This window comes from Amphibalanus amphitrite, unplaced genomic scaffold (genome assembly GCF_019059575.1).
Source record: "Amphibalanus amphitrite isolate SeventyFive unplaced genomic scaffold, NRLGWU_Aamphi_draft 001024F_arrow, whole genome shotgun sequence".
In the NCBI taxonomy this organism is placed as follows: domain Eukaryota; kingdom Metazoa; phylum Arthropoda; class Thecostraca; order Balanomorpha; family Balanidae; genus Amphibalanus; species Amphibalanus amphitrite.
This window is the reverse complement of record NW_024882518.1, coordinates 1-262,246: the sequence shown is the minus strand read 5'-3', so window position 1 is coordinate 262,246 and position 262,246 is coordinate 1. Positions and strand designations below refer to the sequence as shown.

The 262,246-nt window shown below is 50.3% G+C and overlaps 15 protein-coding genes across 26 annotated transcripts; 6 read left to right on the top strand and 9 right to left on the bottom strand.

The window, feature by feature from the left end:
- Nucleotides 1-32,668: 32,668 nt before the first annotated feature.
- On the bottom strand, nt 32,669-75,511 carry LOC122369302 (ATP-binding cassette sub-family G member 1-like). The gene is made up of 15 exons (XM_043343946.1): nt 75,487-75,511; nt 70,051-70,275; nt 69,158-69,267; nt 44,823-44,956; nt 42,499-42,616; nt 41,357-41,546; nt 40,798-40,943; nt 38,797-39,035; nt 37,476-37,619; nt 36,818-37,110; nt 36,319-36,487; nt 35,787-35,887; nt 35,295-35,450; nt 34,756-34,980; nt 32,669-34,320 (listed from the first exon to the last, which is right to left on the bottom strand). The coding sequence occupies exons 2-15, from the start codon at nt 70,075-70,077 to the stop codon at nt 34,201-34,203; spliced, it is 2,172 nt and encodes a 723-aa protein (XP_043199881.1). The 5' UTR covers nt 70,078-70,275; nt 75,487-75,511; the 3' UTR covers nt 32,669-34,200.
- LOC122369303 lies at nt 50,726-62,563 on the bottom strand. The gene is made up of 2 exons (XM_043343947.1): nt 61,944-62,563; nt 50,726-51,983 (listed from the first exon to the last, which is right to left on the bottom strand). Exons 1-2 carry the CDS (start codon nt 62,437-62,439, stop codon nt 50,926-50,928), a joined length of 1,554 nt encoding a protein of 517 aa, XP_043199882.1. The 5' UTR covers nt 62,440-62,563; the 3' UTR covers nt 50,726-50,925.
- Nucleotides 54,272-58,921, top strand: LOC122369304. Of its 2 annotated transcripts, none has more exons than XM_043343949.1 (3): nt 54,272-54,377; nt 55,795-56,744; nt 58,129-58,921. In XM_043343949.1, exons 2-3 carry the CDS (start codon nt 55,821-55,823, stop codon nt 58,612-58,614), a joined length of 1,410 nt encoding a protein of 469 aa, XP_043199884.1. In that variant the 5' UTR covers nt 54,272-54,377; nt 55,795-55,820; the 3' UTR covers nt 58,615-58,921. The 2 variants fall into 2 exon arrangements, with proteins under 2 accessions (XP_043199884.1, XP_043199885.1); XM_043343950.1 differs by having other exon boundaries at nt 58,232-58,898.
- A 4,166-nt stretch (nt 75,512-79,677) lies between the features above and the next one.
- LOC122369305 lies at nt 79,678-84,606 on the bottom strand. Its single transcript, XM_043343951.1, has 2 exons — nt 81,380-84,606; nt 79,678-80,828 (listed from the first exon to the last, which is right to left on the bottom strand). The coding sequence occupies exon 1, from the start codon at nt 84,557-84,559 to the stop codon at nt 81,791-81,793; it is 2,769 nt and encodes a 922-aa protein (XP_043199886.1). The 5' UTR covers nt 84,560-84,606; the 3' UTR covers nt 79,678-80,828; nt 81,380-81,790.
- Nucleotides 84,607-121,675: 37,069 nt separating this feature from the next.
- On the top strand, nt 121,676-129,786 carry LOC122369307 (major facilitator superfamily domain-containing protein 6-B-like). The gene is made up of 9 exons (XM_043343953.1): nt 121,676-121,811; nt 124,802-124,924; nt 125,344-126,003; nt 126,235-126,362; nt 126,682-126,808; nt 127,077-127,221; nt 127,657-127,808; nt 128,273-128,446; nt 128,933-129,786. The coding sequence occupies exons 1-9, from the start codon at nt 121,775-121,777 to the stop codon at nt 129,019-129,021; spliced, it is 1,635 nt and encodes a 544-aa protein (XP_043199888.1). The 5' UTR covers nt 121,676-121,774; the 3' UTR covers nt 129,022-129,786.
- A 423-nt stretch (nt 129,787-130,209) lies between these two features.
- LOC122369308 (tetraspanin-9-like) lies at nt 130,210-132,587 on the bottom strand. Its single transcript, XM_043343954.1, has 2 exons — nt 131,492-132,587; nt 130,210-130,846 (listed from the first exon to the last, which is right to left on the bottom strand). Exons 1-2 carry the CDS (start codon nt 132,209-132,211, stop codon nt 130,745-130,747), a joined length of 822 nt encoding a protein of 273 aa, XP_043199889.1. The 5' UTR covers nt 132,212-132,587; the 3' UTR covers nt 130,210-130,744.
- A 1,005-nt stretch (nt 132,588-133,592) lies between these two features.
- Nucleotides 133,593-141,261, bottom strand: LOC122369310 (tetraspanin-9-like). The gene is made up of 3 exons (XM_043343957.1): nt 141,063-141,261; nt 140,306-141,025; nt 133,593-134,113 (listed from the first exon to the last, which is right to left on the bottom strand). The coding sequence occupies exons 2-3, from the start codon at nt 141,011-141,013 to the stop codon at nt 134,030-134,032; spliced, it is 792 nt and encodes a 263-aa protein (XP_043199892.1). The 5' UTR covers nt 141,014-141,025; nt 141,063-141,261; the 3' UTR covers nt 133,593-134,029.
- Nucleotides 141,262-142,331: 1,070 nt separating this feature from the next.
- Nucleotides 142,332-151,173, bottom strand: LOC122369297 (serine/threonine-protein phosphatase 5-like). 3 transcript variants are annotated; one of them, XM_043343934.1, is made up of 9 exons: nt 150,904-151,173; nt 146,876-146,951; nt 146,334-146,575; nt 145,826-145,976; nt 145,141-145,262; nt 144,519-144,789; nt 143,457-143,907; nt 142,988-143,069; nt 142,332-142,683 (listed from the first exon to the last, which is right to left on the bottom strand). In XM_043343934.1, the coding sequence occupies exons 1-9, from the start codon at nt 150,919-150,921 to the stop codon at nt 142,624-142,626; spliced, it is 1,473 nt and encodes a 490-aa protein (XP_043199869.1). In that variant the 5' UTR covers nt 150,922-151,173; the 3' UTR covers nt 142,332-142,623. The 3 variants fall into 3 exon arrangements, with proteins under 3 accessions (XP_043199869.1, XP_043199871.1, XP_043199870.1); XM_043343936.1 differs by lacking the exon at nt 150,904-151,173 and adding an exon at nt 148,576-148,608; XM_043343935.1 differs by lacking the exon at nt 150,904-151,173 and adding an exon at nt 148,304-148,407.
- Nucleotides 151,174-151,456: 283 nt separating this feature from the next.
- On the top strand, nt 151,457-154,255 carry LOC122369299 (probable 39S ribosomal protein L49, mitochondrial). 4 transcript variants are annotated; one of them, XM_043343937.1, is made up of 5 exons: nt 151,457-151,544; nt 151,843-151,926; nt 152,235-152,406; nt 152,888-153,012; nt 153,803-154,255. In XM_043343937.1, exons 2-5 carry the CDS (start codon nt 151,864-151,866, stop codon nt 153,947-153,949), a joined length of 507 nt encoding a protein of 168 aa, XP_043199872.1. In that variant the 5' UTR covers nt 151,457-151,544; nt 151,843-151,863; the 3' UTR covers nt 153,950-154,255. The 4 variants fall into 4 exon arrangements, with proteins under 4 accessions (XP_043199872.1, XP_043199873.1, XP_043199875.1 ...); XM_043343938.1 differs by lacking the exon at nt 151,457-151,544 and adding an exon at nt 151,588-151,640; XM_043343940.1 differs by lacking the exon at nt 151,457-151,544 and adding an exon at nt 151,633-151,675.
- Nucleotides 154,256-154,372: 117 nt separating this feature from the next.
- Nucleotides 154,373-183,577, bottom strand: LOC122369296 (UTP--glucose-1-phosphate uridylyltransferase-like). 4 transcript variants are annotated; one of them, XM_043343930.1, is made up of 12 exons: nt 183,475-183,577; nt 169,347-169,404; nt 160,358-160,492; nt 158,981-159,271; nt 158,492-158,697; nt 157,987-158,093; nt 157,507-157,625; nt 157,032-157,170; nt 156,092-156,229; nt 155,622-155,788; nt 155,182-155,286; nt 154,373-154,797 (listed from the first exon to the last, which is right to left on the bottom strand). In XM_043343930.1, exons 2-12 carry the CDS (start codon nt 169,368-169,370, stop codon nt 154,690-154,692), a joined length of 1,539 nt encoding a protein of 512 aa, XP_043199865.1. In that variant the 5' UTR covers nt 169,371-169,404; nt 183,475-183,577; the 3' UTR covers nt 154,373-154,689. The 4 variants fall into 4 exon arrangements, with proteins under 4 accessions (XP_043199865.1, XP_043199866.1, XP_043199867.1 ...); XM_043343931.1 differs by lacking the exon at nt 183,475-183,577 and adding an exon at nt 171,714-171,815; XM_043343932.1 differs by lacking the exon at nt 183,475-183,577 and adding an exon at nt 171,469-171,715.
- On the top strand, nt 181,869-190,546 carry LOC122369295 (metastasis-associated protein MTA3-like). Its single transcript, XM_043343929.1, has 13 exons — nt 181,869-182,281; nt 182,559-182,626; nt 182,771-182,864; nt 183,494-183,681; nt 184,246-184,472; nt 184,734-185,034; nt 185,219-185,435; nt 185,763-185,867; nt 186,351-186,614; nt 186,997-187,224; nt 187,528-187,623; nt 188,149-188,277; nt 190,264-190,546. Exons 1-12 carry the CDS (start codon nt 182,254-182,256, stop codon nt 188,217-188,219), a joined length of 1,887 nt encoding a protein of 628 aa, XP_043199864.1. The 5' UTR covers nt 181,869-182,253; the 3' UTR covers nt 188,220-188,277; nt 190,264-190,546.
- Nucleotides 190,547-192,288: 1,742 nt separating this feature from the next.
- Nucleotides 192,289-193,686, top strand: LOC122369309. Its single transcript, XM_043343955.1, has one exon. The coding sequence runs from the start codon at nt 192,541-192,543 to the stop codon at nt 192,970-192,972; it is 432 nt and encodes a 143-aa protein (XP_043199890.1). The 5' UTR covers nt 192,289-192,540; the 3' UTR covers nt 192,973-193,686.
- An 8,691-nt stretch (nt 193,687-202,377) lies between these two features.
- On the bottom strand, nt 202,378-211,031 carry LOC122369300 (TAF6-like RNA polymerase II p300/CBP-associated factor-associated factor 65 kDa subunit 6L). 2 transcript variants are annotated; one of them, XM_043343942.1, is made up of 9 exons: nt 210,874-211,031; nt 209,251-209,475; nt 208,730-208,973; nt 208,096-208,238; nt 207,487-207,666; nt 206,975-207,091; nt 205,815-205,966; nt 204,514-204,628; nt 202,378-203,573 (listed from the first exon to the last, which is right to left on the bottom strand). In XM_043343942.1, the coding sequence occupies exons 2-9, from the start codon at nt 209,455-209,457 to the stop codon at nt 203,034-203,036; spliced, it is 1,698 nt and encodes a 565-aa protein (XP_043199877.1). In that variant the 5' UTR covers nt 209,458-209,475; nt 210,874-211,031; the 3' UTR covers nt 202,378-203,033. The 2 variants fall into 2 exon arrangements, with proteins under 2 accessions (XP_043199877.1, XP_043199878.1); XM_043343943.1 differs by lacking the exon at nt 210,874-211,031 and adding an exon at nt 209,821-209,982.
- Nucleotides 211,032-211,729: 698 nt separating this feature from the next.
- On the bottom strand, nt 211,730-257,377 carry LOC122369301 (dynein heavy chain, cytoplasmic-like). Of its 2 annotated transcripts, XM_043343944.1 has the most exons (76): nt 257,287-257,377; nt 255,223-255,522; nt 254,706-254,805; nt 254,232-254,405; nt 253,833-253,959; nt 253,106-253,234; nt 252,542-252,728; nt 252,006-252,226; nt 251,552-251,673; nt 251,089-251,353; nt 250,620-250,804; nt 250,031-250,290; nt 249,589-249,827; nt 249,197-249,331; nt 248,628-248,830; nt 248,128-248,283; nt 247,673-247,790; nt 247,292-247,444; nt 246,756-246,872; nt 246,285-246,406; nt 245,820-246,003; nt 245,370-245,483; nt 244,843-245,059; nt 244,334-244,545; nt 243,786-243,980; nt 243,287-243,496; nt 242,774-242,920; nt 242,301-242,473; nt 241,891-242,058; nt 241,379-241,544; nt 239,959-240,144; nt 239,401-239,640; nt 238,734-239,096; nt 238,342-238,465; nt 237,889-238,126; nt 237,406-237,589; nt 236,957-237,103; nt 236,575-236,640; nt 236,182-236,214; nt 234,635-234,733; nt 234,077-234,213; nt 233,668-233,845; nt 233,145-233,351; nt 232,433-232,801; nt 231,967-232,126; nt 231,554-231,741; nt 230,765-230,923; nt 230,255-230,371; nt 229,705-229,898; nt 229,182-229,443; nt 228,680-228,871; nt 228,216-228,396; nt 227,661-227,905; nt 227,080-227,288; nt 226,547-226,706; nt 226,080-226,281; nt 225,532-225,727; nt 225,167-225,284; nt 224,824-224,931; nt 224,531-224,638; nt 223,876-224,205; nt 223,545-223,709; nt 220,239-220,385; nt 219,708-219,858; nt 219,217-219,428; nt 218,703-218,885; nt 218,048-218,274; nt 217,544-217,703; nt 216,908-217,200; nt 216,585-216,677; nt 216,230-216,350; nt 215,690-215,884; nt 214,360-214,665; nt 213,722-214,045; nt 213,156-213,353; nt 211,730-212,876 (listed from the first exon to the last, which is right to left on the bottom strand). In XM_043343944.1, the coding sequence occupies exons 2-76, from the start codon at nt 255,464-255,466 to the stop codon at nt 212,445-212,447; spliced, it is 13,950 nt and encodes a 4,649-aa protein (XP_043199879.1). In that variant the 5' UTR covers nt 255,467-255,522; nt 257,287-257,377; the 3' UTR covers nt 211,730-212,444. The 2 variants fall into 2 exon arrangements, with proteins under 2 accessions (XP_043199879.1, XP_043199880.1); XM_043343945.1 differs by lacking the exon at nt 236,182-236,214 and having other exon boundaries at nt 257,287-257,371.
- A 337-nt stretch (nt 257,378-257,714) lies between these two features.
- On the top strand, nt 257,715-260,023 carry LOC122369306 (zinc finger CCCH domain-containing protein 14-like; the record flags this gene model as incomplete). Its single annotated transcript, XM_043343952.1, has 4 exons — nt 257,715-257,786; nt 258,533-258,656; nt 258,993-259,154; nt 259,367-260,023. Coding segments are annotated over exons 2-4 (901 nt in total), but the record flags the coding sequence as incomplete, so codon positions are not given.
- Nucleotides 260,024-262,246: the final 2,223 nt, after the last annotated feature.

Here is a 262,246-nt window from a genome sequence, read left to right as displayed (position 1 = left end):
CTGAAGAAATCGATGTTTTTACATAAATGCCGGAGGAGATCACCAAATATCATATAATGTCACCAATACTAACTTTTGAGTTTTGGTACGATAGAGTACTATACCTACCTATATCTAGAGATGTGAAAATATTTGATAGTCTGCATAGCTTCATCGGAGATCATGTGTGGGCGGTTCGTAACATGAACGGGAGCCAATCTACTGCACAAGATGGCGAGAGTAAAACTCGTTTCTTTAAAGAAAAGAAAATACGGAAACCATACGTGATGCTCTTCCTAATATATAGGGGAAGTTGGGCAATGCCGGAGTTGGGGCAAAGCCGAAATTCGAGATATTTCTAAAACCGTACGACATGGATGCCACGTCTCAGTGATGCTTTGAAGCTTAAGTGACTACAATTATCGCATGTTTGTTACGAGTTGTCATTTGGAATACTTCGGCTGTGAGGGCGCCAAAAGCGTTTTCAAGGTACGTTTCCCTTGTACTACATGCGCCTTTGAAGCTGCATTTCTTACTCATTATGCTACCGTTTGTCTGGCCAATTCGGTCAAGTAATCTTCAGCATGTCTTTGCATAAGTGTGCTGCCTATTTGAAATTTATACAGCACGTTTAAAAGTTATGGGCCTGCAAATGAAAGTATGGCTGGCTGGGGGTAATGCCGAAAACGTGCAATTACGCACGTTAAAGCACGCTACGTGGACTTTACTGCTGTAGAATAGCAACGCGTATTTTTAGTCAAACAAATTACACTTTCAGCCGGCACAACGGCCTGTTACCTATAAGGAATGATTTACCAGCATTTTTTTATTATATCACACAATTATAACTTCCAGTGTGCACCAAGCGTCCTCAAGCTCTTAAAACGCGTGTCAGCTTTGATGAATTTTGGATAAAGTTTGAGATAAATTGGCAAAACATCAATGTCAGCATTCCTCGTAGATCATTTATCCCATTTTCGGCTTTCCCCGCAGTCCGGGGCAACGCCGAAAAAGTCAGTTCTTTGATATTTTTAGTTTTTGCGCTTAACGGTATGCGAATTCATCAAATGCGCCTGGTATGTTTGAAAGACAAAAGACTGGCCTCTCGAATGACGCCAACAAGAATAGCTTATGTTGTCTACCTTGCGTGCTACGGGCGTCAGAAAAAAAGTATTCGGCGTTCCCCCAACTTCCCCTATATTGGAGTACTGCATCCCGGAGCGAAATTCGAGCTCAGGAGAGGTATGTGACTGCTCATCTGCTGACGGGCCATCCCCTACCGTCCATGGCCCGACATCACCATACATCACTGACAGCGACAACATTCCCCTACATAAAACCACCCGTCTGACTATAAAGCCAAACGGCCGTGAGCCATGGAAGATCCGGCAGAGCGTTACATGGTCACCGATTTCGCTGGACGTGCCTGACAGCAGAGAGCCTCCAACTGAGGCCAATACCGCCGTCTGCCCGAGGCATTTCGAAGAAACTCCCTGATGTCGATACATTAGCCAAAGTCGAACCGATGGACATGCTCGCCATTTGGCTATTTCAGGTCAAAGGCTAGATACTCTTCAAGTATTTGTTACTGTCCTCGTGGCCATGAATGCAAGCTTCCAACATCAAACAGACATACCGAGACGCTTCCCGTTGCCCACCGTCCACCGTCCACCATCCACCGTCCACCGTCCACCGTCCACCGTCCACCGTCCACCGTCCACCGTCCACCGTCCACCGACCCCATTCCGACGCTCCAGGGCCTCTAATTCGGTCGATGGGGTGCTCGGAGACAATATTAGACGTCGGTCCGGCCAGGAAGTCAGACCTCACCTCGGTCTGGGATGGGATGAATGAAGTCAGACTTTAGCGTACTCCTCATGTAATGTCTTATCCGCTCGGAAAGGATGTCATGTTATTTTATGCGTAACATTCATTGATCAATGTTAATCATGCATTCCTATTTTCACTTCAGCTGATTTCGGTCTCGGGTGCTTTAAGTTCACACCATTAGGGCTCTGCGCTATGTTCACGATGCATTGGTGGAACTGAAGAGAACCGTCATCGAGCGACACTTCGCACGTTCGCCCTTTCGAGAAGCACTTGACATCGGTCCTTGTGAGAAAATTGTACTAAGAAAACGAAGAATGAGATAGAGATAGAAACAGACAGGGAAGTGACGAAAGAGGTGAATGTAAGAGAGAAATATAGGAAGAGCAGGGGAGAGAAATACAGAAAAATAAACAGAGAGAGATAGAGAGAAAGAGAGAGAGAGAAAGAGAGAGAGAGAGAGAGAGAGAGAGAGAGAGAGAGAGAGAGAGAGAGAGAGAGAGAGAAGAGGGAGGCATAAAGAGAAAAAGAGTGAGGGAGATCAATGATAGAGATATAGGGCAACTGTAGTTGCAATTACTATGTAAACATTTAGGTTTGCATAATACCTAGCCTCCAGGCTCCATGTAAGATTCCATCAAAATTCTTGCTTACTGGTATACCCTGCACACAGAAAAATATTGACACCGTTAGCGGTGTAATTGCACAGTACATATCTGAGCACTTGAGGAAAGTTAATTTAGTCCCTTCCCCGCTTAAATTACTCGCGCTTCCAAATGAACACCAGGAAGAAGGTAATAGAACACTGTTAGGAGGGTTGGGTGTTTTACTACATGTAGCAAAACACCCAACCCTCCTAACAGTGTTCTATTACCTTCTTCCTGGTGTTCATTTGGAAGCGCGAGTAATTTAAGCGGGGAAGGGACTAAATTAACTTGCCTCAAGTGCTCAGATATGTACTGTGCAATTACACCGCTAACGGTGTTAATATTTTTCTGTGTGTGCATGTTTTACAGGATCTTCATATTGCGCGCTGTCTGATGAATCTTCCATTTCGCTGCCATATTTCGCCAAAATAATCAAAAAGGTTTGGAAATACGTTGTTGGACGAAAAATGTGACACGTCTGAAAAAGAAGTCGCTATATGAAGACGCCATCTGTTGTGTAGCTTCAATATCCGTCGACAGCAAAGCGCTTTATTTGTCTTGCTGGAAAATCAATAGAAGCCAGACAATGCATCAGGAATTGTGGCGGGCTACACAACTTATGCTTCAGGGATGGTGGGTCTCCATGTATGAATCGTAATAAACCGCCCAATGCTGCTACAGGATTCGAATAAACCCACTTCCCGATTTAGATGACTGTGAGATTAGATAAAGGGCAGAGATACATGAATACTAACGTTGACTGATACTCTCCCCAAGGCCAAACTCCCAGCCAGAACTGGTCCAGTATGCCCTCTGAGACAAAACTGCCGAAGCTGTCTCTATTCCTAGCTACCGAGCTCCCTGCGTCATGAAGTTATTGGTGACCTGGGATGTAATCATATGACACTACTATTAGTCGTAAGATAAATCGAATATGAGATAAGCGATCACAGCCAAATACATACGAGTAGGTGTCCCAGCATCGATGTATAGACAGTCATTGCTCATTTACGTCAAGCATCTATAAGTCATTGACAAAGCTGTGTAGAATTAAGACAAATTATAAATTCCTGTGTGCTATCTATGCTGTATCGATCCCTTGTGACAGGACAACAGAGTGTTTGGGTATTGTCTGGCTGTTGCCGGGGCATGTTTGGATATGGTATACCGTCTGGATGCCATCTGAGTAATGTGATTGTCAGGGCGCTGCTGCCGCTGCTGGGCGCCGTCCAGAAATGTTCTGGGCCCCTTCCGTCCAGGTGCTCTCTAGATGGTTTAAGCGCTGTTTAGATGTCTGGAATTTCCCTGGAATGTGTCTGACCAAGTTGTCTAGCTGCTTGAGCACTGTCCCTGGTGCGTCTAGCTGCTACTGTCGGCTTTCTGTCCGTTGGTGCTGGGCACAGAAAAGTTGGTGGAGGCATGCTAGTATATAGCCATTTGGTTAAGCTTGGGCACCTTCATTCTTTTCATCATTATACGCGTCCATTTCATTGCTGGAATTCTGAACTACTATATGTGGCCCTGCTTCATTCCGAGTCTGAAAGGCTGCTGTTGGGCTAAGGTCAGGATATTACTCTGCGGTAGCTGGAACTACTGGATCCAATCAAGGCTTTTTCCGTGTCACCAATCTTCTTTCCCAAGAACTGTGCGATGGAGCCATCCCCACTAAGTAATAAATGCAACGCTGTTTTTGATGAGTTTCGAGAAATGATGTCGGCCTTAATACCAGAACAGGACTTACGATAGTCCCCTGTAATGAAAGCTAGATTACACTCTATTATTATATACGGTATTTTTTTAAAGAAAATAAGTACTTTTGAGCGATGTAACTGAAGGGTATAAGTTGCAGATTTATTTATAATCATACGTCCGTCGAAAATGATTATTTCTTCAGTCTAAAATTTGAGTTGTATATATTATATCCCTCGCATGTGTGCGGCGTTTGCCAGCTTCTAATGTGTAGGGGGGGTCGGTTGGACCCCCCCTTGCCGTTTGGCCCCTGATTGAGCTAGAGCTTCGCGGAAAAAACGAGCGTGCTGCCCGTGACGAGAGGAAGCCGATGATACCCAATTTTAAGGTCCTAGGTCATTGGTTGACCTTCCAGGTCAGGTCAATGACCCAAAGTCGGGAAAATCGGGACCTGTTAGAAAGTCGTAAAGTGTGGCTGCTAAGAGGTTTTTCGGGGTGCTGATCACGAATATCGTGTTAGTTTTGATCACAGATGATGTCTTGAAGCATTTACACCAGGTCGGGTCAGGTCAGGTCAGGTCAACCAGTAGGCGTCGTGACGGGTATTCGTAGTACGTGTTAACCGCCTCTGACAGCTTCGTAACATGTTACGAAGTCACCAAAACTACTTCTTAAATGTTCAAATGGTTGCTAAATTCGAATTCAGCTCCAAAAACTAGCCTAGAAACATGTAAAACTCGAAAAAGTGAACCGAGGTCACCCGAGGTCAACAAAGGTCAATGACCTGACCTGACCTTCAGGGGACCTTGACACACACGGGAGTAACATCAAATCACATGTTTGAACGTTTGAAACCACGAAAAGCTTGCAAACACGCGGCTAGTGCGAGCCGATATACGCGAAATCGCGATTCCGGCCAAACATGGTCTCGGAAAAGAGGTCACAGGTCAAAGGTCATTTGGGTCAGGGTCATGAAATTTTCAGGGTAGGTGTACAATTGATCAATGCGAGGGTACTGAAAGTTTCGTCGCGATCGGCCGCTTTTTACGCGAGTTATTCGCGAAAAACCATGGGGGAGGGTCCATCCGACCCCCCCCCCCCCCTACACATGCGAGGGATATAGCTTACTATTATCATTTTATGATAGTTGTGGACTCAAGTGAGTTGTGCTATGCCTTCAAAATTAAGGGCTGCATGCATCGCTATGTATGCGTAAAGCATCATAGACAATAGACATGAAAAGCAATAACACCACTCAACGTAACGCCGAGATAACGCATCGGTTTTCCACCAATGCTCCCACCGGGTTTCTGCTATAGGGTGCTGCAGAGTTGTCACTGGGGTCCCTACAATTAGAGACACTCTCCCGGCGCCCAGACCGTCATAAAGACGGGACTGGTTTTCTGTGAACAGCGTTCGACCGTGGCCGGCGGGACCAACTTTGGCGGAGGCGGCTCTAACTTACATATGGCATGTGAACTGCTGTTCTCGGTACCCTTTATCAATGCGTATGCTTCAGAGTCGGCATTTGGGCTGGGATAAAGTATGGGTATTAGCAAAGTGTAGCGCTATCGCTTAAATGCTATTGTTTTCAGTTGATATTTGATTTATTTATCAACGATTACCAGATTATCTGACCTTTATATTCTAACCGCAATACATTTTACAAACTGTCATACCACATTTCAACGTCAAACTGTCATACCACATTTTACAAAGGTGAACATCAGAAAGCATGCCGCTTGTTCAATCCATGAACCATCATTCCTTAAAACTATAATCGAATACCTCAATTTGAATGAATGATCTAATAGTAAATTATTCGGCTATATCTCGACTCTCTCTCTCTCTCTCTCTCTCTCTCTCTCTCTCTCTCTCTCTCTCTCTCTCTCTCTCTCTCTCTCTCTCTCTCTCTCTCTCTCTCTCTCTCTCTCTCTCTCTCTCTCTCTCTCTCTCCTATCTCGTTCCCCTTTCTCTTTTCCGTCTTGGACCTACAGGAAAAATGCTGGGAATAAGACGAATATTTGTCATCAGGCGATGAGAAAAAGAAAGCACCGCGATGAATAATTCGTCAGCTAAAATGTGGCACATGTATATGTTTGTACATGCTAGCAATACACAATTTTCTTTAGAACCACAGCTACAAATGTACAGTGTACACAATTCGCAAAAAGCATATACCGGGAAATCCTTCAACTAACCAATGAACTAAGAAGGGATGCAATGAGCGTTCAAGTGTAACTGATGCATTTTTAACTATTGCTTGGCAGCCAGCACTAAGAGCATGTTGTCCTCGCATGACATGTGTATGTACCGTTTATTAACTTATCGTTACACACAGAAAAATATTGACACCGTTAGCGGTGTAATTGCACAGTACATATCTGAGCACTTGAGGAAAGTTAATTTAGTCCCTTCCCCGCTTAAATTACTCTCGCTTCTAAATGAACACCAGGAAGAAGGTAATAGAACACTGTTAGGAGGGTTGGGTGTTTTACTACATGTAGCAAAACACCCAAACCTCCTAACAGTGTTCTATTACCTTCTTCCTGGTGTTCATTTAGAAGCGCGAGTAATTTAAGCGGGGAAGGGACTAAATTAACTTTCCTCAAGTGCTCAGATATGTACTGTGCAATTACACCGCTAACGGTGTTAATATTTTTCTGTGTGTAGTCTGATGTAAGCCTCATCTTACCTTACCTTAGTTGGTCAACGGAATAAGAGGCCATCCATCTCGTATGGCTCTCTAGCTTAGAAATGTATCGCTGTGCACTTCACTTACTAACATGCAAAGCATCGTTTGAATACAGCTTGCTTTTCCCCAGAGCACCAGCATAATGACCGGCGCTTATGGAGGCATTTAATGATCACCCATATTGCCCCTAAAGTACTCTAGTAATGATGAGGCCGAGTGGACCCAGAGGTCACCAGGGACCATACGATTACATCCGACATTTGAGCAATGTTATTACAATGATGGTGACAAATAGCGATGAAATCCATGAACCAAGATGTAGACGAGTGTAATGTCACGTCCTCGTTGATCAACACTGCAGCTTCATTTCATTTTGAACGCTGTGATTCCTTCTTTGTCTCAAGGAGTACTTTTCCAGGCCGTACCTTACTAACAAGCTTGCCTCCCAGTATACCTTAATAATAAAAAGCAGTTCTATACTTTGATCCCACCCTTAATGAAATAAATACAGCAACGTCACCCCACATCCTGTCAGAAGACGAAGAGAGAACATAAGGCAGCCTCACAGTGAGGCATATGCCCCGAAGTGAGGTATATGCCTTTGTAAGCTGAGAGGCGGGTGAAGTCATTGCAGGATCCAGCTATTATGCCCCGAAAGTTACGCAGAAGGGCACAGCTGTAGCTACCCGAAAGGTTTACATTCCATTTACACAACTATTCACATTACATACCGTGTTAGCTGGCTTCATTCATTCAAGCGAGCATTCAATGGGTGGGACAACGACTAGTCGACCTTCTTGTCAGGTGATTGCAGGAGCCAGGAACGCTCAAGGCTTAGAAATTGATCGATCATTGCTAAAACGTCCTAGTGTGCAGATCGCATTCGTATAATATGCTATGCTCATTGATGCGTGGTACTGTTGCAAAAAAGATACATCATCGTAGTTTCAATTCACTCAGCACTAAAGAACGTGTGCATTGTTGCAATCAAGACATCAAAATAAAAGTTAACGGTGATAAAACTATTCACGTATTTTGCTATAAGATGTCTGTGTGAGCCCGATATGCAATTAGAAGCGTAACAACTAACAATCGTAAAGCTATTGCAACATGTTGCAACATATTGCAACAGTGAACACTTGCGCGCCAAAACTCATCTTTTTGCCGCCGGAGCATTCTCTTTTTTATAGTTGGCTAGGTTTGCATTGGCTGAAAGTGGCAGAGCGACGACAGTTATGCCGACCTTCGCCCGAACCTCGGGATTGGTAAGCCTATGACACAAATACAGTGTGGTCCGTTAGTACCGTGACATTTCAACAATTACATACATTATCGGGACACTATTGTGAATAACTAGCGATGGCCAAAATCTCACATGTCGCTATCTTCACTCACCGGTGAGCGCTGTGACCACCACTACCCCGGCTCCGTGACACCAGCACTGGATCCTCTACCGCCGCCGGCTCCCGCCAACCCTTCGTCGCTGCCGACCGGTCGTCGTCGCCGACACGGCCCGCCGACGACTGCGCCCGTCGGGCCAGCTCGCTGGCGAGAGCCGACGCGGCGGCGGCGCCGATACGGGTTCCCACACACCGACACACAGCTGTAGGTCGTCGGAGGTGGGCATGGGTGTCGATTTGTATACCTTTGGGGGTGCTGCAGCACCCCCAATGCTCAAATGAGCACCCCCAATGGTTTTCCGGGCACCCCCAATGATTTTGTCCCTCAATAACTCCCACTAACTCTGCTTGAGGAAAATAATTGTTCTGCAGTCTTTCACTAATAAAAATAAAACAATTACGCAATTTACAAAGCATGAATAAAAGATGTAAAGCCAGAAAAGTTAGTTTTAAGAAGAAGAGCGAAAAAAGACGTTAAGTTGTAAAGACACTGGTGTGGGTCCGTCGTACACGGGTGTCGGACCCTTAGAGCTGCTGGCGCGTACCCTTTACAAGCCAGCAGGGGGCTCCAGAGACCGGCGACGGGCCCTCAGAGGCCGGCTAAGGGCCATCAGAGGCCGGTGGTACCTTCAGAAACCCTGTGGGGTCGTCTTTAGAGACCGGAACGGACTTAGACGCCGATGGAGCCCTCAGTCGCCGGTGTGGGGCCTTCAAATGTCACCGGTGGCAGGGTGGCCGTCACATGCGCACTTGTGGGGCCTTCAGAAGCTACGATGTTGGGCCCTCAGAGCCACCGATATAGGGCCTTAAGAGGCACTAGTGTGGGACCCTCAGATATGGCAATGTGGGGCCCTCGGACTGGAGGCGCCGGTGTGGGGGCTTCACAGTCGCCGGTGACGGCCCTCACAGGCGCCGTTGTGGGGGCTCTCAGAGACACTGGTTTAGGGCCATCACAGGCGCGCGTGGGGCCCTCAGAACTGCTGTTACGGAACGGACCCTTCATAGGCCGACAAGAAGATATCAAGAGGTCACCGGTGCCTTCAGGAGCCTTGTGTGGTTCTCAGAGACTGGCATGGTGCGCTCAGACGCCGCTGGGATCCTCCGAGTCACCTGTGTAGGGCCGTCAGGGTCGCTGGTAACTGACAAGGGCCCTCAGAACCGCCCATGTAGGGTTTTTAAAGGCATTGGTGTAGGGCCTCAGAGTTAGGGGTGTGGGGCCCTCAGAGACGCCGGTGTGGCGCTCAGGGGTGCCGGTGAGAGCCCTCACAGTCGCCGTTATAGGGGCCCTCAGAGAAATGGGTGTGGGGCCATTACAGGCGGGTGTGCAGCTCCTAGAGCTGGCCCCCTATAGGCCGGTTAAGACCCCCAGAGGCCGGCAAGTGGCCCTCAGAGGCTGGCTTGGGCCCTTATGGAGATCTTAATGTTGGTACTTGTGGGCCCATGAGGTGTTCTTACGAGCCCTGTGGGGCCCTTCTGAGTCCAAATATAGCCAACCTGGACCCTCAGCGGCCAATTGGCGCCGCAGAGCCCCTCAGGCCCGAATAACCCGATGGGCCCCTGAACCTAATGGGGGGGGGGCATGTGCCTCACGGGCCCACCTGGCTACGCCACTGAGGAAAATCGTAAACCCATAAATATCGAAATGCGATCACCTGTCATTTTTTTCAACGATTATTGCGATCGTCTGATTAACGCCAGAGCCTCGTAGCTATACCGTTGCCTCCCGCGCAATGTCCGCCCCTGTGGACCGCAGGGGCTGCTGCACCGGTGCTAATCGCGATCACCGGTTTGTCACCTTATTACAGAGGTGCCGGGGCTGCTGCCGAGCTGCCGGCAAATGTACGCGTTTTTTTTTCGGAAAGATGTTTATGTAATGAGGTAGCCAAGTACTAGGACGAGCAGAATGATTTTGAAGAACGTTCAACCTTTGGGAAATATTAGTGGAAATCCCGGGATTATCAGTACCTTATGGGGATACCCAACCCTGCCTTGCACGGTTAAGTGCCCCATGCCAAAGCTGCAATCTTTCACCCGGTGCAGGGGTTGAGCACCCCCAACCATTTTGAAAAATCGACACCCCTGGAGGTGGGTCAGACAAAATCTGATAACCGAAAGTATATCGTGAAGGAGCTCAATGAACTGTCTGAGTCTGGGTCTGGCTGGAAATGCTGCAGCTTTTCGGGGCAATGTGTCTACAGAGTTAAACGCAAGCCTTCCCAGCACTGGCTGAAATTAAAGAGCGGTACGATTACATGAGGACGACCTTACAGTATATTACATTGACTAGCATATTTGTGCGTGGCGTGCATATGTGCATGCATCTTCATCATTTTCACCACAATCACCGTCATAAAAGTAACTCGAAAACATTTGGTGCCCTGACTTGAGCGTATGCTAATCCTTGCGTCTGTGCTAATTGCGTCTGTGCTAATCCGCCATTGCATTGCGTCGCGAATGCACTGACGAGGGGTATTCTTCAAACCGGTGCGCGCTTTGGCGGATTAATCAGCAGGACACGTGCTGAGCTAAGTACACCATATATGTACAGTCCACAGCAGAAGTAATGTGTGGTTTCAGTCATGGGTATGTTCTGCTTCTGAAGCTTAGGAACGATTAGCCAGACTACAAAGAAACTGTGCATGTAGCTTATATGTATGTATCGTCACCCTTGCAGCTGCAACTTAACCCTCGCCGGACCTATTGGTTTTCTACATACGCGCCGGCCGAGGGGGGGGGGGGCGGGTACGACCCCCCCCCCCTCGCCGTTTCGCCCCTGGTGGAGCTAGCGCGTCGCGGAAAAAACGAGCGTGTGCGCCGTTACGAGACGCAGAGATTGGTACCCGATTTTAAGGTCCTAGGTCAACCGGTGACCTCTGAGGTCAGGTCAAGTGCCCCAAGGTACGGTTCAGTTTTTGGTGAATAACTTCGCAAAAAACGGCCGCAGAGCGCCGATTTTGGCAGCATCGTGTTCGCCTCGCTCAGGCGCGTCGAATGATATACTTTTTGTCCGGGTCAGGTCAACTTGGGGTGTTGACCTCAGGTCAAGGTCAGGTCAGCACCCCCAGGTCACGAAGTTGGTCGAAAGAGGTCATGTCGCATATCATTCGATTCGGCAGGCCTTCCTGAGTCCATTGGTGCCTTCCCCGACTCGCTAGCTCAATTTGATCAAGAGTTATTGACGAAAAACTAATTTGACCTTGATGACGTCATAAATGACGTCACGCAAGGTCAACATTGCAAAAGTGACGCATCTTACCTTGCAAGGAGTGCATCAAATCACGATTTTGTGTGCTTGAGATAGTTGGAGATCGTTCCCGGCGCCAGAATAGCAGTTTGAATTTTTCCCCATTGACTTATAATGGTGAGGTCACGAAAATGACCTGACCTCATATGACCTTTAGGAAAAATCCGAGATATACAAATTGTGGGACTCATAATGGATACTAGATCCTGCAAGTTTCATTTCCCTGAGACATCTCCTCTGGCAGTGAGGGCGTTGCGAAGTTGCGACATCTGAAGACCGTGCAGAGGTTCACTTATGACGTCATAGGTCAGTGACCTGACCTGACCCAAAAATGCGGTTGGTGTCAAAAGATGCGGCTTGGATCAAAGGTCAGGTATGCCAAGTTTCAGCTCTCTATCGCCAGCGTGTTCGGAGCTATCGCGAAAAAACCCTATGGGGGGGCGGCACCCGCCCCCCCCCCCCCCTCGGCCGGCGAGGGTTAAGCCATTGACATCTTCTGTGATGACCGAGTCAGTCGTAACGTGTTCTCTCCCTTGTTTACAGATGAGTATTGAATGTGGCATGCTTGTCATTGAAAGTACATGCACCCCAGTCTGTGTCTGCTAAGCATGGTGGCCTGTAGCATGCGCCTATGGGCTATGATGTACATATGTTGCTTGGCGCTGCATGCGATTTCATCACCGTCAGATCGGAAACACTTCTGGTGAGTGATGTTTGTGTTGTTGGGTGTCGTTTGCTTTCGGTCATATCTCTGGCAAAGATAAGCCCTCATTGTCATTGACATTGACCGTGATCACTTCGGCAACTGCTATGCTATGGTTTGCATGAAAACTAGCATGTTTTCCCCCCTTTGTGCTATTGTTTTGCTCGTGCTGACTGTGCGCTGCCGTTTGTGTGTTTTCAGAAACCGCTTGTCTCATTCGTTTGTCCTTTACCTGTCTGCTACCCATATCATACCTTTCTACCCGGGCAAACATTTATTTTCTGTCAAAATAAAGCATGAACAAGAACAGGCGCGTATAAGAAATCGACGAGACGGTGATGACAGTTTCAGAAGTTTCTGATATAATGTGAGTTCTTTATTCCGCGTCTGCGATTGCGCGCCCACTTGGCGCACAGCCAAGCAAAACACATCCGCGCCCTGCGCGGGCCGGCGGCCGACTGCCGCACAACCGGCGACCGGTTTCCACCTGGCGGTCGCTAACTGAACTACGCGTAGCCAGGCTCACGATACAACACCCTGCCCCCCTGGATTTGAGTTCGAACATCGAACTATCAAACATAACTTACTCAACCTACGAGCCACCACAAACTAGTCAAATCCAGTCCGGTCACTTACAGCGTCAACACTGCCGCCTATTTTAGTGCGATCACTGACATCGCTCACATCCGTGCGATACGAACATAACTACAAATTCACTGACTTTAGAGTCGCGCACGTCTGCCCTTACACTGCTTATCAGTCTGTACTTCCAAACGATAATAACTAATCAGTCATCACCCTTCTCGGCGGTACAAATTGACCCACACTTTCCCTGGCCAATCACATCTGTTATCCACCTTATCGGTGGCACCTATTGACACACGGAATCACATATTCTTCCGCTCGATCCTTCCGCCCGATCACATCTCCGTAAAATCACGTATTTTCCCACCCGATCACATCTCAGTTATCCACCTCCTCGGTGGCTGAGAGTGACGCACGGATAACCGCCGCCGCACCTCTGCCGGCGGTCCTTTACAATCGCCGCCGCGCGCGCCATGTCCTGTCCCACCGGCGCCGCTCACCACTCCCGGCGAAGCGTTAGGCTTGCTACCGCGCGCGCCGTCGGTCCCACCAGCACCGCTCATCGCTGCCGGCGGTCCGTCAGTAGCGCCACCGCGCGCGCGACCCGTTCCTTCGGCCTCGCTCATCGTCTCTCCACCGCTCGCACGAGGGCGACCAGCCCGACCGCGCGCGCGACCTGTTCCTTCGGCCTCGCTCACCGTCTCTCCACCGCTCGCACGAGGGCGACCAGCCCGATACCGGTCCGCTGCGTCGCCGCGCACCTCACCTGCCCTATCGGCACTGCTCGCAACCGCTCCGCCGCCCGTACGAGTACGGTCGTTCCGATGCCAGTCCGCTGTGCCGCCGCTGCACTCGGTGACTGTCTGACTGCTCCCGAGGACTGTCACTGCTCGGCTGTCTTCTCCGTCGCCTCCGCTGGCGCCGGCACCGACCCCGCCGAGCGCCACCGGTACAGCCGTCCTAGCGCCTTCGCTAGAGACCCCGCCGGCACCGCCGGGCGACACCCGCACGGCCGTCCTCGCACCACCGCTGGCGCCAGCACCGGCCTCGCCGAGCGCCGCCGGCACGATCGTCCCAGCGTCCGCCTCCCGCTGATTCCGGACCTGCTCCGTCGGATCAGTCCGATCTGAGCCGCTGCAGCCTCCGCTCCCGGCGCCGCCGCAGTCCCGACGGACCCGGCTCCTAGCGCCGCCACCGTCCCGACGGATCCGGCTCCCGGCGCCGCCGCGGTCCCGACGGACCCGGCTCCCGGCGCCGCCGCAGTCCCACCGGACTGGTCTCCCGGCGCCGCTGGCGTCCCGCCGGACTGGCCTCCCAGCGCCGCTGGCGTTCCGCCGGACTGGCCTCCCGGCGCCGCTGGCGTCCCGCCGGCCTGACCTCCCGGCGCCGCCGGCGTTCCGCCTGTCTGACCTCCCGGCGCCGCTTCTGTCCCACCGGACTGGTCTCCCGGCGCCGCTGGCGTCCCGCCGGACTGGCCTCCCAGCGCCGCTGGCGTTCCGCCGGACTGGCCTCCCGGCGCCGCTGGCGTCCCGCCGGCCTGACCTCCCGGCGCCGCCGGCGTTCCGCCTGTCTGACCTCCCGGCGCCGCTTCTGTCCCGCCGGCCTGACCTTCCGGCGCCGCTGGCGTCCCGCCGCCTACCAGCGCGCCGGCGCCCCCCAGCGTCCCAGCGCTCGCCAGCGACCCGGTACCCGCAGACTGCCGTGTCCCGGCGTCCGCTGTTCCCGCCAGCGTCCCGGTACCCGCAGACTGCCGTGTCCCGGCGTCCGCTGTTCCCGCCAGCGTCCCGGCGCTCGCCAGCAACCCGGCGTCCGCCTCCTCCGTAGGTGTCACGGCGCCCGCGACCAGCCGCATCCCGGCGCCCACAGACTTCATCGGTCCGGAGCCTGCCGGCGCCCCGGCGCCCGCCTGCCTCCGGGCTCCGGCGCCCGCCCTCATCACCGGCGTCCTGGCGCCCGCTGCTCACTCCGCTGGCGTCCCGGCGCCCACCGGCTCCATCGTTCTCCACTTGCGGCAGCAGCGCACACGGTACGGGTCGCGGTGGTAGCCGCCGCGGCACCGCGTCCGGCTTTAGGGTCAGGTGCGCGCGCTGCTCCATCGTGCCGAGGCCCCCTGCAAACACTGCTGCGTGCGCCGCCGTCACTGAGCTCAGCGTCCGCCCTCCGCTCACTTTGCTGGCCTCGCTGACCTGCAGCAGCGACCGCCAGTCCAGACGTATTTCACGCAGCCAGTCGCGCCCCAGCAGCGGGTGGTGTCGGAGCTGACCGCTGACAACCACGTTCAGCCGCTTCCGCTGGCCGCCATACTCCGCCTGCACGGTCGCCTCGCCGCGGACCGGCACCGGCTGACCCGTGAACGAGCGTAGCTGCATCTTGGACGGTCTCAGCTTCAGTCCCGGGATGCTGCCGTCCGCCACGATCGACACTGGTGACCCGGTGTCAACCAGCATCTCAGTCTCCCGGCCGTTGACAGACAGAGTTACCAGTGGCAGCCGGTCCTGGCTCGTCAGCTGCGCCACCGTCATCACGACATCCTCCTCCACGGACGCCACCTGTCCGATTCCTGGACAGTCCCGCTTCAGGTGTCCAGTTCTGCCACATTTGAAGCACCTCCTCTTCTCGAGCGGTCCGCCGCGTCTGCTGTCTCGCCGACCGCCGTCTGCCGGGCCGGGCGGGCGAGACACTCCGCGCTGCTGCACCGCTCCTGCCACCGGAGGGCGCGCCCTCTCCGGCGCCGAGTCCGCCCTGGCCGTCGGACAGTCCCGCCGCCAGTGTCCCCGGCCTCCGCAGCCGAAGCACGAGCCCGGTCCCGGGCGCTCGGCCGGCCTGGCCGTCTCCGCCCGCCGCTGGCGTCTCACCACCTGGACTGCCTCCCCGTCCGTCGCAGCCGGTACCGGCGCCCCTGACAACCGAGTCGTCAGGTCCATGACGTCCCGGTGGGCGCGTGCCGTCCGCCGGACATCCTCCAGGTTGAGTTCGTCGCCCTTCAGTGCCGCTTCCCTCACCAGCTTCCGCTGCAGCTCGCCTCGGCTGCCCAGGACGCAGCGGTCTCGCAGCTCCCGGTTCACCTGCGCCGGCTCGTAGCCGCAGCGCAGGATTTGGGTCCGTAGCCTGGCCAGGAACTCCTCCAGGCTTTCCTCCGGCTCCATTGTCATTCCTTGGAATTTCCCTCGTTCAGCCACGACGTTATTCCTTGGCACCAGGTACCGTACCAACTTCCTTTTTAGCCGGGTGAACTCGTCTTCCTCCGGTCCTTCTGCCTCCTCTTCCGGCAGGGAGTCGCTGACATCGGCTATGTCAGGCCCCACCAGGTGTAGCAGCACGGCGCACCGTCTGGTAGGCCCTTGGATGTCCATGGCGACCATGTAGCGCTCCAACGCTCGCAGCCATTTCTCGAAGTCCGTGCCTGCCCGGTACGGCCCCGCAGACACCAGCTGCATGCCCGTTGGATCCATCACGCTGCCGTGCTCTCACCAGCGCGTCGTTCCTCCGGCCGGCCCGCCGCCGCTCCACCGGTCGGCCCGCCGCCGCTCCACCGGTCGGCCCGCCGCCGCTCCACCGGTCGGCCCGCCGCCGCTCCACCGGTCGGCCCGCCGCCGCTCCACCGGTCGGCCCGCCGCCGCTCCACCGGTCGGCCCGCCGCCGCTCCACCGGTCGGCCCGCCGCCGCTCCACCGGTCGGCCCGCCGCCGCTTCACCGGTCGGCCCGCCGCCGCTCCACCGGTCGGCCCGCCGCCGCTTCACCGGTCGGCCCGCCGCCGCTCCACCGGTCGGCCCGCCCCGGGCATCACCGCTCACACCGGCCGGTCACCGCACACGCCGGTCGGCCACCGCTCACGCCGGTCGGCCACCGCTCACGCCGACCGTCACCGCTCACCGCGCCGCCCTGCGCCCGTCTTGGCGCTGCCGGCTGCGGTTTCCCGCGCTTTACTCGACGGGGGAGTCACGTGGTAGTGACGTCACACGCACGTCACCGCGCGCGCATGCGCACTCGTCCCGAACCGCCCGGCCGCGCGCCAGCTTCCCGCCGAAATTATCCGCTTGGGGACCAGGCACCTCAAACCGCATTGAGGCCCTCCCCGCCGCACCAATCGGCCAATCACACGCGCTGCCACAGCTGCGCGTCACCCCCGGCCGACCAATCAGCGTGCAGCACGCCGACGCATGCGCCACGCACACCACACTGCCGAGGCATCATGGCCGCCACAAATGGCGATCACATGGAAATCCTGCCACGACCACGGCCGCCGCGCGACAGACAGACTACCAGCAGCAGCGCGAAAATAAAAATACTAAGCAATACTAAGCACTAAGCATTCGTACTAAGCAACGCTTGCGCCCTCACCGTCCGTGGCCTGTCCGCCCTCGCTGACCACCGCGCACTGATCACCGGTCCGTTTCGCCATCACTCGCAATCACAGCTCCAAGGCTTCACCTTGATCTGATCCTCGTCGCCAATTTGATATAATGTGAGTTCTTTATTCCGCGTCTGCGATTGCGCGCCCACTTGGCGCACAGCCAAGCAAAACACATCCGCGCCCTGCGCGGGCCGGCGGCCGACTGCCGCACAACCGGCGACCGGTTTCCACCTGGCGGTCGCTAACTGAACTACGCGTAGCCAGGCTCACGATACAACAGTTTCCATATATAATTGACAAAAATGGATGCAGACAAACAACTAAAGGCGCTGAAGCAGACCCGTGCAAGGAAGCTGGGAACACTGACTAGGACAAGACGGAGAGCATTCATTCTGATAGAAGCCAAGGGAAGCCGCACTGAGTTGACAAATATACTGAAAGAATTGGACCTGACATTCGAAGCTGTTCAAGAAGCTCATGATAGTTTTGCCGACCAGCTTACACAAGAAGAAGACATCAAAACGGCAGTAAAGTACATAGAAGATGTCGAGAAGCAGTACTCTGATGCTGTGGAAAGGATAAGTGAACATTTGGAGGCGAGAAAGGATGAAGCACCTTCAGTTGCCTCAGCGGTGGGTCAAGTGGCTGCCAACTCTACAGTCTCAGAACGATCCGAAGTAGCAAAGGCTAGAGAAGCTGAAATACAAGAACGTATCAAGGAGATGGAGCTTTCCCAGATGAAGAAACAGCTTGAAATAGAACAACAGGAGCAAGAGCTGAAGCGCAAGCGTATGCTGCAGGAGGCGGCAGATGCTCGCTCACGAGCCGCGCTGGAAGCGAGTCTGCAGAAAGCAGCGCTTGACGATCTGCAATGGGAACGGAGGAATGATTTTCCGGACCTCACCGAGCAAGATGTTCACGCGCCAATGGCTCATCACGATCAAGGAAAAGAAGCACTCATGACAGGAACCGTTCTCGAGCCTGAGGACAAGGCTTCAAGCAGACGCTGTTGCTCGGCATCCAACAGGAACACACCGAAAGTGACATTACCACAGTTCAGTGGCAATTCACTGGAATGGCCGCAGTGGTTCGGTTTGTTCTGTGCTCTCGTGGACAGTCAGGACGGACTCTCTGATACTGAAAAAATGGTGCATCTCCAGGCATCAGTTATTGGACTGGCAAAGAAGACCATAGCGGGATTCATGTACAGCCCCCACTTGTACCGCGACGCACTCATGGTGCTGCAAGAGAGGTTTGGTCGTCAAAAGGATATCGTCCGTGCTCACCTCAGTACCCTGTTTGGTGCGCCGCGCATCGGCGTCTCTAGTGCTGCTGCTCTGGAAGAATTGTACACAAAAGTCAATTGCACAGTGACAGTTCTCCAGAGTCTTCACTGTGACGGTGATCTGATGAGTCACGAAAATCTGCAACGAGTGGTCGAGAAACTCCCCGCCGATCTCAGAAGGGAGTGGAGCAGACATGAGATTGAGTCGGAACTCAGTTCACCGTCGCTAGCCACGTTCAGCAAGTGGCTTGGGGGACAGGTTAAGATCGCCTTGAACTGCATCGATCCCGTCTCGCATGTACTTGAACGGAGGACATCGTCGAAGAGAGCTACTTTGTTGACAAGTACTGACCACACGGCGTGCGTCTGCTGTGACGGAACTCACCACCTGGTGGATTGCAGCATATTCGCCGGCTGGTCTGTGGGAAACAGAGCGCAGTTTGTGGCTGACCGTGGACTGTGCTTTGTATGCCTGCAGCACGGTCATCTGATAAGGACCTGTCGCTGGGCTAAGCCATGCGGAAAAGAAGGTTGCACCATGCGTCATCACGAGCTGTTGCATGGCAGCAGTCGTGTATTTCGAAGGCAGTGGCCTGGGCCTGTGGAGGAAGCTCGGCAGCAAGATCATGTCGTCAAAAGACAAACATCTGCAAATGACGCTCAAGCACCAACGCAAGTGGAGACTTCTGTTCATCGCACGGTGGCGACTTCGTTTCCGGTTGACGAGTCCGAGACACTATTGCAGATAGTGCCAGTTCGTATCCACGGCGAGGGCAGCACGTTCGAGGACGTCTTTGCTCTGCTCGACCCTGGGTGGCAGACCTCACTCTGTGCTGCCGATGTGCTGACATCCTTGAATATCACAGGAACACCGAGTGATCTTTGTCTCCAGAACGTTGAAGGCAGTGGAAGCCCTCAGAGCTCACAGAAGGTAAAGCTCCTAGTGAGCCCTCGAAGTGGTGATCAAGTACCGATAGAAGTGTCCGAGGCCTTCTCAGTTCCCAGACTAAACGTGAAGGTACCGCAGATATCAGCTAACCAGAGATGCAGGTGGGAGCATACATTGGACTTGGACATTCCGGACTACAGGGGAGTGGAGATCAAACTGCTCTTAGGGGCAAATGTCATCGAAGCCGTCATTCAACAGGAGGTGAGAATCGGCAGACCTGGTCAACCAGTAGCAGTAAGAACTGCGTTTGGGTGGACATTGACTGGCACGGTCAAGGGTCTGGTCCCAGGACAACTCCGGCACGTCATGTTCATCAGGAAAGCCCCAGTGGAACACGACCTCACGTCTGCGATCGAAGACTGGTGGAAAACTGAGTCGTTCGGGGTGAAGATACATCAGCCTCTAGCAAGGTCTGTTGAGGAAGATCGCGCTGAGAAGATCATGAAGGAGACTACAAAAATGGTAGAAGCAGGAAGATATGAAACAGGCCTCCTGTGGAAAAAGAGTGGTGCAAGACTTCCGGACAATCGGAGCATGGCTCTCCGCCGGTTGCAACAGCTGGAGAAAGGGCTACTTCGTCAGCCGGAGAAAGCAGACAAGTATCAGAAGATCATAGACGGATATCTGGATCAGGGGTTTGCCAGAAGAATCCCTGAAGAAGAGCTACTGAAGTATCATCCGAGGCGATGGTATCTGCCCCATCATGGAGTTACCAACCCTCATAAGCCGGGAAAGCTCAGACTGGTGTTCGATGCTGCTGCTTCCTTCCAAGGCACGTCTCTCAACAGCGAGCTCTTGGTGGGCCCCGATATGCTGCTCAGCCTACCGGGAGTACTGTTACGCTTCCGAGAGGAGGCCGTGGCTATCGTTGGTGATATTGAAAAGATGTATCATCAGGTCCGTGTGATTCCCGACGATCAGCCTGCTCTGAGCTTCTTTTGGAGAAATCTGGATCTCACGAAACCTCCAGATGCCTACAACATGACGGTGACGATTTTCGGAGCTCGGTGTAGCCCAGCTTCAGCCAACTACGTCTTGTGTAAGACAGCCATGGATCACCAGGAAGATACAGTCATTTCCCGAAAGGCAGCGACGGCCGTCCAGCGTAACGTCTACATGGACGACCTACTGAGAACAGAGAAGACAGTCGCAGACGCAAAAGCACTGAGAAGCGAAGTAACGAAGCTGGTATCGAGAGGTGGGTTTAGGCTCACAAAGTGGCGAAGCAATTCGGAGGAAGTCGTCCTCGACGTCCCAGAGGAAGAGAGAGCGGGTATGGATGGACCGACGGAGAACGTACTCGGATGCCCGTGGAATTCGGTCGAGGATACTCTGGGTGTTCGATGTGTTGAAGTGGAAACCTCACAGCACATCACGAAGCGGCGCGTTGTTGCTATCGTTGCCCGTCTGTTCGATCCCATGGGTCTTGTGGCACCGTACTCTCTGCAAGCGAAACTACTCGTGCAGAGACTCTGGGCGCGGGGTCTCGGATGGGATGAGCAACTGAATGAGCATGAGATGCGCATTTGGCGCGCATGGGTGGCCGAATTGCCTCGTTTGAGTGACGTGGTTGTACCGAGATGTTTGCATCCGAACCTAGAAGACGATGAGCGGAGGTACGAGATGCATATATTCTGTGATGCGTCGGAGTCGGCCTTTGGAGCGGTGGCGTTCCTCAGATCAGTGCAGCTTGGCGGGATCAACGTCAGCTTCATTGCAGCGAAGACACGAGTCGCGCCTTTGAAGCAGCTGAGTGACAGCGTCGTTGTCCTGAAGTATCTGAACAACGAGAGCCGGCGCTTCCACACTTTTGTGGCTAACAGGATCGCGGAGATTCGGGAATCCTCTGATCCAAATCAGTGGAAGAAAGTGCCAACCCATTTGAACCCCGCCGACGCTTGCTCCCGCGGGAAGTCATTGGAGGAGCTGCTGACAGAGCCAAGCTGGCTCAAAGGTCCTGATTTTCTGCGTGAAGAGGAGGATGAGTGGCCAACTCAAAGCGCTGTAGATATCCTGAACTCTTCGGATCCGGAAGTGCGGACCGTCGGTGCTACTAGCGCCAGAAGTGCTTCAGGAGAGTTCCTTCCGGATCCAGCGAACTTCTCTTCGTGGTTGAGGTACAAAAGAGTGGTCGCCTGGATGATTCGATTCATCCGAAATCTCCAGTTGAGGCGAGAGGCCGGGAACCAGCAGCTCATGACGGGGCCTCTGTCTGCTGCTGAACTGGAGACGGCGGAAGCAGTCATCGTGCGTGAAGCACAGAACAGACATTTCGAACATGAGATTCGGAGTCTGCGCGCAGGAAGTCTGGTGCACCGATCGAGTCGGATCAGGAACTTGTCGCCGTTCCTCGACAATGCGGGTATTCTTCGTGTCGGTGGGCGACTAGGCAACGCCCCTCTACCGTTCGCTAGCCGACATCCGGCGCTCTTGGCATCAGAAGACCAAGTGACACATCTGATTATAGCGGACGCTCATCAGCAAGTGTTCCACTCTGGAATGGAGCGCACCCTCACTGAAGTCCGACAACACTACTGGCCGTGTCGAGGAAGGTCGCTGGTGAAGCACGTGATCCACAAGTGCCAACAGTGTAAGCGCAGACGCTGTGGTCCGCGAATCCCGAGAATGGCCGACCTTCCAGCCAGTCGGTTCGATGAAACGCGAGCATTCAACACTGTCGGGATAGATTACTTTGGTCCCATGGAAGTGAAGAGGCTTCGGAAGATAGAGAAGCGGTATGGCGTGTTGTTCACATGCTGTGCAACAAGGGCTGTGCATTTAGAACTAGCTCACAGTCTAGACACAGACAGTTTTCTGCTCGCCCTGCGACGATTCATCGCTCGTCGCGGCAAGCCAAAGCTGCTACTATCTGACAACGGGACCAACTTTGTCGGGGGAGAGCGGGAGCTCAGAGAATCATTAGCAGAGTTGAACCAATCGAGGATCACAGATGAGCTCAGCCAGAAAGGAATTGAATGGAAGTTTCTCCCTCCTGGAGCTCCACATATGGGAGGCGTTTGGGAAAGGCTAGTGGGGAGTGTGAAAAGAGCTATGAAAATGGTTGTGGGGAACAGTTGCCTCACAGATGAAGTGCTCCACACTGTGCTCACTGAGGTGGAGTCGATGCTGAACGGTCGGCCCCTCACATATATCAGCATCGATGGACGGGATCTAGATCCGCTGACACCTAACCACTTGCTTCTGGGCTGCGCGAACGCGAACCTGTCTCCAGGGAGATTTCAAGATAAGGAAGTCAACAGTCGAAAGCGATGGAGGCAAGCACAGACTATAGCCGACCACTTCTGGCGCAGGTGGCGTCGCGAATATCTCCCTTCGCTGATGGCTCGGAGCAGGTGGCAGGAGGACACGAGAAATGTGACAGTTGGGGATGTAGTGTTAATGGCTGAAGAGAGCGCTCCCAGAGGTTTCTGGCCGTTAGCGCGAGTTACTGAGGTGTACACGGGAGAAGATGGAAGGGTTCGTTCAGCTGAGCTGAAGACGGCATCGGGAGCGATCTATCATCGCCCGGTAACCAAGATATGCGTATTGGAGGAAGTTGAAGGTTGTGATGGGGAGTAAGAGGCCCGACTTCCTCGTCCTGTACAGAAATGTGCTGTGCCTCGGGCTGAGCTTCCTCATCCGTCTATCACTGCCCAGCCCCGATTCCCACCTGTCACGCCTTCGACGACTGAGACTGGCGATGTTGGCGTCGTCTTCGGCTGGAGCGGCTCCGAGGGCGGCGCTGATGTCGTCATCTGGGGCGGCGGCATCTGCTATTGGGACAGTGCTTCCGGCCGGGGTGCTACCGGCGGTCGTGGCGCGGCCTACTGTCGCGGCGGGCGCTGCCGTCGCGCTGCGGCTTGCTGTCGCGGCGGGGCCTGCCGTCGCTGGACTCGGAGCGGCGCGCTGCGGCAGCGGCGCCCGCGTTTAGAACGCTTGCGACAGTGGACACTTACAGAGTGTTGCGTGCGTTCAGAGTGGCGACATTCAGCGAACGAGTTCATCGTGAGAGTGACTTTTACCGACGGTGGCTCGTGCACGCCACCTGAGCTGTGGTGTCGAGGCTGTAGCTCGATACGGGGTGATTAGTAAGCTCTGAAGACTGTACCTAGTTTCGAGCGGTCGCGGAGCTGACTAGAGCGCGATACGTTGATGATCGTGTGCATCATTGCGTTTGTGTTGGCTGTGAACTTTGTGTTGGCAAGGAACTGAAGGGTGCTCCGCTTCCCAGCTGTCAACATTTGACGCAGATGCAGTTGAGCGATGTTGATCTGGAGTGCTTCAGATAGAAGTATTGTATTCGGTTTAGTTGTGTTCGCTACGCGAAAACGAGGGGGAGGAATGTGATGACCGAGTCAGTCGTAACGTGTTCTCTCCCTTGTTTACAGATGAGTATTGAATGTGGCATGCTTGTCATTGAAAGTACATGCACCCCAGTCTGTGTCTGCTAAGCATGGTGGCCTGTAGCATGCGCCTATGGGCTATGATGTACATATGTTGCTTGGCGCTGCATGCGATTTCATCACCGTCAGATCGGAAACACTTCTGGTGAGTGATGTTTGTGTTGTTGGGTGTCGTTTGCTTTCGGTCATATCTCTGGCAAAGATAAGCCCTCATTGTCATTGACATTGACCGTGATCACTTCGGCAACTGCTATGCTATGGTTTGCATGAAAACTAGCATGTTTTCCCCCCTTTGTGCTATTGTTTTGCTCGTGCTGACTGTGCGCTGCCGTTTGTGTGTTTTCAGAAACCGCTTGTCTCATTCGTTTGTCCTTTACCTGTCTGCTACCCATATCATACCTTTCTACCCGGGCAAACATTTATTTTCTGTCAAAATACAGCATGAACAAGAACAGGCGCGTATAAGAAATCGACGAGACGGTGATGACATCTTCTTTTCGATCACTCCGCATTAAACAATCGCCAGTCAAAGCCAACCGTTGAGATTGGTAAAACCCTACATTACTTTAGCGGTGGGCTGTACATATTCGTTGATCAAGCTTCTCTATATGAAATGTGTAGCGCAAGTGTACCTGCGTGTGTGCATTCATGCCATAACCAATTAGTTTCTTAAGCCTGCATTGCTACGAGTAGGTATATCAGACTTCCCCAGCTGGAGTTCTTTTCGCCAGTGAATTTCACCAGTCACGGCAGGCGGAAAACGTTAACGCCAGCCCGCACCGCCGCGCTAAACGCGCTCCTAGTCTCCGACGGGAAGTGATTCGAATAACATGGGAAAACCCAGGGGCGATGGCGGCATGAAGTTGGATCCAGAGGCAGGGTGACCGCCCCTGAACCACAGTCGGCGAAGAACGCGGCGCAGTTCCCGCGCCCTGCTGGGGGGACGGGTGTTTGAACAACCCTTGCGGTTTTTCGCGAAAAATTTCCAGAACGGCGGCGCCGTTTTTTGTTACACCTTATTATGCATACATCATTTTGTACACGTTGTGGAAATGTCAGATTAAGGTCTCTCAAGGTGGTCACTAGGACAATCAAGTGACCTCACTTTAAAAACGTTCGAATGCCTGTCATAGCTACACTGGCTGACCGATCACTTTGAAAATTTCAGCGATTTGAAAGGTCAACGGTACGTAGAAGATGTATATCTCTGAATTTTGATGTCGGTGTCATAAGATCAGGTCAGTTTGGCGCCCTATCTATTTTAAGTCAATGGGAGAAAATTTTAAATGGGAGAAAATTTAAAGACGTCTGTTTTAGACAAAAGTCATTATAAACACTATCAAACACCTAGTTACAAATAGGATTGACACACTGAACCGAAAAATTACACCTGTGTGATTCCTTACGTCCCTGAGGTCATCTCAGGTCACGATATGTATGCAACAGTTTTTCGCTAATAACTTTTGATAGAGGCATACTAGAGCGATGAAAACACCATTGATATGATCAGCTTGACGATACGGATCGACTGATATGCAACACCACTTTTTTCCGGTCGGTTCATGGCGTCAACCTGCAGAGGTCAAATTTTCAAGTTGAAAGACTGAATTGTAGTTAATTCCACGCGTATTGACGAGAGGAGCACGCGATGCCGGCAAAAGTAAGCTCGTGCAAGTTTTGTGTCAAAAGTAATTGCAGAAAACCGTTTCAGCGAAAAACGTCAATATTCGTAGTTTTTGTCCCCTACAGGCTAAACTGCTGACCCTACGGCGTGTCATTACGAGACCCAGGAGTCGAGCTAGAAGAGGGTGTTCAAACACCCCCCCTACCGCCTCCAGTAGGGGCGTGGAAGGAACCCCAGCGGGCCGCGGGTTAAAAAAAGCATCCGCACTCGGCTGCATATCATGGCTGTCGTGCGTGCATCAGACTTGCGACTTCTGGGTTCGCCGTTCATGCCTGCCATGGCATGTTTGTTCTATTTGTTCTGCCGTTCCTAGGCTTTGCTGATTAACGTTTTTCTCTTGAAGTAACGTTCAAGCTAGGAATTTTAGCTTATAGCTTTGAAAGCAGCAAGCTAGACAGCGTATGTCAATTTTGGTAACGAGATAATCATCGCTGAATACACTAGCGCTAAGAAACCTGTTACGGTAAGAAGAGTGCTAACAGGTCTCGCTTCACTGATTGTATATGCTGAAACTTCATTGTCAATGTCAAAGACATCCATAGTCGAATTTCCAGCAAAGGCTGACACAAATAAACAGCGTCTATTTAATGGTGACAGGGAAAATTCGACAGAAACTCAGGTTGAGGAAAAATTATAGCAGGTGGTTAGTTCTACGCTGCAGTGCACATAGCTGTAACTTCAATAACAAACATGTTTGCGATAGCTCGTAAGACGCAGCAAATGCAGTTGACAAGTAGTTAGAAATCTGATTGCGCCAGTGCTTCTCGTAATCGAAGTTTCAAGTTCACCAGAGGCTGCATGGAGTCGAAGACTAGTGGATTAGCTTGACTAGATTAGTAGGTAGGTACCTACTACCTACCTAACCCGCACCCCACTGGGGGGGGGGGGGGCTATTCAGTATTCATAGCACCCCCTCCCGTTTTTCTGCAATAACTTCAAGCCGCTTGACGTATCGCCGCCAAAATTTCAGTACCTTCGGCTGAATCAATTTGACACCTTATGTCAAAATTTGAACTTCGTACCTATCATAGGTCGGCCGGAAATGACGTCAGAGTGACGTCATGTTCGGCCGATTTCGACGCAAAACATTGAACCACGGGAATCGCTCCCAAGAGCTCAGTTTTTGAGCTAGGCCCAATTTCTTTGCATGCAAGGACTCAGAATGGACTGCGCTATCAAACTGCCATCTCGAATTTTCAAGATTTTAAAAATTTTGAAAATTATTCATCTTAAAATTCAAAATTTGTATTTTTACCTTTAAAAAAATGGATTTTTCGAAAAACCGAAATACGTATGATAGAACACATGCTTATGAATAACTCTAGCAAGTTTTAGCCAGATATCTTCAAAAACGGCCAAGTTATACGCATTATGGCAACAATTTCACAATTTTAAATTTTTCAAATCAATTTTTCCGTACGAATTTGACATCGAACAACAATATAAATAGCACCATTGTGCTCCTGAGCTCAAACTGCATCCGATAGGCATGTTTTTTTTTTTTTTTTGAAGAAAAAAATCAACTTTGAAATTTGACCTTTTTTTACCTGAAAGTGACCTGACCTCAGCTATATTCAGATGAAAATGGCCTCAAATGACACAGGCGACACCGAATTCGAAATCTATGACCTAAATGGATCTTAAAACATGTGTCACGTGACCGACTTATGACATATGGTTTCCGTGACCTATAATGTCCTGACCCTGACCTGAAAATCAAAGTACAAGTTTGGTACCCTCAGGATATGTAAAGCATCTGTTCACGAGTGTGTCAACCAAAAATCAGCCTGATCTGACTTGTAAGACGGCAGCCAGAGCCCAAAATGTGAACCAGCCAAATATCGGTAACTTTTACTTTTACCTGACCTGTGACGTCATCGGTGACCTCGAGGTCAACGAAATTTGGTTCCGTTCGACAGTTTTTCCGGGGCTATCAGATGCCGTTTGAAATTTGACGATCAGCCCAGTAGTTTCGGAGTTAGGAGGGGGGCTATGAATAGCCCCCCCCCCCCTGACAACTTTCAAGAGGACCCTGCTAGATCAAAGAGAACAGTGCGAACTTTGCCCACTTTGCGATGGGGTGCACTCGCGCTACATTTTCGGTTGAAATGGGTCCCCGATCCGCAAATCTCCATTTACACCAAGTGTTGAAGACTGTAGAGTCATCCCGACCCATGTCGCCCCCAGGGGACTGGGTGGCCCAGTTAATCCCAGCGGGACCGACCCCGTTCCACGGCCCCCAGGTCACCATGGAGCGGCCGCTTAATTGACGCCGTTTGACGGGCCAGGTGACCCGCATTGGCGGCAGCGGTCGACGGATGCTGGTGCACATACACATTTGGAGCATCGGAACTATTTTTGCTATTTTGTTTTGTTTGACTCATGACGCATATAGCAGCAGTTATAGCAGTTTTGTTCCATCTGACTATCATATGGAAGCTATTCGAGATAATCTCAGCCACAATTTATTTTGTGGGTTTTGGTTTGCATTTGCGGTCGTCTGGGTATAATACCAGCATACATACATCGTGTCACAGAAGTGGAGAGGACAGATAATACCATATGGACCTATTGTACAATTGCGAGGTAAACAGTGATGGATTGCGCTGCATGAGGCCCATGTCCTCTATTTGTCGGCTTATGCAGGGCATCTTTACTCATAAACGTCAGATTGAAGCTCACTGGACTCATCGCAGTCATGCATCACAATTACGTGTATATGAGCTACAGAGCTAATCAGCCCCAGTTATTAAAGTATATGACTAGTCTCCTCTGCTCTGATACCACACCAAAGCTCTTCTTAAAATTCAACTTAAAAGACCATTTCAGCTTTTGTGTGTGTCGACATCTCCCCTTGACACGCCTGCACATTTTCCCGCGTCGGATCACTGATTCGTTACTCCCTCTCCTTCCCCGCTGTGGGAGGGACACTCCCTCCATGCATGATATACCTTGTTGGCGGTAACGGCAGCCAGGCCACACTAATGCAGCTACTAATGAGCGAAACATGATCGGCCCAGCCTCCTCCGCGCCGTGCTGCCATCATTATCAGCGGCCAAACAGACAGACGGACCAACGATGACAGACAGGCCCAACTGCGCACATTTCAGAAATCCTTACGGAAACACGCATAAATGTATTTCGTATACGGCGTAATGCAAAAGGACGTGGTAAATTTCATTGTTTTCAGATGCGGGAGGTTGTTACAAAAATATAAGTTATTACGATATTGTTGACTTTGTGGGCCTTTGTGGTAGGGACTGCCGCGTCGTGCCGATCAATTTGCAATGCGTCACTGTCTTCCATGCTATTCGCCGGAACGGTTGGAGTCTACCACCGTTTCTCTTTCCTGCTGGCTGACCATATAGCCACCAAATGTCGCAACTTGGGGCGCTATCACTGAAACATGAGGCTGGTTCCCGCTCACTAAGCTGGTGTTGGAATTTAGGGCTGTTGCCGTGGAGACACGACCTTGGTGCTGGTGTATTGGACTGGTGGTGGAATGTAAGATTAGTGTTGGGCTGTAACACTGGTGGCGGGCTATTTAGTTGGCGTCTGTGACTCTGTAACGAACCGCACCGCGACGATTAACATGGCCACAGTCACCGCGCCACGAGCACAGTTACGATTGTAGCGGTCGTTCTGGTGGGTCCCTGTCGTCCCCACCGCACCCGCATGATAGGGGTGTGACCGCCTGGGGTACAGGTGTGTGCATCAGACTCGCCCTTCGCTCCACAGCGCCGCACATTGGGAGAGCTCCAGAAACACGGCGACGAATGATGATACAAACAACAACAAAAATACCAAAAAATTGCACAAAGAAATGAATTGTACGTGGCTGTTAGAGTAATCTGCCTATTTATATGTTTGCCTATCGGTCAGTCGGTCGGTCAGTCCGTCCGCCCATCCGCCCAGATCCGTCTGCTCATCTGTCCGTACGTTCATCCGTCCGTTCGTCCGTCCGTTTGCTCGTCTGTCCGTCTCCGTTCATCCGTCCGTCCGTCCGTCCGTCTGTCCGTCCGTCTGTCTGCACCTGTCCGTCCGTCCGTCCGTCTGTCTGCACCTGTCCGTCCGTCCGTCTGTTCGTCCGTCTGTCTGTCCATCTGTTCGTCTGTCTGCCTAAATAGGCATCAGCTCCCCAGTCCCAGCACTCTTATGCAATAATCTGTCCTCCGTCCTCGGCAGGCCGATGGTCGAAGCCACAACAGTTCTCGGTCGCGGGGATCACGGTCAGCCTTCAGGGGTTCAATCGATCAGCTGTGTGGTGGGCGGCTCAGCCGGCTAGACGGCGGGGGGCCAGCTGGACCGGTGGAGGGGTCAGCTGGATGGGGGGGGGGTCAGATGAAGGGGAGGGGTCAGCCAGAATGGCGCCGGGTCAGCAGGATGAGGGGGGGGGGGGTAACTGGCCTGGGGTCATACGGAGTACGGGACCATCCAGACCGGAGGGTGGAGGCGTGCCGGACCAGGCCGGTTCGGACGCGTTGGATGTGCACCCCGGACAAAATAAGGGGCGTATCAGCCGGAAAGATAGATTTGATAATATTTATAATAATTACAAATCGCATAGCATTAAAACATTCATTATTTTATCAAAATCCATTCCAGACACACGTCGTCACGTTTCGGCAGACTCCGAGACCATTAGAAACTTCCTGAACTTCCTGGTAGCTGTTCTGGCTCTAGTTTGTTAGCAGTGGTGTAGGGGAGAGTGGGGAAAGATGCCCAGGGTTTTACTATGTCATATATTATTCGAAAATGACGATCGGAAAGCAAAAACTTGGAGTTTCATCGGAAGCCGACATCATTTTTCTCCAAAAATATCACACTTTTGTGCCTGAAATATGATAACTTTTTTTGCTATCAAGCATTTTCCTGAAGATGTGAAAGGGGGCCTCTTACCCCACAGGGTGGGAAAGACGCCCCCTGGCGTTGGGTAAGATGCCCCCTGCACTATAAGTGACATAAATGGGCACGTGAATCGCCTGAACGAATCAGTAGTCCCTTCGAGCCTGCAGTAGACACCAAATGTCATCGTAAGGGCCCTCAAAAGTGGTCGTAAGGGGCTTCAGAGGTCATCGTTAGGGCTATCATAGTCCAGCGCGGCCAAACAAGCCTCCGCGGTGGCGTTCGGAGACCACTGTGGGGCCCTTATAGGTCTTCATGATGCTTGAGGGCCCTCGAGCCCATCGTGAGGACCTCAGATGCCAGCGCGGTCCGTGAAGCCAACGTGGGAGCCCTCAAAGGATGTCGTGAGGGGCCCTGGAGCCAATAATGGGGCCCACAGAGGCCGTCGTGAGGGCTCTCAGAGTCAGATGCCGCCCAAAAAGTCGCTGTGTGGGCCGAGAGACCGGCATGGGGAGCACCCGACCGTACTGGACTCTTAATAGTCCCAGATCGGCTTTTGTCTCTCATCACAAGCATGTAATAAATGATTTGACGGGCTGCTTGAAGGACAGCCTACGGATTTAGGGGGGCGTCTTTCCCCATCAGGACAGGGGGCATCTTACCCCAAGGTACCGAAGTACCATTAACCCTATTAGTGGCAGGCTCCTGGCTACCCCTATTAGTGGCAGGGGGGGGCTGTTTACGACCCCCCCTTGATATCTCGAGATCTAACGGGCCGATTTTCAAAATTCAAACGGCATTCGACTTCACTCAACGTGATCTACATTTCTAAAAAAAAAATTAAGAAAATGTCAAAAGGGGGGTTGAGGGGGGTAAAAACGGGCAAATTGCAGATACATTTTAGACTGCTTATCACGGCCAGGTTTCTGAACCAATCTTAACGCAACTTTTGCCGATCGATAAAGAATGAACCAGGAATTCACATGGATCCTAAAAATATGCATTTTCAAAAATCATAGGCGGATACAGATCATTGAGATTGGGGGTACACAAAAAGTATAGCAAATAAGGTTTTTGTTGGTACTGTTTCTAAAAAGGGTGGTAATGGTCTTGTTATGTTACAATTTTCTTATGAGAGAACGACTACAATTGTATTGGTCATGCATAGGCGGTGTCAGGGCACCTATGTTGGGAGGTAAAACATAACCCCCCTTTTTGGACGCCTGGATCCGCCTATGATAGCAAAAACGTGTCAAAAGAGGATGCACAATAACTTTGTATATGTTATCACATGATAAAACTGGTGCATACAGTTATAATACATCAGCATCGTGATCATCGCCCAAATGACTCGCTTCACGAATAGGACCCCCCAATTCCCAGTGCTCTGGAGCCGCCCTTGGTAAAGTTATGAACTTGAAATTTTCAGGGAATGTGCCCAATTTAGTTTTAGGAAAAGTCAGAAAATTTCAGCATCGTAGCTTCAGCGGTTTCGGAGATATTCCCGAAAAACCTGAGGGGTGGATGAAAACAACCCCCCCTGCCACTAATAGGGTTAAATCAGTACAATTTGTTAGCCATAAAACTACACCCTGAAACAAACTGCTTGGGACACAGTACACGCATGTTAATGTATCACGACTATATCAAGGGGCGCAAAAATTATCTACCTTCTTTGATATTTACAATGTTTTGACACCAAAATATTTTTTGAAAGCAGCAAATAAAAAACATGCATTCACCATCCAGCCGTTGCCCAACTGAGCTTCGCAAATTTGTGTGCAGTTAACAAGGCAGGCTTCCGCTTTACGCTAAGAACATTAATTTCCGGGTTCGATTCTTTGTTTGGCCCCTAGAGGGGGTGGGGCGTCTTTCCCACCCTGGGCATCTTACCCCACTCTCCCCTACTGCCGGGTGCTACTGCGTCAGTTATGGCGACACGGCGCTCGGCCCATTCCACCGACAGCATAATTATTCGGCTGGTAGTGTCCCCTGCACAAAGAACTGCACAACGGAGCGTCAGTTTCAGGACCCGAAGCTGCCGATGTGTTTTCTGATCCAGTGAGCTGTGGGTGCGAAACAATGCACATAAGTGGGTAATATACTCTGTTAATGTGTAATATAAGATTATTTAAAATACTATAGGTTATTGTAATGTAAAATGTCAGGTTTATGTGTATGTTCGAGTGCGTATCGATTCACTATGCAATCCTGTTACTGTGCACCGCAATGCAGTCAGTTACCAGCGAAGGGCCATCCTGCAGCTGGCGACAATTCGGCCACGGTCGCACGTGTTCAGGACTCCCAGTAACCCCACTTAGACAGACCACACGTCCAGTCTAAGTATCACCATTCCGACAGCCAACAGCGAAACAAAGGTTACGGTATTCCATGTTTATTTCACGACCGTATGTATATGCCGGCAGTCGTCCGGCGCCGGTATTTGGTGCTACCTTTGGAATTGCTCAACGGTGCCTACAGGCTACAAAGACTAAACGGGCGATTAACGATTAACACATATGAACACTCGAGCCTCAATCACACAGATGCAGCAGCGAAAATGGATCACATTTCTCGCACTCGGCATCGATATGAAAACGTACGCGCTGAAAATGAACGAACTAATCACGATATATGGGTATACGCACAAACCTACTTATTGTCCCAATAGGGAAGTACAAGCATCTGTAAAATAACCTACATTAAACCAAGAGAATCGTACAGGTTCTTTTTCATTTGTACCGTGCTATGTAACTTGGTACAAAACTAGCGCCATATCCGATCACAAACCAGCTCTACGATAGCTTGGATGACTTTGTCGTTCCAGTTCAGGCTCTGACATCCTACAGAGGGCATCACAAACGCTCTTGCCCATACAAGGCTCGTCACAGTGTGGGGGCAAAAAACGGCTTTCACACCGAGTCACCCTTAGATCCAACTCCGTCCCGCTTAGAAGGGACGTCTTATTCAAATCCAAACAGCAATATCCGCACGGCTCATATCATGCGGAAATAACAGATAAATGATCTATACATACACAGCGCTTAGCTGACTGACGCGAGCGCAGATCGCGTCAACGCCGTAAAATGAACGCGCACCTTCTCGAAGGAGGCCGCAGTCAATCCTTCCCACCAGCGTTTGAGTATCACAGTGACGGGAGAGGAGAGGGAAGGAGGGAGAGAGAGAGAGAGAGAGAGAGAGAGAGAGAGAGAGAGAGAGAGAGAGAGAGAGAGAGAGAGAGAGAGGGGGAAAAAGGACAGATGAGCGTTGGCCAGACATGTGGAGCCAGGACGCCCCATATGAGAGCGATAAGAAACGCCGTCCCGGGGCGCCCCTGTCATCTTTACAAGGACTGAAAAGAGGCCATGTCAACAAGCTCAGGCTTCAACAGCTGAAGCACCACACTCAGCAGACCATTCGCCGGATCACTGTGATAAAAACGCCGCGAGATGGCACCATGAAAAAGTCCCGGCAAGCTGAGTTTGATATTACTTGGAACTATGAGCTGTACAAGACCCAGTCATCAGCAGGAACACTCGCTCGCTGGCGCTGCTGAACACTCATCTCCTGATAAGAAGCCACGCCCGCCGCGGCCCTGATTGGCTGTTCGGATGATTGCTCTGTCCAATGTCCTCTGCCCACCGGCCGCCAAGTATGCTGTTTACTCTCAGTACTACGACGGGACGCCGGTCAGCCGGCCGATTGGTCGCCGAGTCCCCTCCCCCGCCCAGTGGGGAGGAGCGTGCGGGCGGCCGTGAGATCCCGTCCCCCGCAGACGATCGTAATTCAACACCGTCTCGTCCCACCCACCCCGGTCGGCCGGCCGGCGCGGACCGAGACCACCTATCTCGGGTCCCCTGATGGGGAGGGGACGGCCGCAAGGGCCCACCACCGTTAACTGACGGACCTCATCACCGCTCCAGCTTCAGTTTGTAGCGGAGGACAAAGTAGCCGACCAGCCGGAGCAGCACGGTCATCACGCTCAGCGCCAGCACATCCGTCCAGTAGTCCGACTCCAGCATGTCCAGCTCCTGGAAAACGCAGACAGAGGGGAAGGTGGAGACGTGGCAGTATGTGTAAGGGAGGCCGGGGGATAGAGAGCAGGCACACGGCAGATTTAACTATTGGCGCATACCTAATACCGCAGCATTCGGTAAACCGTACTGGACATTGGACGCTAAGTAAAGACTTACAAAGGGGGGGCGGCAGAGACTGTAGATATGGGCGGCAAGATACGTGCAGCACGGATCAGCACAGGGTAACCAATGAAAGCCCAAGTGATACGCAAAGCAAACAACAAGCCACCAACAAAACCGCTAATGTTACCTCAGATATGTAACGTTATCCATAAAATAATGACACTTCATATACGTAACAATATCCATTAAATACTGACATTTTAAACGCTCCCGTCTGATTCAATCCACGCCACTCTCTCGCATACCACAACAGCGCTCATCGCTCACCTTGAGGAACTTCTTGGGACTCCTGTAGTGGCAGAACGGCACTGAACAGTGCATGTCCTCGCGGTCGAAGCCGTAGACGGCCAGCATGAGACCCTCGAAGCTGTAACGCGCGTAGGAGAGGTAGGAGAGCCACGACAACCACACCGGCACCGTGCTCAGGTTGACGAAGAAGCCCGAGAATAGGATGATTGGGATCATCGTGATCGGTCCCAGAAACACGGCCAGCTGAGGAACAGACAAACGGAGAAACAGCGTCAGTTGGCTATAATAAAAGATATGTCAGTTGGTATACACAGATTAGCATTTAGGTAGATAAACACCGTCAGTCGGCTTTCAGATAGATCTGCAAGTACTGTCAGCCGAAGTTCAGAAATCAGACAAACATATAGGCACTGGCAGCCGGCTGTAAGAAAGGCAGACACCGTCAGTTTGCCTTCAGACGGACAGAAACGCATAAAAACAAAGTCAGCTATTTACATCCAAGAATGAACTGGCGTCTGGCATCTCCCCACGCATGTGTTACATGTTTTATAACGCACCTGTATATCGCAGAACGCGCCGATCACGAGACCGACGCTCTGAGCCACCAGTGCAGTGAGGATGGTCATCAGACAGAACATGCAGAACCGGTCCAGCTCCATCGGTTGTGACGTCATAAAGTAGACGATGACGTCATAGATGAGTGGGAAGACGATCTGTGGGCACAAAAGCGGTGTGTGAGCTTCACTGACTGACCAAGTATGGGGATTATTAGAAGTAAGACTGAATAGCCAATGAAGTACAAAATCATGCACGGCTAATCAATCTTGAACGAATTGTTATTGCAGCCAGGTAAAATAAATTCGAGATCTTCAAGAGTAAAACGTATCGGTGTATTATTGAAGTAGCATCGAGTTGGTGCTATTACAAAAGAAGTTAACGCGACCATGGACCTCTTTTCTACGCACTTGTCCATAATATTCTCACCAGCACACCATTACAGTGGCCAGTGCACTGGCCTGAAGATACAATCTGTCGGTAAATGGACGCACCTGAAAGGGTAGGTCGGCCACCGTTTTGGCCAGGTAGTACGATTTGACCGAGTACCAGCAGTTCATATACTCCTTCTTCATTACCGACATCTCCAGAGGGACTGAGGACAGAGTGGGTTAGCGCTGTCAGTGGACGGTCCGGCTTAGCCTGGCGGAGGACCGGTGGGCAGTAGAGTGGTGCGCTTACGATGGCAAACGCTGGAGTTACGGTTTGTCTCGTTGGAAACGGACATGACGCAACTGCTGGGAGCTATTCCGAACAACATTGACTGCCCATATGATGACTACTCAGTTGACAATAATCACAACACCTAGCTTTCCCCGAATTCTGATGTTCATAAAACAATGAAAAGGGCATTGCGAATTGCAATCATTCCTTCCGGAACATTCACATGGAAGCTGGACGTTCGGTAAACCTCTGCATTCTGATACCATTCTGATTTATGCAACCTCTCCTAACTCTGCATAATTCTCCCCTGATCTCACATGTGAGAGGACCACCAACACCCACCATGCCTCCCCTACCACTTACATGTGAGGATGGTGGACATGAGGGCGCCAAAGAGCAGGAACATGACGGCAAAGAACAGCTGCGCAGCGTTGTTGTAGGCAGACTTGGCCTCGTTGCCGATACCCAGGTACAGACTACCGATCATCAGCCCAAAGAGGACGTGCGACGCCAGCCGAGACATGGTCAGCATCTGGAAAAATACGAAAGATGCATCATAACATGGGCGATGCGAGGCGAGATACAGACATAGGCATAAGGAATTACAGGGATCAACTCACAAAATGAGCAACGTGACACGGGACAGTGAGCATCTGGGGATACAGCACAAACAATAGCACTTGACACAAGTCGAACAAAAATAGTCAGCCTTAGCATTTGAGGACTCTGGGGACAAATGACAGCACTTGCAAGCTGGACGCAAACGACTTAGTCGACATGCTAGAAGACAAAGAGCACACTACAGCACATGCAGCGCCCTCTGACCGGCACCCCGCCACCACCGCGCCCTCCTTGCACCCACCCGGTCTCTGATGATGGAGCGGCACGTCCGTTTGAGCAGCACACAGAACTGAGTCGTGGCAGACGTGGTGAACGGCTCCCTGCCGGCGTCCAGACGCTGACTGGCGCCGCTGACGACCACGGCGCCAGTCTCCGCTTCCCCGAGCAGCAGGCTGCTGCTGCCCGGCTCTCCTGCTGCGGCCACAGAGGGCTCGCCGCTGGCGGGCTCTGTCAGGGCGGACCCGGCTCCAGAGGGCGCCACGGCAGCAGCAGCGCCGTTGGATATACTGTCTGTGCCGCCAGGCTGGGTCTCATCTGAGCAGAGAGACGGGTAGGACACATTGGTTACAAAATATCAACGTAAGGGTGCTCTGAGCCATAGACCACTTCATATATCTTTACATAATTCAAGCGCAGCCGGCTGAACACCGATGTTTATGTCTGATCCGATCTCTACCGCGGTATATTGATTGCTTACAGACATTACAGACGGCTCTCATTCTAGAGCCGTCCTAGAATGAGAGCTACCAAATAACAAGCGACTTTGCTGACAACCAGTCTCAATTAATTCAGGATCAAGGATTATGAAGAGCTAAAAATGTCATGCCCTATGCCGGACGAGCCTCAGCGTCCCACACCGTACCTGTACTGTGGCAGGTGTCCTGCAGTCAGCACCGTACCTGTACTATGGCAGGTGTCCTGCAGTGAGCGCTGTGCCGCCGGGGAGCCGTCGGCGGCCGTCCACTGTGTCGACTTGCCGTTCCGTGAGGCGGCCACCAGAGTGGTGATCCAATCGCCGTACTCTCCACTGGCGGCCTCCATCACTGCAAAGGGTTGTACAGAAGTTACAGAGAGGTGACACTAGCTTGAGTCACGCAGGCGCCATACACAGTCAATAAAGTAATCATACATGGATAGAGATAGGGATCACACAGAGGTCAGACAAGGTCGCAGAATAGTCACAGTCTACAGAGCCGTCAGACAGACACAATTTTCACCCACGTTGGACTGATAAAACGGTGACATCCATTCACTGGTTTAGTCCCAACTGTGCACTGTGTGTTGTTTCTATGGTCCGGTAAAATGAGGTCGTCCTTCCGTCCTCATTCACTTCATAACACTTCAGGTCAGTGTGCGCTATGTGACGCACGAGTATGTCCAATGCCTAAGGAACGGTACAATTAGGCAATTAGAACACCCATTTAGTGCACTGTGCGCTTCGTGTTGTACTCTAGTGTCAATGAAACGGCGACATTTTTTTAGCGTTCAGTCCAGTGTGCGCTCGTGGCACCATTCCCTCTCCCACAGAGCCCACTGTGCGCTCCGTGTCGTCCGGCACTCAGCCGTCGGTCTCTGACGTCACCGCGTGCCTTGTGTCCATGTCGTGCACCCTGCACTCAATGACGCCAGAGTGGGTAATGGTACCACTCTGCTGGTCGTGTGACCCCGCCTCGCCCTAGTTCGTCCGGCTCTGAATAGGGTCTGCTCCCACCCTGACGGCATCTGGCGGGGGCGGAGGACGGGTGACCCCCTCCCCCTTCGTCTCTGGTCCGCCTCTGATGTCTGTTAACGCCGCGTGTAACAGTGTTTGTAGGCGTTTCTCGTGGAGCCCATTCGCCGTCCAAAGTGCACGCCAGAGTCGCTGGAATCCGGCCTCAAACGGCGCTAATGTCTAACGACGCAGTCAACACAGGGCTGGATCGCAGGGAGGAGGCGTAAGTACGGTCAGCTGACTAGCCAACACAGACGGCTTGGAGACGGACGGAGCTCTGTGATAGACCCGCTCAGGGTCAGCTGAGAAATCATTTGTCAGCCACAAGTCAATTCAAGTCGTCATAGACTATGTAGATATTATTGTAGAAATCAGTCACAAAGCTGTCACAAGTAAGCGGTTAACAAAATCAGCAAGTCAGCTCAGACCAACAGATGACATCAGAAGCAACCAGTAAACCATCATTAACCCCCACAGCACACCCCATCCGTCCAGAGCCCGCCTCTCACCGAAGTCTGCTGGATTGTGGAAGCCGGGACAGTGGAGCCCGGCAGCCGCCAGGGCCGGCACCAGGTTGGGTCGTGTGCCGCGGTAGATGCAGCTGCCCCTGGCCAGGATGTAGAGCTGGTCGAACTGCTGGAACAGCCGGCTGGACGGCTGGTGGATGGTGCAGATGATGGTCCGGCCGCCCTCAGCCAGAGTTTTCAACAGCGAGACGCAGGACGAACACGAGTTGGAGTCCAGGCCACTGCAGACGAGCACACGGATAGACGTCAGACTGCATTTATTGGTAGACGGGTACGGTCTGACTAGGACGTTCAGACTGATGCGATTAGAAGACCGGAAATCAAACTGGAGCGACCAAACGATACGGTGAACCGGAAAGCCCTGCAACTGCAGTCTGACAGGGTAAAGTTTACGGTCTAACAAAGATCAAATTTCAAATATAAAACCAGTATAACGCCTTTTGGGGCGACTAACGGAGCGAGCGAGAGGGTGGGCCTTGCACGTGCGAAATTGCGAGGGGTACCTCCAACTGACTTGTGCACGGCACCCTACTAACCGGTCTCTAGCGATGTGCCAAATTTGGGCACAATTGGCCCAGCCGTTCTCGAGATCTGGAAGCGGCACCCTGCACGTGCGCACGTGCAAAGTGGGTCCCAACTGACATGTGCACGGCACCCTACTAACCGGTCCCTAACTGTGTACCAAATTTGAGCGCAATCGGTCGAGCCGTTCTCGAGATCTGGAAACGACCCCTGCACGTGCGCACGTGCAGCAGCGCCCCAACTCTGGCACATGGATATGCAGTGCCTAGTGGGTGCCTACCTACATGCCAACTTTCAGCGCAATCGGCCAAGTAGTTACCGAGATATTGCAACAATTACAAAACGGACACCTCTTCGTTTTGCACGTGGCACGTGCATAAGGGGTCACCCACATGCATCAAGAATAGTCCAATACTTGGTAGAAGGAATGAAGCTACCCTACAAAAATTACCGCGTGTAAATCGGTCAAGTGGTTGCTGAGATATAAGCCTCGCAAAAGCGTGACCACGGCCGGCCGGCCGGCAGGCCGGCCGGCCGGCCGGCCGGCCGCTCATACTCAGAAATTTCCGTTAATCTAAGGAAAGACTACGCTCGCTTCGCTCGCTCCGTAATAACAAATAACAAAGGTCAGACAAGGCAATCAGTCTGATTGGCGCAGTGAAAAAGAAAACAGATTCACAGGCACGGGCAAACGTCTGCGACGTTCAGTCCGCGCAGCGCAAATATACTGATCGATGGCGAGAGATGATGTAAAATGTACGTTCAGACATGGCAAATTAACGGTCAGACAGGAGAGATCCGCGGTCAGGACAGACGCTAGAATATCAGACAGACACAGATGTGTGTACGGCGAGTTACAGTGTTAGTCCTAAAGAGAGGAGCAGCTGGGCAAGAAAAGCAAATGACTACTGACAGGATATATTTAGACAAAAGTGGATACGTCTACGAGTATATGACCCCAGAAAAGTACCACTTATGCCGGTACCGGAGTCAAGCAGTTGAACGAAATGAGCACGAGCACCGAGCTCCAGCGAATTATACTAAGTGGCTCGGTGTGCCAGCCGGACTTAACCAAATCGGCGCTGAAATAATCCTGGCACAGTGCCAATAGAAGCAAGGTTAAACATGCAGAACGTTATCAACGGCCGACCAGGGTATTGGGCGGATTTCTGCAAGTCTGACTGATAACGTAGCCTCTGAAAGTAAAGCTGCAAAGTAAAAGTATGAAAGTTAGCCTTTAGAGATGTCCAGCCACGAGCCAGCAGTGGTCATTAGGCAGTGCCGGATGTCTCGGAACAATGCAGATCTGCGCACATACATACGTATCTAACTGTGGCGGATGCGTCCGTAACAGGATAGTTTTTCCGGCTGCGTTCCGACCAGTCGAAGCCTTTACAGACATGCGCCACGCTCTAAACGTGGGGAACAGGCGACAGAGTACGAGACAGTGCTGAAACTCACCTGGTAGGTTCATCGAAGAACATGACGGGTGGGTTATTGAGCAGCTCTAGGGCGATGGAGAGACGCTTCTTCTGTCCTCCAGAGAGGCGGACGCAGCGTGTGGAGCGGCTCGAGGAGAGGCCGAGAGCCTCCAGGACGTCATCAATCTGAGGGAGCCAATGGTGACAGGTCACGGAATGTGGGAGGGTAGAGGGGACAGAGGGAGGAGTGCAGTCAACACAGAGAGCATGGCGTAATGGTTAACGGGCAAAGTAAATACAGCCTGATGTTCCGTGCTTTCCCTATCATGATGTGGCTAGTTCGTGATGCATGGCTCCTGATGTGACTACTGTGCTGTATAGCTCCTTTTCTATGCTCCCCTGTCCATCCATATCCCTGAATTGACCCAGGATATGATGTAGTTTCTCTCATGTTCTTGTCACACCCTCTTACTTTACTCATATGCTGCCTTATTCTAACTATACCTTCTCATGGGCCCCGTCTTCTCCTGGATCTCCCTCCTACCCCCTGTCCATTCCAGCCCTAGCTCCGTCCTACGCCATCCCGCTCCCCTACTCACCACCTGCCGCCGACCGTGGTGTGTGAAGCCGGGACCCAGTTTCAGGTTAGCCGCTGCCATCATGGCCTCGTCGACGCTGAGGTGGGGCAGAAGGTGATCGTCCTGCATAATGTACGCCTGAATCTTCCTGAACGTCTGCAGACTCCTGGCGGTACCGTTCACTCGGATAGAGCCCTCGACGTTCCGGACCCTGCAGAGGGAGGTAACTGGTCAAAGGGTGAAATGTGTGCCGTATGTACGGAGAAATGAGCTCAGTTCATCGTTCATGATCTGATATTACTGGAGATGTACACGTTCACATAACTGCCTGGGGTAAGAACGTTGCAACTGTGCGTTCTAAGCAGCCTGAAAGTTGGAACGGACGGAAACGGGCAAGAAAAAATAGTAATTACTCCAGTAGCCCGTCCCTCCTCTGCTCTTCCCGGTCCTCTCTCTCTCTCTCTCTCTCTCTCTCTCTCTCTCTCTCTCTCTCTCTCTCTCTCTCTCTCTCTCTCTCTCTCTCTCTCTCTCTCTCTCTCTCCTCTCTCTCTCCCTCTCTTTCTTTCTCTCTCTCTCTCTCTCCTCTCTCTCTCCCTCTCTTTCTCTCTCTCTCTCTCTCTCTCTCTCTCTCTCTCTCTCTCTCTCTCTCTCTCTCTCTCTCTCTCTCTCTCTCTCTCCCCATTATTCCCCCCTCTCTCTCTTTTGCTTTAGTCCGTGACCAAGACCCGGCCGTGAGCTCATCACAGTCACGCCACTCGGCTCGGTCCCACGCCGTTACAATACCGCATCGATTTCCGATAGCTGCCGGGCCGCGAAAATCAGACGCCCGGAATCCCAGCACACACCGACCGACTTCAGCCAGCGAGGAGGCTTTGAGGGGCGTGGATGGGTGTGACAGGGACGCGTCTACTGCGGTCTGTGATACTGGCATACTGGTACTTACATTCTCTGACCAACCGCTTGGCTGGCCATTCCGGCTAAGTAGATAGGTACCGCGTCCGGCCGCGGGAGCTCGCTCGCTCCTCCGGGCTCTAGCACCCAGCTGCCCATCCCGGCTAAGTAAGCACTAGTCCCAGCCACCGGGGCTCGCTCGTTCTCTCCCAGTTAGCTGACCGTCCCGGCCAAGAAGTTCCCGCTCAGTGCAGCCGGAGCAGCCCACTTACCGGTAGCCCGCCAGAATGTTGAGCAGGGTCGACTTGCCCGCTCCCGACGGTCCCATAATGGCAGTCAGCTGACCCGGCCGAAACACGCCCGTAACACCGTCCAGAATGGTCTTACGCTCTGAAATGAACAGGTCAGAGTCAGGAGAGGTCAGGGACAGGTCGGAGTCAAGGTCATGTCAGATTAGGGTTTAGGTCAGATTACAGTCAGGTCAGGTCAGGTCAGGGTCAGGTCGGGGTCAGGTCAAGATAAGTATTAGGGCTATGGTCATGGTCATGGTCTGGTCGGAGTCAGGTCAGGGTCATGTTAGGTCAGGGTCAGGTGAGGGTCCGGTCAGGTCAGTTTCAGGCCATGGTCAAGTTAAGGTCACGTCAGAGTCAGGTCAAGGTCAGGGTCTGGCCAGGATCAAGTCGTTGTCGTCCGGTCAGGGTCAGGTCATGCTCAAGCCCCAGCCAATTTACTCGTATCTGTCTGCTGATTCTGTTATTCTCAGAAGGATCGATGCTGGCAGGACGGTCAATGGCGCGGATTTCCGGCGGGCTTCATTCATGAGTTTTGTGATGACGAGGGAAGGGAGGGGAGGGGTTGATGGGGCGTTCCAGTGGTATCAAGGGCTGATATTCTTGGCTGTCAGCCCGCGAAGGCACTGCCGCTACTTTTGCCCTACATTAATGGCGTCATTGTGAGCCACTGCACGTCATTTGGATGAGACGTAAATTCCAGCTGCGAGGTGCACATGTGGGAATGAGCTTTCATCTTGAGATGCGATGCTTAGGTATTCATTCTGATACCACCTACGCTTTGACAATGCTCATGATTGTGTCATACTCTTTTATTTTACCAATCCTAAACGCCTATAACTGCTGTTAACCCACGCATGACTGAGGGGACATGACATAACCGTTTTCAGCAATATCTTCTAAACTGTTCGACGGATCAACACAAAATTTGCGGTACCCTCAGAGGCATCCATTTGAAACCTTGCGTTAAAATTTCAACTTTCTACCTACCATATTTTGGCCAGAAATGACAGAGTGACGTCATGTCGGCCGTTTTTGATGCAAAATACTGAATTACGGCAAACGCTCTCAAGAGCTCAGTTATAAAGCTAGATCCATTTCATTTGCATGAATGGACTACAAATACACGTAGCTATCAAACTGCTACCTCGAATTTTCGAAATCTTGAACATTTTGAAAAAATATGTATTTACAATTACAAAAAATATATTTTTTGATTTTTTTCAAAAAGTTCTTGACTTTTCGCAAAAACCAGAATATGTGTAATAGAACACACACTGATAAACTACATTTGCAAGTTTTAAACCAATATCTTCAAAAATAGCCAAGTTATTCGCATTATTGTCAAAATTTTACAATTATATATTTTTCAAATCCATTTTTCAGTACGTTTTTGACGTCGAACAGCAATATGAATGGCACCAACGTATTTCTGAGCTCAAACTGCATCTGAAAGGCACCTTTTTTATTGAAAAAAAAAATCATTTTCAAAATTTGACCTTTTCTGACCTGAAAGTGACCTGACCTCCGGTAAATTCAGCTGACAATGACCTCAAGTGACACAGACGACACTATTTTCGAAACCTGCGAGTAAAATGAACCATAAAACATGCGTCACGTGACCGATACATGATATACAATTTTCGTGACCTAGGATGACCTGGCCTTGACCTTAAAAATTCGAAGTAAAAGTTCGATACCCTCAGGGTATCTAAGGCATCTATCAAGGAGTGCGTAAACCAAAAATGAGCCTGATCGGACTTGTCAGCCGGCGGTCAGAGCCTAAAATGTGAACTAGCAAAAATGTCGATAGTTTTTACTTTGACCTGACCTGTGACGTCATCGGTGACCTCGAGGTCAATGAAAATAGGCTCCGCTCGACAGTTTTTATTCAGGATTATCAGACACCGTTTGAATTTTGACGATCGGCCCAGTAATTTCGGAGATAGGAGTGGGGGCTCTGGAGAGCCCCCCCCCCCCCCCCCCCAGGCACTCGTGTTATGGAAAATACCCCAGTCATGCGCGAGTTAAGTCGGTCCAATTCCTAGTAAAATCACGTCCTCTAGCTATTCTCAAATAACTTTGAATCGAATGCTTACAATGAAGATAAAATTGAAAACTGTACCACTGTCGTTAACGAAATACAGGATTAGATTTCATTTTATATTTACATATAACTTATTCATTAGATTTGTGCCCGCAATTGAGTACCCAACTGGTACGACCCGCTTTCGGTGACCTACAGCTCTATCTGTGACACACGTGCGGTGACCTGACCACTACCCTAACAGACCACCGTGACCCACCTCTGGTGACCTGACCCCGGCGCCGTGAGGCCGCCACGGTGTAGGTCAGGTCATCGAACTCGATCTTGATCGGCTGCGACTTCGGCAGGCGATGGAACATCCTCACTCCCGTGCTGCTACCATTGGTCTTCAGCCTGCAACAGGAAGGTCAACAACATCAGCAGGCGGCACACGCCCGGAACGCGGTCTATCAGTCGCCGAGTCTGACGTCATCACTGTAGGGGAGAGTGGGGCACATTCGTGCAAAAAATGGATAAACCCATATATCTGTTCTTTGGTTAGTGCAATGGCAAAATTGTTGATTGTAGCATGGAAAGGAACTATTGCAGATAGTTTTCCTCTTTAAAAGTTATCCTATAAAATTATTGCTTCCATTAGAAAAAATGACTTTTATTAACTCTGAACATTTGCACGAAACTGCCCCACCTATGGGGCACATTCGTTCAAGAGATGGGGCACTTCCGTTCACCCGGCAAAATTCGAGAAATTACCGGGCATTACCAGAAATTTACCAAAGGAAATTGGCAGGGGGTCATTTCACTTGATTCCTTTCGACAAGAATGCATTGCACAACAAATGTAGAAAGAATGGGCTGGCCAACAAGAATGTGCCAACTGCCGGCCTCCGTGACCTCGCCAAGTTCGCGTGAATTGCTCGTCACGACGTCGCAAGCAGTCGAGACTGAGTCAGGCGAGCGTCATTAGAGAAACCTACTACAGATAAAGTCATAAATCGCAAAAACTAAAAAAAAATGTGCACGAATGTGCCCCCAGGCAGTGCGTACACGAACCTGCCCCACAACGTTCTTAGTAATATATTTCAAAATTTCTTTTTGAAAAAATGACACTTTTTCAACAAACAAGTTTGCAGCAGTTCCGTGAATAGAGTGGGCTTCTTCACCCCCAATTTTGAAAAGCTGAACCACATTTCCGAGTCAGGATCACGAAAATGGATGATATGAGAAAAGTTTGGAAAGCTCACGAATATTACAAATTTGCGTTTTTATCAAGCATGACAGCAGGTACAGTGTTGTCTTCTACGGTGAACGAAGGGCGGCAATGATAGACATATTTCCATAATTTACCTTGAGCTCGTGCAGTCACTCGTGTTCCCATAAACTGCTGAAAACGAATGTGCCCCATGCACGAATGTGCCCCACTCTCCCCTACTGCCGCACCCAGGACCCGCCCTGTGTGTTACAGTGATATGTAACGTACACCACGGGTTCAGAGGATGTCAAACAAAGGTTGATTTGCATGCCTAAGTGACGTATACACAAGTATGCCCACACCATATCGCGCTGATAAAACGGGAGTGGCACCCGCATTTCGCAGTTAAAGCTGTGTGTATCTTACTGTCTTGTGTGATTTGTCTACAGATACAGAAACGTAAGTCTTGATTTGATTGCTATATTCGATCTCGCACGTTAACAATGACGTTTGGCTGCATCCCTAATATACATACTTGACAACGGCCTCTTATAGCGGACTTTCAATTGATATTTCATTTTTTTTTTAATTCCTCGTTGCAACTCGTTAGCGTACAATCCTCGCTTTCTGTTTATTTTCATCTTTGTATCTCTGACGTTAATTTACCTGCACATCATGCGCCATCACAGCCCAGGTTGACACACACCAGTCGGTGGTGCCAATCGGTCCCTCTCCCCTCCCCTCCTCTCCCCTCCTCCTCCTCCTCTCCCCTGCGTCGCTCAGTGACAGTCTGCCGGCCTCCACTGATGGTCGGCGCCTGGGAGGGGGTGCCGCCCCCCAGGGGTGCTGGCCCACTGCCCGGACCTCAGGCGGCTTCCGAGTCGCCGACGACACCGCTACCGACGTGACTCCAGCAGACGGGGCTGGGACGGTTATGGCTGACCCTGGGCGCCTGTGTCAGTGTCATGCTGAACGGGAGAGAATATCCGTCGCCTGAGATAGGACCAATCACCGCATGTAATGAAATGATCATCACTTCAATGCAAGGCCGTAAAAACGATACCGCCTATGAGTTATGGCAAATATGCTGTAGGCGGTTGTGGTGATGTGATGTTAAATATTACCCGCTCTAATTACTTTCGTGATGCCATGACACATGATCAGCCGATCGTCCGCCGCCCCTCCTGCTCAGCAGCATTGTGTTTGATATTATCCGACTTATTACCCTCCGGTATAGATGTCACCGACAAAAGTGTTAGTAGATGAACAGTGTCACCGAGCTGTCAGACCAACCCGCGCCACCGTCGCGCTGTGCCGCCGTGTGATGGCCGACCGGCAGGCATCGTGACCGCCGTGCCACTGCGGCGCCGCCGCCGCCCCGTCTAGACTCAAAATGAGTAATGAGGCATTGTGCGGGGCGGGGCCGGGAGCAGACGTCCGGCGGTACGCGCGCGCATCTGTAAATTAAATGCATGTCGCTTTAAGGCACGTAGGCCGCCAAGCTGGCGCCTTCTGTCCCCTCTCCGCTGCCGTGCAAGTTTGCACTCGCTTTGAGCATAGTTCAAAGGTTGTGTAACGTGATGTATAAAAGATGGGTCACGCACGACCCCCGGGGGAGTCTAACACCGACCGTCGTGCTGTGCGCTTCTCAACTCGCCACGCTGTCTACCTCGAATCAATAGAAAAACAAGTGCAATTCGTACCGGGTGCCTTTTCTTCAATCATCGTGGGAGGGCACTGTATGCCCAAACAACACCCAACCACCACAAATTGGTGACCCCGACGTGATCACCCGGTACCATCGCACTTGTCTGTTAACCGCAAACAACAAGTAACAGCAAGACCCAACCAGACCCACAGGATGAAGAACGACTAAGAAACCAACAAGTAACAGCAAGACCCAACCAGACCCACAGGATGAAGAACGACCCAGAAACCTCACCCAAACGCCCTCCTCAGCCCAGCCGAATCAGCTGCCTCTCGGGGTGATGCCCTTCAGTGACGGACAACGCCCAAGTTATGCCGTGCACTTACTTCGGAACCGCCGCCAGAACGAGCCGCCCGTGGTGCCAGCGGCCAAACAAGCCAGCACACCTCCGCATGGAGTGGAGCGAGTCTGCGGCCGGCGCTTTTAGCGCTGCGAAGACTGCCCTTCAACACGCCTGCCAGCTCGCTCACCAAGTCCCAGGCTGCAACCACTACAGCTAACGACCGACTGTTCCGCTGTGGCAGCCGGTGCCGTCCTCCACCAAATCATCGAAGAGCAGCCGGTCCCAATCGCCTTCTTCTCCCGGAAACTGAGCCAAGCCCAGTCAAAATACTCCGCGTACGACCGTGAGCTGCTCGCCGCCTATCTCGCCGTACTGCACTTCAAGCACCTCCTGGAAGGCCGCCACGTCACCCTAGTCACTGATCATAAGCCGCTAGTTTCGGCCTCCCGCAGTCAACATCGAGCAAAAACCGACCGCCAACAACGCCACTGGAGCGTCGTGCTGGAGTACGTCTCCGACGTCGAATACCTCCGCGGAGTGGACAACGTCGTCGCCGACTTCTTCAGCCGACCTATCCACGCCATCACCGTCGAAGCCTATGACCTGAACGCCATCGCAGAGAAACAAAGCGAAGACCAAGAAGTAGTCGAGTACCTGGACCGCCTCTCGCTATACCCACTCCCAGACGGCAAAACACTCCTCTGTGACACATCAACGGCAAAACCTCGACCATTCCTCCCTGACGCCTGCCGTCGCCCCATCTACGACCGCTTCCACAACCTCTCCCACCCCGGCGTCAAAGCCACTCTCAAGCTCCTGACCCAACGCTATTTTTGGCCCGACATGCAACGCCAAATTCGCCAGTGGGTCAGGGAGTGTCAACGCTGCCAAGAAGCAAAAGTCCACCGCCACACCAAGGCGCCCTTCCAGACCTTCGACCAAGCCAGCAACCGCTTCGAGACCGTCCATATTGACATCGTTGGACCACTACCGCCCTCCTTCAACCGAGACCAGAGCTACTCTGCGCCACAACGCTACATCCTGACGTGCATTGACCGTGCTACCCGCTGGATCGAAGCCATCCCGCTTATACGGATCGACGCAGCCAGTATCGCCGACGCCTTCATGGAGACTTGGGTCAGCCGTTTTGGAGTTCCTCTCGAAGTCGTGACTGACCGCGGTTCCCAGTTCGAGAGCGAGCTTTTCACTCATCTCTCAGCCCTCATGGGATTCCATCGCATCCGCACTACTGCCTACCACCCGCAAGCCAATGGAATGGTGGAACGTCTCCACCGCACGCTGAAAACCGCCATTGTGGCACGAAAAGACACCTGGATACAAGCCCTGCCAGTCATTCTGCTCAGCCTTCGGACCATCCCCAATGAAAACGACGTGTCCCCATTTACCGCCGTGACCGGAACCCAACTCCTTTTCCCAAAGATCGCCATCGACCAGCAAAATCCCGAATCCACCCATCACTATGTCCGCCAGCTCGCCCGCCATATGACCCAGATCGATTTCACCGCACTCTCTGAGGGTTGCCACCACGCCGAGCGATCAACGTACCTGCCAGCAGAACTCGCCACCTGTACTCATGTCTGGGTACGCGTGGACCGCGTCAAACGACCGCTCTCCGCGCCGTACACCGGCCCGATGGCTGTCGTCCAACGCAACCCAAAATGGTTCCGCGTGAAACTGCCAACTGGACAAACTGACGTCGTGTCCATCGAGCGTTTGAAGCCCGCCGTCTTCCCAGCCGCTGCCAAGGGAGCAGCCGCCGCTAACGACGAGCCGCCGACGCCAGACACCGCAGACCAACCGCTACCTGACGACACCGCAGATCGACCGCCTCCAGATGATCCCGAAGACCGACCCGCCAGCCCTGAGCCAGTGCCGCAGCCCTCGCGCGTTCTGAACGCCCCTCCGTGCGCCCCGCGCCCTCGAGTACATTTCGCCCCCGCGCCGCGTGTGTTTTATTATAAATAGTATTTAATCCACCCCTTGGACGCTCCGCTTGAAAGGAGGGGAGTATTTGTGGTGATGTGATGTTAAATATTACCCGCTCTAATTACTTTCGTGATGCCATGACACATGATCAGCCGATCGTCCGCCGCCCCTCCTGCTCAGCAGCATTGTGTTTGATATTATCCGACTTATTACCCTCCGGTATAGATGTCACCGACAAAAGTGTTAGTAGATGAACAGTGTCACCGAGCTGTCAGACCAACCCGCGCCACCGTCGCGCTGTGCCGCCGTGTGATGGCCGACCGGCAGGCATCGTGACCGCCGTGCCACTGCGGCGCCGCCGCCGCCCCGTCTAGACTCAAAATGAGTAATGAGGCATTGTGCGGGGCGGGGCCGGGAGCAGACGTCCGGCGGTACGCGCGCGCATCTGTAAATTAAATGCATGTCGCTTTAAGGCACGTAGGCCGCCAAGCTGGCGCCTTCTGTCCCCTCTCCGCTGCCGTGCAAGTTTGCACTCGCTTTGAGCATAGTTCAAAGGTTGTGTAACGCGATGTATAAAAGATGGGTCACGCACGACCCCCGGGGGAGTCTAACACCGACCGTCGTGCTGTGCGCTTCTCAACTCGCCACGCTGTCTACCTCGAATCAATAGAAAAACAAGTGCAATTCGTACCGGGTGCCTTTTCTTCAATCATCGTGGGAGGGCACTGTATGCCCAAACAACACCCAACCACCACACGGTATCTTAAACACGTCATACCACGGTGTTGAGAGTGATGGCGTTTAAATGAGCTGGTGAGTGGCATCGCACCATATTTGCGATGAATGTTGTGCTTCCTGACCCCGATCCAATGGAAACCAGCTGCAATTTTATCAGGAAATATTGGCAAAAAATAGCAGGTGAGTGTGGTGCAATACAAGAGTGAAGAGGCATTGGGCGACCATTTGTTGTGGATGACTGATTACCTGTAGGTACAAGTTTGCGTAGAAGCATGCAAAAGAACATAAAAACATGTAGATTCTGTATTCCTCAGCGCGCACCCTCACACCGTCAGTCCATCTCGCTCACTGACTCACCGCCTGCCCGGACACAGCTTGGCCCCGGCGGCAGCGACCTGACACCGCCTGAGCGAAGTCCATCCGACTCGCATCGCGGAAAGCATCACTTAGCATCGAAAAGCATCACTGAAACTACACTCCACCCTTGCTCTCAAAGGATCACCCCATCGATTGGAAATACTGGGCCTGTCTACGTTCCCGCTCGCTTCTACGTGGAATCTGTCGCTCCTCCTCGCCCACAATCTCAGCTGACTCTCCCTCCACGACTTCCGGCCCACTGTTCCCCTCTGAGCCCGCATCATTCACCACCGGCACGGTAATGACCAGACTCTCACCGTCCCTCTCTCCCTCACTGTCGCCCTCACTAACGGGCCCCTCCTCGACGGCGGCATTCCGTCGGCGTAAATTTCTCACGTGCCACGGCACTCCATCGACTTCTACGACCTGCTCAGAAACGACATCAGACACCGTGCCGGGACGCGACGCATCAACACACCGAGTTCCCCGACGACGTACCCAGACAGGGTCGCCAACACGATACGCGGCTGCCTCACTGTTCATTGGTACGGGGTTGGGCGCCGGCGGTGCAGCAGCGGGCCGCACATTGTCCCTCACATTGTACCGGAACACGACACTCGCGGGTGCAGATCCACCCTCGCGCGGCGTTACATTGTACAGGTGGACTGCCTCGGCCACCGAGCATTGTTTTCGCGCAGCAATGACCTTGATCGTGCGATGGTTCCGCTCAACTATCGAATTGCCAGCCGGCTCATGAACCGCCCTAAATCGAAGACGCACGCCCCACCTCGCTGCAAAAGCCGCAAAACTCCGACTGCGAAAGATGGTGTCATTATCACAAAGCAGCTCCTCAGGTGCCCCGCGCTCGAAGAAGATCTGTTCGAGCTGAGCGATCGTGACATCAGCGTCCGGACGACTCAGGTGTCGCCACAGACAGAACCGCGAGGGTCCACAGTCCACAACCGAGAGAAACGACTGGCCCCGGTAGTGCGTTACATCAATTGCCAGTCGCTTCCATACGTCAGACACTTCCAACGAGCCATGCCTCCACTTCATTGGCGCCGGATCGATTGAGCGGCATGCGTCACACTGGCTCACCACATTTTGCACTTGAGCTCGCGTCACGTCCTTTGAAATGTCACGCCGTGCAAAGTACAGTGTCCGACGAACCCCGGGATGTCCGGCGCGGTCATGCACTCCTGCGAGATTCCCGGATGAAAAGTCAAAACGTTAAAAGTAAACGGATAAAAAGTCAAAGGACATTAAGTCAACAGACAAAAAGTCAACATCGCAAGAAGTCAAAGGACAAAATGTCAAATGAACAAAAAGTCAACCTGCCAAAAAGTCAACACGCCAGAAGTCAACAAGCTAAAAGTCAACACGCAAGAAGTCAAAAGACATAATGTCGAAGAGACAAAAAGCCGACATGTCAAAAAGTCAACGCGCTAAAAGTCAACAGGCTAAAAGTCAACACGCATAAAGTCAACACGCAAAATGTCAACGCGCAAAAAGTCAACACGCAAAAAGTCAAGACGCTAAAAGTCAACACGCCTAAAAGTCAACACGCTAAAAGTCAACACGCTAAAAGTCAACACGCTAAAAGTCAACACGCTTAAAGTCAACAGGCTAAAAGTAAACATGCTTAAAAGTCAACACGCTAAAAGTCAACAGACCAAAAGTCAACACACGAAAAGTCAACATACCTACTTAAAGTCAACACGCTAAAAGTCAACACGCGAAAGGTCAACATGCTAAAAGTCAACACACTAAAAGTCAACATGCTTAAAAGTCAACACGCTAAAAGTCAACACGCTAAAAGTCAACACGCTAAAAGTCAACACACAAAAAGTCAACAAGCAAAAAGTAAACACGCAAATAATTAATAGGTGCGCAAAAAGTAGTCAACAGCAAAAAGTAGTCCTTAACAGCAGTCCTTAACTTAAGTCGGTACAAGCACTCCGCAGCCCGCGTCTCCGGTCGGCGACTGACCCACCCCGGGCCACCTGATCCCCGGCCGCCACCCGTTGGGCGCCGGCTGCACCGCATAGCGCGTCTCGGCGCGTCCCCGTGCGCGCCCCGACCCTACAGATAAGAACGCTCCTACCTATTTTAAATTTGCTTTATAAAGTATATTGGGAATGTGAACTTATCTATATAAAGTTGGCGTAATGTGCCTGCTGGTGGCAGGGGAGGGGGGGGGGGCAGTTCCGTTAAGGATACGTAGGGTGGAGGCGAAGATGAAGGAGAGAGGCAGTAACTGGTGGCCACAATGCGCTATACTTGTCACCTCTCTTTGGAAGTCACAGCTTCGAGGTCCTAAGAAAATTGTATTTTTAGCAATCGCATCTCGATCAGTGGCGCGGAAACTTCTTCCAGACTGGGGGGGGGGGGGGCGAACCATAATGGAGATAAACCTAGGTTACCCCCAAATCTAGTTTTCTCATCGGTTTTAGGCCACTTAGTTTTCAGACCTTGGCCTTTTCAACGAAACAAAAACGAAAATCTTTGCAAAAAAGTGAGATATTCCGTCTCAGCTGAGTGAAGAAACTGCCGTTTTGGCAACCTAGAATAAAGGTTTTGATCTGCCAAATGAGTTGCGGAGACAGTGAAAGAGGTTGATTTTTCACTTTCATGCTTTCTTCCGTTATATTGTGACCCACGTTTTTGGGGAGGACAAGCTGACCAACAGTTCCTGGCCTCATGAAAAGTTGTGGGGCACCGCCCCCACGGCCGCAGAGCTGTGGGGGCAAGCTTCCCCCACTGCCCCCTCCCCCAGTTCCCGCGCCTATGTATGAATCTATGAAATTATGTTGGTAGATTTCCGATTTCGATTCCTCCAGCAGGGGGAAGTGTGAAATCGCTTATAGAACCCGTGACGGAATCAATTGATGAGAAACGTCTCCCTACACAATTGAACCAGACGTCACAGCGAAATGGGATCAGAACTGGTGGATGCAGAATACTTTGGCGATTCCAAAAAGTATACACATGCATGTAAACAACACGACGAATCTCCCGTTACACGGTGCAGAATTATGCCCGGCCGCCTGACGTGGGAATTCCCTGCCTGAGCGGCGGCGGCGGCCGAGACGCATTGGAAATTGGAATGCGATCCGAGCTCGACGTAGGGGTGAGGGGGTGAGGGCGGGGAAAGTGTAAACGCCACGAGATAAAACATTAGAACGAAAAGTCGCATCGAGATGGGACGAAGACTGATGGATGTAGAATGACACGACGATTTCAAAAAGTATAAACATGCATATAATCCATGGAATAGATCTGCCGCTGCCGCACCCGGCGAAATAATGGCGGCGGCCAGACGCTCAACGTTCCCACGCTTCGAGATCCCGCTCTGGGGGCAGGCAAGGCAGAGACACAGAAGATGGCCGGAAACGGGAGACGGTGGCGGGTGGGGTGGGGGTGGGTGGGTGCGACATGGGTCATGCAGTTGCCGTTCAGTCGGCCGGCCGGCAGTGACAGCGGTGGGCGTGGGCTGACCCACTGGTCAGTACTCAGCCGACTAAGCGGGCGCGCAGGAGGAAGGCGTGTGGTGACTGAGCGGCCGGTCGTGGAGAGAGGTGGTGGAGAGTGAGGTGAGTGTTACTTGCTAATGTACTTTTGGTACTTGCCAAAGTATTTCGATTCATTTGCCAAGCAATTGAAACTTACTTTAGTACTTATTACTTGCCATAGCACTTAATACATGCTTGGTACTTGTTTAACTACGTGGCATGTGGCAAATAAATACTAATTAGTACTCGTCCGTAGCCCATCGTTCTCGCGAATCGGTTTCTGGTTTTCGTGTTCTACCTATAGTTCGCTCTTTTTTTAAGTTTGCCCCTCACTGTAAACGTCTTTTTGAACACAGCACGAGAATTGCGACCTGAATTACTGAGAAAACTGGTTGGCGCACATTGATTTCACCAGATTTCACAGGCGATCAGTTTCATCAAATTTACTTATTATTTCACAGACTCATAGCTCGTATTTGCCCATACCTACAGCCCCACAGTGATAGACGACTTCTCAAGAATTATGTCCGAACTAATAAACAAATTGCACGGCGTTTAACATTAACGTTACATCGTTGGTGTTCAAAACTGATTTTGAGAATATTATTCATATCTCCAATACAATGTGCGCCAACCAGTTTTCTCAGTAATTCAGCTAGCAATTCTCGTGCTGTGTTCAAAAAGACGTTACAGTGAGGGGCAAACTAAAAAAAAAAACGAACTCTAATCGTTTAAGTATTTATCGCATGGCTAAATTGGATTGGCCATACAAATTGGGATGGATTTGATGTCTGTCCCCTGTCGGTCGGACATCTAGAAGCCAAGATAATCGCGAATAACTTGCTTGTGACGTCACGGCGACTTTTTAAAAATAGCGATATTTTTATTTCAGTGTTATATCTCGGATATTTAATCTGCTACTCCACTCTCCACAGCCAATTAAATATGTAAATTTTAATTTTCTTCCGTTTCGGAGGTGCGCTCGTGCGTTTAAATTTGTGGCGCTTGCCTATTATCTATTCTTTTCTCTATTTATTCGTTCGTTCGCTTAAGTAGCGCCTACCTGTTCTAACGTCTAATTCATAGTCGTTCCCTGTCACCACTCCGCGGCCCGCACTGCCCTTCCTTGATGCTAATCGGCGGCCGGTTGGTGGGATTCGCGGCGCAGTCGGCCAGCTGCCGCCCCGGCGCCGCGTGACTGGCGCAGTCGGCCGCGAGCCGGGCAGGGGAAACCCCGCCGTCGTCGGCCACCTGCTCGCTCAGGCGCCGGCCCGGGGAGTCCCCGACCCCGCATTCCCGTGTCCTCCCACAGGAGCGAGTCAAAATCTATAATTAAGACCCATTTGCGCTTCATGACCTACAAACTTAACCTGCCTACCATTGGCATTGAGCTCACCCAATGTCACACGAGGTCAGATTTTTTTTTGTGAAAACTTTTTACAGCATTAATAATACATCCTTACGTTATAATAATAAATGGTGTTCCGTTTTGTTGCAGTTCTCTGTCATCCGTCGCCTCCTGAGATGGAGGTCATAGAGGGTACGAAGAAGAGAAGAATCAGCCATGAGGGATACTTCTACACGCAAGATAGCGCCAGGGGTGACACGATTTACATGAAGTGCAGCCAGAAAACGTCGAAAAGCTGCAAGGGAAGAGCGGTGGTGGAAAACGGCGTGGTCACCCCAACAAAAAGCCACTCACATGCGCCAAATCCTTCTATCATAGAACGGGCAAAGGCGAGGGCTGAGATGAAGAAGCGTGCAATGGAAACAGTTGAGCCTATTTCGGTTATATGTGTCGAGGCTGAGATGGGCATGAGTCGCGCAGCACGTACAGACATGCCGAAGGCAGCTGACAGCAGGCGAAACGTCAGGCGCTATCGCACCCAAGCGCACGGTACTCCTGCCCAGCCTCTGACGGCAGATGAGTTGGAGCTGAGAGAAGACGATTGCTTCACGATTGGACGACCAGGATGCCCGCCAGAGAACTTTTTGATCTACGACAGCAGAGACGAACCAGGACCACGCATGCTCATCTTTGCTAGTGACTGGGGTCTCCGTAACCTATCGCAGTCCCCCCACTGGGGAGCAGATGGCACGTTTCAGGTGGCTCCTGGTATCTTCACGCAGCTATACACAGTACATGCCACAGTCCACGACAGGATCGTTCCCTGCGCGTACGCGCTGCTGCCGAACAAGTCCCGTAACACATACGTGAGGATGTTTCTGGCGCTCCGCGAGAGGCTTCTGCTGAGATACCCCGGCACTGACCTGACAGGAACGGTCATCACAGATTTGGAGATGGCGGCGCTGCAGGCGTTTGAAGAAGTGTTCCCCGAAAAGGAACGGTCGCTATGCTTTTTTCACTTCAGCCAGGCGGTGTGGCGCAAGACACAAGAGCTCGGCCTCGCACGTCTGTACGCAACAGATGCTGACTTCGCTCTTATGGTGGGATACCTTCATTTTAGCTTTCTGACATCAACTTTGTTCATGATCTCTCAACACACCCCCTCACCTCGCTCGTTTTCTTCATTAACCCTCACCGGCACAGGCCATTTTGCGTCCTTCGACGGCACAAGGGGGGGGGGGGTTGGTACGACCCCCCTCGCGTTTGACCCCTGATCGAGCTAGATTCTCAGATTCTCAGATTTATTTGTGCATTACCTCATTTAGAGCTTCGCGGAAAAAAACGAGCGTGTTGCCCGTCACGAGAGGAAGCCTATGACATCCAATTTTAAGGTCCTAGGTCATCGGGTGACCTTCCAGGTCAGGTCAATGACCCGAAAATCGGGAAAATCGGGACCTGTTAGAATGTCGTAAAGTGTGGCTGCTATGAGGTTTTCCGTGGTGCTGATCACGAATATCGTGTTATTTTTGATCAGAGATGATGTCTTTAAGCATTTAGATCAGGTCGGGTCAGGTCAGGTCAGGTCAACCGGTAGGGGTCGTGACGGGTATTCGTAATACGTGCCAACCGCCCCTAACAGCTTCGTAACATGTTACGAAGCCACCAAAACTACTTCATAAACGTTCAAATGGTTGCTAAATTCGAAATCAGCTCCAAAAACTAGCTTAAAAACATATAAAACTGGAAAAAGTGAACCGAGGTCACCAAAGGTCAATGACCTGACCTGACCTTCAGGTGACCTTGACATCCACTCTAATGCATGGGAGCAACATCAAATCACATGTTTGAACGTTTTTAAACCACGAAAAGCTTGCAAACACGCGGCTAATGCGAGCCGACATACGCCGAGTCGCGATTCCGGCCAAACATGGTCTCGGAAAGTAGGTCACAGGTCAAAGGTCATTGGGGTCAGGGTCATGAAATTTTCAGGGTAGGTGTAAATTTGATCAATGCGAGGGTACTGAAAGTTTCGTCGCGATCGGCCGCTTTTTACGCGAATTATTTGCGAAAAACCTTAGGGGGGTTGCATCACCCCCCTGTGCCGGCGAGGGTTAAAATGATTTTGCAATGCATATGACGTTGACATTGATTGACATTGATAAATCTAAATAAAAATTCCATGTGCACAGTTATGATAGAAAATGACGTCATTAGGCTTATTTTTGTTCGTCTCGTGATTTCTCATGCGAAGTCTATTTTAGCTAAATTTATCCTGATCGTCAGCTTAGTCGATCTGGTTTTAACCTGACATTGAATTCGTTATGAAAACGTTAACATTACTGCTCCACATGGTAGTTTTTTTTTAGAACTATCAGTATCTTGTTTACTATGGTAAAAAAACATAAATGTCAGCAAAGTGAATGTAAAATGAGGCCGCAAGACAAGTTAGTGCATTCGTGCTTCTGAACATTGTCTTACCTTCAGGTCCGCACCATCCCTGCGCTCGCATTCCTGCCGGCCGCTGAAGTCCCGGACAGTTTCATGTTCCTGCTGGGGATCCTACCACCAGAAACTCTACCATTGACAGCATACTTCAACGCCACATACGTCGGAGATGCTGATGAGGGGCGTCGAGCAACATTCAAGCCGGAACTATGGAATCAGCACGATAGAACGGCGGCGGGACTGGCAAGAACGACGAACAACATCGAAGGCTGGCACAGGAGGTTTAGGGGTGTGGTGGACTGTGCGAGTCCCAACATCTACCGCCTCCTGCAACGGCTGCGTCAGGAGGAGGACCACTGGCGGGGTGAGATTGACCGGGTGGTGGCCGGGGCGCTCCCGCGCAACCAAAAGCCCCAGTGGGCCAAGCTGGCCGAGAGGCTGACGAGGCTGGTGGACCGAAGGGACGGAGGGCACTTGACAACACTTGAGTTTCTGCGGGCTGTCGCTCACAACTACACAATGTAAGCTGAGTGGCAGCGTGGTGCAGACTGCAGAGTGATAAGCGTGGGTGTTTTCATCGAAGTTGTGATACAGTACATGCGCTTGCACCCCGATTCTGATATGGGCATTGCCGTTGTCAATGCATTCCGTTAAAAAAGTGCATGATGCACTTCATCACAGCCAAGATTAAAACATTTGTTGTGCCAACGCGAGGCACTGGGAGCAGCTCCCAAAGACTACGTGCCTACTGTTCTGTTCGTGCCATTGTTCGCCCGACATTGTTATCGGCAAAATGTGTTTTAATAATACATGGTTTTGTGTGTTCTCTGTATATAACGTTTTCTAATTTTTATTTATTGATTTGCTTATTTTATTAATTTTTATGGCAGCAATGGCATCGACAGTATAGTAAAGTAAAAATATATAGGTCATTGATTTTTTAACCCTCGCCCTGGCAGGGCATTTTTCATCGGCCTGGCAGGGGGGGTTGATGCGACCCCCCTCGCGATTGGCTCCTATGGCACCTAGAAACACCAAATTTGGCCGGTAGGTGGGCCCCCTGGAGTTCTCGCTCCTGTGCAAATTTGGTTGCTCTAGATCAATATTTAGGGGGTTTTTGAGGGGGTATAAATGTAAAAATTTTGCTAAAAACAGGTCAAAAGTTTTTCGCATATAACTTTTGATCTAATTAAGATAGAGAAAAAGAAAGGCACCAGTGAACTCAGCACGTCAAGGCGCGTCGAATGATGTACTTTTTTGCTTGCTTAAGTATACTTAAAGTTTTTCTTAATTTTCAAGTAAACTTAAATTAATTAACTAAGTTCAAGTTAACCAAATTGCATCATATCGCATATCATTCGATTCGGCTGATCACCAGGAACACAATGACACCATTTTTGAAGCTCTAGCGTCATTATGTGCCAAGTTATCGGCAAAAACGTCATTTGACCTCAGTTGACCTCATTTGACCTGACCCATGGATAAGTACACCAAACAAAGGAGCACCAAGTGACCTGCTGTTAATTACTATGGTTTCAAAGCACAAAAGTGATAGAACGAAGCGGATATCTCTAGTAGGGGAGAGCGGGGTCAAATGTAACACGGGGCAATTGTAACAATGCTAATAATTCATAAGCTTACCAATAGAATGAGCTGATGTTCAGACTGAAAATGCGTTATTCTATACTGCCTTTCCCAACGGAGTTTGAAGCGAAAGTGCCGGGTATGTCGATGGCTGTGCACAGTAATGTGTTTTTGAGAGCATTTTGTAAATTTTCATTCCGTTATATTTGATTAGCTCATTCCCGTCATTGAAAAGATATCGACTTTAGACTTTGTGTATGCGTTGGCAGGCTTGTTGTCGATAAATTGAAAGCATTAAATGCTGTACATGCAACATCTTTTTGCGCCAGTTTCGTCTAAAATATGTCAAGACGCGACGGGGACAATTGTAACATTTTTGCTGGGGTCAAATGTAACAGGTTATAGGTCAGTGGCCATTATGTCAAAGTCGTCAAATTTTCAAGGGAGATGAAACATTGCTAGAATTAAGAGAACTGTAAGTTTTGTCGCAATCGGCAGCTTTTTACGCGATTTATTTGCGAAAAACCAAGGGAGAGGAGGTCCATCCAACCCCTGTATAAGTGCGAGGTTTTAAGCCTTTTTTCCTGAGAAGAACCGTCCTTATCAAGTCTGGGAAGATGAACAAGTGTTCAATACTTTTGTTAAATCAAAGTTTTGGAAAAAATTGTGTTGCTGTAGCCTGTAAATTAACATGTTACAATTGTCCCCGGGTGGTGTTACTTTTGACCCCGTATCTGGGGTGAATTGTAACAGCTGAATTGACTTTTTCGAACAACAATTTTGACCCGAAAAAGAAGTTATTTCGGAAATGTTTTAACTGCATTTTAAAGACAAAACATCATAGTTTCTGAAAATAAAAGAAAGAGCTTTATAACTGCAAACGTGTTTGCACCAGATGATAAAATGCAAAAAATGTTACAATTGACCCCGTTCTCCCCTATTTTCCGAATTTAGTATTTTCCCATAGGCTTAACATTACGACGTAATGACCTCTAATTGACCTCAGGTCAGTGACCTCAAAAAACCCGAACTATATGTTATACAACTCGGTGAACTTAGCACACTCTGAAAGTTTGAAGGAAATCAGTCCAAAACTGTGAGTTGGACAGGTGCAAAAAGAAAATTGAAATTTAACCATGACCTTGTACCGGTTTTTCTGACCTGGTGACCTGACCCAACGTCACCCGGACTTGAAATTTTCAGGTCATTGTAAAAAGGTTGCCCCATAGGCTGTGCCAAATTTGGCGGCGCTGCGCGCCGCCGTTTTTACGCTATCTTCGAAAAACCTTAGGGGGGGGTTGCATCAACCCCCCCCCCCTGCCAGGGCGAGGGTTAATGTACACACGGGAAGCATAAAAACGTAGAAACTACAATTCAAAAAAAAAAAAAATCCGAGGTTAAAGATGCCCGCCCCAGTAGCTCAGTGGAAGAGCGGCCCTCTCCAAGGCCGACCGATAGTGAAAACGCGGCTCGAGCCCTGGTTCGAGCCGTTCAGGTTTTCGCTGTTTGCTCCTGACGTGGGTGGCCTGCGGTCGGTGCCCGGTGGCAGTGGTCGCGTTATACAGGGCAGGTAGATGAGATCAGTGAACGGGGCGGGCCGTGTCTGGCTCTGATGGAGTTTTGAGTTTTTGACTTTTCGTCTTTTGACTTTAGTCCTCTTCACTTTTTGTCCTTTTGACTTTTTGACCTTTTGACTTTTTGTCCTTTTGACGTTTTGAACTTTGACGATATGTCTTTTTGACTTTTTGACCTTTTGACTTTTTGATTTTGACTTTATGTCCTTTTAACTTATTGTCCCTTTTGACTTTTTGGATTTTGACTTTTTGTCCTTTTGACTTTTTATGTTGACTTCATGCCCGGTTGACTTGTTGTTTTTTGACTTTTTGTCCTTTTGACTTTCTGTCCTTTTGGTTTTTTGGATTTTGACTTTATGTCCTGTTCACTTTTTGTCTTTCGACTTTTGTCCTTTTTACTTTTTGGCAATTTGACTTTTTGCCGTTTTTACTTTTTGTCTTTTGACCTTATGTCCATTTGACTTTTTGTCTTTTGACTTCTATGCTAGTTGACTTTTTGTTCGTTGACTTTTTGGCAATTTCACTTTTTATCTTTTGACTTTTAGTCCGTTTTGACTTTTTGTCTTTTGACTTCCCTCTTTGTTGACCTTTTACCTGTTGACTTTTAAGATTTTTGACTTCTTGCTTTTGACGTAATGTCTGTTGACTAATCATCCTTTTACCTTTTAGCATTTGACTTTTTGTCCGGAACCCCTCCTGCGATGGCCTCCGCAATATCAGCAGAGCCTCCTGGTGCAAGCTGATCCTCCGTCCGGTCCTCTGCCGCGCCGGCCGAGTCTCCCCGCGGCGTCATCCGATCCACCTCAGCGCTGCTACCACCTGCAGCTGCGACTTGATCGCCTCCTCTCAGTACTGCCGAACCCGATGAATCGTCATCAGAGTTAGGCAATGCCAGCCCATTGGCCGCAGCCTCGCAGCCGGCCATTGTCTCAGTAGCTGCAGGCGATGACTCATCACGCACCCAGTCTTTCGGCACTCGGGTCAGCTCGTCTGCTCGATTCGCTGCGCTCCGCACTAGAGTTACAGACAGCGACAGCTCGAGCTCATCCACCAGCTGTCGAATCATGTCGACCCTGCGTCTGATCAACATCTCTCCGTGTGCCTTGGTGCGCAGCCGAGTGCGGCCGCTCAATGCATCGTTGATCCAACGGTGCACTGTGACCGAGTCCGTGCGCAGATCGATGACACGCATGTCCCAAGCGACGGCCACGTTGATGCCTCTCACGGCCGCATTTAGCTCCGCAACATTTATGTGTGTGGATTCATCCTTCCTCAGCCAGCATCCGTCTTCAATGACGTCACCGTCAGGTGACTCCACCACCACACCCGCTGCTACGGAGCTCGCATCCACCCAAACCACAGCGCGGTCGCTCCGCACGCTCCACAGACCGTGTGCCGGATCGTGACTGGCTACCCGAGCCATGACATGACTAATCTGCTTCTGCAGAACTCCGTCGTAGGTGATGTCATCCCATCCTTGTGTGACGTCATTCACGCGTCGTTTCAGCCAGGCCACGGCAGGGCGGAGCCAACCACACACGGGCATGTGAGCGATCAGGCGTCCGCACCACGAGAACACTCCACGGCGCGTGAGCACAGCCGGTGGTGGTCCGACTGGGTTGTCTCTGCTCCACACCAGCCTGCCAAGCTCCCGTGAGACTCGCAGACCGAGCAGACGCGCACCGCCTGCCGCCCGCTCTGGAGGCTTGCACTCGAGACCAAAGTTCGCCAGATGAGCCACCACTCGCTCTGCGCTAACAATGTCCTCGTTCACCAGCAGATCGTCCACGTACGGAAGCACTGCCCGGTTTACGTCCGCGTCACGTTCCAGAACCGTCCGAATCACCGCCTTCATGACGAGCGGAGCCACGCACAATCCATAACCGAGCCGTGTCAAACAATGTCTCTGGTTTTCGATCATCACCGTCTGAAACGGCCACAGCTGGCGGTCAACCTGAATCTGCAAATACGCGTGACGTAGATCTACGACCGCAACGTTTTCGCCATGTCGTCGCCACTTCCTCAGTTGGTCCGCACAGACGTCTGCGTCAGCTGTGTGAGCTGTCAAGTAGTTGTTCAGTTCACGATAGTCAAGCACAGGTCTCACTTTCGATTTGTTCTTTTGTTGGACTGCCATTAAAGGCACCAGACCCTTTGGTGGGCCAAGCTCTGACTCGTTGTAGGGAATAAGCCAGCCCTGCTCCACCCAACGTTTGAGTTCATCGTCAAATTCACGGCGAGCGTCACACGGCACCCTGTACTGTGCGACAGTGTTCTGCAAGCACTCCGGCTCTGCTCCGTCAGTCCACTTCCATTTCATTCTCCACGCCTTAGATGTCGGATCAAAGTACACGGCATAATCTGGTGCATCCACAACTGGTGCCCGGTCCGGGTGCAGGTCGGTCGGTGTCGGTTCGGGTTGCGCCGCCGTCTCATTGCAGCCCGGATGCAGCGATGAGGCTGCTCCATCCGAGACGCCACTGGCAGCCGCTGCAACTGGAGCGGCCGGCACAGCTGAGTCCACTCCAAAGTTCACTTCACTGGATGCACTAACGAACACGCCCTGCAGAGCAGTCACACCGTTCATTCCCAGAATGAATGAAAAGTTCAAAGGCTTTCTAGCAGACACCAGCACTTCCAACTCAACTCGAGCACCAAACATGGTCTGCACTGACACGTAACCTCTGCCTTCGCATGCGTATCGTTCTCCACTCAGTGTCACAACGTTGATTCGCTCCGCAGACCAGCGGCGGCAAACGGAGGAGTGCGCGACGCTCACGGTGCATCCGGTATCCACGAGGGCTCGACACATCACTCCGTCCACCGACAGGCGCGTGGTCGGCAGAGCGCCACTCACTGGTGAGCCGGAGAGGAGGCTGGCGCTGAGGCCACCTCTCCGCCGCCGTTTTCCGGGCAGTTAGCTGCCACGTGGCCGGGTCGGCTGCACCGGAAGCAGAGCCTGCTTCCGCCCAAACCACCTCGACGTCCACGGCCACCTCGACCACGAAGACAATCGCGGGCCAAGTGGTTGGGCTGTCCGCACGCATAGCAAACGGTGGCTTCCTGACGGCGCGGACCGCGGTGGTCTGCCGCTGCAGCTACCCCCAGAACGCCATCTCGACAGAGGATAGCACGGGCCCGGTCCACCATCTCCGACAGAGACAGGGACTCCATGCGGGCGCCTGTCTGGAGAGCGTGCCGCACGGACTCGGGCAGTCCTGCCACAAATGCGCAGCTCAATCCCTCTTCGTTAATGCCTCCGAAGATCGACGACAGTCTTTGTAGGTCCGCCAGAAACACATCGACGGACTCGTCGACCCGCAGCTGGCGATCTCGGAACTCTTCGTAGGCTTTGAACTTGTCAACTGCAAACGCACGCTGCAAAGCCGCCTTCACTTCCCCTGCGTCCGCCTTGTCGGCTTCACTCAGTTGGCGATAAACAGCCGAGGCACCCCCTGTCAGTCTCAACGGCACCACCACGGCCAAGTCCACTGCCGGTTTTTGCAGGCCACACACCAGTTCCACCTTCTCATACCAACACGAAAAGTCACTAGTGCCATCATACTCCGGGATAAGTTTCAAGTCGAAGTTCGCCATGATTGCCGAAATAGCTTGTAGATTCTGTATTCCTCAGCGCGCACCCTCACACCGTCAGTCCATCTCGCTCACTGACTCACCGCCTGCCCGGACACAGCTTGGCCCCGGCGGCAGCGACCTGACACCGCCTGAGCGAAGTCCATCCGACTCGCATCGCGGAAAGCATCACTTAGCATCGAAAAGCATCACTGAAACTACAAAACAAAACATTGAAATTTGAAATTAAACTTAATACACTTACTGCATTCATAAAGCCTTCCATACCTACTCTGAAAACATGTTATCCCGTTTCCATTTGTTATTCTGACGTGCTGTGAGATCGGGCCATTTGGTCCTATTTTTATCCCAATCCTCCTTAACAATTCAGCTCTGTTTCAGTTCGACCCTATCAGTTAATTAGCCCATGCCGTGTCTATTCCGACGCCCCACGGTCAGCCGTCGGCACCTCCCGGCCCGAGCTCTGGTCCGTGAACTCACATCACGAACACTGGCCGTGAATACCACGAACGGCCGAGGGCCACGGTCAATATACCGACCCGCCGACACCGACCGTCGGCGTGACGGCCACGTGGCCAGACATCACGCCACGCCGCGTCACCGCCACGTCACGACGTCACAGGGCGTCACGTCCTGCCGACGTTACTCTGCAGGACGACCCCGAGACACCGCCGTCGCGGGGAGTCGAGAGGGCAGTCAGTGCAGCTGTCCTTGCTCCGTGACTCAGGTCCGGCAATCAGGCGCCTGCTGACCCGGGACCGCTACAGACGCCGGCTTCAGGCGTCACCGGACATGTGCGGTCGACTCAGCGGGATCGCCACATCCGAGTGCTGCTGTCCTGGTGGGAGCTCCGCCCCACGCGGCGGGCGCAGTGGCTGCCCGGTCCAAGTCGCCCCCCGCGCCACCCACACCGCCTCAGGGCGCTCAATGAACGAGGTCACGTGGTCAGCCGACTGACCGCCGCGCCGCCGGCGCTGCGGCCGTGGGGTCAGCGGGGACGGGTCCGGAGAGACTAGGGAGTCTCGTGGTTTCAGTGAGTCCCCAATACCGAACCGTCGTCGGTCTGTGAAGATGGAGTACATCTGGTGGTGTCCCACGGTCTATTGGTTGCAGGCTAATCCTTTATATATATGTCCTCGGGGTCGGTCGGTTGCAGACCAATATTTTGTCCTCAGACTAAGAGACGGCCAGAACTATCAGGCGATTCCAAACGATCAGATATTGACTGGGTAATGTATGTAATGCTCCTTGCCCGCGAATCGACCCCAACTGTTTTATTAATACGAGGCAAAGGCCAACTGCCGAGCCCTGCACCTCACTCCGGACCCGAGCTAAGCACCGAAGAGGCTGAACTTGGACCCTCAACACTGCATACCGCACCTACCCCATGCTCATTTGATCCGGGCCAATGTGCACGTCTGACCCTAGGTTCCAGCCTGATCACGGGCTTAGTTCATGTCTCAGTTTCCGCGCGTGATACACGGTGAGGATCGGGTTCGACACGACCTCAGACCGGTGAAGCATCGCTCTTCTCGGGTTCGGCATAGACTCAGTCCATGTACCGCTGATTGGTTCGGCTCAGGTTCTGCATAGTCTCAGCGAGGTTCTGCATAGCCTCAGCGCTTTGTATCGTTGATTTGGTACGACCTCAGCACCGTTCAGTGGTGTATTACAGCAGATACACGGGAGTGGGCGAGGCCTGCAGATGACACCGCCCGCTCGTGCTGCGGAGAGCTGCCGCCAGGTCGATCCCGTCGACCGGTGCCGACGTCGACGGGGGAGGGGGGGGGGGTCACGCGCTGCTGGGTATACAGTCGGAGGCCCGGCCCGGCGGGTGGCAGACACTGCCAGAGTTGTCAGAAACATGTGGTGCGGGGAACGGCGACCGTGGTGGCCGGGGGACTTTATAAGGCTCTGGGCAGATACGGATGCTAGGAAGGTCGGAGCTGATGGAGTGCAGGCTGCAGGCTGCTGCAGAAAAATGAGGCTTGGCATGCTAGATGAAGTTCGAGCAATTTGTCCACAGTAGTTTCCATTGGATAAATGATCCGGCCGAATCATTACAACTGTGGAACATCCTGAACCCGACTTTTGATTTTGCCGGCAGTCCCAGCTGCCTTCTATCCCGCAGCCTGGTTGCTATGCACGACCAAATGTTTAGTAAGTTATTTAATTATTTGACAAATCAATGAAGGGTCTGCGTCTGAGAAGCGTTTCAAGATGGCCTCTGGTAGGGCACCTAACGGCAAATTGGTCGGGTCAGACGGCTTACTTCTTGCTTTTAGAGTGGTGCTTCAGCCAAGTTATGAAAGATTCTTTTCTTTAGCTTCAGCAAAAAAAAATCACTCTCACTGATCTAGATATTGAATAGAATCCCTCAACTCTTGTCTTATCAGTAAAAGTATGTCGCAACCGATCCCAATAAAAAAGCTCCTTTATTATCTATAGGTACCGAAGTCTCCGTAAGTTGTAAAAGGTTAGATCTATTAAAAGAAGCGAACACAATCAGCAATAATTCATCGGCATTACCCGTTCGGTGTTCGTAGTTCGTACCTTAGTCTAATATTTCATAGTTTAGCCCCTAGATGGCACTGCCATCGAACGCCTGCACGTATGCTGTGCCGCAATACCGCTCGGCCCAAATTGAGTCGAGTGCGAGGCGAAATAGAAGAATGGACAGAGTTTATGTATTGATAGACTTCATCCGGGTCTTTTGAGCAGTTCTGACTCGAAAACGAATGGTATTGCCTGTCTTGCCACAGTTAGAAGCATCCCTGGTGTGACTTTATCCACCTCTAACATGCGGTTGGTCCGGTCTATTACTTAGTTAGACCCATGCATTATTCATGGCGCAAAGTTCCAAAGGTCGCGAGCTTTTACCGTGTAGGAGGCGGTCAGCTATTTGTGAGTACACTACGTGCTAGCTAGCCAGATGGAATTGTGCCGCCCCATCTCAGTGACTGAAACTAAGCCCTAATTGATGACAGTACGACCGCGTTCCGTGCCTTATACGTGTCACTCGACCACCCTCTGTATCCGGGTCCAGGCTGGGCTGGGAGAATCGGAGGGTTGGACTCTGGCGGAGACAGCGTTTTAAATGGAGCTCATTCCGGGCTTCCGCGTATAAGCCTGATCATGTGGACATTCCAAGCCGGACGCGGCGGCGGCGGCGGCGCGCCCGCACTCGGCGCATGTTGGGTGTAGACCTTCATACACCTCCGGTTTTGAGCGGCTCAGACCGAGTTGGTGTGAGGCGAAAACTACCCTCCCCCCTCCGTTACATCACCGTCCGGTGTTACAAACAGGGAGTTTGGGGACACCAGTCGGGCCCGCTTCCGTCGAGGCGCCCGGGACACTGGCTGTTTGTGGTAAAGACTGCGTAACGTCGGTACATAAACATGCGCTACGGCTGTGACTTGCTTGATTTGGCAGGTTCTGCGAACCTATATTTCCTTACAGATGCCTGAAGCAAATAACGTCATATAAAAAAGGGTTTGACGCTGTGCTTGTAAAAATATATATGTCGTCACCAGTAAGTCAAAGTATCTGGCTTCTTTCTTTGCCTCTTTCCGCTTGCTCACAACCAAGAACGCCAAGGCTGTTATCATTTTCCTTCGACGAAGTGGTCTCTGATGTTTGTTTATACACACTGCGGTACCGGCCGTGTCTCGTTACTCCAGCCGGCTCTCGTCGCTACCGGGTATAGCAATGTCCCTGCAGTACATACCTGCCCAGGACGCCTGCACCCGGCCCTCTTAATCCTCTTGATCCTATCTGAAGCGCTGCACTCGTTCATGTTAATATGTTAACCAGCCGGGGCTGCCGGACAGGCCAGTACTACTGACTACCTCTGAGGATAGTCAGTCCCAAAGGCCAGGTGTTCAGGTGGACCGACAGACTGTCAGCCACTTATTCATACGCGATAGTGACCGCGAAATGCGAATGCATGCATACGCAGGTGGGGTGGCAGCTTGCATCGAGGGCAGATGGACGGACAGAGCCGGGGTGCATGGTGGCCTCTCTGACAACTGATCGGGGTTAGGGGACCTCTTTGACCCGACAGGGCCTGGTGAGTCTCCTCTGACAACTCATCCCAGCTGGGTCAGCTTCCTGACAATTGGACGGCTCAAATTCCCTTAGTAACTCACCCAGTGATAAGTGATCCCTCCACTTGACAACTAGCCCAGACTGAATGAGAGGGCAATCCGTGCTAACATCCAGGCCTCCCCAGCGTCTCATTCGGGTATGGTCATTGGTCATCTTTGACATTTGAATCAAGCAGGGCAGCTCCTCAGACTCCCCCTCAAGAAACTTACCCGGGCTGAGTGAGCTCCTCGGCACTGACTCCTTCGGTGAACCGAACAACCTGACTCGTCTTCTTTGGAGAGGTCACCATCTTGACCCGCAGGTCACGTTGGTGCTTTACCTGTCGGTCAAATAATAAAAACAGGTCAGATAAGATTGGACACTGCATGGCACAATGACTGAAAATGGACGGTGAAAACTAGCTTCTCAGCAAGGGTTTGCATCTCTATTCCGCTCAGCATCACAGCACGGATAGCTCTTGACTTACACAGAACCACGGTGTAACCAAACACCGGGCGTTACTAGAAGATCAGCTAACGTGCCGTGCCTAACGGGATACCGACACGCCCGACAAGTGTGCCTAACGTGGCCAAGGATGTCCAGGGAAAGTAAATAAGACGCGGCAGTGGGCTGGCCATGCAACGGCTCGACAGGGAATGGAGTTCGTAAGGCAAACAAAGACTATGAAGTGAACAGGAAATCGCCGTCAGGCAGGAGCCGGTTCGGTCGGCGCCAGGATTTAGCACGGCCCGTGACGGCGGACAATGGGCAGAGCAGCCATTAGCTGTGAAGGTGCTGCAGTTTATAGCGGGGTACGACCGGCCGCGCCGTGCTGGGGCGGACGGTAGGAGAGGAGGGACCGGACGGCAGCCGAGGGCAATGACCTCTATCAACGCTGAGCAGCCAGCTGTATATGTAGGTGCAGTGTGCGCTCCCGTCTGAGCTGTGTAAATACCGCAGCAGGTGGGAACGCACGGTTTACGGGATTCATGAAAAAAGGTAATCTGGTTCACCTAATGATGCATTGATCCGAACCCACCCAAGCAAAGCAGTCGCGGCCATGAAATGATGCGACGGCTGAGTGCTGTTTTAGGATCACTACGCTGGCTGGGCGTCGTCTTACCTTCTTTACACACTTGGTGCAATCCATGGTGGCGATGAGATCGACTCGGGCGGCGCCACAGGCCGACCTGGCGTCTGTGGTCGACGTGGCTATCGAGCTTCGATGTGGTATGTCTCAGCTCGCAGACAGGGCGTGTCTCACACCACAGACAGGGCGTGTCTCAGCCCGTGCCTCGGCCAGCAAACAGCGAGGCACTCCGCCGACAAACCACAGGTTCCTCAGTCACTCTGTGGGAAGGAAAATGGTTTCAGTCACAGCAGGGCCAGCACGGCTATTTCCTTACGCCACAGCGGCCACACCACGATCGCCGCGACACACGGTGGTGACGTCACTGTCCATGGTGTCGTGCGGCCATGAACACTGAGCCACGAAACCCAGTCAAGCCCTTCATCGCCTGTTTGTTTGTGTTTGTCTGTTTTTAGCTTACATTACGTCATTATCGCGTTACGTCACTATTGATGACGCCATCTCGATCGTCAGTCACCTTGAAACAGCCTTCATCGTTTCATGGTTCACCCTTCACTTTTTTCTCACGCATTTCACGCCTCGCTGAGCTCCAAGCTACGAGCAACCATCAACCGACCAGAAGTTTGACCATACATTGCCAGCTCACAACAGCGAGATGCCTCCGAGTCCAGCCAATACATTGCTAGCCCGGAACAGTGAGTGGGCTTCGGCAATACATTGCTAACCCGGAACAGTGAGTAGGCTTCGGCCATACATTGCTAGCCCGGAACAGTGAGTAGGCTTCGGCCATACATCGCTAGCCCGGAACAGTGAGATAGCTCCGGCCATACAGCGCTAGCCCGGAACAGCGAGGTTCCGGGCATACATTGCTAACCCGGAACAGCGTGAACAGAGAAGGCGCCAGTCCGGCGGGCAGCAGCATGGCGTCCTCCATCTCACTCACAAAAACGACACTGCGTGGTCGCTGACAAAACAGCCGCGGCCCAGGCACCTGAGCGCCGCGGGCGTGCCCTTGTGTGTGCCTCTGTTCGGCCCGGGGTTCGTCGACACAGTGCAGTGGAAGGCTGGTGGTGTAATGACTGTTTGTGGGACGTTCCGCGCCGCCAGAGGCCGGTCGTTCTTAGAAGGAGTCGTGCAGGAGAGTCGGGAGAGAGAGATGGAGGGAGGGGCAGAGAGAGAGAGAGAGAGAGAGAGAGAGAGAGAGAGAGAGAGAGAGAGAGAGAGAGAGAGAGAGAGAGAGAGAGAGAGAGACAGAGAGAGAGGGAAAGAGAGAGAGAGAGAGAGAGAGAGTGAGTAAGTAAGTAAGTGAGTGAGTGAGTGAGTGAGTGAGTGAGTGAGTGAGTGAGTGAGTGAGTGAGTGAGTGGGCGAGTTAGCGAGTGAGTGAGCGAATGAGTGAGTGAGTGAGTGAACGAGTGAGTGAGTGAGTGACCGTGACGTGACGTGACGAAAAGAGACGAAAAGAGACGAGACGAAACATTGACTTTGTGGCTTCTGCCCTAGTTGCCCTAACTAGTTACTGCTTTACTGACTACAACTACCGATAGCTGCCACCGACCACCGACATCGATCAGTATGCACCTATTGACTAGCGATCAGAAACAATTTTCCAGATAATATAGTAACCCTCATCCCCTAACCATAGTAACGCTGCTGATCGCGGTCAGTGACCGTGAGTAGCCTACCGGTAAATCGGCCGGCCCAGCCCGCGTGTCGTACCGCCGTCTCTCTTTGTTCCTGCACTCTAAGCGACAGCAGCGGCCTTGGGGACGCCTCAGGGATGCCTGGCCGGCACGGGCCGCTCTGCATAAAAGGCTGCGGAATAATACAGCCAACATGATGGGCAGCGGCTGACCCATGGGGCAACTCGTCTAGTGGCTACATGGATAGTTAGTCAGGACAGTGACTGGACAAGTGGACAGTCAATTGGCGACCATGCACCGAACACTGTGAGGAGACTATAGGGCGGGGACAGCAGCTTGGAGCCGACAGCTGCGCTGCTGCGTCCGTTGATGTCTGCACAGATACTGCGTAACGATACAATGGATACAAAATACGCTCTACTGAGCAAGAGTTTGCCTCTGAGCCCGACGCGCATCCAGCTGAGTACTTCTCACCGCCTCTCACCGCCGCCGGTACTGACATGTCACTGACATGTCACCAGTAGGTACTGACATGTGACTGACATGACATGTGCCGGTATTTCTCTGGGGACGGGCTAGCGCTCCTGACAAACCAACTCCGGACGAGTGGCAGTGAGCGATATATGGGGTAGCTGTCCGGGACACAGCCGACAGCCGTCTGTCAGGCCCAGCCGACACTGGAGCCCGGTGTCCCGTCTACCACAGCCGAGCACTGTGACAATTCCCTGTTGTAACACTATACCCCCCCCCCCCCCCTGTGACATTGTGACAACTCCTTGCCACGTATTGATCGCAAGACTCGGACCCATTCACACCCACTGTACCCTAACGTCCGGGTCGATCAACATTGCTACTGTCATCCACTGTCATCCAAGCCTGTCATCCAGTGGCAGTAGCCTGAGTTGTGCGAATTTCGTTCCGTTGTTTCCATCCTCAGGATAGTCAAATCCCTCTCCTGCACGCCTCAACCCCCAGTTATAGGCTGGACGGGCAACTTTATCCCATGAACACGGACACGTTTAAACGCCAAGAACACGTATAAGAAAGTGAAAAACTCGTTTCCTGACTTTTAGTGAATATCAAGTTCGTCATCTGTGAGTTTAGACGTCCTACCTCCGTCACTCTGCGCTGGTTGCCTTTGGTTGAATGTGCACATTGTGCATCGTACCGGCAAGTCATAACAGAGCTGATAAATTCCAGTGACGGTTCGACACTGCAGGCAGTAACGCCACTGTCACGCGTGACGGCGCACATCGTGACGCGGCCGGTGGAACGTGACGGCACGCTGTCACGCCGCGCTGCATTGCGACGGGAGCGGCAGTGACGGCTGATGGAAACAGGAAACGGCTGATGGGTATGCGGAGATTTATCATTAGCTATGTGATGTGATTTGATGTTACCCAGTGACGCAGCTGAGTTCTCCCCGGGGGTAGGTAGGTATTACCGTCACATCTCTGACGTCATCCCGTTACGGGTCACTGACGCAACATCAGGGCGGCACCTGGCCAGGCACACCGCCGCCGTCACCGACCCGGGCCGTCGCCAGGTGCAGTGACGTCACGCTGACGCCAGCGCCACCAGTCAGGTAACGTGACGCCGTCAGCACCGGCCGCGGTACAAAGCTCGTCGGCCGTCCACACAGCTGACAACGGGCGACGGCCGAACCAAACACACACACCCGGCACACACAGACATACAGACACGGCGGCCGGAACGGTACCCACCGGCTGGTGACTCAGACTTCCCCCTCCCCTGCCCTCCCCGGCCGAGGGCCGCACCAACCCGACAAAGCAGTCCCGGTCGCCACTGACAGCGAACCACCAACACCAGCCGCTTTTTACCGAGCCGCGCGGCTTTGCGCAACGCCGTACCATGAAGCAGGCTGAGCCATCTGGTGGACCAAGGCGATGACCAAACGCATGCAACTGGCCGACCAGTCATGGTACTGCCAGCAAGGACATTTCGTAATAGCATAGAGGTATGAATTTCTCTAGTAAATCTCACACCGTTCCGTGCTTCTATCCTCAGGATACTGAAATCCTTCTCCTCCACGCCGCAACCCCCCTCCGGGCTGGACAGGCAACTTTATCTCATGCGGGCTGCTCCCTTGGAGCGGCACCGCTGCTCCCGAGGGAGCGCGCCCCGTAGCCGGGTGCAGTGAGTGCCTTGGGGCTGGGTGGCCTGTCCTCTGGACGGGCTCAGCCCCGGCGACTCACTAGGGTGCCTGCCCAGACCAATGTCTCCCCCTAATTCCTATCATCCTTCCGGCTCTGCAATGGTCTTGTCGACCGAAAGGGCCTAACCCAACAAAACAAACAAACAAAAGTAAATCTAACTGTGATCTTGTTCCTCAGAAGAGTGCCCTCAGATAGGTACTGACCTAAGGTCAACGGTTTAGCCTCCAGATAACAAAAACTTCTCAAATTGAAAAACCTTCTTTTTCTACATTTGCCTTTGACACCGATCTTGTATTACGTTTATTTTACAAGCATCGTGTTTCTCTCGTCGAGGTGCGTTAAATAAACTACAATTTGACCTCAAAGTAAATCTGAAAATTTGACCTGAGGGCAAGGATATGACCTGGCCGGAAAAGGTCACGTTGAATAGCAGTCGATCGGCATTGCAAATCTGAACACAATTAAGGTGTTTTTGTCTCCATCGAAATTCGAAAGTTACCGTCGAAAAACTGCTATCCAAAATCCATGACCGCCGAGATGAGTCATGGGTGCAATTTTCCGGCTCAATATACATTACTACCCTGTTACACGACGTTTTAGAGCGTTAGCTCCCACAAAAAAGTCGCAGTTCAATGTCTCCCATTTTCTTATAATAGCAAGGTCGCGAACTTGACCTGACAGATCACCGCTACAAAAAAAGAGATATCTATGCGTTTTATAGGTACATTCTGTCACAACAATCTTTGAACGTCTCAAAGCAACGGTTCAAAGTAGTCAGCGCAGCTGTGACGAGCATGAAAACTTTTTGAGGTTATGTCACTTTTTGACATGATCTGGTGACCTGACCTAGGTCCGAAATTTTACATGTGCAGAAAAGATGCATCAAAAGGTGTACTGTATCTGCCAAAAACCTCATGAGGTGTTCAAACACCTCGTGAGGTCCGAGCCGAAGCTGGTTAGAAATTCACAAAAAAAAAACATTTAAGATGAACTCGCATCGCACAATAGTGACCATTACCAATGACCATTGCAATGCCAGGCACTCCACTGTTAATTCAACATGTAGAGCAGCCTTTGTCCATAGCCGTCATCCGCATGGTATGCGAGGAATATTGCGATACCTATCTTTTAATCGGTTGATCCGAACGACTGTCATAAGTTTCCAATGACTGGAAACCAGTCGGTCACAAAAGAAAAACTAGGGTTTCTGTATTTTCCGGGACAACGAGCACTCCTTTTTTCCCCAACTGCAGTATATACGACGATGGCCTTATAATTCGTCCAAGCCCTTAGCTTAGGCCTAAAGGTACACCCAATTCAAATTCACGAACCGCACCAAATTCCGAAATATATGTTGCAACAAGTTGCGAATGACATTTCTGTGAAACAGTTCACCCATCGCGCAGCTCGGCTTCCGGCAATGGAGGGGTTTCCCCGGGAAGTAGGCAGCTTCATCCCCGGGCGGCAATGCATAAACACAACGATCGAAGGTCGGTGATGACGTCACCCGGCCCCGATTCTGCTCAGGCTCCGCTACCTCTTTGAGAGCAGCCGTTGTGGGATTTACCTAAATGAAAACACACTCCTATCCGATGCCTGCCAATCCCAAGCCGAGAAGACCCGTTCGGATCACTCCGTCTCCCCCACCTACCTGTGCGGGACCCGCGGGTCGGCCGGAGCGGTGCTGCCGTCTGCTGCGAGCTCCACCAGCTGACTGAGGGTGGCCAGCTGGCGACGGTCGCTCGGTGCGCCTGCACCGGGCCACGATCAATAGGCGCCGCCCCCGGGTACAGCTGCACTCACGAAGCTCGGTGCAGCCGCACTGGAGGTGCAAACCCGAGCGCCGCGCGCGGACAAAGGGGAGCAAACTGCAGAGCCGCTGACAGCCACGCCGGCGTGACCTGACGACTGACGGAGCTGGCCGAGCATGCACGACGGCTATGCGCAAGGCGTCGGAGTTCGTGGGTCGTCTGGGTTTATTCAGGGTTCCATGAGCTCCACGGGGATGAATAAGGAGACCAGCAGAGACACAAAGTGGTATGATGTGACTACGAGCCGGTGGCGCTGATGACACATGCCACAATAGTGACGTGCTCGAGGCCAACATATTCAGCGGATGCAGCTTAGGCGGCCCATATGTTGGTAAGGGGGCTTTTTAACCCGGCAGGCGGTGGGCCTCCCGGCTACCTTCCGCGCGGCGGGGGGGGGGTTGCCCCCCCCCCGTATCTCCGAAACTATTGGACGGATCCGGAAAATTCAAACGACGTTCGATAGCCCTGCCAAAATTATGTTAATGAAACCAAATTTCATTGACCTCGGGGTCACCGATGACGTCACAGGTCAGGTCAAAGATAAAATGTTTCACCGTTCACGGGTCTTCTAGGGAATGCGCTATACTCGTAACACCGAGTAAAACGCATTTTGTCTAAAATCAGCGATAGGGCGTCAGTTGCCTAGTACATATGTTGCTATTAGAGGTCACTGATCAGTGATCATGCCAGGTCAGGTCACAGGTCAGGTCACCAAGGGTCACCAAATGAACACAACTTTACTAAGGCTGTGCGATGCATGTTTTATGGCCAATTTTTCATTTCAACTAAACGGTGTTGGTAAGAAGACCATCAGGTACGGTTTAGGTCTCTTTCTGGTGGAGGTCAGGTCAAGGTCAGGTAAAAAAGGTCAAATTTCAAAGCTGATTATTTTGCATAAAATGGGTATTGATTCGATGCAGCTCGTCACGGGGAGTCTAATGGTGGTCTTTGTTTTGCGCTACGAGGGCTAGAATTGCTAAAAATTGAGTTTGAAAATTTGACGTCATCAATTTTGAACAGTTTTTCCGCTATAACTTGGCCAAAAAAAGAGGTATTGATCTCAAATTTGGTATGTAGATAGAAGGCGGTAGGGACTATCACATATAGTCGGGTTTTTTTCGAAATTCAAAAAAGTTTTTGGATTTTTTGAAAATTATAATTAAAAAAAAATTATTTTTGGGGTCAAAATAAAAAAATAAATCCGAGATAGCAGTTTTGTAGCCCAGTTAATTCTAGACCTTTTATGTCTAAGCATTTTTATGTATCTCTAAAGCTGTAGGCCTGACAGCTCTTCCCGCGAAGCCTTTTTTTGGTCGAAAATGGCAGAAATGACGTCACTCCAACGTCATTAGCGGCCAACTATCATAGCCTTTGGAAAAAAATTTGGTCACAATGTGCAAAAGCTATTCACGGGAGGGTACTGAAAGTTTGGTGACGATCAGCGCAAAGGTTCTGGAGATATGTCGAAAAAACTAAAGGAGGGCAAAGAAATATCCCCCCCCCCGCCTGGAAGGTTAAGTTATTCCCCTGAAGTCATAGTTTTACATCAACATGTACTGCGGCAGTGCAATGTATGTGTGCATTACCTCCTGAAAGTTTCGGTTTCCAGTGTAAAGGCCTGGCTACACTATGCGTTTTCTGCGTGCGTTTTTGCAGGTTTGCGTGTTTTGCGTAATATCGTTCTAGGAAAAAAGTTATAAGCAATATAATTTTTACTTTGGTTATATACAAAAGCTAATATAACTCTTATGTAACTAAAATTTAAGGTGAAAAACATCACAAAAAACGTAATATCGTTCTAGAACGATATCGTTCTAGAACGATATCACGCAAAACACGCAAACACGCAAAAAACGCACGAAGAAAACGCATAGTGTAGCCAGGCCTTAAGATTCCCTGGCACTGATAACGTTATAAAGTTGCGGCAATCTTTATAGTGCAGAGGCTAAGCTATGATGTCTTATAAAAGTAGGCCTGACCTCAACATGTGATTTGTGTCAAAAGATCCATCTTGCATAAAGGATTTGGCAAAGCAATTTACAGAATTTTACCGTTGATGCGTTTTGAGCAGTCAAAAAGAAAATCTTTAAAATTTGTTGGCAATTGGCATCGACTTCCCTAATAGTTACTTTCTGGCCAGGGGACAGGGAAGGCTTAGGTTTCACGACGGCTATAGGGGAAGGAGGGTGAATTGCGCCACCTTAAGGAAAAACGCTAATTGTAAGAAAACCGCTGGAGATATAAGCATGCACTGGTAACCATCTCAAAGAGGAGCTCATTGGCTACGATTTAAGAGCCTCCCGATCAATAAATAATGTTTTGTTTGCTTCTGACAGCTGCTTTTTCAGAAACATGCAAAAGGGCGCATTTGCCAACAACTGCTGTAAATTGCGCCAGGGGGATGGCGCAATTAGAACCCAATTGCGCCCTATACTTTAACATGGCTAAGTGAATGAGACGGAATACATACACCCCGGCAGTCTAATGTCATTGCGGCTTACTTAAACATTTATTATGTTATTCAGGCTGGGTAAATAATGAATGTAGATATACATCGCGATGTTTTTTGCCCACGTAGATAACTTTACATGTGTCTGTACGCTTGTAAAAGTGCAACGAAAACGTTTACTGTAACCGACTAGATATATGTGAACGTATGCGCCTATCCAGTTAAATTTTCACTCGTTGCTCTCAAAATTAATAATTCTTATCGTTTTGAATTTTTATATGGCATCAGTTTTTACTTTTTATCATAGCTGTCACTTCTCACGCCTGAGTCCATGTAGAAAATGTCGTATTTTGTCAATTACACCACAAGTCGTAGCCCAAATGGCAGCTGCATTATAAGTTTGACGATAGAAATAATTTGCGGACTGACGACAGCGAGCTGCTCCCTTGCCTGACATTAAACTCCTTCTTAATTGCAATCAGTTAATTAATGATGCATTCATACTGTCGTGATACAATGGCTACACCATTATTCTATTTGCGCCCCCCTGGCGCAATTGCCATGGGCGCAATTAAAATTGAGGTACTTTTTAATAAAAGCATAGAAGTTATCATAAAGATGTTGCAGGAAGTTTACGGTTTCAGTGAAATACAATGAAAAAAGGGCTTTTCTATCTAAATATCACTCTAAAAATCACTCAAATATCGCAAATTTTTATAGCCAACGGTTCAAAATACTGCAAAAAAGTTAAGAAAACGCCATAACATCTTTGATGGCGTAATGAGCCTTGCTGATTGGCTTCATCGGAGTGTTTGAGCCATAAAATGAACAATCCAGTGGTGAAAATAATGTTTTCGAACACAAAATTCTACACATGCCATTAAATCCGTGGGAATGTTGGTGGGCGCAATTGGTTAGGAGGGCGCAATACACCCACTTTCCCCTATGGCTCACATTTGATTCACGTTTGGTGCAGATTCTCTGTAGATTTTGTCAAATCCGCATCATTTTGTTTTTAATGGTCGTCAGCTTGGGTTACACTGCTATTTACGGGTATATGCTTGGTTTTTAAATCATCAGGCATTGTTTTCGATTAAAAAAAAACTGGAACAACTTCATGATGTCAAGTGTTTATTGTAAAAGAAACTTGGTGCACCTTTGGTCAAGTTTGGTGCATTCGCCAAAAGACCCGTCGTGAAAACGGCTATTAGTGTGTTTGGCGGTGCCTTCTTCACACCAACCATTTGCAAAGCTGCACCCATGATACTCATTTTTTGGTTATTTGTTATCAAGTATTTGTTCATCTTACTTAGTCATCCATCTGGTTCATGCATATTTATCATTTTGTATCAGTTAGGCGGCTGCTAGGGGGCAGACAGGTACGTTATCGTCTCCTCTCCGCGTCCGCTTCTTGATGACGTGAACCGTTCTAAACAGCCCCGGCTCCACATGGCTTGAGCTCATACCATGTGATAACTAATTGGCACGCTGCCCGACGAGTTATAATTCCAGATAACGCGTTAGTGAGCTAAGATCAAAAGATAGGCATTACAGTCGGAACCAAAATATGGAAAAGTCATCATAAAGTGCATATTTGATATATTGCAAGTGCAAACTACGACCAAAATGGCATGAATAAAACATTTTCGAGACGCAAGCACCATTGGTATGTAACATTGATTAACCCGTGCACCGACACAAACGCGAAAAAAACTACCACCGCCAAACTAAACTGCATATATGTAGGTAGTATAGGGTAGGTAAGGAAGGCGAAAGAAAAAGACGTCAAACTACATAGCAGACAACAGGTGTAAGTCCCCGTCGCAAAAAAAAACTTCCAATCTCCTACTCCTCCTTCCTCGCCCTTTCTTCATGGTCTTCTTCTTTTTCTAGTCTTCTTCCCTTTCCCATCTCCTCCTTTCACTGCTCCTCCCTCCTTTCTCTTCCTCTTCTCCATATATCATCGTCGCTAGATCGCATGTCATTTTTTTGTCCTATGCAACATTAGGGGCTTCCTTTATAGATATGTAATGACAACGTTACCCAGAAGTGCAGTTTTTACATTAATGGTAAAAAGAAATAGATTCAAGATGTGGCTATTCTGTGAGCAGCCAAACTGATTACGTTAAATGACAAATGTAAAAGAAGATGAGTAAAAAAAGTATTAGACGAAATTGGGCTACACAATTTTTTGCCATCCAACTTTCAGTCAAGATATCTACAGATATAGATATATGTTAAAGACATTAATATCCCATAAGGACACCAAAGAAGAGTCATTATTTCGGAAGCGTTATCCCAAGTCCAACTAAGCACAGCAGGTCCGCGTATGACAAAGGGTAAGATAGATGAAATCGCAGCGGTAAACATACCACTTGCCATCGGCGGCAGAAACATACGCGCAGTTATCGCAGTTATACGGCTCGCATCCGCTAAGGTTTGGCTGATCTTCATGCCAGTTGGTGTAGGCTGGAGCAGAGCCGTCAGAGGTGACGAAGGAGTCCAGCGTCGTGGTGCCCCGGAGTCCGATCCAGGCACCCAGGGAGCTGGACGTCACACATTCAGCGCACTGGTTCTCGGCAGCGGAGGTGGGGAGAGCCACCTCGGCACCCAGGCCGGCACAGAGCGACACTGCATCGGCATAGGAGATGAGAGAGGAGTTCTCGTAGCGCCAGCAGCTGCCGCCGCAGAGGGTGAACCCCTCCGGACAAACGCACGTGTCAGCGTCGTTATCTGAAAAGGAACAGGGGTACGCATGAGCTATAACTTTGTGTGTGTGTGGGGTGTGTGTGTGTGGGGGGGGGGTGTGAGTGTGTGTGTGTGTGTGTGTGTGTGTGTAGTCCGTCTGTTATATGGCCTTGGTCCGTCTGTGAAGGCCTTAGCGAAGATGCAAGAGACGAGCATTGATAATAAAAAAACAATTTAAGATAAGTAAACTTTGTAACGGACTATACATAGTAGCCTTATAGGAGATAAGAGGGATTTTCTTGAAAACGGGTACCTTTAGGTCTGTATTAGTATGTACATGTATTACCTGTGCCTGTATTAGTTCCCGTATTAGTAAAGTAATCTTGCCCGTAGGTACAACCACCGGTAGATAAACGGCGCATAACTTTGATTTTGAATGAAAGCTTGAATATAACCGGCTTATGTCTGTCACCAGAGGACAAACACATTCTAACCGAATGTTGTGGAGTATGAACCAGCATCAACGCAAAACCATTACCTCTGCGTACTAGCGACACTTGACATTACGTTTGTGACCCACATTCATAGGTACTCACCATTACATTCCTTGGTGTAGAATCTTCTGGGTCGATTCGGTCTTTAAAACGCACTGATTTCTAGTCTTCCTGTATATTCCTTGATATTGCACCAAACCAATCAAATCAAAGGTAACATTACGACAATTTTATCAAAGTGTGAGACAATACAGTTTCAAGTGATTTTAAGAGAATGACCTTTCCCACAACTGAAGATTCTATGTAAACAATTTAAATTACTCAAACAAAACTAAACAAAACAAAGTGTGTCAACAAATTGACACAAAAGTATTAAATTAGTCGCTGCTCAAACCGAAAAGTCACATGCTTTGTTTTGAGAACGACCCTCCCTGATTATGGTCGCGCCACTACACTCCCCCCAGTGGGACGACAGGTCCACTTCAACAATGGCCAAGCGACCACGACCACGTTTCATCTGTGCCGTGATGATTCCAAAAGGCAGAGCTTATGCACAGGACGTTTGTATGTTCCGCTCGCGGTTTTCACATCAGCCGAACGTATCTTCCCATCGGAGCTTAAATGAACCGCTGTAACCTTTGCAAGGGGCCAATGTCCTCTCGGAGTGTTTTCATCGACAATCAAGACAACGTCATCGACCTTCATGTTGTCAGTTTCATTCAGCCATTTCTGCCGGGCAAGAAGAGTTGGCAGATATTCCTTTCGCCATCGCTTCCAGAAGTGCTGAGCGAGCGCTTGGGAATGACGCCAGCGTCGCCTGCTCAACAGGTCATGCTCTCCAAAGACGCCCGGCGGGAGCCCTGCGCCTTTGTCTGAGCTATATCCCAGCAAAAGATGGTTAGGTGTTAATGCCTCAGGATCTCGCTCGTCAGTGCTGACGTATGTTAACGGCCTGCCGTTAAGCATGTATTCTACTTCCACAAGAGCAGTATAAAGAACATCGTCAGTAACAAATTGATTTCCGAGCACAGCCCTGAGCGCCCTCTTGACGGATGCTATCAGCCGTTCCCACACTCCACCCATGTGAGGGGCAGCCGGAGGGTTCCAATGCCATTCAATTTGACTTTGGCTAAGCTGGTCAGTAATTTGAGCTTGATTCCAGCGTTCGATGTTTTCACGAAGTTCTCTTTCACCGCCGACAAAGTTGGTTCCTCGGTCAGAGTAGATAATTTTCGGTTTTCCCCGCCGCGCTATGAAACGGCGTAACGCCATTAGAAAGGCGTCTGTATCCATAGCGCAAGCCACCTCTAAGTGCAGCGCGCGCGTAGCCAAACAAGTAATAAGCAGAACGAATCGTTTTTCTGTTCTACGAAACTTGCGGACTTGAAGTGGTCCAAAAAAATCTATTCCTATAGCACTGAAGGGGCGGCTCTGGTCGAAGCGCACTTCCGGAAGGCTGGCCATCAGTGGAGCTCTCGGACAAGCTCGTCTGTTGCGGCAGAAAATGCACTGGTTGATAAGCTTTCTAACTGTTCCCCTGGCCTTTGCCATCCAATATTTCATCCTGAACTCATTCAGAGTGTGATTCAAGCCCGAATGAAAAAGCTTCTCGTGAATATCACGCACGATAAGCCGGGTTATATCGCTACCCGGTGACAAAATGACCGGGTGTTGGGACATGTAGGCTATTGGGGCGTTACAGAGGCGACCGCCAACGCGCCGGACGCCGTGCTGGTCGATGAACGGTGACATATGTTTCGGGCTGTTCTGACCCTCGGCCTGGTCTTCCCGCAGGATGAAAGCTTCTGCGCTCTCAATTTCTGCACTCGACAGGGAGCCCCAGGTACTTCGCAGGCCTGCCCTTACCCTAGCTTGGATATTCCCAACGAATCGAAATATCCACGCCATAGTTCTTCTATACTTCAGCCAAGAGGAGAATCTCTGCGAGTCCAATAGCCTGAGACGAACATGCTCAGAAATAGCTGCTATCAGTATCGGCGATTTCTTCACCTCCATATCCTCTGGATCCAAAACAGGACTGCCTTCAGGTTGATCTGGCCAGTCATCCTGATTCTGCTCCAAAAAACTAGGACCTTGCCACCATAAACGCGAATCTCTGAGCTTGATCAGGGTTGTGCCACGTGAAGCAATATCTGCAGGATTGTTTTTGCCCGATATATGACGCCAGTCTTCCCATCTTGAAAGGTGCTGAATCTCGGAAATCCTATTTGCTACAAAAGTATGGAAGCGACGGCTTTCGTTGCGGATATAATTGATCACCACTTTGCTGTCACTCCAGAAAACCGTTTGGTCAAATTTGTAAGTTATCTGCCGCTTGATAGTGTCTGCTAACCGAGCGCCCAAGACAGCAGCCTGCAACTCCAATCTGACAATCGTCAGCTGCTTGAGTGGCGCCAGTCTCGTACGCGCCATGATAAATGAACTATAGGCACTTCCGCCATTTACTACTGCACGAATGTAAGCAACGGCAGCGAAGGAATTTTCACTGGCATCGCAGAAAACGTGAAGCTCCCTTCGTGCTGTCTCATGACTTCCTGCTCCCTTAAAGTACCTTGGGGTTGCGATATCCGGCAAATGTGTAACCTGTTCAAACCAAAGCTGACACTCCTCCAACTCGGGGCTTCTTAGCTTCTGGTCCCAAGCGTACTTAAGAGTCCAAAGTCTTTGTATGAGGACCTTCGCCTTCAAAATAAATGGAGAAACCATACCCAATGGGTCAAACACTGACGCCATACCTTGTAACATTCCCCGCTTTGTAAGAGATGTCACACTCACTCGAGAGTAAATGCCAACGACGTCCTTGGCTGGAATCCAGGCGCAGCCAAGAGCGCGCTCCCGGAACGTATCTAAACTCCGTGAATCGGCGTCTGGGTGAAGGCGTTCGGAGACATCGATGCTTTCTAGAACTCGGGTGTCGTTGCTCATCCATTTAGTAAGACGAAATCCTCCGCGGGCCACCAGTTTTGTGACCTCCGAACGCATAATACACGCCGCAGAAATGCTGGACTCTGATTTTAGGAAGTCATCCATGTAAAAATTGTGTTGCACCGCTGAAACGGCAGCTTTTGACACTGCTGTCTCCTTACCATGGTCTTCCGCTGTTCTTTGCAGCACGTAACTGGCGATTGCAGGACTACATCTCATGCCAAAAATACTAACCTTCATTTGATATACATTTGGCTCTTGCGATAAATTCATATTCCGCCAAAGGAAGCTCATGGCAGGCTGATCGTCTTCGCGAACTCGGATTTGATGGAACATTTGTTCCACGTCGGCCACTAACGCAATCTTCTCCTGGCGAAATCTGAGAAGGACTCCGACAAGATTCTGTAGTAGGTCTGGACCCTTTAAAAGCTCGCTGTTTAAAGATTTACCTGAAAAAACTTGCAGCAGCGTCGAAAACAACCCGCAATTTGGGTTTGTTGGGAGTCATCACTGCATGATGCGGCAAATACCAACGTTTCGGGTTATTAGTCAGTAATTCATCCGGACGCACCCTTCTCGCGTGTCCCTTTTCAATGTAGCTATTTATTGTCTCTTGATATGAGCTTGCCTTATCGGGCTGACGAAGCAGACTTCTTTCGAGCGACTTCAGTCTGCTCAAGGCCATTTTCTTATTATCAGGCATGGTCACCGTTGGATTTCGCCACAAGAGTCCAACCACGTAGCGGTCTCCGCATTGTTTTGTATTTCTCTCCAGTAAATTCTGAGCTAAATCATCGTCCTTTGAACGGCTTTCATTTGTGGCATATTTCGAGCCGAAGGATTCGGTCGACCACCATTCTTTAACAAATTCTACGAGCTCAAACTCTGGGTCAGGGCGCTCAATATACATCACTTCTTTTACATACCCAGGAACAAATTCTGAGACGGAGCCAGTCAGTGTCCAACCGAACGCCGTTCTGATGGCTACCGGCTGACCCGCGCGACCAACTCTGACCTCCCGCTGCAATAAGGCTTCGAGCACATTGGCGCCAAGAAGAAGCTCGACTGTGCCGTTACTGCAGTCTGGTATGGGTATTCCCTCCAGATGCGGCCAAAGTTGTCTAGCATTCGCCGTTAATATTGGCGTTCTTATATTCACTTCAGGTACAGAAAATGCTTCAGGGACAACTATATGCTGTTCTTCGCCTGAGAGCGGGCTCAAAACCAATCTTAGTTTTTGTGATGTCTGCGGGGGTGCCGTGCCCCCTATGTGCTTAAGGAACAGTTGAGTTTCTTCTCCAGGAATAAGCAGATCACGCACAACAGCGTCTGCGCACAAAGATGTTTGTGACCCGGGATCTAATAAGGCCAATGTATCCCGGGTGCGCCCCTCAAGTCCGTGAACGCGCACCGGCACAATTTGCAGCAAAGTCTGCGGGGATTTCTGCACAAGAGCCACCGATCTATCTTCTTGCTTGACATTACGCAGCCCTTGCGTTTCATCATGTAACATTTGATGATGATTTTGGTTACAGCCAGCAATACCACAACTTACTTTATATTTACAAAATCTAGCTAAGTGACCCTTTCGTAGGCACGAAAAGCAGCGTCTATTGCCGAAAACAAACTTATTTCTTGCTACCGCATCCATCTGTTTAAAGGCAAAACATTCATTCAACTGATGCATACCATTGCCACAACATGAACAGACCTTTGACGTGGACTCGAACGCTTCGGTCGTCAGTGTGCTTCTCAAATTTTTATATTCCTGCTGTGACTCACTGATGACTGTTGGCCGCTTACTACTTGAGGCTGTCACGGTGGCATAATTTAGGGCAATGCGAACCTGCTTTTGCAACCATACATCAAAATGTATTAGATTTGGCCTCTGGATGTCAATAATGTATTCACCCCAGTCACGTTTTAATTGTGACGGAAGTTTTTGAACAGCACGGCGCAAATTTTCCGTCGAGTGCAGATCTCCATCGTATCCCATATTTCGCAGTACCGTCACAGCACAATGAACAGACCCGTGAAACTTCTCCATGCTTGCCGGGTCCAGGTACACCGGAGGTGGGGCAGAGAACACTCGAGATAAGTTGGCATAGACAATGTCCTCATCCCGACCAAAGCGATCCCTTAATGCAGCAATTGCGTCCAGATACAAGTTTCCGTCGAATAACATGCCTCCAATGGTGTGACGCGCCAGTCCTGTCACTGCATTCTGTAGGTGGGCCATTTTTTCGTCATTCGACAATGGTTGATCGTCAACTAAGGATTTAAATAGCGAATACCACCTCGGCCAATCCGAAATTTCGCCGTTAAATGTTTCCAGCTGCAAATGAGGCAAACTGCTTCGAAAGAGAGATGTGGGACATGATCTACCTTCGTCCATTCGTTCGAAGCTTCGTTTACATGTGGTAGTTTGAGCTTCATATCGTATCTGTCGTCTGTCGTTTGTTCGGTGCGGAATCATTCGCTCGCTTTGTTCGTCGTCTGTACTGCTTCCCTCGTCGATTTGTCTTTGCTGGCGAGAACCTTTCGAATCGGATTTTACTGATGCATAGGATGTTCCTAAATTGGACTCCGATCTAGCAGCAGGTCTTGCCTCCGCTCCTTGATCACTGACGTGACCCTGATTCCGCCCTTCCTGTAATCTGGCAAGGATCAGGTCCTGCAATTCGGTGCACTTATCGGCTGCTTCTTGCTCATAGCGTTCAGCACGCTCTCTTTCAAATTCGTCTCCCGCAATACGGTCGAAGTAATTCCAGTTGGCATCTTGCAACCTTTTTAAAGCATCGTCTAGCTCCTTAAGTATCGCCCACATCTCCCCACGAGTGGCACTAATTTCCAGCAAAACAATCCCTCTCCGCCTTATCCTGTTCAAAGCGGCGAGCTCTTGTCCCCGTTTGCGTCTCAAGTCTGACAACGAACGGCTTGGAGTTGACATGTCTTCTCTTAAAACTGTAGAATCTTCTGGGTCGATTCGGTCTTTAAAACGCACTGATTTCTAGTCTTCCTGTATATTCCTTGATATTGCACCAAACCAATCAAATCAAAGGTAACATTACGACAATTTTATCAAAGTGTGAGACAATACAGTTTCAAGTGATTTTAAGAGAATGACCTTTCCCACAACTGAAGATTCTATGTAAACAATTTAAATTACTCAAACAAAACTAAACAAAACAAAGTGTGTCAACAAATTGACACAAAAGTATTAAATTAGTCGCTGCTCAAACCGAAAAGTCACATGCTTTGTTTTGAGAACGACCCTCCCTGATTATGGTCGCGCCACTACACTTGGTGTCATTATAATTGCACGCGGCCTCCTGAAACAAATACATATATTGTGTTTGTCATACATGCCCAATAATTTTTTCAAGGAAAAGGAGCAAATCTGCCGTAATGTTACTTATATACATCATTGCAATGTGAGTATGCATAATGGTTGTTGGAAGGTCCCAATTAGAAGGGATGGATGAACAATACCAATTTAACACATTAGTCACAGTATAGTTTCTATCGACCGTGGCAGAAAGATGGAGCGAGTGACCTCACTTATCCATTGCCTCACACTCATGCTCCGGGATGCTCACACCAAGAGGTACGGTAGGATCTGAATGTTCATTCAATGGAGCTGAACAGTGAACTATAGCAAATATAGGCAGTTCATTATTACTTGAAGTTTTTATACTGTAAGCAGTGCACAAATTAGAGATTTATTAGCAGTGGCTGTTGCTTGGCGGGACTAATACGTTCAGGTCAATTAGTTCATACATAAACATGGTTCATCACTGAACATGACGTTACCTCGCTGCTGCTGCCGCTCTCCTCGCTGCTTTTTTCTCCCCCTCCGTGGCAGCCGTAGGCGTGTCCTCGACCTCTTCCGCAGCCTCGACCAGCCTCTACCGCTAACATCAAAACAGAACCCAAAAGAACGGCAATGAGAGCAGATCTGAAACTCATCATGGTAAAATAAGAGAGATGTTTAGACAAAACCGACTATTTGGACTGTGTCGTACTGAAGTGGAGCCTCAGCTGTGCCACTGTGCAGCTCTGCGCTTCTTTTATATCTGTCTGTCCTTCTCGGGTCAGCGGGTATGTACTGCACAGTATGCGATATGCGACAATACTGTGTCCGGTCAAATGTCCAGGTCACGCTGGTTAATTTGTGAAAGAATGGACCATGAAAGCCATGAATGCTGCAAACGGCCGATTGTGAGAATCTAGGATACACGTGGAGTGGGGCCCGGGGGGTAGGGGATGGGGAAGGGGTCGAGTTGGGGGGGGGGGGTCTTTGGGTCCGTTTTGGGTGGGGACAGATTAACGAGTCGGATGGGAGGAGCTGGTGTTGGAGGTTGTAGCAGGCATTAGAACAAGTTTTTCACAAGAGGTGTCACAGGTGTGCGCGAATTTTTTTTTTTAGCCCGCTGCCAGTGTTTCAGAATCAGTTTGAGGTATAGTTATATAAGAATTAAGTTATACCTACCAAGGCGATAAATACCAAGTGGCGTCACGAGAAATTACGCGCAGGCTGGCTGCCATCATGATGTAAACACTTACGGTAGTTGAAAAGCATTTATGAGATAATATTATGCAGAGGCGGATCCAGCTCAGAGTTTTTGGGGGGGAGGGCAAACCATAACAATTTATCGATTCTTTCCATGCATCGTCCATAGGCGTAATGTTAAAATTATGCCGTTTGGGGGGGGGGCAAATGCCCATTTTGCCCCCCCCCCCTGGATCCGCCACTGATATTATGCATACAAATTATATTGTTTCGTTTAAGCGTTCCCGAACTTTACGAAAAAAATACTCCCAAAACAACAAATTTATTCAAATGGTTTCCTCAGAAAAGGTACACAATTCACACGATCACGTCACCGAAACCGAACAGGCAGGTATGCTAGTGACTACGGCCTGAATTATTCAAGATTTGTGTATAAAATCTATGTACTCATGCTTAATACACCGGTGACAGGGTAACCATGGCACCGTTATCAATATTAAGTTTCAAAGCAATGGAACTGACGATAAAGCTGCAGCGCGACCATTTGCTTTTTTCTTGAGTTGTGGTCAACCGTTATCTGATGACTTGGTCTTAGTTGACCCGGTAGCCAAAACTATGTATGTAATATTTTCAGGCTATGAGAAATAATTAAATGCTTAAGCGCCCAAAACAATGACGCTAAATGTCACTATTCTTAATAACACATTCAAAACAACGGGAAGGAACGTATTTAAACACCTCTAGCAGGGCATGGTTAAATTCAATAAATTCGCCATTCGCTGGGCGTCAAAACCTTCAACATGCTTAATTTTAGTGATAATCAGGTTAAATTAAGAGGAAAATAGCAAGTGGGCCGTATCCTCCCCTTGACTCGGGCTTAAACTAACATATGATATGTCTGATTGCTTAGTTAACCCGCGCCCTGTTGGGGGAAGGGGAGGGGCGAAACAGGCCCCCCTCTCTGTGCTTTCGATATCTGCTAAAGTGTTGCAGATTACATTGTAGTCAATCTTTCAAGACCTTTCCAAGCACCAACTTTACACCTTGTGAGCAAAAATTTTATAACGGGCTATGACAGGTTGACCACAAATGACGTCAGAATGACGTCATGTTCTGTCATTTTGTCTCTTCAAAACAGGTTTACGAGAAGAGCTGTCACACTCAGGCCTACAGTTTTGAAGGCACAGAAACATGTTTAGCACAAAAAAGTTGTGGAATTATCAGTGCCACAAAAGTTGCAATCTCGCTATTTTTTCCTATTTTTTTGCTTTAGATTTTGACCTCAAAAGTTGAATAACATATTTTTTTAGATATAATACCCTATGATTTACGACAAAAAAAAAAATACAGTAGGTACAAACGAACAGACGGACTGTGCTAGAGCGGGCTTCAACCTGAGGGGGTCGCTAATCGGAGCATTCACCCTAAAACTGATAAAGACACACATCCACGATACATATTTTTCGGTATGTACAGTCCACAGCAGAAGTAATGTGGGGTTTCAGTCATGGGTATGTTCTGCTTCTGAAGCTTAGGAACGATTAGCCAGACTACAATGAAACTTTGAATGTAGCTTATATGTATCGTCACCCTTGCAGCTGCAACTTTAGCTATTGACATCTTCTTTTCGATCACTCCGCATTAACCCGCGCCCCGTAGGGGGGGCCGAAACGCCCCCCCCCCCCCTGTCCTTTTCGGTCGATATCTCCTAAACCGCTTCAGATATCGCCACCAAACTTTCAGGACCCCTCCGGGCATCAATTTTACACATTGTGACCAAAAATTTTTCCAGAGGCTATGATAGGTTGGCCACAAATGACGTCAGAATGACGTCATGTTCTGTCATTTTCGACCGAATAAAGACCTTCGCGAGAAGACCTGTCAGGCCTACAGCTTTGAAGCTACAGAAAAATGATCAAGACATGAAAGGTGTAGAATTGACAGGGCTACAAAACTGCTGTCTCGGATTTTTGAAATTTTTGAGTTTTGAACCCCAAAAATCAAAAAAACATTTTTTTGGATATATTAGCCAAAAAATCCAAAAAGTTTTTTGAGTTTAAAAAAAACGGAATATATGTGATAGTACCTACCGTCTTCTATCTACATACCGAATTTCAGATCGATACCTCGTTTTTTGGCCAAGTTATAGCGAAAAAAAACTTCAAAATTGATGACGTCAAATTTTCAAACTCAATTTTTTGCAGTTCTAGACCTCGTAGAGCAAAACAAAGACCACCATTAGACTCCCCGTGACAAGCTGCATCGAATAGATACCCATTTTATGCAAAAATATCAACTTTGAAATTTGACCTTATTTGACCTGACCTTGACCTGACCTTCACCAAAACGTGACCTAGGCTGGCCCCAAAGGCTGCCTAACCCACATAATCGCATTTGTCATGTAAAATGGACCATAAAACATGTATCACACGACACTTTCATATTGTGATCCCGGTGACCTGACCTCGCTGTGACCTGACCTGGTATCAGTGACCTCAGATAGCAAAGTATGTGTTTGACGAACAATGTACCATCGATGGTTTTCAATAAATTACCAATTAACTCGATTTCACAACACATTTCTTGAAATGCCTGTGAACGGTGAAAATCTGACCTTTGACCTGACCTGTGACGTCATCGGTTTGACCTAGGTCAATGAAATTTGGTCACAAGGTAGTTCCCGGGTGGGGCTATCGAACGCCGTTTGAATTTTGAAAATCGGCCGGTAACTTTCCGAGATCTTAGGGGGGGCCGAAACGCCCCCCCCCCCCCCCTACGGGTGGTAGGGTCCGCCGGTAGCCCTACGGGGCGCGGGTTAAACAATCGCCAGTCAAAGCCAGCCGTTGAGATTGGTAAAACCCTACATTACTTTAGCGGTGGGCTGTACATTTGCTTCCTGGTCAGGTGATGTCACCGAACTGTGATTCGGTGGGTGTGACGATTTGGACCGAAGGTAACCTGCAGAAACCTTCGTGAAAAAAAAATGCGCAGGCTGCTCAGTAAGAAGAAGTAAGTATACGTGCATTCCAAGTTTATCTCATTCTTAGAATTAAGTGGTTGAAGGTGCATATAGGTACATGTAGCTACATAGTACATATGTCATATAGGTATGTAATATGTATCTTTCTTACTTCTAAATACGTCTTTAAGTTGACATCAAATGTGAATATTCACAGCAAATATGTATGTACTGTTCTGACTTCTGTATAGCTATGATATTCCTATCATGCGCATTAACATCTGCGCAGTTGGACTCATCTCTCTGTAGCATTCCATATTTTACGACTGATCTCATTACGAAACAATGTACCATATAGAATGCATCAGATTGAATCAAGCTTCCGCTGCCGCTCAGTCATATTGCACGGCTCTGAAAACGGAAACGTTCTCGCTGACGGCATGTTCATTGTTCATTGTTTGCTCCGCGCATCCACCTATATATTCAAACATTTTTTCCTACCGATGTCATGAGAGACACACCCCTGCGCAGCTATGAGCTGCGCTGAGGCCGCCTTCCGTTTGCCAGCCGTGTTCTATATGTATACCTACTTAGAGTGTGAAAACTTTCAAACAATAATGAATTGCATATGTTCTATAGTTGGGCTGCATTGAATGAACATTCAGAACCTTCTGTACCTCTTGGTGCGAGCAGCCCGGAGCTATAAATAGGGATGAGTGAGGTCGATCGTTCCATCTTTCTGCCAAAAACTATCCTGTGACTACTCGTAATGTGTTCAATTGTTATATGTTTAATATCCATTAATCTAGATTGAGACTTTCTAACAACCGTTCTGCATACTCACATTGCAATGAAAGTAACATAGGTACAGCAGATTTGTTTTTTTTTTTTGAAACGATATTGACAGGGCATGTATAACAAACTCAATATACCTGTGTATTTGTTTCAGGAGGTCGCGTGCAACTACAATGATACCAAGGAATGTAATGGTGAGTGCCTTTGATTGTGGGCTACAGAGTGTCATATGTCGCTATGGTATAGTAGGTTGTGGAGGCAATGGTTTTGCGTTCATGCTCGTTCATACGCCATAGGATTCGGTTAGAACATGTTTAACTGTTTATCCCTTGGTGATAGATAAAATAAGGACCGGTTCCTTTTATGCTTATCTTCAAAATCAGTGTTATAGCCGTTAATTTAACGTGGTAAATGTTGATACCTAGATAAGTACCTATTTTCATGAAAAAAAAATAACGCTCAATTCCTATGAGGCTCCTTGGAGTTTCGTCACGAAGGTAACTTATGTATATTTAAAGGTAGTGTGCCACCTTTGAAAGATTTCCCATTTTATTTTTCCTAGGATAAGAAGCTTCTGTTTTTACCTAATATCGCAAAAAAAGCAAAAATGGGCCTGGAATAGTGCCTTTTTCGCCTAAAAGTTTATCGGTTTTTCGATATGTATAACAACTGTAGTGGGCTGACCTGCAAACAGGCGTCGGCAACAATCGCGAATGGGGCGCACATGTGACAATAAGCAAAGGTCATTATACAGTTACGACGTACGGGAATGAGTTATCAGCTGTCTAATCGTAGACAACACAATGTCGAATTTAAACTGTAAGCCTGTATTGGTATTGTTTCTTTAATTTGGCTGTCCAACATTAACACGCGCACTGCAGGGGGGGTTGTTTTCAACCCCCCCTGTGGTTTTTCGCAAATCGCGAGAAAACGGCGGCGCGTAGCGCCGCCAAATTTTGCATACCTGTTCTCCCAACTTTTGCACACCTTGAGTAAAAATTTTGACCCCAGGTGACCTATGGTCAGGTCACCAGGTCAGGTCAAGTGACCCTACCTCGAAACGTAAATTTCGAAGTTTGCAATCCCACCAAGCCCACAGTTGTTGAGATATGATCTTGAAACCCACAGGAAATAGTAAAGTCATCACGAGCTACAACTTGTATATCTCGGAATTTTTATATCGATGACCTAAGGTCAGGTCATTTTTGCGACCGGCCCATTATAAGTCAATGGGAGAAATTTCAACTTACTCTGAATGCCATCCTATGACTTCAATACGCTCAGGATCATAGTATTACAGGTCCCTGTTGGTGATTTCACCGAAACATATCACTTATGACCTTTGGAAGGAGATCTCCAGGTCATCTTAGGTCACCTGAGGTCACCAGCTGTTTTTCTTCAATAACTTGAGATTGAATAGAGATAGAGACTCCGTTCGACGTTTATCGTGTTTTTCTCGTCAATGCGGATCGAATGATATGCAACATGACCTATTTCGGTCAGGTCATGACCTTGACCTGAGGTCAATTTTTCAACTTGACCTTTCGAGGTCATATTATATATCATTCGATGCGCCTTGACGAGCTAAGAACGATGGCGTTCGAATCGATCCTCTGTCTTGTGTGCAAGACAAGTTATTCAAGAAAAACTACCGCGAAATTCCTGTTGTGAAAATCGTAGCATTTTATCTTCGGTGACCTCTGGTGACCTCGTTTTTTACCTGACCCAAAAATGATCTTAGTATTTCTTGTAGATCTCATCTCAACCTATCCAACGCCGTTTACCGCTTGTCGCTACGTTGCGCCGTTTTTGAGATCTCAGGGGGGTTGTTTTCAACCCCCCCCCCCCCCCTGCAGTTCGTGTTCGGCTCAGACCCGCTGCAGTGCGCGTGTTAATTTATGGTTTGAAATATTATTTTATGTAAAATAATTGATATGAAACAGCCGTCTCTAAAGTTATGACCCCATTTCACCACACGCAAGTGGCAGAAATGACAATGATCAGCTGACGCATTTTTCTTGGCCGAAGTCAGAGCGCGCGGCCCGACGCACCACCACCGCACCACAAAGTATGAGCAGAAGCCGCGCCCAAAGCCAGGGCCCCGGTAACGTGAGGTAGCCGAGTCGGGGCAGCGTGCGCTGACCCAAGCCGGGGCCGCAGCTTTGGGCGCGGTCTACCGCATCCCCGCGGGCAGCCCCGGGCTATCACATGACACCGGGAGGACGCGCGGCCCCGGCTTGGGTGGGTGGCTATCAAAGCATACAAAAGTGCAGCGTACAATCCTCAAAGCATACAAAATCGTAACATACAACGCGCAAAACCTACAAAACAGGCCAGGTAGGGGACAGTCCAAACGTACAAAAGCGCAGCGTACAAAATTCCAACGTACTAAAGTTAACCGTCCAATGGGTAAAGCGTACAAAAGCAAATCAAACAATGCTCAGAACGTACAAAATTGGAACGTACAATGGCAGATCAAACAAACGCGTAACATACAAAATTGCAACCTACAAAACGAGATGATCGTATCATACAAAATCGCATCGTCTAAAATCGGAAGGTACAAAATGCCTCTGGTTGATGCCGGGTGAATTGATATTTAACGAGTCAGCCACCAGATGGGGTAATGGTGCTGTGGCAGTGGTTTTTTGGAAGCCACCAGGAAATAGAGTGGAATGCCACTAAGTCCCTTAGAAACACGATACTCTGGACGCTGCACCGGCCGGCTATCGACGCTGCGGGCGGTCGGAGGGTGCCGAGGGGAATGGTTCCGAGCAGGCGGGAACACGATACCTCTGAACGCTGCACCGGCCGACTATCGACGCTGCGGGTGCCGCGGGGACCGGTGCCGAGCAGGCGACGAGGAGAAGCGGGCATTAAGACCGGGAGATATATATTATATTGGCGGGTGTGCATATGTAGGTAAATGAGGTATGCAACACCTTTATCCTTGATCACACCCCCCTACCCACGCCCTGCTGGGGGGGCTGTTTGAACAACCCCTCTGGTTTCTCGCGAATATCTAAAAAACGGCGGCTCAGGATGCCACCGTGTTTTGCACACCTTATATCATAATAAGGTGATATAAGGTGGTCATATATCATATCATATATCATAATGATATGATATATGATAATGGTCATATCATAACCATTATGATATAAGGTCATATCATAACCTTATATCATAATGGTCATATCATAACCTTGGATGACCAAAGTCATCCAAGGTCAGGTCACCATATCACTTCAAGTGACCTTACTACATGAAAAGTTTCAATGCCTGTCACAGCTACATCGAGTGGCTGATCACTTTGAAACTTTGAGCAACTGATAAAACAACAGTATATATGTTACAGGCAATGTGTGGAATTAGGCATTCAATAGAATGCCTGACCGACCAGGCATTCTATAGAATCCCTACTATGGACGTCAAACCCCTTGAGACCCCACTTTTTTGCGATAATTTTTAAATGCGTCATCTCTCGTTGACAATATTCTGGCAATGTGTGTTTCAGAACCTGCCGAAACTTTTATTACTAAGATATTTTGACGCCAAACGATTATAAAAGGTACTTCTCATTCACTCGTAATGTTAAATTTCACGGAACGAATCTGCTGTTTGGGTAGAGGCTACGCGCTCATGGGGCGGGGCCACGTAATGACGTCAGCGCTAAGCTCCGCCCTACCCCTCCGGCGCTCCTTGCCCGGCGACCGGTCACTCGCGTCTCTCGCTCCATTCAGGCTTGATGGTGGGCGGTAGCTGGTAGCGGTAGCGGGCGCTGGTAGATGACATTAAGAGCAGATGGCGCTGGTGGCGGGGCTCGAGTGTGGCCAAGCGCAAGCCTCTGCCCGGGCCTGAATTGACCTTAGCATTACGAGTGAATGAGAAGTACCTTTCATAATCGTTTGGCGTCAAAATACCTTAGTAATAAAAGTTTCGGCAGGTTCTGAAACACACATTGCCAGAATATTGTCAACGAGAGATGACGCATTTAAAAATTATCGCAAAAAAGTGGGGCCTCAAGGGGTTTGACGTCCATAGTAGGTATTCTATAGAATGCCTGAACCACCAGGCATTCTATAGAATCCCTAGGCATTCTAGAGAATGCCTGATTTTCAGGCATTCTAGAGAATGCCTGATTTTCAGGCATTCTATAGAATGCCTAGGAAATACACGTATCTTTCCAACAATTTAGTGTAGGTTGTATAAGATTATGAGCACAGACCGATATGTACATTATTATTTTCTGCCTGGCTACCTTTCGGTCAGCTATTATAGTTCGTTTTTTTTTTCAAAAGGACGCTGGCTCAAAGTTCAATATCGAAGCTCTCACGTGAGTTTGGGCAGCTTCAGTGTCTGGCCAATAATTTCTTACCGAAAAAATAATCGATTTCAAATTGTGCACGGTAAGTAGCTGGAAATTGTTTCTTAAAAATGAACATACTATGATGACGTCAATGGTGGCAGCAGACACCCAAATGTCCGTGCAATGGGACAAGTGTCAACGAATTTGGGTGAAACTTAGTTTTTCACTGTTGCCGAGCTTATAAACGAGTAAGTGGTTCCGTCCATGATAGTTATAAGTTACATTGCAATACATGTTCGACAGCATGACGTCACCACTGTTCTCATATCTGGTTCCAAAACGCACATATGGAAATTATCGGGAAGAAATCACATGTTAAAATTAGTCGACGTTCGATTTTCTCAGGTTCAGTTTTTGCTCGTTTTGCTCGCTAAAACACGTGCTTGTTCGAAAAACATACTTGGAGCCAGCGTCCTTTTGAAAAAAAACGAACTATAATGTTCATTCAGTCAAATGTTCATTCATTCATTCATGTTCATTCAGTGAAATTTTCCGGTCAGGTATTCAATCTAACCCTATTAGGTCAAATTGTAGATTATTTTTCAGGTTTTCATTCTGAGAGTAGGTACATAGTATTTATCTTAACGCTAGAAAGACGATGGTGGTAATGTCAATATCGGAAACGCTTTTGGTAAAAAAGTTGCACAGAAAAAAGTTTGGTAAATCGTCCATTTTTGAGGGTGTTTGCCCTCTTAATGTCGAACGATCGATTTAGGTCAAACTGGAGAAAACAACTACGAGCCAAAAATGGCCAAAAATTTGCCTGACCTAAAAATGGCTTAGCTATTTGTTTTAGATTTGGCATCCTTTCGAACACTGCCAAAGCATTACTGGTGTAAAATTTCGTAATTTTGACGACCATTCGAACACCGCATGGCCCAGAAGTCAAGCTGGAAGGGGAGATTGAACAACACTTTATCCGGCTCTTGTTACGGCCGGGCCACCGCCCGGACGTGGAGTAGAATAATAAGCCATTTATTCAGGTTATTCCCTGACATTACAGTGTAGGTTGAGCTGTCCATTTATATTGAGAGTCGTTACACGAAGTGCTTATGACGACATAAGATGTGACCTTTTGCTATATTCTTCATCTTCATTTCTAACATCAGAACAAAGCCATCGTCATTCGCAATCACTTTCGATTCAAGCCTACGTTCCACCCACCCAGCCAACACTCTACTAGTGCAGCTTCGTATCTGTAGCAACATAACCCTCCGAGCGATAACCGTTTAAGCGACTGGTTGACCTGTCCCTTGCGCCGTGGCCCTCCCGCGCCAACGGGATTGGATCAGTTGCTGTTTGCGGCGCGCCATTTGGTGGTCGGCATAGCCCAATTTCTCCCTCGCTTCCTCTCATCTCATTGCCCTGAAATGGTGTAAGGTGACGACCGACCTAGGCCAACAAAGAAAATTAGGTAAACAAATAGCATTACCGCCACTAACCCCTAAATTTCGAAGTGTTGTTTCGGAAAATCAAAATACTTAGGCATTCTATAGAATGCCTGGGAGCATTCTATAGAATGCCTGGGAGCTTAAGCCAGGCATTCTATAGAATGCCTAAGCAGTCAGGGATTCTATAGAATGCCTAGGGATTCTATATTCATATGTGAGCCAACCACTTTTTGAGTGGTTAACCTAGCAAACATTGTAAATGTGTTCAATAGGATGTTTACAGTGAGGGTTGAACTTGAAAAGACGATGGGATGGGACCGCGGCCGGAATTAGCGCGACATTGGTGGATTTGCCGCCCTTTCCCAAACTGAGTTAGAATGTTCCACGTAGTTCAGAAATGTCCATGGACCACGAATCTGCAAATATTTTTCATCCATGGTGTACAGCGTCCGCGCCACATCAGCCCAAATACAAATGTGACAAGCATCGTAGACCCGTTTTCGTACGGAGAAAAGTAGCAGCTAATGTAGGTAAGAAAAAATATATATTAGACGCCTTTATCAATATTTTCGGGTTCTAACCTGATAGTTTAGACTATGGGCTTCACGATGGAAAGAAAAACTTATAGCGGAATATATAAATACGCTTCAAATGTTAACCCTCGCATGTGTAGGGGGGGGGGGGGTCGGATGGACCCCCCCATGGTTTTTCGCGAATAACTCGCGTAAAAAGCGGCCGATCGCGACGAAACTTTCAGTACCCTCACATTGATCAATTTTACACCTACCCTGAAAATTTCATGACCCTGACCCAAATGCCTTTGACCTGTGACCTCTTTTCCGAGACCATGTTTGGCCGGAATCGCGATTCTGCGTATGTCGGCTCGCATTAGACGCGCGTTTGCAAGCTTTTCGTGGTTTCAAACGTTCAAACATGTGATTTGATGTTGCTTCCATGCATTAGGGTGGGTGTCAAGGTCACCTGAAGGTCAGGTCAGGTCATTGACCTTTGGTGACCTCGGGTGACCTCGGTTCACTTTTTCGAGCTGTACATGTTTCTAGGCTAGTTTTTGGAGCTGAATTCGAATTTAGCAACCATTTGAACATTTACGAAGTAGTTTTGGTGCCTTCGTAACATGCTACGAAGCTTTCAGAGGCGGTTGACACGTACTACGAATACCCGTCACGACGCCTACTGGTTGACCTGACCTGACCTGACCCGACCTGGTCTAAATGCTTAAAGACATCATCTGTGATCAAAACTAACACGATATTCGTGATCAGCACCCCGAAAAACCCCTTAGCAGCCACACTTTACGACTTTCTAACAGGTCCCGATTTTCCCGACTTTGGGTCATTGACCTGACCTGGAAGGTCACCCAATGACCTAGGACCTTAAAATTGGGTATCATCGGCTTCCTCTCGTCACGGGCAACACGCTCGTTTTTTCCGCGAAGCTCTAGCTCGATCAGGGGCCAAACGGCAAGGGGGGGGTCCAACCGACCCCCCCCCCCCTACACATTAGAAGCTGGCAAACGCCGCACACATGCGAGGGTTAAGTTTTTAGGTGCTTTTAAAATTGTGAGTTAATTTTACTGTTATAAAAATTCTAGAATGCCGATATAAAAGGTCCCGTTAGGTCGCGCTCTTCTTTTATCAATATGGTCTTTACCGATCAATTGGCTTTCAGAAAATGTATAATTTAGCTGCTTCAGCCTGCTACATCGAAAATGAGGGGCATTTTTGTTTTTACTTCAGGTCGCCGGCGCTGGCCGTGCGCGGTTACCACGAGCCGGCCGGAACCTGGGAGTAACAGATCCTCCTAGGAGTCGAGCAAGGTTGCCAAGTGCCAACTATACTTAATCCTCGCCGGCCGACAAACACGCTGGCGATAGAGAGCTGAAACTTGGCATACCTGACCTTTGATTCAAGCCGAATCTTTTAACACCAACCGCATTTTTGGGTCAGGTCAGGTCACTGACCTATGACGTCATAAAAGAACCTCTGCACGGTCTTCAGATGTCGCAGCTTCGCAACGCCCTCACTGCCAGAGGAGATGTCACAGGGAAATGAAACTTGCAGGATCTAGTATCCATTATGAGTCTCACGATTTGTATATCTCGGATTTTTCCTAAAGGTCATATGAGGTCAGTTTATTTTCGTGACCTCACCATTATAATATAAGTCAATGGGGAAAAATGAAAACTGCTATTCTGGCGCCGGGAACGATCTCCAACTATCTCAAGCACACAGAATCGTGATTTGATGCACTCTTTGCAAGGTTAGATGCGTCACTTTTGCAATGTTGACCTTGTGTGACGTCATTTATGACGTCATCAAGGTCATATTAGTTTTTCGTCAATAACTCTTGATCAAATTAAGCTAGCGAGTCGCGAAAGCCACCAATGGACTCAGGAAGACCTGCCGAATCGAATTATATGCGACATGACCTCTTTCGACCAACTTCGTGACCTAGGGGTGCTGACCTGACCTTGACCTGAGGTCAACACCCTAAGTTGACCTGACCCGAACAAAAAGTATATCATTCGACGCGCCTGAGCGAGGCGAACACGATGCTGCCAAAATCGCGGCTCTGCGGCCGTTTTTTGCGAAGTGTTTCACCAAAAAATGAACCGTACCTTGGGGCACTTGACCTGACCTCAGAGGTCACTGGTTGACCTTGGACCTTAAAATCGGGTACCAATCTCTGCGTTTCGTAACGGCGCATACGCTCGTTTTTTTCCGCGACGCACTAGCTCCACCAGGGGCGAAACGGCGAGGGGGGTCGTACCCGCCCCCCCCCCCTCGGCCGGCGCGTATGTAGAAAACCAATAGGTCCGGCGAGGGTTAAGTTTTGTCCGGAAATATCCGTACCTGCTATCGGAGTGTCTGATACACTTTTTTGACCCTCACTTAATTTGTTATATAGTCCATCAGGCTATCAGATTCCCATCATGGTTTTGGTGGCTACATTATTTGCTTATCGGAATTTCCGGTGCCGTCATGACTTGACCTGGCAGGTGATGCCATCTGATCACGTGACCGAACCGAGTCGAGGTCAACGCAGTTCAACTGATTAATTAATTAATTAATTTATTTATTTATTTATTTATTAAATGACTATTCATTATTTAATCAAATTTACCAGAAATTGCTTCGGAAGTACACCGACTACCATTTGTATGATTCTATCATCCCTTTCATGTGAAAAGCGGGCACGAAACACGAAAAAGTACCGATGTCGCGCTAATTCTCGCTCCGGTCCCATTGTGCATTGTGAGAAATAGTTTAAGTGCCTATGCTACATATTTTGCGACCGATACCCCCTGAACCCGATTACGAATCGCTGACGAAGTTTTGTAAATACAATTTGAAAGCTCCGACCCGAACGATTTCTTGTGGAGTAAAGCTCTCATTCACTTATTACATTAACGTTGGCGTCGCCGGTGCCTGCGTGGTGCGATGAGACTGAACTGAGGGGCCGGACCTACCCGTCTCTTACCTCGGTATCCGGGAGGATTTGGCGTAGTGCGGCCTCGACCTCCGCCAGCTCCTATGGCGTGTGTTCCAGCTCTCCCTAGCTGAAAGACGCCGGAGTTGACGGAAGGAGACAAAGGAAAATTAAGAAAGAAAAAAAAACGAAAAACATGAGCGGCCGCCGTCTGACGTGCCAGTCACGCACTGGAGGCGCCCGGCGGCCGGCGCAGTGTCCTCGCCAGGCCGGGCGGGCTGTGTTTGCATACCCGACCGCTGGCGCTTATCTAGCCTCCAATTGGCGCCCGCACCCTCTGTGGCCGGCTCCCTCATATGCCGGGCACCTCCAGGAAACGGGGGGCCGGTTGCACCTCTAACGCCAAGCGTTAATGTATTTTGCACGGAACTGACGTGAAAAGACCATTAACAAACTCCACAGTCCACATCATGTCCTTAAGTGTTACTAAGCTGTTGGTGGCGGTAAACACCCATTTGGATGTCGGCGGTGACGCCTAATGGTTGAGCTGACCTGACCCGACCTACCCAAAATGCATGGATACCTACATCGTCTTTGATCAAAACTAGCACGAAATTCGAAATCAGAACCCCGAAAAACTCCATAACAACCTCACTTTAAAAAGTTAAAATAGGCCACGATTTCCCTGACTTTTAAGTCATTTACCCGAATTGAAAGGCCAACTAATGACCGGCGATTTTAAAATCGGGTAATCGGCTTCCTTTGGTTACGGGTAGGACATTCATGTTTTCGCGAAGCTATAGTTCGGTTAGGGACTGAACGATTGGGGATCCAACAGAATTCCCCCCCCCCCCCAATATATGCTAGCGGCTGAAAACGCGGTCACGGAAGGGGTTTCAAAGAGCATACAAACACATAAGTCCTTAATCCTCGCCCGTACTGGTGTTTTGTCAGCCGCGAACGTATATGGGGGGGGGGGTCCGTTGGACACCCCTTTGCCGTTCGGTCCCAGATCAATTCCCTTGGCCCTTGGTTCTTTGGTAATTTCTCGTTATTACTTTACTTACGATCATGCTGAATATATTTGTTACATTGATCTTTCTCGTACGACCAATAACGTACTCGTACTATAAAATGGATGTCACCAATCACCATCAAGTTATACGCCAAAATGTGGGTACCCATAAAACATGTCATATTACACGATATAGCCAACTTTGATTTTCGAGGATATGCTCTTACCTGGATGACCTAACCTGACCTGACATTGACCTTGACCTGACCTATGCTTAGGTGATCCCTGCTTAAATCTGACGCTTGTGTAGCACTCAGATGAAAAATTGTGCACAATCCTGGCAGAGTTTGTTACCAGAGACGCCCAGTTCGAGGTTTAAAGTCAATGCTATTAAAAGCCTAATTTCAGGTGTTTGAAAATAATGTTGAACCGACCTGTGACCTCGGAACTCCACTTGAAGGTACTCATCAGAAGCATCTCGTCGCGTTATTTTGTTTGCTGCCTCGCCCGTTTCGCTGCGCCTCGAGCTATGGGCTATGGGCTATGGGTTCTCGAGCTATGGGCTGGGAAAGTTTACCCCCCCTCCCACCCCCACCCAGCAAGTAGTGTGTGGCGAAATACTCAAGCAACTGCCGGGTTAACCCTCGCCCGTATTGGTGTTTTGCCAACCTCGAACGTATAGGGGGGGGGGGTCCGTTGGACCGCCCCCCCCCCCTTGCCGTTTGGCCCCTGATCGAGCTAGAGCTTCGAGAAAAAAAAAACAAGCGTGCTGCTCGTGACGAGAGGAAGCCGGGGTGATACCCAATTTTAAGGTCCTAGGTCATTGGTTGACTTTCCAGGTCAGGTCAATGACCCACATGTCTGGAAAATCGGGACCTGTTAGGACATCGTAAAGTGAGGTTGATAAGGGGTTTTTCGGGGTGCTGATCACAAATTTCATGTTAGTTTTGATCACAGATGATGTATTAACCCTCGCCGGCACAGGGGGGGGGTTGATGCAATCCCCCTAAGGTTTTTCGCGAATAACTCACGTAAAAAGCGGCTGATCGCGACGGAACTTTCAGTACCCTCGCATTGATCAATTTTACGCCTACCCTGAAAATTTCATGACCCTGACCCAAATGACCATTGACCTGTGACCTCTTTTCCGAGACCATGTTTGGCCGGAATCGCGATTCGGCGTATGTCGGCTCGCATTAGCCGCGCGTTTGCAAGCTTTTCGTGGTTTCAAACGTTCAAACATGTGATTTGATGTTGCTCCCATACATTAGGGTGGGTGTCAAGGTCACCTGAAGGTCAGGTGAGGTCATTGACCTTTGCTGACCTCGGGTGACCTCGGTTCACTTTTTCGACTTTTACATGTTTCTAGGCTAGTTGTTGGAGCTGAATTCGAATTTAGCAACCATTTGAACATTTACGAAGTAGTTTTGGTGCCTTCGTAACCTGTTACGAAGCTGTCAGAGGCGGTTGACACGTATTACGAATACCCGTCACAACCCCTACCGGTTGACCTGACCTGACCTGACCCAACCTGGTCTAAATGCTTGAAGACATCATTTCTGATCAAAACTAACACGATATTCGTGATCAGCACCCCGGAAAACCACATAGCAGCCACACTTTACGACTTTCTAACAGGTCCCGATTTTCCTTTTGAACCTAGGTCATAAAAGGTCAATGGCCTGACCTGACCTTCAGGTGACCTTGACACCCACCATAATGCATGGGACCAACATCATATCACATGTTTGAATGCTTGAAACCGCAAAAAATACTGCAAACTCGCGTCTAATACGAGCCGACATACGCCGAATCGCGATTCCGGCCAAACATGGTCTCGAAAAATAGGCCACAGGTCAAGGTTCATTTGGGACAGGGTCATGAAATTTTAAGGGTAGGTGTACAATTGATTGACTCGACAGTACTGAAAGTTTCATCGCGATCGATCGCTTTTTACGCGAGTTATTCGCGAAAGACCATGGGGGTGGGGGTCCGTTCGACCCCCCCCCCCCTATATGGGCGAGGGTTAAGTCATTTAAATTTCTTTTGCAGTTTTCAATTTAATTTACGAATTATGTTCCGGCAGCTATGGTCAAAATAAGCAGAATGCAGCTCAATGTACTAAGCGCCACTCCGTTCTCCGGCCCGCAGAGAGCGGGAATGTAAGTCAGGCACGGCCTTGGACGTTTCCTCTGGGGCCGCGCCGTCTGCCGAGGGAGGGGAGACCTTGCCCAGTCTGAGGGAGGGGGACGACGGCGCCACCGGGACGCCCCGTCGCTCCGAGACCGGCGCTCACTGTATAAACAAGCAAAAAACGCTGGCCGTGCAAAGCTTGGCTGTGCTTTGACAGAGGAGACACCTAGCGGAATATTTCGTAACTACGCAAACTTCTAACAAAGATGTCGCTTGAAGCGCAGTTGAGATTGTAGGTTTTGATCCAACTGAAAATTGACATCTCAAGGACGACGAAATGATGTAAATTTATATGAAATGGTTTTGTATGATGCGTACTTTGATTAATGCCATTAATTTTCCACTGCCTTTTTGTGTGAAACGATTTTGTACCTTGCGATTTTGTATGACACAATTTTGTATGCTGCGCTTTTGTATGTTTTGACTGTCCCCTACCCGGCCTGTTTTGTAGGTTTTGCGCGTTGTATGTTACGATTCTGTATGTTTTGATGATTGTATGATAAGATTTTGTATGCTTTGATATGGAGCCGGCTTGGGTCAGCGCACGCTGCCCCGACTCGGCTATTTCACGTTACCGGGGCCCTGGCTTTGGGCGCGGTCTACCGCACCACCTAACAGGCGTGTTCGAAACCGCAGGAGATGATGATGAACGGGTTTATCGAAACTTGATTGGATGAGCATATCGGTAATAGCGATTTCAGTGTGTGCATTTATTGTTCATAGTGGTGTGAAATGTGGTTGGGGTACGACCGACAACCCGTCGGGGCGAATTTCGCACTGGGGTACTCAAAATTTGAAGAATTTAAGACGTTTCCATGAGTTTTGAAGGTATGGATAAGTTCTAAAAATCCGGTTCTCCTTATCTGGGCCATTAACTCCATACGGTCCAGGAAAGCTGGCACACTACCTTTAATTGTCTTTTCATTTTGAGTGTTAATCTTGTGCTGTATTTAAAGGTAGATTTATGCGTACCCCTGTTCCGTTTCAGATAACGACGCTGACACGTGCGTTTGTCCAGAGGGGTTCACTCTCTGCAGCGGCAGCTGCTGGCGCTACGAGAACTCCTCTCTCATCTCCTACGCCGACGCAGTGTCGCTCTGTGCCGGCCTGGGTGCCGAGGTGGCGCTCCCCACATCCGCTGCCGAGAACCAGTGCGCTGAATGTGTGACGTCCAGCTCCCTGGGTGCCTGGATCGGACTCCGAGGCACCACGACGCTGGATTCCTTCGTCACCTCTGACGGCTCTGCTTCAGCCTACACCAACTGGCATGAGGATCAGCCAAACCTTAGCGGATGCGAGCCGTATAACTGCGATAACTGCGCGTATGTTTCTGCCGCCGATGGCAAGTGGTATGTTTACCGCTGCGATTTCAGCTATTTTACCCTTTGTCACAGTAATCGCCACGCACTTTCAGAATGTGGATCGCGCATGATTGTTAAATACAATACAATGCAATACGCGGACCTGCTGTGCTTAGTTGGACTTGGGCTAACGCTTTTGAAACAATGGCTCTCCTTTATTGAGTGTATCAACACTTTGTTGAGATAAATGTGGTCTAATACTTTGTGAGGCCTTACGCCATAGCTTTTATATTTATCAAGTTATACAGGTAGCTTTTGTCAAATTGTCAGGGAACTCAGATTTGTTTTTCATTAGAAAAACACAATTCTAACGAGCAGTGTTTTAACTATTGACAACAAACATTCGGTTATTATTTGCTGCTTACAGATATTAACACAATTTTAGGCTATTCCTTATCAAATTTTCGATAAAAACAGCACTTCCGGGTAACTGTCATTATCTTTAGCATAGATAACAGTAGAACTAACGGAGATCTAACAGGAGATCAGTGATCTTTCTGTTATCTATATCATCGATGCCTTATTGTTATGTATGTCCTTAGGAATAGGTATATGAAGGTGATGTTGCATAGGACGGAAAATGATGGCTTGCGATCTATCATGATAAGGGGAGAAGTGAAAGGGAAAAGAGGGAGAATCAGTGGAAAAAGGAGATAAGAAGACGAATAAAAAAGACCATGAAGAAAAAGCGAGGAAGATTTTGACGGTGTCAACTTCACCGTCAAATTCGGCGAGTCGGAAGTCGTGCCTGTGCAGTCGGCGAGGGTCCTAGGCGTCAACATCGACTCGTGCCTGACGTGGGAGCAGCATGTGGCTGCGATCACTCGCCGATGTTACTGCATTCTGATAGGGCTGGCCAGAATGCAGCGTCGTGTGCCGCGTGAGACAAAGCAGCTGTTGGTCGAGGCACTGGTATTCCCTCATCTGCAGTACTGCATGTGCGTGTGGGGAAGCTGCACAAAGACCCAAAAGCACAGACTCCAGAGATGCATGAATTTTGGCGCCCGCATTGTCACTGGTCTTGGCTATCGTGAACACATTTCCGGGACACTGCGAGAGCTTGGATGGCGGGTGATCGAGGACATGATAACTGAGCGTGACCTGTGCGTCATGTACAACCTGAACCATGTCGAGAGCGCCCCTGAGCTTCTCCGCTCACGCATCACCCACCGCTCTGATGTGTCTGTGCGTGAAACGAGAGCGACACGTGACGGCGAGCTGGAGGTGCCGCGGGCCCGCACAGAGTTTGCCCGTCGGTCGTTCTTCAATCGGGCGGTGAGAGCGTGGAATAGGCTACCGCTGAGTGCGAGAAACGCGTCTTCTCTTCCTGTCTTTAAAAAGTGTATCGCAGATGCCTTTTAACCTTTTAAAGGGTGATGCAAATGTGGATTGATAGGAAAATGCTTTTACTTGTGCTACATGACGTGGAACGCTGAAAACCCATTTTATGGATGTATTCCTAAATATATGATATGATATGATATGATGATATGAAGATGGAGTTGGATGGAAGATGAATGGAGAAGGGGATTGGAAATAATTTTTTGTGATGGGGATTTACATCTGGTGTCTGTTAAGTTGTTTGAAGTCTTTTTCTTTCGCCTTCTTTATCTAATATCTACCCCACCTTATTTGCAGTTTAGTCTGGCGGTCGGGTTGTTGTTGTTTTAGTGTTTTTTGCTTTTGTGTTAGTACACGGGTTCATCAATCATGCATAGTCAATGGGGCTTGCGTTTTGAGAAAAAAAATGTATGGCATGCCATCTTTGGTCGCAGTTTGCGGTTGGAAATATAAATCAAATATGCAATTGATGATTAATATTCAATATTTTGGTTCCGGACTAAGATGCCTATCTTTCTGTTGAGGTTTATTTGCCATTTGGTCTACAGTGCAGCGATATTTCTATCTCGCACTGCTCCGAGATGCAAAGATAAAAATTTATTACCTTTGCATCCCTCTGAGATGCAAAGATAGAGCCTCGAGGGTTCATAGCTAAAAATGAAGAGTTCAAGCATGCTCCAATAACTGAACCATTTTGACTGATGGTTGTTTGTGTATGAATGCTAGTAATTGAAAACAAACTAGATGAATACATTTGGATATAATATTTTACTTTATCAATAATAAACCTCTACATAGAAAGATATAGGATTCCCTATGGCTCACTCGTGGAAGATCGGTTATCTTTTCCTTTCGCGTTCCAGAAAAAAAACCTCGCTCCTTCGTCGCTCGTTTTTTCAGTAACCCGCTTGGAAAAGATATCCTTATCTTCCACTCGGAGCCATGAAGAAGCCTCTATATCATTTAATCTCGGCTCACCAACGGGTTGTCTGGAATGACACCTCGCCAAACAACGTGCCAATTAGTAGCCAATGCAATGAGCTCAAGCCATGGGAGCCGGAAAAGGCTGTATAAACAGTGGCGGCGGAACACCTTCAATCAAGGGTTGGGGGCACTGCCAACTTTTGGTCCCATTATTTCTATGCAACGCCTATAGGGCTAATGTTAAAATGCCAAAATCAAAGGGGGCACGGTGCCCCGGTGCCCTCCCCCCGTTCCACCACCTATGTGTATAAAACGGTTTATGTCATCAAAGGGTGGAGGCCGGAGGGGCAACGATAATATATCCGTATGCCGTCTTACGTCCGAATACCTGTCACAAAATAATCGATGTGCATGGGCTAGGTGAATAATAATGAAATTAGATTCAGGGCGCGGGTTAAAGTGATCTATGACTACGTCACGATCCGCTCACGATTCAATGATGCTTTCCACGTAATGAAACTGTCATTAAAATATTTTAACCCTCGCCCGTATTGGTGTTTTTTTTCCAGCCGCGAACGTATAAGGGGGGGGGGGTCCGTTGGACCCCCCTTGCCGTTTCGCCCCTGATCGAGCTAGAGCTTCGCGGAAAAAACGAGCGTGTTGCCAGTGACGAGAGAAAGCCGATGATGCCACATTTTAAGGTCCTATGTCATTGGTTGACCTTGCAGGTCAGGTCAATGACCCAAAAGTCGGGGAAATCGGGACCTGTGAGAACGTCGTAAAGTGTGGCTGCTATGGGGTTTTTCGGGGTGCTGATCACGAATATCATGTTAGGTTTGATCACAGATGATGTCTTCATGCATTTAGGCCAGGTCGGGTCAGGTCAGGTCAGGTCAACCAGTAAGGGTATTCGTAGTAGGTGGCAACCGCCTCTGACAGCTTCGTAACAGGTAACGAAGGCACCAAAACTACTTCGTAAATGTGCATATGGTTGCTAAATTCGAATTCAGCTCCAAAAACTGGCCTAGAAACATGTAAATCTCGAAAAAGTGAACCGAGGTCATCAAAGGTCAATGACCTGACCTGACCTTCAGGTGACCTTGACACCCACCCTAATGCATGGGGGCAACATCATATCACATGTTTGAATGCTTGAAACCACGAAAAGACTGCAAACGCGCGGCTAATGCGAGCCGACATACGCCGAATCGCGATTCCGGCCAAACATGGTCTCGAAAAGTAGGTCACAGGTCAAAGGTCATTTAGGTCAGGGTCATGAAATTTTCAGGGTAGGTGTAAAATTGATGAACGCGAGGGTACTGAAAGTTTCGTCGCGATCGGCCGCTTTTTACGCGAGTTATTCGCGAAAAACCATGGGGGGGGTCCGTTCGACCCCCCCCCTGAGGAAGCCGGGGGGGGGGTCCGTTCGACCCCCCCCCCTATACGGGCGAGGGTTAACCCTTGCGGGCCGGGGGGGGCGTTTTTCACCCCCTGGCGAATATTTGCGATAGCTCCCAAACACTTAGAGATAGGAAAGCGAAACTTTCAGGACCCTTTTCTCCCGTCAATTTGACATCTTGTGAAGTAAAAAAATTGGATCTAGCCCCCTTGATGACGTCACAGGGTCGATTTTACTAGACCCCTGCACGGCAAACTTCGGCGTCACAGACGCGAACTTCAAATAGCTGCAAAAATTGAGTTTTAGAGATAAGACAAATTACGAGCACGATTGTGTAGCGTTTGACCTAGAGAAAAATAGAAAAATATTTTTGGTGACCTGAGGTCAGAGGTCAGGTCAACGACCACGAAATGTGGTTTTAGTTTTTCGCAAAAACTTCGAAAAAAATGGCCCTTGAGTGCGAATGCGATGGCAGAGGTACCATCGCATTCGCCTTGTCAAGCCGCGTCGAATGATATACATTTTGTTTGGAAAAAATCAACTTTTATGTTGACCTCATGAAGCCTCGAATGACCTTTGGTTGACCTTGACACATGAAAGGTCGTTTATAATGGATTCGTACCCGCTGATCACGAATCTGGCATCTATTTTTCTCTAATCCTTCATTTAGAGCCTCCGGATGGCAAAATTGTCTTATTTATAATTACTAACTTGAATCAGTGAAATAGCCTCTAGCAAGGATACTCTTCTGTGGCCTTGACCTCTGAGCAGCCTTGCATCGTAAGCGAATCACAAATAGGGATCTGATAAGCGTCAAAACATTTCAAAACATCCTGGAACTTAGCACGCAAGATGTACGAAAAAGTGCAAAGTTTGAGGTCAATTTTGAGCATGACCTTAACCTTGATCTTTGATTTTGAGCACATTTTCGGAATCCTCAGATTCTCTTCTTTCGTTTGACACCCAATTTTGCCGGTTGTATGTACCTATCCTGCTGTCCTCTAAAACGCTTACTTTGAGATCACTACACATGTGCCGGTTTTTGCCTTTGACCTTGACCTCTGACCTTGAAAATTTACCTGAGGTCAAACATTTTAGGTGCTTTAGGATTGTCTCGTAAGGACCTTTCGTTTGGTATCGCTTTTGTTTCCGTAGCTCCCTTATTTACGGAGTTAGACAGGGGGGGGGGGGGCAAAAACGCCCCCCGGGCTGCGGTGGTTGGGATTACCCGCTGGGCCCGGCTGGGTTAAGAATGCTGCATTAGGACGCTGCATAGCAATTCACTTCAAAGTGTTACGTACGGAAAAAAGAACTTTTCAGCGGCTGTAAACCCAAAGCGTCTGTTCGGCATCGGGCAGGCTGAAACAGCGCCACGCGCGGCAAGTCTTAGAACGAAAGATTCAACCGTCTGTTACTAGGTATCGCTAGTATAGACAGCTCATCTTTTGGTAGCTGAGGTAGAATTGTTCATCGGGAGGCCCTCCCCCCTCCCTCTGACTCCCCTTCATTTATTTATTTGTGGAGCGTCCATATCAACCTGTATTAATGCCTTAGTTTGTCATGATTCCGAAAAAACTTGTGGTTTTGAAACGCTCACGAAAAGCACGAGGCACTTATAACTTCAACTGCTCTGTAACAGTGAGAATATATATTCATTGTATGACAGTTTGACGTTTGTGAAAAGCGATATGTGTTCACATTATCGCTTTTCACAATATATATTTCACCCTCGCCCGCACATGCCATTTTCCCATCCTAGAACGCACATGGGGTGGTTGCCATCCCCCCCGCGCCATTTCGCTCCTGTTGGAGATAGAGCTTAGCGGTAAAGACCAAAAATATTCTTTGGGAAGAGACAAATCTAATGATACCCAGTTTTACCTTCTCAGGTCAGTCATTGACCTTCCAGGTCAGGTCAAACTAAAAAATGCTGCTGTTTTGGGTCACCGTTGGATATCAAGTGCGCTGCTTATCATACCTGTATAGGTACCGATGACGATGCTGTTTTCTGGTGCCAAGCCAGCTAGAAGCTCTTTGTCACACTACTCGACCAGATTTTTGCTGCTGAGGTCATTTCAGGTCAAGTAAGGTCAAGGTCAATTATATGTGTTTGTATGTCTGTGTGTGTCTGTGTGTATACTGATGTGTGCACCGATGGTTTTTGTGTCCATATTACATGAAATCATGATCTGAGAAGCCTTTACCAAAAAATGCAGTCAAATAACTTCACAAAAAGTAGATTCAGCTTGCCTAAAACGCAATTATCTTAGATGACCTAGGTTGACCTTGACCCTGACCTTGACACCTGTACATCGTCGAGCAACATGTTCCATGATAGGAGGGAGATAAGACTGGCAAAAAAGGCCGAAATCAAGGTGTCAAAAGCTCACAAGGCCCATGGCAAACGCAAGATGTTGGGAATTGGCCATTTGGGTCATGACATGACCTGAAAAACAAGGTCATATCTCCGAAACCAAAAATCACGGAAACTTGAAATTTTCAGTGGACATCAAGAAAGGATAGAGGAGCCGCTATACGAAAAATCAGCCTTCTAGCTCTAAAAATGTTGAGTGCAGAGCAGAAAGACTACCTGGGGGGGGGGGGTGGCAACCAACCACCCTCCCCCCCCCCCATGTGCGGGCGAGGGTTAACCCTCGCATGTGCGCGGCGTTTTCCAGCTTCTAATGTGTAGGGGGGGGGGTCGGTTGGACCCCTCCTTGCCGTTTGGCCCCTGATCGAGCTAGAGCTTCGCGGAAAAAACGAGCGTGTTGCCCGTGACCAGAGGAAGCCGATGATACCCAATTTTAAGGTCCTAGGTCATTGGTTGACCTTCCAGGTCAGGTCAATGACCCAAAGTCGGGAAAATCGGGACCTATTAGAAAGTCGTAAAGTGTGGCTGCTAAGGGGTTTTTCGGGGTGCTGATCACGAATATCGTGTTAGTTTTGATCAGAGATGATGTCTTTAAGCATTTAGACCAGGTCGGGTCAGGTCAGGTCAGGTCAACCAGTAGGCGTCGTGACGGGTATTCGTAGTACGTGTCAACCGCCTCTGACAGCTTCGTAACATGCTACGAAGGCACCAAAACTACTTCGTAAATGTTCAAATGGTTGCTAAATTCGAATTCAGCTCCAAAAACTAGCCTAGAAACATGTAAAACTCGAAAAAGTGAACCGAGGTCACCCGAGGTCACCAAAGGTCAATGACCTGACCTGACCTGCAGATGATCTTGACACCCACCCTAATGCATGGGAGCAACATCAAATCACATGTTTGAACGTTTGAAACCACGAAAAGCTTGCAAACGCACGGCTAATGCGAGCCGACGTACGCCGAATCGCGATTCCGGCCAAACATGGTCTCGGAAAAGAGGTCACAGGTCAAAGGCCATTTGGGTCAGGGTCATGAAATTTTCAGGGTAGGTGTAAAATTGATAAATGCGAGGGTACTGAAAGTTTCGTCGCGATCGGCCGCTTTTTACGCGAGTTATTCGCGAAAAACCATGGGGGGGTCCATCCGACCCCCCCCTACACATGCGAGGGTTAACCTGACCCAAGGTCACCATTATGAAGAGAAACAATAGATAGAAGTTGTTAACAGTTAACACTAATGTTTTTATGCAACAGGCTGTTACCTGCACCAAGTTTCAAACTTATCACAGAAAAACTACCATCTCCTATTATTGTCACAATCTCAAATTTCATAGAAGCAAAGCTATAGCCACCGAAGTAACCGCAGGTTGTTTCTTCATTGACAAACACTATTCGTTAGAATTGTGTTTTTCTATTGAAAAACAACCGGAGCGGTCCTTCTCCGGGCTATGTTTAGCATGGCTGGCCGCGAATTGGGGCAACTTGATTGGGGCCTAAACTTGTGGCTCGATTTTCGTAAAAATTTCAGGGTATGGGCTCCCGCAGGCGATCTACCTGATGGCACCGGTCGCTACTCGCTTAAAACCTCGTGGCACGTGGCACGTGCGTTTCAATTTTCGCCCATGTTAAGTCAATGGGGTTTTGGACACTTTTTGCGCGATCGCAAATAGCGGAAAAAATCGCCGATCAAGGTATGGTTTGCTGCACACCATTTCATGACCGACACGTTCAGGTACACGCCCGTGTGCGCCGTATACCCGTCAGAATTCGTTAACTTGAGTTGCACGAGTTTGAAGTTGAACTTTTTTCGCTCCCCATGTTAAGTCTATGGACGTTTTTGCAGAGACATTTTCATTCGTTCATTGCACAAAATTATATGATACGATTTTGTTTAAACTTTCAGGACCTGTTGAGAAACGACCATAGAACATGTTGTTATGCTTCGTTAAGATGTCAGAATTCGTTGTTTTGGGGTAATCGGCACGTGCATTTTCCCATAGGGTTAACATGGGGTAAAATTAGAAATTCGATTTGCGAAAAATTTCGTCAATCATATTTGCTGATATTTTTAGGGTCGGATCTCGGGCTAGCACCCCAACTGACGGTGGTGATTACTTAAAATATAATTGACAAAATTTCGGGTAATCGTCACAAACAGTTACCCCATGTTGAGCCTATGGCGATTTCGAAAAATTATTTTCAAATCGATTTGGTCAAAAATTTCCACGTTAGATTTTGAAAATGTTCCAATATGTTGTGCCCCGGGGTGTCGGCTACCACATGGTATGGGTCAGATATGGGGCGATTGAAAAGCACGTGCCACGTGCAAACGTGTTTGATGGGGTAACCTCCGGGAAAATCCGACATTGGCCTACTCGGGGTCCTATGGCGTGGAAACCACTCCACCTAGCGACACCAAATCAGTACAGCCGATGAGCAGATGAGTCCAGCTTGTTGCACCACTGGTCGCGTGGCGCACGTGCTATTGCACGTGCCGTGGCACGGGGTCAATTTTTGTGCTTAAATATACTAGCATTGTGAAATGCAAGGAGTGGGGGAAAGAGCCGTCAGGCCGTCAGTTTTTATGATAGGGTCGATCTGAAAACGGGTTTAGGCACAGAATGAAGGGGGCTAAAAAACTGCTATCTCGGATTTTTTTTTTAAATGAAAAATTTAAAATTCTGGGGAAATTATATATTTGAAAGGTGAAATTTCCCTAAATTTTCCCGTTTTTCGAGTTTAGCCGTCCACTGTTCAGAGACGGTGACACCGGCCGGGGTCATCTTTTACATGCTGATGGCCACGTCGATGGGTCATCACGTGGCGTGAACGGTGAAGCTATCAAAGGTCCGGCACGTGCCACGTGGCCACGTGTTTGAGTCGCGTACCTCCCAGATTATCGTGTGTTTGCCGATTTGTGGCCTTATAGCACGAAAACAGCGCAAGCCAGAAACACTGAAATGGTGCAATCAGTGAGGGGACAAGTCCTGCTTACACCACCGGCGGTCACGTGGCACACGTGCAAATTTGGGCACCTCCGTTGCGGAGATATTTTATAGTGAAATATTCAAATGAACATAACTTTGTCAGTTTAAGTCCAATTGAGCTAGACTTTGGTGGGTGGATAAAATTGTTAAGCGACAGGAACGAATGCGCCACGTTTGTTGCAGTGCGCCACGTTTGTCTCAAAGCGCGTTTTTCACAATTAAAGCGGTTTTCACAATTAAAGTCCCAACCTTCGGATCCGCAGTGCTGTTCGATAAGCGCTGCCCGGGCCTATGTATTTTCATGTGCCACGGTTGGGGTGCAGCTGCACGTGCGCACGTGTAGGGGTCGCTTCAAGATAGCACACCGACTCCGGTCTGCACGTGCAAGGCTCATCCTCCCGTTTGGCGGAGGGCGTTTTTGCTGCGTTTACAAAGGTGCTTGCTCAAACAACCTGCGGTCCCGCGATGCGGAGCCCAGCATCGCATAACCGCAGGTTGTTTCTTCATTGACAAACACTATTCGTTAGAATTGTGTTTTTCTATTGAAAAACAACCGGAGCGGTCCTTCTCCGGGCTATGTTTTGCATGGTTGGCAGCGAATCAGTACAACTTGATTGGGGCCTAAACGAATCGCTCAATCTTCGTAAAAAGTTCAGGGTATGAGCTCCCGCAGGCGATCTACCTGATGGCACCGGTCGCTACTCGCTCAGAATTCTTTTGCGCGTGGCACGTGCGATTCCATTTTCCCCATGTTAAGTCAACGGGGTTTTGGACACTTTTTGCGCGATCGCGAATAGCGGAAAAAATCGCCGATCAAGGTAGGGTTTGCTGCACCCCATTTTATGACCGACACGTTCAGGTACACGCCCGTGGGCGCCGTATACCCGTCAGAATTCGTTAACTTGAGTTGCACGAGTTTGAAGTTGAACTTTTTTTGCTCCCCATGCTAAGTCAATGGACGTTTTTGCAGAGACATTTTCATTCGTTCATTGCACAAAATTATATGATACGATTTTGTTTAAACTTTCAGGACCTGTTGAGAAACGACCATAGAACATGTTGTTATGCTTCGTTATGAAATATAATGGCCCGTTTTGGGGTAATCGGCACGTGCATTTTCCCATAGGGTTAACATGGGAAAAAAATAAAATGCGATTTGCGAAAAATTTCGTCAATTATATTTGCTGATATTTTTAGGGTCGGATCTCGGGCTGGCACCCCAACTGACGGTGGTAACTACTTAAAATATAATTGACAAAATTTCGGGTAATCGTCACAAACAGTTACCCCATGTTGAGCCTATGGCGATTTCGAAAAATTATTTTCAAATCGATTTTGTCAAAAATTTCCACGTTAGATTTTGAAAATGTTCCAATATGTTGTGCCCCAGGGTGTCGGCTACCACATGGTATGGGTCAGATATGGGGCGATTGAAAAGCACGTGCCACGTGCAAACGTGTTTGATGGGGTAACCTCCGGGAAAATCCGACATTGGCCTACTCGGGGTCCTCTGGCGTGGAAACGACTTCAACTAGCGACACCAAATCAGTGCAGCCGGTGAGCAGATGAGTCCAGCTTGTCGCACTAGTGGTCACGTGTCGCACGTGCTATTGCACGTGCCGTGGCAGGGGGTCAATTTTGGTGCTTAAATATACTAGCATTGTGAAATGCAAGGAGTGGGGGAAATAGCCGTCAGGCCGTCAGTTTTTATGATAGGGTCGATCTGAAAACGGGTTTAGGCACAGAATGAAGACGTCTAAAAAACTGCTATCTCGGATTTTTTGTAAAATGAAAAATTTAAAATTCTGGGGAAGTTATATATTCGAAAGGTGAAATTTCCCTAAATTTTCCCGTTTTTCGAGTTTAGCCGTCCACTGTTCGGAGACGGTGACACCGGCCGGGGTCATCTTTTACATGCTGATGGCCACGTCGATGGGTCATCACGTGGCGTGAACGGTGAAGCTATCAGAGGTCCGGCACGTGCCACGTGGCCACGTGTTTGAGTCCCGTACCTCCCAGATTATCGTGTGTTTGCCGATTTGTGGCCTTATAGCACGAAAACAGCACAAGCCAGGAACACTGAAATGGTGCAATCAGTGAGCGGACAAGTCCTGCTTACACCACCGGCGGTCACGTGGCACACGTGCAAATTTGTGCACCTCCGTTGCGGAGATATTTTATAGTGAAATATTGAAATAAACATAACTTTGTCAGTTTAAGTCCAATTGGGCTAGATTTTAGTGGGTGGATAAAATTGTTAAGCGACAGGAACGAATGCGCCACGTTTGTTGCAGTGCGCCACGTTTGTCTCAAAGCGCCATTTTTGCCGCAAATCACAGAATGTGCCTAACTTTATCGAACATGGGACGATTAGGATGCGCTTTGATTGAGGGATGGCTGCTTAAACGGCAGATATGAATTCACCACACTTGCCGCAAGGCGCCATATTTGTCTTAATGCGTCAGTGTTTAGTTTAACGGACGGCGTGCGTTTTTTTGCGGCAGTGTTTGTAGCACACCGACTCCCGTGTGCACGTGCAAGGCTCATCCCCTCGTTTGGCGGCGGGCGTTTTTGCTGCGTTTTCAAAGGTGCTTGCTCAAACAACCTGCGGTCCCGCGATGCGGTAACCGCAGGTTGTTTGAAAAGACAAACACTATTCGTTAGAATTGTGTTTTTCTATTGAAAAACAACCGGAGCGGTCCGTCTCCGGGCTATGTTTTGCAAGTCTGGCAGCGAATCGAGACATCTTGATTGGGGCCTAGACGAAATGTACAATCTTCGTAAAAAGTTCAGTGTATAGGCTCCCGGAGGCGATCTACCTTATGGCATCGGTCGCTACTCGCTTAAAACCTCGTGGCACGTGGCACGTGCGATTCCATTTTCCCCGTGTTAAGTGAACGGGGTTTTGGACACTTTTTGCGCGATCGCCAATAGCGGGAAAACGAGCCAAGGAAGAGGTGGTTTTCTTCCCAGCATTTTATGGCAAACACGTTTGGGTACACGCTAGTGTGCGCTGTATACCCCTCAGAATCTCGGAACGTGTCTTTGCACGAGGTCAAAGTTGGAATTTTGCTGTGTCCCATGTTAAGTCAATGGACGGCGATGTCGAGACTTTGCAGAGACATTTTCATTCGATCTTTGTACAAAATTTTAGAGATAGATTTCGCCCAAACTCTTATATCTTGTAAAGGAAAGAGCATAGTACATGCCGTTATGCTTCGTTAAGCTGGCAGAAATCGTTTTTTCTAATAAAGTTCGTTTGAAAATGAAAATTTTTAACATGGAAAGTCAATGGGAGCGTCTTTGTTGCTTAATAACTTTTTACGTTACAGATATATCAAAGTGAAAAGTTAATAAAACATACAACTTTCGATGCTCTTTCCAATAATGTATAGAACGTCACTGCACGATGTGCCGTTTTTAAGAAAAGTTGTAAAAAAGCAGGGCTCGACTGTGACTTGAACCCAACCACATTAGAGTATACGAATAGGTGACGGCGATACCTCCCGTGTGCGGATGCGACACTGATTATTGCTAAATATTAGCAGTAGGCCGCCTGTGGGGTGCCTGTACAAACCTTATATCTCTGCAACCACTGGACCGATTCACTCGCGGTCTTTTGTGTGGGATAGCTCCTTCCTTTCTTACACGTAGTGTGCTACTCTCGATGCGTATGGGTGACCCCTAATGCACGTGCCACGTGCAAAACGAAAAGAAGTCAGTTCAGTAACAAGTCTAATAACTCTGTAGTTAGTTTGCCGATTGCGCTGATACTTGGCATGGTTGTAGGCACCCGCCGCGCAATGCATTTCCATGTGTCACGGTTGGGGTGCCGCTGCACGTGCGCACGGGCAGGGTGACGCTTCCAGATCTCGAGAACGACTGGGCCGATTGTGATCAAAGTTGGCACACCGTTAGGGCTCGGCGAGTAGGGTGCCGTGCACAAGTCAGATGGGACCCAGTTTGCACGTGCGCACGTGCAGGCTGACGCTTCCATATCTCAAGAACGGTTGGACCGACTGTGCTCAAATTTGGCATACCACTAGAGACTAGTTAGTAGGGTGCCGTGCACAAGTCAGTAAGTATGTATTTTCATGTGCCGCGGTTGGGGTGCAGCTGCACGTGCGCACGTGTAGGGGTCGTTTCCCGATCTTGGAAACGGCTGGGCCGATTCAGATTAAATTTGGTACATCGCTAGAAACCGGCGAATAGAGTGCCGTGCACAAGTCAATTAGGGCCCAGGCTGCACGTGCGCACGTGCAGGGTCACGCTTCCAGATCTCGAAAACGGCCGGGTCGATTGCACTCAAATTTGGCACACCGCTATAGACCGGCGAATAGGGTGCCGTGCACGTCAGTCCGTAGCACACCGACTCCGGTCTGCACGTGCAAGGCTCATCCTCTCGTTTGGCGGCGGGCGTTTTTGCTGCGTTTCCAAAGGTGCTTGCTCAAACAACCTGCGGTCCAGCGATGCGGAGCCCAGCATCGCAGATGCTGGTAGGGGTAGTAGTAGGGGTAGTGGTAGGGGTAGTGGTAGGGGTAGGAGTATGGGTAGTAGTAGTGGTAGGGGTATGGGTAGATGTAGTGGTAGGGGTAGGGGTAGGGGTAGTGGTAGGGGTAGTGGTAGGGGTAGTGGTAGGGGTAGTGGTAGGGGTAGTGGTAGGGGTAGGGGTAGTGGTAGGGGTAGGGGTAGTGGTGGAGGCAAAAGCAGAACAGTGGCCCGGGCTGATCCCAGCGGACGAGAGGTGACCTATATGACCTGGCCTGACCCAAAGTGACCGGGGCTGACCCCTTTGACCCGTCTTGACCCCGTATCACCCAAATTTCATCCAACAACGCCCTCAGAGCAGTTCTTTTTTCAAAATTTTCTCTTTACATTTCCGTCCATATCTCCGCTTCTAGACGACACATCGACGTAAATCAAACACCATTCGAAAGCAAATTAGCTGGTGCCGCTTTTTCTCTACCACGCAGCAAAGCAAGTGGCGCAGCCGCTTGTCTATATTACTATTTGAGGAGGGTGCGTCTGTCCGTTACCGAGGTCCCGACTTGGCGGTGCTTTGCGTGGACTACAGGCCAGACCGTTGCACCTAGCCCGGTGAAATTTGCACAACTTATAGATCAAGGATGCGCGACGTGCCTTTGAGGGGTCTCAGCTCGATTGGATTGATAGGGAGCGCGTGGCGCGTGCTCAAAAAGTGCAAATTCGCGTCATAGACTTTACATGTATAAATCGGATTGCGAAATCGGGCGAAAACGGCTAATTTTGGCCGACACGGGTCCAGTTCCCGTGCAATATCTTGGTGACCAGGGGTCCGACCGGCACGGGGAAAACAGCATCGTGTACAGAATTGAACGGGCTATTGAATGGTGTGCAATGCAGAGGATAGCACGCGCCACGTGCACCGGAGAGGGCACTTTTATTTGAAAAATTGCGGTTTTTGAGGGATTTTGGAATTAATTTTATTTTTAGGTGACCGTTAAACGGAGCGAGTTGGAACAACGCCTGTTGGCAAGAGAAATGTACCGCCTCTCATGGGAAAATTGTGAAAAGCTGATTGATCCAATTCAAGGTGGTACGAATCACGGGAGAAAATGGTGTTTGTCAATTTTGTGCCACTTTGTTTATCAAACTGGTTTTACTCCATAATCTGATATCTTTGGCAGTTAAAAATGGCACCGTTGGAAAGAGCATTCAATTCTGTCCAAGGTTCAGTCTTCACTTTTGCAGGATGAGCAACAGTATTCTTAAAAATGTTAATGTTCCAAACCATTACATTGTCATTTTTAGCGAAATTCATCGATGGCCCTCAAAAGACTTCACGCCAGTTTTCGAATCATTTTAAGCAGAACGCATGATAATACGACACGGGCACCTCGATGCGATGTATCTTTGTTTTATTACAAAATGCTTGGCCGTGAAAAAGCAATCGAACGAAATGGATACCAATCAAATCGACACAGACCAATCCAATACCCACGGGTCAAAAACAACCATTCTTTGCGTTGCGGAGCACGCGGGTAACCCTAGTTTATGCTGTTTCTGATATATCGACACTGGCAGTAGGTATGCACGCGTAGAGTCTTCTTAATACCAGTTCGTTTACATGCATACAGCTAAATAAAACTTATCACCGGGATCTTAGTATATATAGTGTCGTGATAACCATGTATGCCTACTGTGTAGGTACTAGGTAGGTATATACCGCCACAATGTCCCTTATCTCTGTGAGGTCTGAATAATACCGTCCCATTCCAATGCAGTCTTCCATCTGTTGTTGTTCTGTGTTATAAATGGCATGATCTCCTCTCTGGACGATCTGACCTGCTTCTCTCGCCCCGACTCCGACCTGACCTGACACCACTGTCGTTTTCGCTATAGGATGGGAGCCACGGCTGAGGGCAACGGCGTGGCTGAGGCCAATGGGAACAGCGGCCAGCCGCCGGCGCCGCCACGCAAGTGGTATCACATCAACAAACAGTTTATGCCCATCAAACTCATCTACTTCTGCTGCCATGCCGGTAAGAGAGAATACCTTTTGGTAGTTAAGGGTACACACACACAAATAATCCACAATGCGCCTAAAATGCACCTTGGAATAAGTTTAACATTCAGTGTGGTACCAAATGCTAGCCAGAACTCTCCCCCTGTACATACATAGCACATAAGCAACCAAGGAGCGGCACTGCCACGTGCCTTGCCCGGGAGCATTGCTCCTGTGGTTCTATCTTTAGAGCTAATATTATCGTTTGAACGTACAAGAGGATAGGTACACAGTACACACGCAGAGCACACACTTAACGACGGAGGTGTTGTATCACTTATCACTCAATCAAATGTTAGACGCAGCGACGCCTAAACATCATAAGTAAACAATGACAAAAATTGATGAGCGAAAAGATGAATCGACTTTTTCACTCATTTATGCACAGAGTAGAAATTTAGAAAACGGTTACATTAAAACGAGTAACTGATTAAAAGAAAACGCATCAGAGTTAAACATACCTACTTAACTTGCATATTCCATTTCTCTGTCGGTTCAGCCACAGTTTTTTTTTTACAATAGACCTGGTATGCCCTGAGACCTACCATTAAAGGGACCCTCCCACCTTAACATTAGATTTGAGTTGAGATAGCCAAATTGGTGGCCATGGCCTGAAAATACCGGTTTGGGCACTCACAACATCGAAAAACGCTTTAATTCGGAGATATCGAATTTCAAACTTGCAGTTTTCGGATTCTAAGGGGCTAATGCATTGGCATGCCCCCTTAGAATTTGTGACGTCAGCGGAGATCTAACGATTTTAAATCTTTTACTAAAACGTTTGGTAGCACGCGGTGGTATATGCTGCTTTGCGCGCAACAAATGCCGCACTTTCAAATAAAGTCGCTAGGAACAGCGGAGATCCCAAAAAGTAAACAAAAGTAAAAGTCTAATATCTTGAAAACCGGTGAATATTTTTCGATGAAATTTGGTAGATATTCGTTTTTGCTCTTTCTGAACCGAGCGACATCACTTTCATGCCAATTCATTAAATTTTTTGAAGGTGGGAGGGTCCCTTTAATTTTAGTATTTTACCAATGGCAAAAGCAAAAATGACTTCCCCTCCCCCCTAAAAATAGCCACTAGAGCCTTACCAATTAATTTCAAAATGCCACACCGGTGACTTCAACTGAAGGACGAAAGCTGAAAGTAATGAAATCCGAGCGTGTAAAGATATTGTGAAGCAGATATCTTGTGGCGCAGAGGTCTCGTGGCGCAGATATCTTGTCTCGAGTGTGTGCGTGTGGCCCGTCACTATACAGACCGAAGGGATATGTTGGCGCATCGATAACATGGTTTTGCCGTTCGGTGGCGGAAGCGGGGTCCGTGTCCGCCAACAGTGGGGTGCTCCTCTCCGATCACACTCTCCTCTCCACCCTGTGACCTTGGTCTGGACATGTGTCCTCTCTCTCTCTCTCTCTCTCTCTCTCTCTCTCTCTCTCTCTCTCTCTCTCTCTCTCTCTCTCTCTCTCTCTCTCTCTCTCTCTCTCTCTCTCTCTCTCTCTCTCTCTCTCTCTCTCTCCCCGCGCCACCCAGGGTGACAGATTGCGGTGACACGAGCCGGCCTACCGGAGGTGCTGTAACAGCGTGCCTCGCCACGGGGGGCGGAGGCGCGCCCACCCGCCCCCTGCGCTACTCGGCGTGTCAGGGGTGTCCGCCATCAGCCATCCCCCGCTGTTTGTCAGTGACTTCCACAGCAACACACCAGTGTCCTCCGAGAGAGACAATGGTTACATAGCTGACGACCTCGAGTGAAAACTAAGATAGAGGATAGGGCGAGGTACGACACTACATGCAGGCACACGTAGGTGTACCCACTTGCGCACACACAGGCACCCGTGCCCCTTCCGCTTCCTGTGCCCCTTCAACGAACACACTGTGATGGCGTTTCAGCTATCTTCGATCGGGAGCAGGACGAAGCGTGCAATCCATGACATATCAAAACTAAACTAAACGCTTATTTCGGCTTACATGCCGCTCACGCATATGTTTATGTGCCGTAACTTCCCATTTTATAATGCAAAATAAAACATAAAATACAGAATATCGAATAGGTAAATCCCAATATAAGCAGCTCTTGTGTCTGCTTCATTGCTATGATTGGTTTGCTTTTGGGGATTCGACTTTTTATTACGCATCAGTCGCCCGTATAGGTGTGGACATAAAGGCAATATTTTGAAGACATAATCATCATCAGCGCAAAATGCAAGTCATTGCACCGGTTGTCTTCTATTGATATTGCTTCACCGTCATCACAGCACATTAGACACTGGTCTGTGCCTGCTTCCGGAGTAGTGGGATCTATCGTCTCTACTTACCTTAAAGATGTCTCAAGTCTCGTTTGAATAACCAAACCATTAGTCACATGGATAGATGACGATGCATAATTCATTCTCCGCTGAAGTTGTCCATCATTTGACAGCAAAAGATGCAACGTCATCTGACACTTGAGACAAATGAAAATGCGTGCTTCTTTTTTGTGACGCCCGTTGACACCTAAACTGGAGGCTCCTGACACCCACTCATCTGTGGCTTCAGCGAGACGTCCTAACAGCATTACGTTATTTCACATAGTCATGATTTAAGCCTCCATTTTATGAAATATGATTATGGCTTTTTATATTTTTCTGCGTTTTCTTATAATTTTCATATACCTATCTACATAACTTGTACATAACAAATGCACCTATAATCAAATGACTTAATGGCAGTTCTTAATTCTTAAGAACTCAAGGTTAAAGGTATAGGTATCTAATTTATCATGAACTCATTCACGAGGTCCAGTTAAACAGCAGTATAGGTAAAATCCAGCTCTTGTTATCAATTTACATCCGTACCTAAATAGATAAATTGTCGCGTAACCGTATATAAAATAGGTACCGCTACAGCCCCTACCGACAATACATATGCCTGTGGAGCGGCGGTCGTTTCAAAGTCTAACTGACCTGTGGATGTTCGTGTTGGCAGCCGGGATCTCGATCCTGCCGCTGCTGACGCTGCACATGACGTCCATCGGGCTGACGTTCGCTGACGTCGCCCAGGTCTACCTCTTCATGCCCGTGGCCAGCTTCCTGGGACCTCCCGTCATCGGTGAGACTTTGGAGTGTGGAGTGTGGGGGACTTGGAAGAATGTGAAGGAGCTGGGGAGACATGGGAATGGAGAAAGCATGGGTTCTGGGGAGACATTTGTAATCGAATTGAAATAGGGCATCGGTGAGACATGAGAAAACGGAAAGACGTGGAACGTCGCGTCGGTGGGAAACACTTCTCGCTGGAAGGACTGTTTTTATTGGAAATTGACTTTCTACCTCAATATTTATTCGTCAAACATCAATATTTCGACACGCTGCGTGCCTTTAGAGCAGGTAGGCAGAAGGCAGCAGGCACTGTAATGTTAGTGATCAAGCTGGAAGGCAAAGGTAGGTCAGGCGACTGAGTCACTGTTGAGTCTCTGCTGAGTCTCTGCTGAATCGCTATTGAGTCGTAACTAAGTCTTTCTCTTCCGGCAGGCTTTCTAGCGGATCGCACGGGCCGAATTCGCGACCTGTACATCGGCTGTCTGGTGATGCACTGTGTGTTCCACCACGCGTTGCTGTTCGTTCCACCGAGTCCACACACCACACCCGAGGCCCTGGCCGCCTCTGCCAACGGCACCGCGCTGTCCTGCACCGACTGGCCGCCGCCCAGCTGTGCCAACCTCACCCGCAGTCTCCACTGTCACCTGGAGTGTCCGCCCGACTCCGAAGGGGAGCTGCTCGCCTGCCCGGCCGGCGACAGCTGCCTGTCGGTCGGCGCAGCTGCCGAGCTGGTGCTGCAGCTGGGTGCTGACGGCTGCCAGCTGCCGGCACTGCTGACCGACAACGTCACGGAGCTGGAGCTGGCGCACGCGGAGCTCAGCTGCCCGGACGGGTGTCGGCTCGAGTGCGCGCCCGGCGATGAACTGCCCATCTCGGACCGGACCACCTACTGGACCTACTTCTTCCTGCGGCTGGCGGCCACGTTCTTCCTGGCACCGGCCTTCACGCTGCTCGACGCCACGTGTTTAGCGGTGGTGAAGGAGTTCCGCTCGCCCGGACAGAACTTTGGACGCCAGAGAGTCGGAGGTATCATTGCCAGCGTGATCATGCCTCCGCTGGTCGGCGCCATTATCGATGCCGTCAGCACCCCCGGTGAGTCAACGACCAAAGCTTTTGTTGTAACTATTTGCACCGAGGCTGGTCAGGGAAGAAATGCTGAATATATGTGCCTAATATATTATTTGCATCGCGTACTTCATTTGTCATTTATACTCGTACCTACTAAGCAAGCATTCAAAAAAGAACCGAGCGATGCAGGCTCTTGACTTGTGTCCTCTAACTCGCTCTCACCCGTTTTTCGCCTGCACCGTCTGCATCCCTCAGGCGCGACCGACTACAGCCCGGCGTTTTACGCGATGGAGATCTGCATGGTCCTCACCATAGTGACCATCTTCGTGTTCCACCTACACGTCTCCTTGCCGGAGAAGGCACACATCGGGCAACTGTTCAAGGTGCGGTGCGGCTACGGTCCATATGCACAACTCACTTGTGCGATAGATATGCATGGTTGTAACCCGATAGCACATCATTGGGAGTACCTATGTGTATATTATAATGCATAGGTATATAAGTCACATATATAATTCAAGCATAGGTACCTGGGTAATAGTCGATTTGTTTTATCAACATTACATGTAGGAACCCACTGATCATACTGATCACTGATGTGCCTAAAACATGAAGTGCTTACTTCTCGTTGCAACTGATAATCTTTGGTCGTCGTCGTCATCCTGCCTTGACTTGAGATGAGCAAACGTCGATTTCTTTCAGGTTTTACGGCGTCCAGAAGCTCTCGTCTTTATTCTTGTGGTGGCCATCTTGGGTTCAATGTGGGGATTCCTGGAGAGTTTCTTATTCGTCTTCCTGAAGAAACTTAAAGCTCCTACCTACATGCTCGGTGAGACCAAGTCTGTATGTCGTGGTAATTAAATTGTTCGCATTAAAACCGACAAGGGATGTAGGCAGCGGCGAAGGGAACATAAAATTCCATCATAAGCTTCTGTGGGCTGCAGCTCACGATTGACTGTTGTCTACAATCCCATGTTTTACAGCCATCAGCCGTTCGGTGTTCTGTTGTACCTATAAGGCATGTTTCCCGTCCCCTCTCATGTTTCGCCTTATACCTACCGTCCGGTCCCAGTTCTGACACTGCACGTGCCGAGCAGGGCTGACGATGACGGTGGCCGGGCTGGCCTCGATCCCGGCCAACTGGTGGTCTGATGCCATCTGTAGCCGGATCGGACACATCAACATTCTCATCATCTCCTTCTTCGGCTACCTGGCGCGCTACGTCGGCTACTCGTACATCCGGTGAGCCATCAGTCTCGGAACCTCAGTCCGGCAGGCGTCACAGGCGGATGGCCGTGACGGTGCACCGCACAATGGGTGTCCGCAGTGTTCAAGGGCGTTATTGATTCGTGACAGTGTGGTTGTTGGATAAGATTAATGACTTACGTAGACCTCCATAGACTACTCAATATCATAGACTCCGTCACTCCATAGACTACTCAGTAATACAGTAGTCTATGCTACCTCACAATCGTTCCCTAGCGGTGACTCATTGAAGTATTGTTAGGTAGGTAGGTATCTGTTCTCTGCGAAATAAATTGTGTACAGGATTTGACAGCAAATTCAGAATCATGCTCCACACCTCGTCCCCTTTGCCTCCGAGACCTTTTGATATGCCGATATGTGTTACCTGACACACAGTGACTGACCAATGACCATGTCTCCTGCGGCCCACAGCAACCCGTGGCTGGCCTTCCCGTTCGAGCTGCTAGAGGTGGCCACTACCCATCTGATGTGGAACAGTGCTGCTACCTACGCAGGCCAGCTGGCGCCACCAGGGCTGCTGGCCACGCTGACGGGCTTCGCTGGAGCCCTTCACTACAGCTTCGGTACGAAGAACCGAACACTAAGCAGAACAGTGGAAAAAAATGCAAACATAAAATCCACTGTTGGATTTGACTCCATCCAGCTTCGCTTCATGGCTATAAGCAAAAACATGTACCTGCTGGAATCTGGATGCTGGCATTGATGAAGCCTAGGTAGAACTGCTCGGACCATTCAACTAGGTTCAACTCACTGGCCCTGCAGAATCGAGCATGTGACGCTGTTGAGTTTAGTACGAAAAACATGCATACCTAACTATACGTTTTTCTGAAATATAATTAGTACAATCGGCCGCTAAACCATTATCCTTTCCATATAATATAATACTTCCATTAAAAGCATCTTTTCTTACCGTCCTTTAGGAAAAAGCAGTCTTGTTTCGGATAACTTCAAGGCTATGATAAGTTCATTACGTGCAGATGACCGTTCGCGGCTGACCGCTGCGCCCCTTCCCCTCGCTGCTGGCCAGGCCGCGGTATTGGCAGCTTCCTGGGCGGCTACCTGATGGCGCTGTTCGGCCCCGTGATCGCCATGCGCTCCATGGGCGTGGCCAGCGGCGTGTGCGGCGTCCTCTACGCCGTGGCCTTCTACGGCTGTCTGCGCGGGCACATGACCCGCCGCGAGCTGCGACAGCGACAGAAAGGTACGGTGTGCACTCTGTTCATGTTTGAAGGTACGCTACGCCGTGGGTTGCCTCGCCGATCGGGCTGTGAGCCGTTCCCAGGTCCCTGTTAGCGGTGTTCCCCGGTCGCCGTCGCTGGTAGAGCTGTCCTCAGCGTCCCTGAAGGCGATCCTTCTCGACCCAAGGGTCTCTCACCGAGTGAGCTGTCCCATTGGGTCCCTGAATTCGTAACTCCTGGCTCCCTGAAGGCGGCCCCTCCCGGCCCAAGGGTCCCTCACCGAGTGAACTGTCTCACTGGGTCTCTGAAGGCAGTCCCTCCCGAGTTCCCACCCATGGGTCCCTCACCGAGTGGGCTGTCTCATTGGGTCCCTGGAGGCGGTCCCTCCCGATCCATCGTTCCCTCACCGAGCGAGCTGTCCATTGGGTTCCTTCAGGCGGTTCCTTTCGACCCGAAGTCCCTCCCAGTCCCTTCATCTCTGTCTAACGGCTTGGCGTCCTACTCGGCAGCACTGGCTCGACAACAGTCGGAGAAGTTCGGAGAGGGCCCCCACGAGATGGCCGCGATGCTGGAAGAAGTTGGCATGGCAGCTAAATGAGGTCAGCGCGGGTTCGCCGGCGATGGAGACTGGCTGGCCATCTAACCAGACTGGCTGGCCTGTGCCGTGTGCGTCATTTGAAAGTGCGTTATTTTCAGTTGGCTGTCCAGCGTACAGCTCGAGGCTATATAACCTTTCAGCCCATGCATGAATGCAATTGCGTGCTGCCCGGTGCATTGTTGTAGCATAGTTCAACATTTCAATGTATCAATGTGGCGCTGCTGGTGAGATTGCACACTTACAAGCTAGCACGCAATGTGAGGTATTACGAATGCGTAACGATGTTTGGTAACTAAGAATGGGCGCTGCTGATGACGGGACGGCGCGGCCGTCTACAGCCCAAGTTACTCTCTGGCATCTAACGTACGCACTAGGAAAGGCCCTGAGTGAGGCAGCGCCGCTCGTAGCTCAATCACGAATGCACCGGGTAGCTGTCGGATAGGATTCCCAGTTTTCACTAACATAATAAACATATAGAGCTGGCTTAAATGGTCGAACGCCTGGTTGCGCTCCCTTTTCTTTGCATATACAAATGCCACTTTTAATGATCCAAATTCATCTCCAAGTGTGTGAATGTAGGCACTATTCCTAGTAGGCATCATTAATAGGCATTCGATGCGCAAGATGTCAAATGTAACACTCATCAGTCATCATTCTGGTGCCCTGTTACTATCGAAGTTGCAGCGTCTAGCGCTTCAACGTCTAACCCTGCTCATCCATCTACATTCATGTATATTTTAGATAGAAATAAACAGATGAGAGGAACATTGAGTGTTTGACACGAGTAGCTCGTCACGCGCAAGTGTGACGTTCAATATGTGTTTGTTTTGTTGGGTTAGGTCCTTTCGGTCTGACAAGACTGCATTGCAGAGCCGGAAGGATGATAGGAATTAGGGGGTGGCATTGGTCTGGGCGAGCCCTCTGGTGAGTTGCCGGGACTGAGCCTGTCCAGAGGACAGGCCGAGCAGACCCCAAGCACTCACCACACCCGGCTACGGGCGTCCTCGGCTTACGGGCAACCCCGCGTGGGATAAAGTTGCCCGTCCAACCCGGATCAGGGGGTTGAGACGTGGAGGAGAAGGATTTGACTGAGGACGGAAATGACGGAACGGTGACGACGTTCAATGTGTGTACCATGACTTTGCATGAGTTGTGCGAAATAAGTATTTGCGAGTATCACGCTTGTAGTATGCTCGAAGCATTTGTATTGCTATGGATCACAGCGATAGTCAAGTTCCTATTCACACCACGTGAGACTCAACCCATCCCACCGCCTCTTCTTCTTCTGTCCATCCCACCTTCCCAGGCCCGGAAAAAAATCGTGGGAACAATTTTTTGAACCACATAACCGACTGGGGTTATTCCTCACATAATATCAGCTAAGGTGTTCATTAACTAATAACTAGGTATAATACAACCAACGCCAAAATATCAAATTAAGCCAGCATGAGCTCAGAGCTGAACATAACACCGACATCACATTTGTGCATCAACTAAAAAGAAATAGGTAGATATTTCCTCGAAATCAAAGAAGCCGGTATGATCTATAGTCTATACAGTAGGTATACCTACATTCAGTGCCTGGTTTGTAGGCATACCTACATATATGCATGTCTAGTATGTAGGCACTATATGGCTATATATACAATATGCCAAAAGTCCAACCTGCTGACCGGAAGCAGCATTCAACCTTCTGCCGGTCGCATCGACGTCGTTAGTACGGTTAGTACGTGCCCCGGTAGTAACGGCCTCGAAGCCTGGGCTTGAAGCGCCAGTTGTTGGGGTTCAACTGATTTGCGTGGTTGTCGAGATCCGCCTGCGTATGCTGGAAAAAGACGTGAAACACAGGTCAGTAAATAACCAATAATCATGGTGAACAGACCTCAAAGCCAGACCTGGCCCTGTGTCGATAAGAGATAAGACTAATAGCAGGCGAGGACGAGGTCGAGTGACTGATCTGTGCCAGTATCTTGCAATGCTAGCACGCTTTGTTTTGAACTGCACCGGGCCACGACGGCCTCTTTATGGGGTCAAGGAGAAATAACCAACGTCGCAGACACTGGTCCAAGGGTTCCTCGACACTTATAGTTGCTCCGGCCTCCGACCGCGCCAGGTAGCATCAGGTCGATTCGCAAATCTTGAATCCTTGAACTCAGCTCACCAAAGTGATCGAATGTTCAAATGGGTGCCCAACGTTTTTTTTTTTTCTCAATTGCCTGTCCCTATATGGTTGACCTTCAAGACGGACAAATGTGAACAACTCAAAAATGAATCTTCAAATAATTAGGTTAATTGTAAACTTTTATTTGCGATTGTGATACTTTTATTACGGTTACGATTATTTACGGTTATTTAAATCACGATTATTGACGGCCGGCGACGCATAATTAGGGATGTTCATTGTACATGTCTTGATTTAATCACACATACGTAACATTTTATATCGTAAAATAAACGGGAATGTCCTTACCCCGGCGATAAGCGGTTCAGTCGTCGATGTATCTGCGTGGCTGTCGCCAGATGCTGCGCTGCATAGCGTCACGATGATCAGCAGTAGCAGGCTGGCGGTAGCCGTGGCCAGCGCCACGGACCAGCGCCTATGGCCGGCCACCATCGTCTGCACGGCCGGCGCACAGCCGGCGTTGAACGCGCCCTCTGCGCCGCTGCAGTTGGCCGCCGCGGCCCGCTCGCAGCACGAGTCGGGCACCGTGTCGTTGCCGAGCACTGGCGCCCAGTCGGCGGCGCCGCTGGGTCCGCAGCAGCGCAGCGCTCGCTGCACGTGGTCCCAGTCGCGCGCGATGGACGACTTGTTCCGGTACTGCTCCAGCGAGGCGTTCATGGTAGCGGTGACGTGGTCCAGCTTCCCGCCGGCAGGTTCACCAGTGATGTCATCCAGACGAGCAGCCACGAAAAAGGGCGCCAGCAGCAGTAGCATGCCGGCGAGCAGCAGCTTAGACTGGCACGACAGGAGGCTGAGCAGCAGCAGCAGCAGGCCGGCGCCGCCGAACACGGTCGTCCAGACGTCGCTCGACACACAGAAGTCTGCCCAGATACACTGCCCGCCATCCAGTCGGGCCACGGCCAGAGCCTCGGTGTCGGCGAGCCGGCTGACCCCGACCCCCAGCAGGGTGCCGGACATCGCCAGCACAGACACGGACAAAAGCGTCACGCAGCAGCAGCCGCACCCCATCGCGGCTGGTCGCGCCGGCGCAGAGCCACCTGCCACTGAGCTTCAACGGGCCGATAGGTGCAGGAAGGTCATCCGCTATCTGTCGCGCTATCTGGCTGGACTTGCTATCGTATCTGTCTCATGTCTGATGTCCCACTGTCTGGCTGTTGCTATCCACCGCGCGGACAGCACGGTCTTCCCACTCAACCCGGCACGGAAGGGGCAGAGAGTACACGGGCAGGCGAAGGAGCGCCAGGGCCGACCCGGCACTGGTCCGGGGGCGGAATCAGAAGCTGCTCGGGCAGGGACATTGCTACGTCGGCACGGTGCTACGTTTCCCGGTCATGACAGCTCATAGAGGAAGACGGAGCTATTTTCTGATGACTTTTTCAGCAGTGACTAGCGGCATCGTATACCCTTCAATGAAAATTGAATAACCCTGAACCCGCCCCCCCCCCCCCCCGCTCGATCAAGGCCAAGGGCACAGCTCATGCATACCCGACCGCTTCCCCTGGCAACCTGCCGGCGGAAAAATATGACTTTAATCACACCACTTTCCCCAACTTTTCTGTTACCATTTAATCCCACGATATGCAAGAGCATAGACAACAGTAGAATGGCAAGATGCAACAATATTAATCGTTCGAGGGCGGATACAGTTGTAGCAATACAAAAATATTTTTGCACAGCTCTATTCCTTGAATAATTCTCTTCAACGCCTTACTCCTAGTTAAGCGAATTAGTCCACCCTGGTTGAATAAATATAAAATAAGGCGATTTCGCCAAAAGGTCACGGAATCCCGACCGAAAACGGCAACGCTCAACGTTAATTTGGGCATGTAGATTGGGCGGATAGGGTTTCCCAGGTATTGGCTTCAAAACAACGTATTCGGCTCCCGAATGCGTCCAAGTGATCCGCCTCGTTCCTAGTTAAGCTCTAATTAGATCAAGCGACTCATGAGGAGCGAAAAAGCGACAAAAAGCATGAATTTCCCTATGGCGGCGGGCTGGCGGGTTGCCAGACGGCGCACCGGCTATTTCCACTTTTGACACACCAAGAATCTTGGACACACCATGGACACGAGACGGCACAAAGCTTGTCACGCCAGCTTGACGTTCAAAGAATGTTCATTGTTCAATGACCAAGTGGTCATTCAGTGCTGAACATGCGTGTGTGAGATGAGCGTTTGGAAGTACCGCGCAGCGCGCTCGTAGACTATTCGACGCATTTTTATCGCTGCGGATCGCGGAGTTCCTATATTGACACTACGTGAGAGCGAGACTACCCATGTCACCGCCTCTTCTTGCCATCCCATGCGGTCCCACCTTCCCAGGTCCGGGAAAAATAGTGGAAACAATTTAGTAAACCATAGAGGGGACTAGGATTATTCCTCGCATAATATCAGCTAGGGTATTTATTAACTATCCAAAACACCAAATCTGGGCATCATATGACGGTGACCAACATCGCACTGCGCATCGCAAAACAAATATCTGACATCTTCTCGAAGTCAAATAATAAATATCCCGTTATAGCCTGTACCGATACGGTGCCTGGTAAGCAAGCATGATGTGGCTGCAATACAAAGGACACAGGCGGCGGAACGGGGAGGGCACCGGGGCACCGTGCCCCCCTTTGATTTTGGCATTTTAACATTAGCCCAACATTAGCCCTATGGGCGTTGCGTGGAAAGAATGGGACCACAAGTCGGCAGTGCCCCTCCCCCCCCCTTAATTGAAGGTGTTCCGCCGCTACCAAGGCCGTATATAGGGCCGCTACTGACAAAGCAAGCCAGTCATTAGTCGTAACCTGCTGACGAACGATCTCAAAGGTGGCGTTCACCGGCCGCGAAGCTTGGGCTTGAAGCGCCAGTTGTTGGGATTCAACTGGTTGGCGTGGTTGTCGAGATCCGCCTGCGTGCGCTGGAAAAATACAAAAACAAATTTCACATCATTGTGAACCGACATCAAAGACAGGTCAGGTACAAATAAGAGGGGACCCGTCGAGGGGAGGTAGAGTGGCTTATCCGAAGTCCGAACCATTACTAGCTCTATTAGGGGCTTGAATGTAGTGAGCATGGAATGCCGACACGAGGTGGGAGGGGAGGGGCAGAGGGGTGAGTAGAGACCCGAGGCGTGGCGCGGGGAAGGACATGAGAGCGGCCCGAGTCAAGAGGGGAGGGGACCGGGCCGAGGCCGAGCCCAGATAAGGCACTCACATTACACAGAGGGAGGGAGAGGTAGCACGCTTTGTTTTGCACTGCACCGGGCCACAATCGCTCCGTGATCGGGCGAGGTAGAAATAACGAACGTCGCAGGCACTGCTCCAAGCAAAGCCGTCGTCTTGTTGGGTTCCTGGAGTCTGGAGCCCTAGTCACTCCGGCCAGATAGCATTAGATCGAGTCACAATCTTGATCTCGCATGTCCATAAAGTTAGCGTCGTATTCGTATTCGGATTCAAATTCGAGTAATGATTTCGCTCAAAATTGGCATACAGATAGCCCATGGCACGCTGAGTTCGAAAATGGTGACCTTTTTTTCCTAGGTCAAACCGTTTGACCTTGAGAGGTCAAAATACTGCGTACCCTGTAGAATCTTTGTTTATGGTCCGATTTGAAAAATTCGACCACCAGTGTGTTTGTCTCATCGAGAAGCAGTAGCACATTCAAAAAATCCGAGGTCAAGGTCATAGGTCAAGGTCAAGGTCACTTAAAACGTTAATTTTAGTCCCCGTACCCTGTAGAATCTTTGTTTATGGTCCGATTTGAAAATTTCGGCCACCACCGTGTTCGTCTCATCGAGAAGCAGTAGCACATTTGAAAAAATCCGAGGTTAAAGTCATAGGTCAAGGTCAAGGTCACTTTAAACGTTAATTTACGTTAAAGCGTCCTCTCCGTGGCCGAGTGGATAAAAGCGCCGGAGTTCGCCGCTTAGCCGGAAGTGAGAGCCCGGTTCAAGCCCCGGTGCGGGCGGCCACATTTAGCTCCTACGTGTAATGGCGTGCGTGTCTGTGGCAGGGGCCGCACAGAAGCCAGGTAACGTGAGTGAGCGGAGAGGACCGTGTCCAGTCGTTAGGGCACGTTAAACGTTCGGACAAAATTCTGCCATACAACTGGAATTGCGCGATCGGGTGGTGGGATTAGGGTCAGCACAACAAGCTATGCTTAGTGCGGGCTCTGATTCCTCAAATCCACCCATTCAGCCGTTCGGACTAAATTTATAAAAAAAAAATAGTCCCCGTGCCCTGTAGAATCTTTGTTTATGGTCCAATTTGAAAATTTCGGACACCACTGTGTTCGTCTCATCGAGAAGCAGTAGCACATTTGAAAAAATCCGAGGTCAAGGTCATAGGTCAAGGTCAAGGTCACTTTAAACGTTAATTTTAGTCCCCGTACCCTGTAGAATCTTTGTTTATGGTCCGATTTAAAAATTTCGGCCACCACTGTGTTCGTCTCATCGAGAAGCAGTAGCACATTCGAAAAAATCCGAGGTCAAGGTCATAGGTCAAGGTCAAGGTCACTTTAAACGTTAATTTTAGTCCCCGTACCCTGTAGAATCTTTGTTTATGGTCCGATTTAAAAATTTCGGCCACCACTGTGTTCGTCTCATCGAGAAGCAGTAGCACATTCGAAAAAAAATCCGAGGTCAAGGTCATAGGTCAAGGTCAAGGTCACTTTAAACGTTAATTTCAGTCCCCGTACCCTGTAGAATCTTTGTTTATGGTCCGATTTGAAAATTTCGGCCACCACTGTGTTCGTCTCATCGAGAAGCAGTAGCACATTTGAAAAAATCCGAGTTCAAGGTCATAGGTCAAGGTCAAGGTCACTTTAAACGTTAATTTTAGTCCCCGTACCCTATAAAATCTTCATTTTCGGCCACCACTGTGTTCGTCTCATCGAGAAGCAGTAGCACATTCGAAAAAATCCGAGGTCAATGTCATAGGTCAAGGTCAAGGTCACTTTAAACGTTAATTTTAGTCCCCGTACCCTGTAGAATCTTTGTTTATGGTCCGATTTGAAAATTTCGGCCACCACTGTGTTCGTCTCATCGAGAAGCAGTAGGAAATTTGAAAAAAATCCGAGGTCAAGGTCATAGGTCAAGGTCAAGGTCACTTTAAACGTTAATTTTAGTCCCCGTACCCTGTAGAATTGTAGAATCTTTGTTTATGGTCCGATTTGAAAATTTCGGCCACCACTGTGTTCGTCTCAGAAGCAGTAGCACATTCGAAAAAATCTGAGGTCAAGGTCATAGGTCATAGGCGTCACCAGACATTTTCGGTTGGGGGGGCAAAATCAAGTTTTGTGTTAAATCTTGCCTTTCCCCAGCCGTTACTCACTCGTTTTACATATCATTCGACGCGCAATGGTGCGAGGAATCCGATGGTGACAAAGTTTTCATTCTAGCTATAGCATGTATTTTTTTACAAAAAAAAATCAAAATTTTGAAATTTCTGAACAAAAACGACCGTTAGAATTACACTGAGTGGCTGCGATTGCCGACGCACTGCAGAGGGCCCCTGTGCAGACTCTCGTCGCTCATGATCATTACCCAGAAGAAGGTGAAAAACGCTCCATTTGAATCGGATCACCTCGCTAAAACCTCCATTCACGCATGCATGCCGAGGTTTTACGTGAAATGCATAGGGCTTATCCCAGCCGCCGATTGTAGCTTAGAATTGGGCATTCGGCGGAGACTGAGAGAGAATGTCGGAAGTGTGAATCGGAAGTACATCATTCATCCTTGCTGCAGTGAGAAGAAGTGTTTTGTTCACTCGAGTGTGAACAAAAAGTTTCTGGTTTTTCGAGTGAAGGGAAGCGCTGCAAACGCGACCAAAAATATTTAACGGAACCAAAAGTTACGCACGGCATAGCGGCAAGGGATCCCTTAGAGATAGGATTGCGACTTCCAGGCCATTTCAGGCCACTCAGGGTCAGTGTGGACAGTCAGAAGCCTGCTTAGGTTCCCGGAGATCGGCGTGGGTCACCCCAAACATTTACGTGTATGTGGTGCTTTAGGGCTTTCCGAGCCTAAGGTGGGCCCGGAAAGCCCTTTAGGGCACACGAGCTTTCAGAAGCCAGTGTGGGCGGCGGGCGCTAAGAGACTAGGCCCAGGGTGAGCCTGGAGCCCTCGAATAACAGTGTGAACCGTCGGGGTCTGTGTCGAATCCTACGTTGGTAGGAGGACATAAGAAACATGTGTTGCGGCCCTCAGAGGGACACGTGAGTTGTGACCCCTCAGATGCCGGGTTGGGGTCAGTAAAGTCTGTCGCCTCAAAAGTTCGGCTGAACTATCATAGGCCAGTTGAGGTTTTCAAAAATTTTCGAAGGCATCCTCAAAGATTCGTGTTGCCCTTCAGAGGTCTACGTATGTATAATGTCCTCAAAGATCCCTGTATGGGCCCTCTAGAGAACATGGACACCAGTGAGACTCTCAGAGGCCGGTTTGGGTCCTCCGAAAGCTTCTTAGAGCTCAGTGGAGCTCCTTAGGAGCCTGTGTAAAAAGCAGGCTCATGAGCCCTGCGGCACTTGAACGGTACTTGTGCCTGTCGCAGACATTTGACGAGAGTTGAGAAAGGCCCCGAAGATTTCGTGTCACGCTTTGAACGAAAGTTATGTGTCAGCACTCCAAAATTTATGAAAATCAGCTACAAAATGTAATACAGAACCAACTAGGAACATGGCATGAATCATGGCATTGACATTTCCGAGTCTGGAGTCGGAGTCTTGAAGATTTTGGCGACTGCGACTCTGACTTTGGTTTGAACTGCACGCTCCAACAGAGTCTGACCTCCTTCTCAGAAAGGTACCCCCATTTTTCCCCGACTCCAAAATCTCATCGGAACTGTATCGATCTCAGGGGGTGCCCGGTCAGAGGTTGGGGGGGCAAGCTGCCCCGCTTGCCCCCCCCCCCGTGGCGACGCTAATGTCATAGGTCAAGGTCAAGGTCACTTTAAACGTTAATTTTAGTCCCCGTACCCTGTAGAATCTTTGTTTATGGTCCGATTTAAAAATTTCGGCCACCACTGTGTTCGTCTCATCGAGAAGCAGTAGCACATTCGAAAAAATCCGAGGTCAAGGTCATAGGTCAAGGTCAAGGTCACTTTAAAAGTTAATTTTAGTCCCCGTACCCTGTAGAATCTTTGTTTATGGTCCGATTTAAAAATTTCGGCCACCACTGTGTTCGTCTCCAAAAATGAAAAAAATGAAATGAAATGAAAAATAGCTCCAAAAATGAAGATTTTATAGGGTACGGCGATTTTTAAAGTGACCTTGACCTTGACCTATGACCTTGACCTCGGATTTTTTTGAATGTGCTACTGCTTCTCGATGAGACGAACACACTGGTGGTCGAATTTTTCAAATCGGACAATAAACAAAGATTCTACAGGGTACGCAGTATTTTGACCTCTCAAGGTCAAACGGTTTGACCTAGGAAAAAAAGGTCACCATTTTCGAACTCAGCGTGCCATGGGCTATCTGTATGCCAATTTTGAGCGAAATCATTACTCGAATTTGAATCCGAATTTTAACGTTTAAAGTGACCTTGACCTTGACCTATGACCTTGACCTCGGATTTTTTCGAATGTGCTACTGCTTCTCGATGAGACGAACACAGTGGTGGCCGAAATTTTCCGATAGCTCAAAAAATGAAGATTTTATAGGGTACGGGGACTAAAATTAACGTTTAAAGTGACCTTGACCTTGACCTATGACCTTGACCTCGGATTTTTTCGGATGTGCTACTGCTTCTCGATTAAACGAACACAGTGGTGGCCGAAATTTTCAAATCGGACCATAAACAAAGATTCTACAGGGTACGGGGACTAAAATTAACGTTTAAAGTGACCTTGACCTTGACCTATGACCTTGACCTCGGATTTTTTCAAATGTGCTACTGCTTCTCGATGAGACGAACACAGTGGTGGCCGAAATTTTCAAATCGGACCATAAACAAAGATTCTACAGGGTACGGGGACTAAAATTAACGTTTAAAGTGACCTTGACCTTGACCTATGACCTTGACCTCGGATTTTTTCAAATGTGCTACTGCTTCTCGATGAGACGAACACAGTGGTGGCCGAAATTTTTAAATCGGACCATAAACAAAGATTCTACAGGGTACGGGGACTAAAATTAACGTTTAAAATGACCTTGACCTTGACCTATGACCTTGACCTCGGATTTTTTCGAATGTGCTACTGCTTCTCGATGAGACGAACACAGTGGTGGCCGAAATTTTTAAATCCGACCATAAACAAAGATTCTACAGGGTACGGGGACTAAAATTAACGTTTAAAGTGACCTTGACCTTGACCTATGACCTTGACCTCGGATTTTTTCGAATGTGCTACTGCTTCTCGATGAGACGAACACAGTGGTGGGCGAAATTTTCAAATCGGACCATAAACAAAGATTCTACAGGGTACGGGGACTAAAATTAACGTTTAAAGTGACCTTGACCTTGACCTATGACCTTGACCTCGGATTTTTTCGAATGTGCTACTGCTTCTCGATGAGATGAACACAGTGGTGGCCGAAATTTTTAACTCGGACCATAAACAAAGATTCTACAGGGTACGGGGACTAAAATTAACGTTTAAAGTGACCTTGACCTTGACCTATGACCTTGACCTCGGATTTTTTCAAATGTGCTACTGCTTCTCGATGAGACGAACACAGTGGTGGCCGAAATTTTCGGATAGCTCCAAAAATGAAGATTTTATAGGGTACGGCGATTTTTAAAGTGACATTGACCTTGAACTATGACCTTGACCTCGGATTTTTTTGAATGTGCTACTGCTTCTCGATGAGACGAATACACTGGTGGTCGAATTTTTCAAATCGGACCATAAACAAAGATTCTACAGGGTACGCGGTATTTTGACCTCTCAAGGTCAAACGGTTTGACCTAGGAAAAAAAGGTCACCATTTTCGAACTCAGCGTGCCATGGGCTATCTGTATGCCAATTTTGAGCGAAATCATTACTCGAATTTGAATCCGAATACGAATACGACGCTAACTTTATGGACATTGATTAGGGAGGAATGTTGATATCCTGATTTAAACAAACATGGCATCTCGCATCGTAAAATTAACGGGAATGTCCCTCCTTACCCTGACGATCAGTGGTGCCTGTGACTCTACGTCACCGTCACACACTGCGCCGCTCAGCATCACGATGATAAGCAGCAGTAGCAGGCTGGCGGTAGCCGTGGCCAGCGCCACGGACCAGCGCCTCTGGCCAGCCACCAGCGCCTGCACGGCCGGCGCACAGCCGGCGCTGAACGAGCCCTCTGCGCCGCTGCAGTTGGCCGCCGCGGCCCGCTCGCAGCACGAGTCGGGCACCGTGCCGTTGCCGAGCACTGGCGCCCAGTCGGCGGCGCCGGTGGGTCCGCAGCAGCGCAGCGCTCGCTGCACGTGGTCCCAGTCGCGCGCCGTGGACGAGTTGTTCCGGTACTGCTCCAGCGAGGCGTTCATGGTAGCGGTGACGTGGTCCAGCGTCCCGCCGGCAGGTTCACCAGTGATGTCATCCAGACGAGCAGCCACGAAAAAGAACGCCAGCAGCAGTAGCATGCCGGCGAGCAGTAGCTTAGACTGGCACGACAGGAGGCTGAGCAGCAGCAGCAGCAAGCCGGCGCCGCCAAACACGGTCGTCCAGACGTCGCTCGACACACAGAAGTCTGCCCAGATACACTGCCCGCCGTCCAGCCGCGCCACGGCCAGCGCCTCGGTGTCGGCGAGCCGGCTGACCCCGACCCCCAGCAGGGTGCCGGACATCGCCAGTAGCGACACGGACAACAAAAACACGCAGCAGCACCCCATCGCGGCTGGTCGCGCCGGCGCAGAGCTACCTGCCACTGAGCTTCAACGGGCCGAATGGTGTTAGAACTTGGAAGGTCTCCCGCTATCTGTCGCGTTATCTGGCTGAACTTGCTATCGTATGTGTCTGAGGTCCCGATGTTGGGTTATCCACCGCGCGGAGAGCGCAGACACTCCCCACTGAACCCGCTCTCCAACTGCGCTGCCGCAGTCGGGGCGGACCGGACGGTGCCCGGCACGGAAGGGGCATTGGCATGGAGTACAGGCGGCGGAGCGCCAGGGCCGACCGCGCTGGTCCAGGGGCGAACTCAGGTCCGCGTCCCCGTCCGATTGAGACCATCGGCACACCCCAAGCACACCTGACCGCTCCCCCTGGCAACGTGGCAGCAAAAAATATGACTATCATCACACCACTTTCCCCAACTCTTCTGTTATCATTTTATCCTACGATACGCAAGAGGCATCATGAGGGAAAACATGAGAAAACAACGTTTATAGCCCCCAGGCCAGAGAGCGCTCCCGCCGCCGCTGCCCTGCGGCCCACAAACTGCAGCGTTCAACTTCAGACGCTCCGGCCGGGTCCGGGAATTCCCCGTCTAATCGCGCACCGGCGGCACAGGGAGGCTGAGATCAGCGCCGGTGAAGGCGGGGAGGGACAGGAGGGCGAGGGTAGGGGCAGAATAACGGGGCGTGCACGGAATCATGGCCAAATCCTGCGAGTATGGCTTACACCCCTTCCTGCATAAATGCAGAAACAAGTAAAAATATTCGCGAGTGTATGACTTCCCCCCCCCCCCCTCTCCTAAACGCCGAAACAGAAGTGAAGGTAATCGTAGCAAATGGATCGCGACTCAGAATTCAGGTATTGTATGGTGATGCGCCAATTTTTGCCGCAAGTGTCCGGCTTTTACTGATGGTCAGTGATCACTGATCATCGATCGTAAAGGCAGCATCAAATAGGATCGTCGCCGGAAAAATGCCCTAACTGATCGCGTCAAGCTAGGAATGCAAATGCTGACGTTTCAATATTACCGCCTGAGCAACAGTTGAAACCTAAACAATGAGGTTGAAAGAGATCAAATTGACGAAGAAAGCAATGTGTGTGCATGATTCATGAACGTCTCGCGTTCGACATTGCATCACGCGACACGTCTCGCCATTGAGTGGAAGGACCGGTCCCTCCCGCCAGATGTCAGAATGTTCTCGAGTCTCCCGCCTGTTCAAGTGTCCACTGTCCCGACTGTGCCAGTGTCCACTGTACTGTCCACATCCCCCAGGGCCCGAAAGAGCCCTTCCCACCCGATCCTCGACAACCCTGAGATGGAGTACGGGCTGGGTCATTGTATTGCGGCGCCCTCTGGCGCTGCGCCTACCTCGGTACAATACAGACACGATACGGCATTGCAGTCATCACACTCTGGCGCCGCCGGTCGGCCGCTCAGGACGGCCAGATACGACAACCGTCGGCGATCGCGCGCGTCACACACTTTGAACGAGGGTTGAGCGGCCGCGCGGGCGGCGCGCCCCGGGAGAGCGCGTGCCGAGCACGGCTGGCCCGGCACCGGCCGAGCCGAGACCCAGCTCGGCGTCCTCAGCGACTAGGGCGACCTCCGTTACACGAACATGCTCATCAGTGAGTTGGCGTACGCCATAGGCTTCACGTTCGGATGCGGCTGAAAGGGGGGAGAGGGTGTCAGTGGAAAGTTCAGATGGGGTGGAGCGAGGTGGGACTTGTTCTATATTATTTATCTTTCATTGTCGACTTTCAGCAATTGATACGTCATCACGACGTGTCGTAAACAAAAAGAATCGCTCTGCAAACACGACTAGGTGAACGCAAACGAGAAGGTTCCATTTAGCTTTTCGATCGATTCGATTAAAGCAGATCCCTTCAGAAGTGATATCTGGGATGCTTGAAGAAGCTACACGGTATAAGCAAGAAGCAAACAAAGTTCGTGAGAATAGTCTGCAGCTTACCACAGCCTCGTAGGTAGTGTACTTTGGGGTCATATCTCCTCCAGTTAACGTGATAAATGCGCCCTTGTTGTTCATTGTGTCACTGGAAAGAAAAAGCGCCGTTTGAGGTCACCAGACTTAAAAAGGAATAAACTCCGATCTTAGGAATATTTATGAAACAATCGTAAACTCCGAGCAAGATGCCGATTAAATCGATCTAGCTTGAGTTTGGAACGAGCCAGTTATTTGAATATCTTCTTTTTATAAAACAATGCGATAAACTAAATAAATTTGAGACAAAGCTTGGCAATTCAATGAACGAACAAGCTAAGACCTGTCAGCAACACCCCAAAGACCAATGAAGGGTGCGATACATGGGTTGAAAAGCGTACCATTCTCCACCTACACTGAATCTATTTACCACACTACTCCATCAATGTGGAATCAGCACCCTGTCGAGCAGCCCTGTACGACCCCCAGCGCCGCTCACCAGTAGTTTGGCGCTGAGAAGACGGTGATGCACTTTCCACCGTGTGACACCTCATAGCCCTCGGCCTTGACTTCGTGTGACCGGATCACATAGTCGAGTCCGTTGGTCCCGCAGAACTCGGCCGTCACGTCGGGGCCGAACTGGCAGCCCACGCCGCGTTTGGACGGACCTCTGCCGGGCTGCGGCTGCGGGTCCGACCACAGCAGCTCGCACATAAGACCCTCCTCGGGCGGCTGACGGCCGCGCTCTACCGCGCGCAGCTCGTCCAGCGTTACGCCGTCACGCGAGAACAGTCCGCCGTGCGTGACGAACACGCGTCCGTTCAGCACGTGACAGAGCGGCAGCCAGTTGTACACCTCGGTGAACAGCTCTGCCATCCGGGACGAGTATTTGGCGCTCACCTCGCCGACAAACCCGTACATCTGGTTCATGGTCTCACTCTCGTGGTTACCTGGCGGAAGAATAGAGATAGGTCAGGTCTGGCCAGGTCACAAGGAATGTGCGGAAAAAGGGTACGGACACAGGACACAGGTCGCGGAGTGCGGGCACAGGTTACAGGCTAAAAACACAAACAAAGAACACAAACACAGATAAGGCGCACCAACGGACGTAAGACACAGGCAGAGAGCAGGGATACAGGACAAAGACGTAAAACTCAGAAGGTGCCAGCTGATCCGACACCCAGCTAGTAGGTATACCCCGAGATAATGGCAATAATCCGTCACATAAACACTGAATACTAATAACCAACGACGCGGTCGGCAAAAAAGACAGTGTGAGCTGACGTAGAGGACCGATATTTATCTGTCACCAAATATTACAGCCGTATAATGATTGATAATTTATAACCTAGGTCGTGAGCTCATAAGCTAATGAAAGGCTCCACCAAAAGCGAATAAACCAGGGACAGAAGCTAGCAGCAATATCCACACTGTTACAGCTTACACTTATGTACTAAGACTGACAACCTCGCTCAACCGAACACACTAAATGAATGTGTGAGCTACGTTTCTGTACATCCCGACTGCCGAATAGCCATGGACGCCCTCCAGCCAGTCTCACCTCTGGACATGAAGAAGTGGTTGGGGTACAGCAGCTTGAAACCGAACAGCGTCAGGATGCACTCGACGGAGAACGATCCCCGGTCGACAAAGTCCCCATTGAACAGGTACGGGTTTGTTTCGGACGGCACGCCGTTCAGTTTGAAGATGTTCAACAAGTCGTAGTACTGTCCGTGTACGTCGCCGCACACGGTGAACTTGCTCTCGGCCGGAATCGAGACGTCCACCAGCGAGGGCTGCTTCACCAGGTACTCCTTCATGTCCAGCAGGATCTGCGGCGAGCAGTGGGGGCGGCTGTTTTCATACGGTACCGCGGGTCAGTCGGTCTGAACATTATCTCTAAGCAGCTTCGGTTCCACCCCTCAGCGCATGGGCGGTCAAAGTTCACCGATAATGAAGTACAACGCTTCATTATCAAGTGTGAATAGACTGAACCGTGAAGTCTGCATTGGCTGTCCATTACTGTGGTCCCCGTAAGTTAACACTGCAGTAAGAAACCCTTCCAGCTACACAACGTATCTCATGTCATAGCGACAAAGATACCACAATCTGTCATAACGGCTAGGTTCACTATAAGGAAAACTATCAGCGTGCCTAGGCCTTCCACCGGTGTCGGAACATACCTTGAAGGCATACTTGGTGTGCAATAGTTTCTGGTCTTTGAACCAGGACATGAGTTCGACCATGAACTCGGGTGTGACCTTTCCGTCCTGTAGTGACGGACCGGCGTAGTCATCCTCGATCGCTGTCGGCAGAGGTCGCGACGGTCAGCAACAGAGGCCGCCGCCCCGAACCACCTATCTAAGGAGGGGCACAACCCACCGCCCCGATCTCGCCCGTGTCTGAAAAGGGACATACACACAGTCCGCCGCTCCCAGCCCGCCTGCCTAATCATGGGGCACGGCTCGGTGTCCCATTACGGCAGACTAGGGCCCGCGGCTAAAATCTAGGGAAGGACACAGTCCGCTGTCCCGATCCCACCCGGGTCTGAAAGGGGACACAGGCCACCGTCCCCGAGCCTGACAATGTCTAGAGAGGGGCCACACCCCGCCACCAACAGGCGACTATCCAGGGCCTGTCAATGTCTAGGAGGACTGAACCCGCCGTCCCAGCGGTGAAAAGCGGCAGCTGGCGTCAACGGAGGGATCTAGGCCGCCGGTCCAAGGCAGAATATGGAGGCGGCCACAAGGACAAGTTGAATGAATTGATGGCCTACTCTCCTTCCTGAAATCTAAGGGATAGTTTCAGTCACATTTTCACCAAGCCATGACACTATACACCCCACACCACAGGGAGATGCCCACTCACTCATCGACTCGATGTTTATCAGTTCGGCGACCGTCTTCTGGGGCTCATCGTCTACCGCGATGGCGCGTTCGAACCGCAGTCGGTTCACGATGGTCCGGCACTTGTTGTACTTTTCTCGCGCGTCCTTGTCCCGTGGTCGTGCCTTCACCACCTGGGGAAGATCCGTGAGGGCGGTGAGTGGGTGGACACGCGACGGCCGTCTCATGATAGGGAGCGCACAGTGTGTGGAGTCTGGTCATTTGTTACTCACAGCCTGCGCCTGCACATCGTGGCTCTGCGTTACACACATTGGACTGATTATAATTTAACGGGTGTGATAAAAAGCACGGGTAAAACTGACGTTTGAGTTACCTTTCTGAGACTATTCATGCTATTTTAACCCAGTGTTTGTGGTGTAAGTACAGTAGGTCTAAAGCATGCCTGTATTATGCACTCCGCATGGCCCTCCTTCTACGGATCATTCACGGCCAACGCCACAGCCACCGCCGACGATCTGTATTCTACTCACGCTCTCAAAGTCCCGTTCGGCCTGTTTCCACTTTCCCATGCCCATGTAGGAGGCGGCACGCCGGTAGTAGCCTTTGACGTAGGTCTTATCGAGCTCGATGGCTCGCGACGCGTCCGTCAGCGCGTAGCCAAAGTTCTCCAGTCGGAGGTGTGCGGCGCTTCGGTTGGCGTGGTACACGTGGCTGTTCGGACACAGCTCGATCGCCTTCGTGTACAAGTCGATCGCCTCTTCATAGCACTCCGCTGCCGGTGGAGAACGCAGGTCAGGACGATGACGGGGATTACCAGGTCAATTGCTTTCGGTCAGGTCAGGCAATGCAAGGGAATCCTGGGACAACTGCCGAGGCTTGAAAGGACAGTTTCTCCCCTGTTAGCCATGATAAAATGAATCTGCTGCGATTTGAAAAACAAGCACATGGTGAAGTAAAATAAAGTGTTGCTCTGAAAAGTGGAACACTATCATTACTTACGTGACAAAACACTGAAGTTTTGTCTCTTCCATGAGCTAAGCCAAAGTAAGCATGTTCGTGTGCCCCGACTTACCAGTAAAACGTTCATTTGCTTGAGTTTTAAATGCCTCTGCCTCCGCTTTTCTATCTTCGTCTGACTTTGTAGATGTCTGTGAAAGGAACAGGGAATCTATCAAAAGCATTTTTAACGGGTTTGATGACAAAAAAAAATCCAGATTAGATGCCTAAAGACATGGTAGAGCCATGTAGAGCCAAGCGCCTTTGAGGGTTGTAATTCTGGTTCCTTGGTTCATGGCTCCAAAATACATGCTGACGAAAGTTTGTCGAAATCAAACAACGAAGCTTGAGCCACATGTTTGTGGTAGATGCTAAGGTTCATTCGATTGTACTTTTTCATTCTGAGGGCATACGATCATGTGATCTTTAGCCCACATACGGCGACCGGACACTCATCGGACTTCGGAGAGCATGTTGCAAAGTCGTCTTCATGAAGATAAATGAAAATCGGAAAGTTTGAGTACCAAAAGCAATAGAAGTGCAAGTGGTGTTGCACGTGAGCTTCGATTAGGTTGGTTTAGGTTAGATCAGGCCACTGATCCTTTCTCAGGCTTCTACCCAGGCATCAGAGGACGCTGTTACCGACATGCCCCCCCCCCCCCCTTCCGATTACTCAAATGCCGGCCGTACCGATAAAAAGCGCTAGTCCACCAGTGATAAGACGATAAGAGAGCCTGGTGCCTACTCCGCACTGCCACTGTGCGCTTGTTCCGCCGTAGCCCAGTCAGGGCCAAATAAGTAATAAATTTAGACCAGATGTTTGGATGGATGAATTGAGTTGAAGCCCACACTAAGCGGAGCTTCTTATGCACGTCCCACCCCTATCATCCGACCAATGACCAGACTGCATAACATGGTAGCGTTGACGAGATCTCGGAGGCGCACCGGCAATCTGCCTATGCGCAATTTGCTGCGGACTTAGAGATGTCGCACAGTTTTCCGGAATTTACAGTGCTTTTTTACGGATTTACCATGGATTACCAGACGTGGCAGTGCTGCGGAGTCGATGGATTTTCGGGTGACTCCGACTCTGACTCCGGCTTCAAAATCGATTCCGTCTCCGACTCCGACTCTCTGAGTCGGAGTCGGACTCTGACTACGGACGTTTTCCTTACAGTCCGTATCATGATAATAGAGTTCATAATGGAGATGTTTTTATTTTGCTGGAAAAGATCCTTTGTGCCTTCCAGGGCCTTGAATCGCAAATATGCTTTATAAACAGCATGCAGAATTCAAAGCAGGTCCTAAAGAATCCGCCGCCTTCTGCTTTCGCTGAAAACGCTCGTCCAAAACAGGAATACCTACCTATGGCCTTTCTACAACAAAATTTGAATTTCGAAAGGTCAACGAGCATAGTATCAAGCAAACAGGTGCAGGGCATGACGGATAGTGAGCCATGCGGAGTTAACTCCGACTCCGGGCAGAACCGTCGACTCCGACAGACCTCCGACTCCACAGCCATGGTCAGTGGTGCAGATTTTGCGAGGGCTGTGACAAGACACTTGTGCTGAACTACTGCTCCAGCATGATCATTGTCATTATATTTTAGTGTCAAGGTCTAGCTACACTATGCGGGATCCTACGTCCGTGATCTGCGAGTTTGCGGGTTTTGCAGAAAATTGGTACGCAGGTCAAGTTCAGCTGATAGGAAATACACAGGGTCGGCTACACTGGGGTCACGCAGATTCAGTCAAGGAAATGCCGGACGTTCAGTACAGGAAATGCCGGATAGTCAGGACGGTCAGGATGTTCCGTACCGATATTAAGTTCAGAGCTACGAACTTTTTTGCAGAATCTGCGTGATTGCGTGATATGAGACAGCTGTTGGCGCACTTGGTGGCGCACCGTATGAATCCTCCAAGTGACGTAAATGATAATTGTTTCTTTAATTTTCATGTGTTTTTGATGTTTTATTTACCTAATGAATTTATTATTGATGAAATAGTATAGAAGGTAGCAAACTTAGGTAAGCGTTTGTTGCGAAAACATTTATTAGTTGTTATTATTACGTCAGCATAAAATAATTCACGGAAATTCTGGAAAAACGCAGAAACCGATGTCAAGGGAGTCTCGCAATCACAGATCTGCAGATCACGCACGTAATTTCCTGGACGGTCACGCGTAGTGTAGCTCAGCCTTTAGAGCTACCTAATTAGGTACTTGAAACACAGAGAGCCGGAAAGGGAGTAATTGCTGTTTTAAATGCAGTTTCTATCATCAGAAACCAATTTCAAGCAGAATATATGGACTTGTTTGGTACATGCTCATGAAGCTTTCCAGCTTGGTTGGTGTAGCTGGTGCAGACTTGTCACCCTGGCTGATGCAACTCATAGACTCATTGCCATGCTTTGCAGAGGTCGCCTCAATCATAACTAGTGCACAGTGCATGTCCTATGTTCACTATGAGCCACTGTGCAGTGTAAACTATCAGTGTACTCTGGTTGTCATAGCACAAGCATTGCGTAGAACAGACGAACGAGCCACTGCCAAAAACAAAGCTTCAAAACAAATGACATTACCATTTACCACAAATCAGTTGGGCAAACTAGACTTTTGGAATCAAAATATGGAGGCATCAATAATTTGATTCTGGTGGGAGGAGCCATGACCAAATATGGGCATGGAATCAATTTTTTGATTCATTTTGGTACACTTTTGACTTCAAATGTATCGTTACGGTTGAAAAAAGGCCCATGACGGTGAGATTTTTATTTAAAAAGGTAGAAAAATGTGGTAGGTTTGCAAAAAGTGTTACCTCAAAACTAAGAAATTGTCCCTTTGACCTTGTGAATGGGAAAAAGACAGAGCCACTGTCCATCACGTAAAAGCTGTTTTGAGGAAATCACACTGTATGTTATTTTTGTATCATGAATGGCATACTAAACAATCAGTATTTGTGTAAAATGGCAAAATGAAATTTTCAAACCCCTAATTATCATTGTTGTAGTGCTTTTATATTTATTATATGGTTTTTACCTGCTGCTTCAGTTTTTGTATTCTTGACATTTAAAAATTGTGAATTGTTATCAAATGTAGTGAAGGTAAAGTACAACAATGCTATAGGTATCTGTTGTGGTGCTGAGGATACCACTAAATGAGAATAATAGAAAGATAAATGATGTATTCCTGCAAGTTATTGTTGCCTATCTGTTAACATTACCTGTGAATCAAAATAATGATTAGCCAGCTGATGGGGAATCAATATTATGATTATCTGTTTAAAGTGAATCAATTCCTTGATTGCCTTTCACTACCTATAGAATTCAAATTGTTATGATAGGAGCAATATTATTTTGCTTAGGAGATAGTTCCAGCATTTCTGTTCAAGATCAGGCATGCTCCTTCTTGAAACACTCTCTTATTTTTATGTGATTGGTAAGTTAGAAATGGTCTGCATTTATGCCCAAATATGGTCATAAGGAATCAATCTTTTGATGCCTCCATATTTTGATTCCAAAGGTCTAGTTTGCCCAACTGAAATATAAACTATACAATCATCAATGGATCATTTTCATCAATATGCAAAGCTCAAGTGGAAATGAAACAAAATTATCTTTAAAGGGACCCTCCCACCTTCAAAAAAGTTAATGAATTGGCATGAAAGTGATGTCGCTCGGTTCAGAAAGAGCAAAAACGAATATCTACCAAATTTCATCGAAAAATATTCACCGGTTTTCAAGATATTAGACTTTTACTTTTGTTTACTTTTTGGGATCTCCGCTGTTCCTAGCGACTTTATTTGAAAGTGCGGCATTTGTTGCGCGCAAAGCAGCATATACCACCGCGTGCTACAAAACGTTTTAGTCAAACATTTAACGGACGTTCGAAAGCCTGATGACGTCATCAGATTCCCGTAATGGTTAAGAGATAGGGACCACGCTGGTCCCACCCTGCAAGTAAAGGGAAGAAATTTCTTGAACACCATAAAGCTGCGGGGGTTGCGACCAGGATAAATGGTGGTTTCTGAGCCTGGCCGCAAACTTGGCTATCTCAACTCAAAACTAATGTTAAGGTGGGAGGGTCCCTTTAATTCAAATTACTCACGTGGTCCTGGTCAGGCATCGTCGCTGCTTCAACTTGTTTCACAAACCACCATCAAACATAACAATCAAACTGTATGCGTTAAAAAAGATGCTTAGCGAAAACGAAACAAAAAACGAAAGGCTGTTGGTACTTATTCTCCAGCAGTGACAGCAGGCAGAATCCGCTGGTCCCAAGTCCGCGGACTTTTCCCCACTCCGATAAAAAGCCAATAAATGCCGATAACCGCGCAGACGAGGTGACAAACAAATCACGATTAGCCGATGATAAGAGCAATCAGAGTTACTATTTCCTGCCGCTAGGAGCGCTAAATAACATGTTTTTATGAGATTTTACAAGTATTTGTTTGCAATTCTCACCAAATAATTTGTTTCTATTGAAAAAGATGACTTCAATCAATTTAGTTCCATCAAATTTAAATATAAAGTCTGTAAAACCGTTTGAATCTATGCTACACAAAAGTTATTTTACTTCTTGATATCCTTAGCTAAACCCAGCCAGTGACACCAACATTTTAGACAAATATCACGCAAATAGGACAAAGTATCTCTGTTCGTTGACTTACGCTTATGAAAGTACAGAGGTCAAATGATGACTGAAGGCGAATCATTGGCGAGTGCATGGGTTCATTTTCCCGCAAACTGGTAAGAAAGAACACAATATTCATAGCATTCTCCATCCACATCTGCACAGCTCCTTCAAGGTTCGGCGCCTTGCTTGCTCCTCGGGCTCCTCCTCGGGTAATTCAATTTCAGCCAGAATTCAGCAGGATTGGGTAGATGTGTGACAGGGACTTGTGTTTGTTATCTTGGATAATATGTTTGACTCATAGTACAGTTGATGGAATATATATTGAGCTATAAGAAGAGAAATTGGAAAGGTTTTTCAAGGTCAATAAGAGTTAAATGACATTTTCTTCACTATAAATTGATTTTCTTTCAGATTTGCTCCTAAGCATTTGTCATGTTTTTAACGCACACAGTCAGGAGACTGGTAAATGCTCCTGCCAGTCATCGACTATGCTTGGTAAGCTGCATTTTAATTATTTTCATACAAATGATCAGAGCAAAAGTATTAATCTCAATAAAGGCACATTTTGCATGTTGATACTTTTTTGCATTCCTGCCTTTCACATTTTCTAATAATTACAATGCTTAGCAAGTCATAGTATCACATAGTACATTACATACATGCTTTGTGAATTATTTTTAACTTCAAATCTATTCATCTTGCAGCTCACATAGCTCAAGCTGCCTCCAGCCTACATTACAGGCTACACCTGTCCTATGTGTCTGCTCTCCTATGCCTAATATGTCTGTGTATCTGCCGGCTAGGCGCGGCGGCTGCTGCACGTCCGCCACGAGCCACCGCCTCCGGCAGAGGCGCTGCCAGCTGTGGAGCCGGTGGATGTTGACTGGAGCCACGTAGAGCGGCTGCTGCCGCGCCGAACGGTTCCCACGCCCACCGACAAAGCGGCCTACCCGTCCGGCTGGACACCTCAGCGAGGTGAGGTCACGGCCGCCGACCGGCAGAGGTCACCGGTCACAAGGAATGGAACGGAAAACAACCGCCCAGAACTCAGTTCAGCTTAGGAATGTCGTGTGCCATGTAGTGTACGTAGCTTATCAGCTCTAGTCTTTGCAGCGACGTAAGCAGTTACGCTGCTTACGTTGCGTTGGGCTCGTTTTATTCGTTAAAATGTGTAGTATGTACCGATTGGGCTGGCACATCGCCTTTCTTTCACGGCTCACGTCACAAACACGCCACTCCCATTATTGTTTGTTTCCGTATTTTTTGCCGCACACCTGCTTCCCGCCGCTGTACTCTTAAACTGGCACCGCTAACACTCTTCACTAGCTCTTACCCGTCCCCAGCCTACCTTTCCATCGCCACATGCCCGACATGCCGTCTCAGCCACCCGGTCTTAGGTCGTGGCCGCCGATCTCCCTACTAACGAGCTGACCCCACCCCCTCCCCCCACCGACAGGTAACCCGTCACTTCCATACTCGGTCCGCCGATCAGTGAACCACATGTTGCCAGTCTACCTGCGCATCATGGAGGATGGCGTCAAACGGCTCACTGTGGTGCGCAACGTCCGTGGAGATATCTGGGTACGAAGGGAAATGTATCTGGACGCGTAAAAAGATACCTTTATTCTGAGTACAGAGGGAAATGTATCTGGGTGCATAGGGAGATATATTCTGGGCACGGAGTGAAATGTATCTGGGTGAATAGAAAGATGTCTGGGCACGAAGGGAGGTCTGGGTGCATCGAGCTATTTGGATACGGAGGCAGCCATCTCGGAACGGAGGGAAAGATCTGGGAACGGTGGGCCGTGGGAGGGAAGATAACTGCCTTGAAGAGAGACATCAGGGTTCCGGGAAAATGAAAGGGTACGAAGGGAGATATGAAACGGTACGGAAGTGTTACTGCAGGAGGCATTCTGGTAGGTACAGCCCACCTCTAAAGTAATGTGCGGTTTTATCAATTTCAACAGATGGCTTCGACTGACGATTTCTAAATACGGAGTGATCCAGGAGTAGACAGCATAAGATAAACTTGCAGCTGAAAGGATGACGAAACATGTAAGCTTCATTCCAAGTTTCATTGTAGTCGGGCAAATTGTTCCTAAGAGACAGATACAAAGCATAACCACGACTGATACCGCTTATTACTTCTGCGGTGGACTGTACGTGCGAGAGATGACAGCTACGCCAGAGGGTATCTATTTATGGTAGGGTTGTGCTGGTCGTGATGTATTGATGACCCAAACTCAAACGAAGTGTTGTGGTGGAGATATGCGATCCTTCCTCTGGCCAGATGACCTAATGACCTCCCTTCCCCAACTCTCGTCTCTTCAGAAGTTGTTTGGTGTTTTAATAAGGTGCTTTCCCTCCTCAGAAGTTGCACGACGAGCTGAAGCGACACCTGGAGGAGGCCAACAGCCGCTACATCGCCTCGCGTGTCAACGAGGTCTCCCTCTACGTCCAGTTCAAGGGGGAGTACGTGCAGCAGGTCAAGGACTGGCTGAGAGAGCGAGGACTGTGAATGACGAGAGATAAAACCCCATCCAGAGACTGAGGGAGACGGAGTGAGAAAAGTGCCGGTGTCTTCAGTCAGGTTTCGTGTGTGAAAAGGGTGAATGAGCATTGTGAGCCATGCCTGGTTTCGCTTTTTTTTTAAGCGCCGCCAAAAGATACGAATTGTCACCGACGTGTTTAGGGGAGCCTTGTGAAGAATATGCTTTGTGGAAGCTGATGTCCATCTACATTCACTAACTGGTACTGTTTGAGTTCGCATCATAGGTGGTATGTCGTGAGCAAAGCGTCCAATAAATGTATGCGTGTATATGAACATGTAAATTTCGTACGGATACATTTGCAGACTAAATCCCCTTATCCATGACTATCCACTGATTATATTCTGACACTCATCCGCCGCCACCCGATCCACAAAATCCACTCCACTGCGTACCATTAGAGAGCGCGTATATTCATTCACCCTGCATACGAGCCTGCTACACACTCTTGTTAAACACACTGTTATGTACACAATATAGCGTGGCGGGATGGCATCATCCCTAGTCTAAAACCCGGGGCAGTCCCGCGCCTGTGTGCGCGCACATAGTCCCAGGTCACCCTTCTGAGCGGGACTGGCCTATAGATTCCATCTGAACCGACGAAGCGACGGCTGAGGTTCGGGCAGGGCGCGGCGGGCGCCTACATTGCACGTGGGGGAGGGGCGGTGGCCGGTTAGCGGACGGCCGGCGGGGGAGGAAGCGGGGGCGGCTAGTGGTCGAGGATGCGCAGGTTGCCCGAGATGACTTTGTTCTCGAGCCGCGCGCCGTCCGGGATGTCGATCCGGTCCCCGTGGTTGGCCACGATAATCACCGCGCCCTGCGAGAAGGGGAAGGGCAAACGGCGGTCAGAGAGCAGCAACGAGTAGCCGGCAGCAACGGTCCCAACCAACACCTACCCACCCAAGTCCGGTAGGCAACTGTCAGCCAAAATAATTCCTATACTCATGCCGATCTCGTTGTGTTGGCCAAATTCAGTGCTAACAGAATGAGCTAAGAATACAGCATATTACACGACTAAGTAGTTCATGCAATGAATATGAATACAATGCCATCATCTCAGCTTTACTAACAACTATAGAGTGGAAACAAAACTAGCCTATCTTTCCGTTTTCAAACCCATGATTTCGGTTACTCAGTTGACCAGGAAGCTGTGTGCACCCAACAAGCTGAGGATTCATTGTATAACCGACGGAGTACTGACCCGCAGAGCGATTCCCCGTCCGAAGGTGACGTCTCCGGATACTGTCAGGTGATCCAGCTCCATGATGTCAGGGATCGAGGCGAACCGCTTCAGAAACTCGGCCACCTGATAAACAGGAGCACAGAACGACGCGTGTAACAGCGACGCAAGACAGTTTACACACAGTCATTGCTCACAGCACACGCGACATTAGTGTTATAGTTGTTACGTCATTGGCCAGAAGCATGCAATGATAGGTACATGATTATGACAGTTGCAGTGTTAAGACACACCACATGATGCTTATATGATGACAGTGATGACAGTGACAGTGACAAAGTTATGACATGATACTAAAAGACATACATCACACACTACCACGGTTACGAACATCGCTTATTCCTAGCATCCCACAACAGAAATAATCAGCCCACGTCCCCCATCCCTGTCCGCTCCCTGACCTTGGCGAAGTGGTTAGGCCCGAGTTTGACGAGCGGCGTGGTGGTGAATTGTCTCAGCGGCGACATGACCAAGGTGCCCTCCTGCAGCGTGTAGAGGTTCGACATGACCAGCAGCAGGTCGTCCGTCTTCTTCACCGGCAGGAAGCGCCGCCGGGGCACGTTGATGCCTGCAGGACGAACGGGGTGTAAATATGAGGCCGGGCGGGAAAAACGTAACGCACCGTCAAAGCGACACAAGACCCATCCCGTCACCAATGTGCATACGCCGACCCAGAATGCGATTCCGTTAGCTTCCTATTGTAGCATAATCCCTACCCTATACCTAAACCAAAGCTAAGTCAACCGCATCTTCCATAATACCCACCACACGCAAGAACAATCCTCCTCATGTAACCCTTTGACTCCCTTTCGTCTCCTTGCTCGTAGCGCTCCCTCGCGCGTTCACTTGCGACACCCTCCCGTCCCCCTACCTGTGGCCCCGTTGAAGCATTTCATGGCGGCACCGACGGCCGTCTCCAGCTGAATGACGTTGGTGCCGTTCGGCAGCGTCTTGGGGTTGACGATGATCTCCATGGTCAGCAGCTCCTGCTCCAACACCCGCTTCATCGCTGCCGGAGGGGGACGGCAGGTTAGACGTCAGGATAGCCAGGAGCGCTACTCACATCGGCACTCAGCCTTTTACGGGCAGTGAGGGATTGAGAAACATTGTTGATAAGAATGAAGCTTGAGGTACTAGAAATAAGTCTAAGAATGAAGCTTGAGTTAATGAAAGTACGTCTTGAAATAAGTATTATAAGTATCCTAGCGTATGTACAAATTTAGACAGCACTGTGTCCTGCTTGTAATCGGCCATGACACTCTTTGGTCTGACATTTCAAAGAAAGCCGAGCCGCCGACACCGAGCCCGGCCGTGGCCCAGACATTAAAAGGCTAAAGCCGTGACCCCCGGGCCCACGTGTCGATCATACTGGATTCGGAGCCGCAGCCTGGCCCAGAGGCACTCGTGTTACGTTACTATCAGGGCACAGGTGTCTTCTATCCGGGGCGAAGCGTGGTTGACGTATCGGTGATTCAGCCGTCGGAAAGGCAAGAGAGTAGACGCTCCTTTGTGATATCAGGCAATTCTCCGTATGATGTTGCAGCAATATTCTTACTGATTGATCTTATCTTTGCATGATTCGGCGGTTTATTTTTATCGTAGATAAAGTACATCCTCGTGACGAAGCTTCTTTGATTATAGCCGGATTTATACCACTTGTAAAAGTGGGTGTGTTGAAAGTCTCTCACTTGGGATACCTTATCAATAAGACGACCGCTTACTCTTATGACTGAGCGCAAACATGACCGATAACCTTTCCGCAAAAATAAGAACGGAATCAGTGGAGTAAACCGCAACGAACCAGGGTTTACCTTTGAGGTTAATCCACAAATTGTTGGTGTTGAATATCCGGAACTTTTTGACCGACTTGAACTCATCGACATGTTCCTTGGGGACCTGTGCGATCTCGAGCAGTCGTACCTTCTTCATGTACTCGCAGAGCGTTCCTCCCTGGGGACGGGAGAAAAGATGTTAGTTAGGAAAAGATGGCATGACTTATCTAGATGTCATACAAGCGGAGAAAGAAAGACGGTTACGGGGCAGCCTTGGGTACAAACTATCACTGATAAACACATAATCGCACAACACATAGTTGCACACTCATCAGTTTTCATGTGTGCTAAATCTCTGATGAAAATATACAGTCAATTTCTTATCGAAATCGGCGCAGCAAACGCTTGATATATTTTTAGAATCACCATAACGAAGTCACAAACGACCATGCGACTTCCACGAGCCAAGCATTACTGCTGACGGAGAGAAAGGTAATGGGAAGAGCATCCGTACCTTGATATCGGCCCGCGTCTTGTCGGTAACCTCCATGAGGAACTCACAGTGCAGCTCCCCGGAGGGCGGGTTCAGCAGGGAGTTGAGGATCGACCGGTCCACGGTGGCGCCCAGATTATCTGTGAGCGATACACGCACACGGAGTTCGTCAGTGACCGGTCGGGCGGAGAGTGACGGGGCGGCTCACGTCTGCATGGACATTGATCAGCTGCTGGGACTGTGTGCTGCGACAATCGCGACAACGCAACTCTCATGCGTGTAACGGCTTCTTATGCGACTCTCTCACACAACTTCCTATGTATAGCTTATCATGTTTATATCCATTATCCACAATCATTCCCATGCCCTGGTACATCTATATGCTTGGCAGAAGACGAACAGGCCGAGAGAGGACTTTCACAGAACCCACATGGAGGAAATTCATAGCTTTGTGGAGTTTAAAGCTAATGTGTTAAGCCATCAGTCCGGAGCGAGTCGTACCTATGTTGGATATGAAGACATACTCTCGTCCCTCGTCGATGAACTGTTTGAGCAGGCCGGAGTTCTGGAACGACTGGTAAAAGTCGCCGTGACCGGGCGGGTACCACCTGAGGGGAGGAGAGAAAGAGCGTGGTCAGGGTAAACCAGGCTCAGCGGATTGCGGAAGGGTCGACTACTAGCAGGTCCTTCGACTATACCCGCAGTCCGCACTGCTGATGAAATATCTGCCACTTGCACTGACACATCGTCACTGACATTGACACTGATACACCGAGACTGACACGCAGGCACAAATAGATGACATAGACACTGGCAGACACTGACAACGCAAACACTGACAGACGACACACCAATATTGAAACTCCCCCATCATCATCGTTACTAATACTGACATGCGACACCGACTATGACACCCTCATCGACACTGACACACTGACACGTCCAGCTGCAACACCCTCCCACCCACGCCCACTCCACCTCCCTCTGACCCGCCCGCCCAACTCACGCCTCCGGATCGTCGTTGGTGTTCATGGTCTTGGCCACGGGTGTGAGCGTCTCCCGGTTGATCCGCGGGTACTGGCTCTGGTTGAACGTGTATATCTTCACGTTGAAGCCGGTGTACTTCCGCAGCACCTTCTGCGTGTCCTCGTCCGTGTTGAAGGAGTTCATCAACACCAGGGGCACCTTGCAGTTGTAGGTGTTGTTCAGGTGCTGTCCGATAGCGAAACGGGAGAGAACAGGTCAGTGCTCGGGCTTATCACACGGGTCAAGACTCAAGGGTCAATCTCAAAGAGCAGGCAGTGCTGAAGCTAGACTGTCACAAGAGCAGTTTCCAGAGAGTAGACAGCCCAGTGATTCCGTATAAAAGCCTGTCTGGAGACGGGTGGTAGCAACCAGTCCCGGCCTCAGCTCACTTATCCAGACCCCATTCACTTCGCAAATACCCAACCCCCTCACTTCACCCTCACCTCACTTATCCCTCACCCCTGCTCACCTCAATCTGCTGAATGGTCAGGTCGAGGAACGTTAAATCGTTCCGCACCGCGATCAGCGACTTGGGTCCCTGACATCCCATGGACGTGCCCAGGCCACCGTTCAGCTTTACCACCACCAGTTTATTGAGCTGGTCTTTGATCTGGTCCGCTGACGGCTCCGTCAGACTGTCGTACGATCGAATGGTGCCGTCGGTGATGGGCAGGATGTTGTCCCACACCATCTGGGGTCCCTTCTCGAGGATAAACCGAGAAAACAGCCGCTGGAAGCCGTCCATCTGCGACCGGTAGTCCTGGGGGCGGGTAGTGGTGGTCAAATTATGAGTACTGGGATCGGTAGTCCTGGGGGCGGGCAGTGGTGGTCAAATTGTGGGTAATGGGACTGGTAGTCTTGGGGGCGGAGAGTAGTGGTGATTAAATAGTGGGTACTGGGATCGGTAATCCTGGGGGCGGGTAGAGATGGCCAAATTGCAGGTGTTGGGATCGATGCTTGTTAGAGCCAAATCGTAATCAGTTGTGAGAACTGGAATAGATTATCATGGGAGCACATAGCAATGATCAATGGTAAGTACTGCAACCAGCGCTCCTGGGAGCAGATACTAATAGTCAATACGGGAGTTTTCGTGAGCAAGCGGATGGTAATGGCCAATGGTCAATGGTACGAGCATGACCTTCGGCTCTGGTGTTTGGTGGACGGGGTGCCGGCAGGGGCGTTTATCCTTTAAGCCGTTGGTCTTATCGTGCCTAAAGGTGATCTGAATGGCTAGGTCAGGTGGCTGGTTTCATCAGTCCCGGGGCTGGATTACATCAACAAACAGTGTTCACGGCAGATCACACACCGGACACCTAAAGGGGCCCGCTATAACGATAGGGAGTTACCGTTCTAACAGGGGTTCATCAAACAGACTCAATGGGAGAGGTCGTAAGAAGGACAAACGTTACATTGAAGCACCCGTGACCCCTCCAAGAACCCCACATCCTTCAGATAATCTGACGACATTGCTTGGTACATCATTTTTATCACTCCGGTATATCTGATTCGAGTGTGAGTGCCGTGTGTATTTGTGACGTGGGCACGACCACCGAGAGTAGCCACTTGAGGATGGAGAGGCCGGTCATCCCAATCCATGAAAGTCCTAAGACTCAGATTAGTCACCAATTCTCACATCATCCAATACCAATCACAACGTCCACCACCGCCCCTCCGAACGTCTAATTCTAGAACGCCTACCAGTTTATAAATTCAAATATCTTCCCTTCTAGACACCGGTAGTCGGTAAATCAGTCTCTGTCTAGTGTGCCTTCTTCCACACCGCCCCAGCTACCATCACGCCGAAGATGTAACTACCCACCCCCGCGTTCTCCCTCGCAGCACTCACCTCCCTCAAGCCCTCGGGAACTGTCATCATGAGCTTATCCAGCTCTGTGCCCATCCGGATCTGGGCATCGCGCTTGGTGAGCTCCTTGAAGGCGGTGGCGCCCGAGCCGGAGCCCGTCCGGCGGTGGCCGAAAACCTGAACAGAGAGAGGTGTCAGTACAGGAACACAGAAAAGAGTATAGCACAGGGGTCACGACAGGAAGGTAGACGGTCCGACCAGGGTAAGGGAGCTACCTACTAAAGGGACCATAGAGACCACAAAGTATTTATAACACAGCGTGATACTGTATCTGGTGCCAGAGTGCACCGGGGATGAACACGTAGCCCCACATTTGGCAAAAAAAAAACTGAATACTATACAGTCACAGCCAAACCAACTCGACATGTGCCCATTATTACCGGAGAGGATCTCGGCACAGGTGTAGAAACGCGTTCTCACTAACGCAGGCGGAATTGCGGGAAAAACATCCCCATCAGCAAACTGGCGCGCAGTGTAACACACCACGCCGGACATTGCGTGTTACACAATGCACAGTGTTGTGAATTGTGACGTGGCTGAACAAACGTCAGAAGTAGAGGTGTGACAAACTGCTGATAATCCATCGGTTCTAAGCCAGTACCGGCAGATCTGATAGTACTACATACATCGTGCAGCACAGTTCAGTAACAAATATCGGAATACTGCCGGTAGTTGCAGGAAACTGGCCGATGAGGAACATTTTGTCATTATCGGAATAGCTACGTATTGCCACTGCGTGAAAATTGAGGCAATAAGTCATTATCGGCATTTCATTATACCGGTCAGCGCAAGTTGCACCATTAATCAGCATCCTGCTGAGCCAATGTGGGTACATATATAAATTATGAATACAAGCCACGATTGGCTTATGTCATAACATGTCTACGGTATTTTGGCATCGCTTCGCATTCATCAAAGCCACGATGCCCATTGGCCTATATTTCAAACTACAACAGGCAATGTCGCATCGCACAAATACTATCATACAGAAGTTGAGCCCCACGTTCCAGATTCGCTCAGATCCCGGTCCCCAGTCACTGTCGGCTTCTCCCCTACCGTCAGCAGCAGATCCCAGTGAGACGGGTCCCACGTGGAGCTGATACACTGCGCTGCAGGCTGCCGTTACATGCAGCCGGGGAGGGGAGGTGGCTAAAAACCCAGCAGGCCGCTGTCGACAGGTGCAGAGAGCTACACGGGCAACACGGGAGCGGCACAGCTGGCCGAAACTCCTCCCCTCGACGGCTGTCAGACACAGCCCCCCCCCCTTCTATCCCTCACAGAAGCAGCTGTAACAATGGCTATACTACTGGATGATTGTGACACCCAGGCCAGGTGAGGTCAGATCGGGCCGAGCTGTTCTCAGTGCCGCTCGTTCAACCCAATCACGCAGTGAGTCGCCGTTCAGGATCATAGTTCCGTATGCTAATAGAGTTTGCACAGCCAGCAGCACATACCAGGCCAGTACCATCAAACAATGTCTGCCGGCCCGGCGACTGCGCGTGGCCAGTCACCAGCGTCTCCAGGCAGGATAGCCGCCCGCTCGTCCGACCCGTGGCCTTGATGACCAGGCCAGGTCCGCGTGGCACGGGAGGCGCCTGTCGTACGACCAGAGGCGTCGATTGATGGACTGACACCGTGTCCAGACGAGAGCGACCCAGGCCAGGCGCACGCCGCACAAATATACAGGCGGGACGAGCGCTGCCGGCGAGCCGCATGGACTCCGGACCACCAACCGCCCCACATGGCACACTGACCGAGGTCAGTTGCTGGTCTGACAGAATATTGTCTCCAACCGACAGACAGTAGATTCTTAACCGTATGAACCAACCCGACCAATAGGCAGCCCAATCATACGGTCTTTTAGACAGTCCAGCAAGCATTTCAGGCAGGTAGGCACAGTTTTCTATCTCACTGACAGCCTATAGGCTCGGTTCCACCGAGCACCAGTGACATCCTACCGTCACTAATCGTCATCATTCACCAATCGCTCCCGACAGGGACATGGTCCTATCCAGGGTCGGCCGCTGACCCGCACCGCTCCAGCCACCGGATGGACGGCCCGGGAGTTTAATCTAGCATACCAATCGCCGGTCCTGACGCTGCCGCCGGCCACATGACCGTCGAGAGTGGGCGCACCGCCGTCCGCGTACTACGCAGTGCGTGCGCGCAGCCGGTCAGCCACCGTCGCTACTCAAGGTCCAACGGGGGCATAGCAGTGGCCGGTCAATCACCGCCACTAATCACGGATCAGCTGAGGTCACAGACGGTGTCGGGATGCGACGGGCGCTAAGCGAAGCAATTAGCGCGAGGTTTCGGGGGATGATCACTTAAAGAGGGAAAGACGAAGAAAAATAATGCGATATTTTATTAGCTCATCTTTGAAGTAGATTTGTATGTTCAACCATAAAAGTTATGAGGACCAAAAATCACAAGGGCGGTCTAGACATCAAAAGCACGAACGAATGTTGGACTAAGCCGAACTTTGGTCTTTAGAATTGTGGGGTCACGCTGTTGTAAGAAGCGCTGAACACCATCGGGGAGCAGCCTGCAGTTGCACACGTGTGACTCGCGAAACGCATGAGTGTCCACTGTCCCTTGTCACTCACTCTGCCAAAGGAGGAATAGTGAAGGTAAGCAGACCCCAAAAGCGACCCCCGACGCCGGCTAGCATCACACCTGATCAGAAGCTACAACAAAAGCTGGAAGTTTGACGAACAACATGAGGAGCCACCCAAGCCGACGTCCATGCTTGGAAACTCACCTGATAGGAACTGGCATGGAGTCCCGCGTCGATGCTCACGGTACACTGTGAGTTAGTATCCTCGCCGAGACGGGAGTTAATATCGTCGGTGAATCGAGAGTTAGCAGCTTTCTTAGGCGGTGAGTTAGTGGCGGAGATGCGTTGGGAGTTGACAGCCATGGAGAACCCGGAGTTAGTATTGTCGGCGAGTGGCAAGTGAGTGCCCTCGGTAGGTTGCAAGTTAGTAACCTCCGTGATTTGGGAGTTAGTATTTTCGGCGGGTTGGGAGATATCGCCATCAGCGATTGACGAGTTAGCACCCTCGAGTGGCGAGTTATCACTCTCAGCGTCTGTCGTCCCTATGCCGGCCCGGTTACTCACAGAGTGTGCCGGCATGGTGAACACGCGAACAGACGGCGCTAATGGCACAGCTCCGGAGACACCTCCACACACCTCGACAGCGCACGCGACTGTGGCCCGCCGCCGCCCCGTCGCGTCGGCCGCGTGGTATCTACATGCTAGTGGTGCAAACCTCGAGCCCACGGAGCCCGCGTAAGGTTCAATTCGGAACGATCCTCCTTCCGAATTCTCGGCGCTCATCACTTGCGGGAAAACCTTTTTTCGTGAGAATCCTAAAGGATGTACGACAAAAAATGTTGACCGCAATCAATACAACAAATACGTCGGTGTTGACTGAAAATACCTAAGGATGAGGACTTGCGGAGGTGACTGACGAATTCCATGTTGAATGTATCGAATATGTACAGACTGACATTAACCCAAAGTTTTATCGCAAAGTCGAACCTTGTAGGTTCCCTTTACCACCGAGGAAAAAAGGATCAAACAAAACGGCATGAGTAGACGAATTACGATAGAATCGAACAGCTGTCCCAAACCTGCTGACAATGCTCGACAAAACCCAAGTGTTTTCTTTCAATACATGTCACAGGTGTACTCAAAGCCTCAGCCGTTTGAATGTCTTTTCGCCAGTAACACCTTTTACCCTATTGTTTTTGGCGCTTGTAACGTGTGCGGGATATCGCTGGAAAGGACACGGCTGACTTCAACCAGCTGACCCAGGTGCGACAGATTGTCATCGTAAACCAGCAGACGTCAGAAGTGGAACTTCAGCTAAGAGCCATTGGAGGCGAGTCATAAGTCAGACTCCAGTCGTCAGCCAACAGTCAAGCAGCAATCAGCCGACAGCTACCGTCCGCCAGCCACCAGCCACCAGCAAATAACCGTCATCCACCAGCTGTCCATCAGAGTCCGTCATCCGTCAACCGTCAGAAATCATCCGTCATCTGCCATCCATGGGACCGATCACCGACAGAGGGCCTCCGAGGTGCATTTGTCTGTTTGTCTATGGCGGAGCTGTCCAGAGTCCGGCAATGGTGGCGGGTCGCGCGAGAGTGGCACACCAGAGACGTGCCACCAGCGAGGTCGGTATTGGCAGACCAGAGCCCTCCACCCAGCGAGGTTGGAAGATCGGTAGTATTGGAAGACTGTCAGATCAGGACCGTGAGACCATGACCGCCAGAAGAGGACTGTAAAGCGAGGACCACCAGACCAAGATAGTTTAAACACGACCCAGGTCAGCACTCTGGACCATCAGCTTACCGCCACACCAGAACCGGCCAGCCAGGACCGTCAGATCAACAGAACCGGCACACAAGGGATGGACGAACACCGGACACCAGGCAAAGCTCAGCTCGCTCCATGAACAGGTGAGAACGCTCAACTATCCCGCAGAAAATGACTGGAAACGTAAGAAAATTGTGTAGACACGCATGTGCGTGCCGCTTGCAGTCAATTCCATGTGTCTGTGGCATATTTAAAGGTAGTGTGCCACCTTTGAAAGATTTCCCATTTTATTTTTCCTAGGATAAGAAGCTTCTGTTTTTACCTAATATCGCAAAAAAAAATCAAAAATGGGCCTGGAATAGTGCCTTTTTCGCCTAAAAGTTTTTCGGTTTTTAGATATGTATAACAACTGTAGTGGGCTCACCTGCAAACAGGCGTCGGGCAACAATCGCGAATGCGGCGCACTTGTGACAATAAGCAAAGGTCATTATAGTGTTACGACCATACGACGTACGGGAATGAGTTATCAGCTGTCTAATCGTAGACAACACAATGTCGAGCCTTAAACTGTAAGCCCGTATTGGTATTGTTTCTTTTATTGGGCTGTCGAACATTATTTATGGTTTGAAATATGATTTTATGTAAAATAATTGATATGAAAAAGCCGTCTTATAAGTTATGACCCCATTTCACCACACGCAAGTGGCAGAAATGACAATGATCAGCTGACGCATTTTTCTTGGCCGAAGTCAGAGCGCGCGGCCCGACGCACCACGCGTATTTGGAAATTCCGACCTCGACGAGCATCAGAAGCCACCTAACAGGCGTGTTCGAAACCGCAGGAGATGATGATGAACGGGTTTATCGAAACTTGATTGGATGAGCATATCGGTAATAGCGATTTCAGTGTGTGCATTTATTGTTCATAGTGGTGTGAAATGTGGTTGGGGTACGACCGACAACCCGTCGGGGCGAATTTCGCACTGGGGTACTCAAAATTTGAAGAATTTAAGACGTTTCCATGAGTTTTGAAGGTATGGATAAGTTCTAAAAATCCGGTTCTCCTTATCTGTGCCATTAACTCCATACGGTCCAAGAAAGCTGGCACACTACCTTTAACCACATCGCCTGGGTACTAGTTAGACCGAACTGACGCGCATTCAGTGCTCAACGCTTTTCTCAGACCATCAAATGACCGGACTCGCACAGACCCTCGCGGATTTGCAACCCCAGTGGCGCGGGAACCGGGGGGGCTAGGGGGGCTGAGCCCCCCAGCTTTTCGGCTGGGGGGGCTCGTAATGTATTTGAGCCCCCCCAGCTGGAGGAATCGAAATCGGAAATCTACCAACATAATTTCATAGATTCATACATAGGCGTGGGAACCGGGGGAGGGGGCAGTGGGGGAAGCTTGCCCCCACAACTCTGCGGCCGTGGGGGCGGTGCCCCACAACGTTTCATGAGGCCAGGAACCGTCGGGCAGCTTGTCCTCCCCAAATTAGGGGTTGTGGGTCACAAAGGAACAAAGCATGTAAGTGAAAAATCCACCTATTTCACTGGCTCGGCAACTCATTTGACAGATTAAAACCTTTACTCCAGGTTGCCAAAACGGTAGTTTCTTCACTCAGCTGAGACGGAATACCTCACTTTTTGAAAATATTTTCGTTTTTTTTTTTTTTGTTGTTGAAAAGGCCAAGGTCTGAAAAATAAGTGGCCTAAAACCGGTGAGAAAACTAGATTCGGGGGTACCCTAGGTTGATTTCTACTATGGTTCAGCCCCCCCCCCCCCCCCCCAAGTCTGGAAGAAGTTCCCGCGCCACTGTGCAACCCTACCTTACCGTAATGTGTAGGACTCGTCGTGGGTGAGGAGCTCTTCGAGGCAAGCTGAGAGGACGCTGAGAGGTTTGTGCAGCAAATCGATTACCCCGGGGTAGGTGGCATGCCAAGGTAGATTCAGCTGATCATCAGACGAGATAGAGACAGTCGGTCAAAAGTTGTTCTGTGAGCACTGAGCACAGTCACCAGTAGCGACATCTACAAGGTAGTGAACAAATTGCAATTGGCAGTTCACCACTGGCCACCAGGTGGCTAGACGATACGGCAAGAGTTCTCAAATCTACCCAGTGCAGTGCTGCTTTGTCCATTCCGGCTGTAGTGGAACGAGTTGTCCAGTGCTCACTGCTCAGGGTCCCCATCTCATAAATGCCGAGAGTGGGATTTGGCATCATTGCCTGAAGTTCAACAACGGAAAAGGGAGTTTTAATGCAAAATGGCTTTGGCGTTTTTTCAGTCCATCGCAATTCGACATTCCCAGGAATATGTAATATGTATATGACTGCTATAAAAAAAATGATGCACAGGAAAACACAGCAGCGTATATGCATATGCCAAGATATCACAGGAGTCTTCCATCATTATGTGGCGCAAGTTAAGCGCTCTTCTATGGAACTTGAAAGTTGAACGCGTAGTTCCGACGATTCCAAGGTCTAGGGATCGCCTGATGTGGATTACTCGTAGACCCATCTTATGGTTACCCGACACCCGTCTTATCCATTCGTCTATTCATCCATTCATATTGTCTTTCAAAGTGTTGACAGAATTAGTTGATCTCCCCATTCAGAACGCCCAAGCTCAGACATTACATCGGGCACCGACTGCTACATTGGTCTTTGCCAGACAGCCTTCTCATCGATCAGCCTTTGGCATATAGCCTCATCGACTGAACTCGGGCAGAACTTGGCACAAACTCTACGGGGATATATTTAAAGAAATCGCTGTCAAAAATAGATAAAGAAATAAAAAACGTGGATTTCGTGTGAAGCGTTTAGAGCTGGCGACGATATCTTAGCCAGGCCTAACGGAAGATTCAACATGCAGCAATCACGCGATCTGCAGCCACCACTCGCTGTTTATAATTTATATCACGCCACCGCGCTGGCACGTCGGCTGGTCACTCATGGTACATTGCAGTTCAGATGCAATGCAATGTACCATTGCATTGCATTGGTACATTTACAATGGCCACCCTGAGTGGTCAGTCTGATCACGCGCTGCCCCTCTCCCCCCCCCCTCCCCCGTTCATGGGGGCCGGTTGGCCGGCGGCCTGGGCGGGGCACTCGGCGCCAACCGAACCGGCCACCGGTCAATGCCATCCGACGGGGAAAGGGAGGGGAGGGGACGGCCAACTACGCAATAGGGGGTGAGACGCAGTCCGTCGACCAGGGCCCTGTTTCACCGGTGATAGCAGCATGCTGCTATCACGTTTCGCGAGCTGACGTCATGTCGTGACGCCATACTGTTGACGTGATGGGCAGTTCCGGCGCACGATTGCAGCGACCTTGGCCGCGGCATTAAGTGACGTATGAGCCTCTAAAAGTAAGAGTTTACGCAGTCTTGGTAGTATTATTGTTTTTAATATAATTTTTTTTAATATGATGTATTTAAAAGAAGTTGGGTTTGAGGAAAATTTGGATGTAAACTTCGAACATTTAGTTGATGACGTAAAACAATATTGCGGCAATCGTGCGCCAGAATTGCCCCTTACGTCAGCAGTATGACGTCATCACATTACGTCAGCTCGCGCAATTTGATAGTAACGTGCTGCTATCACCGGTGAAACAGGGCCCAGACTACCGTCGGCGGAATACGGACCATGACATTGACCTTTGACCTGACATCGGGACCGTTGTGATAACATGATACCCTGATGTCGTTTCACGGTGATATAATTGGTGACCGTGATACTGTCGAGGCATCGTGGCACCAGAACTGAGGCCAACGTGACCTGTCATCTGAGGTTTCTGACACATGTCATCTTATGTCACCGTGGCCTGCCACTGGCTTGGGCTTACCGTGGCCCGTCACCTAACGCTGTGAGCCTGACACCTGATGTTTAACGTGACCTGACACCTATCCCTTGGCATTGTGACCTGTCACCTGACCCGAGGTCACCGCTATCTGAAAACTGACGGGTGTTAACGGCGCCGGACGCAAGCGGGCTGTCACATCTCAATCCTGCTCAAGCGACTAAAAAAATGAGCGTTGGAAATCGGCTCATGGTTTTCAGACTCAAACGAGACTAAATATTTATCTTATGACCTCGAGTAACCAAGACAACGTCATGCACTTGTTACATAACACTTTTACCGTACCAGAAAAGGACGGACAGCGAGAAACGGGCTGTAATTGAAGCATTAGTCCTTGATCTCCTTTACACAGGACAGGTGACATTTGACCAAAATTTGCACATTGTGACAAAATCATATAGCAAATGGCTTGGAATGCCTGAAGCTGAGTCCATAATCACCTGATGTTTTATCCCCCAAAAAGCACATGCTTTAGTCCTAAAGGAAGTTCATACCAATGCCAACTTCTAGCAAGTACCATGTTTATGTCATGGATGTTTCAGAGACATGTCATTCCTGAGCATGGCATAGATCAACATGGCAAAAGTCAACTTATCAACCTTGGTGAATTGACTTTCCCCATAGCAATAGTGTCAAGAAATAGGTAATTGGGATGCAAGATTGAGATGTGACATCATTCATGCACAAGATACAGCAGAATTATCTACAGCCTAAGTGTCATCTAAGAAATGCAGCTACTCACTTATAAAAAATGTGTTTTTAAATCATTAAATGTTTTATTTACCTTTGCTTCCCCTTCAGATCCCATGACTTCTTGTGATATTGGCTGATTTGACTGTTTCCTGAAAAGAAGATAAAAAATACTGTATCAGCTCAGCTATTCAACAGTTTTTTCAATTCTTTGATAATCCATGATTGCAAGACATGTACAATAATTATGCATTATGCAGGTGAACAGAAACTTGACAATTGTCAAAATAATAATTGCATTATAGCATATTAAGAACAGCATCAGCAGGTTATAAGTGGACTGGTTTGTTCCAGTTCAATAGGTTTCAGCTATCACAATCATCATTAAAAATCTACAGATTTGTTTTTTTCCCAAGCAAACCATGAAACTATACCTAGTGATGGATATCATGTTTACCATGGTAATGCTATTTGATGAAGGCACATGAGCAATTAGGTACCTATCAATAACGCAGTGTTGTCATCACATTAAATGGCAATTAAGCATGATCAATCATGTGACAAGTTGAATTTATCATTACTAGGCATGCAGAAGCCTAGGCAAGTAAGGTAATTAAAAGATCGAGGATGCCTCACATCAGTAGGCGGAACTATGGTCAAGCGTACCCATTTTCGGGAACGCATTTTCGTTCCCATGTTTGGGAACGATAAACCCAAATATGGGAACGCCATGTAGGCATTATTTAAAACAAGAAAAAGAACTGTTAAATGACGTCCAAAAAATATAAAACGATCGTGAACCGCCTGATAGTTGTCTCAATATTGTTGGGAAAGAGTTTGATATTGTAAGGCCCATCGTAGTTTCAAATCGTTCCCCTATTTCTAAAGCAGTCCATCACCCGGGCCGCGAGCCCAAATTTGGGAACGCTGTCGTACACTGGCGCTGCAAGCGTTCCTTATTATGGGAACGGCGTACCCAAAATTGGGAACGATTTCACCGACGCCTTTCAGGGGCTCTTTTCATTAACAAGCATCACGTCCAACGCCGCAAATTATTGTTAACGCAACAATCATCAGATGACCTTTCCGGCAAGACCGTTGCATGTTTCGCCCGGTCTTCTGCGCTTTTATTCCCGTCGATCTCGCAGCGGGCACGCCCCCCTCTGCAGGATTACGTAATCCACAACGCTCAGCGATGTTCAACAAGGTCTTCCATACCTATATCCACCGTCCGCGCCGAGGGTGGAGACATGTCAAGCACCTGTCTGCTAATCACCGAGAGTTGACGAGCACAAGAAGTATCCAAAAATGGGAACGCTGAATATGTTACACCCTCAAAACACCTAGTCCCAATGAAAATCTAGTTTTTTCCTTTCTTAATGAGTGTAAGTGGCAAAAGGCCTGGTAGGATGGGCACGACGTATGATCGAAATCAGCATAAAAATTATAAATAAGCCACACAGAGCGACCTATATCAGAGAAATTCCCCCAACCGATCATGCTTAGAAACGCCGAAGACAAAAACCACGCTCATGACACTGCTTATAAAACAACGCTAAACAGCTAGCATCCAAATAAAATATGTCTTTCAGGGCTGATAAAATACAGCTGAATGATTTTAAACCACTGAAACTGAGTTTACAACAGTAGTTCGGTAAAATCACTGACGTTCCACGCGGTCGATCGCCCCGACACCAAATGTCAACAATATTACCTCGGGACTGTCCGCGTGTTCGCTTGCATATGTCATCATCTGGTGTCGCTAGAATGAAACTTCATAACCAGGCGAAAATTATTATACTTGACCTCAAAATGTAAAAAATGCTTCATTTTCCTTAAACTTGCATGTTAAATGTCGTATAACCCATATTTCCACCATTCTGTCATTTTTAAAAAATCATTAAAAATATCATTCCACGGTCAATTTCCTTGTTCCACGGTCAGATTAAAGATAACTTTATGGAGATTTAGTAGATACTTAAATCAGCGTGCACTTTTTTGAGACGTGATGCACTTTTGAGTTTTAGTGGGCGAACGGCCGAAAAATTGCCTTCCGTTCTCATAAATGGGAACGCCCGTTCCCATATTTGGGAACTCCGTTCCCAAAAATGGGAACGTTCCTATATTTGGGTACTCATGACCATAGTTCCGCCTACTGACATGCCGAGCTATACCCATGACTCAAGGCTGTATCAGTATGGATATACCTCACCCACCAGCCATAGGTATGAAGATCAACACAATTCAAAGTTGTAGGATTATTATCACAAATTGCTGGGAAAGAAAGACATTTCTAAAGCTATTATTTAATGCCATAAAAACATTAAAACACTATCTTGAATTTTTTGTAGGATGGAACTAATTACTAAATTAAGATCAAGATGAAACCATTTGATTGAGACTGAACCTTTCAACTTTAACTTATCCTTTGGCTCGATAGGTCGAGAAATTCTGAGCTTACCTGATCAATCACACAACCCGAACCTGAACCAGCGGGACTCTCGGTGACCCTCCGGCCCGCCCCCACCAGTGACCTCCACCCGCGACCTTCACTCAAGGCCCTAAAACATAAGGTTGGACATGTGCGTGAAGTTGGCGTCGGATTCGGATTCGTATTCAGCGTCGAGTACCGAATCACTTGAAAACGTCATATCTGGTCAATTCGGGGACGGGGAGCACGAATATGACATTAATTTTGCCCTAGCAGGTATCCCTTATCCCTTAATCGTCCCTTAAACGACGGGGCGCGCCAAAAGTGCCTCAGGGGTTCTTCCGATCGCGAAAAGAATGGTCCCAGGCGATTCCCCGGGTCGATATCTAGCCGCACCACCACTAACTTCACACGTGCCTCATATCCCTTATCCCTTAATCGTCCCTTAAATGACGGGGCGCGCCAAAAGTGCCTCAGGGGTTCTTCCGATCGCGAAAATAATGGTCCCAGGCGATTCCCCGGGTCGATATCTAGCCGCACCACCACTAACTTCACACGTGCCTCATATCCCTTATCCCTTAATCGTCCCTTAAATGACGGGGCGCGCCAAAAGTGCCTCAGGGGTTCTTCCGATCGCGAAAAGAATGGTCCCAGGCGATTCCCCGGGTCGATATCTAGCCGCACCATCACTAACTTCACACGTGCCTCATATCCCTTATCCCTTAATCGTCCCTTAAATGACGGGGCGCGCCAAAAGTGCCTCAAGGGTTCTTCCGATCGCGAAAAGAATGGTCCCAGGCGATTCCCCGGGTCGATATCTAGCCGCACCACCACTAACTTCACACGTGCCTCATATCCCTTATCCCTTAATCGTCCCTTAAGGGACGATTAAGGGCAATCGGGGCGCGCCAAAAGTGCCTCAGGGGTTCTTCCGATCGCGAAAAGAATGGTCCCAGGCGATTCCCCGGGTCGATATCTAGCCGCACCACCACTAACTTCACACGTGCCTCATATCCCTTATCCCTTAATCGTCCCTTAAATGACGGGGCGCGCCAAAAGTGCCTCAAGGGTTCTTCCGATCGCGAAAAGAATGGTCCCAGGCGATTCCCCGGGTCGATATCTAGCCGCACCACCACTAACTTCACACGTGCCTCATATCCCTTATCCCTTAATCGTCCCTTAAGGGACGATTAAGGGCAATCGGGGCGCGCCAAAAGTGCCTCAGGGGTTCTTCCGATCGCGAAAAGAATGGTCCCAGGCGATTCCCCGGGTCGATATCTAGCCGCACCACCACTAACTTCACACGTGCCTCATATCCCTTATCCCTTAATCGTCCCTTAAATGACGGGGCGCGCCAAAAGTGCCTCAGGGGCTCTTCCGATCGCGAAAATAATGGTCCCAGGCGATTCCCCGGGTCGATATCTAGCCGCACCACCACTAACTTCACACGTGCCTCATATCCCTTATCCCTTAATCGTCCCTTAAATGACGGGGCGCGCCAAAAGTGCCTCAGGGGCTCTTCCGATCGCGAAAATAATGGTCCCAGGCGATTCCCCGGGTCGATATCTTGCCGCACCACCACTAACTTCACACGTGCCTCATATCCCTTATCCCTTAATCGTCCCTTAAATGACGGGGCGCGCCAAAAGTGCCTCAGGGGTTCTTCCGATCGCGAAAAGAATGGTCCCAGGCGATTCCCCGGGTCGATATCTAGCCGCACCACCACTAACTTCACACGTGCCTCATATCCCTTATCCCTTAATCGTCCCTTAAATGACGGGGCGCGCCAAAAGTGCCTCAGGGGTTCTTCCGATCGCGAAAAGAATGGTCCCAGGCGATTCCCCGGGTCGATATCTAGCCGCACCACCACTAACTTCACACGTGCCTCATATCCCTTATCCCTTAATCGTCCCTTAAATGACGGGGCGCGCCAAAAGTGCCTCAGGGGTTCTTCCGATCGCGAAAAGAATGGTCCCAGGCGATTCCCCGGGTCGATATCTAGCCGCACCACCACTAACTTCACACGTGCCTCATATCCCTTATCCCTTAATCGTCCCTTAAATGACGGGGCGCGCCAAAAGTGCCTCAGGGGCTCTTCCGATCGCGAAAATAATGGTCCCAGGCGATTCCCCGGGTCGATATCTAGCCGCACCACCACTAACTTCACACGTGCCTCATATCCCTTATCCCTTAATCGTCCCTTAAATGACGGGGCGCGCCAAAAGTGCCTCAGGGGCTCTTCCGATCGCGAAAATAATGGTCCCAGGCGATTCCCCGGGTCGATATCTTGCCGCACCACCACTAACTTCACACGTGCCTCATATCCCTTATCCCTTAATCGTCCCTTAAATGACGGGGCGCGCCAAAAGTGCCTCAGGGGTTCTTCCGATCGCGAAAATAATGGTCCCAGGCGATTCCCCGGGTCGATATCTAGCCGCACCACCACTAACTTCACACGTGCCTCATATCCCTTATCCCTTAATCGTCCCTTAAATGACGGGGCGCGCCAAAAGTGCCTCAGGGGTTCTTCCGATCGCGAAAATAATGGTCCCAGGCGATTCCCCGGGTCGATATCTAGCCGCACCACCACTAACTTCACACGTGCCTCATATCCCTTATCCCTTAATCGTCCCTTAAATGACGGGGCGCGCCAAAAGTGCCTCAGGGGTTCTTCCGATCGCGAAAAGAATGGTCCCAGGCGATTCCCCGGGTCGATATCTAGCCGCACCACCACTAACTTCACACGTGCCTCATATCCCTTATCCCTTAATCGTCCCTTAAATGACGGGGCGCGCCAAAAGTGCCTCAGGGGCTCTTCCGATCGCGAAAATAATGGTCCCAGGCGATTCCCCGGGTCGATATCTAGCCGCACCACCACTAACTTCACACGTGCCTCATATCCCTTATCCCTTAATCGTCCCTTAAATGACGGGGCGCGCCAAAAGTGCCTCAGGGGCTCTTCCGATCGCGAAAATAATGGTCCCAGGCGATTCCCCGGGTCGATATCTTGCCGCACCACCACTAACTTCACACGTGCCTCATATCCCTTATCCCTTAAAGGAAACAGTCCACTTTCCTGAAATCAGTATTTTGCTATTGATTTATGCTTTTTTATGCTCAAAATAATCATGAAATAAAATAAAACCTTTTTGTAAAAACAATTATTTTCTATATTTTAATATAGGACGAACTATATTCTATGTAAAATAATGTTTGACGCGGAAGCTTATTACGCATTGACCAATCATATTGCGTAGCTCAAACCTACGCATACTGCATTGGCTGTAAGCAGCACGCTGATTGGCTGACGATGACGTGGCTGCATTCCTGTGCAAGGCACGCATTCCTCTACAAGGCACTCTTTTCGGAACGAGAAATGGAATATCTTCGTCTAGGGTGATCGTTGAGCCGTAAAAGCTCCTGATTTGTGCTAGTCTCAGCTCAAGCTACGAAACTGCTATTCCAGCTCAAAACCCCATGTTAAAAGTGAACTATTTCCTTTAATCGTCCCTTAAATGACGGGGCGCGCCAAAAGTGCCTCAGGGGTTCTTCCGATCGCGAAAATAATGGTCCCAGGCGATTCCCCGGGTCGATATCTAGCCGCACCACCACTAACTTCACACGTGCCTCATATCCCTTATCCCTTAATCGTCCCTTAAATGACGGGGCGCGCCAAAAGTGCCTCAGGGGCTCTTCCGATCGCGAAAATAATGGTCCCAGGCGATTCCCCGGGTCGATATCTAGCCGCACCACCACTAACTTCACACGTGCCTCATATCCCTTATCCCTTAATCGTCCCTTAAATGACGGGGCGCGCCAAAAGTGCCTCAGGGGCTCTTCCGATCGCGAAAATAATGGTCCCAGGCGATTCCCCGGGTCGATATCTAGCCGCACCACCACTAACTTCACACGTGCCTCATATCCCTTATCCCTTAATCGTCCCTTAAATGACGGGGCGCGCCAAAAGTGCCTCAGGGGCTCTTCCGATCGCGAAAATAATGGTCCCAGGCGATTCCCCGGGTCGATATCTTGCCGCACCACCACTAACTTCACACGTGCCTCATATCCCTTATCCCTTAATCGTCCCTTAAATGACGGGGCGCGCCAAAAGTGCCTCAGGGGTTCTTCCGATCGCGAAAATAATGGTCCCAGGCGATTCCCCGGGTCGATATCTAGCCGCACCACCACTAACTTCACACGTGCCTCATATCCCTTATCCCTTAATCGTCCCTTAAATGACGGGGCGCGCCAAAAGTGCCTCAGGGGTTCTTCCGATCGCGAAAAGAATGGTCCCAGGCGATTCCCCGGGTCGATATCTAGCCGCACCACCACTAACTTCACACGTGCCTCATATCCCTTATCCCTTAATCGTCCCTTAAATGACGGGGCGCGCCAAAAGTGCCTCAGGGGTTCTTCCGATCGCGAAAAGAATGGTCCCAGGCGATTCCCCGGGTCGATATCTAGCCGCACCACCACTAACTTCACACGTGCCTCATATCCCTTATCCCTTAATCGTCCCTTAAATGACGGGGCGCGCCAAAAGTGCCTCAGGGGCTCTTCCGATCGCGAAAATAATGGTCCCAGGCGATTCCCCGGGTCGATATCTAGCCGCACCACCACTAACTTCACACGTGCCTCATATCCCTTATCCCTTAATCGTCCCTTAAATGACGGGGCGCGCCAAAAGTGCCTCAGGGGCTCTTCCGATCGCGAAAATAATGGTCCCAGGCGATTCCCCGGGTCGATATCTTGCCGCACCACCACTAACTTCACACGTGCCTCATATCCCTTATCCCTTAATCGTCCCTTAAATGACGGGGCGCGCCAAAAGTGCCTCAGGGGTTCTTCCGATCGCGAAAAGAATGGTCCCAGGCGATTCCCCGGGTCGATATCTAGCCGCACCACCACTAACTTCACACGTGCCTCATATCCCTTATCCCTTAATCGTCCCTTAAATGACGGGGCGCGCCAAAAGTGCCTCAGGGGTTCTTCCGATCGCGAAAAGAATGGTCCCAGGCGATTCCCCGGGTCGATATCTAGCCGCACCACCACTAACTTCACACGTGCCTCATATCCCTTATCCCTTAATCGTCCCTTAAATGACGGGGCGCGCCAAAAGTGCCTCAGGGGTTCTTCCGATCGCGAAAATAATGGTCCCAGGCAATTCCCCGGGTCGATATCTAGCCGCACCACCACTAACTTCACACGTGCCTCACATCCCTCATCCCTTAATCGTCCCTTAAACGACGGGGCGCGCCAAAAGTGCCTCAGGGGTTCTTCCGATCGCGAAAAGAATGGTCCCAGGCGATTCCCCGGGTCGATATCTAGCCGCACCACCACTAACTTCACACGTGCCTCATATCCCTTATCCCTTAATCGTCCCTTAAATGACGGGGCGCGCCAAAAGTGCCTCAAGGGTTCTTCCGATCGCGAAAATAATGGTCCCAGGCGATTCCCCGGGTCGATATCTAGCCGCACCACCACTAACTTCACACGTGCCTCATATCCCTTATCCCTTAATCGTCCCTTAAATGACGGGGCGCGCCAAAAGTGCCTCAGGGGTTCTTCCGATCGCGAAAAGAATGGTCCCAGGCGATTCCCCGGGTCGATATCTAGCCGCACCACCACTAACTTCACACGTGCCTCATATCCCTTATCCCTTAATCGTCCCTTAAATGACGGGGCGCGCCAAAAGTGCCTCAGGGGTTCTTCCGATCGCGAAAAGAATGGTCCCAGGCGATTCCCCGGGTCGATATCTAGCCGCACCACCACTAACTTCACACGTGCCTCATATCCCTTATCCCTTAATCGTCCCTTAAATGACGGGGCGCGCCAAAAGTGCCTCAGGGGCTCTTCCGATCGCGAAAAGAATGGTCCCAGGCGATTCCCCGGGTCGATATCTAGCCGCACCACCACTAACTTCACACGTGCCTCATATCCCTTATCCCTTAATCGTCCCTTAAATGACGGGGCGCGCCAAAAGTGCCTCAGGGGTTCTTCTGATCGCGAAAATAATGGTCCCAGGCGATTCCCCGGGTCGATATCTAGCCGCACCACCACTAACTTCACACGTGCCTCATATCCCTCATCCCTTAATCGTCCCTTAAATGACGGGGCGCGCAAAAAGTGCCTCAGGGGTTCTTCTGATCGCGAAAATAATGGTCCCAGGCGATTCCCCGGGTCGATATCTAGCCGCACCACCACTAACTTCACACGTGCCTCATATCCCTTATCCCTTAATCGTCCCTTAAACGATGGGGCGCGCCAAAAGTGCCTCAGGGGCTCTTCCGATCACGAAAATAATGGTCCCAGGCGATTCCCCGGGTCGATATCTAGCCGCACCACCACTAACTAAGATATCGACCCGGGGAATCGCCTGGGACCATTCTTTTCGCGATCGGAAGAACCCCTGAGGCACTTTTGGCGCGCCCCGTCGTTTAAGGGACGATTAAGGGATGAGGGATGTGAGGCACGTGTGAAGTTAGTGGTGGTGCGGCAAGATATCGACCCGGGGAATCGCCTGGGACCATTATTTTCGCGATCGGAAGAGCCCCTGAGGCACTTTTGGCGCGCCCCGTCATTTAAGGGACGATTAAGGGATAAGGGATATGAGGCACGTGTGAAGTTAGTGGTGGTGCGGCTAGATATCGACCCGGGGAATCGCCTGGGACCATTATTTTCGCGATCGGAAGAGCCCCTGAGGCACTTTTGGCGCGCCCCGTCATTTAAGGGACGATTAAGGGATAAGGGATATGAGGCACGTGTGAAGTTAGTGGTGGTGCGGCTAGATATCGACCCGGGGAATCGCCTGGGACCATTCTTTTCGCGATCGGAAGAACCCCTGAGGCACTTTTGGCGCGCCCCGTCATTTAAGGGACGATTAAGGGATAAGGGATATGAGGCACGTGTGAAGTTAGTGGTGGTGCGGCTAGATATCGACCCGGGGAATCGCCTGGGACCATTCTTTTCGCGATCGGAAGAACCCCTGAGGCACTTTTGGCGCGCCCCGTCGTTTAAGGGACGATTAAGGGATGAGGGATGTGAGGCACGTGTGAAGTTAGTGGTGGTGCGGCTAGATATCGACCCGGGGAATCGCCTGGGACCATTCTTTTCGCGATCGGAAGAGCCCCTGAGGCACTTTTGGCGCGCCCCGTCATTTAAGGGACGATTAAGGGATAAGGGATATGAGGCACGTGTGAAGTTAGTGGTGGTGCGGCTAGATATCGACCCGGGGAATCGCCTGGGACCATTATTTTCGCGATCGGAAGAGCCCCTGAGGCACTTTTGGCGCGCCCCGTCATTTAAGGGACGATTAAGGGATAAGGGATATGAGGCACGTGTGAAGTTAGTGGTGGTGCGGCTAGATATCGACCCGGGGAATCGCCTGGGACCATTCTTTTCGCGATCGGAAGAACCCCTGAGGCACTTTTGGCGCGCCCCGTCATTTAAGGGACGATTAAGGGATAAGGGATATGAGGCACGTGTGAAGTTAGTGGTGGTGCGGCTAGATATCGACCCGGGGAATCGCCTGGGACCATTCTTTTCGCGATCGGAAGAACCCCTGAGGCACTTTTGGCGCGCCCCGTCATTTAAGGGACGATTAAGGGATAAGGGATATGAGGCACGTGTGAAGTTAGTGGTGGTGCGGCTAGATATCGACCCGGGGAATCGCCTGGGACCATTCTTTTCGCGATCGGAAGAACCCCTGAGGCACTTTTGGCGCGCCCCGTCATTTAAGGGACGATTAAGGGATAAGGGATATGAGGCACGTGTGAAGTTAGTGGTGGTGCGGCTAGATATCGACCCGGGGAATCGCCTGGGACCATTATTTTCGCGATCAGAAGAACCCCTGAGGCACTTTTGGCGCGCCCCGTCATTTAAGGGACGATTAAGGGATAAGGGATATGAGGCACGTGTGAAGTTAGTGGTGGTGCGGCTAGATATCGACCCGGGGAATCGCCTGGGACCATTCTTTTCGCGATCGGAAGAACCCCTGAGGCACTTTTGGCGCGCCCCGTCGTTTAAGGGACGATTAAGGGATAAGGGATACCTGCTAGGGCAAAATTAATGTCATATTCGTGCTCCCCGTCCCCGAATTGACCAGATATGACGTTTTCAAGTGATTCGGTACTCGACGCTGAATACGAATCCGAATCCGACGCCAACTTCACGCACATAGGTTGGACGAAGTTTTCTACCAAAAATGTACTAGAATAGCGTACGAGTCAAAGCTATTTCCGTTGTTTCTTTACAAATATGTCGGAAACAAGCTTTTTCTGTAATAAATCATTATTTCGAAGTTAAGCAACCAGTTGCTATAAATTCGATAAGCAAACACTTATTTTCTATATTAAAGCCTAGCTTATATAGTCCAACTCTAGTTGAATAATCAAGTAGCTACTAAATTTTCCAGATGCGACACATATTGCGCACTTCAGACAAGTGCGTTGCTAAGGCGTTGCTAAGGACTCTTTCGCATGTTTTGCTGCGAAGTTTTTGTTATGAAGTGAGGGAAGTGAGATGGAGAGGCTATTTGATATTTTCTTCTGGTTTTCTAGGACCGTCGCAATTATTTAACTTGACATAGTCTTCTTGCTTTTTATCCGAGGCTTTTTCAATAATTGGTAGATTCTATCGTGGAAATAAAAGGGCCAGCAGGCCACATGGGTTAATGCAAGTCGACTGAGAGTGAAATAAAAGGTAGAAGTGTCTGTTCCATTAGAAATTTAATGTGATGTGATGGAACATGAAGCAACAAGATCAGACGCAAGAACCACCAAATAAGAACCCAGAACCAGCAAGCGCTATGCCATCAAGAGCAGCCATGGTAACGTTTGATTAGCTTTCAGAAAACCTTGGAACTAGACGCCAGACGGTGAGCAATCAAGACATCTTACAAGACCAGTAGTTACTTGAAAACGAGAGCCGCCAGGAAAATCAGTAGATACTTCAATGGCAACACATTTCAACATCTATCTAGCAATGATTTGCACCAGCGAGGTGCTAATGCTATCATTGTGTTTTGTGTCTGTATCCCTAACTGCTTAAAAAATATTTGTCAATAAATAAACAAACAAATAATGCGCCTTTTTCTACTGAAAGTAAGTCCTCCAAGTGGCAAGGGATGAATAATAGAAGGTACCTAATTAATTGCCATCTATTCATTCAATTTATAAATTATAAAGCATAGGCAATTCAGGGCATCGATCGGCAGCGCCCTTACTGCATGGCACTGCAGATCGTCCATGGGTTTCTTGATGACTCCGACTCTGACTCAGACTTTCAAACATCAACTCTGACTTTGATTTCAAATGTCGGCTCTGACCGACTCCGACTCCACAGCCCTAGCAGGTCTGCGGAGGCAATGGATTTTTGGTGACTCCGACTCCGACTCTGGCTTTCAAAATCGACTCTGACTCTGACTCTGGTCAGAACTGTCGACTCGGACCGACTACAACTCCGACTACGGAACCCTGAAAGGTCTGCGGAGGGGATCGAATTTCGGTGACTGACTCAGACTCCAGCTTATAAAATCGACTCTGACTCTGACTCGACGACTCAGGTCAGAACTGTCAACTCCGACCGACTTCATGACTCCGACTCTGAAGCCCTACTGGCAGCTATCACGCCAGGGAGCTGCAAATCATATGTTCCGTGGCGGTTTATGGCATTAAAGTCGATAATGCGGCTGAATCGCACTATGAAACACCCTTATTGGCTGCAAGAACCACGAAAGTTAGCGCATCACCACTGGAAAACGTGACAAGATATCGATTAATTGACCCTGGATTTGGATAAATGACATGTTGATGATCATATTAGCACACATTTACATTATCATCTATCTCAAGGTTGCCCTCCAGGCGGCTCTAAACTATGGCAATTTCCCTATCTTCAACATGTAAATGCCCTCGGGCGTCCTCGTGGTGACGTAGGCATGGGAGTGCCAGTTTGGTAGGAACTAGACTTCGACGCCCCCTGCCTTCACTCACTCCACTCGTGGATGGGATTTGTTTATAGAGATGGTAAAACTGATGATTTTGTCAAAAAACATCATTCGAAACTCACCCTAAGTTCCAAATCATATACAAGAAAGGGGAGCTAACATGGGACCAAAAATATTTGTGAAAACAAATAAGAAACATCTAAGCTGAAAAAGCAAGGTTGATTGTTTATTAGTGGTATTTACAGCTCTATAAAATTTATTTACAAAATTGACGCTCGAGATTCGAAATATACGCACGCAAGTTTTGTTGCTGCCGGAGTCCCATAGCACTGTTGTTGCATGTTTATGTTGATGTGCATGGCGTGCATGGGAAGGGAGCCTGAGCGTGTTTTTATTAGTTTGTATACTATATACCTTGGTGCCTCCTGGGTGGGCTAGCACAAGGCAGTATGGCTAGCATGTATAAAGTTTGACGTATGTGCAGCGCGCATCTTGGCGCCCTAACTCTTCAACAACAACAAAAACAACAACAACAACAACAGCGCGCATCTTGCCAAAGGCGTGTGAAGTGCAGTGTCCTACTTTTGATTTCAGCTTTGTTTTAAGTTTGTATCGGTGGCAACAATGAGTTCAAGCTTGTATCAAGCTGGAGGTAAGTGCCGACTCACCATTGTGATTGGGCTTGTTTGTGGTGACACTGCAGAAGACATTATTTTCTTGTTTCTTCCTAATTTTCATTGCTTTCAAGTTTCAATTCCTATGTAATTTTTTCATTTCATTTTTTAGAGTTTTGTATAACTTAAACTTAACATTTCATTTTCTTGAGCATTTCGAATTCTTGTAATGAAAATATGGATATTATAATGAGATTGGCCCCTTGATTCAAAATATTTATCAACACTTTACAGACAAAGGTATGCCTTTTACAGATTATGTTTACATTGAGACATCATCTACGACCCCATACCAGATTCGGCGGATAGAAGATTTTAAGCTGGTGAGTGTGGAGTGGTGACTGGTGAGCCATAACTGTCAATTCAATTAATATGAGACATTTGTCTTGTTTGTATTACATTATAACACTGGTGTGTGACCTGAAAACATGTGAGCTATTAAGAACCTGTCCCTCCATGCTTTACAGGGAGCTGAGGGCCCTGTGGAGGCCAAAGTGACATGTGTCTACCGCAGGACCAATCTGCCACCCTCCCTCATCTCACTGGCAGACACACTCCATGGTAGATGATGGTTTGTGCATCTATTAGAAATTTTAAATTTTTGAAGATAAGATACCTACCTACCTAATAAAGGCCCTGTGCTGAAGCTCTTCAGTTTCATTTGGTGTGTGAATGATTTGGTATGATTTTGATGACAGGCAGCACCTGATCACTGATCAGTATGTATAGAGGATGCCCTAATCAGATTGCAACCAAAGTTCAGTGGTGTGATTTGTTTAGTCTTGTCTAAGGCAGGCATTTGAACCATAGCCCTCACCTGTTTTGTGATCAGTTGTTTCATTGGTTGATATCTTGTGCCCTTGGGTGGTGTTTGCTTTTGGGGTTGACACATTGTGATCGGTGGTTGTGTATCGTGAGTTACAAAGCCATGTAAATGCATTGTAAAATATGTGCTGTTGTTTCGGCTGGTCGAGCGGTAGAGCATTACCGTCATACAAGGGAACCGTGGGTTACGGTAAATCGAGTGTTGAATATGGCGCCACGGCGGCTGGCCGGCCAGTCAGATCTTGCGGCGTGTAGGTACGTGTCGAGACAATACATATAGTGTATATTTTTACCAAACCTTGGGATATCGCTGATAGTTCTTGCATTCGATGTTGCTGTCACTGACCGATCCGTGACTCCCGCAGCCGCTGACGTGTGGCCGGGCGGTGAGCCGACCGGTCGTGAGGGCGCTTTGCGCCGTCACCTGTCCCGGCAGCGCGAGCTGTTCCCGTCCCGTCAGACAGAGTTGGTGCCGGTGACCCGGATCCGCGGCCGCTGTTCGGTGGGCCTGCTGAGCGGTGCCGAGCAGCCGCACCACTACCTGGAAAAGGAGGTGAGGGACTTTGCCTGCCACTTTCTGGATAGTACATAATTATACTACCGCCATCCGGATGCAGCACTTTAATGGTCCGACACTATCTGAACATGGTGCAGGTCGACTGGCTCACTGGCCACTGCCTACTATTTAGATCTAGCAGGAAGCAGAGAGAATGCCGTTACTGACGAATTTCCCACACTCGAGCAAGTGGAGATGCATTCGAAATCCCAACACACCCAGCCGCGACAAGTCTGACACTACCCGACTGCCCTCCGCCGGCGCGACCCCACCCGACCTCGCCTCACAATCACGTGGTCAGCGGCCGACCAATCACCACGTGGGACCGCGCAGCACGGCACCGCCCGGTAGGCTGTACCGCCATACATTGTGTCGGTCGGGTCGGAAAGCCGACAGCAGACAGCTGAGCTGATTCGCCTTATACATTGTGACATCGTACATAAGACATTACTGAATCATAGTTATGACTCTCATTCGTCCGGAGCATCTACCTCATAAGCAAAATACCAACGAACAAACAAACATTTCAACACGCGGTGACGGAAGCTCCGTTCCTTCCAGAACTCGTTCTACTACTGTCTGCTGTTCGATCCGGCTCAGCGCAGTCTTGTGGCGGACCGTGGGGAGATCAGGGTCGGGGAGGAGTACCAGGCGGCATCTCCAGCAGACCGCTGCCCCCTCCGGCCCGGAGAGCCGGACCTGGAGAGAGCCGAGCCACTGGAGACGCTGCTCTGGACTCCGGGGCGGATCGACGACGCTGAGGTGGACACCTTCCTCAGGCTGGCTCGGTAAGAAGTCGCCGCTGTGGGCTGATGGACTGACCTGACCTGATATGATCTGATTTGCCCCGTTCCTATCTTCTCTGACCTCTGACCTTGCCCATGCCCAATCTGACCCAACCCCAACTAAACTGGCTAACATTATGCGCCAAAGGCAGATGATTGACTTTGTTTTACCATGAATGACCTGCAATATGCGAACTAAGATAGGGGAATCTGAAAGCCCGACCCACTTCCTCCCCAATCTGACCGCCCTCTTCTCCTTCACAGCTCAGTGGGCACCCTGGCACGCGCCCTGGACCCCTCAGTGACCGGTCGGTGCGGCGCCAGTCTCCACTTAGCCGCGGCCGCTGCCGGCCGGGACGCCACCACCCAGCACGCGCTGGACGCGCTCCACGCGGCCGACTACCGCCTTCCAGCAGCTCTCTCCGGACTTGTGGCCGGTCGCCGAGCAGAGCGGCTGACGCTGTGCCGTGATCAGCTGGATGCCTGGACGGTCTCCGAGGCACAGCTGTTTGAGAAGGCTATGAACAAGTGTGGAAAGGCGTTCGGCGATATTCGACGGGATTTTGTGAGTAGCTGGGATGTGACTTTTTTTAGCGAAGGTGGTTGCTAGTTGGCGAATTTTTGTGTGGCTAGCGCAAACACTGGAATGTCAAAACGTGTGTCGATGTTACTCTTTCTTTAAGCAGAGACGAATCGTGATTCGTCGGTCTTCCTCTTAGATCTCCGTAAAAACCCCCTCTCGCCCTCAGCTCCCATGGAAGAGCACTGCCCAGCTGGTAGAGTACTACTACCTATGGAAGACCGCCGACCGCTACCTACGCCGGCGACTAACCAAGGCGGCGGCGGCGTCTGGCCGACCGATCCGCCTCCTGCTGCCCGACTGTGGCCGCTGGGAGGGAGCGGAGGGCGGGCAGATGTCACCCGACCGGGGCCACGCAGGGGGACCCGCCTGCGCCGGCTGCTCCGGTGAGAGACGGGGTCAGGGCGCGGCAGCGGCGGGGTCACGCGGAGATGTACACTCTGGGAGGATGGCGGACGGTGGCGTGCCAAAGGCGGATTTGAGTATGGTTGGAGGGTCAGGGCAGGTCTGTCAGACTCAGGGTATGGTCGGTTTCAGATCACAGTAGGAGTGTCAAGCCAGGCGAATCCGGTGACATACCTCTCAGGGGTGATGTCGACACTTCATACTGTCTGACGACCATCTGTGTGTATTGGTGTATGAATGTCGTGCTCGGTATACTCCTACGCAGCCCTGTTCTCTGACCAGTGACCACCGTTTGTGTGTCTCCACAGCCAGCCGGGCGTCTCGCTGGTTCGCCTGGGGCTGGAGGCGGCTCTGCGGTCCGTGCTGGCTCCACTGGCGGCGCTACGGAGGTCTGCGGCGCCCCCCTACCCGTGGTCAGTTTATGGCTCTCCCTACCGTGTCAGTTTACCGACCCGCCCACCCGCGGTCATTTTGTTGGCCCTGTCAATAATGTGATTAGGTTATAGACTTCATCAATTACCGACTTCAGCAGCTGTTTGGTGTTAACAGACTCCTCTATCTCGCTCAGCTTATATACTCGCATTTCCCTAACCGCGGTCAATTTAGTGAATCCGCCTACCCGCGTTCGGTTTATTTGCTGTTTGCTACCCCAATAATGTGGTCGCTACCCCAATAATGTGGTCAGTTGATGGACCCAACCCGAAGCGACTTTACCGACGTCCCCACTTTATGCTCAGTTTATAGACTTGCACCAATAATCGTCGTCAGTTTACCCACTTCAGTTTGCTAACTCTTCATCCTCTGGTCAGTTTACTCAGTGTCTGTTGGAGTCAGCTTACCAACTCTAGAAAATGTGGCTAATTGACCCACTCTCATGGTTCTCTGTCTCCCTACAGATGCTTATGCCTCTGCTACCGAGCGGCGGCCGCTCCGGCCGCCCCCGCCCATCCCTCGGCCTCCGGCGGCAGTTCGGACCGGCTGCGCTCGGCGCCGACCGGATGCGGCGGCAGTGGGTCGCGGCCTCGCGCTGCCTACCTTCCAGGTTCGACCGCCGCCGCTGCTGCTGCTGGCTCGTCGGCTGTGCGCGGCGCGTCTGAGACTGAGGAGGCTGGCACGCTGTCCTCTGAGGGCGGTCAGCGGGCCGGCGACGCAGGCGCAGTGTACGTAAGGGGGGAGCAGCCTGGGGTATGGCGGAACGCTTATAACTGGGAAGGGAGTACCTGATAGGCCTATGTATAGACGAATGAGGGATGTATGGGCGCTCTAGGGAGAGATACACACCGAAGGTGTATTTACCGGGACTCGGGAGAGATGTCTCTCTACCGGGGGAGAGGGGACTTCGGCTCCTATTGGCTGGCCTGTGCTCAAATTAGACTAGTATACGCAGAGTTTGGGTATACCAGCGTAGCCTTTTTTCTTGCTCTTCTTGGGCCGAGATGCCATGTGTGACTATTGATAATTACTGCAGTCGCCAGTGTCTTGTGTTCGTAGGCCAGTGCCGGGTCCTGACTCCTGACGCCATCCTTGTCTCTCTTTCCGCAGGTCTGCAGCTTCTCTCGGAGCTCTCAGAGGAGGAGTTGGAGCAGCTGGCGGCGGCCGGGGGTGGAGCGGGCTCGTCTGCCGCTCGCCGCCGCCGGCGCTGCCGTACAGAGCGGCTCCTGCCGCTGAGGACCGGCCAGCCGGCGCCCTCGGCCCCCGCCTGGCTGGTGACTGGGGAGCGGGCGCCGCCGCCGGCCCGAGAGGCGTTCCCCCGCCCGCTGAAGGCGCCTGGTGAGTGGGTAGAGTGGCTGGTCATAATGGCAGTGATTGATCCAACCCGACTGGACTGACAGGCGGCCTGGGAGTTCACTGTGAGGCGGTCCTCAGCTGGTTGGTTGTGTCTTCAGTTATATTTACGATATTCAGTGCTCACTTCTAGCTGTTGGTTTGTAGGTTCTGTAAATATACCTATTGTATGACCAGTGACTCCGTGGCGTCGTGATAACGTTTGTGACCAATCGCCCCAGGCCATACAGCAGCAGAGCCGCTCGCCGGTTGGCTTATGTCATCATTGCTTATTCATTTGTCCGACAGATGGCAGTATCATCTACACCCCGGTACGGAGCCGACCGTCGGTGGCCGCCGGTCGACTCCGCGGACTCTCTCTGGACAGCCCCTCAGCTCTCCCCGGTGAGGGTCTAGTATATAACAGTCTAGTATCAGTCTAGTATCGGTGAGAGTCTAGTGTATGTGATCATCGTTGGTTTCGATAGCCCTTATATAGCGGTTCTGCGAGTCTGTGGATAGCCCGCTTAGCTGGTCTCGGTTGTTTTGTTGGGTTAGGCCCTTTCGGTCTGACAAGACCATTTCAGAGCCGGAAGGATGATAGGAATTAGGGGGAGGCATTGGTCCGGGCAGGCACCCTAGAGAGTCGCCGGGGCTGAGCCCGTCCAAATGGACAGGCCGACCGCTTAGCTGGTCTCATCACACATTCATGCACCAGCTATTCACCACTGTCTGATGATTTGCAAGCAGGTTTATTTATTTATTTTGAATGTCCGCTGCGTATTTGATGGCCAGACTACGCATCAGAATTGAAACTGAATAAATCGTGGGAAAAGCTAGTGCTGCGGATCTCTGCTACACAAATGGCAACACCACGTTCTTCATGGACGAAGATCGGAATTGAAGACCCGACCCTGCTTTGTGTTTCAGGTTCCCCGGTGTTGCGAGTCCGTCGGCCCTCCATCTCCCAGACGGCTCACCGACGCAGCTCGGCCAGCTAACGGCAACGTCGGCAGACCGGAAAGCTGGGCGTAATGGGTTCACGATGGGATGTCAACGGTGAGTGACCGAACCACCGATTTTTGGTCTGGACCTCTCGGGGTCAGTTGGTGACCTAAGGAGTAAGGAGGTAGTTTGATGGGTTCCTACCCGGACTGTATGGTTAGTCGTCTGCTTCAGGGTTACACTAGGGGCTAGTCGATATCACCTGATCGGAGATGATGGCAGGCAATAGCTGGTTACGTTTGATCCCGACTGGGGCCGATCCCTTCTGACTTCTTAAGTGCTCGTTGTTGTGCGGCGGGGGCAACAGTTCCTCTCCTGTTCGCTCCTCGCTCCTATTCCAGCCTGCCTAGCTGTAGGCTCGCCAATGTCATCCCGTGGTCACGTTGTCGCAGTGTGACAGGGGCAGCCGATTGATGATCTCTCGGAGACTATCAATATCCAGTACCCATCATGGACAATAACAAACAACGTTATATAAGTCGCAACAATGCGCCAACGTATCTCCGCCGTCCTTTCATCAGAAGCTTTATCTGCTGGCCCAGTCATGCATGGTGTCATATCTTTGATTAGAACTCAAAGCGAGCTGCGCAGATCCTGACATTCTGACCGTCTGATCTTGGCGTTCTGGGTATATGGCGGAGTTGAGACTTGAGAGAGACGTGTGAGTGCTCTTATAGAAGGATGTGGTCTTCCCCGTTCACTGGTTTAATTTTGACTGCATTGCGTCTGCCTTATGATGTCTCAGATCATGTTTCGATCATGAGTAAACCATGAGCGTCAAAGCGGTTCGAATCGGTACCCTCCTCCCCCCCCCTTCCTCCTCCCCATCACTAGCCATACAATTCCTCGATTCTTATCATTATTATCCTCCGCATAGATCATCAAAACTTTAAGCACGATAATAGTTTGCATGTTTTGTAATGCACTGCGTCGACAGTTATAAATTGCTATTATTCACAGCTGAGCCATTATTTTCAATTGGTTCATTCCCATTTATCATTTTCTAGGCTTATGTGCCATTCAAGCGTTTGACATTGGTATGTGCTTCCTGCGCTGCATCTTCCTTGGAATTGTCTGAAGAGGTCTAGGGAATCCTCATGTGGGCCGTGAACGTAACCACAGCGGCACATGGATAATCTAATAAATGCTACTAGCGATTCCGAATACTGAACCGTCATTAACATTTCTTGCGTCAGAACATTGGCTTCCACTACCAATCTGAACTCTCCGCCCCCACCCATCCCTCCCTTCGGCGGTGGGTATCGTATCGATCTCCCAGACCACTGCCGCCCCCGCCCCCGCCGCCGCCGCCGCCGCCGCCGCCACCCGCCAGCGCGGCGCGACGCGTAGTAGGCGGCTGGCGGCCGACTGCGTAGTTTGAACTCTGCAACCGACGATGACCTGCACTGTTGCAGCGAGCCCGTACGCACTGACCTTCCCTCCCCCTGCTCATTGTGCCTGCACCTGCGCCCTGTACGGGTGGGAGGGGAGGGGAGGGGGTAGTCTGATGAATGAGTGTACGACAGCCGGCCGTATCTGGACCCATAAGGCATTAGTTCTTGGGTCAGGTAGGTTGGTCTGTGCCACGTGCTTAATTAATGGCTTCCAAATGCTGCCGGAATCTGAATTCTGAATTGAATTATCAAACTTATATCCAATGTCCAAGCAACTAATTAGTTCTGGTCCCAGATGTGGATGACGACTCACGACGATCACGTTAAATGACTCCAGACGTCCGCAACCAGATGGCGCAGTTCGGGGAGAGGGACTGTGGCTCGTGTGGCTATAGACAATGTGATGCTATCTGTAAAATATCTGATAGCTGGAAAGCTACTCCCCTTAAGTGTTGCCGTCATTATTCGGTACAGCTAATCACTGCTTCTGGCTTGTCATGCTGCTAGGTACCCTTTCCACCCCACCCTTCCCAAATAACCCAGCGCCACACTATCCCAAGCTGACCCTCCCCGCAGGCTGTGCATTGTGCTTAGATCCTCCCAGTATCGCATCCCAGTGTCATGACTACTGTCTGCTTTGTTCCAGGACTGATAACGTTGCTGACGTCACGGCACCGGCCCGGTGTATGTGACGTCATAGCGGCGTCACAGCCTGAGATGGATCGGTTCGGGACTGGCTGTAAACGGCACTTCTACAGGTCTTGGCATGCCAGACCAGGTCAGTCACTCGGGCTGCTGCCATGCTGATTGCTGGTGCTCATAGGTCGCTCATTTTGATGTAAGAGAGGAACAACCACGTCTTACCACCGTGTATTTATTACCTTTTTACCATATGTGACTGATGATAATATATCTATGTACTGAAGGGTGACGGATGTTTTGATAGAGCAAATTCTGATAATCTGTATCGTCCAATATTGATTACTATTGACGGTTGACACAAATAGTCATAATGCATACTGCGTATTTTTTGTTAGATGACGGACGACGCGTGGTTTCGGAAACCTACGCGATTTTGTGAGCGGCCGGTCAGTTCAGGGAACACTTGTTAAAACTCTCACGATTCGAAAGGCGAGAGGTGCAGCTTGAATTGTGCGATTATAACTTTTTACGATTTTTATCGCTATAAGGCTGATGCACAAGGCCGTATCTGCTCCAACCACTCCGCCTTGACCTCTCGTCCCACCGGTATCACCCTGGTATGAAATGTGTCAGTCATTCTCTGCTGGGAGACTGCTGAATGCTGACCCATCACCTCACTCTCCTCCTCTCCTCCCTATGAGAGGTGTCAGTCACCCTCCGCAGGAGACAGTTGACCCCTCCCCTCTCCTCCTCTCCCCTCCCCTCACCGTGTGTGGCAGACCGAATCCCCCGTCACCAGTCTCGATCAGTCGAACATGTATCAACGTGCAACGGTCCGTCTCACCAACGATAACAAACACACCACCCATGGTCCGGGGCGGGAGGCGATCACGTCACGTCCGCGCCGGGAGTGTCGTCACATCACGGTTCAAGTGGGATATTCCGCCGCGGTGGGGTGTAGTGGGTGACGCGCCAGGTCACGCATGCTGTCCCGTCACGTCACAAGGGTTACTTTGTGGACCTCATGACCTCATGCGGCGTTGGAGCGAACCTTTTCTGACGCCCAGCCCACCAGACATCTATTGATCGGCTTCCCTGGGGCTTCAGGCTCGATCGGGCTCGACCGTCTTGGTTGGGAGAGAGTGCCGCTTTACTGGTCAACTAACTAGCCAACTGGAGTGTAAGGTTAGCCAGAGGGGCTAGCAACGGGTATAAATACCCTCCTGAAACGGTTATTGGACATTGACGAGCGGAAATGAGGCGAAAGGTCGCCGTTTTGGCTCGTTTGTTTTGTTTTGTTTTTTGTTTTGTTGGGTTAGGCCCTTTCGGTCGACAAGACCATTGCAGAGCCGGAAGGATGATAGGAATTAGGGGGAGACATTGGTCTGGGCAGGCACCCTAGTGAGTCGCCGGGGTTGAGCCCGTCCAGAGACAGGCCACCCAGCCCCAAGGCACTCACTGCACCCGGCTACGGGGCGCGCTCCCTCAGGAGCAGCGGTGCCGCTCCAAGGGAGCAGCCCGCATGAGATAAAGTTGCCTGTCCAGACCGGAGGGGGGTTGCGGCTTGGAGGAGAAGGATTTCCGTATCCTGAGGATAGAAGCACGGATAGGTGCGGTTTTGGCTCGTCGTTTTATGACCTTATGATGACGTTATTATGGTTGTGATGCTGCCGTCAGTTGTCGCTATGTGGGAGTGACTGGGCGGGGTAAGGTATGCAGAGATCAGGGGTCACCGCCGCGGCTGCCGGCCCATCCGGTGATTTTCCGCTCTGCCTGGCCTTCCACCCTCCCCCCCCCCCCCGTCCACCGGGACCAGAGATCTGGGCGTGGCACGGTCGGCGGCCTACCGCGTGTCAGACACTCCCCGCCCGTACTCGCTGTTTCCCCAGTGAGTGGGCGGCGTCTCTCAGCCTCTCAGACCGCGGCCGCACCCTTTGACCGTGGCGGTCAGGGGCGAGTCAGTGAGTCGTGACACGCCGTGACTCGCCGTGACTCCATGTTTACGTTCGCGGCCTCCTCGTGGCTCGCCGGGTCGATGTCGCTCCGAGGCGAGCTCTGATTGGCCGGCGCGCGGCAGCTCCTCCGATCTCCACCAATCAGAGGCCGGCCCGGTACCGTCGGCGGTCATCGATTTCTGTCGTGTGGCTGACGTAGGCGGCAGAGTCTGCCGGCAGCAGTCACGGCGTAAGGTGAGACACGGACCGCGCCCCAGTCAGTGCCGAGCTGATCCACACCGCGAGGGATACACAGACGGACCACCGAGTGAGGCACGACACCAGCCATGGCTTTTATGGTTCCTGTGGTGAAGAAGGAGTGGGACATATACGGCAGTAGCGCCAAGAGCCGGCGAGAGCACGGCCCCCGCTCGGCGCGCAGTCGGACCACCTCTGAGAGCAGCCAGGCGTTCAGCCGCGGCCCCAGTTTCGGCAGCCGGCCGCCGGGCAGCTCGCTCTCCTGCTCTCCTGCCGTCGACGGATGGCCGGCGCGCTACCAGAGCCGCTCCTCGTCGCGGGGCTCGAACCTCTCCCAGACGGCGTGCTCGCCCCCGAACCGGCTGGTGCCTCCCGCTCGGCGGCGCAGCAGCCAGCAGGCGGCCGCCGGCAGCCCCTCGCAGAGCGCGCCCGGCTCCTTCTCCGGCTTCCACCATAAGGTGATGGACCGCATGATGCGCGCCCTCCACATGGGCGAGCGGGAAGACTCGCGGAAAGCCTGACAATCAAAGCAAGCGGCGGTGGCGGCCTCCGCTCCCTCCGGGAAGCGGCTGTCCGCTGCCGCCGCACCGTCCGCGGCCGCGACCACCACCGCCGCCGCCGCCACCGCCGCCGCAGCTGCCGACGAGGAGGACCCGGACTCTGCTGAGGAGGCTCAGGAGCAGGAGGACGCCTCTCCGCCGGACAGCGCGAGCGTGTCTCCCACAGAGGAGAGCGCCGTCTCTCCCAGCGAGGAGTGCACGGAGGACTTGTCGCACGTGATCCTCCAATAGCCGGTGGTGGGCGCGCGCGGCGCCGGGGCCTAGCCTCGCCGCCGCCTGCTGCTGTGGACGGGAGCGTGATGGACGCGGCGTTGGAAGGCTGTGAGTGGTGTAGAGGGACAGATACTGGCTCAGCCAGTGCGGGTGTCGCCCCAGGCGAAGTTAATGGAGGCGATGAGATGCCGCCCGCGTCCTACGGCAAGTACTGGTGTAAGCTGTTGGGTTGGTGTTTGCCTGAATGGATCGCGTCCCGCTGCGCTCGTGCTTGTTTTGTTGCAATGTTTGACGCTGCGTGGCAGTTTCAAAGTTTACGCGTGTTGCGATTTGCGAGCGAGTTTGTTTTTGTTTTGACCAAAGCGTGCTGTTGATACTATGTACGTATGTGTTTTTATGACCATGACTTGATCATTGATCACAATTGTCAACAGGCCATACATAATAAACCAAATCCAAGAACCTAGCTATCTGGCTGCGGTATCAGTTGTATGGGATCAGCCGTCCGTCTGTCGAAGCACCTGGACACCGTATCGTCGGGCGGCACGTGCCAGGGGTGTATCGTGGCTCCCGTCGGCTCCGACAGCGTGGGTCGTCGTCGCCGACGCCCCTAGTCACGTGACTTGGCCGTCCCGTCGGCGGCGGCGGCGGCTGGCGGTGGGCCAGGTATCGATCGCCGGCGACCAACCGGCGGCAACCGGCCCGGGCGCGGCGCGCAAGCCGGACTGACCTTGGCTGAGGTCATGGCAAGTCTAAAGATGGCACAGATGCCAGGGGAGACGGTTTTGGCAAACCGTCTTGCTGTGGTCGGTATTGAAGGATTGTGATCGACGTTTGTAGGGTAGTCGGTGACTAAAGCAAATAATTTCAAGTATATTTTTTCGGCTTTTAGTACAGGATAAAAGTAGGGTATTTGGTCAATTTATTCTCCATGCGATTAGTCGTGGTGAAGCATGGGGATCGGCAGTCTTTTTTCAGACCTCCATTCGACCCCGACCGCCGACTTAGGTTCGAATACCCGTAATCCTAACACCGCTTTTAGCTGAGGAAGGTAGGCTGTGACCTGAAACCTCTGACTTATGACCTGTTAGTTGTTACCTGTGCTCTCTGACCTCCAGACCTGTGACCTGGGTGCACTGAGTGGCTATCATGCTGCGCTGCGCAAAGCATTGCATCGATCTTGATAGCCCGGCTGATAAAATGGCACGCCACGCCACAGAACGCACGGTTTCATCATCCGGTATGATGAAAAGAATGAATGGCTCAAGCAATATCATTTGCAAAAAAAAATGTTGATCAACATGGTTGTGCGGTTGTATGAGCTTGGTTTTGATCGTAGGGTTCACTGAGAGCTTCGTACATCCTCACCAAGAGTTGGATGATGTACCTACCCTGTGAAAAGTGCACAATGTACCATTTCCTTCCATTTCAGACACGCCGATTTTTTCCTTCGCCTCCTCATTTATTGTCTGGCGTCCTTCCTTACCTTACCTGAAAAAGAGACTTCCTACTTTTACTGTGTTTTATTTTTTAGGAGGCGAGCGGACTGCCTAAATAAATCGTCCAGTGACCCATGGGCGCTAGTAGGCAACTGGCAAGATAGTTAGCATGGCAAGATCGACATATCGTTGAGAGACGGCCATTATTTCGCCGAGTCACAGTGCTTTGTTATATCAAAATATTTTAGCAAATGTTAAATGATTTGAACGGACACGGTCGAACGTTCTGGAGCGTTGCAACACGACCTTCTGTGAAGTGGCCACGTGAGATCGCTCCACTTCACCCCCGAAAACCATGTCGAGTGGCTGGCGCCCTGCTCGAGACATGTTATCGTCCTATCGGCCGGCACTCATCGCATCAACTAGGACGCAGCAAATGAATGGGCTCATTATTGGCACGGGTGGGTGAGGACCTATTGAAATGTGTAATCTACGATTGAGCTAGGTAGGTGAGAGGAGGGAAGATGTGGAATTTTCCCAACCGGGATGTCACTTTTCTGGTCGGAAAATTTATGATAAGATTGTCTCTTTGTCTGCGGGAGAGAACTCTCAAGTCTCAACTCGTCATACATTGGGCAGTGGCCTGACCTCTCAAACGCCCCCCGCTGGGGAGGAGAGGTGCGGCTGAGCCCACTTGTCAGTCGTGAGACTGGAGCGCACTTCCGACGGCCGGGCGTCGATGATAGCGGCTATCGAGCCTGCAGAATATTGCGCAGGCTTAGCTGAAGTGTGGCGACTCGGGAGATCGTTCCAATGCGTCTGCAAGATAAGTCGGTCGCCTGATACGCGTCACGGCCTGTCACGGGATCGCAACGTAATCTGTAATCACCCTGACGAGTTTGGTGCTTCATTTGGTGTTGTGCTCGTCTCCTAGCAGCAGTGACATAGCTATTCTCGCATCGCTGAGTCGCGATGGATGATATCCTAGTGGATACAAATAGATGTCATGGATGCAGTCAATTACGGTATTTACGTTTGTGTGGTATTTGCAGATCATGTCAACACAAGATACGTCACCGAACCGAGACGTATACGAGCCTCGCGCTGAGTTCTCGAGGGAAATAATTGCCTCATCTTGCCACGCGTCTAATTGTGTTGATGTATTCTTCCCTGTCTCGTCCGCACATCTTGTGTGTCACTGTCACTTCGCCTGGCCAAAGTTATATGCTTTAGCGCCTCACTGCACTGACGACATGCCTCGCATCGCCCCCGCCTCCGTTTATACATTTTATCACCTGAAATGACATTCCCCGCATACATTTTCTTTCTACCTGCAGGCGGCGCGCCCCTTTCAACTCGGGAGCTGCACCCTCTCCTGCCAATATCACGCTGCGGTCATGTGATCCTCCGTGCTCCGGCCACCTGACCCCCCCCCCCCCCCTCTCCAGTGACTCCAGACTTCCGTGTGCGCGTCGGATTCAGAGACTGACTGGAGTGCCCCGGGCGGAGGGGAGGGGTGGGGCCGGCGGCGTCGGCTCAGGCTGCTCGAGGATGATGCAACGCCCCAACGGGGAGGGGGAGGGGATGGGTGTGGTATGGAGCGGGGCACATCATAGTGGACGCCGTGGTGGACTGTCGCTCGATTTTTTATCCATTCGGTATCCGGCTTGTGCTGGTCAGAGCTTGACGTCAATAGGGCAAGCAGGACGTCCAATATCGACACGGGATTCATTATCAGCCGCGGTAGGCTATTAGAGTCGAGTTTACCTTACGATTGTTCATTATTGGCGGTCTATTTTAGTGAGGGATGGGAGGGTAGTTGATTGTATTGCGCCTTCGACCGACTTGCGTCTTTGCTTCGGGATCGTCTGCGATCTGCGCGTCCGCCGGGGTCATCGGTTTAGTGGCGTTGGCACGGGCCTGGGCAGCCGCTCCGTTGACGTCTGAGATGGCCCCAGCGCTAACTACAGGTCTGGCCCAGCGCTGACACTTGACCTGGCCCCAGCGCTGACACTTGACCTGACCCCAGCGCTGATTACTGGGCGGCGAGCAGGCGTATTTACAAATTGCAACCGAGCTCCGCCGTAGGGTATTTTATTTCCGCCGTAGTGTATTTCACTTGGGGGATTTTCTACCATACATCTGCCTGAGCCTAGGGTAATTACAATTTGTCGGCTACGTTCAAAAATGATGCACCTTTTTTCGCAGTATAGGATATCGCATGTGCATATTTCTGCCTTTTTGGGTGCGCTATATCGGTTTTTCGTGAGTAATTCGCGTAAAAACCGTCCGATCGCGACGCACTTTTCAATACCCCCGATTTTATCCATTTTACACCTACCCTGAAAATTTCATGGCCCTGACCCAAATGACCTTTGACCTGTGACCTATTTCTCGAGACCATGTTTGGCCAGAATCACGATTCGGCGTATGTCGGCTCGCATTAGCCGCGCGGTTGCAGTCTTCACGTGGTTTTAAGCGTTGAAACATGTGATATGAAGCTGGTCCCATGCATTAGGGTGGGTGTCAAAGTCACCTGAAGGTCAGGTCAGCTCAATGACCTCTGATGACCTCGGTTCACTTTTCGAGTTTTACATGTTTCTAGGCTAGTTTTTGGAGCTGATTTCGAATTTAGCAACCATTTGAACATTACAGGGGGTGTAACGAAATTATCCGGACACCTTTCTTCCCGCTGTAAAAGCAAAACAATCTGGTACTTTTTTAACTGAGCTTGCAGTAGCCACCTTTCATAAAAACACAGCGGCGACTGGCGAATGTTCTGGAGCATTTCAGCCAATGGATTCTCCAGCACACTGGCTTTGATGCGGACCAACGCCGTCTAAACCTGTGCCTGCGGTTGAGCAGTGCTTATGGCGGGTGGCTCTTCATACACCTCCTGCTGAACAAGAGCCCACAGGTTTTCGATTGAATTGGGATCGCGACTTTTTCCAAGTCATAAGCGTTAGCCCAGAATGATTGAAGATTCTATTGGCATCACTTCCCGTTCTTTTAGGGACTTTTAAGTAGCGCGCCGCCCCGCATGAAGACAGCGTGGCTTGAATCAGGCATCAGTGCGCGTTCAGAAACCATGCCCTCCTATGCCGTCTGGTTGAGCGCCTCCAATCATGCTCCACCGTGCCTTCCCTGGAAAAGCTCCACCCTTGCCTATGGGGCAAAATATAAGGACAAAAACACAAAACAAGACAGATAAAAACAAAGCAAAATTAACTCATTACCTAATGAAATTCAGGCTGGAGCAAAAACATACATAGGTAATAGGTATATGTATGTCAAATTAGAATGAAAGATTAAAATCAACCTGACCAGGCCCTACGGTCTGACCGGGTCCTAACCACCTTACTTCGCCTAACTTAACCCAATTCAACCTAGCCTACCACAACACCTGCAGAGGTACCTTCCTGGAAAAATGACGCCCAGGGAGATGACTGTCCAACTTTTTGGAATACTACCATGATTGCTTGTCAAAATGTGAGTCATCATGCTCTTGTTTGACAAGTGATGTATAATAAATGTGATATTCAATAATTATCTCCTGACTGTTGACTGTTGAGTGATCAAACTATTCAAATAATCAGGGTACAATGCTGTGCATAGTGCACACTAATCATGTTGTTTTTGTGTAGGCCCTCTCCACATTGTTGTGTGCACTGTGCACTGCTATGTGCACCTTAAGTAAAAAAGTGACTGGTGGTACATGCCAAAAGGAATTGAGCAACTGTGAAGTTCATGCCCTTGGTCTTGCTGGTGCCAAATGCCTATAGCTATAGCAGGATCAGTGAGGGTTGTAGACATGCTACATACCTACATTGTGCATTGAAGATATTGGCACAAAGTTCATCCGTAATTACTATGCTGAACACCTAATGTAAGAAGCGACATTAATGCCTAGATGATAAAGCTCTCTGGTCAACATCACACAAATTTATTGACATACTTTGCAGGTACATATTTACATTCATGGCAAATACTTTTGATTTGATTCAGAAACTAGTTGCTAGTAAGCTTGCATTTTTGTAGGTACAACAACGACCATATATTAAATCATAAAAAACCTTCTCATGGCATTCATCACATACCTTTTCACTGAACAAGTACCTAGCTACCATGCCAATGCAATGATTCTACAATTTGTCCGCAATCCATCTATATCTCAACTGACACAATGAATTTCAAATACCCCAACAAAACCTATAACTGTACATAAGAAGAATGCAATACTACAAGAACTATGAATTTTTTAAGTTATTCTCACATGCTGGAATGTTGAAACTCTACTTTTGTCGTCCACTTCCATGTTTGATTGAGCCATCATATAGAACTGTTTCGTTCTTCAGTCACAAGCTTTCACACAAATCTTGAATTTTTACACATCATCTTGAACCATGCTCCAGTCTTTCCAACGAGGTACTATGTAACATCAAAGCAATTTTGATTTGTTACAACAGCTTCAGATCGTGATAGGCTTGAGGTTTGTTACACCATTTGCCAGACAAATCTACAAAATGTGTATCAATTCCCAAACTAAGTAATTGATCATATCAGTATTTGCAGTTTCCACACAATGTTTCATAATACTATTCTATGTTTGTATAAAGAAACTCAAATAATCCACAAATTGTTATTGAAACACTCCCACTTCAAGAATTCACAGCAATAACTGTACAAGTTCAGAAGCAAACAAACATTGCGCCAGATTTCGTATGAAACGCGCCATCGTCCTGAAGTTTCTACCACAGACGGTAGTTCAACCGCAGCCGTAGTGCGAAAACCCCTGCCCGCCTTACCCCACGGCGGAGCTCGGTTGCAATTTGTAAATACGCGGCGAGCAGTGTGACCCCTACCGCGTCGGCCGTCGGTGTGGATATCCTTTATATCCAGTAGTATGTAGGTACTAATGTTATCTCGCTTTAACGTGCTCACTGCTTACTTTGCAGCTTTATCTTCCAGCTACACCTATAACTTGGACTTATGGTGATTACATGAACAGGAATTATGTTGAGGACGGTTATCAACTTATCAGCCCTGGCTGCAGGCACCAGCCGTTATTCGTTGTCGGCTAGCTGACCTCCCTCAGAGCTATAAAACAGATCCCGAACTGCCACTGAAGCACAGAAACGAACCGGACCTGGCTGAGCCAGCCCAAAACCAGCCAACAAAGGCCGTACCATTTTAGACCACTAAAGGGTCGCACGGTTCAGCTCGCGGTTCAGCTGCAACGAATTCCATTCACTGCATTCTGCGCCTCGGGTCCTGGGCGCTGCCAACGGCAATAAACTGGCGGCTAAGGGAGCGGTGATCTCACTGCGATATCAGTTCGCTGCTGCGTCACGGGCATCTGTCAACGCCAGCAGGCCTGCGCACGGGAGTGTCTAGTGCGCTCCTGCCCTCTTGTCTTTGTAACAGCCTGAAACTATGAACAATAAACATGTTCGTAGATCCATCGATCCATCCCTCCTGCAGTGCCAGAGTAAGGACAGCCAACCAGTATGTCCCTGTATCTAACCGGGTCAGCGCCGGTTCCCTGCAGCCGGAAGCGATAGCTGACAGCTGACTGCTGAGTGCCGTACCCGTACCTTAACGCCTCGTGACTCGGCCATGTTATATATCGGGACAGAGCCCCCATCAGGCCCCTCGGCTCCGACCCTGCCCCGCGGCTAAAATTACACCTGCAATCGTAGACCGACTCGAAAGATAGCGATACCATTTCCTCGTCCTTGAGTCAGCATGACAAGCATCGTCGATGTCGGAACTTTTGAATGAGGCTTATGAAGAGTTGAGAGTTGGCATGCATTTGCAGTTCGTAAACACTCAGTGTTTATGCATCCACACGACACTGGAGGATGAGATGACATTACGGTTTTGTCGACCTCGAGTATCTGGTAAGTGAGCTCAGGGCCGCCAGTGCCTTCCAGAGGTCTTTTGAAACGGGATCGGTCGAGTGGATACCATTTGGCTAGGAGCATGAGTGGTCGAGTTGGCCTGTATTTGTGGGCTTGGGTGGGGCAAACATGGCCTGTCTTAGGGGCAAACATCGAGGGGTCGAGGTGTCGCTTGAAACAGTAGTGGCTAGAGGAACCTATTAGAATGAGAGTTCGATCGGCTCAAAGAAGAGACTGAGCTGCTGTCGGGCTCTTTCCGGGAGCGGGCGGGGCACTCAGAGTCGGAGCTGGTTTGGTTTGGTGCTGTTCGCTGAAGCCCCCTCCCCCCGTCGGTCGACTCGGGTTCCGTCCGTGCTGTGTAAGGGTCAGCTCTGAGCTCGGTGTGGCTCACAGGGACCCCCCATCCTTCCCGACCGTTGGCTCGGGTTCCGTGGGTGTGGTCGGCTGGTTACCTCAGTTCCGGCCGGTCGCCAGTCTGCTCAGTTTCGGCCAGTTGCTTTGCTAGTTAGCTCGGATCCGGTCGTTGCGGCCGATCCTTCTCGGGGTATCAGCTCGGCTTCGATGGGACGTGGGTGGGGCTCAGTTTAGGTGGCGCAGTCCACAGGAGTCCACTCCCTTGGCGGTCGGCTGGTAACAGGGCGTGTCTCCGGCCTCCGCGGGATAAAAATAAACACCGACGGTCTGAAGCTTCTATTAGTGAAGTAATCTTGGCAGCGACCGGCGCCGAGCTGGTCGACCGCGGCCCGCACGGACTCAAAGGTGGGGCGGGGTGCTTAGCTGAGGGGGAAGCTGAGCCTAGCTGGGTGGGGCACCTTCTGGAGGAAAGTTTCTTGGGATAAATAACCAATTAGACATTGATAGTCACTCGGAAGAAATGGGGGGGGGCAAGTTATGCTGGGATGAGATGAGTGTTGAAACGGCGGGAACGCTTGGTTGATGTGGATGAGATTCTCCTCCTGTTGTGGATTTGAAGACGGTTTAACACACGTCAGGAGAAGCTATACCCTCAGAACTGTCACGTCGCAATCGGAGACGACGGCTGCTCGCCTCTGGTAGGTAGGTGTGCCGTTTTTAGGAAAGGTAGGTGTGCCGTTTTTAGGAATGACGCTATGCCAACTTTCCTTCAAAAGCGTGCTAACGGCGCTGAACAGACTGGGCACCAGTCTTCCAGTTTCCCTGCAGTCCTAAAAACCCTTTTGATGCCTTTTCGCCGACCGCCTTCCGCCAGTTGGGCCCATATCCCATTTCCGTGTCGCCCCGCCCGTAAACGATGCGCTGCGGCACAGTATAACTTCAGGCGTCCACTACTAGCGCCATCTATGGACGAAACTGACAACTAGGCGGCGCCGCAGCTTTTGAGTCGCGCATTATCGCCAGAGTTCACGCATGTTTCACGAACAGCTTTGGTAGTGTGTAGAAGCTTGGCTCTAAGCTGTAGTTCAGACCAGGACGCTAATTGTGTAGTGGCTCACTATGCTAGAGCGTTTTGTAATATCCCGTAATAATGAGCGTATAATGACCCCGCAGGCTGGCGACGCGCCCTGAAACCCCCGCGAACACAGCGCTTTGCAATACGCAACTGCCGGTAAGGTAATAACTTAATCCTTATCAGCAGTTTAACTCGTTATTCTGATGCATTATATTTGCACTAACAAATTTTGCACAGTAATGCTCGTAGGTATGTGGCAAGTAAGTCCGACTACCTACTCAAGTACTGTGGAATCTGCCTCAATTGCAGTGTCCTTACAACACTACCAAAACCCTCCTCGCCTGCGGGCTGTCGCGCAATAATTCCCCCACATTGAACGATCCAGTACACAATTGCTGCATATGTATTGAAGGCATACAGTGCAAATGGCTTGTCATGCCTTAGGCATGTTGCAGGGGACCTTATGGGACAGCCCCGCTGCTCTGTTGACATGCTCAGAACAGTCGACACTCGCCGAGATACGACGAAACACACCTTAAACGGCTCCAATTCCTAACAAACTCTTCGAACCGGCTCTGTACCACACAAATCACTTGCGGTCGCCGGGCGATGGAAGGAACTTCCTGGCACTTGCAGAACACACGATACACGTGGCACTGGGAAACCACGCTCTACAAAAGGTACAGGCGCACGATGAGAGCGCGCCGTAGCGTCGGAACATTAGTGACTGTTTAAACAGCCTTACCACGGACGGCCAGCCAATCCGAGGAGCAAAACAGATCTGATACACATACCATCGTATCGGGCACTCTGAGAGTGAGGATAGCCAACGAAAGGGTCAGTCCTGGACTTCACTCAAGCAGCCACGGCAGTAGTGAGTCCTCTGCGAACCAGAGAGGACAGACAGCAAAACACTAGTTAGAGGATGCCAGTCTCGTGGACGGAGTGTGCTTCTCCAACCGTCTGTTGCAGAAACACATACACGCACACGCACACAGCAGTCATTCAATAAATACTATCCTAGCGCCGCCGGCGGCGGGGTCAGAGAAACGTGTCCAGTCGGCCGGAGCGATGCACATGCGTCCCGCTGGCCGGCCAGCGCCGCAGTCCGCCGCGCCGCGGCCGCGCGTCCCGGGACGCCTGCGAGGCGATCGGGTGTGAGCGAGGGAACTGGACGCGGCGCAGGAGGTGCTCCGGCAGCGGAGAGGCGCCGATGAAGCTGAAGTAGATGGTGGGGAAGCGCTGCCGCAGCGGCGCGCCCTGGAAGACGGCGGCGCGCGGCGGTAGCGGCCGTCTCCGCGCCGGCGGGACGCGGACCAGCTGGAGCCAGGCGCCGCGCGGCCGGCGGCTGCCCGGCGGCCACAGCCCCGCGCAGCCGCTGACCGGTGCTGGTGGAGGAGGGGGCGGCCGGCGGGCGGCCAGCACGGCCACACAGGAGGCCGGCGGCGGCGCGGCGGCCAGGCCGTCACACAGGTCTGCCCAGAGTTGGTATATGAGCAGGGGCGGCGGACCGGGCCCGGCCGAGTCCGGGCCATCAGCGAACTCTAGCGCCTTGTGACGCAGGTAGTGCTGAATGGCCAGCTGCAACAAACGGACAGACAAATGGTAAGTAAAGCTCGAGGATTGTAGCTGGTACAGGCAGACCAACACTCATGACTGCTAAAGAAACAAATTATTGAAAATAACAACCGCATTCATACTAGGATAACCTGAACACCACGCTGCAATAACGGCTAGAGATATTTTAGAGATAATCACGATTTTAACAGCCGTGGTCCGAGACATTCTTCCAGAAAACGCGGTTTGACAGCTGACCCACGGAAAGAAAAAAATCTGCCACAGCCAAAGGCGCTCATGAGCACGCCACCAAATGACAAACTATCGTCTATAGGCGCCCGCCGTCCCATAAACAGGAGGCAGGTGGAGACATTATACCGCCAGGCAATGTCGCCACAGAGGCCAGCCGTCCCGCCCGAAATCGATAGCAGCCGCATTAGCCCGTAAATTATCCAAAGGAATGCCGCTCTGCTTCATTCATAAATCTGTGAGTTCCTCGACGTTTCGGAACACAGCCAAATATGCATTTGGAAGTAGTTACGAGTACGCCTAACATAAAAACTGCAGTCATGAAATACTGAAACCTTACCAAGCGACCGATTTCTAACACCTGAGCGGAAACAGGCCGCAGCAAGCTTCGCAACCCAGCGTGCCGTGAGTGCAGGTGCCCCACTGTCTGCCCCAGGTCGTCACGAAGAAATCAATATTATGAGTTCCATTCACCAGGTCAGACCAGGCGGTCAGCAGAGGACGGTCGGCTGACCGTTCAGCCAGCGCCCTCTGCACACAGCAGCGACAACGCGGACCGGGTAAAGGTGTCGCCCGCTGGATGGAGCGACACAGGGACTGATTTAGAATATAGAGACGGGGCAGGTTAGCTCAGATCTTTCAGATATTACCGATATTGACCCATGACAATTGTCTACGTGTTTTTAATTTTTATGGAAAAGGGCGGAGCACTTACCGCCAGTGCCGCCTGTACTCGCATGGCGTCCATCCGAGTGGGCAGGTCGAGCTGGGGTGCGCTCAGCACCTCCTGCATGGCCGGCACGTACTGCGGCAGCAGCGGACACAGGTACCTGGAGAAATCAGGGGGGGGGGTCAGTAACAGTTACACACTTTCCGGGGGGCAGCAGCTCCGGACACAAGTACATGTGATACAGGCTGACAGGGTGGTAGTCATGCAGCATGCGTAGTTGCCTGTACTCAGTATGACCCTACGTGATTCATCACAGCATGATCTCAGTATGGGTCTGGATAAATGGACCTCAATACCACCCCGGGTGAGCGACCTTAGTACTAGATGCCGGCAGCGCTCGTGCGTTGCCTTGGGCCAGAATTGGAGGATCCATAGCCCAATGACTTCATTAAAAACCGACTTGTGTCGCTAGATCGACGTTTCCCGGGATCAGAGGATCCCTCGTCAAAACCGTTATCCGCCCCCCGCACGCGCAGCTTGCACCCCTCGGATATTATCTCGCCGGAATGTCGTGATCAAATTTATTCTTCTTATGACCTGCAAGTTTTGAACCAGTTAGAGCTGCCTTTTATCCTGCAGGCGTGGCAACGTACGAAGGGGTGCAATCGGCTTGCACGTGCATAGCTCATGCACCACAGAGTTTAGCTCAACCAAATGTGCATTATTTTGGAGGCCTTGCCTGGGACTACCATTGAACCGATTTTGAGGTTGATAGCTTAAAATTTCTTTGAGCCAGAGGACCTCACGTCAAAACGGTTTTCCGACCCCAGCACGTGCAGCCTGCACCCCTCGCAGACGGTGACCCCCCTGGAAACTGGTTCAAGGTGTTACCGATGTGTCCCGCCAGTATGGCTTTGCCCGTGACCTCGGGTTGACCTGAAGCCTTGACAAAAAATTTCGTGTCACCGAAACTTTGAAGCGGAATAGCATGTGCCACGAAGCACCGAGCGAATCGAGGCCAGCACCAAAAATTTACCTCGCCGGAGACGAATCAAACGGTCCCACTTTCGTCCCGATCGGTCCACCCATTTTGACTCCAGGTCCAAAAAAGCTTGGACAAACTCACTCACATACTCACTCACTCACTGACAAACAGGTTCAGCCGAACTTTTTTTGAGCGACCCACCAATAGGAATTTCCGGATGCAAAAGCATGCTATCGCATGCTTTTGATCCTCCAATTCTGGATGACCCGTGTGACCACAAGTATGATCAAGAACGACCTTAGCTGACTGATTCCTGCACCACCCTAGGCCACTGACCCCAGGGTAACCCCCTGCCACTGACCTCAGTATGGCCTCTGGCCCCATGTAGGTGAGCGCGGTGATGGCTCCGTACTGCTGCCGCAGGATCCGCCGTCGGTCCTGTACCACATCGTGGAGGGTCCGGGCGATCTGTTCGGGCAGCTGGTTCACCGGCGTGGTCCACTTGTGTACCAGCTGGATAAAGGAGACAGGGGGTCAATGGGGTCTCTGGGTAGAGCAGATGATTCTAGCACAGGTAGAGCACTGACTTGAGTAACAAGCGTGACTTTAACTCACGTAGGTACAGGGAAAAGTTAATACAGACAGCGCCGGTGCAACGGAGAATTGACGCCAGCTCGGACATAGTTCAGGGGACGCTTCCGGCTTCAGTCACTGGCAGATGTCATTCCCACTCACAGAAATGGTAATATGCACTATGGGGTGAGAGTGAGTTTCAAGAGTTAGTAGTAGTAGTAGTAGTAGTAGTAGTTAGTTAGTAGTTTCAGACAGGGGCGGATCCAGAAAATCTCCAAAGGAGGGGCCATTAGAAACCAGGAGGCCCCCCCCCCCCCATAATCCCACCTGTTGGAGGCCCCATCTTCCCACTTGTTGGGCCCCCCCCCCCAAAAAAAAAACTGCGTCTATTGAGCTTATCTAGCTGTTCAGGCAACATCTCAACATCTGTGCAGGCTTGGAGGCCCTCTGTGCAGGTTAGGAGGCCCTGTAAAAGTGGTCATCTCTGTGAGTATAAGAGACCTCCAAGTTATGAAAAGCTTTACCAATCTTCTAACAAAGAAGTCTTCTCAGCTAGTCTTCTAAGAAATAACTAAGTGGGTAGGTTAAAAAAAACTCATCGGATTTCGGCCACTTTATTTTCAGGAGGCCCCCTTTTCAGCTTTTTAACTTTTTAACTTTTTATTTTATTTTTGAAAAAAAAATCGGCCAAGGGGGGGGGCCATGGCCCCCCCCCCCTTGTATCCGCGCCTGGTTTCAGAGTTGGTCACACCTGACGCCAAACCTAGTCCATCCAAACCAGTCACTTCGAGCTCCACACAACCGTCTGCACCACCACCGTTAGTTTCAGAAACGTCCCAGTAACGCAGAGCGTAGGTACCAGTGATGCCACTCAAAGACTGGTCGACCAGTAACGTAGTCATAACAGCAACATCCGACAGAGACCGACAGCGGCGGCCGGCGCCTCACCTGAGCCAGAAGGCGCGCCGAGAACTCCTTCACACAGATGGCGTCCACCAGCGGGTCGGGCGCCTTCTGCTGGCCCTCGATGGCGCAAAACACCAGCGCACTGGCAATGTGGTTCAGCTGACGGAAAAGAAACACACATCGAGGTCGGACGGGGCCGCACGGCGATGGGTGCACGTTGGCAGTCCCAAATTAATTTAGGTACCTACAATATATCATGTCTGTGACCATATGCGCAAGCCCATTTTTTCTGCCTAGGTTCTACCTTCTATCTTCTATCTATCTTTCATCATCTACGCCGAGGTAGAAGTAAGCTGTTGGTTGTGGTATTCAGTATTCACAAAAAAAATCTACCCATGCTAGGTATATACCTGTACGGGTAAAAGAGAAAAAGCCAACCTCCACAAAATAACTAGCTACCCTCCGCCCCAAACCCGACTTTTTACCCTCAATTGCGGATTCGAGCACCGGGCGAAGGACGACCGGGTCGAGCCAGGCCTTTCCTCCTCACTCACGTTGGGTTTACAGCCGAGGTTGAGCGAAGTGTTCCGGGTGAGCGCCTGGAGCGCGCGCAGCAGCCGGTGCAGCCAGGCGGGTCGGGCCGTCAGGTGTCGGATGGCCTGCAGCAGGCAGCGCAGCAGGTGCGGCAGAAGCGGCGCCAGCCGGCCCGACGTCTCCAGGTCGTGCAGCGCCATCTGACGGTGACAGGGGGAGGGAGGGAGGTGAGCGACTTCTGAGGGGGCGGAGGGGTAGGCGAGCGGTGGGAGGGGCACGCCAGACAGGGGACGATTTGTAACCACCAAACATGACATAAGTCCTTCATTGTAGGGACGCGGAAGGTGTAGGAAGGTTCTTGGGAAGGTCAGTCATCACTCATCATGCATGACAGCTCAACAAAGTCGGCGACAAAGCTAAAGCATGAGTAAAAATGCAACATGGATGACGTATGAAAGTACGTACACTAAACGTCTCGTTTATCCTTCACAAAGAGTAAATTCAATCATCGTCATAAAAGCACAACAAAAAATGTTCAGACATATTAGTATGGACCCACCCAGCTACCAAGAATTCAACTCTATGTTGTTCGACATAGCCATCATGCGATCTGAGCGAGCTCGGCCTACCTGCAGCAGCTCCAGGTTCGAGCCGAACAGCGCGCGGGTCGTCTGTTCGTAGTAGTCGAGCTCCACGGCATTCAGACCACCGACCGGCCGGTCGGGGTCCGGCTTTACGTCCGGGTTCCGACCCTCGACCACCAGCCAGCGCACTGAGGAGACAGGAGAAACAGTAGGACGGTAAGAACAGAGACACAGCGACAACACCTTTCAGTGCAGTTGGCACCGGTGTCCATGCACTGTCAGGCACGGAAGGTGACTGCGAAAGTGACTCACAGATGAATGTGATCCGTTACAAGTTACGAATAAGATCGTTTCCGGTCACAGATTAATAACAGGTGGCTACAGTCATCTCTACTGTGATAGGAATATATCGGTCATTATCATAAGTTGATATTTAAGATCATAATGACCCAATGAATCGATGTTGTATCTCTTTCAATGTTGTATTTCAATGTTATGTTTATGGCCAATTAGTCTCAAGCAACACAGTTCACCTATCAACCTCATACAGTCACACTCTCACCTCTGACGGCCACCTCGGACGGTCAGGGGTACCTGAGAGCAGCGGCTCGGCTGGCGGCGCCGGCGGCGGCGGGGAGCCGTACCTGAGAGCGGCGGCTCGGCAGGGAGTCGTACCTACCTGAGAGCAGCGGCTCGGCGGGCGGCGCCGGCGGCGGCGGGTCGGCGCTCAGCGCCAGCTGCGCCAGGTCGCAGTCGCGCTGTTCGGCCACCCAGAGACCGGCGTCGGACAGCGGTAGCAGCGCCAGCGGCCGGCGCGTGCTGTGGCCCAGCACCGGCGGCGCCCCGTACCAGCGCAGCGCGCGCGTCATGTCCGAGTGGGTCAGACGGCGCCGGCCCGAATGGCGCATCAGTCGCGCCGCCGACTGTGGAGCAGAGCGGGGAAGGGCATGGTGAGTACTGAACACAGGGGTAGGTGGTAAATGGTCAGGTAGCACAAATGTCACACTACACAGGAAAGGTAACTACTGATACCAATCAGTGCACTCAATCAATAACTACCTGAATATAAACAGCTCAACAGATGCAATATGCTAATCACATCAGTTGACCACTTCATCAGATGTCACAGGAAACATGCTGACTGATAACCAACAGTCCAGAACTGACTGAATTAACATCTACTGATCAACTGGTACTCACATGGGTCAACTCCCGGATCCTATAGCAAACATCCTGATTGAGGGCATCTGCGGCTTCCTGGGTTAATCCAGAAACACCAGGATTGCTGCCATCCAGTGATTCAAAGGCTGTCCTGATGAACTCATCAGTGAGGATTGCATAGCCAGTGTCTGGATCAGTATCTGGCTCTTTCTTCACGGAACCATCCTCCCTGCCTTCGCCACTCATTGTGGGTTGTTGCTACATCTGTCAAAACATTGAATGTCATTTTTGAGTGTTATTTAAATCATGCAGGCAGCGAAAAAGTTACAACTTGCAAAGAAGCATCCATACAAGCAGAAATATAGCTATTAAATACCTCTATCTAGACTAGTAAACATCTTAATACCTGATTTTCAGATATTTTGATTTGTAACTTCACTTTAATCATGGTAATGAATCATATATTTTGTTCCTGACTTCAGTAAAGTAAAGTAAGGGGCAGCTTCAATCCTTATGGTATTAAACATTATCATAAAAATAGTAACAAACAGCAGCATACTGAGTCAAATGCATGTATAAAAAATGTAGCCAATTCATATTTACTCTTACCATATGCACATAAGAGTTCTGAACTACCACTTTTGCACTTTAAGCTATCTTCATTTGACAAAGATGATGCAATGCATATCAAAATCACATGGTTATCCAATATGAACCAATAATTTTTCTTGAATACCTCGCATATTTTATGGAAGGCTAGTTAATAATTTTCTGGATATAATGTATATTGATATTGCAGTTGCACACATAATATACATTAACATAACATAAAAATAATGTCTTGTAAGTGGCCAGCCTCAAGCCTGAGTCAGTTATCTTTCCTGGTTAACTGTGTTGGACTGTCTCAGCCAGTCCAGTGTGAGTGGACAGCACTCAGCAGCCAGAGGGCTGTTCTAGGGCCCTGTGTGTGGTAGGACCATACACAGACTCCAAGCTCCGCCCACTACCCCTATGTCTCATGTCATCCTTCCGTCATTGCACACTGACACAGCAACCTCTGTGGCCAGTCCGGACCGGCCAGTATTGGCTGTGTGCGGTCCACTTCAGGCAGCCGTGTGAAGTCATACCAACTACCCCTCCCCTACCCCCATGCCTGCTGCACACGTCACACACTGCTCTCACCAGTTTGCAGTGCGCCCTGTGAATAGCCCTCAGGATAATTGAACTGACTGAACTCATAAATATAAGGCCCTCATCTTTAACTCTTAATACGTAATTTTGAAGGAAAATTACAGAGATCAATTACAATATTTGCCTCACATTTAAACAAAAATTAAAGGTGACCCTGCCTAAGCACACAGAAAATATGAGGTGAATTTTGTTTTTACCTTTGAACTCTCAACTATTTGTGCACATAAAGTGGAGTATACAACACCAGGCATCAATATGATACTGGGACTAGGGTTAAGACTCAGTCCCCTATAGATTCAGATAATACAATTTCAGTGAAAACTTCTTATAATTTCAGTCCAATCAACGCCCACCCTGACCCCCGAACGTCTATCCGCGTTTGCGTTTCAGTTTCGCAGGTGCAGACTGCAGGCAAGTATAAATGAGATTTCAGGAAACAAATTTCTAACAAACCAACAGCAACGTACCCACCTACTTATCGATCTTCCGATCTTTTTCTCAAATATTTTGAAAATTACACAAACTTCGCTCGCAAAATAACAATAATTGTCAAACGTTTGGCACAATATTTGGGACGAGAAACTTTCGGACACTTCAACAAAACGTTTTCATCATGTGATTTTTTTAAGTTTACAATATTATTTGTGTCATATTAATAGCATGTTTTGTTTAATAACTTTTATTTTTGAACATTTTAAAACTGAAAAATTACATCTAGAACGTATTTGCGCAGATATTTTGTGATTTTTGCTTTTAAGGCTGACATATCACGTGACTCAAGCAGTGCCATCGTGCCAGTAGTTATCCTTTCCTTGCACACTTTCTATGCACTTTCCTTGCACCTTTCCATTATAGAGTTCAGTGCTTGCACACAACGTTTTGCGCCACATTTCAGTTATAATGCCGCGAACAGATGATGAATGCCGTTACTAAATGTTTTTTAAGATATATTAAGTTCAATCAGTCGTTCAATCCACGCGCGGCGACTTCAATCCGTGCAAAAATCATAGAAAAGCGCCTGTTTTGATTAATGACAAAGTTAAGGGAGGTAAAAAATCTTGTTAACTAAGGAGTGGGAATGGTAAGCTAAGGGCCTATTTTCAGTGCGGACTTCCATTCAGATCTCTAAAATAGCGATTAAAGTGGCATGGAATCAATACATACCTATCATTAGGAAAGACATTTCGTTACAAAACATGACTTGACACTTCCCTTGTGTTTGTTCATTGGGGTTTTATGGTACGTGGACTGCAAAGGTCATGTCGCGCCTACTGACGCCCACTGACACCTCCCTCATTCAGAGTTCGAACCCATCACAAAAATCTGCGAATTTCTAACGTATATTTTTCCAGCAATCTGGGGGAATGATATTTCAGCAGGGTTCAGACCGATCATGCAGAAGAAAGGGAACTGTCAGAAACCTCTCTAAACAACCGCACACCGAAAGCCATTTTAATCACTGGACTGTGACAATAAGCTGCTATGTAAAATCACAAGGAAATATCACCAAGCATTGACTATGCAGAACGAAACAAAGCAATCCAAAAGTCGGTGACTCGGTACCAGGATACGAACAGGAACATCTTAAAGACAAAAGCGAGACTCTCACACCGATATAATGCTTATTAGAGTGCAGGATGCACAACAATAGACCCATTAGCGACACAATAACCATAATAAAAGACCGTGACCGGTAGAGTGTTACGACAGAACGATCCTAGATAAACATTTCAACGTACGCCAAAATAACACCCTCGATACATTGCCGGACCATTCATTTCGTGTCAAAGGCGCACCGCACATTGAATCCAGCGCAGTCATACGGGTTTACTTTGCCGAGGTGCGATACATGTAGCGAAGTCGGCATCTATAGCCTGGTAGTTGGGTTAAAAGAGTGTAGGTAGCCTAGTGGAAGCCGATAAGGTGCGATCAGTGCCGTCAGTAACTGGGTGGGTCCGCTAGCCGATGTCATATCCAGTGAGTGGCTGGTAGCCGGTGGTGAGACCGCCCGGGTGAAGTCCGTTTCATCCCGACATCACCGTCTAGTTGAGGTTGGTGGAGGCGACCAGCGCCACGCCGCGCTCGTAGAAGCTGTGCTCGGACTGCTGGCCGGCCACGGGCAGGTCGACCGTGAAGAGCAGCTCGGCGCGCGTGGCGTTCAGGTAGACGGGCAGCGTGATGTAGCGCTGCTGCGGGTCGCGCGTCTCGCCGCGCGCCCAGGTCAGCTGCACCTGTGGCAGCTCCGTCTGGATAGTAGTCGTCAGGTGGAGCTGGTTGTCGCGGCACAGCGCGCCCTGCAGCTTCAGGCCGCGCAGCGACATGCTGCCGGGCTCGACGGCCGCGTCCGCCTCTGTGACGGTGACGCGCAGGTGGAGCTCCTCGAGGGACCAGCTGTTGGCCTGCGCCACGCACTGGCGGGTGGCAGTGACGTACGCCTCCGGGTTGAACAGGCCGCCCAGCCAGATCTGCTGCGCCTGCAGACGGGGAGAGCGGCGGGACAGGTGGATCAGCTGTGTCAACTGGCGGGAGGTGAGCAGACTGAATGGCGTATGCTTGGCCGCGGTTTTAACAAGTAATTACGCCGCTACGACCGCTAGCCCATTTAAGGATTCTCAACCAACCGAAAATATCCACTACTTCATCATCCATACTGTCTTGCTCAGCCGTCAGTCACGCATCCTCTACCTCTCCAGTCCCTGAGTATGAAGCACCCACTGTGACACTGTCTATCCCACCCGATGTCCGCCACTCACCTTGAGCGCTCCGGCGCCCTGCTGGGCGACGCTGGAGCTGATGGTGTGCAGCTGTTTGACGCGCTGCGCGAAGTCGGTCACCCACTGGATGACGGTGGTGGTGGCGGGCACCTTGTACTGCCGCCAGCTGGCTGGGATCACACCGCGCACCAGCTCAGCCACCATGGTACGGTGGTAGTTGGTCTGCTTCTTGGTGCCCTGCGCGAGGAGAGAAAAAGGGAGGGGTTATAATACCGGTCGGAATTTACAGAACACCCACCAGAACGAGCAGATCCCGTGATTCGAGATTTTTTTGGAACAGATCCCTCATCGTAGCTCATAACGTTTGCCGTAGCAAGTGTTTTATATTCATATCTATATGCTGGCAGCTGTAGAGAGGTCTATCATACACCACGACACTTTCATGCAATTCTCGCAAATCAAGCCTACCTATGGCATTCTGCCCACCTCCGTCCCCGGGATCAGCACTGTCCCAACTCCTACAATCACACATCCCATCCCATCTCTCAGCCTTCAATCCCCATCCCATCTCTCCACCTCCCTACCCCCATCTCCCGTCACCTCACCTCACAGATGGCGATGATGTCCCGGATGTCGTTCTGCACCAGCGTCAGCAGCTTGGCGCCGATGTTGACCTCGCGCTCGAAGTAGCGGTAGAGCGGGTCGCGGATGTTGTCCACCGTGCGCCGCAGAGTCTGCAGCTGACTGGGCAGCAGCTGACTCCAAGTCCTGCCGCTGTTGTGCAGCACGCGCATCCAGGCGGGACGCGCGTCCGCCTGCCGCTTCTCCGCCTCGCGCTCGTCCACGTAGGCCGCCTCGCCGTCATCCTCGAGGAGTTGCATCCGCAGCAGAGATGCCACCATGTCTGTGCCGCGAGTGGTCAGCAGCAGCTGGGGATAAAGCGCACGGTTAGCAGTGTCCTTGGCAGAATAGACATACTGTCGGCCAATTCATGCTACATGAGGCCAGCAGATACAACGTACATCACGAAATTAAACCATTGAGGATAACCTAAAACACTTCCGTAAAACCCTGCAATGAATGTCCTAAAGATGCCGGGAATGCATGCCACCCTTTCCCAAAATCTAGATTCACCAGCACATCTGAATGAACACTGTTCAAACTGATCTCCTCGCCCTCCCATAAAAGAAAATTTCCTTCCAGTATGCCAGTAATGTATAGCCCCTCCCTCCTACCGCCGTACCTTTTCAGCGTTGTTGGGCAGTCCGAGCCAGGCGGGCGTCTGTCGATCAGAGAGCTGCTCCACCCACTGCAGAAACTGGTCGCGACGAATACCCTCCGGCATACCGATATCCTTCCCGTCCGGACCGGCGCCGGCCACTAGCGCGAACTCGGCGTCAAAGCTGGCCGGCGTGAACAGCTTGTCCAGGAAGCTGGAGAGCAGGCGCTGGTCGAACTCGTTGTCGATCTTACCGCCGTAGATACACTGCGAGAGGAGCGTCTGCAGCGCCGACCAGGGCACCTTCTCCGGCGGCAGGTTCGTGCGGCCCTGTCGCACGGGAGAGTAACATTAGATGGGGGACGGCTTGGGTCAGAGGATGGCGGGGTCAGGCAGAAGTCAGAGGCCCAAAGAGGACAGTAGATGTCAAAATGGGGTAGGCGGGTCGATGGCATAGGTCAGATATTTTGGACAGACAGCTAAGTCTGGGCTGTTCCATGAATGGATGTGGACGTGACAACGCTAAAATAAAGAATGCCAACGACGATTTTCTATAGACTGCCGTCATTGAGCCCGGTTGTGAGCCCAGTTGTGAGCCCAGCCCAGTTGAGCCCCGGCGAGGAAAGTTCAGAAAAATCAGCGACAGGTAGAGTATCAGCCCGAAGATTGAGACCCAATGTATAGCCCCAAAGAGTGAGAAAATCATAGTTCAAACACCTCGAACACAACAAACTCAAAACAACCAACTTTGATCGCTTGCTGAGCAGTCGTGACCCCAGCATGGTTTGGCCGCGGCTAATACGACCACTGCGGTCGGATCAGTCGGCTGTCGGTAGACACACTCCTCAGCTAAAGAGGCCCTCAGCATATCGTCCCTTTGCCTTTCTGTCTGTCTAAACAGTCTGTCGGTCCGCAATAAGCACTCCTCAGCAGCCTCACTCAGTATCCCCGATCATCAGTCGGTCAGTCGGTCAGTCAGCATCCCTGACAGCGTAAGGTACCCGGTTTGTCCCCACTCTCCAGCAGCACTCCGCAGTAATTAACAGCTTCTTCCCACAGCCCCGCTCCCGCACTCAGACACAAACCACTTACGGACTTGGCCCCGCCCTCGCTGGATATCTATAACACGGAGCAGAGCGGAGCGGTGATATTTGAGGTTCTGATATTCATCAAACCTTCTAAGTCATGAAGCAGACAGCACATAAGTAGAGCGCAACCGTTGGCATATATTGTCCTATTTCTTTAAAAGAATGAAAATCGGAAGGCCAAAGGACCTCTTCTATTTTGTTTCCGTAAATATACTAGAGCAGTCTCGTAACCGTAGCCGTGTAGCCTCCACCTCCAACCGACTCACCATGGCCGTAGCCTCTATCCAGGTATCCAGCGTATCGCAGGCGACGCGCAGGTCGGACTCATTGAACTCGTAGCCCTTGGACCATCCGAGCGGCGCGTACCGGAGCCGCTCCTGGACGACTGCGTGGAACCAGGCCAGCAGGAAGTAGATGCGCGCCCGCTCCGAGGGGGGCTTCATCATCCGCGCCGCCGGTACCTGGCGAAAGGGGGGGGGGTCAGGTCAGATGGGGTCAAAAGGGGGGTTGTCGATGGGGTGAGGGGGTGAGGGTAGCGCATAGTGGTTAAAAGAACTCAGCCAATGAAGCCTAGATCCATACCCAGCAACATGGATTTTTTTTTCTCAGGAACAGTCCATGAGGCCAACAGAAAAGGGGGCAAATGCCTTTATCGAAATGCCTTTAATTCGAGCACGATGTTCGAATGGCTGGTAAGTCATCACCGGCCGGAGTCCTCTTACTGATTAGACTGTCTGATAAGGTAAGACTGTCAAATCGGTCTGATTTCTGGCCCACCTCACCACACCCCGTCCCCGCTCACGTACCGAACTGAATGTGCGCAGCAGGTTGGCGCGAATGCCCGGCGGCGGCTCGAACACAAGGATACGGCCCGCTCGCAGCAGATTCACCGGGATCTTGGGACTGATCTCCATCGTCAGGAACAGCCTGGAAGAGAACGGAAGCTGTCAGTTCCATCCCAAATCCGTTACGTATAATGTGGAAATGCATCGATCTTTCAATGTTGCGGTAGATAATCCAGTCGTTAACCAACAAGTAGTAAATCGGTACAAAGTATTTGGTCCGGACTCTGAAGTTCTTGCATTGGCGCTCCATTGGCAATCAATGGTGTCGATATAACTGAGGACATGACAGATCGCTCATTTCCCCGCCTTGGTTTACCTGAAGTTGGCGTTGGGCTGCAGGGTGTGCAGCTTCTTCTCCAGCTGCACCAGCCAAGAGGCGGCCAGGTGAACGTTCTTGAGCATCACCCACCTGTGCGAAGGGAAAACATAACGAGTCTTACTTCTCTAAAATGACTTCACGGCATCACACAAAGAGGAATGGAGCCACCCGGGAAATTCGGTGAGCTCGAAAAGTGTGTTCAATGCACTACAAGGTGAAGAACAAGCTCCCATGACTCCCATGACTTGACGGCCTTGCTGCCCACGCTGAATCTCCATCCCCTCACCTTTCTCTATTTCCCTTCCATCTCCCACTCTCACCGTCCAGTCTTGACGGCCGAGTTGATGGCCTTGTCGGCCTGGCTGAATCCCTCCGCCGAGCCGATGGCGATACTGGTCACCGGCCTGCCGAGCTCGGCAGCCAGATCGTCCACCCGTCCGGACGCGTCGTATCCAGACACAGAGCAGAGCAGCACGGGCGCGCTCGGGCGCACCTCCGACTCGACGATGTGCGCCAGGTCGAGCTCGCGCTCGGCGTCCGGCATAAAGCGTTCGCCGAACACGGCGTCCACCAGCTGATGGCCGGCGGCCAGCACCCGGTCCGGTCGGAACGTCTGTGGGGGAGGGAGGGGGAGGAGGTGATGGCAACGGCTCCATGGAGACTTACTGCTCCGGGGTCTGGGGAAACTGAGCTAATGTAAAGTAGAGAGAGAGGGGCCAGGGGCGGCAGCCGCTTCGGTCAGTCAACTTGGAACACAGGATAACTTTGCATATTCGTGTCATGCCTGATACCTGGCACTGGATACCCTGAAGACGGCTCGGTGACCACAGGCTGAATCTCCCAACTCCGTGGACCGCCCGCTCAATCCAATTACTGTCGTGCCTAACTATGCATCAGTACCTTTTCCCTCACTTAATCCATTAAATACAGTTCCTCTTCCACGTCCCTCAGCGCACCTGAATCATGAGCAGCCGGTGCATGGCCACTGCAGCCGGCGCCGTGACGGTCTCCTCGTTCCAGACGGCCGGTACGCTGAGCTCCGCGGTGGCCGCCTGGAGCCACTCCTGGAACGGAGCCGTGCCCACGTGGTCGGCCAGCTCCGAGAACGCCGGCAGCCTGCGGGGGTGACAGGGCAGTCAGGCTCAGACGGCTTGGTGAAGAGGCTAGATTGATACGGACATCTTTAAGTACATAAATATTCGACGGCATATAATAATTGTTGATCATTCAATATTCCATGATGAAATGATGGGGGCAATTATATGTATGCAGCAGCCCAGTCAACAATTGGCACTTTTATGCAGTGTGCATGCTTTGGAGATCACTTCCCGAATTAACTATTAACTCCTTCCATTCTCCCAGCTCCTTCTACACGCCTTATTCTGCCCTTTCTCTGACCCACTATTATCATCTCATCCTTCCTTTCCTTGCCTCCCTCTCTCCCCGTCCCCGAGTCTCACCGCTGCGCCAGTCGGAGCATGTTCTCGGCCTGCTCGTCAGTCAGTCCGGTCCGGTTGGCCGGCTTCTGCGTCACGATGCCCTCCTTGCCTCGGATCAGGAAGTCGAACTCGGCGTCTAGGTCTCCAGCCGGTCCGGTGGCGCCACGCAGACGGATACGGGCCAGCAGGAGCGCCAGGGTGAGACGGTGCTGGTGGGCCATGCCACGAGCCACGCGGTTGTAGCACACCTGGCGGACGAGTGAGGGTTGGGTTAGTTCCTGATGTTTGTTTGTTTGTTTGTTTGTTTGTTTGTTTGTTTGTTTGTTTGTTTGTTTGTTTGTTGGGGGTTAGGGGTGCGCCGACTGCGAGGTCATTTTGCGCCCATAGTTCCTGATGTCAGGACGTGTGTAGTGTCAAGGGAAGTGAGGTGCCCAAAAAAATATATCCATCCCCTGATCCTTGGTGTGTCTGTAGGGCGCACGGGGTGCAGACTTTACCTGCGAAATTTACACTGCAAGAAAAAGACGCAAGTTAAGTGGAGCTGCCACGGGTTAAACGCTCGTCCGGGCGCAGTGTCCGTCAGTGATCCATGATCAACAGCAACGAATGACTCACCGGCCATCACCGAAGCCCAACTACCACCCAACCCACCATCCTAACCACAGCCACAACTCACGGAGAAGAGTGCCTGTGTGATGATGTTGAGTCTCTCGGCCGAGTCCGTCTTGCCCTCCAGTGCCGGGTTGGTGGCCGGGGTGAGCACACAGCTGAACACATCCAGGAAGAACTGCAGCGAGAATTGGTACAGAAAGTGGATCTGGTGCAGCGACTCCAGCATGAAGTAGATGCTGCTGCACGCCTGTAGGGAGAAGAGAGAGTGGGATGTCAGTCATATGAAACTCGTACCACCTGAACTTCCACTGAGACGAGTTTGCTTTCCAATTGTAACGTTCGTCTTCGATAATTATTAGCTGATTTGTTTCCGTCATAAACAGTTTCGTATCATCGTCTTTAATTCTGTTCGACGTCGTAACATATAAAATTGTATGACGTAATATTCTAGGACTGCACTTACATCTACGTCAGCAGTGGGAAAAAGACTACCACTTATTTCCACCCAACTCCCTAGCGGGCTTTTAGAACGACCAATCTCACAACTTCCCCACATCCATCCACCCGTTCGTGCTCACCTGCGCCAGCGGCATGTACTGGTGCGAGACGGTGTCGATCTCGGCGATCACCTTGTCCGTCTCCTCCACCTTGCTGGTGATCTCGGCCGCCTCCTTCTTCAGCGTCTCCAGCGTGGTGATGACGCTGTCGTCGTCCAGAATCTTACCCTTGGCGTCGTTCAGAGCCTGCAGCAGTGACTTCTCCAGGTGGCGCAGACGCAGGTGGAACTCGCCTGGGGAACGAGCGGGAAAGTCAGCACTGTGTGACAGAAAATCGAGCATCAAACGTCATGTGTAGACGCGGATGTCTTGCAAGGACGGTGGACAGTGTAACATACAAGCATTTTATCCATTTCAATCACCTACAGTTATTTGTAAGCCTCCGTCAGTGATTGGAAGACCCCAAATCCCACAATCAACTGAATCATTGATTGTCTGGCGGTGTTACGTCACTGTTTGGTGGCTCCCGATCCCCCACCAGCCCGGCGCGCCGGCCAGTCCCGCGGACATACCCTGCAGTTTGAGCAGATCGGAGCGTTTCTCGTCGATGTCCGGCCGCTCGGCCTTGAGCACCTGGTTCAGACACTGCGACTGCAGACTGCTGCGGGTTACGGTGAAGTTGACGAACGTCACCCGAGAGCAGATGTCGGCAGGGAACTCCACCTGGGAGTAGAGACGAGTCACAGATCAGGTCAGGTCAGGTCAGCTGGGATTCAGAAGCGATTGGAAACTTTGCCCTAGCAGTGTGGACTAGCGTCAGGCTAATGCTAACTAGAAACGTGTATCAATTGGTACGAGAAGGGAAGAGAAGATTGAGGAGACTATTGCTACCTCAAACTAAAGATGCCATCCCTAACAAATAACGCGTTGCTCCAGTATCCAAGCCAATACCCTTCAACCCCATTCCTCAACAAAACTTTCCCAACTCAATGGTCCCCAAATGGCACCCCTCCCTAGCACACCATTCATATTCTCCATCTAAATAGAAACAGATGATCCCTCCAGCAGGCTCCTTCCTAGTCTACCCTTCTTCCCCTCCGTACCGTCGGGTCCCTGGTCGACAAGAAGATGGTGAATGTGGGCGACAGATCGATATCCTGGTCACCCAGCGTCACCAGTACACGGCCGCCGGTCCGGCGCAGCTCGCGGTTCAGCACAGGGTTCAGAATCGGGTCGTAGTTCTCCACGTCCTGGCGGTACAGAGGTGGGGTCAGACGACTGTGACATTCATCAGAAAAGATGTGAAAACTTTCATCGAGCAATAAAAATTGATAAAGCGGGCTGGATACATAGCACCACTGGCAAGTGGCAGGTCATATCAGCAAATCATTAACACCGTTCCCATCTCAGACAAAAAAAAAAAAAGATTATCGTTACCGTCCACTCCAGACCTGTTAAGGTCAACACAATACAATAAAACGGCTCCAAAACGGCTCCACACTCACAGCTGCATTTAGCCTGACAGTAAAAGAGCTCAATCATTACCTCAATGAGCAACACTGTAAAGCAGTCGATCATGCAGTGGTCCCCATGACTGAAGCACCATCTCCCCATATCAAGAATCAAGAATCAAGGTTGTTTGGGCTCTGGAAGAAGACGTCGAGGTCTATGTTGTAGCCCATTTCTTTTTTGAATCACACGTTTTTCTACATCAGTTTGATTTATCTTGGGTCAGTCTTGTCTGTCTGCCCGATGTTTGTCGTATCTTGACTTAAATTGGTTAGATGTTTTTGCCATCTTGGTGTGAGAGCTTAACAAATTCCATTTATTTATAACTCTTTGTGAGAAAAATCTTCCTCTCTTCAACGTCCGGTGGTGGGGCTTGTACAGTTTGAGGTAATCTCGCTCTGTTCGGTTTCTAACGTTAAATAATTGGGTGAGGTCACACTCGTGGAGCTGATGGAGGATTTTGTGGGTCTCAAGTAAGTCTCCCCGTTCTCTTCTCTCTTCTAGGGTGGTAAGCTTAAGCTGTCTCAGCCGCTCTGGATAATTTAACCCTTGCAGTCCCACAACTCTTCTTGTAGCTGCTCTTTGAACTGTTTCAATCTTCTTGATATTATATTTCTTATATGGAGACCACACTTGGGGACAGAATTCAATGTGAGGGCGAACAAATGTTTTGTATGTGAGATTAAACATTGCCGGCCTCAGCTTTTCAAAGGTTCTCCTTACCATGCCCCAACTGGCATATGCTCGTTGGGTGCATTTGTTGATATGTTTGTTGAACTCGAGCGAGGAGTCAACAATAACACCCAGGTCTCTTTGTTCGTTGGTGTTCTCCAGCTTAGTACCACCGAGCATGTAGACTGGTCTGTCGGACATCATTTGTTTGGTGCCGATTCGAAGGGTCTGGCACTTAGAAGCATTGCAGCATAGTTTCCATTGACGAGACCAGTGCTCAATCTCTTGGAGATCCCCTTGTAAGCGCTCCACATCTTCATGTGACTTGATGTGTCGGTAGATTGTACTGTCATCAGCAAAAATTTGCACCTGGCTAACTATTTGATCCGGCATGTCATTAATAAACAGAAGGAACAGGGTGGGACCGATCACTGAGCCCTGTGGGACGCCACTTGCCACCTTTGCCCAGCTTGAGTGGGCTCCGTTGACTACAACTCTCTGTTTCCTATCGTAGAGGAAGTCTTCAAGCCAGTTAAGCAGCTGACCGCCAATCCCTGATCGGTATAATTTATGACAAAGTCTTGCATGTGGTACGGTGTCAAAAGCTTTTGCAAAGTCTAGATAGACAATGTCTGTAGGTACCTTTTCATCAAGGCTGCGGCTGCAGTCTTCCAAAGTGGAGAGGAGGTTTGTTAAACACGACCTTCCGGAAACAAATCCGTGTTGGCGTGGGTTCAAAATGTTGTTCTGCAAAATATGACTCATTATTTGTTCATTGACGATTCTTTCCATCACTTTACTGCATATGCAGGTTAAACTAATTGGGCGGTAGTTTTGGGCTTCAGTTCTTGATCCCTTCTTATGGACTGCTGTGACGTATGCCATTTTCCATAGACGAGGGACATGTCCAGTGTCCATCGAGTTTTTGAATATGATCCTCAAAGGTACTGCTACATTTTCTGCGAGTTCAGCTAGGAGACGTGGGTGAAGATCATCTGGCCCTGGTGACTTGTAGGACTTAAGCTCTTTCAGTAGCTTGATGATATGTTGAAGAGGCATTTCAACTGAATGTAATTCGGGTACATCTGGATGCCGACAGTGGGTGAAAGGACACATTTGCTCGTCTGACAGTGAGGAGAAGAATTCGTTGGCGTAAATCAAGTCAGAGTCATCTTCTAACGTGAACACATTCTTGAAGTGTTGGTTGAGGGCAGCGGCAGTTTCTTCGTATGTTGATGATGGGGTTCCGTCTGCCTTGGTAACTTGCCCTACTGGCTCTCGAACTTTGTTTTTGGAGTTACAGTACGCATAAAACAGCTTGGGATTAGTTTTGATCTGATGAAAAAGTTTTTCTTCGTGCTTTGCTTTGATGTTACGTAGACCATAATGAGCCTTTTTTCTTGCCGTGATGTATTTCTTTCTATACCTTTCCAACTCTGGTAGCTTTAACCTCTCTGCCCTCATGTAGGCATTCCAAGCACGGTGTTTCTTTGCAATCTTCCTTTTTGCTTCATTGTTAAACCACATTTTATTATTATCTCTGCCCCTACACATCGTTTTCACAGGAACACATTCTTTCCGGATTTGCATTAGGTGTTCAACCAGTAAATCATACTGCTCATCGCTACTTTTGTTTGACAGCATGGCAGTCCAGTTAACTTGGGAAGCCATGTTCCTTGCCTTTTCATAGTCTCCCTTCATGTAGTTCCACACCGTTTTTAGAGGCTGATTATTTTTCAAACATCTGACATCAGGAATAAGTAGGTCTGCTTGTATGACGCCGTGATCGCTTTTGCCGAAGGGAGGTAATACCTCCGCGCCTTCAATGTCATCTGCTCGACTTGTTATCAGTAGGTCCAAAAGACTGGGTTGATTTGATCCCCTTGCTCTGGTAAAGTGCCTGATGTGCTGGTGTAGTCCATTTGTTTGCAATACGTTCAGCACTTCAACTGGTGTGTTGAAACCCTCATTGTTTTTATTCTTAGACGACGAGTCGTTCCACGAAAGTTGGGTCTGGATAAAGGTGTCAAGAACCACCAGAATGCTTTTGGGTATTGTGTACAGAAAACCAAACAGCTGCCGAAGAAATGATGAAATCTTGATAGAATTGATTACCAAAGCCTCAACGTTAACAAACAACCTGTTAATATGTGGTGATTTCTTTCTTTCTTTCATATCTCTCGACACCGTCCTCTTAGAACCCCCATCACTATCCCCGTAATCCGTACCTGGACCAGCAGCGGGTTACCGAAGCGCAGCGCGCTCTCCAGGTTCTTCCGGAAACTGTCGTCCAGGAAACTGGTCTTGGTGATCTTCTTACCGGCGAACTCCTTCATGATGAACTCGGTGGCTTGGCCCGACGGGTCGATGATGAGCGGGTACCGGTTGAAACGCTGCAACGTCACAGGGTCGGTGTTAGCGTGACTCATTCCAGTTCAAGTACTCGACGCTTTCTCTCCTTTTTAGTCCTTGTATAATGATTGACTATCGCATCATAATGTCAACGTCATTCCATCCTTCAACAACCCACCCTGATTCGCTGCCACTGCGCCACCTCACCTCCAGCATGATGGCGTTCTCGGTGCAGAGGTCATCCGTGGGCAGCGAGTTGGCCTGCCAGCGCAGCCTCTCGTCCGGATTACTCAGATATTCGGTCCGCGCCAGGTCTGGTCTGTACTGCACAGCGGCCTGCTGTAGGTGGGCGCACCAGTTACTGAACAGACTCTGTCGGAGCTGCTGGTCGAAGTAGCCGGCGTACGCCAGGAAAGCCGCAGAGAGGAGCACGTCGCCGACGATGGTGAGCATCTGGGAGCGGAACGTCTCGCTGGTGGCCAGCCACCGCTCTCGCTCGATGCTGAGGGACTTGAGCAGCGCCATCGAACGGTCCACCTGCGGAGGAGAGGGGGAGGGAGGTTCAGTGGGGTGAGCGGAACACGATGTCAAATGAAGAACGGAAGAATACCTACGTCAGTGCTAGTTATATCGTAAGAAAACCGAGACGTCTCCTACAAGAAAACTTACGAAAGCATGGCTCGAAAACGATTTCAGGCATGCGCTACTGATACCTAAACCCTATTTCTTTTCAGTCACTTGAATTCCTTTTGAAGCATTTCACACGACAGCTATTAGCTAATTAGACGCGGTCCAGCCACCACCTTTCCAAAAAAAAAAAACGTAATAAGAATCGAATTCGACAGGTCTCCTTCGGACTCACCTTGGCCTGGACGCTCGCCAGGTCGGTTTTGATGGCCTGGGCTTGGGCGATCAGCACGGCGTACTCCTCCTTGTAGCTGGCGATCGAGTGCTCCAGTTTCTCTATCACCTGGTGACGCGAACAAAACAAACTAGTTATGGCGGAGCAAACTCCAGGGTTGCCCCCTCCACACATACACGCATTCATCACACTCGCCTGCTGTGCGCCCACCTAAATCCCGCACCTTGACGTTTCACGCAGACCAGTATTAGTCTCCTGACAACTTCTCGGAGCACTCCGCTCGCAGAACCTACCTTGATGATCTCCTGAGCCTTGTGTTTGTTCTCGTCGGCCTGGGACTCGAGCGACTTGAGCTCGTTCCGCAGCGGGTCCACACGCTTCAGCATGTCGGCGTAGTTGATCTGAAACGACGAATGAAGAGCGACTCAAAGAATCGGCCGATGACTGAGCAAACGTCCATTGAGCAGAGTCCATGCAATGAAAAGTCCGCAGCCCGTATCAGTTTCAAATTAAAACAACTAAGTCGACAGACTTCGTCATCCTAAACCAACGTAAACATCAAACACATAAAAATACGATCACAAGCAAGTCCACACTGTGGAGTGTTATTATACACAGTTCATCTAAGCCTCGTACCTGAGCGATAGCCCACTTGACCATGGGTCCGCACGCCGTCGACGCGTTGTTGATCTTGGCAAAGTTGTAGTCGGGGTTGGAGAGGAACTTCTTACGCATCTTATCCCGGGTGCTGTCACTATAAAAAGAGAAAAACAAACCAATGATCAGCGCAAAAGTTGGTGCTACTTGTCATTACACTCCAATGAAGGCAGATTTAAAACCGGCACTGTTTACAATACCTCCACACTTCATCCACCGTTTGGTTTGATCGCACATTGATTATCTGATAAACTACATAAACTAAAATAGACAAGACATACAGTTTGTTTCTTTATTGGGATTGAGAATCTTAAGACATCCAACTCCAGACAGCGCCAACTCACGTGATGTTCTCAGTGCTGTAGTTGACGATACTCGGGATGAAGCTGTCCTTCATGAGGATGCCTCGGATGGCCTTCCAGTCGGACGTCTCCTCACCGAGGAACAGACAGATGGACTCGAGCGCCAGTCGCACCATTGGTGGAGGAGCGCTCATCGAACGCAGCTCCACCAGGTTCTGTTTCTTGATGGACTTAACAGCTGCACGGCACGAGAGAGGAATTAGTGTCGGGGGGGGGGGGGCGTGCGTGTGGTAGTGAGGGGGAAGACAGACAGCAAAAGCAGTGCGCACAAATTGGCAGACGAAAATTAGCAATTGAATCATAAATGCCGGAAATAGCCACCTCCCCAGACCTGAACGCAGCACAATGAGAGAATATTCAACAATCCCCCATCGGACCCATCAGATCAATGAGAGCGGATTTTCTCGGGACATTGGCTTTTCAAAGCCACCCCATCAATTTGTGTTCACATCAAACTTTTAACCATCACAAGTCAGAGTCCAGTAAGAACGTCGCTCTTCCTCTGTCCGTATCTCTCTCCATGCTCTCACCGTTCTGGGCCTCGATGACGGCTGGCTCGACGCCGGCCAGCTCGGAGACGACGCTCTCGCGTTTGACGGCGATCTCCTTCTCCTGCAGCTCGAGCTGTGCCTGCACCTCCTGCGAGTGCACCTTCTGTCGCTCGGCCTCCTGCTGGTCCAGCACCATCTGCTTCAGCTTCTGGTTGGCAGCCTCGTTCTTCTGGTGCAGCTCCTGTGGGCGGAAAAGGGGGAGCTCGTCAGTTCGGGAGGATGGTGTCATGGGAGTCCGGCCTAGGAAATAGTGGCACTCATATTGTCTCCAAATAGTAACCAAAACTGACAAGGAGCACCAAATCCCCCTTTCCCACTGCCCATAACAGCAGTTTGATACAGTCTGTAGTTTATACCCAAAGTTGCTGATTTGCTTGTTGTCTCCAAGCCCCCCCCCCCCCCCCTCCTGTCCCGTCCCACTGCCTCGCCTCCCAGCCCTGCCGCACCTGCGATTTGACGGCGAGCGACTTCTGCATCTCCTCCACCTGTTCCACGGTCTCTGCGATCTTGTTGAGGCCGACGTTCAGGTGGAGCTGCTGCTCCTCCAGGTCGGCACGCTTCTCGTTGTACAGCTTCACAAAGTGGTTGATGAAGTCCAGGTAGTGGCTGAGGGGTAAGAAAATAATGATAAGTCAGTTGTGAAAAGAAATCTACGAGATAATTAGCGCTGGGTCTCGTTAAGGACACAATATAGAAACTCTACCTGATACACGTCTGCTAAAAACACGTCCCTCATTTCTAACTGCGACTTCTCCTACGATCTTTTTATACAATGAGTTATCTGTCCTTTATTGGGCCTTTCGGACGTGTCGACTACCACCGGTGAGTTAGCTGATGAAAGTGATGCCCAAGTACCTATCTACTAACAAACCTTTCCCCAGCCCCACTAACTGCCGCATGGTGGCGATGGGCCGCGACGATGTAAACACTAAACATGACTCAATTAGGTACGAGTACGATACTTCACTCCTCCACTTACCGCGGTGTGATGGCGGTGGTGCGCTGGCCCCGCTTAGCCAGCCGCTGGTTGGCGCGGTGCAGCGACTGGTGCACGTGCACGAACGCGTTCACGATGGCATCACGGTGTGTGGGCGGGTTCGGCAGCTCGTCGTACGCCACCGGGAAGTAGTCGGGCGGCGACCAGTTGGCACGGTCCAGGTCCACGCGGCTCGTGAACTCACGGCCCACCTGCGGGGAGGAAACAGGTACAAACTGTAATGGCCAGAAAATGACAGCCCCATTTTATTGGCAGATATTTACTACGTATAATTTCTATCGCCATTGCGTACTTGACAAAAAATAAGGAACTAGTGAATGCTGACATAATCCTAACAACTGCTATAAAAATATGTGCCAACAAACAAAACTAGTCCTCTTATTTGAATTCCCAGAGACAAAAGTTTATCCAGCTTTAGCCCAATGCATCCCCATTGCTAGCAAGGCCCATTCTAGCTTGCAGTAGCGACAGCGGAAACCAGCATTGCCTAACGCGGCAGAACCCGACAGAAAATCACGGCAAACACAGACAGTAAAGCCCACCGACACTGTAATCGTGCCCACCTGGAAGAAGGCGCCGTTGCTCCAGTCACCGAACCAGTTGAGTACGCAGCGGTTGAACAGCGCCGGCGAGGTGGCCGCCCGGTCCTTGAGACCCTCCGAGCTCGGGTTCATGGTGAACACCACGTGCAGGTTACGCATCACCTGGCTGGTGAACCACTTGTAGAGCTCCTCATTAGAGTCCAGCATCAGACCGTCTCGCTGCGAGCCCTCCTTGCACTGGGTCATCAGCGCTGACGCCTCGTCACCTGGTGGCAGCAATGACGCACGGAGTTAGTTACAACCAGAAAATGAGCGGCTTTACCGCGCTAAAATGATGTCATCGGTATATTCAAATAACATAGAAAACCTGCCAGCGCTAAGGTTAATTTACGGTGAACCTCAGGCGATGTTAACAGAAATAAGCATCATGAGCTCGAATTGAAAGTGAAACAATACTAGGATCGACGCCGGAATTTCATTCTCTCCCCAGTGCCGCACCAATCAGCGTTAACTTCGGCCTGCCTTCAACATAGGTAACTAAGAACCGCTCATTCTTACGGGGAGGTGCTAACTCACCCTCGAAGAGTCCGGGCACCTCGCCGTTCGCCAGCAGCGTGTTCATCCGCTCCAGGAAGCTCGAGTCCAGCATGTTGCTCTCGTCCAGGATGAAGCAGATCTTCTCACCCTTGCAGCCCGAGCGTCGCAGCACCGTACGCAGGTCCTCGTCAAAGTCCTCGCCCGTGTACTTGTTGTGTACCTGGGGGGGGGTCTCGTCAAACAGGAATTCCGGGGGAGATACATATTGTTTTTCAAGTGCATAATTCAGGGAGTGAAAAGAAATGCGCATATATTTCTAAGATTGGCCCTTTAGCTTGAACAAATTCAAGTTGACCTTAAAAGTTTACGCTGCATATCAAGACCGTCAAGACGTCGTTTCGCCCCTTCGAGTTCAAAATAATGTGGCTTCCGGGAAGCTGAATTTTCAAGCACGCTACATTATATCCACGTCCCCCAACCTCCCCTGTCAATCCCACGCCCACCTTGATCTGGAACACGGACAGTCCGTTCATCCAGGCGACAAATCTGGAGAGCGTGGTCTTCCCGGCGCCGCTGACACCGATCAGCAGCAGGTGGCCCTGCGGCTGCCGGTAGATCCTGTCGATCCGCAGCACGTGATCCAGCACTTCGTTGAACAGCACCAGCGGCACGTCCAGCTCCTCCTCGTAGAACACCTGGGGGGAGGGGTGACGGCATGTTGAGATCCTTGTAGGATGACTGTAGCAAGGGAGGGCTGGAGCCTGGAACCATCACTAACGGCAGGTTCATGCTCCTCTGGCCTCGGCTGTGACACACTGGTGTGCGAAGGTGTGGATCGAGGATGAGGAGGGTCATAACATTTACCGGCAAGTTCAGTTCTTCCTGGTAAAACAAAGGTGTGCGGCGACGGTGGTGAGTACCGGCAGGGAAGATAGAGAAGTTACAAAAAAAAAAAACAAGGCATTGAACAAACCAGATTTTGAACTGTCAATCTACCCAACTGACCTTGAGCCTGGCCTTGACGTAGTCCCTGAGCTCCTCCTGGTCGACGGGCACGTAGTCCTTGGAGAGCCAGTTGGAGTAGAGGATGGGCCGCTTCAGTGCCGCCTCCTTGTTGATGTTGGGGAAGTGTCGCAGCGCCACCTGGTCCACGTGCTCGTTGGTCCAGGTTCGCTCCTCGTCGTGCACCAGTCGGTCCTGGAAGAGGCGCAGCGCCTCGTGCGCCCACAGTCGGACCAGATCCTCCACGGTGGCCGCCTCCATCGGCCTGGGGCGGGGAGACAGACAGTCAAGTCAGAGACCAGACGGGGCGCCAGACAGACAGCGGAGCTGCAGAGATCATACAGCAGTGGTCAAACAGGTTAGCTGAAAGTTGACAAGGATTCGACAGGTTGGACAAAGGGTCGTCTTCAAGTAAGTTAACTCCCTTTTCTTTAGTTTCTTCCTCTTTAATTACCTTCCCTTCCCTCCCTCTCTTCTTTCTTCTTCTCTTTCACTCCCGACCTTCCGCCCTCCCTCTCGCACCCACCTGATGGCCTCACAGATGCCTCGCACCCATCGCGTCATCTCTCGCGGTGAGTAGACGTAGTGCGGCTGCATGTCCTGCGTGAAACGTTGCTGGGAGCGCAGGTAGAACTCGACCATGGCAGATGTTAGCGGCTCGGCGTACGTCTTCAGCGCCGGCTGCATTCGTAGCATGGCCCGGTTGAACGTGCCGTAGATCTAAGGGAGACGATAAGCCAGAGCGGTGAGATGATGCAGGCTGGTGCAATGGAAAGAGTGTGTGATAATAAAGGGCGGAATGATTCGAAAATAAATCTGCCTGCTTGATGAAATTAAGGGTCATGGCAAACCGGGTATTGGGGAGCACGAATAATTTTGTCCTAGTTTCTGTTGCAGTTTCAGGAGCAAGACGATGGGGTTAAATAAGTAGCATATTCAACAGCCAGAAACTGAACATGATTGAACGCAATATGGAGCCAAACAATCTATCCACTCTTCTTCCCAAATGACAGCAGCTCCATCCCATATGAAGACCCCAGATATCACGCTGCGGCAGTACGCGGCGCGTCTCTGACCTGTTTGAGTGACGTCTCTCCGGGGTAGTCGACATACACGACCGGTACGTGGCGCAGCAGTCGGTGGGAGAGTGGCTTCCGTCCCGGGTCCGTCGGCGGGTTACACGCGCCCACAAACTGGATAGAAGAGGGGCGTATAGTTACACGCACATATGGTATTACTGACAGCATGTGATCCAGATAACCAAGTGGCTGACAGTCGAAAGATCCAGTAAACACACCGACTGGTGAACGAAGCAGTCACATCGAAGAAGTCAACATCTCAACAACGATTGAAATCGTTAGGTACCTCCCGTTTAGAGTTAGTTATGTCAAATGACTAAGAAAATATCGTATAGCGCCATTCATCAAATAACAGTGGATCCTCATCTACCAACGCATCATACAAATCCGGCTCAACGGCCAAATCAGAAGCACAGCCTCCCCTTTATTCAGCTGTCAGCAGTCAGCACCAGTGACCCATTTAGGCTACCAGCTCCAACCCTCGTTTCCCTCCCCTCCCTAACTGACCTGGATCCGTTCCAGTCTGATCCAGGTCTGGTCGGAGGTGCGGTAGAAGCCGCCGTGCTCCACCATCTGCCTGAGGAAGCTGATGACGCGCTGCGTGCCGTACTGATCCATATCTGGCAGGTTAATCTCGTCACAGAACACCACCAGCCACTTGCCCAGCTGCGGAGAGGCGAGAGACGTCAGTCGGGTGCGGTCACAGAGGAGGGTGGCTTGGGGAAGGTTAGGACACCACCAGCCACTTGCCCAGCTGTGGGGCGGCAGTGGAGAGTCGGAGAGTCGTCAGTAACAGGCAGGTACGATCAAGGAAAGAGGCAGGATTGGGGCGAGCGAGAACACCACCAGCCACTTGCCCAGCTGTGGGACGGCGGTGGAGAGCCGGGGAGACGTCAGTTTCGGGGCAGCTACGGTCAAAGGGCACAGGAGGGAAGGTTGGGGAGGGTTAGAACACCACCAGCCATTTGCCGAGCTGGGGGACGGCGAGCGACCGTCAGTGGTAGGAATGTTCAGAGGATTACAAGATCGGCCAACCGACCTTTTTGTGTGAAAAAGTCACAGGAAAAATATTGTTTATGAGAATGGATTTAAGATAATTCGTGAAATTTTTAATAGCATGTCAGATTACCCATAAGGGTAAAAAATGACAGGCTGTTAGTGCCAATAATGTTGTAAAAAGGAGACTGCAGAGTTTTATCCGCTAAGTGAACTATTCACTGACTTCATCCAGCCATCCATTTCCTATCCAAATTTTCTCGAAGTCCCTGTCCCTATCCCTCTTCCCACTCTACCCACCAGGATGGGCGACAGGACGACGCCGTTGGGCGTCTTCCTGTACTCGCAGTAGTGGTCAAACGTCTTCAGGAGCAGCTCAGGAGTTGTGGCAGACGAGAAGTTGAGGCCCACCACCTCGAGATCGGGCAGCGCGCGCAGAGCCGAGAACAGCGTCATCGTCTTACCCGAGCCGGGCGGGCCGCACAGCACTGAAAGACGGCGGGTTAGATCGGTCAGAACAGCGTCATCACAGATCAAAGCAGCCACATTTAACCATACCCTTGCCATGAGAGGCATTTTTCAGCAAGGTGAAAACAATGGCGCATTACTCAAAGACTGGGTCGTATTTAAGCCACCCGCCCTTCCATTTAGGTAACATGAAAGCCCTCGCCTTCCACTTAAACAACTCCTCTCGCCTCTCTCTTTCCACGTACCCAGCGGTTTGTGCTCTGCCAGCCAGGTGTAGAGCAGCGCCTCGTGTCGAACGGTGTCCACCGTGGGGATGACCAGGTCGGGCGCCGCCACCATGTGCGTCTCCACCTCGATCTGAGGCACCCGGGCCGACCAGGGCGTCCAGTCGCCCTGCACCGTGATCTGAAAGGGGGAAGGAAGGGAGAAACGTTAGAAATGGGTCAGTTTCGTGAGCAACGGGTCACCAAGGATGATGAAATGGGACAAAATGGCATGAGGCCGGTATCATGAAAGGCCTCTGGTGTAAACTTCTGTATTAGCGTTACAGATGGAGCACGAATAAATAGAGCGAACATAAATTAAGCCAGATTACGACAAATTGCCGTATGTTAACCCACATCTGTCGAACCATCCGCGCTGTCTCACCTCTTACTCAACATTCCAATCACATCCCTGACAGTCTCAGCATTCCACCCAATCCCAGCTCACCTCATAGTCGATGATGCTGCCCGTTCCGGCCGGCAGCGGGATGGTCGTGCTGCCGCGGATAAACTCGCCCAGTTGGTCGCGCGTCTTCAGCTTTCCGTCTCCAGCGAAACTCCAGAGAAGCGCGTGCACCAGCGAGCGGGGCACATACGCCTCCAGTTGGTCGGGTGTCAGCGGGAAGTCGGGGTGCTGCGCGTTGTACTGCAGCAGGTTACGGCACGCCTGGTTTAGCATTGAGAACAGTGAGGAGAGAGCCCGCAGACGAGTGAAGTCCATCACGTGCTCGAGACCGCGTGCGAACTCGAGGCACTTGACGACGAGTCCGTCTGAGGTGAGGTGCTGCTGGAGCAGGGTGGCCACCTCGCGCTGCAGCTGTGGACGAAAGGGAGGCGTCAGTGGCGACGGTGGTGGTGGACAGAGGATGTGCTTGTGGAGGGTAGAGGACAGCCTGCAGTGCGCCACGGGTCTTTATCAAACCCGATTGATTCAAATGTTCGAACAGTCATGACTTGCCACAGACTTTCAGTTATCCGATCGTTCATGCCATCTGGACACACAAGAATGACTAGCATAAGTAATCATATTGCAATCAGTAAGCATATTGGTTTTCACGGCAGAATTAGCCACAGCTATTCAAACCCACCACAGCTGGGATGATTGCCGTACGCCACACATCACTGACTAAAAAATCAACTGCTTCCAACTGGTTCCTCACCTGCAGCGCCGGGCTGACGGCGTCCTCCTTCTCACTGGCCGCCACGGCGGCCGCGCGCCGCTCCTCCTCCCCCTCCTCCAGCGGCACGTGTCTCAGACGCGACAGATAGTTCTCGAAGATCATCTCCGTGGTGAGAACGTCCTCGGAGAACCAGACCATGCCGCAGCGCGACACGGTGGCCGGCGTGGCGTACTGCAGGTCCTGGACCTGGGAATGGCAGCAGAAAACGAGGGTCAAAGGCGGAAAATCACCAAGTAGATCCAGCCTAATTGGAGCGTAGTCACCGAGTGATGGGGATAATTTAAACTTACAATTTACCAGACGTCATAGCTAAGACAAAGCCCACCACTGTCGATTATGATCACAATTAACACCTGCCTTCGTCACCACGCTTTTCTTCCTCAGCACTCCCCAACCGGGCATAAACAAGGACACAAAAGTGATTTGCTTAAGATTGCTCCGGATTTCAACTCCCTGCACCTTATTACATCTCCTGACGACCAGTCGCAGAGTATGTTCTCACCTCGAACATGATGCGGACGTTGGGCGGGATGGAGAGCCGCTCGCCGTTGGGCAGCGTCAGTAGCTTGGTGTTGTCCAGCAGACTGTTGAGGTTCTCCACCCACTCCGGGTCCACGTCGCCGTCAAAGATGATCCACTGACGTTTGTCCAGCTCGCCGCGAACGTTGTCGATGATTTTCCTATGTGTGACAGCGAGTTAAACATCAGCTCTCAGCCCAAGACAGTACGGATGATGAACACAGTTAGACACCGTGGGTCATACTCAGGTATCGTAGTTCAAGACATCAGTCTTCACGATGGCATAAGTAATGATTTATTACGGTGTCTCTACGAAGGTATCCAAGGCGTACGTGTTTCCAGGCGCAGTCTTTCCTCCCCCAGTAAAGCAGTTTGACTATCGCCCAACCCACCTGAGCGTGTGTGTGAAGAGACCGTCGTTCCATTCGCGAGTGTTGGGGTCGAGCACTCCGTACAGCGCCTCCTTGGAGATGGCTTTGGGGTCGATGACGTGAGCCACGCCCTCGACACCCTCCAGTCGCTCCAGGGCCTGGTGAGACGGGCGAACGGGGGTCACACATCGGTCAGAGGTCGATGGAGTTCTTCAAGCGTCTCAAGCAAGACATTCAAAGTTACCAACGGCGCGGGAGACTGCAGCGGAAGGGATGTTTAATTAGAAAGATACGTTACACCGCCACATTTTTATCCTTGTTATTATCTTTGACTTCGCCTGTCAGTCGCCTCAGTTGGCCGGTGTCTCTGTTGGCGATTTTTGTAAATAAACAAATAAATAACCAAATTTGAGTCAGATGATTTCTAGTCTGCGTGAGAAGCTAAACCTGGTATAAAGCAAATGAAACGAAGAGACGCCGAAGCATACTGGTTATCAGCGATCATGCGATACAACTAATTACACACTACTCCAGAGCCCCGCAGCCCACCCGGCTCCACGGCGTGGGCGTTGACGTTACCTTGAGCAGCACGCGCCAGGCGCAGGACTTTCCGCTGCCGCTGGGTCCGACCATCATCAGGCCGTGGTGCAGCTGGGTGATCTGGTACAGCTGCAGCACCTGGATGGAGGCACAAGGGAGAGGTCAGGGTGAGGGTCACGAGAGGTCATAGACGAGTCACAACACCTGCACCGACACAAGGAGAGGTCAGGGCACGGGTCACAAGAGGTCACAGCACCCTGTAGGGGCACACAAAGAGCTCTCGGAGCAGGTCATGGGAGTGGTCACGGTGTCACTGAGATGCCCCAAAATGAGGAGCCCAAAAAGGAAGATTTTCACTCAAGAGGAACACCAGACGGGAGGGGGGAGGCAGGTCAGCGACAAAGCCGGTACTACGGGGTTGCGCTTCTCGTCGGGAACTCAGTGAGCCAAAGACTAATCTATGAATCACGTGTGGGGTCTTCGACCAGCACACGGCCTCCGCAGCACACCCCTGAGCATCAAACATTCAGACAGTTACACCACGATGATGTGGTTACCAGAGGGCACAAAGGCGACGATAGAGAGCGGTCGGTAAAGAGCAACGTTCAAAAAAATGCCTAGCGATCCGCGGAGATATCATCATTAAACATTTGATCAATAGAGAACAAATGTTGCCAATCCATTACAAAGAGAGCCACGACAACATAATGTACGGTCGCATTCAAAGATGTAGGAAGGTGATGCAAACACAAAATTGTCAAATTAGTAATCCGTGCACAACAATCTAACAAACAAATGTCAGAAAGGTCTTTAACAAGTCAGCTCATTCATAGCAAGCATCACACTCGTCTCGCAATCGCCTTCATTGAAGCATCACAGAAATCAAAGAAAACAGCACGGTTAAGTTTCAAACGTTGGTTTCAGCTGGTAGCCTAAGTTCCGCCACCGACACCATTTGAGGCACGTAGCATGGCATTGCTGGCGGGACGAGACGACGATTAGCATGCCAAACATCGAGCTTTTGGGCTGGCCAGTGTCCCAAAATCAACGCCGCTGAGCTAAGAATGACTGAGGTGAAGCATTTTTATTCCATACTTGAGTTCTATTCTAGCATCAAGATGTTCCTGCGTCGGTAAATTACGTCATGGTCTTCGGTCCAATGATTTTGTTTCTTCCTAAAAATTAACACTGTTTCGGGACACTGTCGAGAAGAGAGGCACAGTCCTGCCAGTGCCGAATTAGAAGCTAGATGGAAGCATCATCCGTTTTCCAGTTCCCTAGAACGCCGAGTAGCACAAACACGGAGAGAATATCTGCTGCTAGGGCAGTTATAGCAGCCAGTCCGTTACGGCAGCATGCCTGCTAGCACTCCGAGCTGCCTGGCTACTCAGTAATTGTAAGCAGGCTCTGTTAGAGGCCGCGTGCCAGGTGCTCCGCGACCGTCAACATGCGCGTTATCTCCGACCTCAGCCGCGGTATAGCGCGCTGGCTTAGGCGCACAGTTAGAGACGGCCCTGGCACTGCTGGAGGCATGTAAGCGGTTACGGAGAGGGCATGCGGCCGCCGCCGCCGTACGGGGCATTTACCTTGTCCAGCCATGTTTCGCCGGCATACGCCTGCTGCGTAGGACAATACAGATACGTCAGGGCACGTATGGGTCATAGGGACATCCGGGGACCCGCAAAAACTACACACAGTCCGCAGATTGTGTACCCACCGCGATAATCATCTGGTCTTACGTCATACCGCGTACGTGAGACCAGATGAAACCGCACCCTACAAATCTTTGATAACAGTCAGTATATGGTACAGGCACTGCTAAGAGCGACGGAAGTCGAGGCGGGACTACCTCTTTGACTGTTGTACGCGACTACAGCCGGTAGTTGAACCAGGCAGCTCTGAGCTGGGCGTAGATTCAAACACCTCCACATATTCAGCCCTAACACTGCCAGGCCGCTGGCGCTGCGCTCAGGTCTCACCTTTTCCACCCATCCGGCGCCGGCTTCCTCTCCCTCTCCGAACGACAGGTAATGTTCGGCGCACACCTGTGGATCAGAGACCAGCAGAACAGCGTTAGATGACGAAACCTGAGACAGGAACATAAACAATATTGCTTCAGAATATCGACCTATAAATCCCTTCATCACAGTGTTAGTTTCGGGCACCATCAGCCTGACCTTCATAGCCTTTCGTCGCAATGCAACCTAATCCTAAGATAGATTCAGCGAAATACTAAACCGCAATTCTGTTGCGCAAGTGGGTTAACGTCACGAACATTATCATCTCCCGTCCTCCCAATATCTTGTCTTGACGGGTAACTAACGAACCACTGGCCCACTCCCCGACCGTTCTATTACTGACCTGTCTGATGTGTTTTTTTAGCTCTCCCATGTCGGCGCGCTGGTACTCGATGCCAGGGAACACGTCCGAGAGCAGCGAAAACAGCAGCGGGATGTCCTCGGCCACCAGCTTGGGCACCATCGTCTCACACACCGACTGGATCAGGATCTGAACGAGGAAGGGACGTCAAATTAGCCACACGAAACATCATCGACACAGTGGTTGGATAATGATTGTTGGGCCGGCGCATAGTGTCAGACCGCTACAACAGAACACTTCTGATTGTGACATGAGGTCCTAGTAGTGACACTTATTCTTCATGCTCATGATATTTTCACATCACCCAGCCGTAGACTAGATCCAGCACTTAATCTCCCACGCCTCCGCGACAACCCCGCTAACAGTCTCCCAACTGGCGGCTGAAGCTCTCCATTCCCTTCCTCCCCATCTAACTACAACGCCAACCGTACCTCCTGCTCGGGCAGGTTCTCGGCGATGTTGGCCTCATCCACCGGCTGGTTGGCCGCCGCCAGGTTCTTCTTGATGAACGTGATACGGTCGCGCTTCACGGTACCCGCGCTGCCCAGGACCGACTTCAGCGCACGCAGACTGAAGTCGTAGTGCTTCTGGCGTGACAGCTGCTCGTCGCAGAGCCTGGGGGAAGGACGGAGGAGGAAACAGATGGTCATAGCGCAGTCTCGAATCGCCTGATAAGGACGGATACTGAATCATAAACGAATTACTGGCAACAGAAAACATGTGGAAGACACTCGCGGAATTATATATCAAAACGTGAAATAAGGTTTCATTCATCCATATATCTAGCTCGAGCTTCCTTTATCGTAGCTAAAAATCTGGACCCGCCATTCAATGCATTCGCCAGTCTCGGAAGTCAGTACTTAAATTCCATCATCCACGCAAACTTTCCCTTCCTCAATCACCGTCCCACGCACCTGAAGAAGGGCACGATCTTGTTGGCGAGTCGCTCGGCCGTCCTGTATCCCTGCGAGAAGAGGGTGACCTCAGCAATCAGACCGAGGTCGGGCCGCGTCATGGCCAGCGACCTGAACAGCTTCTTCAGGTTGTCGGGCAGGTTGGAGCGGCCCGCATAGCCGGGGTTCATTGTGATGAAGATGGCGATCTGGGGGTTGACGGTGGTCTGCCGGCCCACCAGCTCGATCGACTGCACCGCTGTGGGCGGAGCAGGGGGGATGGTCAGTGGGGGGGGGGAGGGAGGCACGGGCGGCAGCCGGATATCGTTAGCAGTGCAAACAACTGGATGGCGGACTGACGAACAAGCTAAGCAAAAGAAAAGATACATGTTTCCATGAAAATTTGGCATATCCATGGCACATCTGCCTTTACTAGTCCAGTAAAAATCCCGATCACTAGCATGGTTGGCTTACCTTTGTCTTTGGACTCTTCCTGCGCCTTGAGCGCCTCCTGGATGGTCTGAATCTGCTGCGACACCGCCGACAGCATGCGCTCCTCCAGACGGTTGAACTCGTCGAAACAGCCCCAGGCGCCCACCTAGAGCGGGAGCATCAGACTTGTCAGAGCGAGGGAATGCAATACAGGGAAAGTAGGGAAGGGCAAAAAAAGGGTTAGAGACTGGCGCTGCGCCACCCATAATTATGTTGAGCAAAATATAGCTTCAAAATTTTATGTTCCGTAACAAACAATTCGGTGCAGAGAGAAACATTCCATCCAAATCACGGTTATCCCCGTTCCCCTTCCTGCAATGTATTTCAGCAACCCAGTGCCCTAGCCCGCCCCTTCCCCCACCATCCTAACGTACCTGACACAGACCGAGCAGGATCCGACCCATGGCCTGCACGTCAAAGTTCTCGTCGCAGTTGAAGACGAGCACGAACTTGCCCAGCTGGTTTCCGAGAGCCTTCACCGACTCAGTCTTTCCCGTGCCGGCCGGACCGAAGGGCGACCCGCCCAGCTTGGCCTCGAGGGCCTGCGCCATTGTCAGGTAGCAGCGGTCCGTGAGGGGCGTCTGGACGAGTCGCTCCTGCACGCCGAGGTACTCGAAGCCGTACTGGAAGCGCGCGTTGGCCATGTGGATGCTGAGCTGTCGCAGCGGATCGGGCTGCTTGCCGTCCCAGTAGCAGCGCATACAGCGCAGCCATTCGAACGACTTGGGAGAGTCCACCTGGAGAGTGACAGGGGGAGGTAATTAACTGCCGGCGAGAGGGCGAGACCAGAAAATCTCCTTGGCGGTCACGCCAGAGACTGATGCATGACAATCATGGTGAGAAGTCGATGCAACTGTCTTGGAACACGAGCAAATGCAATGCTAGTCAAAAAGTCAGTCTTGAAGTAAACTCACCAACAAATATCGCAAAATAAGAGGCGAAACTGTCATGAAACTTTGTCAGTCATCAAGCAAATTTCGTCAGTTGTATCAGTCGATAATCAAAGCATCTTTCAACAAGTGAGGATAACATGGTACTCACCTTGCTCTTGACGAGCGCCCGAGTCACTGTGCGCTTGTGGACGAACTCGTTGATGAGGTGTTCGAGTTTGACGCGCCGCAGTGGCGGCTGGTCCTGCAGGACCGAGTCGGCCAGCATGGCCAGCATCTCCTCGACGCGCTGCAGGACGGCGGGCAGGGCGGCGGAGGGTGATCCGCCGCCCAGCGCCGCCTCCAGCTCCTCGGTCCACCAGATCTGCACGGCCAGCACCACCAGCTGGGCCTGCGGGGCGGGCGGCAGGGGGGGGGGGCGGTCAGCAGGGGCTCGCTTGGGGGGAGGTTAGAGCGTATCAACCAAGAGACTTTACGCACCCGTACGGTTAGCACGTTCGTTCTTTGTTTGAATCTCGAGCACCATAATGGGACAGACTCAGCTGACAATGTATATTCCCATCTGACAACCGACTTATAGATGGTAGGGAAGATATATTTTTTCTACAAATATCCACCATAAAACCTAACTGTTTGACGTTTGTATGTTACTTCTCACCACATCCCTAGTTCCTCCCCTCCTCAGCCCCTTCAGCCACCCGTAACGCACCTGGTACTGGTCGCACCACTCCATGAAGGCCCCGGTGGCGCCCTTCTCGGTCATCCAGGCGCGCAGTCCGACGATGGCCCTGCCCAGACCGGTGGCCAGGGTGTTCATCATGTGCCGCTCCACGGCGCTCAGCCACTCGTTGATCTTGGGGTGGTCGGCGATCACAATCGGCTTCTCGAAGATCAGCTGTAACGGAGAGAAGGGGGTTAGCGACGGGGCAGAGTTATGTCAAGGACACAAGGAATTGACCAAAGAGGCAAGAGCTGACCGAAGAATTCATGGGATTAACCTTTTTTGTGTCATTGCTACGCTTTGCAATGTTCTGAACAAATTACCTATATCATAAGCTATGAACTTGTTGAACGTTACAGCTGCAAGAAAATGGCGTCAAATACAGATAGAAGGCGCGGCAAATAACGTCCTTCCATTTTCTTATGGCTTCTGCATGGCCAAAGCACACGTGGCACACAGTAATCTAAAATCCAGCAGGACCGGCCTAGAGACTGGATGACTGAAAGCGAAATATGGTCATAAGAAGTCTCATCACGTTCACGCCACAAGCCAACATACAGCGACACCCTCAGGACGGAAGCAGCTGAAGCAACTGTGGAAAAGTAGCTCCAAAACCAAGCTAACGTAACTCGGCGGCGTTAACGGTACAAAGCCAGTGCAGACGAACGATTGCGAGTGAACCCTAAGCGATAAAAATGTGAGCCAAGCCGGCAAAAAGCACAGCGAGGCATATTGTGACGATGATGAGGTTGGACGACCGATTCCAAACGGATTCAGGCTAGGCTGGCCGACAGCCGACTAAAGCCGACTCAAGCCAGGCCGGCAGACAGTTGAGCCAAGTTTTAGCCAGACTGGTGAATAATCAAGCCAATATAAGCTAAGCAGGACGTGGACAGTGTGGCCGTTTCAAGCCAGGACATGGGGCCGATTGAAGCTGGGCTGGCGGACATGTGACAGCGGGTGCGGCAGATACCACCGCGTTGACTTACAATCTGGACGGAGACAGCGAGGGCCGGATGAAAAGAGCGCGGTCTCAGCACGGACCGAACAGTAACTGGCGCGCAGCACCGGCTCCATACAATCACAACTACCCCGTGTCCCAGGCTTTATTTTACCCGCCAGCGCAGCTCAACGAGCCTCGAAAGTTTGTAGGGGCAAACTTCAGCTACTAGGCGCAAGAGAAAGACTCAGGCAAATGCAATGGTAGTGTAAGGTAAGACGAAAAACGCATAAGGTGGTGCGCTTTAGACTTCCGATATCTTTTACAAGTGTTCTTTAAAATGGTCTAGCATCTCCCCAAATAGACAATCTAAACGCACCACACTCCCCACCAGCTTCACACCTTTTCTCCCTCACACACACGCCTCCCTTTGTCACTCCCCCCGCCGTCCCCCGTCCCCGCACCCACCTCCTCGCCCTCCTTGGAGGCCACGCCGCGGATCTCCGTGTTTTCCTCGTTCAGCAGGATGGCCGCGATGCCGGCGAACATCTTCTTAAAGTGCTTCTGCAGACGCGGGATGTTCTTGCTGTTGCCGATGATCTCCAGCAGATCCTCGTCACCCACGAAGTAGAACCTGACGAGAACCATCAAGGTCAGAGCGATCAGTGGCTCATTCGTACAACCTATTTCATGTTTGTAGATAAATAAATATGGGCAAGGAGAAACATGCTACATCGTGAGGTTGGAATTTGAATTGATTAACTTTACACTTTACGGAGACGACTGATAACACCTTGACAGTCATTATGGCTTAATATCGAATCCGTGGCCCCAATTAACCCATAAACGTTAAAAAGCGGCAGTCCTTCGCTTCTCTCTCACTGTGGTAGCCTGATACCAATTACCCTTTACTAGTCCAGTACCTTCCACCCCCGCTTTCATACCGCGGAAAGCGCCTGAATCACTTTCCCCTGTCTCACCTTGGGAAGCTGGAGCGCTCCCTCTCCAGGTACTCTCCGAGCGCCTTCTGGATCTTCCCCAGCAGGTCGGCCAGCCGCTCCAGGGAGCGCATCACGCCCTGGATGTTGAGCACGTCCAGTACCATCGGCGACTTGGACACCTTCTTCATCAGAGTCAGGAACTCGGTGCTGGAGAGAGAAAAGACTTCCGGCGTCAGATAAAGGAGAAGGGTGGAGGATCAACGCAGGAGCAGAGGATGGGGACCAGAACACCAGCGGCAGCGACTCGGTACAGAAGAACAGAGTTCAGCAATCAGATAGTCAGCGAAGGAGTCGAGAATGGTGATCAGAATGTCAACAATTACTGCAAGCGTTTTACGCACGAACCGACCTTACTAATCAAACACCATCGACACCGACCGCATCCTCACCTGATGCTGGCGAAGCGCGACGTCTCGACGGGCAGCAGCGTCTTGATGTCGGAGCTGCCGGAGAAGATGCCTTCCAGGTAGACCCAGCGGCGCTGCACCACGATCCAGACGTCGAACGTGGCGTCCACGCGGTTCAGCTTCTCCTCCCACGAGACGGCGTCCTCCTCAAACACCTGGCGACAACGGGATGGGTGATACTTTGAGGGTACACCGTAACCAGGATTTCAGTGATGCTACGGTCGGTGCATGTTCCTGTCACTTACGTGGTGAAGATGCTTGGTGAATTGCCACTTGGTGAATCTGTTTGCGATTTGTTGCATCACGGCCGTATTTGCAATGGTATGGAGAACTCAATCAAAAGCCAAATACCTCAAAAATTGTTTTCTATCAATGTCTAGAGCGCCTTCACGCCTAGTTTAAACGGTTGATCGGATAAATCAGCACCCAAACACAGCAGTGTCCGACTTCCATACCTTGTAGTAGGGCGACAGTTTCATGGCGGCCAGCGAGTTGATGTGCTCCTTGACCTTGGTGAAGAGGTCGTCCCAGCCGCGGATCAGCTTGCACTTGTTCTGGTAGTTGATGAGCTCCAGCTGATAGGTCTGCCAGCAGTCGCGCACCTGCAAACACGCGAGGAAATCGTCAGAGAAGAGGTACGGGGATGTGGGATCTGAGCGACGGTGGCTCAGGATCTGGGATAAGATTGGCGGTGTTCAACAGACAATTGATACCAGCTAGGAATCGAAAGCAAGCGACATGACAGAGTAGCTGCATCGTGTGTTTCAGTGGTGACGGTATGCAAAAATATCTTTCAAACAAACCAGACACGCGATGCGTCTTAGCCATCGCACAATCTTCCCTCTATTCTAATTACATATCATGCTATTTAGTAAGCAGTACCTATGTAACTGAATGGGACCACCCAGAATTACTCATGACTAACTCCGGACAGGTAAGTCTCAGTGTGACCGTCTATCCAAACTGACCTGCTTGAGGAACTCCTCCAGGGCCATCTCTCCCTGGGCGACCAGGATCACGTCCTTGACGACGTGTTCGTTCTTGAGCAGGTCCACGTCCCAGACCTGACCCAGGGTGAGCTCCGAGAGCACCCAGCGCACCCGGAGCTGGCGCTGCAGCTGCTTCCAGTGGCGCTCCTTCAGCGCGTCCGACTTCAGCTCCACGATCAACATGTTCACCTGAAAAACGGAGCGGATATATAGTGTGTTACCGGTGGACAACGGAGGTGTAGGCGAGAGAAGCAGACACATAAGAGCTGTAGAACATCACAATTTCTCGAAATGATAAAATTTGCATCAAATACAAACACAATGAAATGGAAAGCATACGTATAAAAAGGAAAAATTAGTACACATAAAAATACAAAGAGATACAAAGATGATGAGTTTGGACATTCATTTGAGGCCAGACGATTGAAAGCCAGATTGATGCGGCATAATTATTGTCACTCCAGGACTGCAGACGTACCTTGGCGTATCCCTGGAGCACCTTCTTGACGTACTCGTAGCTGCTGTACTGTCTCAGCCGGGTAGGCAGCTCCTTCAGCTGTGTGAGTAGCGCGTCCAGCTGCTGGCGCAGCTTCCTGGGCTGCACGCTCAGCCACGGCTTCTCCTTCATCTCGTCCAGCTGCTCCCAGATCTTGCTCAGCTCCGACCACACGCCCTGCGGAACGGGGCGGTGAAGGGAATGGTGAGAGCGAGGTTATACTCAGTTATATGTAAATACCTACCTACAGTAATAGTGCGGCTTCCACTAAAGTTATTGCTCAAACTTCATCCATTTATTATTGTCCGGCCGAACTGATCTTCAGAAATTTCGCTCTTTTATAAATCTACCAACAAACCAACCCAGGCCGACACTATTTCCTCACGATACATCCCTTCTAGACTTCTCTAATATTCCACCATGCAACTCTCTCATATTCTATCCCTTCCACCATATTAATACATCACAGTCAACTCTTTCCCATCCCACTCCCCGTTACCCTCCCCCTTCCACCCGTCCCTACCGCCCACCTTGAGGTCGTGCAGCTCCTCGAACGCCACGGCGAGCCGGTCGTCGGCGGCTGAGGCCACCACGTCACCGAGCTCCAGCGCTTCCTTGGCGCGGCTCACGTTGTCCCTCTCCTCTTTCAGTCGCTGAAGTCGCGCCTCGGACAGCTGCAGCTGCTGCAGCGCGTCGGCCGGCTTCAGGTGGCCCTCCACTGGCTTCTGCTTCTCCCACTCGTCTGGAGAGGGAAGGGTAGGGGAGGATTAGAGTTGATATTTGGTGCGGGTGGGGTGAGAGCTTTCACGACGTTGGGGCCAGAGGCCGCAATATTGTCGGGAAACAAAAAACGAGACCTAAAACATGCGCATTTAGAAAGGACCACACCATCGTTCAGAAACTACGAGAGATGACGGGATTCGATTGTCATCCGGACAACCTTCACCCCAAGGTCCTCCTTCAAACCATAACCAATTATTCTTATCGATCATGAACACTGGTCATTACGCTACTCTCCCCATGTCCCTCCCAAACTCACTGAGATAGTCGTTGGTGCGCGTCTCGACCACCTTGTCCTCGGCCACAATCTTCATCTGCAGGCTGGCCACCTGCGCCTGGATGCTCGAGTCCTTGCGCTTGATGATCTCGTTGAAGGCGCCCCACTCGCCCTCGATGTTGTCCACGTGGAGCCAGTTCTGCGGGAACTGGTAGCGGTGCCTCTCCAGGATCCGCTGACCGTCCTTGTACATCTCCACCTGGGGGAAGGCAGGGAGGTGGTGGGGTTATATGGTCCACACTGCGGCCAGATCGGCGAGCTACATCACAGTGAAGGGTCGAAATATGTATTAAAAAGGAAACAGGCGTAGACGTCAGCGAACAACAGTCAGCTATCTTATGGGCGGATCGCCGCCACATCGAGCAATGGCATTTACATACTTCCCGCGGTGATCAGTCTGCCATGACTTAGAATCCCCATCAATCAGTCTCCATAAGAAATATGGCATCTGCCAACTGCCAGCCAGCCGTCGTCGTTCTCCCTGCTGCCTTCGACGGCATATGTCTCACCTCCTTCTCCCACTGTTTCATCTGGCGTTTCAGCGACTGCACGTAGGTGATGAAGGTGACGGCGTCGGACGTGCTGGCCGCGTCGATACTCTGCAGCTCCATGTCGCCGCGAGACTGACGAGAAAAAGACGAAAAGATGAGTCAGTTGATGAGGTAAATGTATCAATGTAATAACACACGGTCAGTGTATCCGTCGAGGCTACGCAAGACAGGGTTAACCAGCCAAGAGGTTCTGAGCTGCTAGGCAACAATTAGTGATCAAGCTATTTAGTAAGCCCAATCAAACGACAAAGAAGCCTCCTCCCATTAAATACATTTTGGCCATCGGACCCTTGACTGATGACCTGCAGATTCCCTCTCACCCACTCACCCAGGGCTGAATTCATGTTCCACCGTTGCGTATCCTCACGATATCGAGCCCTACCCTTACTCTGAAGTCCCCGCCCTTACCTTGGAGACAGTGGCGTGGAACTTGCTCATGTGTCCGCCGAGCAGCGAGCCGAACTTGCTGAGCACGTCCTTGTGGATGGCGTCGTACTTCAGCGACACCTTGCTCTGCACCTTGCCGTAGTCGATGATGACCGGGCCGAACGAGCGGCGAGTCTCCGAGGTGTCGAACGTGGCCCGGCGCTTTCTGGGGGACGCGACAAGGGGGCAGCTCAGACACAGGGGTCAGGGAGGCGAGGCATTGGGGAGCGCAGACAGTAGGAACTCTACGCTAAAAGGCGTAATGCTGTAACTAATGAATGGAACAAAAAAGAATTAATTTAATTCAACGGGTATATTCTATAGCAAAGTCGTTTCTTCCATACATCCAGATTTTCTTCGTCATCTTTCCTGCATCCCCCTCCACCTTAACCCCTCTCTGCATCGTATATATCCCCTCCCACCCCCCACCCCCCTCGGCTTTCTCACTTCATCTCCTCGGCGCAGGCCATCCAGGCCCCGATGTCGTCACCCAGCCGACCGAAGATGAGGTCACTGTTCAGATCCCACAGCTTCTGGTACGACAGCCACTCGCCCACGTAGCTGTTGATCTGCGAGACAGAACGGGGGTTGTAAGTGACGGCCGTAACTGAACGAAACAAATCAACCACGAAAGTAATTCAACAGAACAAAGAACAGCATAAATATTACGGTCGTTGCCAGTTTCGGTCAAAACACTAATGAAGACATACGTGCATATACATATGTGCTATGAAGATTGCATAAAGCATAGTGGATATGATAAGGTGGCGATCAATGTACATATTTTGGATTTAATTGCTACGTTTATTTGCAATTCTAGGACTAGATATCTAGACTAGCTCAATTTACCTATCAGCGCAACATGTCGGAGCGTGTTCTATATTGGGTTGCCGTCATGAAGCATTCAATATTACGCACCTGTTTGAAGATGTTCTCCATTGCCTCGTAGGCGGCCGAGGTGACCGCCTTGAAATCTGGCATCTTCTTCAGCAGGCCCTTGTAGCTGGTCGGAGCGTCACTCTTGGTCACTCCCACCTAAAAAAGCGGGAACAGCGTGTAAACAGACTTACGGTGAAGTGGTGGCAGCATTGTGACGTAGTGGACTAAGGTTATTCAAACGGCCACTCGAGAACTTGACGGTTTTATCGAATACAAGTCAGAAATGACCGATACCGCCTCCATTACGTATATTGATGATTGGGTCCAGTGGAACTACAGCTGACCCGGCATCCTGAACTCAGTACATTCATGGCTGTGACCTAGCTTATATTAGTGCCAGCTGAATGCTGACCTGACTAGCCTATGGTCGCCTGAGATCAGGAGCTAGTTGGTTCTGCTTTCTTCGGCACTGTCATCTCTCATTGATCGGACATTGTTTATACGAATATTCTGCTATCCTATTTTCGCCTTGTCATCTCTCCTCTCCCCAGCTGCAGACGGAATGTCAGCCTCACCTGGTATCGGCTGGACTGGATGCGGCTCAGCGTGATGATGATGTTCTGCCAGGCGAACATCTGCTGCAGCATCTGGCTGCGCGCCTCCTGTACGGCCGGGTAGAGGTGCAGGTTGTTGTACGTGATGCGCAGCTCGTGGACGATCTCCGTGATCTGTCAGATGGGAGAGGGAGTGTCAGCGTGAGAGTAGCTACGGATGCATGGTAAAGAGACGTCAGGGCGAGGAAGAGCGCATTATTTTAAGCGCTAGTAATAGAGCTCGGGAGTACTATGAAGTCTGCCGCTGGTCAGCTGTTTACTCGAGGTTTTTGTCCCGTTTTTGACTCACCACTGGCTCTCCGCCCGGTTTGCGAAGTGTCCCCTGCCCAGTCTCAAACTTACCACCGGCTCTCCGCCCGGTTTGCTGACGGGCACCACGGGCTCCGTGTCCATGCTCGTGTCGACGTCCTCCTTCTTGCCCTCCAGCGCCGCCGTCCACGCCTTGATGCCCGCCTGCAGTCTGCGGGTAGACGCGGGACGCGCTTATCACTCCCGACAAGTGACAGCATAAATCATATTGAGTGACACTTCAAATACTGAGACGTTCACATACTTTGATGACGAAGAAATGTACAAAAATAGTGCTCACTTTAGCGAGTCAAAAACGTTTGTTGTGATGCCAAAGTTATAATTTACTTGACTTCATCGCCCCTACTTTTATAAGTCACGATAAGCAATCCTGACACTGGCGGAATGGGACATTCATCCTGGCCCCCACCAACCATATTCGTACAAACACACATTTGATCTGCACTCCTAGCCCACACTTCTCTCCCACCTCCAATAGTTCTACGCACCTGCTGGCGAGTCGCTCCTCGATGGCCTCGTCGAGCCGGGAGACCCAGGTGCCCAGGTTGCTGTACTGGTGCAGACTGAGGTCGTCGATGGCCTTCTGGATCTTGTTCAGGATGTCGGCGAACGTGGCGTGCGAGTACGGACACGACTCCAGCAGTCTGTCGGGACACGGTCACATAGGGATTATGCATCGCTAATTTATGTGGCGCGACCACTTATCCTGAATTATACGGCTGGAGTTAAGTTAACAGTCACTTAAAAAGAAAAAATAGTCCAAGTGGTTGAATATGATTACCTGATAAACAGTCTTAGATGAGCACTTTCATTGAATCCCATAAATAAAATTAGTTTACAAATATAAGTGTAAATTTTAAAAGCAAACAGCACCATAACCTAATTGAACAATTGAAATGGTTAGTCCCTATAAATCCAACAATTCCAAGAAAATCCATGCCGACACCCGAGAGCATCGCCTACAGCAGTGTCCAGCAGTTCCGCTTACCTGATGTCCATGTCGATCTGATCCTGGATGACCAGCAGGTCGTCCACCATCTCCTGGAAGTTGAAGGTGGCGTCGGCGAAGCGCTGCACGTACGGGTCCAGCTTGTAGGACTCCCAGACCAGCTGGGTGCCCTCGGCGATCAGAGACTGGGCGTCTCGCCGCAGGCCGGCCACCAGCAGCTGCACGCTCGGACGGTCGTCCATCTGAGGGCGGCGTTAGAGAGGGAGGTCAGACAGGGGTTAGAGAGTGGGTCAGATACAGGTCAGATCAGACAGCGGATAAGACAGCGGGTTAGACGTGTTGGTCAGAGGGGCAGGGCACACAGGGTGCCAGACAACCGGGTCAACAAACGAATCGTGGACTAATTGCTACAGACTAACGAGAGTTCGTAAAACACCAGCTAAGAACGAGAACGTCTACGACTTCCCAAAGCACGCCGATCAGGCTTCAATCCTCACCCGTGAAATTACAAGACGTTTAATATATCTTCTTGAACATCCCCTTCACACGCGATCCCAGTCCCAAACACCAGCCCCTCCCATTCAATACCATCCTTCCGCCGGCCTTACCTTCTCCAGAGTCCGCTCGTAGGTCCTGACGCTCTCGATGAGCGAGATGGCGAACGGGTAGAGCTGGTTGGCCGTGTGCGCCTTGTTGACGATGGCCAGTGGCACACGGAACCCAAGACACTTGAGGTTGCGCACCTGAGGACGAGCGGTAGAGCGTGTTAGAGGTGGGAAATAGGCGACAACGACACGGTAGGGAAGACTGTCATGATGGTGTAGAGACGACGATAGTGTGCAGCAACACGCTACCAAACTGATGACAACTATGTATTTCAGAAATGTGTTACCTACTCAAAATTCATTAATTTGTTCATTCACCGAAATCTAAAACAATAAACTCCACCTTCATACGAATTATATCCTTCCTCCACACAAGACAGCAGCGCCAGACCCACCTCCTTGCTCAGTGTGATGATCTCCGGCAGGAAGTTGACCTTCAGCTTGAGCAGGTTGCCCTTCCCGGAGCGACTGCGCTGCGTCTCGATCGTGAAGATGCGGCCCGACACGCCCAGGTTGCGCGCCTGCACCTTCTTGGCCCAGTCCTCGAAAATCTCGGCCGTGTTCAGCTTGACGCGGAAGCTGTCGCTGTCTCCCTTCAGTTTCTGTCCTTCGACGTGGTTCTCCCAGCCTTTGCCTGTTGAGTGCGAGACGCGGCAGTGAGCAAAGCATGGGGAAGGACAGTTGAGTCTGGGATGGCATGACAGGCTACAAATTTCGAATCAGACCTGCACCACTGCAGCAGCATTAACCAAGGCCTCACGAGTCCTGCCAACCCCAAACTCCGACTCAAGACTGAGTAAGCATTTCCCCGGTCCGAATCCACTCTCATTCACTCACCGAGCACATCTTCGACGCGTTTCATGTAGGTGCCGAGCTGTCTGTCGATCTGTTTGGCCCACAGAATGGACCCGGACACGGGCGGGATATCTCGCACCTGGCTCATGCGGCACGCCTTGCTGTGAGGGTACTGGACCTTGAACTTCTCGTGGAGCGACTCGATGTCCTCTTTGACGCGCGTGATGAGCTGCGTCTGGTACTCTCGAATCGCGCCGCGGATGTGAGGACGCACGAACAGCGCGTTGAACCGTGAGAAGATACTGATGGAGGGGAAAAATGTCAGTGGATACTTTTAAAATGGCACGCCAGAGCCAATAATGCAGGAAGCAGCGAGAGCGATAATAAAAGCAAGAAATGCAAGCAGTTCCAGCCCGAAAGAAACCTATATGATGGGTATTTGTTATAAGAACACGCTACACGGTGCTACTACCACTGATTTTACCCACATCACTTGCACTGTTTCACATATCGCTGAAAATTCGGACACACTTCACCTGTCCGTTGCACCGTAAAACCGGCACCACCCTCAGCAGCTGCATCGGTCCCCGTTCTGCCACGACCCCGGTCCGCCCCCGGCCCCGCCACTCACCGGAACATTTCGTTGGCGTTTTTGGCGGTGCCCAGCTGGTCTCGGAGTCGGGCCGTGATGCGCGCCTCGACGCGGTCGATGCGCTCATCGTACCGGCGCAGCGCCGCCTCCCACGCCTCGCTGCCCTCCTTACCGATGTCCAGGGAGTCCACGTCCTTCACCTGCTCGTAGGCCAGCTGAACCTCCTGTGGAAGGAAGGCAGGGATGTCTTATGTTCTTGAGCGATCTTGAACGACGTATCTCGTTGACGCCAATCGTTCCAAGAAATGACGATACGCATCAATTTTAAAACATTCACTCCCTGGTTCTAATTATATAAAATTGGTCATTCAACCCAACGTGATTATAAGTAGCGTATAAAAAGGTAATAACAAAACCACGTCATCCACCTAGCATGCACACAAACGTCTACTTATGCCTACAATTAATGAACTAACCACTAGCAACCCCGAATCCTTCTATTCCTTACCTCGATGGCGTTAGCGTCAGCTGCGTCCAGTGACATGGGCTGCGGCTGAGGCTCTCCGGTGCCGGCGCCGGCCGTAACCGCCGCCTGGTCGGCCGCAGAGGGGCGCTGCACGGCCGGGCGGAGCACTCGGACGATCACCGTTCGTAACTGCTCGTGCTGGCGGCGGAACTTGCGCATCTGCTCCATGCGCGCCTGGAGACGTTTGTGGGACGGCTGCACGCGCCACGTCATCTTCATGTGCTCCTGCTTTTTCTTCATCAGGTCGCTGATGGAAGCCGGGGTGTGTGTCAGCAAAGAGAGACTCCCGGTAATCAACGACATAAAAATATGGCGTGAGCTGGTGTTCGGGAAACCAGGAATAAATCGCCATGGCGTAAAGAGACTTGATGAAATGTATTTCTAAGTGTCATCGCAGTCCAAAAACCTCAACTTCTGTCTGAAAGTTGATTTCGACCATACCCACCGAAGTAGCCCCTGCAGTTTGTCGTACTCGTCGTCCCAACAGGTGAACACCTCGAAACACTGCGCCATGAGCTTCTCGAACTCGTCAAAGTTGACCTGCATCATGCGCCGGGTGCCCAGGATCTGCAGAAGAACAGGTGGTGGATGAATGCACTGCAGCAGCTGGTGGTATAACATGGATAAAACGCATGATGCCATTAATTTGACTACGCAGGTCGAGTTGCACAGCAGATATAAACAGGTTATGACGGCAATTATTAACGGTAGCACTTAGCACAAGTCTTGATCAAACCCAACGTCTCTAAAAACGTCATCAGGTTAGATCGTTAAAAATGACACGTGAAGAGTTAGATGTCAGCAAATATTTCACCACACCCATTCCTTTCCAGTTTCTACACCAACTATCCCGTCCCTTTACTCTCAAAGTCTCCAGTCGTCACTCCCCCGCCGCCCACCTTGAGCAGTTGGTTCATCAGGTCGCGGGAGATGGCCTCCACTAGTCGCAGCGCGCGCACCAGCGGGTACTTGGTGTTGCGGATCTTGCGCAGGTGGTGGAACACATTGCGCAGAGCCGTGCGCAGTCGGTCCAGCTCGGTCGAGGCGAGCAGCTCGTTCAGAGGGAAGTCCTTCATCAGAGGGTTGTAGTCGTTGACGGTGGCCAGCGCCTGCTTCAGTCCTGGGCACGGGGCAGTCCAGGTGCGAGTTATACGGCGGGAGAGGGTAGAGGGTGCAAAAAATGTCGTAGTCATGATAGTACCGAGCTGACTTAAGCAAAATAACTCGTCTCCCGGGCAAATAATGAAGGGATTAAAAAGACATTTTGCAGCAAGAAGCTACCGGGAAAAAAATACCATGAAAGGTATCGGTCGCCTCTTAATACTTCTAATAGCCTGTGTGACCCGTACTAACTACTTGATGAAGTCAACTAACACTGAAGTTTAAGACATTCCATCCTCATCCTATCCTCACAACCCCCGTCCGCCAGCCGTACCGGTGTCGGCGTCGAAGCTAATGGTGGCGTGGAAGCGTTTTCCGTGCCGGAGCACGTCCAGCGTGAGCGCCACCTCCAGGCTGTCGCGCTTCTCCTGAATGCGCAGCAGGGCCCGCTCCAGGTTCAGCCAGAAGCTGATCTCCTGCAGCGCCGTGCCCGAGGCAGGGTCACGGTCCAGACGGGTCACCTACAGGGCAGAGGTCAGGGTCAGTCGGATTAAATGCTCGCCTGACGGGCAAAGGTCGAGATAAGATTATGGAGTCAAATGGGATGTGAGCTACCTATTCAGGTGTGCCACGATTCATGATTGATCAATGATCATGCACTATTAGATTGCTACTTGCTAGCACTTCAGCAATCATCACAAAGTTCAGGTCGGGTACTTCACACTTGCCCGATGATTCTTCATGGCGTGGAAAATCTCCGTAATTTGCGCGTGCTTTAACAATGCGATACATCATCGTTGACAACCATTACAATACAATAAGGTGGAGGTCCGACAAACTACGCGTAAGCTGCATTGCTAAGTCCGTAAACATCTCGTAAACCGTCGGCACCGCGCACCTTCTGTATCTCCCTGATCCAGCGGTTGACGCCGTTCTGAAGCTGGTTGAAGAAGCTCGAGTCGTCCAGCTTCTCCCCAAAGTCCGCCACCTGCGGCTTGCGGCCCTCGTCGGCGCATTTCTTGATCACCTGTCGGAGAACGAGAAACGTTTGAGTGAGTTTGGATCGGACGTACCTATGCATTATACTAGTATTTCATACGGAAAATGCGCGGGCATTGAGCAAACTCAGCTTTCACCCCTGGCTCGGTAGTACGGTATCAGGGTGTCTGGTTACAGTTTATTGATCCACGGGCAAGACGTGGCCTGACGCGGTGAGAGCCACTGCCTCTGCGCTTTTTTCCGACGCTTGGCAGCTGTGACCGGTGGCGGTCGACGATCAATAGCTGAGCGTTGTGACGTAACCGTGGAGGTATGACAAGTGTTCTGCTTTCCCTGTCCGATTGTATGACGTCAGCTGTATTTCACCGCAGCTGTTGAGGGGTGTATTACCTGGGCCACGGCCGGGGTCGGGGTAAACTTGCTAGATAATCTCGGGAATGTCGATGGTTTTATGTCTCTGCAGTCTGCAGAGTGGTCTATTACCTGTGCCACGGCCGGGGTGAGCCTGCAGGGTGATCTCGGGAGTGTCAGTGGTATTATGTCTCTCTGTATTACCTGGGCCACGGCGGGGTGGACCTTCAGGGTGATCTCGGGAGTGTCAGTGGTACTATGTCTCTCTGTATTACCTGGGCCACGGCGGGATGGACCTGCAGGGTGATCTCAGGAATGTCGATGTTTTGCTGAAGGTGCAAAAGGCCCATCTCCAGCTCGGCAATCTTCTTCTCCACCGCCGGCGCCATCTTGTCGCCGTCCCTGTCACACGCAAAGAATGGGAGCCGGTGTCAGTCCACGGTTGCGTGTGTTGAACTCGAGCGCCGCATATTCCGACAGACCAAACATTCAAGGCATAGTGCAAGATTTTCCATTCATCCACACCACAAACGCACATAAAAAATCACAAGCTTCACTTTATCCTAGCGGTTCGGACAAGATCACCCTTTCAACGAGGAAAAGCGATATCCGTATTTCGCCCCCTCCCCCCCCCCGTATATTTCTGGCAACTCCAAGGATACCCTGTCACTCACCTGTCGCCCTTGCCGGACTCCTTGACGTACGACTTGAAGAACGGCGAGACGGCGCTACTGATGAGCGTGTGCAGCGTCTCGTACGGCGACCCCTCGTTCAGCGTGGTCATCAGCAGCTGGGAGGTGAGCGGCTTCTCGGCCTCCAGCACGGCGCCACGCTTCACCAGCACCAGGCTGAGGGAGGACAGAGTCAGGGTTTGTGACAGTTAACCTCGTCGGAGTGATGCTAGCAATGAGAAGGAAAGGTTTGAGTTCTGATAGTCAGAGTAAGATGGGATAGCGAGTCTTGACGTGCATGCGTTCATGAAAAATGCATTATGTAATATACATGCGGCATTTATATTCAATTTTGCGAGTTTCAGCGCAGTCTTTGTGAGATGTTAATGACCATATGCACTCACACACTCGCGATAATCACCGAGCAACCTGCCAATCGTCACTGCATGATCTCACCAGTTGCTCATCATAAATTACCTGTTCATCTTGGCATTGGTGAAGTGGACCTGATTGGAGATGAGGTACTGCACCAGGTCTCGCTCATCCTCCTCCTGGCCCTCGGACTCCTCGTCAGCATCTGAACGTGATAACAGCGTTTATGTAATCAGAATGGGAAAGCTACCTACCTACATTTATAGATAGCAAACTACATTACTGAATTAGGTTGGGTTAATGTGAGAAACCGATTCACGCCGTTTCCGCGCTCGCTTTCTGATCGCAATGCGACTACGGCTTGCAAGTTGGTGACAGTGGTCGAATTACGGGCCAGGTGGGAAATCTTGTCGTCTGTCCGAAATATGCAAGACAAACAGCTTTCGTATCCGAGCCATTGCAATAGTACAGGCTTAAACCATTAACCTAGACCAGCTCGGTTCTAATCGATCTCGCGACGAGGTTATTCTCCTTTTCCCAAAACACAAAATCTTACTCTAATCCCATGGTCTAGCCCAGCAGCCACGATTCTGCGTCTCACTGTCCGCAGTCCGCGACTCACCTTTGGAGGAGACGCGCTCAATGAGCAGAGAGCGCGTCTGCGGATCAGATATAAACTTCTTGATACACTCCACATTCAGACGATCGTCGAGCGCCTGCTGCAACGCGCGCGGCAGCGTCGGCGCCTCCTCCAGGAGGACGCCGGCGGCGCGGCGCACATGTTCACACACGAGCCCGACGTCGGCCAGCGCGACGGCGTCATCGGCGGCCATCTCGCCTCGGCTGTCGTCGGCCGAGTCGGTCATGGCGGCGGCGCTCCGTCGCCCCGCCCGAGCTCAGACTGACGGGCCGGCGGAAAACACTGTGGGGAGAAGCGGAGAGGGTGATGGTCACATTAGGTGACTTGTGAATTGTGATGGAGTGTAATGGGTGGTCAGGGGAAAGAGGAGACTAACAAATGAAAAGTTGGGCTCTGAATAGTCTGCTTGAACTTGCTACAGGATTATCCCATTAGTCAAGCAAAATGAGAATTGAGACTAATAGAATGTGAGAAGTTAACATGAATACACATGTATTGTGGTGCTAGTTAGCAGAGAAGCATTGACACTGTGCGCCTCAGGATCTTAAAACTGCACCCTGGAAATATGTGACAGAGACAAAGAACAAGTCCAGATGATGAGGGGGAGGGGACAACAAATGAATAACAAGGTAGTGCTGCGAATCATCAACTTAGGCAACTGTGGTAACTGGTACACCTAAGGAGAATGGCAGCAGCAGGGATGAACTGGCAGCCCAGCCAGAAGCTCAGTCAGTCTGCAAGTCAATAAGGCTTAAAACTAGGCTAAAACACTTTGATTCAGACCTTTGGCTTAAACACATTGATCCCCTGTGGGATTAAACTGACCAAATGCATCTATCTTTTCCATCAGTCTTTGTCTAGTTTCATATCACTAGCTTTGGCCAGTGGATCTCAATTCTGGATCCTAAGCTTCAATGCTTCAGCAGAAATAGAAAAACATGACTTTCATCACAAATATTTGAAAACTGAATTGGACAGTTAACTCAGCTTACTGCTTCTTCTCTCAGTTGGAACCAAAAAATTGTCGAATACTTAAGCCATATGTGAATTATTAATTCATGATAAAGTAAAACCAACTAATGATCTACATACCACTGATCTACAGTGGAGGGTACATGCATATGTCAACAAGCATTCTGCATTTCAGCCCAGATTTTAAATGTTTTCATTGAGCTGTTTTTGTTGGGACAAAAGCTGAATCAAAGATCAAGTCTGAACTACCTGGCATGGACACCTGCAGTCACTGTCTTCTGCATCTACCAATGCTTGATGACAGCAGAGTCCAGGCCTGCCACTCAACAGCCCATTATTTCAAAACCTGATGTGGTAAGGAAAGGAAAACTGCTGAATTTTCCACAAGGCTGGTAATGAGACTTGACCATGAAGATTTACATGACTTTGTTCACACAACAGAAAAGACGCAGCAAAGTTGTGCCTTAAAAGTAAAAACTAGCAGCGCTGTGCATTCCATGCATGCTTCGGTATATGTCAAGTTTAGGTCCTAACTACAATTGTGGCGCTGTTGATACGAATATAAAACAGCAAAAATTTTAGGTTTTAGGTTAGGTTAGGTTGTAGGTTTGTAGGTTTTAGGTTGTAGGTAGGTAGGTTTGTAGGTTAGGTTAGGTTAGGGTAGGTTTGTAGGTTGTAGGTTGGTAGGTTATAGGTAAGTAGGTAAGGTTAGGTCAGGTTTGATTATGTTTTTCCTTTTATTTGTGAGACATATGAGTATCATTTTTGGATTCAGGATGTCAAATAATGTAATATATGAAAAAATTATCAATGAACTCTTCTTAGGACTTAAACTTGACATTTACCCATGCTTCACTTCGTATCAAATATAACTGGTAGCCACTGATCAATATATAACAATCAGTGCTAGAAACGCACTACCGATTCGATCGATGACTCATCGAATCGCCCGGCCGGCACGGCCACGCCCCGGATCAACTGTCTCCTTTCAGCACAAAAAAGCTCAAAGAACCTCCTGAAATCTCGTTGTAATCAATTCAACAGTTTTCAATTCATTGCCGGTTCTCAACTGACCTGATAAGCTGTCAGAAAATAGCCGAAATGTTTCAAACATGGGCCATCTACGGATCACAAGAACCTCAACCCGCTCCAGCGGAGACGCAAATGGACGAAATGGAACTAATGGGAAATCAACAAGCCAAGGATGGAACAAATGGGCAAGAGCGCACAAATACTTCTGAGAAGAAATATGGTGATTTGACGTCATCGGTTAAAAATGGATTCCACTCTTTTGATGATACCTCTGCAAAACAATGAAAAATTAGCAATCAACACGTATTTTTTACATTTTTAAAACTTTCAGAAGGAATTTATAAAGTTACTGAACGAAAATAAAGTAGCTCTTTTTCCATTATTATTTATAGCTTATGACGTCATTTAAATGTTCAATCCACTTTGTACTCCTAAAGACGAAGTTCCCTTTCATGCGCCATTCTGAAGCTGCAAGTGCATATTCTTATAAACGTTCCAATATTTTTTATTTTTAGTTGGGCACGGTCGAAGAACGCATAAAGGTCAATTTTTATTGAAAATTCGTTTATTACAGCCATATTACAGCAACCTAGCACACTGATGGCTATGGGATAGCATTTTGTTACAACCTGCAAATCTGCTTTTTGGTTTTCCTTTTTTGATTTTTCCGGCAACTGAAAGCTATTTCACCTTGACGTAAAATTTACTCTTTACGCTAGAAAATACTATTCACTGATCATTTTAGCACTGTTTTTCCTTCTCTCCAAGTGTTCCGAGGGTTGTTCACCGGCCCTGTGTGCGGTCGGACCGCACACAGCCTCCAAACTCCGCCCACTGCGTCGCGACGTCCACCTTCCGTCACCGCACACAGCGACCGCCGGTCGGGACCGGCCACAGCGGACCGTCCACCGCACGCAGCCGTGACGTCAGAGCCGCCTATCCATTCCCTACCTCTACGCCTGCTGGACACACCGCACGCAGCAGTGTGCGGTGCCCGTGAACACCCCTCAGTTCTCCAAGTTGTTCAGACTTCAGAGTTGTTGTTTTTTTAAATTATGCATTGATCCATATTGTTAATTGTAGTTTGTACACAGTATACATATTTCAATGTGGGAGCTAGCTAATTTTATCAGTATGTTTGATGCTAACAATCAGCTCATTGATCGTTGCTGACATCACAGCTTAACTTCTCTTGCTAGTTCTCTTGTTAGTTATTTTGCTGAAGTATCCCTGAATTATTTCCTTTGGGTAATGTTCCAAAAACTTACATTCACCTTGCTTTTTATAGGTTTTTTTGCTGAACACAAGGAAACCATTGTTAAGTATCAAAATGGATTACCTTGGTGCTGAAATTAGTAAGAAGATCAAAAGTGCTATAAGGGCAAAGCTGGTGGAGCTTGGAGTTTATGTCGGTGAGTATTTTTACTCATATATTGGAGTGGATTAAATATTTAGGTACCATTCTGTGTCCTGCAGTCTGCATGATACTATACCTGAGACTTTTCTGCTTTTTAGGTATTCAAAAAGGTGTGGGAGTATCATGAAAAGTTAAGACCTAATGAATTGAATGTACAAGATCTAGAAGGCTTATGCTATTTGTTTGAGCAGCATTGCAGGTCAGGCTGATGTTTTGCTCTTGTTCCTGATGGCTAAATGTGTCATTACCTGCAAAAGGTAGGCCATCAGACAGTGAGATGTTGCTCTGATGTCCCCTGAGTAATGCATATGTCTCAATTTTTGTTTTCCAGATGATGAGTTGCCAGACTACATTATGGTGCTGGTGGCCAACAAGAAAACCAAGAGTCAGATGGAGCGTGACCTGACCCTCTTCCTGAGTGACCACACAGTAGCCTTTGTTCAGTGGCTTCAGGAAGTGCTGGACAAGCTACAGACCATCACACTGGCTAAAGGTAGGCCAATGTATTGAATCTCTGTATGTAACAGCAGTCATGTTTTACTCACTTTATTACCAATTTGAGACTTGACTAACAATTAGCATCAGCTAGCCTACATATCTAATAATTGACTAACCATAGGTATTAGGTGGTAGTAGTTCGCTTCTGATGTCATCCAGGCTCACTTGGATAAGAGGCACCTTTGTAATCAAATCATTCATTTTCAGACAAAGAAGAGGAAGAAAAGAGTGTCACTAAAAGTAGTTCAACCAAGGAGAGGGAGAAGAAAAGAAAATCATCAGAGGTAGGCTCAGAATCTGCCAAAAAGGTCAAATCAGATGATCCCAAGGAGAAGGATCGCAAACGCTCAAGTGGTGAATCTCACAAATCCAAAAAGGACAAGGAGAACAAGAATGCTGACAAGGAAAGTAAACATGTAGACAAGGAAAGCAAGCATGTAGACAAGGAAAGCAAACGCACAGGCAAAGAAAGCAAACACTCCGACAAAAGCACCAAGCACTCTGACGCGATCCCCGCCAAAAAGAAGGACGACTCGCGCAGCAAATCTCGCGAATCCCGCGAACGCCGCACGGCCGAGGAGAAGTCAACACGCGAGCGGGCCGCTCCTCCGGCGAAGGCGTCCGACTCCGGCAGCGGTGCGCGGTCGTCCCGCTCGTCTCAGTCCCTGGAGCGAGAGAGCGGGGCGGAGTGTCGCAGTCAGCGCCGCCGTGGCGCCCAGCAGGCTCCGGCGGACAGTAAGAAGCACCCGCGCGTCTCTGCGCCGGTGAAGCCCACCACTGCCACGGGCGCTACCGCTGCCGCAGCGTCACCACCGCCGGAGGAGGAGGAGGACCAGGATGTGCTCAATCTGAGCGCTGAGGAAGGTGGGTGTGTCATCTGTCGGCCAGACGGATGTGTTCATGTTGTAATGCTGCATGGAGTGTTACCATTTAAAGTTCGCCATTTTTATGCAATTGGTGTTTTATGACTTAAGAGTCATGTTACCTTTTCCTCAAGTTATAATGAATATGAAATAATATTTTCGGAGTTTCTTGAGTGATATATATTGAAAAATTGATAGCAAATATTTCGATACTCGTAGTGGTACCTTTTTCAATGCGAGTGATGCACAGTGCGAGCTTTGTTAAGCACAACAAAATAACACAATTCCCATGCAATGGGTGGAGCTGGGTCCTCCAGTGCAGATAAAATAACCTATACGATACCGCCTTCCTAAGAACTTATACAATATCACTGTCTATCACGGAATTCAAATTAAATATTTAGACAATCAGCGCTAATTTAATAAAAAGAGCGTCACTTCAGTTACAGGTAAGTCACACTTACACAAGGTGACCCCCCCCCCCCTCGCGTGTTCGTTCAGCGTGCCAACCATTATTTTTTTAGCACAATGTCCCATATTGGGCTCAGCTGGACGCCACCGCTGTCGAGATTCATTGACAGCGGTGGCTATCCGGAGCCGTTTATCAAGAGGGCTATGAGACGCCGTGACGCCAGCCAGACCGTACAGGGGGAAGCCGCCGCCAGAGACCAAGAAGCCTATGCGGCAGTGCCCTACGTCCCAGGTCTCAGCGAAAGGATAGCCAAGGTTCTCAGGCCACACAGAATCAAGGTAGCTCACAAATCCAAGCGATTGAGGGGTCACCTGGTTAACGTCAAAGATCCCGTGGAGCAGAGCAAGAAGAAAGGGGCCGTATATGAGATAAAGTGCTCGTGCGGCTCCAGCTATATCGGAGAGTCAGGGCGACCAAAACAGGACAGATTGAAGGAGCACACCGCCGATATCAAGCACGGACGCTGCGATACGTCAGCGACGGCCAGACACTTTTGTACCTGTGGCGGTGACTTGAACCCGTTCGAGGCGAGAACCCTGGCCATCGAACGCCACTGGAAAAAACGTAAAATCAGGGAGGCCATCGAGATCCGACAGCTGCGCCCGTCAATGAATCTCGACAGCGGTGGCGTCCAGCTGAGCCCAATATGGGACATTGTGCTAAAAAAATGATGGTTGGCACGCTGAACGAACACGCGAGGGGGGGGGGGTCACCTTGTGTAAGTGTGACTTACCTGTAACTGAAGTGACGCTCTTTTTATTAAATTAGCGCTGATTGTCTAAATATTTAATTAAAATTCCGTGATAGACAGTGATATTGTATAAGTTCTTAGGAAGGCGGTATCGTATAGGTTATTTTATCTGCACTGGAGGACCCAGCTCCACCGATTGCATGGGAATTGTGTTATTTTGTTGTGCTTAACAAAGCTCGCACTGTGCATCACTCGCATTGAAAAAGGTACAGTCACCAGCACTTGCTACTAATCACCTCGTTTTTGTTCAGTAGTTTGAAGACCGATCAATTGTCAGTCGCGCAAGATACGTCAAACGATCCGTTTGGTCCTCCGATTTTCGAATATCTAACTTGTTTTTGTATATTCGAAGCATTTTGGGATGGGGAGCCAAAAAACCTCTTTTCTGCCCTAAAGTGTGCCCCAAGAAGTCGTAGAACCTAGCCCCGCCTCTGATCCACAGACCACTAGTGCCATCTCTTGTCAGCCGAACAAGCCGCAGAAGTAAATAATGTCACGTGATCTTTGCACACGCTACAATTACTACGCAGCTGTAGTGGGGGAAGCGGGGCGGAGGCGTGGAGAGGGACGCGATCGGTCGGCTGGGGTCAGGTCGCCGAGGTCAGAGGTCATCCGCCGGAGGTGTTTGAGCGGTTGGGCCGTGTGGGCTAGGGCCTGCGGAGTGGGGAGCGCCTGGCCTGTCTGGAAACAAGCCCTACAACGCTGTGACAGTCGAGAATATTGTGAGGAAAGAGAGAGAGAGAGAGAGAGAGAGAGAGAAGAGAGAGAGAGAGATAGAGAGAGAGATAAGAGAGAGAGAGAGGAGATAGAGAGAGAGAGAGACAGACAGAGACAGAGAGACAGAAGACAGAGACAGAGAGACAGAGAGACAGAGAGACAGAGAGACAGAGAGGAGAGAGAGAGAGAGAGAGAGAGAGAGAGAGAGAGATAGAGAGAGAGAGATAGAGAGAGAGAGAAGAGAAGAGAGAGAGAGATAGAGATGGAAGAGAGAGAGAAAGGAG

What these genes read in the sequence shown, in the direction of transcription:
- LOC122369304 (XM_043343949.1), top strand. Translation starts at nt 55,821, where the DNA reads ATGGAGGTCATAGAGGGTACGAAGAAGAGAAGAATCAGCCATGAGGGA. An exon ending in ATGCTGACTTCGCTCTTATG is followed by an intron (nt 56,745 to 58,128) that starts GTGGGATACCTT and finishes TCTTACCTTCAG; the next exon opens with GTCCGCACCATCCCTGCGCT.
- LOC122369303 (XM_043343947.1), bottom strand. Translation starts at nt 62,439, where the DNA reads ATGCGTGTCATCGATCTGCGCACGGACTCGGTCACAGTGCACCGTTGG. An exon ending in TATTGCGGAGGCCATCGCAG is followed by an intron (nt 51,984 to 61,943) that starts GAGGGGTTCCGG and finishes GGAATCTCGCAG; the next exon opens with GAGTGCATGACCGCGCCGGA.
- LOC122369302 (XM_043343946.1), bottom strand. Translation starts at nt 70,077, where the DNA reads ATGGATTGCACCAAGTGTGTAAAGAAG. An exon ending in CCGGGGTCAGGTCACCAGAG is followed by an intron (nt 42,617 to 44,822) that starts GTGGGTCACGGT and finishes TGTTCATTTCAG; the next exon opens with AGCGTAAGACCATTCTGGAC. An exon ending in GCGCGTTCTGCGATATACAG is followed by an intron (nt 34,981 to 35,294) that starts GTGCGTTATAAA and finishes TCTGTTCCTCAG; the next exon opens with CTGGCCGTGTTTCTGGGACC.
- LOC122369305 (XM_043343951.1), bottom strand. Translation starts at nt 84,559, where the DNA reads ATGTTCCATCAAATCCGAGTTCGCGAAGACGATCAGCCTGCCATGAGC.
- LOC122369307 (XM_043343953.1), top strand. Translation starts at nt 121,775, where the DNA reads ATGCCCATCAAACTCATCTACTTCTGCTGCCATGCCG. An exon ending in ACATCGGGCAACTGTTCAAG is followed by an intron (nt 126,363 to 126,681) that starts GTGCGGTGCGGC and finishes GATTTCTTTCAG; the next exon opens with GTTTTACGGCGTCCAGAAGC. An exon ending in GTCGGCTACTCGTACATCCG is followed by an intron (nt 127,222 to 127,656) that starts GTGAGCCATCAG and finishes TGCGGCCCACAG; the next exon opens with CAACCCGTGGCTGGCCTTCC.
- LOC122369308 (XM_043343954.1), bottom strand. Translation starts at nt 132,211, where the DNA reads ATGGGGTGCGGCTGCTGCTGCGTGACGCTTTTGTCCGTGTCTGTGCTG. An exon ending in CTGAACCGCTTATCGCCGGG is followed by an intron (nt 130,847 to 131,491) that starts GTAAGGACATTC and finishes GTCTTTTTCCAG; the next exon opens with CATACGCAGGCGGATCTCGA.
- LOC122369310 (XM_043343957.1), bottom strand. Translation starts at nt 141,013, where the DNA reads ATGGGGTGCTGCTGCGTGTTTTTGTTGTCCGTGTCGCTACTGGCGATG. An exon ending in AGGCACCACTGATCGTCAGG is followed by an intron (nt 134,114 to 140,305) that starts GTAAGGAGGGAC and finishes GTATTTTTCCAG; the next exon opens with CGCACGCAGGCGGATCTCGA.
- LOC122369297 (XM_043343934.1), bottom strand. An exon ending in CCGAACGGGACTTTGAGAGC is followed by an intron (nt 145,977 to 146,333) that starts GTGAGTAGAATA and finishes GATCTTCCCCAG; the next exon opens with GTGGTGAAGGCACGACCACG. An exon ending in TTCTCAGCGCCAAACTACTG is followed by an intron (nt 143,070 to 143,456) that starts GTGAGCGGCGCT and finishes TTTTCTTTCCAG; the next exon opens with TGACACAATGAACAACAAGG.
- LOC122369299 (XM_043343937.1), top strand. Translation starts at nt 151,864, where the DNA reads ATGTTTTTAACGCACACAGTCAGGAGACTGGTAAATGCTCCTGCCAGT. An exon ending in CCAGTCATCGACTATGCTTG is followed by an intron (nt 151,927 to 152,234) that starts GTAAGCTGCATT and finishes TCTGCCGGCTAG; the next exon opens with GCGCGGCGGCTGCTGCACGT. An exon ending in CGGCTGGACACCTCAGCGAG is followed by an intron (nt 152,407 to 152,887) that starts GTGAGGTCACGG and finishes CCCCACCGACAG; the next exon opens with GTAACCCGTCACTTCCATAC.
- LOC122369296 (XM_043343930.1), bottom strand. Translation starts at nt 169,370, where the DNA reads ATGGGATCTGAAGGGGAAGCAAAG. An exon ending in ATGCTTCAACGGGGCCACAG is followed by an intron (nt 155,789 to 156,091) that starts GTAGGGGGACGG and finishes TTCGTCCTGCAG; the next exon opens with GCATCAACGTGCCCCGGCGG. An exon ending in GGCCTAACCACTTCGCCAAG is followed by an intron (nt 155,287 to 155,621) that starts GTCAGGGAGCGG and finishes CCTGTTTATCAG; the next exon opens with GTGGCCGAGTTTCTGAAGCG.
- LOC122369295 (XM_043343929.1), top strand. Translation starts at nt 182,254, where the DNA reads ATGAGTTCAAGCTTGTATCAAGCTGGAG. An exon ending in ACTGGCAGACACACTCCATG is followed by an intron (nt 182,865 to 183,493) that starts GTAGATGATGGT and finishes TGACTCCCGCAG; the next exon opens with CCGCTGACGTGTGGCCGGGC. An exon ending in CAGCCCCTCAGCTCTCCCCG is followed by an intron (nt 187,624 to 188,148) that starts GTGAGGGTCTAG and finishes TTTGTGTTTCAG; the next exon opens with GTTCCCCGGTGTTGCGAGTC.
- LOC122369309 (XM_043343955.1), top strand. Translation starts at nt 192,541, where the DNA reads ATGGCTTTTATGGTTCCTGTGGTGAAGAAGGAGTGGGACATATACGGC.
- LOC122369300 (XM_043343942.1), bottom strand. Translation starts at nt 209,457, where the DNA reads ATGAGTGGCGAAGGCAGGGAGGATGGTTCCGTGAAGAAAGAGCCAGAT. An exon ending in GGATCCGGGAGTTGACCCAT is followed by an intron (nt 208,974 to 209,250) that starts GTGAGTACCAGT and finishes TCTGCTCCACAG; the next exon opens with TCGGCGGCGCGACTGATGCG. An exon ending in CGGCGCGCCTTCTGGCTCAG is followed by an intron (nt 205,967 to 206,974) that starts GTGAGGCGCCGG and finishes TCCTTTATCCAG; the next exon opens with CTGGTACACAAGTGGACCAC.
- LOC122369301 (XM_043343944.1), bottom strand. Translation starts at nt 255,466, where the DNA reads ATGACCGACTCGGCCGACGACAGCCGAGGCGAGATGGCCGCCGATGAC. An exon ending in AGTGGTGCGACCAGTACCAG is followed by an intron (nt 239,641 to 239,958) that starts GTGCGTTACGGG and finishes CCCGCCCCGCAG; the next exon opens with GCCCAGCTGGTGGTGCTGGC. An exon ending in ACCGGCTGCTCATGATTCAG is followed by an intron (nt 217,201 to 217,543) that starts GTGCGCTGAGGG and finishes CCTCCCCCACAG; the next exon opens with ACGTTCCGACCGGACCGGGT.